A 284,155-nucleotide genomic window follows, 5' to 3' on the forward strand; every position below is an offset into this window, starting at 1 on the left:
TTTTTACCTCCACATAAACATTTGGAATAAATTTAGCATCTATATGAAACTGAAGTCAGTGCCATTTTCAGAGGTATTTTCACAAATACAGTAATATTGTGCAGGCCTCAAGGCGTGGGTCTGATTGTTCTCCCCCACAAACCTACTTAAGTATGTAAATTTAGATGTCAGAATACCTCACTTTTCTATTTTTGGGTGAATGGGCTCCATGTTGCCAGGCTTGAAAAGGGACTGTTAACCCTTCTAGGTCCATTGTTGGGTTTTGTCCCATGTTCTATGGCTGGCGTGCAACACTATGAAAGACTTCTGACCAGTTTGATAAAAATGTCCTTTTTTTCCTTTTTTTATTCTTTATTTAATTTGTACAACACTAAGCACATAGAAAGTCCTTTCAATATAAATTACTTGTATATTCTTTCTCACCAATCTTTTTTGCAGAGACTTGGGAATGAAAATAAAGGGGCAGCAATAAGGCTAGTCAGGAGTGACAGGGGTGCTGATCTGCAGTGTGTTCCTTGATGCTCTGTGGTGGATTACCTAACAGAGACAGCTGGTGTGACAGGTCATAGGATAGGCTGCCTGACTATCAGCTCATGTGGCAAAGGAAGGGCCAAAGTGTTAGATTGCAAGTGGGGGACATGTCATTTCTGTGAAGTTTCTGTTTGCAGGCCACTGCTGGTTAAGGTGACCCTGGCTCACTTTGTGCCCTTTTTTGCTGTAGATCTGTAGATGAGGATAAGCACCAGTGTCTGGCAGGTTTGAGCTGTGGAGCAGAAGGAAACTATGCTGCAAGTAGGATACAGCTTAGGTTTGTGGAAAAGAATACAGTGACCTCATGAGTCATACTCAGGACTGAAGGAGGGGCAGGCTTACTAGGAACCATAATGACTGCAAAGATCAGGTTGGGAAGTAATGCAGATTCTTGGGGTGCTATCAATAAGGCAGGAAGAAGAGGCTTCCTCATGCAGGACAGTGGGAAAGGAAAAGTGAAGTTGTTTTATAGGTTAATAAGATACTGTGTTTAGCTCACCAAAGAAGTCTGGGACAATTACATGCAGCCTTTGAAGCAAAACCTTCTTCTGATACAAACAAAGAAGGTGGAGACTTTCTTTTTACAAGTAGTCACATGTAAAAGATAATGAGTACAAAATTCAGGGGAGATTCTGATTAGACAGAAGAGGAAAATATTTCACAGTGAGAGCAATTGGCCATGGGAACAATCTCCCCATAAAATGGTGGATACCCAAATGTTTTGACACTTCTAAGATTCACGTAGACCATCTTGTTTAGACCATGCTGTTACCAAGAAAAGTTGGACCAGATAAACCTTAGGCCTCCTCCCAGCCTGGTATTCTGATTCTCTGCAGGTTTTCGTTTATAGCAAAACTTCATGCCTGTATAACTATTGTACTTCTCCCAGCATAATTACTACTTTAAAGTAAAACAAATTTGAGAAAAAATATTTATAACTACATATTGGACAACAGGTTGCTAAGAAACAGGCTATTCTTTAAAAAGCAGGGCTTGTCATTTGCTTAGCTTTGCTGTATTGCTCTGTGATATATGATGCAGAGATAGCATATGGATTTTGTACTTGTTTTATAAGCCTGAAAACTGCCAGGCACCTTTAAGACTTTGGAGCCAAGTGAGCATTCCCTGTGCTAAAGGATGGACTGTCCTTAGATGTAGTGCATGAGAAAGCTCCAAAAGAATATGTGGAAAACATTGCTGTTCCAAGTTCCCAATGACCACCTATAAATTATCTAAAATATATCAATGAAACATAAAAAAATTAGTTCATTATAGAAACAAACAAACAAAAACCTAGAAGACTGTCAGTAGCTAGGTTAGTATTAATGCAAATCAATATAAGCATAAAATTGATAGTTCATCTATCGTGTTAAGGATATAGAGATTGACAGAAAATAATGACCTCTGCATTCCAGCTGGACCTTAGAGATCAGAGGGTCTGAATGTGGCTGGGCCTGATTTATAATAATCATCAATTTGGCACTATAGGTCTGGTTGTGTTCAATAAGAACTTTCACAAGCCCAGATTCACAAATTTACCATTTACCAATCCAAAACTACAGGTCAAGCTGTGCTCAGTAAGAACCTTCACTGTCCCAGATTCACACACAGCACACAGAGTTTGGTTTACTGAAACAACAAAAGCACAGACTTGGAATTGCTGTTGATAAACAGCACTAGATGTGACAGAGCTGTAACAATAACAATAATATTGTGTTAGCCTGGCTAATGACAATAATCCTATGCAGAATCTTACCAAGCCAGCATTTCTGCTTGTGAAGAGGGGAGAGTAACGCACCAAGATCTTACCAAGTCAGCAAGAGTAAGTGACTCCAAGATCTTTTTGGGTCTTTCACTAAGTACATGAAAATTCTATCCAGCTTACATACAGCCCCATCTTATTCTCCTCCTCCTTCTTTACATGTAGCACAATCTAGATAGAGGATTGAGCAGTATAGTCATGTATGTGGTAGCATGTACTTCAATAATCTTATTAGCATACTCAGGGTGTGTGCTTTAGTATTTAAATATTTAAGCCCTTACTGAGGCAGATTTTGGCCATGGTGTCCTTCAAAGTTCCAGTCATATGATTTTGTTCTTTTCTGTTCAGTTCTTCAGAGCCAAAACAGGTCCATCCTATCTCCACAGGGCCTCCTCCAGCCCACTCATCCTTTCTTGATGTCAGCTAAGCAGAAATCCATCTGCAAAGATAAAGTAGAAGGAATGTGGGGTAGGCTGTAGATAGTAGGCTATCTTAGACCTTGCCAGGCTTCTTGGTCATCACACTACACCATCTTAAAATCACATGAAAGAGGTTCATTAAAAATGCATTCATAATCCAGAAATAATCCTAATACAACTCCTGTTGAATTTCCCCTGGCACAACCTTGTACAAACTCAGTACAGAAGAATCTTTCTGATAGAGGCTAAATTTTGATTTTACCAGAACTACTTTCTTTGTATTCAAAACATCAGCCAAGCTATCAGAACATAGTTAATTATTAATGCATGTGTATAATCAGGACACCTGACTCTGCAGATTGTTAGTAGGTTAGCATAGTGTACTTCTGTTTAAGCAGATCAGAGAAGGAAAACAGGATTGAAAGTTTACTTGCAATGCTTTGTTAGACTAAGGAAAATGTAAAATATTCTTGCTAACTGCCCATCAATGCAGTTTCCACAGTTTCAGTGCATTCTGGATTTAATCTAAAATGTCAAGGATCTTGGATCAGAGAATTCTGTTGTTAGTAATTTCATTTTCAGCAAGTGTGCAGAGTACAAAGGTACTTTCAAAATGGAAGAAGTGTGGTGATCCGGAATGTGAGAGTAAGTAAAAATTTGTTTTTTTCAAAGGGAGTCTGTGGTGTATATGCAGCTGTTGGGAATCATAATTCGAAATTAGCAATGAAACAGACTAAAAATGAGTAGCCATAGCAAATGCTTGTGGTTACATTTAAGAGGAATAAGCTTGAAATTTTAAAATAAAAAGAGAAAAAAAAGACTTGCTGGTTTGTTGTGTAAGGTTATACATACCAAAGTTCAGTAAAAATATTTTTGAGTAGCTCGTTTTCCTCAGGTGTCCCCAAAATGGGCAGTATAAAACAGCTTTAAAGTATTTTTAACTAATTCTTAGCAGGTACAAAAGAAAAGAAACAAAATATAAATAAAATTTAAATGGTGGGTTATAAACTGAGAAAGAAGGCTTTCTCATGTCTATATAGTACATTCATAGCCCATTCTGCAGAACCCTTGAGGTTTTTTTTCTACCGGCAAACTGGTTTGGGATTTCTTTTGTAATCCTTCTTACAAAACACTCTTTACAAAACACAGTTAATATTTACTCTTTACTTATTGTTTATTCTTTTACATGAAGTAAGTGCTGTAACTATTTATTGTGGTGTTCAAAGAGTAAATAACTCTGCAGGAGGCAGAGACACTGAATCACAAGTGGACAAATGTCCTGTTTACTAACCACTGATTACCATTGTGAAACCTGTCATAATCATAGTTGAAGCAGTTTCTAACCTGTTTCCATTTGTTTAGCAGACTTAGGTGTTGTATTTTCAATGTCTTTTCCATCTTCCATTTCCCCTGAAGTTGGAGAGACCTTAGACTTCCTCTCATAATGGATTTCCATTTTCTTATGGGAGCCAACTTCAGTACCAACTTCAGTAGGTTTTGGATGTTCAGAAGGATGTTCCTCTATCTTTGCGGAAGAGCATGTGAAAGGGCCTCCAAACTGACCAGAGCACATTACTACTGACTGGTTTCTGTGGGGAGACTGGGGTGGAGACAAAGAAAACAAAATAATTCAAACTGAACTGGAAACTTCAGTTTTAACAACATGTTTAAGGTTTATATTCCTAAAATTTATGTATTTTCATCATAAGATAAATGTATTCAAAAAAGAGGACAAAATCCCTAAAATAATTACTAGATCTAAATTAGAATTTCTGAACTATAAAGTTATAAATATGCCTGGGAAATACTTTTTAGCTGTTTAGCCTAAATAAATTTTAATGTTAATTTAATTACTTTAGTAGATTAGTAATTGCTAATCCTGCATACATTCTTTCTATTTAAGCATTGAAACCTTGGCTAAACAAGCACTTAAAAATGTCCATATAGGACAAGAGCTTTTCCCCTTGATGTCTGCAGTACATGGGAAAGAAAACAAGACAGGGCTGCTTTTTGCGTTAGTGATTTCCACACAATGATATAAATGGGTTAATATTATAACAAAGCACATACATAAAAATGTTTGCTACTGCAATTCATCAGTATTAGATATATATCCGATTTCTTCAGTAAAGTGACTTCAGATAAAATGGATGCTGTATTTGTTTATTTCTTTCCATTATTCCAGAGGCAATGAGCCGAGTTCAAGCCACTACCGACTACTTAGGGCCTGACTGCCGGTATCTTAACTTCAAAACAGGAGAGGAGATCATCGTATACTCCAAACTTTCAAGGGAAAATGAAAACTTGTGGACAGGAAGTGTAAGTAATTCAATCTGAAAGACTTGCCCCATAAATATTTTAGATATAGTAATAGCATAACAACCACAGTATGCTTGCTTCTAAGGATCTTCTATCTCTTTTGGAATATTAACCAGCCATGGATGAATACAGTATTTGGGTCATTGTTACCATCTTTATACAGAAAGAGAAAATCAAATCCTGGCAAAGATCACTCATAGAGAAAAAAAGTCAAGATCCAAATACAAGTTTTCTGTTTCCTTCATCTTATCATCTGGCTGTAATTATTTAATCTAGTTTCCTTGAAAACATTCAGATCTATCAGGTCAGGTTCCTACCTATAGGTCTATGGGTAAGACATCCCAGGTCAGACTGGGACCTGACTTCACAATCCAGTGCTTAAGGAAAGCTCCCAGAGAAGTTATCATGCATATTTAATTACTTGGAACAAGTGTCAATGAAATTAGAACAGTCATTTAAGAAGGAATGGATGCATTGATCCAAATCAAGTTTTACTGCTAGTGAAACCATGTAAGTGCTTTAAAACTACAAGACATTGGTACATTTTTGGGTAGGGTTTTTTTCTGTAAATAATCTGTCACATCTATTGTATAACAGGGACATTCTGTCTTCCTTTCTTTTTCATCCAAGAGCATCTTTGCAGGTACCTCACTATTCCTTGCTTTCCAAGATATATCCCTCCATTAAAGGCTACATGCAATGGTTTGATGTAAAAACAGCAGTGGTTTTTTGGCCAGAGGGACTTGATTCTTCTGGGCCCTATCACTAATTTATTTTCTGTAGTGTTGCCATCTTCTTTGTCATTTTCTCTTGAGCTGCAGCTAGTCTCATATCTGAATTTCATATCCTACTTTTCTTGTAACTCAATATGGGTCATTAGTTATTAAGGCATGACATTTTTCCCACTTGAGACAATGGGAAATTTGCAGCCAATTTTAGTAGGATCTGACTGTGACCATCAGTGCACACACCACTGTCTTCAGCTGAAGCAGCTTTAAGGCTACTGCTTTGGTACTGCACAAACACATGTTCATAAAAATAATATAGAATATAATAGCATGGAGTAATATCCGTCCTTTTGCTTTCTAAAATGGCAAGGGGAACACTTCCATGAAGGAAAAATAAACCAATTATTTGACAAAACAGAGTTAAGGAGATAGGGGGCTGTTCTATAAGTTTATTGTTCATCCATACTTTTCCAGCATATGTACGAGTCCCTAATATACATATCACTGAAGTTTAAATGCTCTTATTAGTTTTACTTTTTTACAGAAAGGAAAGGATTTTGGCTATTTCCCAAGAGATGCTGTGGAGGTTGAAGAAGTTTTAATTGGAGAAGAAGTTGAAGTGCTCACTAAGGTAAATCAACATTACTAGATTTTCCAATGTAGCTTACAACAATTGAAAATCTAATATCCAGTTAGAAATTCAACTGTTGGTGGATTATTTCAGATTATTCAAAATATGTTTTATAATTGTTCCAGTTGCATGTTTATTGTTCTCTAAAATAACTTCTACAGATATAAATATATCTAGATCTAGATGTATAACCTTTAGGAATAATATGATTAATTACAGTTCTTTGTGTAAAATTATAACAGAAAGAACAAGGATATATTTTGCTGTAGGATTACACATTAGAACATTCTAAAAGTTAATATTATTCTTTTAGGAAACTGATTTCCTTTGTCTTAATGAAGATAAGTACAATTTTGAAAGTGAAGATAACACATTACATGATCACAAAAAAGAAAGTGAATATTCATTGTCTGATGCAGAATCAAAGCTGCATGAAAACAAACTCTTACAATATACAAAAGACCCCATACAAAAGGAAGAATCAGTTTCTGAAAATGACTCAGAGGAATCTCGCATTGAGGAGTCTATCAACAAAAAGTTGGTTACAAAAGATGATACTGAAGAGCCACAAATGCAAAACAGTCTCCCAGTAGAACCTGTTCAAACTCAGTCTAGTTGGATTTCAGGATGGTTCACCACAGAAAGTGAAAATGATGAAGAGCCCTTAAAAGCTGTTACTGAATCTTCAGAAGCAAGTAATTATCAAGGCAGAGAAACAGAGGTAGTAGCTGAAAATTACAGCTTTACAGATTTACAGGAGTCAAATGATAAGGAGGAACAAGAACCCCCTGCATCTGGTTGGTTTGAAGGTGGACTGACAAGCTTTCTGTATTTTGGTGAAAAGAAGGAAGATGTTGATTTGGCATCAGAAAAGAATGATCCACAAACCCATGATGTCTCTGTTGTGCCCGAGCATTCTAGTACTGAACAGGGAACCACAGCCACCGAGGTATTGCCTCAAGAAGAAACGAGTGGAAGCCAAGAATCCAAATCAAATTGGTTTAATTTGGGTTTAAGTGATGTTCTTAATTTTGGCCATGCTGAGGAAGCTACAATTGCTACAGAGGACCAGAGAAGCAGAGAAACAATGGATCAAGCAAATAAGAATGAGGAAGAGCAGACTTTAGACCAGAAAGAATTACATATGGGCAAAGAATCAAAGGAAACATTTAATGCGGTGACAGATGAAGGAGATGAGAATTATGCACAAGAAATAAAAGATTCAAACAGTAACAGACCAAATCCTGGGGAGGTACAAGCATGTGCACATACTCTTAATGACACCAAAAACACCTCAAATAGCAGAGAATCATCTTTTGATACACTAACACATGACAAAGAGAAGCCAAATGAACTTCACAGTTCAGAAGAAGACTTGGTATCAGAAAGCCAACTGCTGAGAAATAGTGGAGCTGAAAAGAAAAATCAGGAGTCAGAAAGCAGACATGGCCAATCAGGTTGGTATACAAATATCTATAATAGATTTATTAATTATAATATGGGCACACATGATAATCAACAGGAACATGAATCAATTGCATCAAATCAATTGCCTAGTTCTCATGAGCCCCTCCAAATTGTGATCCCTCAGACATAAAAAATACAGGAGAAAAGCCTGAAATATCTGAAGAACACAGCCATAGCTTGTCTTTTAATCATTTTGAGGACATACTGAAATTTCTGAGTTCAACAACCAAAGAAGGGCAAGTACAGCATTATGGGGAATTGCCAAGAACTACAAATAATCATCTGGGCATCAAGAAGACCTCATGTGACAAGAAGACAGAACCAAGTCTTAGTCTGAAAACACCCAAACTAGTCAAAGGTTATGGTGTACAAAAAATTCAGCATCCAAAAGCCATTTCAAAGTGGATAGTACTGTAAAAGATGAAATTCACAAACCACACAATAGAAGTGTCTCACAGAGTTTTTATGAATACATCAAATATTTCAGTCAGGACATTTTAATGATGAACATCATCAGAAATCATAAAGGCATATACTGTATGATAAATAGTTTTACCAACCCCATTAATTACATTTCAACAATTTTATTTAAATTAAAACAATTTGTTAAACAACTCTTAGAGTATCTCTGTGATGGAAGTAAGCTGCTGCAGCAGCACCAGCAATTTGAAAAGATTCACAGTGAAATTACAGCTTACTCAACTAAAGATAATGCTGTGTGGAGGGCACAGGTCATTGTGTCTGCACAAAAGGGACACAATTTGGACACTGAGCAGGAAAAATATACAGAAAAAAGGAATGTTCTTCTAGAGCTGCCAGAGCTTTTGTCTGCTATAACAATTAGGTGTGCTGCCCAAACTGCAGCTCAAGTTACTAGAGTAATGTTTCACTAACAGTGATTTAGCAAGAACAAAATATCCTTTGTTGGCAAAAATAAAACCACAACAGATGGAACACTGTCTCCTTCTGGTGATTTAAAATGAAGAGGTAGTGAGCCTAACTCATACCAGTTATGGACTGATCTGTGATATTTCAAGGATCTGATAACATAAGTTGAGTTAATATAATGGTAACAGGTTCAGAGCAAATTACTCCTCTTGAACTGCTGGACTACTTCAGATGCGTATCTTTGGCCAGTACTGTCTTGAAGCATATGACTAACTTTAACAATCCGTAACTTTTTTCTTTGTGGGTAAGCATGGTGTGGGTTTTTTTGCAAGCAATATTTTATTGGCTTCAGGCATTTATTCCAAGTTACTAAAACTGAGGCAGCCAGGTGCCTTCAGTCATACTTCTACATGAACATGCCTGTGGTTGCTTGTATTTTGCAGGGAAGCTTGATATCTTGGAATTTGTTAATCTTTAATCCTCCATGGTATTTTCAACTGTTCTCGCTCTAAAGCTTACCCCACTTGTATTTGGATATAAAAAAGAGACTTACTAATCCTGACCAGGGAATCTACAAACTATCAAAACCAAACGTATTTTTTCCTGAGCACTTATTTTTTACTTACTTTACTACAATGTAAGTTTTGCTTAAAGCTCTATCCTTCAAATCCTGAGACCATTATTTGTATAGTGTTTCTTAAGTCATACATCTGTAGCCCATTTCTAGTGTTGGGCTTTAAGTTGAGGAAAATAAAAACAAAAAAACATCTCTGTAAAAGTTAATATCTTGTAAGAATAAGTTGAATCTTCTAAAGGTAACCATGATTTCCCTTCACAATTATGTGCAGGAGTAGGCAGAAGAAAGCTACTAGAAGAAACACCAGAGAAGGAGCATGAAATGCATGTAGCTGAAGACAGTGAACATGACAGTGATCAAGATTCAAAAGCAACAGCCATTGCTTCAGTAAATTCTGAAACAAAAATGGACAGTACAGCATCTGACTCTGAGGCTGATGTCAAAATGTCTTTCTCTGATGCCATCCAGAACTATGTTCCAAGTAATGGTAAGTGCTAAGTTCTGTGATTTTGAGGAAAATAAATTTGCAATCTTAAAAAAAAAAAACAAAACAAAAATCAATTAATCCAGTTGGAATTATATGAAGTTGACAATAGCAATGTAAAACCTCTTGTTTTATTCCTTATGATCCAACCAGAAGGAGGCTGGATACATCAGATATTTGAATGCTTGAATGCTCTTGAGTTCAGAGAAACAATAAAATCTGCATCATCAGCAGTGGTGATTATCATCCAAACGGTAAGAATTCTTTCCAGGTTATAACATCAATTAGTGCAAATTTAAGCCAGCCACAAGTAATGTTCTGCAGTGAAATTCCTAAAACATAAATCCTTTTAAATAAACCCTCTCCCGTTCCCTGCTTCCAGGGTTATCTGATGCCAAATGAGACAGAGCACAGTGTTAGGTCAGCTGCTCATCATCTGCCCCTTTGCAGCGCACAATCTGATGAATTTAGGGTGTGAGGATTTGGGGTTTTGTTTTGTGGGCTTTTTTAACAGGCAGGAAACACCTGAGTGTTGTTTTTAATTTTTTGTTTGGTTTTGTTTCTTTTTTTTTTTTTTTTAATGAAACTAATAGCTCCCTCTAGTTCTCAGAACAGTACTCATTAAATTTGCTTAGACTTAAAAAATTTGGCTTATGAATAATAAAATAACCAGACAAGTTCCCTTGTTTTTAAAGTGTATTTTCAAAGCCTTGATTCACAAATCCTACCCACATTCGTAATTGCATTAAAGATACGTTTCTGTTAACCACGTCTTCTGTCAATAGGTTAAACAGGAAATGGCATCACACTGCAACACGTTTCTATGCAAAATATATATATATATAAAATAGAAATGGGGTTATTATTGCTATGGGGGTGTCTTAAACATCGAAACGTAGTGCAGAGTGAAGGTGAACCTTAAGGGGCACAACTGCACAAGAAACAACGCTGCCCGAGCACCTTGAGGAAAAGGTTCCTGCACGTCTGCTCTAAATAAGAGAGTGGTGGCTGGTGCAGTGCCATTTGTAAACTTCACTGTGGTGCTTTGGTTGAACTTTGTTTAGATAGGGTAATTGAAGTTTAAGAACCACATAAATTTATTTCTGATTTCCAGTGTATGTATATAGATTACGGTTAATTTGTAGTTTAGGATGAGGAAAACGCAGGGCCTTTGTCCCTCGTGACTGACTGCAACTCACTGACAGTTCACTGCTACCGCCAAACTCGTTCTTGTACTGTTTGATCCAGATAAAAAAGCTAAAAAAGGCACTTTCACCATCCACCTATCCTGGTCCCTTAGATGCTTTGCAGTCCAGTCACTCACCTTTCATTGTCAAAGTCGCTATCACACAGCGGGGGGGGGGGGGGGGGTTTGTTTGTGTTTGGGGATTTTTTTGTGGGGTTTTTTTGTTTGTTTGTTGTTGTTAGGGGTTTTGTGTTTGTTTTTTGTTTGTTTGGTGGTGGTGGTGTTTTTTTTGTTTTGGGGTTTTTGTTTGTTTGTTTTTAGTAGTTAAAAAACAAACCCCAAATCAAATTAGCGTTAATCCTAGTGAATGAGACGAAGGAGAATCCTTTGCTATGTGGCGTTGCGTCTCCCCTTACACCTGCTACCAGCAGCCCGCCAGGGTCATTTTTAGCACAGGCACGCGGCAGCGCTCGGGCCCGCCCAGCCCTGCGCTCCCGGGACCCACCTGCGGCCCGCCCCGGCCCTGCCCGCCCCACCGGCCCCGCCGCCCGGGCCGGGACACGCGCGGCGGGCGGCCTGCCGGGAGCCGGGCCTGCCCGGGGAGCTTTACTGCCGTGCCACGGGCGGGCATGGAGGCGGCCAGCGCCGCTCGAGAGGTGAGTTTCTCTGAGCGCAACTTCAGGGAGGAACAGGAGCAGGTTCCGCGGGGCCACGTCCGTGCCGGTGGGCGCACGCCGAGGGCAGCTGCCGGTGCCTCCGGCCCCCGTGCCCGGGGAGGGTCTGCCGGCGGTGGTCGGGAGCCGCGCCGGGCCCCGCGGCTGCCACCTGTGCGGCGCGCCCCCCGCTCCCCCCGGCAGCAGTGGTTCCTCCCCGCCCCCCCGGCGGGCGGTGGTACGGGCCGGTTGTCAGGCGGCGGGCCGGAAGGGGCGCGCGCCGCCCGCGGGAAGATGGCGGCGGGCGGGCGCGGGGGGCCCGGGGCCGGCACCGGCGTTGGCACGGCCGGGCTGTGGCCGGGGCTGCGGGACAGCGCCCGCCGCTACTGCGGGCTGGCCTGGGAAGGGCTGCGCTGGGTGAGTGACCGAGTGACGCGGGCTCGGCGCAGCCCCCGCGAGGGCCGGGGGCTTGTGCAGCGCTGCTGCCGAGGGGCTCGGGCAGGGGAGAAACCGAAATGAAGGCGTAAGTGCACAGCGCCGGGTCCTTAGGCACGGCTCACGTGTGGTGAATTGGAGCCACATGGAGCACGTCGTATCTTTGAGCAAATAGATCCGTTTACAAAGGAAACGCGAGTGTATCGAAGTGTTTAAAATGTGTTAAATCACCGGTGTGTTGAGTATGTTATTTTAGCATCAGGTTGGTTGAACAGGTTTTTCTACCAAGCAAGTTTTCTACCAGACAGTTAAGAAGTACTTACTGTTGTTGTTTCTGACAGCAGTGAAATGTGTAAGACAACTCAAAGGAGAATTTTCCGTAGTAAATTCCTGAAGAGGCCAACGAAAAGGCTGGAGAGGCACTTTTTACAAGGGCACGTAGTGATAGGATAAGGGGAGATGGCTTTAAACTGGAAAGGATGAGGTTAGGTTAGATAAGAGAAGGAAATTCTTTACTGTGGGGGTGATGAGGCACTGGAGCAAGGTGTCCAGAGAATCTGTGGATGCCCCATCTCTTGGAAGTGTTCATGGGCAGGCTGCATGGGTTTTGGGGAAGTAGGTCCAGTGGGAAGTGCTCTTGCCACTGGCAGAGGGATTGAAACTAGATCTTTTAGATCCCTTTTAACCCAAATAATTTTGTGATAATTGATAGTCTCAGAAAGAAAAGGTTTCAGAGCTTTATCTGCCGGTTTTCATGTCTTATTGGAACTTTTTTTCTTCACCTGGTAAATCTGTCATTTAAAAATCAAATGCTTCTGTTAACCATTTTCGCAGAGTTTTGGAAAAAAATAGATATACAAGCCTTGGAAGTAAACAATGTCAACATTTAATGTCTGTTTCTGTGAATAATATTAGCCTCTTTTCCTTTAGCTGAAGCTTTTCACTTTACTTTTCAGGCTGTGGCTTCACTGCCTGAAGATATGAGACCTGGGCCTGATCTGTATGGTTTCCCGTGGGAAATAGTGATTTGTGCTGGCATTGTTGGAGCCTTGACCATTCTGCTGTTCCTGTACAGAAGTTATCAATCAGTAAGTGTTGTGGTCTGACCCCAGACAGTAAATAAACACCACAGAGCCACTCTCTCGCTCCCTCTGTCAGGCTGGAAAGAGGGAGAGAATCAGAGGATTAAAAGTTAGAAAACTTGTGGGTTGAGGTGAAGACAGTTTGATAGGAAAAGCAAAAGCAGTGCATGCAACAAAGCAAAACAGAGAATTGATTCACTGCTTCCCTTGGGCAGGCAGGTGTTCAGCTGTCTCCAAGAAAGCAGGGCTCCATCACATGTAGCAGTTACTCTAGAAGACAAACTCCATCACTCCACACACCCCCTCTTCCTCCTCCTTCCCCTCAGCTTTATGTGCTGAGCATGATGTCAGCATGGTGTGGATTATCCCTCTGGTCAGTCAAGTGTCCCCTCCCAGCTTCTTGTGAGCTTGCAGCCTCCTTGTGGGTGAGAAGCAGAAGAGGTCTTGACTCTGTGTGAACACTGCTCAGCAATATCTCAGACATCCATGTGTTTTCAGTGCTTTTCAGCACAAGTCCAAAATACAGTCCCATGCCAGCTACTGCGAAGAAAATTAACTTAATTCCAGACAAAACCAGCACAGAAAGTGTTCAAGTTACTTGCAGATATGTAGAGTGCATTAATAGTTTGCATTGAAGTTGTTATCCTTCCTGTTCAAGATAGAAAATGCTTCAGAGTTTTAAATCTATTGTGATTGAATTTAGAATCTCTCTACAAGAGAAGTTGAAAAGTCTGTTTTGTCAAGATAATAAGTGTTTGAATATGTAGTGAGTGACTGTTGTAAGAGGAAATGCAATGAAACTTGCTGCAGTAAAGCTTCCTCTTTTTAATTTTTACACTGAACTTTCAAAGTCAGCCCTTAAATTATTTTCACAAGATACAGATGTCTTCCCTAGGGTGTATGTATTGCTGTGTGTATTGATATCTCTGTGACTAGCCTGGCCATAGCCAGAGCAGCTCAGGTCTTTCAAGCAAAAGCAATCCATGTGGTTTCCTGTCAAGGGGGGCATTTTACAACTCTTTGAACAGTGACACCTGGATTCTGTTTATTGCAACACTGCAACACTGAACCAATTTAACTGCATGCTCTTTGTGAGCACTAATCTGATGACTTTGAGAGCTGCAGTACTGAAACCTTTCAATGCACAAATCAGATTAAATTTTTGAGGTAATGCCTGTCTTCTCTTGAGAGTAAGTAAGGATCTGAGTAATAAAAGCTGCCTACCATACTTTCCCTGCTACGGAAATGGGGTCAGTATCTGTTACTCAGTATTCTAAACTTCTTCCCATTTTTCACATACTCTCATACAGTCATTGTGGTTTGGGTAGTAGGTGTAATGACACTGATGTTTTAAGACTGGTTAGTTTTTCAGTTATGAGCAACTGCATTTTTAGGATTTTAACATGAACTGACCTTCTCTGTAAGGGTATTAGTGTTTAGAGGCATCCCTCTGGGTGATACAAAAGGCATTTGAGCTGAAATCATGCAAGCAAGCTAACCTGGTATTGTTTTCTTCCTGCACATGCCACTTAAGGCAGGAGATATTACAGAAGTTATTGATAGCTTTTTCAGTCATCCTTACTTAGAACTGCACTGGCTGCTCCTTGAAGAATTGATGGTCACTGAAAAGTAATGGAGTAACTAACCATCCATTGGGGATGATAGGATAAAAGCATGCTTACAACTTTCTTACCCTTTTTTTGTTATTTGGGCTCCTTAGCTTTAAATTAGGAGGAAACAGGGAAGATCTGAGGGCCCCATTGTTACATTAGGCACATGACCCAGGCCCAGCTGTGAGAGAAATGCTGTGTTGTAACAGTTCTGTGGGTTCAGCCAAGTTCTGCATCCTTGTAGAGGCCATTTGTGACAGATTTTGCCCTGCAGTTTGTTAGATTTTGATTCTAGTGCACTAGACCCTATGTGGCAGCTGCTCACTTGGCACTTGAAGGATGCCCATCAGGTTGTACCTTACTGCAGCTTTAGCTGTTGTGTGTTGTAATGTGTGAGAGATCTTTCCCAATAGGAAATCTGAGCTCAGTGTGGAGCTTTCCCCTCCCTTCCTTTTCCTACTTTTCTGACTGTGTTCTATGTGGTGAATATACAAAGGTGTGTTATTAAAGTGATCCAGGTGAAAACTAATCTCCTTTCCCCTCTTTTGTCTGATAAGAGTGGGAGAAGGACAGGGCAAACACACAGACACGGAGGGGGTGAGAGCAGCAGATATGATTGCCTGTTTTTAGTAGGAGCCATATTTATATTCCTTTTTTAAGTTCCATGGTTAAACTTGGCATGGAATCACAGCTTAAAAGATCAGTTTTCAGATAATATGTCAGAGTAGTTGATCAGACATTTTCAATATTTATTCTCTTTTTTCCAGGTTAGAAGTCGACTTTATGTAGGTAAGCTTATTTTTGATACTTAATTTTTCATATTTCTCTGGAATGTGGCTTTATTCTTTCTTTTTTCACCTTTAATTATTTGGATGATGCAACATTTGCTTGTCTTTCACTTTTTAGGAAGGGAAAAACAGCTTGCCAATAAAGTTGCTGAACTAGTTGAAGAAAAATGCAAAATTCTTGAAAAACTCAGCCTCTGCAAAAAAGAGGTAACAGTCCTCATTTATTCAGATGTGTTGTAGGAATGGATTCTATCAAGTAAAGTATTAACTTTTAGAAAAGTAAGATGTTTTAAAGCTTACAAAGGGCTTCTTCAAATGCTTTTTTCTGTCAGTGTCTTTAAGAGCAGTTAAGGTGTTAGCAAGTTCTGAGTTCAAACTATCAATATGATATATTTCACTGGAATCAACTTCAAGATGTCATATTTTTTTGTTTATATCACTGGGATAGTGTAGTAGGGTTAAGGCTTTCCTGATTTCCAGCAAGGTGCATTTGTGAATATTTAGGTGATGTCTGTGTTTCAGAGCATTCCAAATTAATGCTAGTATTTAGTCAATCATTTACCTATATTCTGACATAAAGTAATTCCTTTTCAGTTTGAAGATTTACAATTGTCTCTGAAGGATGGTAACACTCTGAAAGAATCAACAGATGCATCTTTTATTGAGGTAAAAGATTAATGGAAATTGTTGCTTCTACAATATAAGGCAGTATTTTAGCAAAACTGTGGCCCATATTAAAAAATACCCAAACAAACTAAGTAAAAACAATAACAAAAAAGTCAGGCAAACCCAAAAACTCCAACACAATAGTTTTAATTGGGTTACTGAAAATGACTTAAAATCAAAGCATTTAAATTAAGAGGAGCCTTTTTTAACAATTGCATTGAGGATGAGTAATACTAGAACAAAGGGCATATTGGACAATATTTAAGGAGTAAATTGTTCCCATTTCCAGGAGAGAGGGTAGTGCATGATTTTTTTCCTCACCTTATCTAATTCAAATAATTTCCACAGTCTACGGGTGCACAGTTTTAAAGAAAAATTACCACTACATTGTTTATATCCCCCAAACTGAGAATATATTTGTAAAAGAGTTCTGGATAAGTGAATCAAATACCCAAGGCTCTATAAAATTAATGTTAAAAAAAGCAAGTAGGTTTATTTCATTTTCACCTCAGATCCTGCAGAGCTAATTCTTACAGTTTTTCTTCATGCTGGAGTCTCTAGAGTATTTGAGTAAAACATACTTTTCTGTCATATTTAAAATATACTTATTGTCTTCATATGTAGTTAATATCACATGTTTTATTAACTCACAAACCAACTTGATTTAGGAAATGCATGAAAAGCTGAACAAGTCAAACTTGAAACTCAACGAGAAAATAGAGAATCTAGAAAAAGAACTGGAAGAAGAAAAATCAAAGCAGTTGGAAAATGATACCTTGGTAAGAATAAATAGAATCCTTTCTTTCTATTCATTTAAGAAAAAGTTCTCACAGAAAAAAATCTCTGCAGATAAGACAAACTATTTTCTTTGTGTGTTCTGAAATAAAAACTACATTTTCCATTTTGTCTTCCCTGTAACATTAGAAAAATGATAAAGGAAAATAGTCAAAAGAAGAAAAGCCAGTTTTGTTGCAACATGGTTTTACACACATTTTTACTGACTCAGCAGTAGAACTTTCTCAGTTTATAAATAAAAATAATTTTATCAGTTGCCTAGACATTGTCAGTCAAATATGTGAAAGAAGGTGTATGACAACTAATAATTTTCAGGTGGCTGAAATTCAGGAGAAAGTGGAGTCTTTAGAGAATGAAGAAAAATCTATCCAGTCACAAATTGATGAGGTATGTCTAACCTTTATAGTTTCTGTTTTCAAATCTTTGCAATTTCTATGTTTGCCACGTAGTTACTGCTTTAATTTTTTTTCTGTTAGGGGTGCAGAGATCATATGCTGTGTAAACCAAAAGAGTTTTTAAAGCTTAGTACTTTGGTCTGGCTTGATTGAGCAACTTTTAATTTCATATAGTGATTGGCATTTATTGAGAAGTAGTTACCTTGTCTTTTCTTAGTTTTCTTACTCCTCAATGAAATTTTGCTGAATGTAAAACTACAATCAGCAAAAACTGTTGAAATTGTAGAGAAAATGTGACAGTATATATGTAGCCCAGCCAGAAAACCTAAGACAAGTCTGGTCATACCATCATGACCCTGCCTATATCTTCACCAATACCATTTAAGCAACAGACTTTTTAATTTCATTTAGGCCAAGTCCACCCTAAAAGTGTATCAGATTAATACTGAGAGACTCAAGACATCTGTTCAGGATGCAGTAGATGAAAACAGCCATCTCCAGGAAAGTGAGAAACAGGTAGGTTCTTCCTAGTCATCCTTAGAAATACTGTGTTTTCCTATGATACTGATAAATATGGTTTCTCCAAAGAGCTCATCCTCAACAACAGTACTAACCTCTTGTGTGTTTTAGCAAATGGAATGGGGAAGAGGACATGGTTTTTAAAACAATTTTATGTTTGTATAAAATAATTCTGTTTTAAAAGAAATGCAGTAGTTACAGTTTGTGGGGAATCATGCATGGAGCTCAGTGGAAGGAGAGCATGTGGTAATATAATTCTGGTAAGAACTTTGCTGAGACCTATTGGAAAGCAGGAATACCTGAACAAGTCCACTGCTAAAATTTTCTACAGAGGCAGAGAGAAAATTCTTTTACTTGGTCTAGAAAACGAAGGAAATTGAGGAATTGCAGAGTATTCTGAAGACAGGTAAAAAACATACTGTGGTACCACTGTAGATGTATTAATTGAAAATCAGGTATGTAATAGAGAGGAACAGAAAAGATTGTTACTTCCCAAATTTAATTGTCTATTTTCCTCAGTGCTGTAGCCAGATCACAAAGAACACTGAATATTTTAAAATATTTAGTATATGCAATAGTTGTTTTACAGTGCAGCTATTTCTTTTTTCTTAATAAATAGATATTTTCTATGAACGTTTAATGTTCTGTGTAATGTTGGTTTGAGGTGGTTTATTGTAGTTTTAATGGATATGTACTTATTTTCCTGACTGATTGGTGATCTGAGAGATATTATCACCCTGTTGTCTGAGGAATAACCTGATAGATATTTGCATGGGGGAAAGAGTAGTGGTGGGAGTGGAAGTACAGGCCTGTTGGTTTTTAGCAGTCTTATAAAAAGCTGGGGAGTGCTTTAGTCCTTTCTGTCAAAACATGGTGTATGTCAAACTTAGTGGTTCAGGAGAAAAGAAAGGGATACATGAAATAAAATTTTTTTTGCAGGAGGAATATTTCAGTTCTGCACAACTCTGTTAGTAAAACTTGGTCTTTTTCCCTAATTCTAGAAGCAGTCTATGTTTGTGATTAGCGAAAAAGGAAGACAGTTTTATTAAGAGCTGTGGGTGGAGAAGGAGTGGATTTGACTGTTATAAATGTGAGATTAAGTTACTTGAGAATTATATGCTTTCAAGAGTCTTTTTTTTCTAATCTCTACATCCTCTTCGTTTTTGTGAGGAGGAAGGGTCTGGTCTCAGTGCTGTGTTTCAAATGTGACAGTATTCTTATGTAATAAATTTTGAGAAGCAATACATAAATTTTTAATAGAGAGGAGTTTCCTTTCCCCCCCCCCCCCGCCATGGTCATTTCTTGGGTTCAAATAGAAATAATCCAATTATTTGTGTGTGACAAAAATCTTCAATTTCCTTCCTTTTTATAAAGTAAAAAAAATAGTACTTAGAGAAAGATAATAGTAAGTGCTGGCAATTGCCTGTATTTCTTAGGCAATCATTTTACATCAAGGAAAACCAGGGGGGGGAAAAATCAGTAAAAACAATTTTCAGTGTTCAACTGCCACGTTCCTAGATGAAAAAAAGTTGGTTTGTATTCCTTCCAGATAAAGCAACCTGGGTATAACTATTTCCTTAACCTCATTATTTAGGATTAATTGCTACACTTTGTTGTTAACTGAGGTTTGTTGCAGTTTTTAGTAGCTTGAGAACATTTGTGCATATTGTAGTTTGTTGTGCTTTTTAGTAGATAAATAATCTAACATTATTTGTTGCTGGAACTTGGTAAGGAAAAAAGAGAAAGTGTCTGCTTTATTTATTTGTGTTCTCATTTCTGAGGTGCTTTCTAATTGAGTGTTAGTTTACTGTATCAGAATATACATATCCTACTTGGTTTTTGTTTCTTACTTTTTTTTTCAAAGATGGAATTTCACATATGCTCCAAAGGTAACAAAGGTGTTATTTGTTCACAGAAACTAGAGTCCTTTCTTCCTCTGTTCATTTGCATAAATGGGTCATAATCTTCTGGCACATCATAGCTTAAACTTTATAGGAGATGTGCTGTTTCAGGTTTGTGATGTGTCAGAGAGAGGATTGGGCCTTTTAGGTTGAACAAGGGAAGTGTTAATGAACTTCTGTGCTTTGCTGTTTTGTTGGTTTGTTTTTCTTCTTCAGGATCATTGGAAATATATATTGCTTTAGCTCATTGCAAATCCTTGCTGTTTCTCTTTATTGTAATTCTTACAGGTGTATAAAGTCATGTAAATTTATTTTCTCTTTGGCTTCATGAAGAAGAAATCTCTTAAAAGTCACCTTTTGATGATGGAAATGATAAAAATAGTTGTCTGTGTATGTCTTCTAATCTCTAATATGTTGTTTGCATGATGCTGCAAACTCATACGTGGCTTTTATGGCTTGGAAAGTGCAATTGTGTGCCAAGGGGCAATGTGTGTTAATTCAATTCTAGTCACATACCTTTGGTTCTGTGCTGTCTGGTTTCTCTTTGATAAGTAGTGTTCAAGCTTGCTTATCTATTTGCATGGCAGTTTCCCTGTTTAATTAACATTTTCTGGTTGTATTTTTAGTACAACTGCCTGTTATGTTCTTCTTGCTCAACTTAGTTACTCTTTTCTGTACTTTTACTGCTCTTATACTGATAGCCTGTTCTGCAACTTCAGGCAGAAGAAGCCTTTTTTTTAACAGAAATTTGCATCTGTTCAATTTTGTTCTCACAATATCATGAGTTAATTTGTTGCAGTGGTTATTTTTAATAGCTGGCGATAAGGTGTTCTAATCCCTTTACTCAGTAAAATATTTTTGTGAAATGAGATTTTACTAAGGAATATCTGTAAAATGTAATCTTGGAACCTACCTATCATTTTAGTTAAGCAGAGTCAATTGCAGAGATACATACTAGTAGGTGTTGATTACACTCAGCTGTGACTTTCATTAATGGGGAAGCTTTCTTAAAATAATATTTTAAAACTACTTCAAGAGGTATGGAGGAAGAGAAATAGTACAGTTTTGTAATTCACATGACTATAAATAACTGCCTAAAAGCTTCCTGTTTTCCCTTACTTCTTTGACTAAGTTGAAAAGGCACAGGCACCATTTCAGAAGTGTGTATTCCTATTGGGGTGTGTTTTCCATCCATTCTCCAGTGTATGTCATTGTTAAATAAATTGTCACTATTTTATATTCATTGCTATTGTCACATCAAGGTTTTTAAACTTCAGTGGAATAAACTAAACATGTGCTATAAATGCTTCAAAATATCCTAACAACTAATTACAATGGACAGCTATAGCAGCTAAAGCTACTGAACTAAACATAGAAGTCTTAATTTTCAACTCTTTGGCTAACTTTCTTGTGCTCTTATCTCTGTTAATTCTTACTGGTGGGTGAGAGGTTTAAGTCCCACTTATATGTAGCCAATACCTGTAACAGGTTCAGTGCTATTTATCCTCAATTCTTGGTTTTGTAGGCAGTCACACTAATCTGGTATTTCCCTTTTTAGCTTTTACAAGAAGCTGAAGGATGGGGTGAACGACTTAGTGAACTAAATGAACAAACAAAGATGTTTGAGTCTTCTAAAACAGATGTAGAAGAAGTTTTGAAAAATAAAGAGAGCCAAATCAAGGTAAAATTATGACATTTAGGATTGAATCAAATTATTCAGACTGATGCTAATCATAGAGTTCCAAGAAAGCCTGACAACCTCTCTTTGTCTTAATATGCCTTACACTGTTTGGGGCTTTTGTTTGCTGTCTCTATTCTCTAATGTAATGTTTCTGGCTAAGCAAAAAAAGGTTGCTTAGTAACACAATGGAGCTGTCTGATAAAGACAACTAAGGAAAAACTCGTTTAGTTCTGATAGAGTATTGGCTTTTCCCCCTGTCCCCAGTTTGTAGTGTGGAACTTGAGTGTATATTCTTATAGTTGTGTACCTTACATATACAAGCCACGCTAAAATCATCCATGCTTAGAGCTCTCTGAAAATTCTTCACAAGGATGTGCCTGTTGACCTGCAAATACATGCTTTGATAGAAAAAGTGTTATCAGGCATCTAGAATCTTGTATGTGGGCCTGACTTAATCTACTAAGGGAACTAAATAAAGGACAGAAATCTTAGAAAGTAATTGTAATGATAGCTACATTTTCATTGCTTTTATTTGGTTGTGAGGTTCTTGTGTGCTTTTTCTTAGTCACTGACACAATACATACTGAACATGAAAGACTGGAGTTCAGCAATACAAGAAGATGGTGACACTGAAGACAACCACTGGGACACAGATATAAAGGGGGAAACAGAGAGTGGAGAGCCCTTAGGTATGTTTTCCCTATTTAAATATTTAACAGATGTTTTAGAAGTACAGAAGTGACTAACTGCCAGGAAAGTTGCAAGATTAGCTTTGTAGAAGTCAGATTTTTAAATCATACCCAATGTCATTCATGTTGGACAGTTAACTGATGCTTGGACATCTCTGGAATAGCAACCTATTTTCCTGTTCAGCACTGTGTGGCATACAGACTGTCATAGAGCAATGTAAAGACTCAGGGGTCAGTCTCTTGCAGAATTCTGCAGTACATGTCTCTATATTAAGGAGTGACTTTGTGGCATTTCTAGGTGGAAATCTTGCTTTTATTTATTCTTCAAGTTCCTCCCAGCAGTAGTAGTGAGGGCCCTTAGAGCCTAATTTTTTCTTCCTTATCCTTACAGAGGTGTTGCTTGTTGCAGGCAGTGTGGTAGCAGTGTCATCTAAGGGTGTAGATGTGATTCCCCTTAAACAGCAACACAGAAAAGCTCTTCTTCCTCCTCTTTCTTGCTGCATCTTCTTTTTGTGCTGGTACTTATGGTACCACAGGGCACAAGCCCATCAATCTTGGAGTGTGTATTCAGCATCTCACTGTTAGCATGACCAGTCTGAGTTGTGATTGACTGGCAAACAAAGCACTACAATGGCATATCTTCTACTCACACCCCTGCTTTGGTTTTGCTCCTTTATCCTCCAAGTATGCTGTGCCTGTTGTTAGCATACCTATGTTGTATGTTGGCATTGCTCTTGTACAAAAAACAAATAATAGCAATAATCCCTGTCACAAACCCTTTCATGCTTTTTACATGATTTATTGTTCTATTCCTTCAAGCAGATGATGAGCAAAAACGAACTGTAAAGAAATTGATCTATGCTGCAAAGGTACGTGATTTTAAGAAGCTTGTGGGTAGAAGAGGGGAAACTAACTAATATGTAGTTATTCTGGTAATACCAGTATCAGAGTTTAGCATATTTTAAAGTTTAATTAGGTATTTTTCCATGCAAGCACTTTCTTAATCTTGTAATCTTATAATGTTCTCCTTTTTTTTCAATCTTGATTGTAGTTAAATGCTTGTTTAAAGACCATGGAAGCAGAAAGAGATCAAATGTATTCAAAACTGTCTGATGAAAATAAAGCTAAAGAAGAACTTATGGGTAATTAAATTCTGTTTTGCCTTTAAGATGCTGCTTTGGTAAAATGGTGTTACAGGCTGCAAGTATTAATTCCAGTAAAAACTGTATTAAGTTTACAGTAATAACTTCTTGATTTTTAAAATTAATTTTTAAGTTGCTTAGCTATTTTAAAGACATGATTTTAGATGTGGAGCAATCAAAGTCGTAATTTGGTTGCACTCTGTTGGAATATTCTGTAACTATAAAGTTAGCTATAGAATCTTAAAATACAAGAGCAAAGTAATGTTAATAAATACATAAAACTTCTTTACATAATTTCTGGACATGAAAGAGTGAAGTTTTATTCTAAATTTTAAAACCATCTATTAAAAGGGTAGCTTAATTATAGTTAGTTTGTAATGGGTGCAAGCTCAATCCTTAAAATATAAAGTACTGCATTTAGAGAATTGAACTTAAAAACATCTTGCTCTGTTTCTTTTCCTCTGTTGTGTAGGACATAGTGAATTAAACCTTATGAAATGAAAACAACTCAAGTTCAAATTAAAATCTGTAATTAGCTATTGCTTTCAAAATCATAGCTGGTAGAGTAGCCATCACTTGTGAATGTATGGCTTTGTTATTTGGGTTAAATGTTAAATGCTCTGTCAGACTGTATTTTTCAGTTTCTTAACAGTCCTTTAAACATGTTCCTTGTGCTAGTGAGTTCTCCAAATTGACTGTAGCTCTGTCCCATGAAGATGTTCAAACTTACTTGAAGCTTTGTTATATTTCTTGAAAAGAGGCACAGGAATAATAAATAGGAAAAGAAACATGATTTTGAATTCAATTTGGAAAGATAAAGGTAGTTTGACAAATCTGAGTTACCCATTCAGGCTGTTGAGGAGGACCTTGTATAGGTATATCTGCAAGAGCGTGTGGTGGTGCTGGTTGTACTCCTTCAGTCAAGTAATTGCAATAGTAAAAGCCCTAAATGAAAATGTAGATTCTGAATTACAAAACTGTGTTGTTTTCAAAGAAGTTACATGGTTTAGAGCAAAGGCCTGACACACACAGGGCTGCACTTTGTGGCAGGTAGAGAGTATAATTGATGGTTTCTCATTTTGTGTCATATATTGAAATATGTTAACTTTGTATCTTATGTCACTAAATCAACATAGAATCAAAGGTTTTTACAGACTTTTGTGTACTGAAATATTGCCAATGTGTTATCCCAGTATAATTATCTTTACTTTTGACAGAACGCATAGAAACCCTCCAAAGCCAGCAAGCTTCCTTGCAGTCTGAAAATGAATCTTTTGAAAGCGAAGTTCAAAAGCTTCAGCAGAAGCTTAAAGTAATGACTGAGCTTTATCAAGAGAATGAAATGAAACTACACAGGTGCTGGTTCCTCTTCTTATCTTGAATGCTTCTTATCTTCAATGCTGTTTGATTTGAATGTAACACTCATTTGGGAGACTGAAAATTATTGAAGGTTTGCATACTGCTTTCCAGAATTTTCTGAATTGTGTAGACAATTTATTACACTTTCATGCACATTTGTGTTTACAGAAGTTTATAGGAACTGTTTGCATGAACCAGTTCATTTTAGGACTTTACCACAAGCAAGTACAGAAACAAAGTAACAGATTTTTAATCTGTGAAATAAGGCAATTAAAGTAGGACAGCTCGATTATTTTTTCTTTAATTGAATTATTATTTGATGTAATACATGTGTCAAAGTTGCTGAAAGAAAATAAGTAGGTGCTTTAACTGTGAGATATATTTTATATAATAGAGCAAGGAATGTGAGAGGAATGACAAGATATATATAAAACTAAACCCAACATAGGCAAGCTCTTGGTGGTAAGCAATATAGAACCCTTGTGAATCAGGCTTTCCTCACCAGGAAAACCAGGAGATGAAGACTGTACTATCTGCCTCACAGTCAGAATGTTAGTAGGGATTATGACCCAGTGATTGAAATCAGAAATATGTTTAGGACTAGAAATTAAAGTTGATTCGTCCAGGGCATGTGGTAACCTTCAGGAGTGTGTGTGTGTATATGTGTGGCAGCAGAGGGCATCACTTTAGGCCATGTGTAAAATTAGTTTTACTAATCAGAAATTATTTCTTCAAAGGGTGGGCATAATCTTGAAAGCAGCAAGAGAATCAGCGCAAGACTAGATCCTATACTGAGCAGTGTGCAGGACCTTTTTGAAGTATTACTTTCAGTAATCTACTCTGTAGCATGTGTCTTTGTGTAGATATTTAGCATCTTTGTAGATGCAATAAATCCTAGAAATCACTGCGTTAGTATTTTGATTTTTTGAAAAAGAACAGGGAGGGAGTGGGAAGGAACCTGTTAAAAAAAAAGATACAATAAGCAGGCAGAAAGCAGACTGTGTGGGTGGTATTTAAAAATAACCTCACTAAAACTCAGCAAATGTACACTGCTTATCAAAGAATTTTAGAAAAGCCGAAAAGGAGTGGGGAGAAGCAGGTGGGGTGATGTAGCAGTACAAAAAAACCCTTAGAATTAATTAAGGCAATGTTTAAAAATTGAATCTATTCAAACAGGGAAAATGATAAAGTAGGAAATGAAGATTGAGTAGAAAATAAATTTAAATCATGTTCACAAGATCTATGATTTAGACAGCTTGATTGATAAGAGCTGCTGTTCACAGGAAAATATCCAGTTTATCCATTCAGGGCTGTACTCAGCAGTGGTATCCATGTGTGTTTTGCAGAACTATCTTATGCACGAGTTTTTCTTCTGTAATGCCCAATAAGGCATTAGGACAAAAAAGGAGGATCTGGAAAGCCTTCTTTTTTTTTTTTTTAATTGCTAGTAGCATTCTTTTTTTCCTCTAGAAAATTATTTTTAGAAAATACCAGAACAAATCTCTGACTGTTAGTGTAGTTTGGGTTTTAGTATGTTTGATATGATTTGTGGCTGCTTTCAAAATTGTTGACTTGAAACAAAATTAACCATAACTTTGAATTTTGTTTAAAGGAAGTTGACAGTAGAAGAGAGGGAACGTCTACAGAAGGAAGAAAAGCTTTCTAAAGTAGATGAAAAAATTATTCATGCTGCTGAAGAACTTAACACCTACAGGTAATTGCAGATTTTAGTTGTTGTAATCACTTGTTCCAAAGTGAAGAAAGTGCAATAAAGAATTTAAAAAAACACAGCATAAGCAAATGTATTTTCTTCCAGTTTCTTTGTGGTGTATGTGTGTTAGACACTGGTTTGTGTGTAATAATACAGACTATGGGTGGTTTTACGTTTTAAAAAAGTTAAAATATTAAAACATTTGGGTGTTAAAGATTATGGCATCTGCTCTTCCATTAGAATCCTAATTGTGCTGATACAGTAGCTTTAATGGTGTGGTAGAAGGGGGTCTCTAATCTAGTTCTCCTTAATGAACAAAGATAAAAATAAAAAGTTGTGAAATATATGGAATGTTCAGTTTTCATACAGAGCTAACATTTCTGCTGTATAATTGTATTATTCTGTTTCTGTTTCTCAAAGCTTTTCAGATAGTCCTGTTGCTTAGAAATTATTTACTAAAATATTGTCGGGGGTGAATATTTGCTGTAGCTGTTTCCTAACTGCTTTGCTCTGGTTTTTGTTACACCAGCTGTGTACCTCTGGGTTTTTTTCTGCATTTCCTCTCACTGTGGCATAACTTTTCAATATGTAATGTATATTTGCCATTTTACTTCAGTGTTTATGGGGATATGGTTCAGTTAGTTAGGCCTGACTGAACAGTAGTGATGAATACTTCTTTGTGGACATTCTTCACTATCCATACAGGAAGACAGAATTCACTCTTCCTGATTTATCCAGAACATGCATTTTATAGGCATCCTAATTTTAAAGATAATATTAATATTGCAAATTGAGTATACCCAAGCATTGTCTGTGTCTTTGTCCCACCTGCTGAGAAAGTGTAGAACCCAGAGAGGCTGTGCACGGGCAGCTGGCAGCAAAGGTGGCATCAGACATGTGGTCTTGAAGTAACTTCAGTGCAGGTGGCTGTCCCTCAGGGCTGCCTGTGACAGTGTGGTGCTCCAGCCACATCAGTTCCTGTGCTGAGCTGGCTGAGGCTGGCTGCTAGGGCATGTGAGGAAGGACAGCCTTTATGCTGGAAACATCACAAACCACTGAAAACTTGGGGGTGTGTTGGACTTTGGGTTCTGTTCTCTTGTTTGCATCCCTGTTTGCCTCAAATGTAAGGCTAGAATTTCCACTGTTAGTATAATTTTTTATGTCCCATGGGCCTAAGTGACAATACTGTCTTTTGGATTTAAAAAAATCTCAATTACACCTTGTTTGTTGTGAGTTTATGGTATTCCAAACTTTCCTGCACGTTTTATTACAATATCATAAATTCTCATTTTGTTACAGAGAGCGAGCAAAGGACCTGGAAGAGGAGCTGGAGAGAACCATTCGCTCTTATGAGAATCAGGTATTTTGTGCTGTGTGACTACATCCATCCCAGCAGGAGGGATTTACTGCAACTGGAATACCACTTGCTGTTAGCTTGTGAACTCTGTTTGGCTTGGCTTGGCTTTGTTGGGTGTCTAATTTTGCCTCCCCCTCCCTCTCACCAGATAACTTTCCAATAAAGTTGAATTTTCAGTTTAGGCACCTCATTATAAATTGCCCACACACATTAAATTTATAAAAAGAGCATATAATCCTAAGTTTTGGGGTCTAGGTGAATAATTAATCTCTCCTTCACAGATTACTTCACATGAGAAAAAAGCTCATGATAATTGGGTAAGTTCCAAATACTGCATTTTCTGTGTTTTCTGCATTTTCATTATTTGAAAAGTTTGCTTTATCACCTTTTGGTTCATACTAAAAACAGATCATCAACATTATCTCTAACCTTTCACTTTGAAACATATTTCTTGCATAAATACACAAAAGCATGTTGAAAACACTTCTATTATATAAAATAGTTGGAGAAATTAAACTGGATACTTATGAACACAGTAGAATGATAATATTATACCATTTGTTATAGCAATAAATCTGCTGGAAGAACATGACACCATATAACAAATGTGTGACATTTTGCTAATAATGAAAGCTTTTGGCCTTGTTTCAATGCCATTTTGATATTTTCTTTGGGTGTACTTCACTTCTTTTATCTACAAGTAGAACACATTATGTCCTGTCAGAACAGTATGTTCCATTGACAGCTTCCTAACAATGTTTCTACAAAATTTGTTTTTGCCTTTTTTTCCAAACAGGAAAATTTAAACTATCTCCTGACTAATACATTCTTCACTTTCACAGAATGTCTGAGATAAAATCCTGCTAAAAGCTATGATGCTTTGTGGTCATAATTCCAGAGATTTTATCTATCTAATTTTAAAATACAAAAATTATAAAATTCTTACATAGAATTTGAGACTTCAGATCTTCTGTAAATGCTTCAAAGCAGGTGTAACCAAAGAATTCAATTTGTGAAGTTTTAAGAACCTGCAGGAAAGCCTTATCATTCCTCCAAAATTTGAGTTTTAGAGCTGTTAATATAAGTTGCTGACATATGTGGGGCTCCATATATGAATCATCTCTTGCGAAAATGCAATTTATACACTTCACATAAAATGTCTTGGACCTAGGAATTGTCATATTTATGAAGCATTTAATCAAAAAATAGCAATATCTAAGCCTGGTTTTTGTCCTTTCCCAAAGCTGACAGCCCGAGCAGCTGAAAGGCATCTCAATGATATAAAAAAAGAAAATTCACATAACAGACAAAAGTAAGTGCAGTTCTTCTCCACTCCTAAACAAATGCAGTTTGGCATGTGTTGGATTTAGGCAGATTGATGTTTTCTGTTAATGTATTGTGGCCCAAATACAGCAGAGAGATCACAGTGTCTGAGTTCTGAAAGAAGGGGAGTCACTTGAGCTTTCCTGTAATTATGACATGCAAGAAAGTAAGAACTGAGGAACTATGTGAAGTATTGAAATACCTGGGGAAAGAAGCAGAATGTAGTGCTAGAACACAAATGTTGGGGGGGAGGGGGGGGATTGTTTGTTTGCTTGTTTGTTTTAAGTTAGTAAAATGATTTCACAGCTTATCTCAGAAGTTAATGCTGAACTAACGGTGGTCACTGAGAGGAACTTTCAGGTGTGAGGTTAACTCACACTTGGAGGGCAGTAGTGATGTCATATTAAGAATGTGACATCTAAAATGCAACTTCAACTTCTGAATTACAGTTTAAACACAGCAGCATAGAGAAATACTCTCAGGCATAAGTTCAGAGTACTGTGACAACCTTTGTCATATTTATTTAGGAAATAAAATACCTTGCTTCATTAACCAGTTAGGTAGAAAGCCTGGCAGTAAACAGTGTAGTCTGGGAAAGCTTTTGCATTTATTAGTCACTTACTACTTATTTGTTGTCTCTTTGCAGATTAACTGAAGCAGAATTTAAACTTGAACTTTTAGAAAAAGACCCTTATGCTCTTGATATTCCAATGAGACCATTTGGCAGAGGTACAGTATTGAATTGTAAAATAGAGCCTAATTCTTTTGGTTTATGGTTTTGTTTCCCAAGACCACACATATTTAATTGTTTGAAAACTATCTTGGCCATGTGTATGTACAATACCAGTCATTTAAAAAAAATAATTGGGTCATAAGTGACTCTAGGTCACATCAAGTATTTTGTTGAAACTAAGAGCATTTGTGTTTTTGATGAGAGTAGACTGGGAATATGTTATGCATGGTAATGAGAGCACAGTTTTCATTTTAGTTACACAGTTTAGTTTTTAACTTCACATGAGAAGTTATTTATGCAGTTGTTAAACTAAGTATTGTGAACTTGAGTATTTTGTTTTAACTGTTCCAGAGCATTCCCCATATGGACCCTCACCAATGGGCCGGCCTTCATCTGAAACAAGAGCTTTTCTTTCCCCTCCAACTTTATTGGAGGGTCCTTTAAGGCTTTCACCTATGCTTCCAGGTGGAGGAGGAGGAAGAGGTACAATTCTTAAACTTGAAAATGTATCTATTCTGAATTTCTCTCTCCTCTCCTATAAACCTGTCACACCTTTCCCTCTTGTTAGTGACAAAAAGTATTAAAACAACCAATTCAACATCAACAGTTAATTGAACAAACTCTTCCTGCTTTACAGCTTGCTTCTAAAGCTTTTTAATGTGTAACAGTGCAATTGGAAATCTAGTTTTTTTGGTAGGTTGGTCAGTGGATTCATTTTAGAAGCATAAATTAAGAGAAGTAAAAAGCCAGACTTATCCCTTGTCTTTTGTTTCTTGGACAGATGGGATTCTGCTGAAATAAGTGTGATTGTAAAGTAAAAAGGAGTAAATTATTTTTCTGAAGAAAGAATAGCACCCCTTCCATCTAATTGGTCTACAGTCTGTCAGAGAATGTTGTCAAAAACATGAGGCAGTTTTATTGGAGGTTGTGGTATTAGAAAGTTACTGGTTCAGTAATTTGTCTCCCTTCCCTTTGTTCTAAATTTGAAGTAGCCATCATACATAGAGAGTGTTTCTTCCCTACTGATAGAAGGGACCAAGAGGGTTGTGTGTAAGGAGTACAATTCAGAAATTCCAGAACAGCTGAAAGTAAGCTGGGGTAGCATGGGTTGTAAGGGAAGAAAAATACCCTCCATTCATATTTCTTATGCTGATGGAAGCAGTGTAGGTAAATGCTCTGTAGAGTGAAGTTCAGCATCTGTTACAGGTAATAATTAATTTATTTTTACCGTTGCACCCACTGAAGCCTCTACTTAATTAGTGGGAAATATGTCTAAATTTCTATTCTATAAGTATTTCAGTAAGTGCAATTAGAGTACTTATCTCAGAGTGCACAAGACACACAATGGCTTCAAGTTTTAGGTTGCATTATAGCATGGAGATCTAGGGAATGATAGCAGAATTCAGTATATTTGTAATTTTTCAGACCCAGTCTGTTTTAGAGGAAGCTTGCCATCTAAAATCACTCGTTTTTACGGTTCTTATTGCACTTGATTATGTGTTGACCTGGCCTTAGAGGATTATTTTTTTATTAGGTTTGGATTTTTTGGTTTGGTTTTTTTCCTTCTTCTTGAATAAAGAATTAGAACCAGAAGAGTGTTGAATGCAGATGGATGTTTTATGATACTGATATTAACTCTCAGCATGCTAATTGCTAGTTTGATTAGCAGCAGGTTTTTATCACTGAGAAGATTATTTATCATGAGGGTGCTGGTGTCTGGTTCACATTAACTGAAACTTGTACAGTGATGAGTTTTTCAAAAGCATTGCAGGTCCTCTGTGCTGTTACTGAGCTAAGGCTTGTCACTGCACACCTTGGAACCCTTCTCGTGGTCGGTAGCAAACAGCCGAGCGCCCCGTGGAGCCAGCACCTCCTGTGTCCTGGCACTGCTGGCATTCCATGATCTGTTCCACTCTTTCCAGACTGAATGAGGAGAGCCATGGCACAGGATTTAAAACATTTAAAGGTGAATAACTACTCCATTTCTTCAATTAGGATCCAGAGGACCAGCTGCCATGTACGAAGCTGGAAGTGAGAGAGGAGAGCTGAATTCCGATAGATTAACAGATGCCCACAGACCACCATCAGATACTGGATCCCTGTCTCCTCCTTGGGAGAGAGAACGCAGGATAATTCTGCCTCCACCAGGTAAAAACTCTGCTTAGCTACTGTATCCATGCAAAAGAGCAGTTACTGACTTGCAGTCTATATATTTAACTGTTTTGGGTTTAAAAATATTAAGTGTTTTCTTGGACCTGCACGTGCAACTGAACTGGCTTTTTTTAATAGTAGTTTTTTCCTCTTCTTGAACAGTGTGATTCACTTGCACTTCTCTGCTATCTTTTAAGAACATATTGGTATTATCAAGGGACAATCAACTGTTTGGTTTCATCATTTTACTGGGAGTTTGTTTAGTGCATTAAAAGACCTCTATGGGCTGGATAGAAGTAAATTACTAAGAGATTTAAGAAGTAAAATTTATTTAAGTCTAATTTATTTAAATAAAAATTAGACAACGTCGAAAAAAAATATTTTTCAAAAAAAACCCCTTTATATTAATAGTACAGGAGTACCATGGTACATTCATCCTGTCTGGCATGTGTTTTCCTGTTGATACTATCTCTTCAATGATTAACAGCAGCAAAATCAGTCTTCACTCTCACTTCTACAGATAAACATCTGTATTGCACTTAACCACTCAGGGAAAGCAGGGATGAGTTAATTCTGCTGATTATTTCTCAAGGAAAAATTTGGGGTATGGACAACCTTCCTGGGTACCTGTAATAAAGAAGAAAAAATGTTACAAGTTCAGAAAAAAAAAAAATTAGGTAACGTCAGTTATTACTGCAGCAAGCAGTACAGATCCGTGTGAAAGCCTGGTGGGAGAACTCAAGGTCCTCTCAGGATGCAGTTTCTCATCTGGCAGGTGTAGTCTCTTGACAGGATCCTGCAGAGAGGTAGTTTGGTTTCCTTGGCCTTTCCTTCTTGCCCTTAGCCCACCTTGCCCCTGGATCTCACTGATGCAGTTTGTCCTGTAGCTGCATGACAGATTGCTAGATCTGATGCTGGCAAGTTGGTGGAAACATATTACAGCACTATGAAACATAATGGAAAATAGTATTCTTACCTAAGAATGGCTTAAAACATACAGTTACTTATTTTGTCTTCCATCTTTGCTAAGTTGAACCTTTGTTTCAAGGCCCCTCTGTTTATAACTTACAGCAGAATTTTGAAAGTTATGATTGCCTAAGTTAAACCAAAAATCAACGAACTTTTTCTTTTGCAGCTCTTTAGAAACATAAGCAATTGGATATACTTGGTGGGATTCCTCTGTGTTATCTTTGTTTGCTCACCCTGATTAATAGACACTTCGTACATTTACAAGAGCTTAAGATACTCAGAGAACCTTCCTGGTCTAAAATTGTGTGGAATGGAAGGAATACATCTTCACAGACCTGCTTTTTGTGATTTCTCCAATGTTAGGTGAGCCTTATGCTGATCCAGCTCTTCCTGCTCGAAGACAAGAAAGATTTTTCCCTAATCCTCCAAATACTGGAAGACTTTCTGGACCAGCAGAACTACGAGCTTACAATGTTCAGTCTTTTGATAAAACAGGTGGGAGTTGCTTCCATGATAGTCTAGAATGGAAAATCCTATGGTAAGCTGTGGCAAGAGGACAGGTTTTTAGCTACCACAGATGTGAAGTTCCATTGTGTAAGAAACATTTGAACACCTGCTGGCCTTGATGCAGCCATTTCCTGTTGGAGCAATAGCCCTCCCTGCTGTCAGGTGGGCAGGATTCTGTCAATGGCAGTCATCAGGTATTTTTGTGGTCTACCCTCACTGTTCTGTGTGTTAACCACTCATAATTGGCTGAGAGTCTGTTTTGGTCCCTCCCATGAGGCTTATCACAGCATTAAAACATCACAAACCCATACTTGCATTTCTGTACCACATCTGGTAAAGTTAGAAAGGCTTAGGACTCACAGAGAGTGAAACAGAAACAGGCAAATGTTCAGGTGTCCACTGGCTTGGTGCACAGAGGCCTCTTCCTTCAAACTGTTGACCATAGTGGCAGCTTCTTGTAGTTCACAGTGAATTGCCCCAGTTTAATCACACCTTTCACTGACCCACTAGTTTTGAATTTGCCAATTATGGACATTTAGTTTGTGACGCTTGGCAACTGGCAGAAGCTCATAGGTAAAGTTTGGTCACAGAGCTTCATACTTAGTAAGCATTTTTCATCTTTATGTAATGCCCTGGTAAGTCACTTGTGTCTGATTCATCAGTGAAGTGAAGCCATTAAATTCCCAGCAGAAACTTCAGCACCCAGGACTCAGCTCCTGACAGGATCAGTAGGAAGTTGCCATCTCCCTTGCACCGTTTCTGGCCAGAGGAGAGAGAACTTTTGCTACTCGGTGTCACAGTGTGTGAGAACTGGGAATGCTGAATGTGGTTGCAAGTTGAAGGTTCAGGTTTCACAGGGAGTTGTTCTTTACTGGAAGACAGTTCTGTTCCTGTGCAGCTACTGACCTTCCCTCTTCCCAAGCCTTCTGGCAGTTGCGCTTCTGCTTTCTCACTTCTGCCTTCTGATACTTCGTGTTCCACTGAGCTCTTTCTTCCGGCACCTGGCAGCTGACTGAAGGACAGCAGAGGTGCACTGTCTTTGTTCTTATTAATGTATCCTTTTTTTACCCCTTTCTTCAGTCACTGCCAAGCAACAATTAATTTTTTTTAAACGTTGTAGTCAGTTCTGGGCAATTCAGAGCTGTTTGAATGGAAACACGGTTTTGGATAACTTTGTTGCAAGCATTTATTAAGAATTTGTGAATGTTGCTTTTTAGAGACACATAATTTCACTAGAGTTGGCTGAGTATTTGTAAAAAAACCCAAAACCCAAAAAGAGCCATTCAATTAAAAAACCAACCACCAAAAAACAGCCCATCCAGCACATCTGACTTCAGAACAGCAGAGTGTCTCAGTACTGAAATCAAGGCTCCTACTCAGTGGAGTTAACAAGTTACATTTCTTAGGAAGAGAATCAAAATGTTATTTAAAGTGAACAAAAGAATATGGATTTTCCTAAGATGGTGTGGTAAACTATGAAAACTTTTCACTTGAGGAGGTACCTGGAGCAGGAAGCATCTTGCCAGAAAGAAGAGTTAAAGGCTGTCAGAGTTTATGAAGAACTTCTAAGGACCTAAAATGCAAAGTGTTACGCAACATAAATATCAAGGCACGAGTATTCTCTTTGTGTGACATAGGAGTTGAAGTGTTTTAGATTGAGTAACAATATCATCAACAAGGCCGGGCCTCCTTGAAATGACAAGTAATTTAGAGTTTTTGAAAAGAGCTGTCTGTTCTTTGAGAAAAAAAGCTTTGTTTGCTTTCAAGGAGTAGAAATACAACATGTACATAAAAACACTGTCACTAGTTAAAAGGCTTGTTTTGGTTTGTTCTTTTTCAGTATAATCATCTCTATTCAAGCTGAAGCGTAAGAAAGCAATATTTTTCAAATCTAGATTTGGGGGGTTGTTTGTTTGTTTAAAGAAAGTGTATTTAGTGTATATATTTAGTATATTTATTTCCAGTCAGATTCTACTCTCTGACAATTTCCTTTAATAGTTTTCTCTAGTTGTTATTGAAAATACTTGTTCCTAGCAAAGTTTAAAAGTAAAAAGACTGAAGTTTCTATTTATCTCTTTACTTATAAAGTAAATAAGGCTAATGAGAGGAGGAGGAGGATGATCATGATGATGGTCATTATTATAATTTCTTCTGACTACTCATCCAAAACTGATGTAGTTCTGGAAGTTTCCTTGATATTTGTGAGCCAAGGAGGGAATTGTTTTTAGTGATACTTGAATAGGATTGGTGTGAAGCTGTGTGCCAAAAGCATATCATGGCCCAGCCATTCCCAGCATGGGGCTTATTAGTGGGAGGGAGGGGGAAATGGAACTGCTGCTTGCTGTTGGTTTTGTTGCCAGTCTGTCCTGATTTCAGGAAAAAAATACTGAAATCAGTGGAAAGAGATCAGCACTGAATAACTTTAAACTTTTGCATACAGATGGACAGACATCTTCAGAACAGAGTCCACGAAAAGAACCAAGTGGAGAGGGGATGAAGGATCATTCTAACCTTAGTGTAAGTAGCTATAGAGAGGCTTGATTTAAAGAAGCTTTAATTTTCTGCAAAAACATAGAAACATTTGTCTGTAGTCCATTGGTCACATTATATTGCACTCTTCAGTGCAAATTATAAAATTATATGTATACTTTGCCACAACAATTATTGCCTTGTGAATTACTTTGATGTATTACTAATATAATCCCTGTTGAAAAGTAATTCTGTCCCAAAAGACGAAACTATGCTCAAGCATATGGTCAGTACATGTAGATAGCCTTGCTCAGGATCTTGCTGCAGCTAAGGCAGAGCTGGAACTAGCTCTTAGCTAGTGTCACAGCCATGTGAAAGTGGGCCTGGTGGCACTGGAGATGTTCTCTTTCCCTCCCCCGACTTCCCTGGTTTCCTTGTGTTGCAGAACTCGCTCCCTGATCAGTTGCTGGCACCTGAAAGTGAAGCTGTGGCTTCAGGGTTTGCACCCCCACCTTTCCCTCCAGTCAGACCCCCGCTGATGCCTGTGGATCCCAGAGCACCACCAGTACCTTTCATGAGGAGAGGCCCTCCTTTTCCTCCCCCTCCTCCTGCTGCCATCTACGGGCCACGGGAATGCTTTCCAGGGCCACGGGAATGCTTTCCAGCACGAGACTTCGGCCCTCCGCGCCCTCCGCTGCCAAGTACGTGCCCTTAGCAGCCTTTGCTTCTCGCTGATGAGCATGAGTGCCTTGTGCAGGTACTGAGGTGCCACAGGGGGTAGATGTGTGCATAATTGCACACCTGCTTAGTTCAGCTAACAGGGAGCATCTTTTCTGATTGAGGTTTGTTGTGTTGTACACTTCCTTTTTCACAACAGCTCATCTTGATCTTGTAACAAATACTAGCTTTGGCTGGAAAATATGGAACACGTACTGTTCAGCATCTAAAGGATTCTTTTTGGGGGGTAGGAAAGCAAGTTGGTAGGTTACCTTAATCCTTTTCTTCCTATGAAATTGCATCTTCCATAAATCTTAAAAGTTTCATCCTCTGGCTCTGAAGTGTGCTGGTGCCCTGCAAAGGGACAGTCCCAAAACAACTGTTTTCCCTTGGAGATTGCACAACTGGAGCAAGGTGTAAGTATCAGACTGCAGGACTTCTTTCAGACTCTTGCTGTTCTCTGAGTACATGTAAAGAACTGTGAAAATATCTGTAAGGTATGGCATGTAAGGGTTGCTGTGGCAAACTGAAGGGGCAGCAGCAGCCCAGGAGCTGGCAGTGGCTGGCTGCTGCTTTGAGACTGTTGTGGGTAACTACCAAGAAAAGTGATGGTTTTGCCCTCCTCTTGCCTGGCATCTCTGTCTCTTTGGATCCTGACATGTGACTTCTAGTTAGATGGGCCTAGCTGAACATTAAGCCAGCAGGAGGAGCAGGTGTACATGTCTACTGTTGTGATTGATATTAACTGCATTACTCTGATTCTCTCACAGTAAGAAATCCATTTCCAATGAGACCTTATCCTCACTATCCACCTCCACGACCTGGATTTTTGCCTCCACCACCTCCTCCTGAAAATAGAGTTGAACCATCTCACTCAAATCCATCAGCTGTAGAACCAGAACCACAGCAGGAGACTTGACAGTCATCTGGGGAATGTCCTGAACCAGTTTTGTGCTCTCCTACTGGCATTTTTCCTTAAGTAACCATTGTTACTTAGGTCTATACAAAGTACTTTGCTCAAATTGAAGCTTAAGAGGAAAAATTCTCAGGATAGTATTTTGTAAATAAAGAATTAAATACCTATGAATATTGTGAATAAGTGATTTCCACTGTACAATAGTCATTTTAAATTACACATTTCTAACTTGAGTAGTCTCTTCAGAGGTGTATAAAATTAAATTATGTGAATATTATTGTAAAAGTCCAGCTGCTTTGTGCTGGTTGAGCTGTACAGGGAGTCTCTCTGCATGCCAAAAGTGATGCTTGCTGCTTTCTTTATGAATAGGATGTGAAAACAAATGGAAACAGTTAATAAAAATCTACAGAAAATGAAAGCAATGTCACTGGTAACATGGTATAATAGATAGGGAAAGATGAATAACCATGATTCTCCACTGGAGTCCTCTCTGTTAATGGCCTCCTAGGTGATCTTTCAGCTCTCAAGCTCTACACTGTGGCAGTTCTCCTGCCATGACACTGAGGGGGAAGAGGCAGCAGAAAAGCTGAGCAACTGTCCCATTACTCTTCAAAAGCTGGAGTGGAGTAGTGTTTATTGAAGATGTGTACAGGGGCTTTTTATAACCTGGGAGCAAGGAGTCATAGCTAGGATATGCTCCAGCACAGCCCAGCCCTTGCTTTTGAAGACATGTCTGCAGCAAATCAGTAGGAGGGGTGTGTTTTTACTGTCTCAACATGAGTTTGGTTTATTAGGTTTCAGGTTTTAACACCAGTATTAGGAAAATGCTGGGCAGGACAAAAGCAGAATTAAAAAGTACAAGAAGGAAGTGGCAAACTGCAGCATTAATAAGTCTTTGTCTATGAAAGGAGTTGGTGTGGTACCTGGTTCACCTCCTCAGGTTCCTGCGTGGTGCTTCCCCGGCAGGAGGGGCTGTCCCAGCAGGCACCGTGCGGGGCGGGGCTGCCCAGAGCCAGGCTGCATCTGGGCAGAGCCCAGCTCAGCTTTCAGTGGTGACTGTACAATCTAAAGATTCCTGCCAGGAGCTGCTGGCTGGTCTGACAGTTTGGCTTCAACTTGAAAATAATGTAAGGACTCAATTCAGTCACTTGGTAAGGGACCCTCTAAGATAAAGAAGCAAACTGGTTTTAGCAAGCCCCAAGTCAGCAGCAGTTCAACCAGCAGCCTCCATTCTCTGCATGCACACACACATAACACACAGTTTCAGGCTTTAATGTAAATGCAGCCACCACACCCCATAATTAGAAGTTACCAAAAAAACTCCAGCCCACTTTTTTTGTAATTGCTTAGGTAGAGTCTGCCAAGAGAGCATTTTCTCTTGTAGCTCAGTCTTCCTGCTCCTACCATTGTTTCCACGTTGGCTTGTTTCAGCTGTAGAACTCTTCCATGGCTCACTCCTACAATTTCTTTATCCCTTCTACTTCTAGTTTAGCCCTCAAAGCATTTAGGTTAAGCATTTGTACTCCAGTGATTCAATGACAGATTCTGACAACAGACATTTTAAAGCATCATCCATGATAAATTAACCATGTAGTTTAACGTGGCTGTTGCATCAGCTTTAGCCAATTAGTTGATGGCTATGAGTTTGCCTGAGAGACTTCACAAGGATTCTCAAAGGAATTACTGAGTTTTACCCTTGTCCTTGTCAACAGCCCTAGGAGCAACCAGAACTGCCAAATACAGCCTTGCCCCTGCACAGAGAACCAGGGTATAGCACAGAAATCCTGGGCTGATAACACTGCCATAAACCTTTTTCATTCCTTGCCCAACTCACCTGGGAGGTGCAAAAACTATTTATGAATGTATCTCTGTTTTCTGAGCAAACACAGTATTTTCTCCATGTGGGTGAAATACTTGTTCTAAGTTAACTGAAAAATTCTTCCTCCACCAAAACAGTCTATGCCCACAATGGTACTGAAAGCTGCAGGCAAAAGGAAAGCTAGCTGAACTAAGAAAATGCAGGAAAAGCATGGGTTGGATCATCCTGCAGAGAGAATGGCATAATTTGAGACATTTTTCCCCTCCCTAGTAGCAGTCCAAAATTTTATTTGCAAATTTGGAGGCAAGGTCAGGTTCATGTAACAGGAAGCAGGTAGATGGTAACCTGTCAAATGCAGAAAGGCCACACAAAAGTGTATGTGAGGAAGTCCCTGTTCTGCCACCCCCAAAAGAATAAGCAAAAGAATAAGTTTTGACAGATGAAGACTTGTGTTCCAAGCTCCTACAGCTTAGCCTAGAATGCAAAAGACTGACATTGCCATCTCTTCAGCAAATACAAAGAAACAACAAAAGTAAAACTCCTTTTGGGATCATGCAAGTTCAAAGTAATTTTGCAATATTTTGTAAGGTCCCACTCCAAATGAAAGAGAATATTATCTTAATTTCCTAACAATTACAGATCACTTCAGCTTGAATCCCTTCATCCTGGTATCACTAATAAAGATTACTGCTGAAAATACAGACAGGAAAACAAACCTCACTTCTATCTACTCCTAAGAGAGGAGAAAAATCAGGGGTGCATTTCTCCACCACTGCTCAAGGTATGGCTTTCACCACACCCTCCTGATTTAAGACTCCCTGAAACTTCCAAGGTAGATTCTAGCCATCTGTTTTAGGTACAGTGACTTCATCCCTGAACACAAGCCACAGCCAGTGAGCAGACTCCAGGCTGTATGAAACAAACCAGACCTGGAGCATTCTGACAATGCACAGCCATTGCTCAGATCCAGCTCTGGCTGCAGCTGCAGCGAGTGAAAGGGCTGCACAGGCCCCTGCTGTACTCAAGTGAGCTGCTTCCCCTGCTCCTCATCATATCTTTCAAGATTAAGTTAATTAAAACAAAGCAGAAAATAGGTTAGACCAAACAGATTAAAACCACATTTATACAACAGAAAGGCAAACAGGTTACTTCCCAACTCTATTTAGTAAGGCAGTTACCCATAAAATGCCATAGCTTGCAGAGATAAAATTACCATTCTGCAACTGTTTAAACCGGAGGACACAGAATTTGCTTTGTTTCTGGCTTTTTCTGTGTGACTTCCTGAAATCCTGAACCCTTCAAAACCAAACTTCAGGTTCAGATGCTGCTGAGCAGTCACCATCAGATTTATCTGCTACATAAACCTCCCTTCTGAGGCTGAGCCCTGAAAGGCACCGAAACAAGTCCCAGTATTGCACTTTCCCGGAACATGAAAAGCTGTAACTGTATTTATTTTATCTTAATCCCCCACAGCGTCTCTTCAGTACATTGGCAAACGATCTTGCTTACCACATCTGGAAGATCCAGGAAACTGCTTGAACAAGCAGTGCAGTTTTCACACTTGGCAGCAGTTTGGGCTATGGTACCATGAAGTTCAGGAGCTCGAATGAAGTCCGTGCTTGGCACGCACACACTGACCAGCCACTCTGACAAGCCTCACAGCACAGTCAGCCACTGCAGGGCACAGCAGCTCTCCACCAGCTGAGCAGACATTGCAGCTTTCATTCAGAAGGCACAGCTGTGTACTCTGAGTACAGATAAAACGTCAAACTGAAGCGTTGCAGGTATTCATAATCTATTTAATAGTGGGACACCAAAGAATACTACACATTTTTCTTGAGCACATTAGATTTTGATTTAAGCAATTGCAATTGATGAAGTAATTTCTCAAAAATAGTCTTCTATATTCTACAATCCACAGTTTACTGTATCAGTCTAATAGGTCATATAATGATATACTGTTTGTGCCAACTGGTCTGATCTTTAGCAAAGCATCCTTCCCATTCCTCCACCACCCCAAAAAGTGTTGACAAAATTCAGCCAAATTTAAAAAAATTGTGTGACTTATTTTAGATTTTTCTGCTGACCTAAACACAATGGGAGCTACTAGTTATACACATCTTATGAACGATGTTGCATTGTAATTCTAGGAATCTTCATGCTGATAACAATAAAGTATTTTATACAGCGATCAATTTTTAATGCTTTATTCATTGATTAAAAGAATATAACATTTAACATAAACCATACAACATCAGTCATCAATTCAAACATTCAGCTGGTTTCCTTACATTTTCTGTCAGGAGTTTTTTTTTAATCTGATCACATTTATAAGATAAAATCTCACCACATCTGGCATATACACACACTGTGCCAGTGGATTCACTCTACTGATGTACATATAAAATCCGCATGGTATGTGCTCACTGGAGACAAAACAGCGCACACCTGTCAAAAGGTCATTTTAATATAAGATGGTAAAACCATTTGTAAAACACATATAAACTTTTTCCATAAATAGAATCATATCTGGACATCTGTTGCATAAATTGTGTTTTCCAAAGCTTACAATATAGCAGCCAGGTCTCAGCACTGCTGGGCACCCACGTTGGCCACTTACTTTATTATTGCAGACTGTCCTTTAAACATTAAATGCACAACATTCGTACCACTTAAAACTGGGGTCAGGTGGAAGTCTCACAGAGACCACGTCTGTACCGCGGTTGCCCTGAAACAGTTACATCGGCTTCTAAAGCCTCTCAGATATAACAAGATTTTAAAACATACTTCATGGAATGTTCTTCATGCATCATAGCAGCTCATACCTGTGATAGAACAAGCTTTGTATTTGTTTCCTTTCCTTCCTTTACATTCACTATTCACAGTGAAACAGGTGCATGTTTGTTAAGAGTTCTGAGGTTGCTGACTGAGCCACAGCACAGCTGTGTACCACAGGTCGAAATTCGACCTTATATATTACAATCTAGCAGTATCTGGCTGGCCAAAAGTTGGCCTGCCCCTGCCAGCATGTGGGCACTTCTTCGTTTTTAATCTATTCTTTGGCAGCTGACACAGGCGCTGACAGAGAAAATCCAGTGACTTGGTTGTTAGGGATTTCACGACTAATGTTTGTTTGCAGGTGTAGACCTTTGTATTGAAATCTTCACTGTTATGCGTTTACCTCACCGGAGCGCACATTTCTTGCTTTCTCCTTTTAAACTTTGGCCCAAAGCTAACTTTTAAGGAAGATGACAGAACGTGAGAACAAACAAGGAGGAGCTTGCAAAGAATCCAAAAGACTACAGCTTTATGGAGTGGATGTGTAAGTGCAGGAACCTGAACCGCTAGTGTTTCACACCGCCGCTTAGCAGCTAAGGAAAGCCAAGAATGGAGTTAAGCCATGCTGCAGAACCCGCACGTGAAATCAAGCAAGGTAAGAGTCTTACAGTGAACAGCCCTGGACAGACTTCTCGTCCTTTAAGCCTATTAAGTAGCATGCTACTGGATTAAGCACACAATGACAGCATAGAGATCCACTGGGCTATGGATATGGGTATTAAAAACAGTTGGCTCCCGAGCACAGGACTCCAATAGAATAGCAAAAGAATTCAAAATGCAGTTACTCAATTAAAGTAAAGTTAGCCGGCAACCTCAGACAGCCTTTGGCTGTATCTTTGCAAGGTTTGGTAGACAAGTCCATTAACCGTGAAAACCCTAAACACTGCCACTTTCAGCTTCTAAACCAATACCCGACTACGTTCTTTGATCAAGAAGTAGAATACACATATATAATTCTATATAGCTAATACTGATTAAACACAGCACAAAAGGGGTTAATTCACACTACCGAAAAAACATAATAGGACCCTACTTGCATATGTAACCACAGGAATTGTAAATAAGGAGCTAAATGCCTTCACTGAAGCTTTGCATCTCTCTGTAAAAGTGACGGGTTGGCTCAGTGAAGACACTGAGCAGCTCTATGTCCATGACGGCGTGCCAAGGGCGACCCAATCCGAGAGACACTTGCTCAATGAAATTGTGTACTGGATCCACATCCTGATCAGCCAGTTCTCCTTGGTCGAATTCAATGCTTTCTTCTGTGACTTCCAGTACTTTCAGGTCAGAGCCACGAAGACGAGCAATTGCTATAAGATTATGAGCCCAGACTGTGTAACCTGTGGGGAAAGAAAAACAAAGTTGTTCTGTCATTTTCCTACAAGGTATTTTCTTACTCTAGTACTTAATACCAGACCATCCCAGTATCTCTCCCAACCTATTCCATTGTTGCAGAATGAGGCTTTTGTCGGGGATGAGCCATTTGTCGGTGAGGGGAGACTCGGACACTCAATGTGAGTGATCAGCAAGTTCCATTTATTGCAGAGAGCATCAGACACTTATACAGCAAGTAATAAGCTCATGAATATTCTGTAAGCCAAGTGATCTATTGGTTAAACTATACTATCAACTCTTCCTCATTCCTTTGGGCTTACATTCTCTATTTCTTACGTCTCTCTGCCCATTTGTTATCATACCCAGCTAGGCCCAAAGACACGCTATCTTGCAGGTGCAAGACTGAATTAGCCACAGCCTTGTACTTTTCTAGTCTCTAGTCAGCTAAATTCCCAACATTCCATCATGTTCCATCTGGCAGAATTCCCCTAGGGCATGGTGGGGGGCTTTCTGGTTTCAAGTGGTGAAGCCCTCATTTTACACTCTGAATAAGTAAGTATAAAAATATTTCAGATCATTTAATCAACCTTTTCTAGATCTTTTTCTCCTACTTGCAGAGCAATGGACTACTGTAAGTTTATATAAAACTTCAAACCTCCTGTGATTTACTGTGTAGTAAAATTAGAACAAAAAAAAGTGAGTTATTAATTAACCGAATGCATAAAAGGAATGCTTTAAAACTCTGCTTATGCTAGAAAAAAGTATTTGCTTTCATTGCTTTAGAAAGTAGGCTTATTAAAAAAAAAACCAAGCCACCACCAAACAAAGTCAGCATGCACACAAACTGAAAGCCTCTTCATGTCATCCCAGTGTGTGTTTATGTACATATTATATATATATATATATATATATATATATATATATATATATATATATATATATATATATATATGTAAGATAAACTACATGTATCTTTTTATTATGTCCAAGACAAAATATAATTCCCTCTCTTGACCCTGTATATTAACATTTCTCTTTAAAAACTCCTACTCCCCCCCAGTTACCTGTAAACTTTCTGTGCCCTGGCTGAGAGAAATGCAAAGTTCCTTCCTATTCAGATGCAAACCACAGATGGGAACGTCCCTTTTGGGGAGCTCTGCCAAATCAGCCCTTTCACTGCAAAAGGAAAGGCTCATTTCTGCCATGATCATCATTCTTGCAGGTGCTAAACTTCTTGGTGAGATGCCCAAGTAGATTGCAAGTAAAGCTGCAGTCTGCACAATATTTGAACTGGGAAAGATGAAGTGCTGAGCAGTAAAAGCTAACTGTGGTTTGGTCCTCCAACAGTGCAGTTAACATGCTCTACATCATAATGTATCAAAATAGATTGTCAGAGAATGAAGAAAAGATGTCAAAGTAATAAATAAAAGAAATTTCTGTTCTGTTTTCTTTTATGTCTCTGGAAGTATGTTGGTTAGGGTAGGTGTTCAACAAATAAGCCTGCACATATCTGTAAGGCTCATTTCTGGTATATTAACCATTACAAATGCACGAATTCCCACAGTCTTCATCTACTGGATAATTCACCTCCAACACAACCATCCACAGAAACTGTTTTAATTCAGGCAGCTTAATTCAGTGTCCCTTCCTTAACAGGGACATTGAACTCAATGGAAAATTCCTCCCTGTATGATGACACACTCCTGTCAGGACATGGAGCTCACACCACCTTCCAGTTATCTTGACTGTAAAGGAACTTACAAAGAAATCTTTGAAAGCAAGTCCAAGAATAAAGGAAAGAAAAAAAAAAAAGGAAAAAAAAAAAAAAGCCTGGTACACAAAACCCTTTACCTTCATTTGGGCAGGTATATGGCTTTTGCTGTAACTTTTAATGGTGAGGTCCTCTATGCACTAGAACAACCATCTTATTCCCAATTTAATCTCATTTTAAATGAACTCTCCTTTCAAAAGCTCTGCCTGAAATTTCTTTGTGACATCCCAGCTGCCAAAAAGTCTCTGTCCAGCTAAGTATTCAGAGGTAAGAGGAAATGATCACTTCACTACTGGTATCACTGAACAACAAATTTACCATGAGCACACTGCAATTTATTCTTCCTTGCTAGTAAAAATTTCAACTTTAGTTTTGCTCATGGACAGAATAAAACTTCACCGTGATGTTTATAACACAGAGTCATAAAAATCCATGTGGAAGTATCCTTCCCTTAAGGAGGAAGAAAAAATAAAAAAGGCCTTTGTTCTCACAGATGGACCATGCTTTTTATTCACAGTGCCAGATCATACCACTATGATATCTTACTGTCTCCATCCCATCCCAAATGGTCACACACTCTTTACAACCCTTTCTTCATTCTGCAAGAATGTACTGAACATCTGCCTTCCTCTGGCTCCTGGACATTTCCACCATTTGTCAGTGGCAAGACAATGACTTCCCCCAAAAGACAATCTTGAGGCAGCCATGGGAAGTGTCCTTAGCATATGTTTTCCCCTTTTGGTCAATGACAAGTGGCAGCCACAAGTAGATGGAAATAAAAGCTTTTTCAAAAGCAAACTTTTACCAGAAGAGGAAACATACACACACACACACACACAAAATCCTGAGAAGCACTGGAAGCTGAAGAATAACCACTTCAGGAGACAGAAGAAGAAACCTGAGCACTTCAAGCAAATTATGGCACCTTGAACAAAACCACCTTCTTTTCCTGAAGGAAACTTCACAATATAATATGACAAGTGGAGCCAGAAAACATTAAATGGTAAATCTCAGGGAATCCAAGCATGAGGCTAAGACACTGTACTGGATATTTCTTCCTAATAGTGTTCCATCGACAGCTACTACTCTCCAAGAACGATGCTTGCAGTATAGTACTAGAAAAGTTATGTCCACAATTTAGAAAAGATCAGGAGGCATTTAAAAGCAGCTTAGCCAGCTTCTGCTGCAAGGAGGGGGAAAAGAAGGGTAAAGAATGCAAATCCCAATGTAACAGTGAGGTGATATTTGGCCATTTTCTCACACAGGCAGACACAGCATCTCTCCAAAGACAGGTGATGTAGCAACAACCATTTGCTAGACAGAAGCATAAGGGATGTTTGCTTTCCCAATACTCTGCACAGATTAATAATTTCTACTGAATAGAGACACATGCTGATATGACACACTAGCTTATGTTCAGATGCTTCACTAGCTTTTAAAGTTAGATGATATATTAGAGGGCTTTTCTGTAGCAGGAGTATAATTTAAGGTAACACAATTTTAACTTTTTTAAAGGTCCTCAAACATGTCCTGATCCAAATTCTAGAAGAAACTGCTAAAAGCCACACCTAGGTTGGCACAATCATCTACCAGCACCCAAAATCTGTCTCACCGGGAAGCTATTAAGGAGAGACAGCCCAATTGATCACACCTTCCCTGCCCCCAGCAATGATTTTTCAGTAAAAGACCACAGAAAAAAATAAAAGAGCAAAACAGAAAATACAGCAGGACCTTCTGACTTCAACTGATGGAAATCTGAATGTCCACCTCCTGCTGATGAAGGTCTCCTGTTTGCACTGAACAACTGGAGATTTACTCCCCCAAGCAGTCTGATGAAACACATTTATTCTTATGCAACACAATAGCCATTGCTTAACTCCTTCATGCATCAGCAAACTTGGTCTTGGTAAGCTGATTCCAGCACAAATAAAAAACATTATTCTGCATTGTTTCAGTTTTGAGTGCCTTAAAATTTGCCAGACTGCTGTAACTTCTACCACCAAGTTCTCTATTGATGACAGAGCTGAATAAATTCTAAAAGTTATTTGCTACTATATGGCAAATAAATAAGTGGGATAAACCTAGCTCTGGTATTACTGGTGAAACCAACACACTCAGTGAGGCAACCCCCCTCTATATACTTTTCAGCCTTCATCTGCTGGTAGTCTTACCAAATTGGTAACACATTTCTTCTTCTCAGCTTTGGGCCACTTAACCCGTGTTATTTACAAACGGGAAGCAAAATCATCTAATCTTGCCAGCATATGACCTCACAGAAAAACAGCAAATGTTTTCAGTTCACGTACACGTAACCAGTCACTTAATGGAACTTGCACAGTGCAGACCACTTGCAGGATAAGCCTCCTGGAATGCTCACTTCTTAAGTTATCCTCATTTCTGTGAGGAGTTTAATAAAATCCTATGTGACTTCTCAACAGAAGTTAGTAAGACACATGCGGGTTTAAAACTCATTTATATAAAACACCCTCAACAACAGCATGTATAGCAACAGTGCAGCAGCCTTTTGTATAACATGCCACTAAAACACACTATGATTAGAAAGGCAGAAGGCTTGTAAGCATTTAAAAGTCACATACTATGCCCATGCAATGTGTTACCTACCATGAACAGCTAGGAGAGACAGTCTTGTGCACCTCCAGGCTAACAAGACAAGAGGATCTTCATTCCGGTTGTCACTGAGATCTGGGAAGGCAGACATATCTATAACATCATTCATTAGTATAAAATGAGTGAGGAACTTGTCATACTGCCTGGATATGAGATCAACAACAGCTCCTGAAACACAAGTGACATAGCTGTCAAAGTGAATCCTCTCTAGGGGGATACTGGGCTTAAGAATCCTTAACATATCATCACTCTTGACATCAAAGGCCATTATATAGACCCGAAGATTAGTGCTGTTGCGAGTCAGCGCCTGCCAATTCTCATCTTTTGGCATATTGTCCAAGGACTTGTGCATTATGGAAACACTGTGGACCAGGAGAGACAGTCGATGCAAAGGCACATGGTTGCTGTCAGCCAGGACTCTTGCCATTTCAGCTGTGAAATCACAGAAATCCAAAGCGAGCGAACGCAGATTCACAAAGCGCTCCAATTCGACCGCAGTGATAAGAGTGGTATTACCAGGGATGTGGTTGTCCAACAAGCTCAGATGTTCCATGGTGTTGGCTATGGGGTTTGATAAGGAGGACAATGATGTGGGAGTTACTATTTGCAGCATTAACCCACAAGACAGCCATTTCAATTGCCTGCTATTGCCTAATATCTCTTCAAACAGCTGTTGGATTCTGTAAGTAAACAAAACAGACAATGATCCTATTAAACATGGTTTAGTCTTACCGACTGCATACCATTCAATTGTTTCATTCAAGAAATACTCTTCCCTCATTTATAGCCTTATTCTGCAGGAAGATACTATTATTATAGTTCTTATGAACTGCAACCAGGCTGCAGACCTCCCAGAGCATTTTAACATCCACTGCACTTAAAAGGTTAAAACTGTAAACTAAAAGAAATAGGTACTTTGTCTTTCAAAAATGGTGACACACCATGAGCCTTCACTTCATGTATTTTCCAGCATATATTTAACACCCTCCCACATACACTTTAAGGTTATGCAAATAAGAAAACCTGTAATGCTTTTCAAATGCAGTTCTTGTTTTTAAAAACAGCTTTTTGTATTTCCTAACTTGTCCAAAACTGCAAATTTAGTATGGAAAAAAAAGTAATTTTCAATGAAAAGTGACAAACTTGGTGTTGAGAGTAAGTTAGAATGATGTAACATTACCTGCTTAATTTGCTCATCAGAGGGTAAGGAACAAACATACAAGAAGATACTTTAAATAATTCCAAACGTACAGCTAACTGGATTTTCAAGAGCCAACAGGTTTATGTTTTACCAAAACAACTTAGATCCAGTAACATTTCAATTTCAAATTATCAGTGCCAGATTACTATGAACTTATTGTGATGCACTCACCTCTCCTACCCCTTTTTATAAGTGAATAGATGTTCTTTACATTAAGATATTTTGCTCAAGAATGCAACAGAAGTATTTTAATTTTTCAATATTAAATTCTAATAGTACAGTCACACTCTAAAAAAATTTTCTCCATGTAAGGATTTTTCCAGTCTCCATTCCAAAGCTGTAAAGGCCCAAAAGAGTCCTCCTGCCCAAATGACAAGTGTTCTTTCAGCATATTAAGACACATGTGTAGGAAAGTATTTGATCTCAAGCCCTGGTCAGCATTACAGAGAAGCAGTTGAGCCAGGCTATGACATCAAGAAATAAGATGCCATAAAACCATAAAATATCAAGAAATAAGATCCAGTATAAAAACAGCAGAAACTTTTGTTCCCCAAATCAGGTAATGGTTTTGCACAGAACACTTCTTTTACTGCTATGAGGATCTGTATAGTTTATACATCTAAGCAAAAAAAATAAAACATTTTATTCTCATCCACATAACTTTAATAGAGATAATGTCCAGGCAAAATTAAAGGTTTAGGCCAGTATCCTGACTGACAGCAGAGAAACATTAGCACCCTAAGGTGACAGACATGGGGCAACTTATCAAATATCTCTCTAGTTTCCAAAACTTTGTAACTCAGTTCTGAGCACAGGTGGCTTTATGTATTTTGCAACTCTCAGAGACTTCACTTCTACAAATTCATTCAGGTTCCCCCCTTAGGGAAAAAAGAGTTTAGCAACCATAACACCCAGTAATAAAGAACTTTGCAGTGTGATTATCTCCTCTTCTTGCTTGCTCTGAACCTGTCACCTACTACCTCTGATGCCCCATAACCCTTCTGTTGTAATAAAGTTGAAAGATCAGTGCTCACTCATCCTCTCTCTTGGCAAATCCTCATTCATCCCTTCCCTTGCCTACATGTCCTTTCTTCCTTCTCCTATGAAGTTACTGGGTTTGCAAGGCCTGACTTCACCCAAATGGAAAAGCTGATGTGGTTACTGTATTTATTTTACACCTCAGTTCCCAAGGTTTTACCTAGGATAGTCATCAGATAAAAAGACTTATATTTCCAGATTTCTCCAAATATTTTTATTTAAAATTGAGGACTCACAACTGTGACACAAATGAAACTGTTAAACAACAGGTAAGACCCACAGAACAGTGCAGTTTTTCCATTTTATTCCTAGATTTAGAGTTAAGAAGAAACTTACTTGATCCTGGCAAGGTTTGTTTCATCATTATTCTTGCCAATGCTCAATTGAAGGCAGATTATCTCACAATCCCCCAAAGAAAAAGATTCTACCACAGCAATCCCAAATTTCTTCCAAAGACTCTTCCCTCCCCCCAGACACATCTCAAAAGGTGCTGTAATGGTTGCAGCAATGGTAGGATTTATTTTGTAATAGCCCAGGTAATCAATCTTAATAGTGCTTTCAATATTTTACAGAACTGTTGATGACAAGTTAATTTTGAAGTGGTCAGTAGAATGCTACCATCTATATGCCTCACCACACTAAAAATCTGTTTAAATTGGGGTTCTCATACACCTTAAACATCTGAGTTTAGAAAAATACTGTTTTAGTGCCAGCAAAATTTAATAAAGAGAAATATGACACAAAACTCTGCAGCTCTAGAGTAGCTTTTTTCCCCAGTGGGAACTGCAGTAAAGAACTTTTTAAAAGAGAGAATATGATTTAATGCAATCAACTTTTTATTGCAAGCATCAAAATATTTACACAAGTATGCAGATTTGTGCTGCTACTCTAATGACTGTAGGTCCTAAGAAAACTTTCTTCAGTTTTTAGCCAGACAGAGATCAAACATGTCAATAGAGACCATTTAACAGAAAAATTTCTGAATTGTTTTTAATATCTGCTTTTTAAAAAGGCCAGACAGAAAGCACTATATAAGATAGAAGTAATTAATTTTAACATATTTCAAATAATTTTTTAACAGCCTAGCAGGTTTGGTTTTTTCCTCCCCTGCAAATTCTTATGCACATTCTATTTTTCATAAACAGATTGCATCTAACTTCAGTTTGCAAAAATAGCCTGAACTGCATTCTGAAAAATAGACACGTGAATTCTTGGAAATTAACACCCACTCTATTACCATGTTAATTTTACCCCAACTGCCCAGCAGGTACTACAACATCTATGCTAACTTTACACAGTTATTTCAGAGCTCACTTATAAAACTCAAATTTGAGCATATAACAGAAAATGCAAGCAGAATTCACTCAGCACATGCCAAAAAGCAATGCAGCCTAATAATGCCTCAACAAGTGCCATCAGCCCCCTTTGCTCCCTGCAGGCAGCAATTATGGGATGGTCACCATTGACCTGTAATCTACACATTATTATACTGAAACAAACAACTTAAAAAATATATTTTTTAATGTACTTTCACAATTCATGTCCCAAATGGTGTTTTTATCCAAAGGACAGACCAAAGCCTGAATAAACAGGCACAGTTAGTGTTTAAGCTCCCAAACCAGTCCTAACCAGGACTGAAGCACATCCATGGCCCTGGACAGGAAGCAGACAGATTACTAAGGTCCATATGGAGGCCATTTGTTTAATTAAATACTATCAATTAAAATATTTGTTTAATAACAGAGGCTAAACTGGTTCTTTTGGAAACCAAACTATCTGAACCACATGGATCAATCATGAGAAGCAGATTTCAGAAAGCCAAAATTTTAGACAACTACCCTTTATTCAACTCAAGACAAATGAACTGTTTACACCAAGCATCCCAACACTAAGAAACAGAGTTGTAAAGAGAAGTTTAGAAAGTAACCAGGGACACACATGGTGTATAGAAAAGGAATAAGCATCACAAACTTATGCAAACTTGTGTTTTTGAAAATATGCTCCAAAGCCTCCTCTGCCTCAGGAAACCCCTTAGCCTGAAACCTGAGGAAGCATCCTAATGGCTCTGCAAGAGCTGAGATTGCACCTACAGTCTGTTACACCCAGCTCAAAGTCAGATTTCAGGAATCAACTTTTTTTTCCCTGACTGCTTTAACTGCAGGAAGTTTCTGAAACAGCTAGTAAGGTTCATCACCATACAGGTTCCAAAAATCCTCAACTACCAGTAACACAGGCTCCAAAGGTTGCTTACACCTTTCACTCTTAGTTATCAGCATTCACATTTTGCAACTTACTGATGCAAACCCCAAGTGCAAAAAACAAGGCTAAGAAGCCATAAAGATTTACTTTCTGAACTAAGTCTGCTGCTAGCTCTCAGACTTCAGACAACTGAATAAAACAGTCAGCTTTCCTTTAATTTAGACAAGGACTAGCAAGTCCCAAATACACTGTTCTATGCTAGAAAAAAAAAAAAACAAAAAAACAACCTATCAACAATAACCCCCCCGCAAAAAAAAGAAACAACAAAGAAAAACACCACCCCCACAAAAAAACCCCCAAAAACCAACCAACCAAAAACTCACAACAAGAAACAAACACAAAAACCCAACACCAAAATTAACTAAACTAAAAAGAAGTAGCATTTATTATTTATTTGCTCATTCCAAAATGTGCAAAGGTTAATATTAATCTAAAAGACAAACAAGTTAGATAATCAGTTCTGAATGGTTTATGGTTCCAAAATGTGAATACTGGCTTGAAGAAATGTTTGACCATGCACTCAGCTGAGTAAACGTCTGCTTAGATGGCTCCCTTCAAGTTCCTTTGCAAAGATTTGATAATATACTTATATTTTCATAAAGGGTATCAAACAAAGGAGCTTTTACTGAGCCTTTTACCTGCACACAGCACTACAGTACATATGTTAGACAAAATCACAAACTGCTCCAAGTTCTGCACTGGAAACATAACAGATGAAAAAGACACAGTATGTGACTCACAGCTCTATTTGCACTGGTTTGCAAATTTAGGTCAGGACCAAACATTCAGTTTGATGACTGTATTCACATACATACATTAATCTGATAATATACCTACACAGGTTCTAAAAATCACTCAAAACAAAAAAAATCACTCAAAAAAAAAAAAAAAAAAACAAAAAAACAAACAAACAAACAAAAAAAAACAAACAAACAAAAAAAAAACCACCTAGAGTGGCTGTATTTACTCTACTCCCAAGCTACTGGATGAAAGATGTTTAAACTGACACAAATTAAAATTATGGCATTCATGTTTTTTGTATCAGAAGTTTTAGCAGTACTGCTAAAATAGCTAAGTCTGCATCACTCCCTCTGTGGTAATTTATTCCAGAAGTCAGTAGCTGTTTATACTGTACTTAACCTTTTCCAAAGAAGAACAAATAACTATTTGGATTAGAAGCATTCAAGGACTGTCCTGTAATGTAATGGCAAGCTAAAATACACCTCTGAACTATACAAGCACACTGGGAGCTGTGATCTTTCAGGAATTCTGCAAATACATAACCTAGTTTTCAGATGCAATTTGAAATAAGTTGTAGCAGTTCCGTGTTTCAAGAGTTTCTGTTTCTCTCTCAAGTTTTGAGCAAACTTGAAAGAGAACATAAACACAAATATGTTTTTAACTCTTGTGAAATACAACGAATTACTTCCTTTTCTAATTTTTTTCATGTACAGCAATAATAAGAGGTGCTGGTAACAGCTCCTCACCCCTCCTCCCCTTCTATGGCATTAATATAATATTGTTTCTAGAACACATGAAAAGAGAAAAGGATTCTCATCCTACTGAGAATGGAGGGAAAAAACCCAACAAAAATACAACAGCCAAAAAACCAGACTACTTCATGTAAATAGCAGGAACAAGAACTTAGATTTTCACCCTGGTAAAAAACTTAAAGCTTCTCAGTCACGTATTTCAGGAACTTCTGAAAGTCCTGTTGTTGTTGTTGTTATTACTATCCTGTATTTGATAATTTACAAATATAACTTACTGCTTAATCTTCTTGCCATCAGGATCAACCTTTCCAAGGTAGGTATTTGATATGGTTCCATGTTGCTGCAGAATGCTTATATCCCCAAAGAGACTTAACTTCTGGAGGTTCCTAGGAAACAACAAAATAAAAAAGAATTTGTACACAAAATTAAAATGGTGTGGGAAATCATTCTGGATAAGACAAACACAGGCAATAAACCCCACTATTACATGGAACACATAGCCTGTGTTGGGAAACTTATGCAGGCACTTATGGAACTACAGCAAATGAGACCAAAGGGGAAGAGGACTACACAAACTGCTGAAAGCAGCTGTAAGATCAAACATTGCTTTTCAGTCTGCACTGGAGTATTTTCAGCAAGCCTGGAGCACCACAAAGAAAACTCAGGAGTGGTTCCACACAATTTTTAATCCCTGGAAAATGTGTGTTAAGTGCCACAATGAAAACATCAAATAGTTACTCCTTTCAACATTTAACACTGCATTTAATGCCCAGGTAGAATACAACCACAAACAACCCTGCCTGAGAACTGACGTCAGCTGGGTTACAAATGGGAGCCCAAACCTGCCTCCATCAAGGCATGATAAACCTCAGACAGGAAAAGCAAAAGTTCCCCACACGCTAATCAAATGTCTAATTTCTGTTGTATCAAAGAAGGGGAAGCTTTTCTAATATTCCCCATCAGTAAGGAATAGTGCTCCACCATGACGTATGATTTTAATCTTTAGAAGGGATACCTAAAAAGAAGTGAAAGAAGAACCTCTGAGTTGATGCTGAACATGACACAGTGCACTAGACAGTCACTTTTCTTTTCCCTAGGTCAGTTTTTTGACTTGCATCTTTTCTATTCCTAAAACAGATCAAGAAAGAGGTATGCAAATGACTGCAGTTTTAAAGTAGCTGTGTAGCATTTACTATTATTATTCTTGTAGCTGACTAAGTTTTGGGTCAACATTTCTTTTATTTATATAGCCTATAAATTAGATTTACTCCTAACATGCAAGGACTAGTCTGCAATTGATAATTAACAAGGCAGAAACTCCAGTTTCACCACAAATGGACACATAAATTAAATTAATCCTAAACAGTAGATGCCAATTAACCTGTATCTCACAATTACATGAGTTAGCATAAATCCTTATTTCTTCTGGCTCACAAAGCATATACTAGTATTTCAAATCAGCCTTGAGGAAAATGCAATATGATTACCATGCTCAAAGCATAGGGAAGCTCTGGTACAGTTCACTACCTCCACAGTACAACCTGATATTCTACCAAGAGAAGATGGGGCAAAAAAGGATTAAGTAGCCAAGTTTTACATTTTTAGTAAGTATGAGCTGCAGTCTAAATTATTATCTACCATAAATCATAATTTACCTGTTGTGAAGTTCCTGTACTCAAAAACAGCATCCTGATTGCCTCAAATCTATCCACTGTTGCACCTGCTACTTTTTTCTATAGGAGAACAACAACTTAATAACGAGATCCATGAGCTCCATATAAAGTCTGACAAATACTGGAGTCAAATACCTAGGATTTACAACTGTCTGAAATTCCAAACATTTAATATTTTGTATTTTAAATACAGGTCTATTGTACTGATGATACACTAAAATAAACTAAGCCTTAAAATATGATCAATATTCTACATATTTTGTAGAATATCGTCTCACTAAGACATTGCCCGACCATACTAAAGAATAAGTTTGGCAGGGAAACCTAATACACTGGCACACCCAACTTGAGAGTATTTTGGGCTCTTTTTTCCTCAAAAGCTGTAAGAGATAATCTGGTATGACAGGGAAGTAGCAGAAACCTCCACCAGGTTTGAGAAGTAGTGTTCACAGACAATGCTGTAAGTAACCTTTATCTTTTGATCTTGGTGACTTATTTATGAGAGTCAAGAGCCAAAATGCAGTCTCAAGAACAGTTCTGAATCACCTCCACATTCACATCAAACACAGGTCTGGGTTTGTGCCACTCATACCACCAGCCAATGCTACAGCAGATGTAGGCAGGCATTAAGAGGACCACCAAAGCACAGCACACATGGAACACTAATTACCAGCACCCCACATATTTTTACTTCGTCTTTTTGACTGTCATTTCATGCAGTACAGAGACAAATGGAAAAGTTCTCTGCCTGAAAACTTAACCAATGACAATATCCAATTATTCTTCCATTCACAGCACAGTTATTACCATCTACAAATCTGATCACAGTTCAACACAATGTTAGACTTTTGCTACTATTTGCGCTTTTATACAACTCCATGACATTCAGCTCACTGCTCATCTGCATTTCAGAGAGTCCATAAAGTGATTGATATTTAAATAAAATTATTTAAAAGTTACTTATCTTTTGCTAAAAGTCATAATGGCATCTTAATCCTGTGTAGTATCCATACATACAGCTGGGGGTAAAACTTGTGTTTTGGAAGGATTTCTAAAACATTTATTTTCCACTAGCTCAAATAGCGTACTAGAAATAAAAAGCTTCTTACTAGGCTCCATCTTCAGTTTTGGCCGGTCTTTCTTAATACCCAATTTACAAAAAAGCACAAAATGTCCTTGCTTACGTTCAGGGCGAACAAAGTGCTAAGGCACATATTGTATTACTGCACTAGTTTCTGCCAGTTTCAGCTGCCTCTTTAGACCAATAGAAAACAGTCATTAGAAAACATCAAAACCAGATGCAGCCTACTGCTTTGAGCGACTCACCAATTTTTGGTAACTCCAAGAGATACCATACTTCAGCAAGACACCACAGCTTTATAGCAACCTGCATTTTTGTTTCCGTAGCAAAGATCAATCAAGTCACACCATCTAACATGGTGCAGAGGAAAAGAGGGGTGTGTGTGTGTGTGTGTGTCACTACCTTCCTATCTTCCTTTGTAAGCAAGGAAGGAGGAGTAGAGGAGACAATACTTTGGTATCTTAGAGTTACATAAAAGAACAGGATTTTCCTACTGAATGATCACAAGGTGCTTATTAGCTGTTGTACACACATAAGTGCAAACAAAGTTTGTCACACTCCCACCCTGCCTTCTAGAACTCAATTTTGAAAGATCAGACCAAGAAGAAGCAGATCATGAGGACTTAAGAAAATCATGCCCACCCACACCCTTTTTCTCAGTAGTAGGTAGAACATCAGCTTTTAAACAGTTATAAGCTTTGTTATTTTGCTACATTTGCTATCATAAACATAAAAGCTTATGGAAAAGTTACAGATCACTATAAGCACTATTTTAGTAACTTTTCATTAAATAAATATACATTCTTAGAGCTCATCAAGGTCCCAATCCTATTACTTCATATGTTGCCACCCACAAAACAACTTGAGCTTGGCTTCAAATGAGAGACAGACCTTGAACATACCTTTTTGGATGGTAACTGGCTGGCAGCAGGAATATTTGTCAAAAAAATTTCAGTTGTTTTTAAAACAAGTAGCAAACAAGTTGTTATTTCCTTAATTCCATCAGAACTAGCAAAGGTCACTCCAAAATATTTTTCTTGAGACTTAACACACAGATTTGCTTAGAAACTAAAAATTTCATGTTGTACAGAAAATGCTCTTAGTAGCAAAATCATACATCATTCTCCTCTAGCCAACAGAGCATTTAGAAATTTCATTACTTTTAGTAATTACTTTTCTTAGGTCCTGCAGTATTGTAAATCCTCAAGGAAATCCGTAGCCATTTAAAATACATGATTTTTCTCGCAAGGAGGAAGGTTGCTACTGCTTTGCTTAATAATAAATTTAAAACTCCAAAACAACTCTACACAGTTAAGAAACAGCATCACAAAGGCAGATTTCTTCCTTTTCAGCTCTGAAGTGTATAATGGAACATTTTTTGAACTTATCTGCCAAAAAGCTATCACAAGGGCTGACAGGAGTTATGAAAGACTGTCCTGTTCTAAACTTAATTCCAAAAGGAATGCACTTACAGCGATTCAGCCACTGAAGAAGTTAAAAATTTCCATTTCCATTATTTTGGAAATTACAACTGCTATCTTGCATACAGTGAAATGCAGTGAAAACAAGAAGGAATTATTAACAGCCCTTGAGTTACAGATAAATAAAGAGAAGCAGAGAAATTAATTATGGACTGCAGTCCCTCCTTAGACAAAACTAAGCATCAAGCAGGTGGCAAGGTCTCTCGTTTAGACATTAGGTGGTCACAGTAAGAACTAAGCAGCAATTTGGCATGTGGTAATACTCCTCCTCACCTCTTTTCAACCTCAAAAATCTACTTAAAGAACTAAAACACAGTGTTCTACCTAAGAACTAATAATTTATAGGTAGTTACTTTGCAAGGAAAAAACCCCTCAAACATCAAAATAAACTAAAAACCTAGTCTGTTCAAAGGAAAAAAAAAATCTCTATTCTGAAAGTAAAACTGAAAAAGGTCAAGTACTTAATGTAAATTATGCCACTCTTCCCCCAATTTTTTAAATGCCCATTAAAAAAAGCCTGCTGTAATAATCAGGTACCCTGTGTTACCCAGCCATGCATCATTCATTTCAAGCCAAAAGAGCAGCATATAAATGATTTAGAGACAGCAAGAGAGTATGGCAATGCAAAATCCTATCAAAGTCAGTAACTTTTCTTCCCTGCTTTACCACCAAAATGATACTAATATAGCAGAGAACAGGTACTGGAGAAACAACTACTTCTGCACAGTGTTTTACTGCAGTCCTGAGTCCCACTGTGCATACAGAATCTGTAAAATGAACTTCAGAAAGCAAGTATCCTAGTACAGATTTCGGATAAGGCCATGGAGAATTTTTCAAAAGAAAAAGTGTATCAAAAGCCTTCTCACATCCCAGTTAATTTTGACAGCCTCGAACTTCAGCGAGGAAAAAAAGAAACAATTTCGTTTTCTAACAACATCCCCATGCAACAGCTCCTATAGATACTACTTATTTTAAAATTCCAAGCCCATGTCATGATATCTGCCTCAGATCAGACAATCACCACAACCACCTCAATATTTTTTCCTCTTATAATACTAGCTGGATTTCCCATAGAGTCCACAGTTAAGTGAAAGCTCCTGAAATGCAAGAGGAGACCAATCAAGCCAGACCATCACGATTCACACACCAAGGATTCACAGGGCAAGAAATGAATTAAGATAAAGGTGAGCTGGACTAACGAGCTGTTTTCTGAAGCGAGGTCTGTAACTCTCAGCCATCGCAGCTGCACCACAGGAAGGACCTGCTGGGGGCAACAGAGCAGAGGAACTGAAAGCGAGACTTCACACACCACATTTGCATTCATCTCAAACCAACGAGGAACTGCATTTAAAGTTCTCTCGCTTCAATTCAAAATAAAGACACAAGGAAGGCCTCAAGCTACTCTCTCATACCTCTGGAATCAAAGGGGGTGGTAACAAGATCATGACTCAGGTGCAGTTAGTTTTCTAAAGGCCATCCTCAAGGTTTAATTCATCCTAAAGATGCCCTTAAACACTTGCAGCTTTTCTTCTTCCCTTGATAAGTGAAGCTACATGCGCACAGAGGGAAAATAATATTAACTATTTCCTATCCTAAAACCTACATGGCTTTCCAAACTCATCATAACCTAACTGTAATATCCTTGCTTTCCTTACAGGCTGACTAGAGGCCACACATTAGGATATCTGATTATCATCTTATTATCTATCACACCCCCACACAGTGAAGAGAATGCAAGTATTTTTGTCTTAAGGACCTCAAAGCTCAGGAAATTAGCTAACCTGCCAAAATAAGTGTGTGAAAAACACATCTCAACTACAAACCACACGAAAATATTTCTACCATTTAAATTCAATTGGGCCAAGAAAGTCCTGCACACGAACATATTTTTCAATGAACAAAAGAACATAAAACCTCCTCAAACCTCAGACAGGCAGTTAAAACGAGAGGTGGCACGAAAGCTCAGCTTTTCTACAGCGAAAGACCTCACAGCTGGAAAGGCAAAGGTATGTTATTGGGGCAGTAATTCAGCGTGCCAGAGCCGTAATTTTAACTAACCCTTACTAGTTTTTCATACCTTTTTGCAAGCATACACAAGGTCTAAACTCTGTCCGTAGTAAGGCTTATTTTAAGTGCGAAAGCTGTCTTGTTATGCAGTAAATTCAGACTCCTGGCTCTCACTTGCTCCGTTCGAGCTGCATTCCCCGCTTCCATCCAAAAGACGAACTTCTTATTACTGCAGCTGTATTTGTTTTGCGTATCGACCAGCCGCTCGCCGACTGGACGTCTGAGCCTATACTCCTCCTCAAGCTACACTATACGATAAAAATTAGGTACTTTGAAGCGGCGCGTCCCCGTTCCTGCCCAACTCAGAGATTCTCTCACACACGCACACACACAGCGCAGCTCCGAGCCCCAGCACGAACCGGCCGCCGCCGGCTCGGGCGTTGTTTCCGCCCGCAGAAACCGGCGGGACGGCCGGACCGGGCCCCGCGCGGCCCGGGGGCTCCGTCTGCCCCCCCGCCCGGCACGCCGCTCCCCCGGCCGTACCTGTTGTTGCGGACGCTGCTCAGGACGCACAGCACCAGCTCCAGGTAAGTCCTCAGCAGGTCGAGCCAGCGCGGGCTCAGCGGCGGCGGCGCCTCCCCGTCCCCCGCCACCGCGGCGCCCTCGCCCGCCGCCGCCCCGCCGCCGCCGGTGGGGTAGTTGTCGGCGGCGAACTGTACGCGGAGCTCACGGACGAACCAGCCGCACTTGCGCATGAGGAACTCGAGGCGCGGGCGCTCGGCGGGCGAGACGCGGAGGCTGAGGCGGAGGCGCGGCCAGAGCGCCGGGTAGAAGAGGCACTCCCGCCAGTGCGAGCAGGCGGCCGAGGCCCGCAGCCGGTCGGGGGCGGCCAGGAAGGAGAAAATGTGGACCACCAGCTCGCTGGGCAGGGAGCCGGCGCCCACCGCCTCCCCGCACACCGACATCCCTGGCGCCGGCCCCAGCCCCGCGGCGGCGGCCCCGGGCGGCGGCCCCGGCCTGGCCTGCGGCTCCTGCGACACAAACAACAACATCAATGACACGGCGCGGGGGGGCGGGCGCCGGCCGGGACGCGCCTGCTGCCGGGACGCACCACCCGCGCCCCCGCCGGGGGGGAAGGCGAAGGGGAGGAGCGGCCGCTACCGCTGCCCGGCACGGCAGGGAGAGGTGGGCCGCACCACCCAGGCCTGAGGGCGACGTGCGAAGGAAGACCCCGCCGGCGCCGCGCTCTGTTTCTGCGGGGCGGCCAGAGCCGCCGCGGCGGAGGGAGGAGGGTTTCCCCGCGGAGAAAATGGAACGTGCCGGCGGTGGCCTGGGAGGCGGAGCCGGCGCGCCCGCCTCGCGGGGGACGTTGGCCGTTCCCCCCCCGTGCCGGCGGCGCGGCCCCCCCGCTCCCCGCCCCTCCGGCGGCTCCCAACGCAGTGCGGCGGAGGCTCTGCCCGGGGCGCCGCCCGGGACCGCGTTCCCTGCTGCGGGCTCCACAGGGGGAGCGGCCGCCGCTGCCGGGGGGCAGGCGCAGGACGGCCCCCGGTGTTTAGGAAAACTTGGGAAGGGTGTCTGGTGATGTCTGGTGGCGGCGGCGCCGAGGCCCGTACGGGACCGCACGTACGCCTTTGAGCCAGCAAAATTACCTCAGCAGCATTCCTGCTGCTGCCGGGGGAAACGCGCTGACTGCGCAGGAAAGGTGGAGCGCGGCAGAGTCCGACATGTGACACAACCGGGTGCGAGCCTGGGGCGATGCAGGAGAAAATGCTCCAAATCTTAGCACTCTTCAGTTTCTTAAATCTCACGCGCTTTTATAACACCCGTGCCAACATCATCTGTAGGTGTGTAAGGGTGATTTCTGTGCATACAGAGTTCTGAGAGAATTTAAGTCTCTTAGGTGCTGATGCTGAAAGGCTGAACAACAAAGTGCTGATAATTGTATATATTTTTATAATTGAAAAACAACTTATCGAAATAAAATTGAGTACTGCCGGTATCTTGGAATAATGGACACAGTTTCTTTAACAACTTTATATCTGAGTGTTCAGAAATGCATGCACAAAATAATAAAAGATGTGCTAATAGAAATGAAGTCTAGACTCCTCTGTATATGGAGTAGGCACACATTATAACCAGATTCATTAGCAACCAAATCCAAATCAGCTCTCTCCCTTTACTCCATGACTAGCTGTGTCTGCTGTCTCACAGCAGGGGTGAAAAAATAGCATCACTTTTTCCTTAAAGCTTTTCTTTAATCTGGTCCTGGGGGATATGTGTCTTCCATTTCCCCTTGATTGGAGAGAAGGAGCCTGTAGAGGCAGGTGTTGCTATGAAAACAAAACTATAGAAAATTCCCAGCACCAGTTCTCTCATCAGGGACTGGTGCTGCTTCATACACCTGCACAAGTTATTTGAACCAGCATAAACAACTCAGGTAAGTGCTGTGCTACTCCCACTGTGTATTCCACCAAAATTCCCCAGGCAGTCAAGATGCAAGTTCTGCAGCAGCCAAACTCATCTGGCCTGGAAGGATGCAAATGAAAGGAACTTACGCGCCTACATGTCTCCATATTTTAATATCTACTCAACGACTCCCCATTGTTGAGCTGGTGATGAGTCAAAGGACTTCCAAGATTACTGAGCATCTTAATGTAAAACAGCATAAAGCTTTATGATTCAGTTCCTTTGGATTACCAAAGTAGCATCAAGAAAAGTTGGTTTATGAAGTTAGTAGTTCTGCTTTTATTAGATTGTATTGCTGCTTTTGTTTAGATTGTATTGGATCAGTAATAAAATGGCATGCTGAGTTAGGGAAACTTTCCTGTCTGACCATCCAGGACCTCCTCTGGCAGTCACACTCACCCACCTAAGATGGGACCAAAATCCCTTCCCAGTGGGCAGCCCCAGTAAGCCTGACTCCCCACACACCCCCATACTCACACTGTCAGACAAGGTTTCCTTACCATCTCAAAGCCAGGTTTCCCACAGCAGAGTCTCACTGGTCCCAGTCCTTAAAATAATTCAGTCTTGATGCAATAACTAAACAGCTTGAGCTGGGATCTTGAACAAAGGAAACCCTGGGTTTTTACTCTCAAAGTCTGAGCATGGGACCATTTGGGGGGCCTTGGCTCCTGCCATGTCTCTGAGTGTCCAGTCACCTGGTTGGGCCACAGGTCCCTAAGCTTGTCAAAGGGTTGGCAGTTCACAGCCTCTTACCTCTGACTCCAGACATCCAGAGAGCTCAATCTGCAGCTTACACTGCAGTGCAAACCAAGCTACCTGCACTGAATATATTCCTCAATATATTTCCACAGTACAGGGAAATGGTCTTTTACTGTTACAGCTGCGTGGCCATTTAATAAGCTCCAGCTTTTTGGGATTCTGTTAAAAAATTCAGTCTCAGAAGCTATTACTTTCACTTTTGTAAGCTTAAATAAATGAATCTGTCTAAAGCTTCAGGCCACCACAACTGTGGCTGAGTGGTCCAATATGATAAATGCCAGACTTTATGGATTCCCTGATAGAATCCATCTGCAGGGCCAGTATGGCACTGAGGCAGCCCAGTCTCTGAGGCTGTTGATTCTGGGTGTTGAATCACTTTTCCCTGCCTTGTACAACAGAAATGTGCTTCAGCTTGACTGAAAATTGATTTCACAGTGCAGGCTTTTGTTAGTATTAATGCAATGCCTGCAAGCTGATGGGATAATTACCTCAGAAAAAGACATGCATCTAACTTGCTTGCAGACTTTATGGAGTGACCAGGTGGTTCCAGCAGGTAGCTGTCAATAGTCTTTTTGCTGAAGCACTAGGCTGTCAGTATGACTCCTCCATTAAGCCACTCACTGCACATTTAAAGCTGAGGGAGATAACTGTGAATCTTTATGCTGCAAATCAAATTTTCAAATGTTCTGAAAGGCCGTGCAGCTATATTGCATGTCTTGGAGGGACTGGAAAAAAGAAACCATTCCAAAGTAGTTCAAGGCAAGAGATGACAGCCATTTACCAGAAAGTGACCACAGGGTTTTTTTACAGTCCATTGTGGATCAGAAGAGGCTGTGCTCTGAGGGGGCCTCAGGAAACCTGATTTTGCTAGCCTTGACAGCTGCTGTTGGGTCACTTCCATAGCACGAGGGCTTTCACTAGTTATCAGCACCAGCACCAGGAGTGTGCCATGAGCAGCTGTGCTGGCACGGGAGTCAGGAATCACATATGACTCCAAAGCTATGGGTTAGCCATAACCGAGTTAAAGTGTACAGGGCCTGAAGGTCACTGATTCAGCTGCTAATGTCAGGACCAGAGGCTGCCAGCTTCTTCAGGTGCTCTGTCCTGGTCATGTACACATAACAAGCTAAAACCAAAGTGCAAGTTTTTTTAAAATTACTCAGTCCTTTATTGTTTTTTTTTTTTTTTGGTTTTTTTTTTGTTTGTTTTTTTTTAGGTACATTGCAAAGACATGTATGTTTCTGGAATTACTGATTTGGTATATTTTTTTTGTGGGCTACAGTGAACTGGAGTTTTCCATCATTAGCAAGAAGAGACCGAGCAGCAAGTCAGAGCAAAGCCTAAACAGAAACAAAGTATTAGTAGGAAACCGGTGTTTCCACGTGTGCTGTAACAACCTGGGATAATGTGTGTTCTGTATTGATTTATGTGGAAAAAGGAGCTCAGCAGATTGAAGGTTCCGGCATAACGTTCAACTGTACGGTAGCAATCCATATAAAAAAGGTTTACTGGAAGAGGAACCAGGCTGCAGCTGAAGACTGCAGTCCTGGTAACGATCCCAAGGGAACCGGGAGATCCCAGGCACCGAGCCGTTCTCGTCTCTTTTCGGGGCGACGGGAGCAGCCGGCGGCACCGTCGCCCCGCCCCGCGCTCGCCCCGAGCCCGCGCGGTGTTTCCGGCCGGGGCTCGTCACGTCCGGGCGGCGGAGATGCCGGTAAGGCGGGTGCTGGGGGTGGTCCGGCCGCTCCTGCGGGGCTTGCCGACCCCCGTGGGGTGCGGAGCCCAGCGAGGCGCGGGGAGACGCCCCGGTCCTCCTGTCCTTCCTGTCCCCGCTGCCGGGGCCGCCCCTCACGGCTGCGGCCGGACCCCCGCCCTGGGGCGGGCGGCACCTGCCCGCCGGGCCTCGGCGCTCCGCCCTGCTCCCGTTCCTCCCCGGGCCTCCGCAGGGCTCCTCCCGGCCGGGGCGTGGGCAGCCGGGCCTGGCAGCGCTGGCTCTGGTGCCCGTGGGTCGCTCGGGGCCCGCCCTGCCGGGCACGGGCTGGCAGGGGCGGCGGGAGGAGCGCCGGGCCCGCTGCGAGGCAGGGCTGAGTTACTCTGTGCCTGCTCGCTGTGTGCGGTGTCTTGCCCCTCCACGGCGAATGAAGCTCCGTGCTGCAGTGCTGCTGTCAGGAGTGTGAGAGGAAGGCTTTTAGGTTCTCTTTTTAGCTGATCCGGTATTCTCATTACTTTTTAACATAGTCGATAGACTGGTAGTTGTGTTGGAAAGGGGAAAAAACTGTATGTTCACATTTTTCTCCCATCAGCAGTGTCTGAGTGTTGTCCCGGCAAGCAAGAAAAGCTTGTTTTCATGTTCCCCTTTTAGCGCAAGCATCATATGTGTATTTGTGAAATAAGTTCTATTTATCTGGGCTCATCAAGAAATTAAATTTCTGATTATGTGAAATATCTCGGCTGACAGGAAGAACTGATGTTTCCTGCTGACAGTTTGTTTGTATATGGGTCCCTTTTATCAATAATTTGGATAATTCCACTGTGTTGTGGACTGGGAATTCAGCTTCCTCATATCTTGCATACTTTATGTGATTTGCAGTTGATCCCATAAGTTTTCAGAACAGACAAGGCAATTGTCCATTAAAAATTAGTGATTGCAAAGAAAATGTGGTAAATAACATCTGAACACCGTGAAATTAATTTTTAAAGGCTGTTTCCTTGATTCAGTGAAAATAGAAATCCAGGAACCTTAGTTAATGAGTTTTACCAATACCTCAAAGTACATTTTACAGTTGCATCAACACATGTTCACTTCTTTTTGCTTTGCTCTTGTTTTTCAGTTCCTCTTTCTTTATGTTTCCTTTTTTGTTGTTTTAGGTTAAATTAATTATTTCCGCAGCACAGCTTCTTGCAGAAGGACCACCACACTGGTTTGCACTTAGGAAAATATGAAAATAAGCAGGGAGTGTTGTTCTCTCTGAACTAAAAAAAAAAAAATAAAAAAAAAAAAATCTGTGCCTTGCTGAGAACAGCTGCAGGAGTTGGACACTTGAATCAATGTTATCGGATGAGTTAGAATCCAAACCTGAGGTGAGCAATTATGAACTGAGTTTGGTTCCCAGGAATGTTTATGGGCAACACTTAGAGTCAATGAGTTTATTCAGATTGCTGCTTACATACTAATTTTCCAAGTGTTTACAGTGACATCTTCTAATGCTTCCATGCTTTGATTTGAATGGTAAAAAATTAGAAAATATTGCAAGTTTTTTTTCACCTCCTTTCAAGTATCAGCCAATATTCTTACCTGTTCTCAGGTTACGTTTTTTCCACTATTACAGCATTCTTTTATTATGAGAATAAAATAAATTAACGAATTGACTATTTCTTTTCCTCAAACCAAACTGACTCTACTTGATTTTGGACAATCTGAATTATTCTATCAGCATCAGCCAGTGCTGTTCCTCAGAGTACTCCTGTTGCCATTCAGCAGTTGGAGAAGTGGTAGGCAGCAGCACACGGGGGATCCTGGTTGCTCGCTGTGAGGCTGCTGGACTGTTCCAGGTTCAGCTGGGCATGAAGTGCAGGGACATTTGTGCATGCACAGCTGGCCACAAACAGGTGAAGCATGAACATACAGATTATCACATGTGCAGGGAAGGCAAGAACAGCCATGGTTTGCTGGTGGGTTATAGCTGTGCCCTCATCACTCGACTCTCGTGCATACTCACATTCACATCTCTGCCAGGCCTACAGTCCTTCTGCCCAGAGCCAGGGCTTTTAAGCCAGTTTCTGGCTGGAATAGTTTTTGGGTTTTTTCCAGACTCTGGGAGCCTCCTACTTGCATTACTCAACTAGAAGCTCACTAGCAGTGGACTCACTTGTGGGTAGAATAGTTAGGAATGTCTTTGGTAATTAGATAGGAGGGACTGCAGTGATCAGGCACAGCAAACATATGTTTGGAGTCTCTTCTCTCCCCCCTACCCCTGGTTCTTCATTTATCTACCTTGATTCCTCCTTTGATCCTCCCCCTAAACATAGCATAATAAGCTTAACACATCCTGGTGTCTTTGTTGTATTGGATAGTAAGTTTGGTCTCTCATATGAGACCATTCTGATAAGCCACAATAGCTTTTCTTCTTACCAGTTAAAATTTCTGGTTAAGCCTTTACAAGATGTCACTCTGGCAGTGGCTCACTAATCAGTTGTTGAGGAGTTCTGGGTTTTGTTACTCTTACCTGTAATGTGCTAGATACAAGTGTTTGCAATTTGTTACATTCAACACCACCACCCCCACCTCCTGCCTCTCCTATTTCTTGCCCATTTTTTGAGGTTGAATGGCCATTAGCTGGCTCTCTGTGCATTAGAGATCCCCACTTAGAGATGCAGGGGTTTTATCACTTGGTGTTCTTGCTTCTCCTGGTTCTCAGCTTTACCTCTGCAGATGGCTGAAGTCCTAGAGCAGAGGATATGGTACAGCTATGAAATACCTTTTGGGGAAGTTTGCAAGACATAATTGAATGGTTTTTGTTGAGTCTTCTGAACAAAAGTCTTGCGTTTCTATCCCTATTAACAGTGCAGCATGTGTCTTAACTGGTATTCTAAAAAGAATGATGAATCCATGCTGGTAATTCATTACAGCTCATGTGATATATTAAGGCATTTGTTTCTCAACAGAGCAGCCAAAGCCCTTCCAATCACACTGTTCAGGAAAAGTAGCTGCAGATTCCTGGCAGCTCTGAGTAGTCTCAGCACGATCTGCAGAGTTCCTCTCTCTTGCCTTGTCACTGGTATATCTCATACATTCTATCAATTTGCCTCTGAGTTCTGAACCTTAAGGTGGGAGGACTTTGTTACTTTTGTCTGTGAATGGGTGGTTTCCCTTAGGTTATTTCTGACAGCCAAGGACCAGGACAGTTGGAATGCTCATTGCTCATTCCTCAAATAGGAGCTGTAACTGGGCTTTGTCTTTTCTCAACTTGAGTAAGGTATTAGTTAATTAGGCTTGTTTACATAATAGTCCTATTTCCTGATGGCAGAATTGCATTTCCTTCCCAGCAAGCCCATAATAAGAGTTAGCTGTTAATTCTCCAGAAGAAGCAGGCCTGGTAAATAAAAAAGTTACAGTGGTTGTTGGAGCATCCTTTCTGTAGATGCTGTCTTCTAAACCATATTCCTCAATCTTGATTAGGCTATTTTATACTAAAAATTTTGATTTATTTTCATGTATATATACCCTTTTTTTTTTAGTCCTGATTATGAAACTTGGGTGTTAAGTTAGTACTATTTTACACTTTTCCCAAAGAGCAGTTCAAATATCTCTGAAAGTAAATAATGATTTTATATCCTCTAGTGAGCCATGGCACCACGATTCTTATAGCCACAGATGTTTTTTCATATATCCTACCATGTGAGAAGTATATTAATTAAGAGCTAGCTGTATTTCTGTGACATTTAGATGATAAGAATCAAAGCGCTATGTCTCTATTACATAGACTTCTTTGCTACTGGTTTTATCCCTAAAGAAGCCACCAACATACCATTAAATATTTAATGCTTTCATAAGAAGTTACAAAGTTGCTTGGAGACAATTGTATGAACAGATGGATCTGCTTTTTCTTCTGGACTCCCTGCCCCCAAAGCTATGTAACTATCATCCCTCAGGGAACTGCTAAGATCTGCATTTTGCATGCTTTAAGCCTTCGAGGTGATTTATCACAGTCGCACGTATTTCCAGTCACCTCCACCATACTGGTCCAGCACAGGGTGCTTTCTGCTCTTGGGGTAACTCCTAGCATAATCAAATGAATTACAACTCTGTTCTGTGAATTGAGTTAGTTATTGAAAAGGGGGTGAAGAGAGGTATTTTAGCCTCTCCTTTCTCTCCTCCTCAGCGCTGCACAAGGAGAGACACTTGTGATTTAATTAGTTCCCCAGAGGCTGTATGGGAGGAGGACATCCCAGTTTCTAGGTAACAAGCCTTCTGCCCTGCACACCCTTCAGCTCCAGCCCCTCCTTTCTCCTCCCCCTCCACTAAATTTTCTTTTGACCTCTTTATTTTGTTGTGGTTCACTGGTTAAATTTAGAGCAGGAATGGCTTTGATTAAAGACATGGTCCCTGCTGCTCTGGGAACCCAGTCTAGCTCTCCAGCTGTCTGGTGGGAGGATAGATCTGAGGTTCTGGAGAACCTTCTTACCCTGTCCCTCCCAGCAATCCCCACTTCAGCCAAAGCAGCTGCCTGACACTTCTTGCCTTTTGAATCATCTGTTATGGGACAAACTTATGATCCATCCCAGGTGGCCATATCATCATTTGTTTCTGGTTTTGTTGGGTTGGTTGGTTGTGGTTTTGGTTTGGTTTTCTTTTCAGTCTTTGTTTGTTTGTTTTTGGTGGGTTTTGTTTGGTTTTTTGTTTTGTGTATCTGGTTTGCTTTGGGTTTTTTTGGATTTTATTATGTTGGGTTCTTTGTTATTGTTAATCTAGTAGAGGTTCTCAATTATTTAAACAGTTTTTTGGTTGTTGTTTGTTATGGGGTTTTTTTTCTCTCTCAGGTCAGGGACATTATTTAAGTCTCTAGGTAACACAAACATTCTATATTGCTTGCAGTGATAGATCCTGGCATAATCCTGTCCAACCATTTCTTATTGACCAGCAGGGATAACAAGTATTTGCTTAGTGACCAGAGCCAAGAAATATTTTACATTTTTTAATACCTTCACTGTATTATTTACAGAATTTTCAGCTGTGGCATTTCAGCTGAAGTAGTTAAAGGAGAGTATATTCAAGAAGGTGGTGATATGGCAGATCAAAAATAAAGTTCATTATATCAATATCATTCATTATATCATTCTATCATCATATGAACTTTGGCCTCCAAGGATTATAGATTCTCTTTGTATGATTCACATCTGTCCCATAAAGTTTCAGTCTCTTGAGTCAAGGATGTCCTTTTGCAATATTAAAATTTATTTCAAATTCCAAGGGATGGCTTAGCTGTAGAGTAAAGCCACCTCACACCTTTGGTAATCTGTTAATATTCTGTACATTCAGCTTCCCTAACTATGCCTATTCTGGTGTCCCAAGATGACTTCTCTGCTTTGCTTACAAATTCTAGCACTTTGGTCACAGTGGATCAGTCTCCTCCCTATGGGAGGCATTCTACAGTCACCATCTCAGGAATATTTACAGCCTATTTGGGGCCTGTTTGTGATGCCAGATGTTATTTGGTTACGGGATCTGTCAAACTGTATCATCTAGGAGGCTCCTGCCTTCCTGGTCTTTCAGACATGAGACCACCAGACTGTTCCCAGGTGCACACAGAAGAGCACCTGGGCCTGAACTGCAAAAATGTTCCTGTGCACACACAGTACAGACATTATGGCTGTGTGGCAGGATAGGGCTTCTACCAGCACACTCAAACACAAATGGCATTCCTGTGGAAAAGAAAGGCCACAAATGGCCTAATCCTGTCCCTACTTATCAGGTAAAAAGGCTTGACATTGGCTAGCATATCACATGTGCCTTGGCTGACATGCATACTTGTGGTCATGCATCTGTCCACTCTTTGCCAAATCTTGAGTTCTTCCAGTATCCATCTCCAGGCCTTGGACTTTTTAATTCAACCTCTGGCCAGGATCTTGGGTTTCCAGATGGTGTTTTTCTCTGTTTCACAGCTATGCCAAAGTGAATTTAATCAAATGAATGTACTCAGAAACCATTTAGGAGCAGAAAGCATTAGAGAGGATGAGATAGACCCCAGTGGGGATGCAGAGCAGCAACCTGCAGCCTACTGATGTGGTCAATCAGTATTACCCCAATCCCCTTTCAGTTCCCTATAGTTGTTTCTCACCTATGATCCCTCCATTTCTTTGCCTTTGGTCCTTCCCCTAAACATCCACAAGTTTTCCACAGTCCCACAGTCTCCACTCAAGACACCTTGATATGTTTTACACAGTCCCAGAATTTGCCCCATATCCCATAGGAAGTTTGCTCTTGCCTATGAGATGTGGGTTCTGGTAATCCAAGATAGCATTGTTCCTCTTCCTTACAAAGTTTCTGGTTGAATTTTTTCAAGGTCACACTCAAGTTATTCCTGTACTGGCCCATCCATCAGTGTCCCAGGAGTTCTGGGTATTTTTACTCTCTCTTATCTGCAGTTTGCTGGAGTTTGTTAGTGTTTGTGTATCTGTGTGTTTAATTTATCACCTGTCCTGTTCCTAGGATTTCTATGCTGAATAGCCAATTACCAGATACCCTTATAATTTCCTATTTACTTGCAGCTACAAAACCATATTGCAAGAAGCTTAAGACAGCATGACAATGTTTGTAATGAGTTCTTTCCTGTATTCCAGTTGCTGTGGTTGTTCACAAAGGTATTCAATGATTTTGAATAGGAAGGTTTAGGAAAAAATCTGTCAAGATAAAACTAACATGAAAACTTTTTATTTTGTCCAAATTATTTGAGTTGATGGTTGGTTTGCTTTAGTTTATGTGCAAGGTTGAGGTTTTTTTATTCCACATTTTAATAATGGGCATGATTCATGTTGGTTTGTTTCCTTCTGCTTTTTTTGCCCTCTCATAATTCTCTGTACTAGTTTGTCATTACTTTACAAAGCAAATTAAAAGGAATTTCTTTCTTCTGACCATCTGTTTGTGGTTGCTGCATTTTGCTTTTCTCCAGTGGCTTAATATTGCTATGTTGAAGTGGAGGGTTTGAAGCAAAGCTTTTTTCTTGTAGGAGGCAAGTTTCATTTAGGACCTTTAGTATAAAAATAGGCAAGTCCATAAAATGGGTGTTTCATGGTGGAATGAGAAGCAGTAGGGCTCATCAGCATAAAAGACAATCTTATAATTTAAATCTTAGTGCTCACTGTTTTTAGTCTCTACTTCTTTTTTCTACTTGCCTTGCCAACATTATTCCTAACTTTCTTTTTACTTCTCTTTCTCCTATTTTTCAATCCTTAATTAGAATGCATGGCCCTGGGTGTGGGGGGAGGGAGACTGTCTCTTATTGCCTACATATCTTTGACAACATAAAAATAGATTCATCTTCTTGCTAGGTCCTCTGGATACTCTTATATCTAAGATGAAACAATTCTAACCTTTCAAATTGCCATCTGGCTTGTGGCCTAGTTCAAATGGCACATTGCCATCTGAATGACTGCAGGACTTAATTTGTAGCTTCATAAGTGTCAGTGATGACAGCCTGCTCCTAAGGGAGGGTGAGCAGGGAGTCAAGGGTGATCCCAGCCCAGGCAGTGCCCTCACAGACCAGGGCACACTACTGCAGCACCTGAGCATGGAAGGCAGAGGCAGGTGCTGGAATCCACAGCCCTCAGCCCTAGACAAGGCAAAGTGGTGAACCAGTCCAGGGTCTACCCAGAGTCCAGGTAGGAGCAGCAGAAGATGGAGCTGGAGACACAGATACAGTAAAAATCTGAGGTTCATGCAGCAGACAGGGCTTGAGACAGGTAAACCTACAGCACAACTCAGGAAGGGAATGACTGGCCCAGGCTGAGCTTAGAAGGAAGTCCCTAGGGAGACAGTGTGGGTGCAGGTCCCAGGGAGACCAATCAGGGCTGTTAAAGCTTCAGGGTTCCTACAGCAGCAGCAGCTCTTTGATTAAAAGTGCTTGAGAAAGCATCAGTATTTCTAAGTGTTTTTGTGAGAGGAAATCAACATAGAGAAATCAGAGCACAAAATACAATTTTGTTTGTTTTCTTTACCATTTCTTTGATTTAACAGACTTTCTCTTGATGTAAGAGAGACTCAAAAGGCTGCTGTCTGCCACAGGAATAATTTGGAATTAGATGCCAATAGTTCTGAAAAGGAAGTACTAAGACAATCACAACATACAAAATAAGAATCAAATTATCTGTGACTGTTGGGTTTTAATCACAAATATACAATAGGAATGTCAGGATTTTTTTGTCTTTTTCTTTAGACACTGATGAACTATCTCACTGCACAGACAGCTCCATCTGGGCTCTCTGTGACTGCATGTTAAAATGTGTCCCAATGAGGGTAGTAGCTTTTGAATAACTATCTTGTACAATTTCCACCTAAATGCCAAAGATAAAAAATTGCTACAGTTGTTTGCTAGATAGCAGCAGAATCCGCAGAATGCGGGATTTTTGTCAAGGAATTTCCTAGAGATAAGAAACTCGAGGTTTAACTTTTTAGTGTATTGTTACTGTCCATATTTCTTCATTCAGTGTTTTAAAAAAACCCTGAGAATGTGAGTATATGAGTTAATTTGTTTGACAGAAATTAAAGGCTAACAAATAGATCCTACGTGTGGGATTTGAGCAGTATTTTCTCTGAAATATGGAGTATGTGACTGGGTGTGTTACAACTGGCCCCCTTCTGTCCTTCTGAAGTGTAAATCCCTACAGGGGAGAGATTTGAGACTGTGTTTAGGAAAGCTCATGCAGTTCACAGAATTTGTTGTCTATTGCAAAAGTTAGACTGTGTTATCTCCTAACTCCCAGCAGCACTTCCTTTGTTAAATCAAAATGAATACAGGCTGAGTGCTTGTAGCTTTATCCTCAGAAACATGGGCAGCACAAAGTACCTGGTTGTGTTCAAGGGTTGGTGCCTAAGGAAAACCTTCATGGATTTCTTTGGGATCTATCCCCACACTTCTCATTTCACTTGCTAACTAGGCTGGCTTGGGGTTCATTAGCATATGACACACACTAGAAATTAGCGTGTGCCACTGGAGACTCACTGGGGAGAGCAGGACCACACAGGAAGCAGGTAAGAATGGAGTTTAATAAGAGGACAGGATGGAGTGTAAGAGTTAGGCTGTGCCAGACAACTGAATTGGCCAACTTCCTGCTTATGTGCAATGGGCCCCTTTTATCCTTCCCTCTCCATTTTCTTATGTTTGTTCTGCCCTGATCCATCTTGATCTTTTCCTTTTCCTGCCTTTGGCCTTTCCCTTAAACAATGCCTAAAAGGTCCTGTACAAATCCCCCCAAATCTTTTGACCAGTCCCAAATTCCTCCCCGGGGAATGCATCTCAGTTTAAGTCCTGTACCTCTTTATGCAACAGTCCCCCTTGTTTTGTGTAGTATTTTGGAGAGAGTTTCTTCTGTTAATCCCCTGAGTGGGTGGGTTGGTTGTCCATCTTTGATGGTTTTAGGAGTAGTTGATTTGGATGGGTAAGGCTGTCTGTGTTCTTCCCTTTGTCATCCCAACCGTGTTTCTCTGACTGTTATCTGCTTTTGAATAGCCATATGATAGACATCTTTGTAACTTTGTAACTAGTCTTCTGATTGCTTTTTTTTTTAATTTAGAAAAGGTCTTTCAGTTAAGTATTAAGCTTTCAGTTAAGTATTTAAAGACAATGATGTAAAAAAATACCTGTACCAAAGGCTGAATGTGGAAAACATTACCTTGAAATGTTAGACCATAATAAAGTATCAAGTGGTAAAAAATTAAAAAGAAATATAGCCTACTTAGACTTACTTTGCAATGATCCAGAGCTGTTTATTATATGCTGAATGAGAAGTTTGTAGGTATTTCAGAGATGACAAACAGTTCTTTCCTCGTATTAATGTAAATTGAGAAGTTTACATTTATATCTGTGTGTATTCATGGTATTATATTCAATGTCTCCTACAAGACAGTAGGGACTACTGGATTGACAGGATTTAGTACCTTTTTAAATGATTTGTGCTGCTCTTGACCTAATCTTCAGTATGTTTTTTCAGCTGCTGGTTCAGTTTGTTCAAAATACTTCTATTCCACTGGGACAAGGACTGGTGGAATCAGAACCAAAAGACATTACCTGTCTCTCTTTGCTTCCTGTTACTGAGACCTCAGAATGCAACAGACTCATGTTGCCAGGTAAGATCTATGTGGCAGATCTTTGTGACCCTGCCCTTCGTACAACTGTCTTTACTTCACCACTCTGGCCCCACTGTCTCTTGCTGACATGACATTCCAGGGATGGAGGAACAAGTTCAGCAGAGTGACGGAACTTTCTTCAATTATTAGTGAAGTCTGACTAGTTAGAAACTTCCTCCTCCCTTCTCTCTCAAGTTCTGGGGTTTTTTTCTTAGAAAAATAATTTCATAGATGTCCTTTAGTCACAGTATATTTTTACTTTTATTTACTCTGGTTTCACTTTCTTCATTAGATGATGAAAGAGATCTCACTTCTCCAAGTCACACTAATTCTTCCAAAGATGTTTCTTCATCTGCTGTCTTGAGAAGTCTCCAGGTAAATGTAGGCCCTGATGGAGAGGAGACAAGGGCACAGAATGTACAGAAACCATCTGAACTTCTGTCAACTCCAGAAACTTCTAGTTTATTGCAAGACTTCCAGCCCAGCGACAGCACTTCATTCATTCTTCTCAACCTAACAAGAGCAGGTAATTGTCCTTCTGTTTGTCATCTGGCTGGATATGTCTCAGCAGAATGCAGGAGATACAAGTACAAATCTGTCCCTGCTGCTTATAAAGAGGAAAGATCATGAAATTTGCTGGGCATTATTAGGTATTTTAGGAGCACTTAGTCATCAACATCTTTCTACAATGTAGAGGTCGCTGGAGACTTTTTCAGGGCAGCTATTTCATCCATGCTATGAGCACTGATCTCTGAGAAACAAAAGAAATTTCCCTCTGTTGCATTATTGTTTCACAAATTTGTCTTTTCTAGGGCTGGGGTCTCCCACAGAGCACTTGGTGTTTGTTCAAGATGAAGCAGAAGATTCTGGCAATGACTTTCTCTCCCATGACAGCACAGACAGCAGTACCCCGTGGTTCCTACGAGTGCAGGAATTGGCCCATGACAGTTTAATCGCTGCCACTCGGGCACAGCTCGCAAAGAATGCCAAAGCAAGCAATAATGGTAGGAGATCCACAGATTGTGTCCCAAAGTTGAATGTTCCATACAAGACTCCTAGTTTCACATTGTCTCTTCCTCTATTTCTCTCTTGCTTTGAATCACTTATGACATCTTCAAATCATCAGTGACAGAATTATACAGAACAATTATGCATTTTTCTTCATTATAAATAGGCTTCTCATTTTTTCTTGGGGAATGAACTCTAGTGGAACCATCTGTTCATTGTAGCCTACTAGTTCTCCAGTACATGTAAAGAATATCTTCTTGCTGACAGTATCTGCTTGATTTTCAACTTTCATTTTCACTTTTAAGAGCCTATTTTTAATATATACTGTGAATTATACTTTCTTTTTGGCTCCACTGAGCTTGAAGATCAGTTTTCTGGAGAATTCATAATTTGGTTTAGTTGCATGCTTCAGACTTAATTATTTTAATAAATAATTGCACACAAATGCAATACCTCTTATTTTAGCTGAGGTGTTTTCAAAAGCAGCTTAGCTAATAGGTGAGATTGACTGCTAGTTAAAATTTCTTGTTTGATGTTGGTATAGAGACCATTTTTACCATTTCTGGTGCATTGGCTTTCTATTCTTTTTGTGATAAGCCTTATCTGGTAGCAGCTGATCTGATCCAGATGGCTTGTTGGGAATAGTTTATGGTCCTGGTAGGGTTTGTAAATCTGTGTCTGATCCCTGCTACAGGCTAGGCAGCAGCATGTAGGACATCCTAAACAGTTAGTAGCCAGACACACACGTGATTTGTAGTCCTGTATCATATATGATGCTGTTTTTTCTATTAAATTTGACACATTATAGTAATCTGTATGTATTTTTTTTTTGGTGGGCTTTTTTTTTCCAGGGGAAAATGTTCATCTTTGCACAGGAGATGGGCAACCAAAAGATTCAAGCCCCATTCCTCATTTATCTCGTGTGGAAAGAAAGCTGAAGTGCACAGTTGAGGGCTGTGATCGGACATTTGTATGGCCAGCTCACTTCAAATATCATCTGAAAACACACCGGTGAGCTGAGTGAAGCTATTTGTTGTTATGGCCTTGAAAAACTGCACTCTGTATTTGAGATAATGTTAGGTTTTGACATTAAGAAGCTGTGAAAGCCTGGCATTATTCATAGAAATATTAGGTCTGTTGAGTGCTTTAAGTCAGTTATGCTGAAAAACTTGGAGTAGATTTAGATCATTTTGCAGGTCCTTGTTATGTTTGGTTTAGAATTTTTGAATTTTAACAGGTACTCATATTTAATAAAAGAAAGAAGTCAAGTGTTCATGAAAAAATGCGTTGCAGTAGCTGGTAATGAAACAGCTTTTTGTTGCTTTGCAGTAACGACCGCTCCTTCACCTGCCCAGCAGAGGGTTGTGGGAAAAGTTTCTACGTCTTGCAGAGGCTGAAGGTGCACATGAGAACTCACAATGGTGAAAAACCCTTTGTGTGCACAGAACTGGGCTGTGGTAAACAGTTCACAACAGCTGGAAATCTGAAGAACCACCTACGAATTCACACTGGTGTGTTTTAGACCTCACCTATTTGTGGTCTGCTGAGGTGGGGTCTTTCCTGAGGAATAAACCACTTCCTCCTCTGTTCTCAAACTATTGAAAGTATTATGTTGTTTACCTCTGCCCTCCATTAATGTCCCTTTTCTGTCAATTCACCTTGATCTGTAGGTCAGCCAAATCAAGTGCTAATCTCTTACTATCCTGTGTAGTTTCACACAAGGTTTACCTTTCAAATGGTGTGTGGTGATGCTGTATTCTGCTCAGACACATACTCTGAAGATTCCCTTCCAGTAGTGTGATGGAGGGAGGGGTGTGTGAGACTAGACTGTTACCAAGGGAATAGTTAGTGAACATGTCTTCTGAAATTGTGTTTTGTAAAGAGGTTATTTGAAATTCCTGAAAGGCTCAATAGCTTAGACAGTAGGAGCTGTACTGACATCTGCCTGACTGACTAGCTTGTGTTACCTATGCTGCTTGTAGAATGAATACATTTGGGACATATGGGGAAATGAGGAATGCAGTGGAATGAGTAGCAAAAATACAGTAGCAAGGAAAAGTAGCAAAAAGCATTAATTAGAAGGCAGCATTATGGTGTGCAAACTGCTGTTTGTGCCAATGCTAATTTGGGATGTTACTGTATACTGGAGCCTGTACACTCTCAATTCATGCTCAGATTTTTATAGTAAATAAAATAAGAACTTTATTTCGTACTGCTGTATTCTATACATGGTTTGTTTATGATGGCTCCTCTGGAGAATATGATCCTGCCTTGTCAGTATTTTTAGAAGTTGGTATAGCAGCCAAAGTGCTTTAGGTATTTTTGTACTAGAAAGTTGTTTGAGAGAGGCACAGAAGTTAGTGTTGAAATGACCAGCAATATAATAATGACCAGCAATTTAAATAATGACCTGCAAAGTTCATAGTGTATAATCTGGTGATTTTGTTTGTTTAGTTTTTTAAGCCTCAGGGTTATCGCAACACTCAAACAAATGGCCCAGTTCAGGCTTCTTGGAATATTGTTAGAGATTCCCTGATGGCCTTGCAAGCATTTTATTACAGTTGGTTAACATTTCAAAATAACCTTGACAAGTGTGAGAGAACAAGGCCTCCCTGGTAAAATGAAATTACAGATTATGTGGGTCGCCAGCAGCTGTTTGTGCCTTCTGCCTGCCTTAAACACGACCGTATGGTATGTGGTGTGCCAATGCACATGGGAAAAAGCTGCTATTTTAAAGTATGTGCAGTCTAGCTGCAACACATGGTTTGGGGGCAGATGTTGGGATGTAGTTAAAAATTGTGTATCCCAATAATAAAATTTTGAATATGTAGTAACAGCAGCCATAGTTTTTGCCGTTTTCTTTTGCATTTACAGCTCCCAGGCAAGCTCCCAGATTAAGTTAATAGGCCCAGCTGATACATGCACAATCCTCCCTGATAAGAGAGCATTCTGCAACCAGCAGAGTAGTAGCTTCTGGAGGAGTAAATAGTAGCTTTCTAAACTGCAGATGGATAAAGTGGAATCAAGAGTTTGATCAGACCAAAGGTGTTATCAAATTGCAGGTGTAAATAGCTCCAGGGTGTCTTCTAGATGGAACCGTGTGCTGTTATTTAGGTCAATGGTAGTTTTTCCAAACTTTTAAAGATTTATAGCAAGCCTGAAAGTACAATCAGTGTTTGAGACTCTGCTACATATTTCAGCTTTGTAACACCAATTGGAACATGCTGTGTTGATCCTTTTTGCTTACAGCTGTCAAATACTATTCTAGATAAGAGGCTAATAAATGAGCTGTTGGAAGAAGAGTTCTAAAGGCAAAGTCACAGCAGAAATATCTTTAAAAACAAGTTTACTCTGAAAGAACTACATATATGTTGTACAATAAATTATTAAAATAGCTTGCTTTATCTCCTGTGGTCTTGCTATTACTCTTGTACAGGGGTTCAGTTAAAGACTTGAAATCATGGTGTTAAACATGGTATATTGAGTTCTTTAGTGGGATGTTGCAGGCAAAAGTTATGTCTAGCTTTATTAAGAGGGTGTTCAAAACAGATTAATTTTATGGCACTGCATTAATGTAGTAACCTCCCAGTTTATCATAACTTAAATAAATCCAAAATAGCTGGGATATGAACTTCAGCCCATGAGAACAATTTGTGCCTTGAATTACAGTTCCTCCTCACATAGATATAAATGACTGACACATCTCTCACAGGATTTTGGCAAGTTCAGCCTGATCTGAAATAAAGTATAGAATCTGATATGAAGTGAAGTACAGTTAATGGGATTTTTGGCACTGAGAGGCAGAAAGGGAGCAGGACCCTGTGAGTGTGTGGAACAGAGAGCTGGTTGTTGAAAACTGCAAATAGAAGATACATCATACATCAAGTGGTTTTATATTACTCTATTATTATTTATATACTTGGAAGATTATCTAGAAACAGTGCTTCAGTTTTGATGAATGATAGTCTAAGAATATTTTAAAATAATGCCTCTGTTTCCTCTGGTGAAGAGAATGCTCTAAGAGCCTTAGGAAACTTAGGAAGGATGTGCAATTTCCATGGAACTCTGATATGCATAAGGCCAAATGGGAGAATGGTGTAGAGATGTCCAGGCTGTTCTTAGGGACTTGGGCAACCAGATTAAGTTATGATCCCAAAATCTAAGAACTTACTTTTCCCTTGTAGGGGAAAAACCCTTTCTGTGTCAGGCACAGGGATGTGGTCGCTCCTTTGCTGAATACTCCAGTCTTCGCAAACATTTGGTTGTCCACTCAGGTAAGAGTCTTCATCTGACATTCTGTGATTTGTCTGAAAAAAGACCTTTATTGTAGGACTTTGATTTGATTTCCTTAAGAAAAATCCTGGTTTCTACAGAGCTTCTGGTCATGGTGTTTTTTGACTTCCCTTTTGTAGTGCCTGTAGCCTGTACACTTTAATTTTTTAGTTTGTGTCTATTTTTAAACAACTGAAATTCCATTCTAAATTTTTTTTCTAAAATGCCATGAAGTTGAATATCTTTTTCATAGCCGCTATTTGGTTCTTTAAAAGAGAGACTCTAGCATCTCTGTATATTAACTACAGCCATTTGAATCTGATATCTCTTTCAAGTGGGTTTCTGCCATAGGTAGAGTTTTCTGTTCTTTTTTCCTACTACATGCTTGTAATTGGACAAAGGTTTAGGTGGAAATGTATTTCACAAGTCTTTCAAAGCTTCTGCCTTCTGTTTTGATTGATCTGTCATAAATATCATCAGCACACAATGAAAATGGTATGTGGGGAATGGGAGATTTTATTGAGGTAATAACATTTGGGATTGAGTTCTCCATGCTCTTTCTGTCCTGTCTCCTTGGCTTCCATGCCATTGAGCCAAGAAGTATGGACAGCATGCTTATATTTTGAAAATTATGAACTGCTCTGTAAAATGAAAATCCTTTCACAGTGACAAGTCATCATCAAGTCTCTGCTTGGTAAAGTAAAGCAGATGCTGCAATTTATTGTGTGATGGCAGGAGACAGCTTCCTTGCCTCTGGTCATTTTATTCTATCTGTGGGACATCAAGTATTTCCATATCAATGAGCTAATGATTTCAAATAACCTGTTTCCTCTCATCAGTCTGACTTGAAGACTTTGTTACTATTCAGACTTGAGTATTCTGACAACTGCCATCACTGATATCTAAACCTCTTTTGTTCTAGAAGCTTATGGCCCTCAAGGAGATGGGAATACGTCTTATTTGGTTTTTACTGATAAATCACCACCAGTGGTATTAACAGCCATTTCAAAACCGTTATTAGTTTTTTAGTTGATGAGGTCTCTTCTCCCAATTTGGTAATTCTTGGGATATTTCTTCCCCCTTTGACTCCAAGGAGTGAAGCCCCATCAGTGCCAAATTTGTGGGAAGACATTTTCCCAGAGTGGTAGCAGAAATGTGCATATGAGGAAACACCATTCCCGAATTGGAACAGCTGGCAGCAGGGAGCGAGAACAGCCAGGTAAAGAAGGGAGCGCACACACTCTGGGGGAAAAGTGCAGGAAAAGAATGAGTGGATGGTTGAAGAAAAGATGTTTGTCCTGATAATATGAGACCACAAGCCAGTAAGAAACAAAAGTCTGTTCCTCTTGGAGATAAGGACTGTTACTCTTCCTTTTTCTAGGACAGAAGACAAAGGTGTATTTTTTATGGCAGTCAAGGGGCAGATATGTTTATTGTTTTCAAAATCAATGTGAATCTAGTTGGGGTTTTTTTATGTGGATTTTTTCCCCTTGGTTATGTTTTCTTGTTGCAAGCGGCCTGGGTTTTTACACAATGTGAATTATTTAAAGAGAAAGCCAATCCTGCATAACATCCCACCATAGTAAGGTTCAAAACAGTAAACATGGTGTTTTCCATCCATTGGAGCACTGGCTGCCCAAAGAGTAGGAATGGATAAAGAAGGTGTCTAGGGAAGAATTCAGTATGACTTGAAGTGGGGCAGGGATTGGATCTTATATTGCAGTGTAATTGCATCACGGAAATTCTCTTTTACGTTTTTTTTCACTATAGAGTCACTGATGGGCAGCAGTTTGCTGGAAGAATCGACAGTGCATAGTAAGAATCTCATCTCCATGAACTCTCAGCCCAGCCTTGGTGTTGAGTCTCTGCACCTGCCAGACACTGAGTCAATTATTGGAGTAGAAGAGGGTGAGACCAGCTGCTCTTTTTTCCGCCCTCTTATATGTGGTGACTGAGATGGGATTGATCATTCTTCCTTGAGGCTCACCATATTGCAATGTGATAAATGAACATTGGTTTAACTGTGCACAGAGGGGTGGGTAGATAGTGGATGAATCCTGAAACTGGAGTTGGAGAAGATCTGCTGGACCAAGTTTCTCTCTTGCAGAGTTTGAAAGGTGAAGTCTGCTTAGGTGTCACTTAGCCCATGTTGTGGAACGCCATTTCAAAACTGCTTATGCAGTCCATCTCCTAAAGCCTAAAGTGTTTGTTTTGCTGGAGCACCTAGGAGCCCAGCTAAGGACCAGGACCTCATTGTGCTAGGCACTGTTCAAATATTCAGTATCTTGAGCAACAGGCCTTCCTTCCACCCTTTACCTTCAGAGACTATATTCTAATACATCTCACTGTCAGAAGCTGACTTACTATACGAAATAAATGTACTACTTGATATCATTTGGTTACATTTGCTGTGTTCTGTTCCTGCTTTTCCCAGTCATTTTTCTCCAAAATGTTTTTGGTATATCAAGCTCTTTAAATGAGACTTCCACATGGTGTTCTGAATACTTTGTTAACTTAAAGAGCCTTCACAACTGGTGTTACTGAGAATGCCGATTTTGGTAAGGTACTGTGTATCTGTAATAGCTTCTATGCAAAGGGAATGCCTAGAGTTTATATTGCTCCCTAGCTGAATGGAAAGGTAGTGCTGCTGCTGGTGCAGGTATTGTAACCTGGAGGTTCCTGCAGAAGCTCCACCAGGTACCTGGGAATCAAAGTGATGCAGTTTGGCTGCCATCTCAGCAATTGATGGGAGATACTCCAGTGAGATGTCTTCTTTTCTACAGTATTTTTGTAGGTTAGCTGAACAGGCTGTAAATCTTGTAACTGAAAATAACCAAATACTTTCATAAAATGTAAAAATCCAGAACCATAGTTGAAACTCTTTATTTTCATACAATTTTTGAGACATATTAAGAGACCACAGCTCTCTTTTAGGATTACAGAAACATAATCCTCCTTTCAGAACAAAACTTTGTTTAGCAAGAGAGATGTGAGTTTCAGTTACTTAGTTTGATGCTTTTACTTTTCTCACATTTCTGCAATTTCAGTTTAGGGACCAATATGAAGGCTTTAATTTATTTGTTATTATATTCATGCATGTCACCTTACTATTTGTTAAAAGGATATGGCAAAATAATTTAAACTTTTGTTCCTCCTTTCTTAGGGTTTCCCTTTTCACTTCACATACTTGGAAATTTCTTTTTTCAGCACCATTAACTATTATTATGGAAATCAGCAACGAATTTTAGTAAATACCCTTTAAAATGTATGCATTAAAATTTCAGTCCCACTGCTACAAATATATCCATACAAAGAGGCTTTAAATCACAGACTTAGAGCATGGAAGTAATCTTCTTTCCTTCCTCCTTCAATGTAGTGAGGCACGGTGACAATGTGGTTACATCACTGCTCTTTTCCAGGGGGTACCCAGAGAAAGAGCAGCCTCTGGCTGCCCTGCACAATTACACCTGTGTAGGAAGTGGTACACTGGTAACAGCCTTTCTGGAACCCTCCAAGGAGCTGAAGCCTGTGCTCAGTGTGAGGACTGAGTCACTTTAAGAGGATGTTGCCGTTTGGTGCATTCAGTCTGTAATGTAGCAGTGTGAAACCCCTGGGCCACAAATCCTTGGATTTACTACTTTGTTATGATTAAAAATGTCATTATTTCAGTTTTATATCTTTGTCTAATGTGGTAGCTCTGACAGGTACTGTATTTCTGACTTGATGATAAGGCTGTGTTGTTCCAGTGTAAGGAAAAAGGATTAAGGTGACAAAAAGAGACACATCTTGTATTTAAGTAAGTGAGGAAAAGATGACAGATGAGGAAAATTGAGCAATACGGAAACATTATATCTATTTGAAAATACTTTAATGTCAAAGTGCAAATTTCTCAGAAAACATTCCAGGTGGTAAGGATTGTTATTTTTGAAATGATTATTAGTGTCAGGCAAAGGGAGATCACTAAAGTGTGAAATACCCCTTTCAAGGTGCACTAGGCATCTGAGTGCAAAGTCCTGGCAGGCAACACCTAACCTTTTTTCCTCCAAAATCTATCTTTGATATCACAGTAATCATACAATTAGGACAACAATAATTCAAAGTGATGCATTCAAAGTGTTTAATTACAACCTTCTTCATAACTTTGGTTGTTTTTTTGGGCCAAATTAATGACCTAAATTGGTATGGTGTTGAAACACTTTCAAATCATGAAACATGGGACATGTTTTAATATAGGAAGACTATTGCTTCTTACTAATAGGGGGAAGAAGCTGAGCTGGTAGTGGGTGAATGGAGAATTAACACCAGAGAAAGACTTCCCTTTGAGTCTTCTCCCAAGATGGGTCAAATCCTGATATTTATTTTTGTAGAAGTACCTTGTTTGAAAGCATTCTACCACACATGTGTCTAAAAAAAGCTCTAGCACAGTAGAAGGCATTCTCCCTTTCCTGTGTGCTTCTGTGGCATGAATGCAATGAGCTGACAGTAGAGGATGCACCTCTTCAATCTTTCATATCTACTTTTATCCAAAGATAGTGCTTCAACCTCTCTAACTTGTTTTGTTGCCCATTAAAGGAAAGAGCTCACACAAGGGACACTTTTGAAGACTAAGGGAGGCTGCAGGGTTTGCTGGGCTGAACAAGACATGCTCTAAACAACAGTTGCTTTTTTCCCTTTACTAAATTCTCCCATCTCACCCCACAGTAACTTTTAGGTGTCAGCTTAAACTATTAAGTTCCTGAGGATTAACCTGGAGAATCTTGAGCGAAAGAAGTCAAGAACTGATTGAATGATTCTTCTGCAAGCTTTTATGCTGCCACTTCCTTTGTGCTCAGTTCCTCCTGAGGTACTCCTTCCTGTTTGGTACAGGCATCCTTTTCACCCCGAGGCTCAGGCAGCCTGCAGAAATAGTGATGGGCTAATACCAGAAATGGTTGGCCCCATGCATATGAAATAGGGTGCAGTTATAGGAATTCAGAGAGAGAAGCCACAATGCTTAATAAGAGCAGTGAAGTTAATTTAGTTTTTCCTACACTAGATTATAGAAACTGGAATGCATTCATGAACAAGGAAAATATTTTTAGTCACCTTCAAAAGAGCAATGCTGCATTGTTTTTATTACCTTTGAACATCAGATTCTTCTTCCAGCAAGTCAGTGGCATCTTTCCCTTTTTTCTTTACAAATTCTTCGCTTAGGCCGACCTGCTGCAGGGTGCGTCTATAGCGACGCTCTGCTCCTTGACGAGCATCATGCTGTGAAATCGAAACTTAAACAGTAAATGCAGAGATCTGGGGATTCCCCATAACAGTCAACTGGGTTTGAAGTGTACATCTGATGCTCCTGATGGGGACAAGAGGACATCACAACCTCCTGTCCAAAATTTTTGTAATCCATACAGTGCAGTACCAAAACTGAACACTAGGACAATGTCTTCTATCTCCCAAAGCCAGAGCTCATGTTTTCCTGCTTCAGTTATTTTTTTTCTTCTTCTGTTTTCCTCCTTCTACCACATTCCAGTCTTACCAGACTGGTATACTTGTGTCTGAGTCCTAACTCTGACACTCAAATCAAAAACATCTGCAAAACCCAAGTTACGTGAAATTCTGTAAGCACATTTGCTTGTAACTGGTAAGAACTAACAACAGTGAAAAAAGTTAATAAATGGAGAGTGCCTGTGAAATAGCTTCAGATCAGCTCAACTGAAAAACAAGCATCTTGAGTCCTATATCCTCACTATTTCCAAATGAACCTTGCAAATCAATGTAGTCTGAGATTAGGGTTCTCCAGAGGGACAGGCCCTAAAGATTAAGGTGTTCTATATGGAAGGATAGAAACCTAGTATGGACATCAGTGAACACTATTGATAATGGTGAATTCTTACCAATCTGGTACATGGCAATATTACCAGTATTTATCACACATGTGTGTTCTCTGCCTCCATTATCAGAACACAAAGCCTGATGCAGGAGGGTACTTTCTGTGGAGAAATTTTAAATTGGCATATTGTCAATGTATTGTCACTGTCTCTAACCAGCTGCAGTTCCTGCAAGGAAATGAAAGTGAAAGAAAACCCAGGGAAAAAGATACAGTACAGATTGTATCTACACCTCAGGTGCAATAGAGATTTGCAGCTGGTACTGTGTGATGGTTGAGATGTGTTAAATGCAGCCCCAGACTACAAAGCCTACAGGTGATAAAAGCAACATAACCATCATAAATGTTCTTCTGTAGCAGCAGAGGTACAAAGAAAAAGTGCTTAACTGGAGAGGGTGTTAAGAAAAAATTTTGCATCTCCTAAATGTAGTCTATAGTATTCAGGTGCAGAATAGGTATTTATTTAATTTCTGGTGTTATAAGGCCTTGATTTTCATCAGACCATATATTGTGATTGCAATATATACTAAGAACTGGCAAGCTCCTAGAAATAAGCCTGAATGTTTTTTTTCAAGGCAAAAATAGGAAGGAATTTAAAGTATACTTTGGTGGCTTTTTCATGTGTTATTTTGAGTGCACCCCAGAGACTTAAGAGACTGTTTGTACCTTCTCATCCATGAATTAACTTGAGACTAAATTTCTTAATGCCTGCCTTAAATGAAAGACAATTTATCCTATTGCCCAGAAATACTCTGGGACTTTGACCACTTACCTTGGTGACCTGTTCAAAAAGGAATGGTCTGTTCTTGACTCGCAGCTTCATTTCTTCCAGCTCCTTTCTGTATTCTTTTGTTCTGTCTCGCATATTTTGCCTGCAATGGAAAAATTGCCTGTCTACTATAGGTTACCTCTGACTGTAGCTGATCAGGAATGATGAATTCTCAGTGAGTGTTCCATTCTTTAAATCACTTCGGTAATTCTCTTGATTCTGAATGCTGGGAAAAAAAAACCCTATTGCTGACAAGTTATGGATCTATTAGCAAAGCTCTTCTAGACTGCAAGCAAGAAACAGTGTTCACATTTTTAGAAAAACTTGTCTCTTATGTGTTCTTTACCAAGCTACACATTACAGTTGACTGGCTTGTACAAATTAGTTTCTACAAACATTAATCTAAAGGAAACCGTTCTTTATGGAAGGAGAAGCATGGAATTGTCAAGATATCCAAATGAATGTAGCATGGATACAGTAACCAAAAAAGGTTAGGCTAGGAATGTTTTTATACCCAATCTGTCCTAAAGAATTATCTGATCATCTTCAGTTACTAGAGTAAAAGGTTATTTTTGTGCAGAGTAGGATACTGACCTGTTCTGTTTTAACTTCTCCTTTTGTGTTTCCTCCAGACTTTTATGAGGATCCAGTGCTTTTGCTCGGCTGTTCACAGACTTTTGCATAGCTTGACATTTCATTTTCTGTTTCTCCAGCCAATAAATTCCTTCTTTGTCCCCTTCCTTTTTGTTATCTTGGGCATATCTGTATGGAAAAAAAGTTACTGATGAGCCAATGTGGACTGCCAGATGCTAGGTGGGAATTTCAGTTTTGTAGTCCTCCAAGGAGAAAAAGTAAAATTTCAGCTGCACAAAATTTCAGCAGTTTCCAATGCAATGGAAGACAGAGCAAGACTTAACAAAGAAAGAAGACAGAGAAACATTTAGGAAATGTATTGTTGATGTAGTTGATGTGATGAGGGAAAACACTGGTGTTTTTTCCTCCATGTTGGTCAGTAGTTGTACAGTCTTGTAGACAAACTTTCTACCTACCTAATAGCTGATTCCCTCTTTCTAGTTGCATCTGTAATATGCACAGGAAGGGTGTTGGAAGAGAGAGAGGAAAGTCCAGGCAGAGAGTGACTTTTTTGCACTGAAACCTTGGAAAACTTCTGAGAATCCTGAAAGAAATGAAACTTTATTGAGTGTATTTGTTCAGAGACAGTTGCTCTGTACAGAATCTCCTCTGTTATTTGCCTACCAAAGAGAACAGCTGGGCTATGAGAATGCACTCACTCTTCTCTCTTCCATCAGCAGAGATTTACATGTGGATGGGCTGAGGGACAAGGGGAAGGAGACATGATTAGAGCTATGAAAGGGTGACTGAGCCTTAGCTGTCATAGCTCATTTTGTGTAGAATTTTGTTCTCTTGTTTGGCCTAGAATTCTGCAGTACTCTTAATACAAGGGCAGATGTCACAGGATGTTAACCATTAATAATTAAATGCTATAAACTTGAGAAGTTGGTATCTTGATAGGAGAAAGCAGTACCACAGAAATATCCAGCTATCTCACCTTTATCTTTTCATTAGTCTGCCTCTGCCTGGCATGGAGATTGGAGGTTCTCAGCTTGAATGGCTTATTACGAGTTGGCTCTTTGATTTCTTGTCTCCTCACTGTTTTCCTCTGAAATGCCCAGTAAAGTTCTTCAAAGTCTGGTATTGCTGGATTAATCTGTGGTTTGAAGCTGAAACTTGTGTCCTGTAAGAAGCCAAGTTTTTCCTGCTTAGTTCTGGTGGCAGTTCGGGACTGAGGCTCCCTCCGACAGTTGCTGGTGTCTATAGGAGCTACAGAGCTCTCCAGCAAATCCTTTGCTCTCATTTGAATGCGGATTTCCCTGCAGAGTTCAGCTTCTAAAGGATCAAAAGGAAAGCAATGAGAACAGTGTGAGTGACATAAAAGGCTGTGAAACTGCCAGTGCCCAAGTCTAAACTTTCCATTACGATGACAGCTACAGATATAGGAGAGACCAAACACCCTGTGCTCTCCTTCCCCCCTTTTTCAGCCCCTCTCTTCTCTGCCTCCCAGGGAAAAATAATTCGAAGATGCCAGTAAAATGATGGTAGGGTCTCTTTCTTAGGCATTCATTTCTAGATATCTCTTTTACTTATTGGAGCAATAACTGAGCAGGACTTCTCCTATTCTTAAAGGTACCAGGTAACTTGTGCCCTTTGTTTCCTTTGTCTTGCAGAAATGCTAATCTTCCATACTAGTCCCATACTTTTTATATGGGATTTACAGCCATGTTGACTGTGTGGTACAAATGAGTTGTAACAGATGATGGCTTTTCTATATAATCTCCAGCAGTAACTGTCTACATTGGAAAAGTTTTTAAGTAAGGAACATTTGATGGATAGCTCACTTTGTGACTTTTGTGATAAACTTTCATAGAATATGTTTTAGATTATAGCATCAAACTGAAGTCCTTTCCTGTGCAGCACTAAATATTTATGAAAATGCAGACAGTTGGCTGAGGGTTGGTTTTTTTTTTGCTTTTAGGGAAAAAAATCAATACTGCTGTTTGCAAAATAAGATGGTTTTCAGTTAATTTATAGGTATTCATTGCCTGAAGTATGAAATGTTAATTTCTCCTCCCTTCTCATATGCCAGATAGAAATAGAACAATGGTTTGTCCTTTGCTGCTTTTTACCTTTCTAATCTATTTAGGTTAAAACAGAATGTTTTTTGATGAAAACTGAACTGGTGTATCCTCAAGAAGAAATCACAGAAACAGTAAAAAAGGAGAAAAGAATGAGAAAAGCCATGAGAATTATTAAGGACTGGCTTAGTTCCCACATTCAAGCATGAAGTCTGAATTGCTTACTTCAAACTTTCAACTGCAGCGGCTTAAGCCATCTGAAAGCAGGCAAGCATCAGTAGCATTTCCTTGGCTGCCCTGACTAGAATGGTCCTGGCACCTGCTTTCCCTGTTTTAGCAACTGAGCCAGCTAAGTGCAAGTGGGAAGGCCACTGGAAACATCAGAGAATGGCAGGAGAGACTGGACTACTACATCATCACTTAGAACCAAACTAATTGCCTGTTTTGGGCTCAGGAAATACTTGTCTCCTCTCCTAGGGGTTCTGTGCAGAATAGATCACTTGGGTAGGAGTAAAATTGTCAGATCTAAGATACTGCATGGACCTTGGAGACCTATGGCACTACATCTGTCTTCATGTTTGTGCCGCAAATCATCTCAGACCCTTTAGTGTAACCAAAGGTATGAAATCCAGTGCAGGCAAAGATTCCCAGACTGTCACAATCGGCAGCAAAGTGGATATGGAAATCTGTCTGTAGAGCTCAATGTGCCCATGTTTTCTGGGGAGTGGAACAGAACTGCTGTTGCTGACACTCATACACTACTGAACTTAGGGCACTCTACTGCAAGGGTATCTAAACAAAATGCAATGACCAGTGAGACACACAGGAGACTCATCACCACCAGGAGACACTGGCCTTCGGCTCCAAGTGGTGCCCTACGAGCCATGATCTTACCTCCCAGCATGGAGACAGCAAGGGACAGGCAGGGAGGTGCTTTTACAGAAAGAGCCCTGGCATGTTACCTTTCAGTTTATCTCCAAGAAGTGAGTCATAAGTAGATTTAGGAACTTTTTTACTGGCTTGCTTCTGTTTGGAGCTCTCATTTGGGGTTGCTGCTGCCAGGAATTTTTGTCTGATAGCTTCTTTCTTTTTCTCTTCCTTCTCCACAAAACTGAAGGGCCGCTGCGTTGAAAGTAGCAGCTCCTTTCTTTTCTGTGTTGCTGCTTGCCTGCGAATCTCATTCTGCTCCATTATTTCCTGATAAAGGGGCAGAAACACATGGGCAGGTACAGGCTGTGCCCGGAATTGTTTCTGACATTCAGCTTCATCCTGGCTTTGCCTTTTGTCTCTGTGTGTGTCTAGTTCAAGGAACATGTATGACTTCAGCAACTCGGACTTTTTGCGAGCTTCCCGCAGGGTCATTTTGAAAGGCTGAGGGATGGTGATGGAAGGAATCCAGGGAGATGAAGCGCTTTTTGGCCTCAAGCGGGACTTAGGAAACAAGTGAGGCTTTTGCTGATCCCAGGAACTGTCTGAGGTGAGGTCGGTCAAAGAACTGGACTGCCTTATGTTACCAGATGTGTGACTAAGACAAACACATTATGAAGGGGAGATTAGTGACATTATTAAAAAACAGAGTTAAAAGAAGGGAGACACTACTGATTAAGAGAAAGACACCACAGGCTGAGCTGATTGTAAAGGACAGGCCTAGGGTTTGTCATTCTCAGGCTCCATATTTTGCTTTGCTACCAAAGTTTGTGAGCAGAGCTTTGCTTGTTTTCCATGTATAAAATGGAAGTTAGGCCTACTTAGCTTTGTCATGCAATTTATTATGCTGAGAGCACTCTATTGCCAGAAAGGCCACAAGCAAACCATAAAGCTCCAGCTTTGGGTTATCTTACTAATAGCTACTCAACATAACAGTCAAATGCAGGAGAGGCAATCAGGCACAGATATGCACAAATCCCAACAAACAGTACCAAACACTAGCATTCCTGGGATGCTGATGGGAATGTCATTACAAGAAACTGCTTTAGTGTGATGTTTGAGAGATTCAGCTAGAAACTTTGTACCTGAGAAGATGACCATATTATTGATAATAAGAAAACCCACCTGAGACTATCCTGGGTCTCATTAAAATGGCAAACTTCTCATAGGATGTCTGAGGGTGATTGTGAAAGTGAGTGAAACAGATTTTAGGGATGGAATAAATGCAGGCAAACGGAAGGATCAAGGTGAATCAGAGTGGATCAAGAACAGCAAAGGGGAAAAAAGTGAGGGGGGAGACAGAAGGTGCAGATCATGTGTGAACAGACTCCTGGTCAATACACTTGCTGGTAATTGCTGCAGTCTCTTCTTCTTCATAAACTATTTCCTTTATAAGAGTGCACGTGTGACCTGCTAGTGAATGCAAAGCTAGATTAATCACAAGGAAAGTCGTCTGAGAGCTCGACCTTGGAAAGCCCACAGCTCTGAAGACTGGATACTGGATAAGAATGTGTGTCATCGGCTAGCACATTGCAAGCATGATTAGCTGATGAATGAGGCGGGGATTTGTGCTGTTCGTGTTTTAGGTGAAAGCTGCTTAGTGGGCACCTACTGACCCATCCTCCCTGCTGTGACTCCACCTGTGGCCCGTGTTCTGGCACTGTACACCCGCATTTTGGGACATCATGCTCCGCCTCCTCCCTGGCCAGAGGGAGAAGGAATCCTGCACCCCATCCTGCCAGCTGTACCAGGTATCGTCCTACCTGAGAGCCTCCCTCAGCTTCTCACGCAGAACTTCCGCCTCCCTCCTGAAACCCTCCAGCTCCTCATCTTCTTCGAACACCCCGAGGTCACCCCATAACTCTGCCTGGCACGGTACGCCCGGTTCTAACGGAGACCGCCGGCCCCCCATCCCGATAGGATGCTCCCAGCTCCTTGCCCGGCGGCGGGAAACGCAGGAGTCGGTGCGTTACAGCCTGCGGGGACGTCGCGTAACCTGGAAAAAACGAGAGGAACCGAGCAGAGCGGGTTCTGGGGTTGCGACCCCGCCTCCCCGCCCGGGAGCGCCGCGGCCGGGCCCCCTCCTGTCCGCGGGCCGCCGCCTCAGCGCGCCCCGCCCCGCCCCCGGTCTGCACCAATCAGCGCGGCCGGCGGCGCTCGGGCCCGCCCACTGGGCCGCACGCAGCCAATCAGACGCGAGGCCGGCGGAGCGCACAGCCGTTGTCATGGCTCCGCTCGCCACTTCCGCCGCCGTCAGTTCCGCGGCGATGGCGGCGCTGCGCGGGCGGGCGCTGCTGGCCCCGCTCGGAGCGCGGCTCAGGGCCGGGCCCCGCGCCCCGCTCCGCTCCGCCGCCTCCAGCCCGCCGCTCTACGATGTGGTGGTGTCGGGCGGGGGCATGGTCGGGAGCGCCATGGCCGCCGTGCTGGGTAAGGCTGTGACCCACTCCCCGCAGTGTGAGGTAACCGTGTATAGGATCTCAGTGTCCGGGGTCTGCTGAGGGATCATTGAGGGATCCTGCTCTAAAGTTCACCGGAGGGTGTTTGGTGAGCCGGTCAGTGATGAGACAGGCCATATCTCTGTGTCTGCACAGTGTTAATGGGGCGGTTAACTGGAGTTTTATAGACTGTAGTGTTTCTGTCAAACATGCTCATCCTTAAATAGCTGATGGATAATGTCACCCTTAGCTAAAATGCTTTTCTGATTGTAGAATCACGGAATGGGTTGAAAGGTACCTTAAATATCACGTAGTTCCAACCCCGTGCTGTGTGCAGGGACACTTTGCATAGACCAGGTTGCTCCGAGCCACATCCAGCCTGGCCTCAAACACCTGCAGGGTTGGGACATTTACAGCTTCTCTTCATTTACACCTGTTCCAGTGCCTCACCATCCTCACAGCAAAGAACTTCCTCCTATCCAGTCTAATCTCTTTCACTTTGAATCCATTTCTCCTTGTCCTGTCACTACATGATCTTGTAAAAAGTCCATTTTTGTCTTTCTTGTGGGCTCTCTTCAGGTACTGTGAGGCCACAATTCAGTCACCCCTAAGCTCTCTCTTTTCCAGGTGAACAAAACAAATTTGCTCAGTCTTTCCTTGTGGGAGAGGTGCTCCATCCATCTAATCATTATTATCTGATCCCAAGTTTCATTCTCTAACCCAGTATTTTAAACACTAATACCAAGTTAAAATGGATCCTTTGAGATCCATTGCTTTGTATCCTTAGAGATCCTGAGAGTACTGGCTGCTCCTTTATTTGCAACATGGATTCAGAAGGTTGCAGTAGTGACAGAAACCTAAAGATATAGTGCCCAGAAGATCAAAGATGCTGAGCGATGAGTGCTTTGCAAGTATAAGGGCTTACCTGGCAAGCTTAAATTCTGCTTGTATTGTTAAACAAGAGCCCAGTGGATTTGAGAAGGATCCCCTCCAGCAGTGGTACCTAAGGCTGACAAGCAGGTTTGGGACGTCTCAGGAGATGAGATTATTACTGTGCACAATCTGGAGATTATGCCCAGGACACTGCTGTCTCTAGGGCTGCTGTAGTAGTAAACTCTAGATGATGAGGGACACCACTTCTGTCCTCAGTGCCTTCTGCATCTGTGGTGGTTGGGATGCTGCAGGCGTGGCCAGCTCAGCTGCAGTGTTTTTTACACTTTACTTGAGTCTTCTTTTTCTTTTCAGTTCTCTTTATGTGGAAGTTTAAAGTCTAAACTGCCTGTGCTATTCCATTGTCAGAATGAGAGGACAGGGAAAATATTAATGTAATTGCTACATATCACAGCAGTTTTATTTTGATCTCCTCCTCCCTAAGCAGAATTTATGTTTAAGCTCTGGAAAATGTGTTCTGGAGTAAACATGGAGTAAATATTGAAGATTTCACTTGATAATACTCCAGTAATAAATTTTCATTTAAAAATTACACAAGTTTGTACAAAAATGTAAGCTTTATGCAAAAGGGAAATATGTAATCCTTGCTTTAGCTGCAAAAGAGTTGTCCATCTCAGTAACAGGACTGTAGTCATAAAGCTTTAACATACAAAAGTTTACCGGCCTGGTCAACACCTGTACTGTATATGTAGTTCTTTATTAAGTGTTGCATCTACTGTATCTTATTACAAGAACTCAAGTGTTTTGCTTTTGATATTTTTGGCAGGAGCATTGTAACAAAGCATGTATTTGCTTATTTTAGGGCATGACATCCACTTCCATGATAAAAAGATTGCTTTGCTGGAGGCTGGTCCTAGGAAAGAATATGATCACATGCCAGACAGTTACAGCAACAGGGTCAGTTCCATCTCCCCAGGATCAGCAACCCTCCTAAGCAGTAAGTATGATTTTATTGTTTGCATTTTTAACATTTATATTTGAACTGGTTTTGTTGAAACAAAAACCCTTTTGACCAGGTGTTGCCTTCATCCTAACATCATTAGGATTATTTGCCTTTGTCTCTACACGCTGAGTTGTGGTTATTAAATCCAAATTCTCTTGATAACAAGGATCTGTGTTCTGGTATCTTGGTCTGATTTGTTATCAAATAAATATTTGTGACTTTAGGCAGTGAAAGGTTGTAAAGTGCTCTCTACAGCACCTGGAATGTTCTATTCACAAAAGAAGCTTAATGCTTTGTAGTCTGGTAACTCAGTCCTCAATTAATGAGGATTAATTGTCATTTTAAAGAGATATGTGAGCCTTGAATCCTTTTGGAGAAAGAAATGTTATTTACAATAATGGCTGTGCTTTTCTATGTCTGTTTTATTACCCAGTGATGGAACAGTGAGAGCTGTCTGTTAGGTCAGAGGCTCATGGAGAGCTCTTGTTTCTTTCCTGCTGGCTTATGTTAACAGTAAAACAATGTGATTCTGGAGCTGTGACAGCACCGAGGCAGACCTGGCACTGTCTAGGGAAGGTGCGAGCCAAGCCTGAGCGTAGCCAGGGAAGAGTGGAGGAGAGTGTGGAGTGAGCTTCAGTTTAGTTTTGGTCTCAGTGTCCCATGTGAACCTGTATGTCTGTGCATTTCTGTCCTTGTTCTCTTTCAGGTTGTGGTGCCTGGGATCACGTCTGCAGCCTGAGACTCAAACCCTTCCGGCGAATGCAGGTGCCTTAGGGCTGCAGATACACCTTGTGTCTGTCTACTCTGAATGCTCAAAAGTACTTGCATCAATGACACAGGTTTTTATTCCTATGGTAAAGGGCAGGTCATACTTATGTTCATTTCTGTCTCTTTTTTGTGGGTAGCAGTCTGCTCAGAAATACCTGTGCCCAGGGCCTTGTTGTTACAGGCTGAAAGGTGGATTCCTAGTGGCAGCTGTAGATATTGAGGCTTGAGTATTAGCCAGGAGATAAAGGGTGTGTTGGTTTGGCTGGGATAGAGTTTCTTCTCTTAAAGGTGGCCTGTATGGGACAGTGATTCAGATTTGTGTTGAAAACTGTTGATAGCACAGGGATGTTTTAGTTATTGCTGGGCAGCACTTACACAGTGCCAAGGCTTTCTCACACTGCCCTGCCAGTGAGCAGGCTGGGAGTGCACAAGAAACTGGGAGGGTATACAGGCTGGACAACTGACCCTGGCTGACAACCCATACCATATGGTGTCATGCTCAGCAATAAAAGCTGAGGAAAAGAAGAAGGAAACATGGGAAGTTTGGAGGGATGGTGTTTGTCTTCCCAAGTAACCATTATGCTTGATGGGGCCCTGCTCTCTTGGAGATGGCTAAACTCCTGCTTGCCCTTGGGAAGCAGTGAATTAATTCCTTGGATTGCTTTGCTTGAACATGTGGCTTTTGCTTTTCATATTGAACTGCATTTACCTCAAGCAATGAGTTTTCTACTTTCATCCTTTCAGTTTTCTTCCCCATCTCAGTGCAGGGGAGAAAGGAAGCAGCTGTGTGGGGCTGAGCTGCCTGCTGGGGTTAACCTACAGCAAGGCTGTAGCACAGCTTCCTATGTCAGTTATGTAACAGAAAAGTAGGGATGAAAAACTTGACTTGGAATTACTTTTTGAGCTTAAGCTAAATCATTTAATGAAATTAGTTATGTGGTGCACTTTAGTAGCTGGGAACGAACAGTAATCCAGGATGTTTCATCTAGTTCTATATTTCTAGATTACCGTGTCTTTTTGCTGTTAGGTCCCTGAAATGGACTTCTTTATCACATAGCTTCATGTAATGTATTTTTTCTTCGTAGGTGTGGGATGCTTGTTCAGAAGCCATGATCGTTTTTGAGAAAGATGACTTAGATGACATGGGTTACATAGTGGAGAATGATGTCATTATGTCTGCTCTCACAAAACAGTTAGATGCAGTAGCAGGTAGAGGACAACTTCTTCAATGTTTTATTTCCTGCAGATAGCTTTCAGTTACATGCCTTCTATTGTGTGCTAAGTCTTGAGAGGGAGAAATTTGTCTAACAAGTAATTCTTGAGAAATGGGCACCTTCTGGAATTGGGAAGGAGGGAGAAATCTGACTTACAAAGGCTACAGAGCAGAATATGTAGTTCTCCAAAATACTTCAAAATTGGACTTAATTAAAAAATCTGTACCTCCTTGTCCAGAGCAGGCCTTACAGTGACAAGGGGCTGTCCATGTCTGGTTTTTTGGGATGCCTTGAGAATTGTAGGGTGAGCTCCTAGGGTGCCGTTAAGACACCTGCATGGCCTTGGCTGTTGTATTGATGTTTCCTTTTCCCTGTCCGTGTTGTGCTGTGACCATGGCGCTCTGTGTTCCCATCAGACCGCGTGGAGGTCTTCTACAGGAGCAAAGCAGTTGGGTACACCTGGCCCCTTCCTTCCCATGGCTGTGACACAAGCCCTTGGGTCCAAGTTGAGTTAGCTGATGGACGCAGACTTCAGACCAAGCTGCTGGTAACTAAGCTCTTTATTTCTGTTCATAAGGCCTCATCTCTAACCCAAGTCCTTTCCACTGGTTTGGTTCCAATTCCATGTGTGCCACTCCACCCATGTGGAGCGCTAGGGTGAGGTGAGTGGCTAGCCCTGTCTGTGAGGGTGTGGGACACTGGGCATGGCCTTCTCTCTGCCTGCTGCAAGGAGATGCTGCTGAATATGAGAAGAGCAGAAGGCGCCACCTCTTCTAGTTTTGGGGGGATTTTTTTTTTCTGAATGAGCAGACAATATGCAGATGCAGTCTGAGGTTTTTAGAGTGAAATATTAGCTCCTAATGTTTCTAGGAGCTGCTGAAGAAGTTGCTGTGTATCTCTTTGCTTTACAGATTGGTGCAGATGGTCATAACTCTATGGTCCGGAAGGAAGCTGAAATTAAGAACATTGAACATCAGTATGACCAGTCAGCTGTGGTGGCAACTCTCCATTTATCTGAGGTAAAATTCTGCTAAACTGACTCTTCCATAAGCAGTAGAACCTAAGAGGGTGATCTGGCTTGCTGCCCACTTGCTTCTTTCCACTATAGGCCACAGACAACAATGTAGCATGGCAGCGGTTCCTTCCCACCGGGCCAATTGCGCTTCTTCCGGTAAGGTGTTAGTATTTTTTAAAATGTTTTTAAAAACTTTTGTAGTCTAGTATTTATTTCATGCCTTTCTGTGTTGGTTCTGTCTCTTAAGAATTTGCACATCTGCCCTTCACTTGTCATTTATTGCATTTTCCCCTCCTGCCATCTCATTCCATCCTTGGCATTTCTCACTTGTAACAAGTTGGGCAGGAACTGTAATTTTCAGAGGGACTGACAGTGTGAGGCAGGAGAGTGGAGAAGTCTTTGCACTGAATGTTTATTTTTGTTTCTTTTTCTCCTGATATTTACCCTTGAAATTCTCTTAAACTAGCTGTCTGACACTGCCAGCTCTCTGGTCTGGTCTACATCTCATGACCATGCATCAGAACTTCTTGCCATGGATGAGGAAAGCTTTGTGGATAGCATCAACTCTGCCTTTGTGAGTATCAGCCTCATGGCAGGGAACAGGCTTTAAGAAATAGAACCGAATTCTGTAGCTGAACAACAGTAATGGGAGAGGTGCATTCTGAAGTTCCTTCCTCTGATGAGAATGATATTAAAGAGCCACTTAGCAAAGAAAAGATGACCCCTTGGGACTGAATTAGGTTAGTTCTGAAAGTCACAGAAGTTAACTTAAATTTCCAAAAGGTAGGAAGAGTAGGCTCATCCTAGTTGGAAATTTGTATGTCCTAAAATGGTGAAGATGGTTTTTTCTACTGTATAGTTTTGTCCAAGTGGTTAAAATTCAGTATTGGAACTCAGATTTTTTTTCTTCAACTGGGTTCTTTTATGGGTCTAGTTTGGGTCAGCTTCCAAAGATTTGTTTGTCTGTTTCAGTGGAGCAACATAAACCACTCTGACTTCATTGACACTGCTGGGGCCATGTTTCGTTCTGCCATTTCGCTGCTGAAGCCCTCGGGGACTGCAGTCCGTCAGCTGCCCCCGAGCGTTGCTGGCGTGGATGCAGAGAGCAGAGCCACGTTCCCCCTGGGGTTGGGCCACGCCACAGAGTACGTCCGGCCCCGCATGGCTCTCATCGGGTAAGGTGCTCAGCGCCGCCCTTGGGGGGCGGGTGGCACGTGGTCAGAAATGACCCAAGGACAGCGGGTGGCACGTGGTCAGAAATGACCTGAGGACAGCGGGTGGCACGTGGTTAGGAATGACCCAAGGACAGCGGGTGGCACGTGGTCAGAAATGACCTGAGGACAGCGGGTGGCACGTGGTCAGGAATGACCTGAGGAGAGCGGGTGGCACGTGGTCAGAAATGACCCGAGGACAGCGGGTGGCACGTGGTCAGGAATGACCTGAGGAGAGCGGGTGGCACGTGGTTAGGAATGACCTGAGGACAGCAACTCCCCGCCAACAACTCAGATGTTAGAAATGATACATTGCTCCAGTCTGACTTTACCCAGATCCGGTTTGTTCTGGGTGCCCTCCTGTCCTTTTTATGAGTAGCTTTCTGCCCATTATCTGTGCTGTTTGTGTAAATTGAAAGATAATTATTTCCCTTCCGTGGTTTGTACAGTCTAGTGAAACAATCCAGTATCTCATGCTGGATCTGTACTTCCTCTTGCATTATACCAGCCATTCTGAGCACCACATTGAGTTTTTAACTCACCTTTTTTGAACACAAATGACAAAAATTACTCCCATGTGAGATGTCAGAGACTTTTGTGTGGTGGCCTATTCAAACCGAAAAATATCTCATTTCTTATATTCTAAGGTTGCATGTACTTTCTTCTCTGCCCCAGCTGCAGTATGGTGGTAACTTTCAGTAATTCCTGGATGCTGTGCTACACTTTTGTGTGGTGCACTTTTCATCTTTCCAACCTATGAACCACTCTTAGGAGCACACTGTGCTTTATAGCTTGGTAAAGCACATGATCTTGCATTTCATATCAAAACTTAATCTAATTTCTTTTACTTTGTGACTCCCACAGCAATGTTTATCTTTGAGCTTTACAGATAAGTCTGTTCATAGAAGAGCCTGATTTTGTTTCTATTCAGTGATAATCCCACCTCTCTTTTAAACTCATGTTATCTGTCCACTTGTGTTTGTGCAATGTGCCATTGACAGAGCTCCTGTTGTGCTGAGGTCACTTACAAAAACATAAAGGCCTGTTCCACATGTATCTGAGAGGACTTTGGCTAGTCACCTCTTTATAATTTTTCCTTTCAGACCTGCTTTTTGTTACCTCCCCTATGTCTTGCTTCTTACAACTGGAGAGGCAGTCAGGTAGTTCAGCATAGCATGCAAGGAGGTACTGGATAAAGTGCATATGCTGCTCTAAGGTGGTTCATTGCAAAGAGGTGAGGAGTGCTACACTGTCCCTTCTGGGGTTTGTCAGCCACTGTGGCTTTCTTCAAGAAGGGAAATAAATTTCTGTCTTCTCTTGCTCCAGGGATGCAGCACACAGAGTCCACCCACTTGCAGGACAAGGAGTGAACCTGGGCTTTGGTGATATTGCATGTTTAGCTCATCACCTCAGTGCAGCAGCCTTCAACGGGAGCGATCTGGGTAAGGCTCCAAGCCAGCATTGGGGCAGGAAAGGATTAGTCTCCCAGGCCTTTGCTGCAGTCCCTCTGGTTAGCATGCTGCTGTCTTGTGTTTGAAAGCTTTGGTGAAGTGAAGCAGTTCTTTATTCTTGGATGCAGTTTCCATCCCACAAATCTTAAAGCTGCTTTAAAAAAAATAAAGCTCTGCAGGATGGCAGTTAGAGATGTGGTGGGATGAAGAGCACTAGCTGGTGGAAAGAGGTCTTTATTGTGATGAACCATTTCTCTGTTCTCTTTCAGTTCCCAGAGGAAACTGCTCTGTAGTTAAGATGCACAATTGTTTGTGGCACATTAAGTGTAATAGAAACATTCAATTATCTCTTCCAGGCTCCTTAAAACACCTCCTCAAGTTTGAAACAGAACGTCAGAGGCATAATGTCTCCTTGTTAGCTGCTACTGATATGCTAAAAAGGCTGTACTCTACCACACTGGCTCCTCTGGTGTTGCTGAGGACATGGGGATTGCAAGCAACAAATGCCCTGCCTCCTGTCAAAGTAAGGATCTCACTTCAGTGAGGGCTGTAGGAGTTCATTCTATTCTACTATTCTACTATTCATGAAATATGCACAAGATGTAAAGATTTTTGTTTGTTTAAAATGAAACATTTTTGGTTGGAAAATACTATTTTAAACTGGGGGTTTTGTGTCCTGAATGGGCCTGAGGAGTTCCTAAATAACTGATGACTCAGTAGAGACTTCTTTTTCTCCCCCTCCAGCACAAGGGATATAAAAGATCTAAGTGTCTTATATTCTGTATCAGTAATTAGGAGTTAGAGGTCATCGGAAATATTTGGCTTTATTTTGCTATGGAATTAGTGTCAAACCTTGAATTGTATTCTAGCAATGCACAGAGAAGACAGGCCTGTGAAGAAACATCTTCACTAAGATATTGGGTGACTTCCCAGAGGCAGTGTGCAGCCCACACTTAACTGTTTCTGTGCTGTTTTGCCTTGTGAATTGTTCCCTCATGGCAGAAGTTCAAGTCTCTAAAATGGGAATTACCTGAGGAGGGTGGTGGTGAGTTTCTGTCTTAGACCCTCTGTTTGCAGCCCATCTGCCTGAACTTTTCACCCTCTTGACCCAGTTGTTGGATTTTTGTGAGGTTCCTTAAGCCCTCTGCTCTCAAAGCTCCCAAGCACCAGCAAATTAGATTCTCATCTTTGGATTTCAATTTTTACTTCATTTATTCTCCATCTTTATATTAAACACAGGTGCCCTGTTTCCTTTGTGTCATGGTCACAGTTGAGACACTTCCTCAACTAAAAATCAGTACATTCCTAAGGCAGAGCAGCTGCCACTGACACTGTCTTCATTAAGGAAGACCATGCTGCTGCTTCAGTGCTCACAAGTTTTTTTTTTCTTTCTCTGTTTAAAAGAAAAAAAACAGTTGAAGATGTCTTTCTGAGCACAGAACCCATTGGAATTACCAGTTTTGTACTACTTGGGAAGGACAGGAATGCTACAATTTTGTTAATTTTCTAGGACATAGGGATAGGTTCTCTGTGTGTGGCTAGAAAGCCTGGCCAAGAACTGTTGTTCATTTATATGAATGGGAATGTGCCTAAAGGTTCTTTCTAAAACACATGCTTATGAATTACTTCTCTTTTTCTTCTCTTTTAGGAGCAAATCATGGCTTTTGCCAGCAAGTGATCTGTTGTCAGTCTGCCTGTCAGCAGCTTGCCAATGAATGCATTGCCTTTAAAAGGACTGTGACTTACTTGAATCTTTGAATTTTTATTTTAATTTACAATAAAATTGAGGGATTGAGCTGTGTATTACACCATCCACTGGTTTATGCAAAAGCTGTCACATTTGCCCTCCTCAGGAGGATTTAGGGTTTCTTTCCATAGTACCATGAGGTCTTCAGCCACAGAACTAAGTACAGTATGTGCTTTTAATCTGGGCCTCCTGAATTGAAGATTAAGGTGCAAACAGCTGTCTGTCTTTTGGCAGACACAGTGCTGAATTTTGCCAACTGCTGGCTAATTTTTAACAGCTTTTGCTGCTTAATTACTTTCAGTTTCTTCTGATATGATTGCTAGAGCTGTAACATCACTCCTGGCTTCTTGGCACCTCAGCTCAGACAGAAGGAGTAGTTTGCAGCAGAGAGAAACAACACATGGTGGCAGATGTATTTTAAAACTCTGTCTGTTGTTCTTTCACCCTTTTCCCTGCCTTTCTCTTGGTGCTTTATTTAATAATGGTGTTTCTTGTGGAAATGGCTTACGGCTCCATGGAAAAGATACAAGGCAACATAATATCTAGGAAAAAAAACTATACCACAACATCTTCAATATTGTTAAAAATGCTTTAATTACTAAAATAGACAATTCAAGATATTCTGTCTTCGGTTCCAAACACCAGCATCTTGCATTAGACATTTGCCACTCACAAAATTAAACTAAGCACTGCCCATGGGCAAGATTTACACATATGGGTGACCAGTATCAGAAATTAACATCACAAAGAATGAAACTGAAGTGAAAGCTATTACTTGTGCTTCTGCAGTCACTCATATTAGGCAGTCCTTGTTAGTGCCTGGCTCAAAGACATTACAAAGGAAGAGATAAAAATCAGGGCTGCAAGTAGAGCTCTTCTCTTAAAAGGCTGCTTACTCTTTAAGTAATAAATAATCTCATTGCACTAGGGTAAGTGTGAGGACTTGACTGGGTTGTCCAGATCCCCCCACCCATTTCAGTTCAGATGTAAACAGCAGGGGCTCAATTCTGCAAATTCTTGCAAAAATAAACCTTTTAACAGAGTTTTTTGTTTCTCCCATAACTGAAAGATCATGCCAGTAACAGAGAGGAGAAGTTCTGCTTCAGTTAACGAATTGTGCCACTGACAAATGAAGGCCCTGAGCATTCAGATTAAATGCAACTTTGGTACTGGGAAGCAGATGCTACCCCCTAGCATTTGTAGTACCAGAGTCTGAGGCAAAGAATGCAGAAAAAACAACTTCCTTTGCATGGTACCCTTCTTCTAGCCCCTCCTTGCTTCAGACAAAACCCAGCCCTCCAGCCCTCCTCAGGGCTGGTGTGTTTTCAGGGGGCAGATAACACTGCTGCTTCTCCCTTGGGTAGAGCATCCCACCTTCAAAACACAGCCTCACTGCTGCCAGCTCTTAGCCCCAAGATCCAGGAAGAGTTTGTCATAGCACTGGCCCAGACTGAAAGATGATTTCTGGATTATTAAATTAGCTTGTTCTTAGGGTAACGCAGCCTGGCCAGTAACCACTGCACCCTACTTTGTGTTTTCTGAGAATACAGAAGTGTTCACTGAAGACATAATGAATGCATATGCAGTCACCTTGTTCTGCAGACCAGACCACATACCAAGTTTTGCCAACAGTAGGAAGAGGAATAAGAAATGTTTATGGTTGAGAAGAGGCTGCAATTACTTCCTTCATGTTCAAACAGAAACTTCTAGAGAGAAAGGAACAGAACTTTGGTGTGACACAGGAATTTCTCAATGTGGATCTCAAACAGATTCTGGTAAGGACCACACATGTAGGATGAGCATGTCCTGTTTCAAAAAAGCAGCCTGAATTTATGGCAAAGTGTCAGTGATAAGTATGGATGGCTCCATCTGCAACCCTTGGCTTCTTGTTGCTGACTGAACTTGTTCAATCAAAAGCATGCCTTGCACCCTCGTGCTGTAAATCCTGAGATATGAGAAATGGTAGCTTCATCAGCCACAGGCAAACTTGCACTGCTAACTAGAGGAAAAGGACTAATAAGTAGTCAGTAAGTTCACAGTAAGGCAAATTTCTAAGTCTCCAAACTGTTTGGCAAGACCATTGAAGACATGAGTGCATGATTTCCTCCCCTTGCTGGGAATTACCAATTATTTTCAAATCCAGTTTGCAGAGAAGGCAGCGTGAGGGCAGTCTTTGGTTTGACAGAAAGGTGTTTTAGAGCAACTGGGACACTTGGTAACTGCAACTGCCCACCAGGGAAATGTTCATCACAAGACATCAGTGGCTAGAAGTTTCCCTCAGTCACATGAGCAATACCTCTTTGCTGTGATGGGGTAAATTCACCTGTACCTTACACATCCCTTGAAGAGGTGAAGACAGTAGCAAGCTGTCAATTATTTCATGGGGGGAAGGCATCTCTGCAGCTGTTTTTACTTAGGGCAATGGGTGGGTTTGAAACGGGAGACCACAGCTTAGAGCTCACTCCAGCAAAAGGGACTGTGGTGCTCAGACCTCTTGCTGGCCCAGCAGGCCATGCTGGGCTGGGCCCTGCCTGCTGTCCTTGGGATAGCACCAGACTTGACTCTTGGGTGAGCACCACCTCAGGTCAGGTGTCCTGAATCAGTTCCTACAAGAACCTGAGGAGCACCAGCAGCAGAGGGAAGAAGGCTGTGGATGTGCCTTGCTGAGAGCAGAGAAACAGAGCTGGCTCTCACAGCAAACTGAGCTGTCAGATCAGCCATTTCATCTGACTGCAATCTCCTTGTGGGTGGAATGTGACAAGCTCATCTTCTGGCAGTTTCAATAGCTGGCACTGCTGCCTCGTTGTGCCAGCAGAACTATGTGTTATGACTACATGCTAAATGAATAAATTTATCAAGTCTGGTAGTCAGATGTATGGTGTAGCTGCACAGACTTGGAAAGGGCAGCAAAACTGAAACACAGGCACACCTTCTGCTTAGGAAATGCCTACTGCCTAAAAACTGCTTGGTAAATGACTATGTTCTAGCCAGCACCTTTCCCAAAACCACGCCCAAAGTGTACTTACAGCAGGCCCTTGAAAGACTGGAATATTCTTGCCATGTATTTGCTAAGCTAGCAGCTGGATTTTTGGAACACTGAGGTTGGCAGCATTCAGAGTTGTTCACTTTTCTCTGCATCACTGTTGATGCTATTCCTAATTTCTGTATTTAACATCTCACAAGCAAATTTAAGTTATTTATGTTTAAATAGAAGGGGGTAGGGGAAGTCATGTGTCTGTAGTCTGCCACCACATCCAGGAACTCTGTGCTTCTAACAAACTTGCTGGTGAAAGCTGATTTTGAGCCCCTTGCTTATTCTCTGCTGGAGTTTAGACCTTTTGACTTTCTTAAGGCAGATTCTGGATCATTTATGGCAATCACAGTTATAAATCATACTCTCATTAGGCACAATGCCAATCCAGGGTAAAGAGCTATCATATATTTTTGGTCCATGTTCTGCTCTGTGACCAGTCCAGCTGAACACCATACCTGGAGATTGCAATTTACTTTCTCAGCATTTTCAGAAATGCTGAAGTCCACAGCAGTATCACAAGTCAATAAGTCATTCCCAGAGACTGCAGCAGGTAAAAGGTAGCACCCAAAGTCCAGCTTGTCTCTATGTTGTTTACTTTCTTTGTCAACTATAAGAGAAGAAAAACAAGTTATTCCTGACAGTTCTCTAGATTCATAAGTTACACAAATGACAGCAACTACATGTTACAAATCTGGAAAGATTCAGTAGATAATTAGTCAGAAAAATTAACTAATGCATGTTAATCAATAGGGATTTAACTCTTTTTTCTCACCTTTAAGACTGTGTTGTCCCTAAATCCAAAACCTTCCTTTAATAAAGCAGTGATGTAAGTGAGATCCATGCAGAGGAAAGGACTGGCTGAGTTGTACCTCTCCATGTTATCACAGACTAGAGAAGGAAAAAAGAAAAAACAAAGGGATCTCAGCAAAATAAGAACTTTTATCCACATTGTACATTTGAACTGAACTCAAGCCAAAGCTTTCTAAAACAAGGCACCCTCTTCTATTACTGGTTATGCATGACACATGGTACACACTACAGAGCTTCTACAATGTAGTGAGAATAAACCATTTAGTACATCAATGTTCTACAATGTTGGAGAATAAACCATATAGTACATCAAGTTTCTCTCAACTCCATCAAAACTACATCTTTTATTACAGCAACATGATCCACACAGCTCTTTTGAAGAACCTCTGCTCAACTGATAACTAGTTGGGTGTTGGATTACTTATTTTTTCAGGAACACAGCATCACTTTTTTTCATCTCTCCTCCACGGATGGATCCAGTAATGGATTCCACTTTCTAGGATGGCAGTTGAGTTTATTTTTCCAACCACACTTGTCTAAGGAAATGCAAGAGGCTATTGCCCAACCACCCACTCCCTTACTGCAGCTAAGTCAAGATTCTGTATTCAGGGTGGCAGTGACTGGGAAATGTATTTACACTAAGGGTCATGTTCTACCCCTACTGTCACTGCCCTGTTCTAGCAGCAGCAAGAGCAGAGTTCACTTCCTCCTAAGAAAAGATAAGCAGCATCCATCTACTATTGAAATGAGATAGAGAAGAATTAGTTAAGGCTCACAGAATTGCTCTCCTGATGGTCTAAAGCTAAGTAAGTGGTTTGATAATGTTAGGTAAGATCTTAGCTACGTCTTTGGAAATAAGCTCTCTCACTATCCAGGGAAAAAATAACAACCAACCCACACTCAAACTTTAGAGCCTAATCTCCCTATTCAAAATCATCCAAGTTTCCAGGGAGATTAAGTTTAACTGAAAAATCATTAAAATTTAGGCCTTATTTTAGGAAAAAAGTCAGTCCTGAACTACGTAATTAAGCATCTTCTGCTGAAAAATATGGTATTCTCATTATCTTGAGAATGATTACAGTACAGAGGTTATTTGCTTTTAGCCATCAGCAGCCAGGCAAGGTGGGAGCTCTTTATCCACAGGAGGTACAAAACTAGAACAAGCATTCAGGAAAAAAGACAGGGGGAGGTAAAGGAATGTGGAAGAGGTTGCCAGTCTTAAAAACCCTCTCCCTCTATTTTGAGATTAAATAGGATTTAAGGTGACAAACTTACAGAATTCAGTGCTCTCTTAAACTCAGAGTTGCAGTTTGACAGAAGCTCTTGATGCAGCAAATTCATTTTCTTTTGTAGTGACTCTATGAACTACCTCCTTCTCCTGAATAGAGCTGTAAATCCACCAACCCCTCACTGCTCTATCAGTATTGTCTTCTGCATTAGTTAGTCTTTGACTAATAAAAGTAACATGACAGGTGTAAAGTGCAATAAAGGTTAAATAAATTTGCTTTTCTTCCAAGTCACATTATGTGCTGCCCACACATTGATATTTTTGTTATTTCTTGTCCAAACCAGTTTCCCTGCTCATGACAATTACCTTCTTTGGCTTTTCTTTCAAAATCTCTCACTTCCAAAACACCTCCGCGTTCATAATCTGAAAAAGATGTGAGAAAATATCGTCATAGACCTGACAGCATTTGAATTCTTTATCCAACTTGACCCTAGAGCAACTCAGGGATGCTGCACTAGGAGTGAGACCTGCTTGGAACAGAAGACATAGCTGCAGGTGTGACTGGAGCCTGGAGCACACTTCATGTGCTGAACACCAAACTGCAGTGACAGATAAATGTCATTCCCTCGAGGCATTTTGTGTATCTCCTCTTTCTCAATAACATTGCTTTCCTCTGCTCCCCATGGCTCCAGCCACCAGGGTTCCTCTGTCACCTTCTGGAAGACATGCTCACATGCGGGAGATTATCCCAAATTTACCGATTAGGTTGGTGTCAGCTGCTCGATCATAGTAATAGGAGAAAGCATAGAAGGAACTTCCACGTATCTCCTCTGGCTGGTGAAGTTTCCCTTTGACAACCTTGAGTACTTCCAAGTAGCAAGGCTTGAATCCTGTTTCTCCTGTCAGGGAAAACACAGACTGGGTGAGCCAAAGAGCATATGCAAGAGATGGAAGCAATAGTGGCAACAGGATGAAAAATTAAAGCAGCAGAGATTAAAGCATCAGAACAGGATCTTACATATCCCTTCTGTAATCCAACATGGCATCTACACACAGGCAAGGACTCTAAAAGCCCCTCATCAAGGAGAACTAGTTAGAGCAGATCACTGCTGTGCCTGAAAGAAGGGCCACACAAACTACTTCCATGTCAGGCAAAACTCCCATTGACATGTTCTGTGGCCAGCAGAATCTTCTACATTTGCTGCCAGTTGTTAGATAAAACCTTGCTTTCTCTCCCCAGCACACTGTAATTTTACCAACCTACTCCACACACATGAAATCTGCAATTCAGCTCTCATGTTTCCAGTCTGTTCAAGTCTATGATTGCAGCAGACTCACTCTCTCTACACAGCATTAGAGATTTATTATTATTAGAGACTTAAGAAACAGTTCCATAAGTGAGATTAACTGGTAGGCCAAAATGTTTGTACCCTAACATAAACAGAATTTTTGCACTTTGCTCAAAGCCTCAGAAAAACCTCTCTTATTTGTACAAGTAATTCTAAACATTTCCTATAAAGGTATGATTTGTAATAAGAGATCACAGTCAGAGGACAGGGGTACAGGTCAGCTACTCTTACAGCTTCAGATTTTAATCTGGATTTCTCAGAAGTCAACCTTTGCAACTGGACAGATATGCTTCATATCCCAATCATCATCAGTTAACTGAGGAAATATTTGACAAGGAAAAACTCAGATTCTGGAGATAAGACTTATTGTAAAAGAAACAAGTCTCCTTAATTTACCTTCTTTGTTGCCACCATACTGATATTTCACTCCCCCGAACTGCCACTCTGCCTCCAACTGCTTAGGCAAACAAGAACTGCGGAACATTTGTCCATCCACAACTGGAAATAGAGCAGAGAGGAGACTCAGGAAGCACAGAATTTTACATAGCTATAAATCAATAGCAGAACCAGAAAAGCCTGAAAGATCTTCATTAAAGTCTTTAAGCCAAAGTACAAATATCTGAATTGATGGATGTGGCACTAACTGATTACAAATTAAGGACCAGTTTCAAGTCTGGAAAAGTTGTGTCTGTTTTGTCCTGCAAATAGCAGAGCAGCCAGGCTTGTCATTTTTTAATGAGATAAATGGTACAAAGGTATCTGGATAATGGCTGTTCACCACAAAAGACAAGAAATGAGAGGTGATAATCACACAGATGCACAAACCCTAATGACAGCAGATAACAAAGACAAATAAAGCAACTGAGCAATCCTCCTAAGACAGAGATCAATGGCCACTACAGCATCCACTGAATGTAACCTTTGAGGGGTTCAACCAGAAATACTGTAACTGATAAGAAGAAAACATGATTATTGCTGAACACACAGGTCTCACAGGAAAAGCAAACTTCTAACAGTATGCTTGAGGCAGAATCTGGGACAGCAAAATTTGCTATGGGATGCTTAGGGAAAGGCTCAAAGGCTGGGAAAAGGGGGAATTCAGGGATCAGGGAAGTGCAAGTACGGCAAACCAGAGGAGACTATAAAACAAGACAGTCACAAGTAAGCAGGTCCATGTGTTTTTCTGTCTGAGCCTTGTGACCAATCATTGCCGTCTGTCCTATCTTCTTCTTAATCCCTACTCCCAACTATTTCTGATTTGAGTACATTCCAGTAATTATCACAAGTCCATCTAGCTGTCAAGTAAGAATCCAGAAGGTGGAAAGACCCCGGGTCCAGGCCAGAGACTAGACAAAAGGCCCAGGCTCTAGGTGAGGGACTGGAAAGACTCAGGAATGTGAGTATGCACTCAGGTTACTGAGTGAGAGCATGTGATGTGCTCCTGGGCTTCCATCTAGACTAGGGCAGTGCACACAACAGGTCTGGGGAACACCACAGGCCAGGCAGATCCTACAAAGTGGGTTTGGCCTAAGCAGCAACCCTAAGGAAAAGGATCTGTTCATGCTGCTTATGCTTCTGTGGATGTTTGTAAAGCTGTGAGTTTGTGGCTGGCCACGGTGTTTGTATGCTCCCACATGTGCATTTCTGGAATTTGCACTTGCATGTCACTGCTGCCTGATCTCAAAAACAGGGAAAAGCAGCTGTCCCACAAGACAACCCCTGAACAAGTGGTAGCTGTTTTCAGACAAACATATGCCATCAGCAACATAGTAAAGCACAAGATACCAAAGTGAAGACACACAGGAAATGGGCTGCTGACACAAGGCTAAGTCTAAGCATCTCTTCATGAATCATGAATGTTTTAAATGAAAATACCTTCCATGTTCAAAGCTCCAAGTGTTGCCAGTCTTGCAGCTTTTAGTCCAAACCCCAAATAGCTGTGAACAACAAAAGACAGATGTTACAGTCTTGATTCCTGCATATCTGGTATGCTTTACCCATAGCCCTCTTCCTAAGTCCTGGAACACCCAAACCAAATTTCCTTTCTCTGATTCCCAAAAGGCTCCCTTTCTAAAACAGAGTTCCCTTTGCCAGAACAACCCTGAGGGCCAAAAGAGTGACACAAACCCAAGAAATACAAAGACTTGTAAAATGGGTGAATCTAAACCTGCAGGAAGTGGTTAGAGCTGATGTGGCACTTATACAAGATGATCATGAAAAGCAAAAAAGCACCACCTTAAAAATGAGGGAGGAAGAAGGGTAAGTGCTGAGTGCATGGGGAAAAGGGCAGCCACTCTTATGCAGCACACACAAAACTAAGTGCTCTTCAGGCAGAGTGCAGAACCTCCCACAACATAGGAACTGTGGCTTTGTGTGAAATTCACCTGTTTTGACTCCACAGCTAATTGCTACATTCATTATAAGCTAGAACATGAACAATGCTTATGAGAATGTCATCATGCATTGCAGCAACATAGCTAGATTAAAATCCTGTTGACCCTTTCATTCCCATCTCTGTGTTTGGTCACTTACCACTTTTGTCATGTCATTTTAAACGTTTCCAGAATATTCAGAGTTAAACTAAACTCCAGCTCTCTCTCAACTTTTAGGAGATGATTTTTCAATCCCAATTATTTCAGGTGATCTAATGGACTGTATCAATGACTACAGCAATTAGTTACATCAGCAAATGTAAGGAGTACGAGAGAATGACTATTAGACCAGCTCTGCTGTCAAGTAAGCAGATTCTATAACTGGCTGAGATGGTAATGTTCACTCCACTAGGTCTCAGGAAATCCTCTTTCCAAATCTCTGATCGCTTTTAGTTCTGACTACTGGCACAATATCTACCTTTCTGCTTGTTTCAGAATATTTGGCATGAATCCAGTAATAAGAATTCTTTTCCTTAAATATGGGTTCACAATGCTGTCCCTTCATTTGAAAGACTGCTTAATATTCCCTTGCAGTGACATTAACCATGATCCTGGAACGCTTCCAGCCAGCTAATGTCATGTTCCACTTCTACTCTTCCATGCAGATAAGTAGTAAAAAAGTTATGGACTCTGCTGCTGGTACCAGGGTGATGTGGCTGTTAGCTCAGGGGCTGATTTCCCCAGTGGAAATAGCAGTCTTTTGCTCCTCACCTGTGGGTATAGAGCTTGTACGTGCTATTAAACATTTCAAATGAGGTAAGAAAATCCTCAGGGGTTTCCTTCAGAGTTTCCTAGAAGTAAAAAAAAAAAAAAAAAGTTTTCATTTATATTATGCAATAAAGAATAACCAACTTTAATGTAGTATCAGAGATATACCCATACAGTTTACTGCACACTCATCTGACCTGCTCTGAAAACAAAGTACAGCTTTCCAATGCTGCCACTGCTGTAATATCTGCAGCTTTTAACACTGATTTTATTTATATGCATCTTTGTGCTACTTCAATGTATAACAGGGAAGCACAACATATCAGGATGAAAACACTTTCTAATTCAGGTAACCTGAATTTTTTCAGAGTACTTACATGTTACTCTACATGTAGAGAGTCCCCATCCCCATTACCAGAAATCAGCTGCACTACAAGTGCTATGAACTTTTTCAAGTCACACTAGGCACCTAAACTGAGGAAGAAGTACTCAGAAGAATTAAAAATACAAGGTATAGGCCCCATTTTCACCATGTCAAATGTCTTGCTGGTACTCAAGGAAACACTGTGACTACTCACTCCCAGTCTTAGGGCTGCTTCACCTAAATTAGCCTCTTGTCTCACCACCTCCAGTTTCCTCCTCTCAGTCTTCTCTCTGCGCACACCTCCATCCATCCCCCTGGTACCCTGCCCTGGCTTCCTGACAGACTAACTCACACTCCTGCAAGGCTGAACCGCTTCAGCAATCATTTACTGATTCTTTGTGTCCCCTCCCTAAGCTCTCAGTCTCAGTCTCTCCTCTCCTCGTGCCTCATCCTCCCACCCCTTCTTGGATCCATGCACTTTTATCACCCGTGGTTTTTCTGGGCCAAGCAGCAGAGTCAGAGAGAACTCAAGCTGCACAGTCCTGCAGTTGCCATGCAAGTAAGAGATCCAGATCTGGGTTATTTTTTCTAGAGTCCTAGACAGAAGCCTGCTCAAAGCTGAAAGGATTTTGACAGTATTCAGCTTGAGCTTCTCCTGAGCAAATACAAATCAAAATTTGTTTTGGGTCTCAAGTTGATTATCACTGAAATGGCAGTCACATCCTTGGCCTCATACACACAGACTGCCATATTTTGAGTTCTGTTTCTAAACCTTACATCACAAAAACTATTTAAAGGAGAGATCCTCAAAAAAAATAGTTTGGAGAAAACAATTGTCTTTTTTTATGCCATACTTTCACAAAAAATGAGACAGACACCAGATAGACAATTTCATAATTACTATGATTGGTTTTCAGTTGCTTTTAGCTTTGGCAATAATGCCATGAAATGATCAGCTCCCTGCAGTTGTCATTATATATTCTTTACTTGCTTGTAATTCATATCTAATTAAAAAATCTCTCACAGTATTTTGTTCAAAACTAATACAAGAGCAAGCATGTGACTGCCTCGGATTGCAGGAAGGAAAAATCTCCACTGCAAATCAAAGGGAGGTATCCCCACTAATTCTGTCAGATGGAAAAAACTCCCAAAAACATACTGAGCTTATTTATTTGAACTTGACAACACTTGTCTTCTCAGCAGACATAATGTACAAGCATGAACCTTGACTCCACACTGCCCTACAAATTCACACCATTAGTCCTGGTCAGCAGCAAACACTCCAGGCCTTTTCCTGCAAGGCTGGAAGGGGACATTTGAATCCTGAGCTGCAGTTCAGCCTATTTCACGGTTCTATTTATTCTCCAAAACCCTGCCATGCAACACCCTTTCCTGTTGGTCCAGTGCCCACTTTAGCAGGTGTTATCAACACAAAACAGAGGACCAGCCCACAGTACACTTGAGGCTTTGCTGAACAGGATAAGGTTGCATGTCATGTTTCAACATAACACACAGTTGCAGAATTAGAATATCCTGATGTGAAAGCCATGTGTTTTGTAGGCACCAAAAATCCTTTGATAAGATAATCTTAAGTTCTATAAAAAAAAAAAGTTAAAGAAATTACTCTTTCAGAAAGAGCGACATAAACACATCACAATATGAAGGTACAGAATAGGTAATTTTCTCATGCAAACTGCAAACTTGGGTCACAGTTCAAACTGTTTCTAAACAGCTATGGAACTACTAAAAAATATAGCAGAGGTGTCTGGGGGACAGAGAGCATAATATTTAAAAGGAATGAGAAGAAGCTGATAAGAAAACAGAGAACTGACTGTGCTGCTATTAAAGAAATTTACCCTATACAACACTCCTCCCCTCCAAAACTTAGTGAAGATCTTTTATCAGACTCGAATGGGGAAAAAAAGACAGCCCCTGCATTTCTTCTAATATTCAAGAATACTACCTAGAAATGTTCTACATTTATTGAATACACAGAAATATCAACACGAATGAGGCTTTCCCAGCCTGAGTCCAGAAAACAAAAGCTGTTTCTTTTTGGTTTTACTCATTTGCTTTCTTTTTATTTCCTCATGATTCAGGCTGCTTTGTTTGCAAGCGCCTATGAGCCAGCTGCTGATCTCAAAGGGAACAGAAATACAGATGTTCTGTAACCAGAGACGTTCTGCTTGCGCCACTGCTAACAAAGTCGCACCAGAGAGTGCAGCAGTGCTCAGGTCTCTCCACCAGCCTTGTGCAGTCCCAGCCCACGCACTTTTAACCACTCCTCACCTCAAACCGTGGCAGGAATGTGATTTGGGTTGAGGCTCCTCCCAAGTCCAGAATCCCAACAGTTTGCTGGTTCTGGCCAGACAGCTGCCCTGCAAACAACACCGTGCTCAGAACAGCCCCAGGTGCACAAATGCTGAAATGCAGACACTGTGCGGATGCTCAGGCAGCCCCCAGGTGATCACAGCAAGACAAGGAGGGCTGGGCTGCCCTTCAAAGAAAAAACCTCAGAGAGAACAGGCAGGAAAACAGAAGGTATTACAGAATGAGACACAGACTTTCTTCCTTCATTCCAATCCCTCCTCCAAAGTGACAAAAGCAGACAAATTTCCAGGTATCAAGCAAAAGCTGAAAGTAAGAGACAAAGTATCTCCTGCAGAAGACTGTCAGGGAAAGTACACAAATTTTGTAACCACCATACAACAGGGCAAAAGCAGTAGGGGAAGGAAGGGAAGTAAGAGCCAAACCAGCTATTGTAATTTCTCTTCACCCAGAGCAGCTTTTTTGCTTGCCCATCTATCTACTAGGGTACTGATTTTCTTTTCACTAGATTGCACTCCCAGAACTCTCAGAGCCAGTAGTGCTAAGGCAGCATGCCCTGCAGCACCACTGCAGCTGCACAGCCCACACTGGGAGGAAGAACACTGCAAGGCCTTGTTTCCCACAAATTAGCATACCACTCCCCAAAGCACGTTAGGGAAACCAGCCTGCCAGTGCCTCCAAGATCTGGGTACATTCTGGCACCTTCAGGGTTAAGATGTCTCCTTCTCACTACAGACCCTGGAACACAGGCTGCCCAAGGCAATCCTCTGCTTTAGCACTGGTGAGAGGCCAAGGCAGAGGAACTTAGGGTGATCAACTCCACAGAAGTTACTCAAGTTCAAGTTTAGAGTAGTTACACAGAAATAATTACCTGTCAAAAAGTTCACAGTGATCCAGGCTAAAATTCCTGCAATGAGTGAAAAAAAGAAAAAAAACCAAAAACAAACCAGTCACCATTAAATACTCCCACAATCTCCTGCCCACTGTAACTAGCCCTCCACAGGTTATTTATTTACCTGGAAGTCATCACTAGCTTAACCCAACCACCCCAGACTTCAGAGATGAATTCAAACTCATAATTAAATTCTATGATGCATTATTGATTCATACAAGTCTCATGAGCTGAAATAGGTACGGCTTTGTAATATCCATGTAACTGCAGCATACATAAATCATATCTATTATCCAAACAACATACAAAGAAGTAACGAGCTGACACAATGCACAAGTTTCCTTGGGCCTGGTTTTGCAGCCCAGCATTTAAACTCCTAATCTGAAAACTGCATTGACATCACTGTGTTTTAATCTTAAGGTTTCTATAATTACACTACAGACAGAGCAGCAACCAGTAAAACACAAACAGCTCCTTTGATTCCAGTGGCTTGCTTGACACTTACATGATTCTCACCCAAACATGTGACACTAGAAGAGGTAGGGATTTTAAATAAACTTGGCAGGCTACCCTGTGCTCTGTTATGCCTCATAGGTCCTGCCCCTGTCAATACAACAGTTCTCCCTACTGTACAATTTACCCATTAATCCATAGTCACAAACTATGCACTATACCATACTTATCAAATACTTCAATACTTTATGATACTTCTCCTTTTCTCTCAGCCCATGTGGACAGATTTTGTTCTTTAATCTTCCTCCATTTATTAGTTGTTTAAGCAGTGTGATAATTCTTTCCTTCAACACCTTCCAAAGGAGCAATTTATCTACCATAAGGAAGCGTTCTGAACTGAACATAACATGGCAGGATGGCTCTTTTCATCAGGCATCCATACAGGTGATTTTTACTTGCCCATTCTCCAAGGTAGTATGTCTAAATATGTAGCCAGAATGTTACACTGTTTTCTGCACTGCAAAATCATTGCTCACTCCAAACCTACGACATATTTCACCTTTTCCTGTATTTTACAGTACTTGATTGCTACTTTACTAGCAGTATTTTTCCCAATAGCATATTTTTAACTTACTATTTTATTATTTAGTTATCTATTTTCAATACTTGCCAATTATCCTTCATTCTCCTTTAATATTTACAGTCCTCCCAATTTTAGATTGAAAATTGATGAGCCCATCACAATAGGTTATTTTTAATGCTAATATTGCAGAATTTACAAGGCATTTTCCAAGGCTGACCAGCTTGCTATATATTGTCATGTAGCCTTTCAGAGGTGGACACCACCTCTTCTGCACCAGTTCCCAGGAGCAGGCTTCAGCTGGTCAGCCTGCATCAGGCAATGCTTATTGTTGAGACAAAGTTTTGTTCTGAAACTTGTGAAATCTTTTTGTCTATCTGCATTTGTAGCCCAAGAGGTGATCAAGTAATGAACACCACCTCAGAAAGACAGGATTGCATTGTTTTAAACAAGGCCAGAAATCTTTCTTTTTTCCTGCTTGGTTTAGGGACCATTTTTCTTTCCCTCTTGTTTCTAAGATATCCCTCTTTTTACCATTTCTCTTTGCTTTTACTTTTTACCCCTCCTAAAACACACCTTCATGAGATCCATCCATGATGCCAACACTGTCCTCTGGAACCAGGAATGGTGATTCCTCAAAGACTTCTTTCACCTGAGGAAAGAAACAGTGATTAGATTTCTTGGTCTTTGGAGACTTGTTCTGCTCTGAGGTTGACAAAGTTTTGTTTTATGCAGCAGCAGAAACTAAGATAAGTGTGTGGAGTAGGAAAGAAAGGAAAGAACTTTTGTAGGTCTCTCTCCATGCCTTCCACCACAGCAAGACACAGGATTTCAGGACCAGACAAGATACTCTGTGAGTTTTATGCTATCGTGGGATTACAGTCTCTTTTCAGAGATGGAATTCTCTTATGCTAAACCGAATAGAGAACTGAATTAAAAAATAAGAAGATGAAACAGGGAGAACAATACCAGTGCACCCAAAACAACTCAGTACTACCTCTGACAGCAGAGCCTGAGCTTTCTCCTCTGACAGCAAGCGAAGTCCAGCCGTGGCTTTCAACACCACTGGGGTCTTCTTCCAGAGATGAGGTGGCACAGCATCGACAGCCATGTCCAGCAATGTTTTGACGCTTTCAGCACCCTAAAAGGAAAAATATGCTTTTTATATGGTTTCCTTCTACACCCATCAGAGAATAGGCCTCTCAGTTTCCCCTCAAAACTTGTGAGAGCAGTATTCACTAGCAGAAGATACCCACACCCAAAACAAGTACAAAAACCATGCCATACATCTCAGTAGAACATTAAACAGAATGTCTGCATTGGAAGGAAAGGTGTATTCACAAATATATTTTAAGGAAGATAAATATCATTGTTTGTGGAAGGTATTTTTTTGAAAGGATGGAGGGAGGTGAGGGAACTAATTACCTGACAAACCTAAACATCTTGCAGTATGATGAAACTTAAATGATGCAATTACTGACTGAGGCTACCAAAGCAAGGGGAAACATCTGTAGATTTCACTAAATGCAACATAGGAATTCCAAGTGTGTCCATAGCAATTATTGTAATTAAAATGCCAGCTGTGCAATGGTTACCACACAAGGTACAGACATCACTGCTGGCTCTCAATTATTTCCACTGCTCTAGCAATCACAGTTTGGCAGTAGCAATAAACATTCTCCTGTGAAACGCCTAGAAATTTCTTTTGGGCTGAGTTCTCCTCTCCTACCCCAAAACCAAGTTTTACTGGAATCATAGGTGATTTTATAAAAGTTTTTAAAAAATCCCAAATCCATTCACTCTTCCATGAAGTGTCACACTCAAATTCCTGTAGCATGGAATCCAACTGAGCAAAATGAGAAACCTGAAATCCCCATAATGCTAGCCCGCAACTTGAAGGCTGCTGAAGCACACAAAATAGTGGATCTAATCTGTCATTTCTCTGGCACCTGCTTTAGTTTGTGAAAGAGCTTCCTGTCAGCACAGGGGGTCTGGAAAATGACAGCTTACTTCAGAACTAAGAAAATTATTTCCAAATGAGACAGAGTATGCATTTACTCATATTTGGGGTAGCTGTAGAAGAAATAAACACTGAATTTGGATGCTGCTAGAGACAAAAATCACTTTGTCTTTGAAATTCTCAAAGGCATATAGTCTAGTTATATAAACATTTAAGCAATTAATTAATCCACTGTTCCACTGATGAAATATGTAAAACACCAGCTCCTATTTCACCATGTTGAACATAACTAACAAAAGTAGAGGAACAGGTTTAGAGAGACAGCAGCAGAACTTTCACATTTCTTCTTGACTTTTTGCAATTGCAATCAGTAATACTTGAACCTGGTAGAATCTAATGATTATAACAGAAGCACGACCAACCCCCAGGGAATGCAGGCCAGTCCTACCTTTTCAGGCTGATCAGCATATGCAGACAGACCTGGCTTCACAGACTCAAAGATTTCCCCTTCCACCTCTGGAAGGTTTTCTGCACAAAAAAAACATTACATGATACAGTCAACAACTCACATCTTATTCTTTAATTTCCAAAGTGAAAGTGACTATCCTTGATTCTCCTTGCAAACAAGATTATTCCCCTCCTGAAACAAGACTTGTTCCTTCATGTCAGGAACATATTTAGCAGAAACTTGCCCTTGTACCCTCCAAGTTCACAAACAATTTATTAATAAACATGTTGTTATAATTAAAATTATGTTCATTTAGCATTTGTGAACTACGGTAAGTTACAATAATGCAGCATAACTGTCACCTATTCTTAATAAATTTCTTTCCCTTTCTGTCCTTACACAAATTGTGAAATACTAGTGCATATTAAGACACACACCATCAATTCCCAATTATCCTTAGGTGATTCATCCAACTGAGATAGAACAGAGCTGACTGTGCTCAAGTACTTGGCTGAGAAGCCAAACAAGTTTGCCCACTGCTCCCAGAGCAGTTTGGGTGTAGAAGCTGTCCCTGGGTACTGCACACTGCAATCCAGGCTGAGTCCAACACATCTGGACCTTGTACCAGTCCTTCCAAACCATGGATGAAGTCATGCAAAGACACACAAGCACTGTGTCCCAGCAAGCAACCCTCAACCTTTGCAAACCCGCTGGCTCACTGTACCCAAGCTACTTCATCCTCCCGAATCCATCCTGTCACACGTGCAGCCAAAATTGGGCACCTCTGCACCATGTGAGCACCAGGTACACTGGAGTGTGGTGCATCTCAGCACACTTCTCCTGGAAATGGCTCTGACCTTCAGTACTTAATAGCTCTCTAATTTACTGATTTTAATTTGCTACGAAATGTGACATAAACATATGCAGAATTCAAGTATCTTGTAATAAAATTTAAGGTAACATGCAACCTGACAAAACCAGCCTAAGTATCTTTTCATCTCAATGAGATATTCCTTATAAGCAGCTGCATAGATGAAAATGTTTGAAAATTTAGAATTCTCCAGTATACCCAGAATTGTATCTCTGAGACTCAAAAGACCTACAAAAAAGGTATGAACACAGCAAAACACCATGACAAATGGACAACAAACACCTGCAGGAGGACCATTTGAAGGACAAACTGTAGAAATCTTCAGCTGCTCCCAAATGCTGAGCTGGCAAAAAAACAAAACTGTTTTGAGAAGTTGGAACCTAAGTCAACACACATGGGGGTCTCACCTGGGCTCCTCTGCACAAAGGTGTAAATGTGAATACGGGTTCCAGTGCTTCCTGCATCAAACATGATGCCATAAAAAGTGTTCGCTTTGGCATTGATAGGGCACACATCAGGTGGAAAGAACTCCTTAAACCACATTTCCTTGTTTGAATGTGAAAGAACAAAGGGCAAAGAGGAAAATGCCAGTGCTATAAGGATGGGAAGTCTGGAAGATGCCATCTTGAGGCTGTCAAGATTGACCCCTTGAGGCTGCCAAGCACGTATCAGCAATCACAGGGCTGCAGAAGGTCCTGAAGAGTTGGAAAAAAAAAAAAAAAAAGAAGAAGAAAGAATGAAAATTACCAAGAGCTCTCTCCTTTTAAAACTCTGTTAAAAAAGAAAATAAATAAATCATTCTGTACACAGAAATTCTCCCTTTAGGTGCTTTCCAACACCTCACCCAAAAGAGTTTATTGCACTTAGTGCTACAATTACATCAAACTAATTTGTTCTTTCAGAGCAAAGTCTCTCCATTTCCCAAGCACAGAAGAAAAGGAGTACTTTGCTTTCCAGTATTTCTAGTTTTCACTTTTAGACAATTTCTTTCTCTTATTTGTCTTGCAGAATTTAAATATTCAGAGTCTGCAGTACCTCCTCCCCAAAGCCCAAATATTATCTGAAAAACAGCAGTGCCAGAGGGGAACTCTGGGCAGAATCACTTTAACATTTGCACACTTGAGATGCTGTGGCAGAACACAAGTATTATTCAGAGTCACAAACAAAGAGAATTTCATCTCAGGCTAAGAACAGCTGCTGGGAGAGATTAGCACACAGAGAGAATGAAGGCATGTCCTTCCAGCAGCATCCCCATCTCTGAGAAAAGCCTGAGCTGCCCCAGAGGGGCTGAGCTGAAGTGCACCTGAGCTCTGCCTCGCCGTATTTTTTCATATTTTTCTTTTCTGTCTTTTTGGTTTGGTTTTTATTTTTAGAATTATAAACAACAACAACAAAAAAATCAATCATAGCAAAACCCACACACTCTCACAAACCTAAAGCAGTTGCCCCAAAAACTCAGGCTGCTTACAGAGCTTTTAACAAGTGTCCCACAGCTGTGTTACACAGTATTGGATATCAAGATACAACTACATTGTCCCTTAACACCTATCCCATTGCATGTATCTTTCCTAAGATATGCTAATAAAAGACATGGGCCCAGAAATCATGGGGTGCCCAGGTAAAAAGAAGGACAATTTCTGGGCATCTTTAACAGCAGAAAAGAGCATGTGCCCAGATGTCCCACCATAGGCAGTGTTGCCGGCACCAACCCACACACAGAGCACTCTGCACACAGAAGGTGCAAACAGCTCCTTATCACTTCCCAGACACTTGGTAACACATGCATCCACCCACAGCACTGCAGATTTTACTTTATATGGCTGCTCATCAGCTGTGCCCCAGACCCCTGCCCACTGCTTGCTCTTACACTTGACTGCCTTTTAGCAATCTGCTCAGCCCCACCGTGTTCAGTCTCTTGAAATCTTCACTTGCTGTCTCTATCCTACATGTATTCATTCCTAAACCTTCTCCTTTCCTTTCTATGTGTGTTTACCATAGCCTCTATTTCCTCACATCTTTCTCCCACACCCAAAAAGCTCACTTGTACTCCACTTCCTTTTATCCCAGATTCAGCCCTTGTAAGACTTTTATTATTTCCATTCTTCACCTTTGTCCCCAGTTACAGCAAAGGGAGATTAACTTTTACCCATCCCCAGCAAAAAAAAAAAAAAAATCACATTTCTCAGACACCTCTGTAATGCCAGCATTCTGCTCTGTCTAGAGTCACAAAGTGCACAGCCCACTGCAGATGGGTAACCTCACCTGCCTGCTGTGACCTTTATTTTTATCCTGCTGTTTCAAACAAATGCAGAAATGCAGGCAGAGACTCCTGATCCTCTCTGCCTTAGAAGCACACTCTGAAAAGAACTGACCACAATTCCACCAGCAGACAACCCAGCCCTGAACTCCAGCTGCAGTAATTTCTAAAGTACACACATTTTACGTGGAAAGGAGTAAATAGGTAGTTCTGTAACAAAGTGCTCTCCTGAAGAGGCTTGATGAGAAGTGCCAAGCAGTTTGACACTTTTGTGGCCATGGATTTGTACTAAGATGCAGCTGGCGTTACCCAGGTTTGCTTCATCACAGCAAGGAGGGCCACTGAAAATCCAAGCAGCTGCACTCTTTTAACAGAACATAAGGTGCCTTAGTGAGAGCCACCTTCCAGCAGGGTCAAAGAGGTGTTATTCTATGCAATGTAAGGATTTTGTTTAATGAACTATCACAAATGCAACCCAAGCACCTGTCTTAAGAACAAACTCCAGAGTCCTATTACAAACAGCACATGTGACAGTTATGTAAGCCTCAGAATCTCTGATGATCCGAAAATATCTGAGCAACTGCCATCATTAACTCATACTTTCCTTACCAGACCTATGAGAACCTTAGTCTCACATGAAATTCCCTCACAAAGCTTCTCCTCTCTATCCCTTCTCAGATATACACCAGTTTCTGTTTTCTACATTTCCCCTGACTTTTTTTCTTTCTCCTTTTATACCTCTAAGGACAAATAAAATCCCAACTAAACAACAAACTTACAACCAATCACCATGGGATTTTGTTTTTCCTCTCCCTCATTAAGAATGAATGAGGGAGAGGAAAAATAAAATCCTATGGTGAAAAACACACACTGAGCCCCTTCAATGACTGGTGAAGTCCATTTAATCAAGCACACCAGCAAAACAATGTCCACAAGAAGAATGACAACAGATAAGAGTAAGAAATCAGAGCAAGAGAGAGAAGTCAGCAGAGCATAACAAAAATGGAAATGGAAAAAATGTGGAAAGACAGAATCGAAAGTATGGAAGAAAAAAATCAGGGTAGAAATAGACAAGACATAAGTTACTGAGAAGGAAAAACATTTTCAAAACAGTTCCTCTCAAACAACTTAAAAGTTCTAGCTGGTATCAGAACTCAACAGGGTGGAGAAAATGAAGAATAAACAGAAAGGAGAAGACAGGGTAATTGTTGTGTGAGCACAAGGTTATCAATGCAATGGAGCAGTTCAGCGAGGCAAAGCCCGTGGCTCCCTATCACTAGGCTCAGTTAGTGTCCTTCAGAAGGAGCAGCAATAATCAGCACTGACCACGAACACGTTAGCACACACCTGAAGCAGGATGGAAGCAACAGCAGCTATTCCACTCCAGGGACTCCTAAGGAAAGCACCTCCAGAGCACCAAGCAAGGGACACTGCACCTGCACTCTGGCACCGCGGCTCCAGCTAACAGGATGGACTATGTATCAGGCAAGTCATAGAGGCACATCAAATACCAATCCAGTTGTTTTATTCAAATTTGAGTTTATCATTACTCAATGCAAGCAGTGAAAACACGATTATATAACTACACAGGATGAATTTCAAGAAGTTGAAAGTTAACTTGAGATCACGTTAGTAAAACATTTACACAAACGCTGCAGCTGACCTCAACACTGCTGGGGCCTGAGCCAGCAAAACAGCACAGAACACTCATTTCCCAGAGCACAGACACACGTGTACATGCCATCTGTACACAGCAGATTGTAGGTACCACATGAAAAACATCCAAGATAAAAAATTTGGGAGGTATGCAAACTGTATGATCCAGAAATACTGGGATGTTGCATAGAGACCTCCAAGACTGAAAGCATGAAAAAGAAGGAAAAAACCCCAGCAACCAAAGTCTGCCTGAACAACAAAAGTAAAAACTGCACCATAATAATAACTAACCTTAAGACAGCAAAACACAGCCTTATTTAGAGCTCACCATACACAGAAACACCGGTAATTTTCAAGACAAGAAATATTCTATACTTGACTATTTCTGACAAAATAACACACAAAACACAAACCACACAACAGAACCATCTCCCTGTAAAAACAAGTGTGATCGGAGGGGAGGGAGAAGCAGTGTACCAGAGATACACAGGAATTTCACTTCTGTTTCCTAACATAATATTGGGAGATATTTGGAGGTACCCAAAAATATTCAAAAATAATTATAAATAGAAATTATATTTCACAAAAATAACTATTTTAGGAAACAAATAAAACTACATAATTCAATTAATATTCTTCCATGCTGAAGCACACCAGAAATCATTCAGAATGGAAACTCTTCTGTGCTCAAACAGTAACAAAATCTATTTTCCAGATGAGCAGCTCTTATGGTCACAAAATCTATTTCCCAGATGAGAGCTTTAACACTTAACACTCATGACTAAATAAATACTTTTTAACCTTTCTTTCCCCAGGAAAAAAAAAAGTTATTACATTTTTTTCTGAGTTACTTTTAGCTATTGAAAAAAATAGCTTTATGAATTGTTTCGACAAAAACTTAAACTTCTTAAAAGCACGCTGTTTAGAAAACACTAGAGAAGGAATAACTGAATTCAAAGGCAAAATTTCCCAGTATTTCCATAAAAATAGTGGCACATGCGCACATATGTTTTCCGTAAAATGCTGGCTCTAGAGCTTCAAACTCCAGGGGGAAAAGTAGAACCAACTCACAAACATACGTTATCGGAAGTTTTAATCTTTCTTCCCCCATACTGAGGCTCCAAATACCCATCATTTATTTATTCACATTTCTGGCCAAGTGGGTTTTCAATTTTGCTCTTTGATTAGCCCCAGGCTAATTTCCAGGAGCCGCTACCCGGCGGAGCGGGCCCCGCGCAGGGCGGCGAGCGCGCTCACCGGCGGGGCTCTAACGGCGCTTCCCTTCCCTCTCCCCGGCGCGGCCGCTATTCCTGGAAAACAGACTTGGCTGCCGGCAGCCCCGGGCTCTGCCTGCACGCCGGGCCGGGAGCGCTGCCGCCCGGGAATGCCGCTCCCGGGAACGCGCCGGACACGGGGCTGTGGGCTCCGTCCCTGCCGCGCATCCCGGCGCCAGCGCGTCCTGCCTCGCTCCATTTCCCTCAGCCGCGACCGAAACCGCCGCCCCGGGCACGCCCGAAGCCCTCCCTACCTTCCTTCCCCCTGTCCTGGCAAAAGCCCCCGCGGTCCGCCCCGTGCCCGGGTCCCGCAGCCCTGCCCGGAGCCGGCCGCGGTGCCGCTGGGCAGGAACACCCGCAGGACCGCCCGTCCCCGCCTCACCGGCCGCCAGCGCTATCACTCGACCGGGACGGGGCGTCCTCCCGCCCGCCCCTGGGGATAACGGGGACGCCGGCGCAGCTTTCGCGTCTCCCGCTGCCTGCCCGGCCTCGCACCCAGCGGAGCGCCCTCCCGGGACATCGGGACCGAGCGCGGCTCGGGGCGTTCACCCAGCCCGGGCGCGGCGCTCCCGATCCCGGCGCCGTTGGCACCGGGGGGATGGGGGCGGGGAGGGAACGGGACGGCGGGCGCGCGGTGTCCATGGCAGCGCGCGGACGCTGCCGCGCCCCTCCCCCCGCCCCCGCCGGCTGCGCGCGCTCACCGGCCGCTCGCGCCGCCGCATCCCGCCGGCCCCGCGCGCCGCGTCACCGCCCGCCCACGTGACGCGCCGCCCGTCGCGGGAGTTGCGCGTGGCGGGCGCGCGCCGCCCGGGCTCCGCGGGAACGGGAGTCAGGCCCGCCCGCCGGGCCCCGACACCGCGCCCGGCCCGCGGCCACCGGCTCCCGGCTCCCGACGGCCGGCACGGCTCGGCACGGCACGGCTCGGCTCGGCTCGGCACGGCAAGGCACGGCGCGAGCTCCCCGCAGGCAGCGCCCGTCTCGCCCGAGCCGTGGTGTGGGGCGGCAGCGCCCCCCGCGGGCGGGAAGGCGCCAGGCGGGCCGGGCCGCCGGGACGAGCCCCGTGCCGCCCCCGCCGCCCGCTCCATCCCGCCTGGGCTCCCCCCCGCTCCTTCCCAGGGAGCGCTGAACGGCGGAGCGGCGCGGCACGGCACGGCACGGCACGGCACGGCACGGCGATCGGGGCCTTCAGCAGGCCATGGCTAAGGAGAGGCTGGAGCGCTCGTTCAGCTCGGAAAGAGAGAAAGCTGAGAGCGAATGCGCTGGGTTTGGCTCCTTGGGGGCGGCGTTAGAGGAAACTGAGCCAAACTCTGCTCAGAACACAATGGAAAAGAAGCCGTATGCTGTGGCCCCTATTTGCTCTATCACAGATTCTTTCACTTTACCCTTATTCCTACTTTTCTAAATCCAAGTACCAAGCAAATCCCTTCTACAGTTAGAATAAAACCCCTGAAAATGGAAACGAAAATTCAGTTATTTTAACATCTAATTTATTGAATAAGAAGATAAAAGGTCTGATCCTCTGACATTGATGAAGTCAGCTAGTAGGAAACTATTTTCTTGCTCAAGTGCCAGTGCTTGCTTTCAGCCTATCTAGTATAAAGGATCCTGAACCTTTTTCCAGAAGGCCAATTTTCTTTCTGTATGTGTTATTTTTTCTCCTTTTCTAAACTTCCTCAGCACTGCACCACCATCTGTAGCAGACAGCTGCAGTATGAAGTGGAAACACAAAATGACCTTACAGTACATGACCAGAAAATCTGTGAGAGAATGATAAAACTCAGCACCCACCAAGTATGGTGGGGATCAAAAAACTGCAGCAACTACTAGAAATGAGAGCTTGAGAGATGGACAGAGTGAAAAACATAGATTCTATATAAATGCTTTGTGATGCGAATCAGGAGATCATATCCAGTAGAAAGCATTAAAAGAAAAAGGCCCAAACTGCCAATAACAAAAAAATATAGAGGCATGTGCATCAAAGAAGCAATTTCCCCAAATCAAAATGTTCAAAAGCAACAGAAATAGCACAAATAATGTGCACAGAGACCTAGAGGAAGCACATAAGTGCTGTTGGTATGGAAACTGAAAACTAGTGTCCATCTTCCTAGACAGATGCCTAAAAAGTCATTTGCATGATAATATTTTTTGGATTTGGAATTTCTGTAGTGAGAATAACTGTATGAGTTTCAGTATCCTATAAATTAGCAATGACTTTGTGGGAACCTAATTTCAACTAGGTTATCATTTTTTGGTCCTTATTTCTATGGATTAAACTAAAGGTAAACTCAAAGAGTTATTTGCATATTCTGCCATGTCATACGGAATTTTATAGAGAACTTCCAGTACAGATATACTTCTATAGTTTCATTTTAATAATTATTAGGGGAAAATGAAGGCATTTTGAAAGTAAATGACTGTAGACAGTATTAGAGGCCATTTTCTTCAAGCTTTCTAATAATCTAAAAATTAATTACATGAAACAGACACTGACATATTGAAAACAGGATCACACGCAGTGCAGTACTGATTGACAGGATTACATTTTATAGTGAATAAAACAAGTTCTCAGATTTACAAGTGTATCTCAGAATTTTTTGTTAGGATGCAGTTTAAATTAAATTAGAGCTACACATGCTGCAGGATGTAGCCAGGATTGCAGATCTTCAGCCTCATGCTAGACATCTGTACCTACCAACTGCAGCAGTGCCTGAGCACTTGGATTTTAAGCCATAGAATTAGGGTCCCCCATAGCTGAAGCTTTCATACATCCTTGGTGAGAGATTAACGTGATCCTAAACCTCAGGAAAATGTTTGTTTAGGATGGATTGGCTACTGAATAACTTGGTGACACACAGTCAGTTGGAATGCTTTGTTCAGGCTATCTCAAGGATGATAGAGCAGAAACACTCCCTGAAAAACCAGGGTGAAATCTGTAATTGAGGTCCAAGGAATCTTCTTCCCTGGAGAAGGGAGAGACTGGAACTGAGAGAGAAAATTGTGTATTGACCCTTTTATGTATGAAGAGGAGAGATAAGGAAGGGACAATGTATTTGAAACTAGTTAATGTTCGTACAAGGCCTCCCCCTCCCTATTTACAACCACTAACAGAAGAGAAGTCATTGGGTTTGTTCTATTTACTTTAGAGAGCCATAGATTTGGAACTTGAAAACACAAGTCTGTGCTTATGTTTATTTTTAAAATTTATGTGCTATGAAAAGCTGAATAAGAGCAATGCAGAGCTAGAATTTTAAACCTGCTTTACACATATGGAATCCATGAATGATATGCCTTTGAAATTTTCTTCTAATAGATTGATCTTTTCCATGTTTTTCAGGGGGAAAAATTTTTGAAAAACTGGATATCAATAAGTTGACATGAGAGAAAAAAACACCCATGTTTTGTGATTGCTTTTTGTCCAGATGGATGGGACAAATCCATGGTAATCTTTTGTTTCTTTGGTAGGTGGATACTGAACTGAGCTGATCACAGGATTCCAGTAAGTTCTAAATCTAACATAAGAATCTAGCTGTGTGGCTTGGTGTGAGGTACTTTAACTTTTTCAAAAAGTTGGTACACTATATACTGACTTTGTACATGAACTAGACTATACTGTTAGATCTTTGTGTATTGTATCAAAAGAAGAACGAGTGGAAATAAATTTTGATACAGCTAAGGTCAAGAAGTCAGAATTAACTTTGCTCAGTGCAGTGGGATTTATTTTGTTCAGTCATTAATGGAGCCCTATCCATCTTTACCAAACAAGTATATAATGTCTATTGTGACAGTAGCACTCCCCAGGTATATTTCCTTATAAGAGTATTGTAAAGCAAACTTCCCAGTATTAAAAAGTGAAAATATCTGCAGCCAGATTATGAAAAGTTTACTTACTCTATGGTTCATTGCTATCTGCATAAGAAGTGTGGGAGTGAGCAGGACTTTAGAGATACTTATGGCTTACACTGGAAATTCAAAGTCCAAGCAGCATTAAGTATATTATAAGCTGTGAATTGGGACATAAGATTATAGTGAGGTATCTATATGCACCTGAATGTTCGTGTGACAAAAATGAGGAATTTTAAAATTGATTTTAAGATTTGTTTTTGTGTTGATCTTTCAGCATTTAGACACAGTTCTCATGGGAAAAAAAAATCTTCTTACCTCCTAAAGCCCTCTCTTGTTGAAAAGCAGATTTATGTTTTCTAGAGGATGCTCTTGTGAAAGTCCTGATTATACAAGGAGGTGCATTTTCACCTAGCACAGTGAGTTTTGATTAAAAAGGCAAAATCTCTGCAGCTGATGTTGCATTCAGTATAGGATCACAGAGGGTGGACCATGATGGAGATTCACATGCCTGATTTTCAGATACCAACTCAGATACAACTTTATTGCTAATTATAACCCTCCAAGGCAAGCAGTGTCAGCTTATCCTGGAGGAATAGGCAGGGCGGGGTTCTGGCATGCTCAGCTTGTCAGATGTGAGGCAGCCAGCACACGAGCCAAAATGCAATACTCAGACATCAAATTACCAGATAAAGCTCATCAGCAGGAGCCCTGGAGGCATTTATACATAAAGATATAGAAAGATGTGAGACACTTCCTTTGGAAAGGCAGGCTGCCACTTTCCAAAACGGACATGGAAGTGGATTGGAGCCTTTTTCTTGACATCGAGAGGAAAAAAAAACCCCTCAGAGTGGAAGTCACAGGGCCAAATTTTCAGAGGTGGTTAGGCCATTTAAAAACAATTTTTGGACTGTAGCATATTAGATAGCTTTCAGAATATAGATTTCAGTGCTTTCTGAGCAAGAAACTTTTTAATAGTCTTCAAAGTGTTGACTATAAAATTAAATTTTAATAGTCTAAAGAAATTTATTATGAGATACTTTAGACTATACTTTTGTATAACATAGAAGATACATTATTTAGTTTATCTTTATGTGAAATATTAAATAAAAAGGATGAGTGGAAAGCAGAAACAGCAGTGAGATGAGGCAGGTAAATTACAATCAAATAGCATCTGCAGCTTGATCTAAAAAAGGCAGTTGGTTACTAGAAAAGGAACGCACAAGATTTGTATTTCTAGTTCAATTATTTAAAACTATCTGTGTAAAAATGCTGTTGGAAATGTAGATAATTAGAAAAGATGTTTGCACACATGAAAAGATCATACAGGTGTATAGAAGATAATCTGGAGAAAGTGCAGGAATAGTTCTGCAGTACCTCAGGGAGCAGGTAACCTTGATAATAGACTGCTTTTGTTACAGGAGAAGATGGATTTTAGAATTTCTAAAAGAAGGATACAATGGATTTTAATAGGACAACAGCAAAGTCAGAATAGCAATGCTGATTAGGGAGAAAATGAAGGCGTTGTGAAAGTAAATGACTGTAGACAGTATTAGAGGCTGTTAATTAGTATTTCTTTCCTAGGTACTTGAGTGAATGCCAATGTCTTAATAGTGATTTACCTAGAATATTTTACCTCTGCAACACAGAAAATACTTATCCCAACCTAATATTTATTACACAGCAGGCTACATTATCAGATTCATCCTCTTCTGCAGTGATCCTTCCACATGTTCAGATGTTAACAGCACAGACCAAGTAAGGCAGCTATATACTTTCCTTAAACAGCAGCCAGCAATTAGCAACTCATCTGCACTTTTCATTTTGAAAGTTAGCTTCTGAGTAAGGCTGTGAATTCTAGATCCCCTGTCTGCTGCACTGCTGCTTTGACTCTGTGTCTGAAATCCATCTGAAATATACTTCTTTTTCTCCTTCTTAAGGACCTCATTTTTTCCCCAAACCAGGAGCTTGCAAGACCCTGTACAGAGCACTACCATTTGGACTAGTGGTTAGAACCTGTGTATAAAGTGTTGGTATAACTTGGTGGAGATGTCTGTGATGAAATTATATGTACATGGAAACAGAAACAAGGCATTCCTTGAAATGCTGTGCAAGAAAACTGGTACAGAGGTCCCTGAAATACTGTAAAAGGAAAATGTATACATGGCTTACAGGAGCTGCAGACCATCTCCTGTGAAGAGGGGAATAAAATCAACATCACACCTATGTAAGGTCTTACCAAGGAACAGTCATGCTCTGCAGAAATATATAAGCATGTTTTTAATTCGTAATCAAATTGCAAGGTGAGAATTTCCCTCTAGTGTATAGCAGAGGAAAAAAAGCAAGATACAAACATTAGTGAATGCACAGCAATTGCACTAATATAGAGCTGTCAGTTACAAGGCATCTTTACCAGAAGGCAGGATACAAAGTGTTCACATTCAGATTGTTTCTTGTAACTTAATGGTTACAATCATTAGAAGAGTATTATTTTCCATGGATGTTTGAGTGAGATCCCTGCAGATCCTTCATGGCTGCATCATCTTTCAGGAACCAGAAATAAAAATATAGGTTCTCCAACTCCAAATGCAGATTCTTAAAACCATATTGTATATACCAAGTCTTATTCCTCTGTATCAATAGGAACTTGCAGTCCCAAGAGTACATGACTGTGTTTGAGCAAATGTGACAAGGAGTCAATCAACCAATACAAACAACAAATACAGCTACAATCAGGACAGCTGCAATCAGGAAACAAACAGACAAGGCCTGGCTGCTTTGTTATTAAAAAATGTGTTTTTTCTTCCTACTGACCTGTCTACTTAGGCTCCATTTTATCTGGACGCACATGATGCTGTGACACAAAGACACACACACATGGTTTTGTTTCTGCTTCCACAGTTTCACTATGGTACAGGACATGTAGGCTTGTATCCCCTAGCACAGCAAAAAGGCACCAAACAACTTTCAGCTATAACGGAATTGCTGGCAAGCTTGAGCATACAAGCTCCAGACAGAACAGGAACAGAAATTTACAAGCTGTCAAAGGTACAGTGAAGGTCACTGTACCATACAGAAATTTCTTTCATCCTCAGACAAGCAATCAAATATGCTTTCCTGAAAAATCCATACAAAGCTATTTCCTAGTGTTTTGGAAACTGCTTGACAGGTGAAAGACTGACAACTTGCTGTTTTCATCATATGTAAAGTCACTTCTGTGAGACACTCAAGATGTCCCAGTTATGTCACTCAAAATGAGTACTCAGAGTAAGGTGAACTCAGAATCTTAATATGCAAGATAAAGAGGTAAATAAACCTGCTACAAGATGTAGTCAGGAGTGAGTCACTAAGGCTAAAGATACTGAAGTGAAAACCAGAGTTATGTTCAAGTTCACGGGGTCTGGAAAGAAACACAAACTAAGACCTATCTCAGTGGCTGCCCTTTCAGTTAGATAAGGTTATTTAGTCTTTGATAGGTTGTATGGAAAAAATTAGTTCAGCTAACCAAAAAAACACAGCAACAGAAAATCCAGACCATGAGTCACATGAGCCTGCACAGTAACAGATCCTTGAGACAAAGGAGCTTTCTATTCATTCCCAAGTAAAGGGTGATAGTCAGGACAAAGCTGGAAAGTGCAGCATAGAAGGGCACCAGGAACAGCATCTGCAAAGGCTGGTTTAGTTTCCCATAGTTGGCATAACCACAGCAGGCTTGGCAATGGTGGCATCTTCCTCTTTCCATTGAGAAATGATCGTTTTCAGCTGTGTGTAGAACTGCACTCCCTGGAGGAGAGATCCACATATCAGATATTTGGCCTTATGAATTCATCAGGTCTACACTAGTGGTATATCAAACAGTCTTTGCTTTATCTAAACAGGAGTGAGTTTTCTTCTGTGGAAACAATTCTTGTCAGCCTATTCTTTTAACCAGTGTCACAAAGATTCTGATTCTGTGAGAAAGCTTGCTAGTTATTGCTACCTTCTCAAATATCCTAAAAAGACTTGCATTTTTTTACTTAGAGGAAAAATAAAGAGGAATGGGCTATCTATGACTGTGACATGCATTATGGTGCTGTGATCACTGGCTGGTTTTCAGTCTCCTGGTTGAAATACCTTCCAAGTCTCCTCACTAATGAGGTCTGATGACCATCTGTCCATTGCCTTTTATAACACTTATATCAACGATTATCACAATTCAGATTTATCACAATTCAACCCAATGGAGTACTCTGAATCAGAAAGTTACCTGTTTGCCATAGAAATTGGCGTCCCCTCTGAAAGAAGCACGAGAGCCAGTGAAAGAGAACATGGGCAGAGGTACTGGGATTGGAACGTTGACACCCACCTACACAAAGGAAAGCTGCCATATTAGTCACAAGAAATAGCAGATTGCAGAGCACTCTCCAAATGCTTCTGCATTTTGTTTTCTTGTGTCTGAGGCTGGTACTGCTGGCTGAGCAGGCAGTGATTACAGCTGAATGGTTACCCACTGTAAATGGTGAGGGCTAAAAGCAACAATCCTGGCTGGAACGTACCTGCCCCACATCTACTAAGTGAGAATACTTCCGAGCTGTGGCTCCATTGGTGGTGAAGATTGCAGTTCCATTCCCATAGGGGTTATTGTTCACCATCTCAATGGCCTCATCCAAAGTGTCTGCTTCCAGCACCACTAGGACAGGCCCAAAGATTTCCTCCTTATAGCAAGTCATGTTTGGCTGCCAGTACAAACAGTAGAAAAAGCAGCTTGTATAAAGGATATAATAAAAATATCATAGTAAATAGCATACAAGAAACACACGTGCTGTTGGTACTCATGATATTCCCAGGATTACTGGTCATACTGCATTGCCACAGGCCATCCTTCAGTCCTCCTTATCTCTTCACCATTTCCCATGCCCTGTCCTCTATCTAGTACACTAAAGAAGGCAGCACTTTTCATCTCCAGAGTGCTTTCAGCTTTTACTGCCTGCATTACAAGGAGTACTTCATTGACACTGTGCAAGGGAAGGCTGAGCCATTTATGGCCTTTCTACCTGGTGATCATTGATTCCTGACTGATTTGGCCAACCCATTTTTCAGCTGACCCTGCAATACACTTTGCAGGAACTGATTTTGGTCACCTTACCTTGACTTTGGCAAGGATCGTTGGTCCAACAAAATTGCCCTTTTCATAACCCTTCACTTTGACATTACGTCCATCCAGGAGAAGGCTGGCACCTTCTTTTACTCCTGTCTCAATCAGACCGCAAACCCGTTCCTTAGCCTGGGGACTGATTAGAGGCCCAAGATCTGCTCCAGGCTGGTCTCCTGTGAAGAGGCAGAGACACCAAGTTTTAACTCTGATAACTTCCTTTCCATAGGCATCTGGGAGATAACTCCACTGGCAGGAAAACTCTGAAAATCCTGATGTTTGAGACACAGAACACAGATTTGAGACATTGATGAACAGGAACAATAGCCTGCAGCTCTCATATCAATACAGAGTCACCAGAAAGCCAAAATTCAACAATAGATTAATCTCAGGAAGGAAACTTTTCCCCTTTGCAGCACTTTATTGAATATAAACAAAAAATAATTCCCCTTGAATTAATAACAGTCTCGCTTTTTCAAAGCGAGACTCCTATATAAATGGCAGACGTGAGTTAAACATAGGATTTAACCTCAACTCTCCAGTTAAAACAAGACTGATCCTGTAAACATTGCATCACAGTCCCACCAGCATCTGAAAACATATTCCTACCTCCAAGTCTAGGGCTGGGTTTCCCAATCCAGACAATCTGCTAGCTCCTACCCCTACACATCAATGGTGGTGCCAATAGCTCCAAGGGTCACAACACGGTATGGCAGATAAGCTGACCTATAAAGCCATGGTTGTACAGAAGTGAAGTACCTTGTAAAAATTATCTCAGTCTGTACCTGCATTTACTCGTAGATTTTTGGCTCTGTCGACAAGCTCTGGCAGCCATCTCTGAGCTTCTCCTACTAGAATTGCTGTAGACAGGGCCATGCAGCGTTGGCCAGCTGCTCCAAAAGCAGCTCCAACCAGCTGGTTCAAGGTGTTCTCTTTATTGGCATCAGGCATCACCACACCATGATTCTTGGCTCCCTGAAACACAACACACAGTCTCCCATTATAAACCACCCCAGACCGGTTCTTCTCCAGCCCTCTGGCAATGATTTCTTATAGTGGCTATGATTCTGCTACCAACAGGCTGGCAAGAGAGCAGCCTTATCACTTAGCTATCAGCAGCAAAGTCAGCTTCTGCTGCTGAGTGGTGTGGTGTCTCTTAACATTCACAGGTGACAGAGGTGGTCTATGTGCTCAAGTGTGCTCTGTTCAGAGACATTACCATGTTGGCCTGGACTCTCTTGCCGTTCCGGGATCCTCTCTCATAGATGTACTCGCCAGCCTGATTGGATCCCACAAAGCTGATTGCTTTGATATCCGGGTGGTCACAAATGAAATTCACAGCTTCAAATAGGAAATAATACATTGTAACTGTGGTGCACAAATGCTTCCCTCCATTCCCACCCCCACAGCACTAAATCTATGTATCCTTCTTCTCATTGAAATTATTGCCTCTGTGTTTCCTACATCTGAGTTCCCTGAAAGCCTGTCTGTGTAACTTTTCACTCACTTCTTAGGACACATACTTCTGCCCTGTCTTCATTCTCCTGGCTCTCTTACATCTCTTCATGCTCTGGGCACCTCCCAGGGTGTCTGAGCAATGTCAAAGTGAAGTTACTGTTCTCTATTGGTATTATCATGTCCTGAAGCTACTTGTGTACTGTAAAAAATAGCATGTTATGAGCCAGGATACTGGCATCCACTGTATAGTCAGTGAGGCATTTAGTTCTTGTTTAGGCTTCCTTGCGAAACCAAGATGATTTATCTACTTATTTTAGTTGCAGTTTGGGTTGCTAAATAGAATTTGAGCACTTACATGCCTTGGGAACTCTGACCCCAATCCCCAAAATTTTGTCCACCATATCTCCTAAAAGATCTGGTGCAAGGTGACAGAAAATCTCTCACTCACCTTTCAGCTTCATCAATAGAGCTGAAGCATCTGTCCAAACCCATCTAACAGCAGCAGTCTCAGACTCTCCAGCTGGTACCTCCCACTGAGCACACACCACAACACACACATTTGTCATCTCCCAGGAGGGGTTGTTATTACCTTCATGCTGTCCATGGATAATATTTAGGGTCCCATCAGGGGCACCAGCATCCTGAAACAGCTTGGCAAGGAACATTAGTGCTCCTGGTACACGCTCAGACGGTTTCATCAGGAAGGTGTTTCCACAAACCATGGCCATGGGGAACATCCAAAGAGGAATCATGGCTGGGAAGTTGAATGGTGCAATGCCAGCACACACACCCAGAGGCAGGCGGTAGGTGTGAGTGTCCATGTCCTTAGTGATGGAGGGCATGGTCTCCCCAAGGATGAGGGATGTCACACTGCAAGCGTGTTCAACCACCTCTGCAGCAGAAAGGGCAAATATGCTGCTGGATGATCTGTTAACAATTAGTCCCCAAACCTCCTTTTCACTACTGCCTTGACCCACCTCTTTCTTCCAGCCTCTTCTCCCACAACTTAAAACTCACTGTGCTCCAGAAAACCTCTCTGCCAAGCATTGTGAACAAATTATGAATGGATTCTCTCTTGACCACACTACACATCATTATGATAGAAGCACAGACACAACAGCCCCACTACAAAGTGCACAGGTACAGCACTATTGTACCACCTGGGACTCAACCTTAGATATCTGAAAACAGATGAGAAGTTCTTATCCCTTTTTAGTAGTTTGCAGTCACCCCTAGAAAAAGCTCTAACAACTTGGAAGTGATTTAAAGATACTCTATCTAGAAAACTCTTCAGATCAGAGCTACAATTGACACGTTCTTTGACTAGGGGACTATAAAGGGATCAACATATACAGAACAATCAGTTGCTCAGAAGACCTCATCCCTTCCTGTGGGTTCCCAAACCCCCTTTTTTAACAGGAGGAACCAGCAGCTTACGCAGGCCTCGGAAAACATCTCCCTCAGCATCAGCCAGGGTCTTCCCTTGCTCATAGGTGATGAGTTTGGAAAGTTCTTTCTGAAAATGGAAAGCACAATATTTATGAATGTTAGAGAAGTGCCCACCCATGAAATAGATTGCAAGGATAAGACAAAATTAACAGAGAGTTGAACATCACAATGAATAGACTGAACAGAATCCAGAAAAACCTATGCTGACCGATTTGCTCCTTATAAACAAGAAGCCAATAACACACATAGGTGACATTTTAGAAAAAATCATCCTAGGATGGCTTGTATTCTAATGCTTTCAGGTATGACACCACATACACACCAAAAAATCCATTAGGGAAACCCAAAAACATTGTAACATACTTGTCTTCATCAACTGACACATGCTCCATCAAGGCTCAAAGTTCCTTCCACGGTCTCTTGGTAAAGGGACAAATTCAGAATAATATTCCCTAAGAAGTGCAGCCTCTCTGTTACCATTGGATGGGAGGTGTTTTGCTGCAGCTCTCAACAGTGTCTCAGTTGATTCCTTGATCATGGCAACACCTCATGAAGGACTCTGTAAACCCTGAGTCTCTCAATTTAGTTCCTAAAATCAGCTGCAACGCATTCAGCCACAGCCATCGCACACAGCCATGGTGTCTCACCAGATTCTCTTTGATGAGTTGTCGGTAGCGCAGAAAGATTTGCTGGCGACTCAAAACAGATGTTTCTGACCAGTTCCAAAAAGCCTTTTTGCAAGAAGCCACAGCTGCCTCCATCTCACTGGCTGTGGCTTTCGGTACACGGCCAACCACCTCATTTGTGGCCTGAAACAGAAAACAAATTGCATCAAAACTCAGCTTTTCCCATCTGCTCCCACCAACCATTTCACAGCACACACCTAATATTCTTGTTCTACAAGCAGCTGTACTTCTGAGGGCAGAGCACAAAGGAAATGCTTTCCCTAATAGCACACAAAAGGCCTGGGCTACAACTGGAGTAGTTCTGAAAACCTGCACTCCAAATATATCAAGTTAGGCACTCAGAAAACTACAAATGCAGCGCTGATTTCCAAGCTGGAGTTGAAGTGACTTGTCTATCTTGAAACTTCTAGAGAGTATAAGGCAAAAGTTTCTGTGGGCCATGGTCTTTTCCCTCTCCATTGTCTTGCTTCATCTGTCTGTCCCTCTTGCACACTAAATGAGATAAAATTCCTTAGTGAAAATCAGTACATGACTGTGCAATTGCCATTGAAGTTAGCTTACCCATACCCCTAGGCCAAAGTACTATATTTACATACAACCTTAACTCTACAGTATTTTAACTTCAAGCTTTTTGCCAGTTTAACCTCCTTCTAATGTTCTCTTAAAAATTAAACCTGCTTTGACATGACAAAAATTTCAGATATCTCACTAAGAAACTACTCAAAACAAGAGGAAGAAAATTAAACAAGAACATAGCTTGCTATGTAGAGACCAAATGAGCTTCCTGAACATGACTTGCTGCTCTGATCATTTCCACAAAGCAAATGAAAATTGTGCTTTACAGAGAAGATTTAGAAACTGCTGTTTAAATGCTTACTAGGGAGGCCAGGAGGATCAGAATTCTGAGTGCAACCTCATTTCCATTTGTCTTTGGTGGAATACATAGACAATACAAGTGCTACTTATCTATTTTGCACTGCATAGCATCCAGCTCTGTGATTATTGTGGGTCAGAGATAGAAGCTCTCTGAAAGGAGAGGAGCTTCAGCTGTCAGGATTTTTCACCTTTTTACTCTGAGAGTAATATCAGCCTCTATCAGGATTTCACTTTCAGCTGGCATCAAATCACACCCAGTTGATTTCATATACAGGGTGAAAGACACCCGTCAGAAATTTGACATACTCATCACAGAGCCTTTCTATAAAAAAAAAAAAAATTAACCAAAATTTAAGCTTCCTTTCTGGAGATCAGGGGCTTACTATGTGAGAGAGGTAAAGGTGATAGTAACTTATTCTGAGACAGATTTCATGTGAGAAGGAAACTGAGAAGCTGTAGTCTGCCTTAAGCTCCAAGTCCAAACCTTTCCTAAGAAATATGTGTATGTTTTTCTTCTGCCACATCCCTGAAGAGAGGCACAGACCTTTGTTTCACAGTGATCACGTTTACATAAGATGAGACCATTCACTTACTGGGTTGTGGATATCAATCCATTCAGTAGTTTTGGACTCAATGAACTTCCCATCAATGAAGAGTTTGGTTGTTGGCTGTGGAGGGCAAAATATTGGACAGTGAGTTATTTTTGTCTCAATGTGCCTAAAGACCAGTGTGCCATTTTTCATGCAAGCCTTCATCATTTACTGCTATGTGAATCACTAGAGTCTGGATCCAATCTTCACAGCAAGACCCAGCTAACTGCTCTCTGCCCCATTTTGCTCTCACTTTACACCCAAATGGCCAAAATTCTTTCTAAAAGCAGTTTTAGAAAAAAAAAATACATTGCTCTGCTTATGTTCAGAATTGTTTCAATCTATTTAATCAAAACCTGAAAAACTGCAACTCATAAATGTTCAGAAGAAACAGTTAATTATTCACTTCATGGGAATTCCATGAACCCAGTGCAGACTGTACCACTGTCCCACATGCCTCCTTCCCATCAGGCCACTAAGCAGGTTCATCTTTCCAGTTTATAGCTTCAAGCAGAAAATTGGACTTTCCCCACCCCCTGCTGGGTCTAAGAACAAGAAACCTGTATCTGTGGATTGTCCTGGCTGGCAGCACAGAAACCAGAACCTTCCCATTCAGTTGAAGAGGAGGGACAAGGAAAGTTTGGAATAAGAAGTTCAGGCAAACATTGAACAGAACAGAAAGCAGAGGTAAAAGCTGTGATTAGCATTAGATAGGCAACAAAACTGTACCATGCAGGAAAAAAAAATTGTGACTGTATAAATTAAGGAACTAGAAAAGATGAGTTGACATTGGTAGGTAAGGAGGGAACTAGGAGAAAGCAAGAACCAGTCAATCATGACACAAATCCATGACTTGGGGAGAAGAGGTAAGAGAAAGGGGAAATGGATCTTCTGCATGAATAACAGAAATGGGACAGGTCAACAGAACTGGGATATAAGCTCAAATATATCAGAAAACTGAAGAAATTATGATGTGGAATTATGAAAGGGAGATGAGGACTTGGATGCTATCCAAATTGTAATGAAGAGAAAGAGATCAGAGGAAGAATCAGGAACATAAATGGTATTGGGTGGACAAGTAATGACAGTGAAAAGTGGATGAAAATGAAAAAAAATAAGCAACAATGTTAGTTGGAACAAATTGAGAAAGCTTTGAGATGAGAAAGCTAGGATCAGAAGTATAAAATAAGTTTGTTAATGGACAAGCAAAACTTAATGATCTGGAAAGCAACACTAGAAGAGAATTAAAAAAAAAATTTAAAAAATTTAAAAGTTGCAGATGATTATGTAGCTGGAATCACACTTGGGAAAGAGAGGCAGAAATCTGTGCCTATGAAAACACAATCTCCTCTAGAACCTGGAAGGAAGCACAGGAAATCTGAGTGCCTTGACCGAATTTCCTGATTGTCAGAAAAGCTGCTGGTCTAGTGAGGGTCTAAAGAATGACAAACTCCTATGGCTGTCAATCACTCCATTAGCTTCACTGAGGCTAATGCAAAGGAGCTGCAAACGCCAGGGCTTTATGACCCACACAGACTTCAGTGCAATAAAGTTAATGTTTTTTTCAAATTACTTAGAAAGTGTATCTCAAATATCGCACATGCAACAAAAAATACTTTAAGCAAGCCAGGAAATGGTGAATTAAAATGAATTGCACTTTTTCCATAAGATCGCCACCCTTTTTGCATGTAGGGAATGCACCTGCTGTGGAAACATGGACGGCAGCAAAGCAGACTACTTATGGAATCCTGGTTTGGAGTTCGGAGACAGTGCAGCCATTGACAGGGGAGGGAAAAAGGCAGTACAACAACTAAAGCTGTTTGATACTGCCCGAAGGAAACCAGATCCTCTCTCTGTCGCAAACAGATGCATGAGGCCAGTCCAGAGCCACGGGCAGGAACGCGATGTGACGGGCGGCCCCCGCTCAGCTCCCAGCTCTCACAAATCGGACATGGAACTTTTTTCCGTTTCTCCCGTCGAGCACGGGGGCAGTGCCGATGTTTGTTCCACCGGACCCACCGGGGCTCCAGCCGAGCGGGCGGGAGCGGCCTCAGCGGAGCCGCCCTGAGGGCAGCGTCCGGCGGGCGGCGGCGCCCGGGGCTCTGCGCGCCTCCCTCCCCCGCCCACCGGCTCCGCTCCGCGGGACGGGCACTCACCACCGAGGAGGAGAAGGACGCGGTGACTGAGGCGATCCAGGGGGCACCGGCTCTCCGCGGTAGCTGGACGGGGGGGGAAAGCACAGAGCACCTCAGGGCGGGTCATGCAGCGCCTCCCCCCGACCCCCCTCCGGCTGCTCCCCGCCCGGGACCGACCCCCCCCCGCGGGGTCCCGGGGCCAGGTGAGCCACGACCCCCCTGCGCCCCCCGAGCGGGCCGGGGCCGGCCGCCTGACCCTGAGCGCCACGCGGCGCGGTCCGCCCCACGCTCCGCGCGCCGCCACCGCCGCCATCCCGGCCGAGGGTCCCCGCTCCGAGCCCCCGGCGGCGCCCCCCGCCCCGCCTCGGGCCCCGCCCCCGCGCGGCCCGCGGCCAATCGCCGCCAGCAGCCGCTCCGGCCCCGCCTCCCGCGGCCCCCGCCCCCCGTGCCGGGCCGCCGATTGGCGGAGGGGGCCGAGCCGCCCTCCGAGCGTCGAGGCCCGGCCCCGCCCGGCCCAGCGCCGCCCCGCGGCGGCCGCGAGAGCGGCACGTGGGGCTCGGGGGCGGGGTTTGTTTTCCGCTCCCGCTCGGCCGCGGGCGTGAGGGCGGTCACGTGAGGCGCGCGCCATGGCGGCTCCGGCGGACGGTGAGGCGGGAGGGCCCGGCGGCACCGCCACTGCCCCGCGCCGCTCCCGCCCCGCCTCCCCTCACCCCCTCTCTGTTGCAGGCACCGACCTGGAGGCCTCGCTGCTGAGCTTCGAGAAGCTGGACCGCGCCTCCCCGGACCTGTGGCCCGAGCAGCGTAAGTCCGGCGGGCCCGCGGCCCCGAGGGTGACAGCTCCGGGTGGGGTGGGGAGAGCCCGACGGGGCCGGGCCGCTCTGGGGCAGCTGCACGGGCTGGGTGGCGGTGCTGCCCGCAGGGACGCTCGCCCCCCGCCAACCTCCGCTTTTTCTCCGCAGTGCCCGGCGTTGCCGAGTTCGCCGCCTCCTTCAAAAGCGTGAGTGAGCGCTGCCTTGCCTTTCGCGTTTCCTCCTTCCGTGTAATGGTAGATCTGCCGGTTCTCTTGCGGGCTTTACATCTTCTATGGACCGTATCTCAGTAATAACTCCAGTGTATGCTACGATATACCTTTTGGTTTTAATGTATCTTTTATATATGTGTTTCTTTTTTATACTTTATGCAGTTCACTGTGTATGGGAATTATACTTTGGAAGTAATAAAGGGTTTTAAACTTCAGAAAATCTTATTTTTCATACTGATTTTTGGCTTGTGGAAAGTGGTATGCCGTTTTAAACTCTAAAATGTCCAGGAAGAAACAAGATTAAACATAAAAGTATTTCTATGGAGCGCATGCTCATATTTTTGCTGCCGGCATAATTAGTTTTCAATGCAGATCGTACTTCATTGTATAATTCTAAAAATGGACTTTTCTGAATATGAACTTCTATTTTTTCAAAACAGCCAATTACAAGTTCTCCTCCCAAGTGGATGGCTGAATTAGAAAATGATGATATTGATATGCTGAAGGGTGAGTATGAATATTGTGGGCAGGAATGGAGGTTGCCAAAGCAGATGTGAATTCACTACTTGCTTAAGAGGCTTAAAGCACTTGTTCTTTAAATGTTCTGGTGGTGGCCCTGTGGCCTGAGGTCTCTAGCCATCATGTTTGCAGAATCTCCAACTCAGAAGTCTCTTCATCTTGTTGATGACAGCCATGTTCATTAAACCAGTTATTTCCAAGAGCCTATCCAGATGTCAGTGGCAGGCTGATTTTTCAAAACAGGCAGTGTAACATGTTTAAGTCACCTGCCTTAGCCTTTTTTATCCCTGTATAAGTACAATGAGCATCTCCTGCATTTTGAGAAGTAGCATGGATTTTTTGGAGAGGCTCAGCTGATCAGGTGGTGGGTAGCTTAGACTTGTTAATTGACTTGTTCAGAGATGCTCTACATTTGTGTGTGTTCTGTCATGGATCCAGGACCTCCAATGCAATAGTGAGGCTGCAAGGGCAAGTTACAGCAGGACTAGCTAGCATGTACACTTGCTGCATGTTGCAGCTGTTAGTTTGCAGTAAACATCCTTCAGTGTGCTCTGCCTGTCATGAATTCTGGATGGTGATGTGTGATCGTGTCACAGTGACATGTCACAGCTGCAGAGTGAAAGTGAGATGATTTAACTCTGACTTGCTTGAAGAAATGTGCTTGAACTCACGTTATTAATGCAAAATAAGTCCGTTCCTTTGCATACTTTTATATAGCTTACATACTTTTATATAGCTTGTTCATGTTGCAGTGTGGTGTACAGGAACTTCCAAAGTATGGATCAAATTACTCTTTGCAATGGTGGCAGATTAAATCATGAACTAGGGTCCTGGGTGTCTTTTTCCTTATGTTAAAATTAGCAGTGGAGTCAGCTTGAATTTTGACCATACGCTGTTCACTGAAACAGATCCTGACAGAAGTATGGCCTCAAAGTGCTCTGTGAAGTACTAAACAGGTGAGCTGCTACTAGAGGACTATAGACAGTGTTAAAATTCACCTTCTTCTCTCTTCTTCAGAGCTGGGGAGCCTTACTACAGCTAATCTGATGGAAAAAGTTCGTGGCCTGCAGAACCTGGCTTATCAGCTGGGACTGGATGAATGTAAGTGCTGTACACAGATATGACTGACTGCATTCCAAATCTTTCCACTAAAGCATGTGCTTGTACATTGGTAGCTGGAAAAGTGTGTTGGCAGATTTGGCAAGTGCTTGACAGTCACCTCCTGCAACAGGATGAGAGAATGAGCTTACATCCCCAACCTACAGCCTGCCTGCATGGGGGAAAACATGTGTGTCAGTCTGGTGTTACCCAGTGGCACAGACTTCTGTTCCTGAGTTAGCACTGTCTTACATAAATCAGGTCACTTTGCTTAATTTCCCACTCAGATACTAAAGGTATCTCTCAGAATCCTTGTGGCAGTACTTCTCTCTAATTCCATGCACTGCTCACAGGGAAACTTGCACTTGTGTATAGGATTCTGCTGTCACTTTGCTTTTCATACTGTTTTCTGCTTCTGTTGCTGTTACTTTTTTCTACACTCAGTTGTGGCAGGCAGTGATGTCATTGAGGAATAAAGATGGCTTTCATCCCAATTGCAAACAGCCAACTCTTACTGTGGTTTTTTGAAGAGTTTCTTTCATTGTCTCGTTTTTAGAGCTCTTGTTAACAAGTTGATCCAGCTTTGAGGATTTCAAGAGTATTGTATCATTCTTAATGCTACCAATACATATTGCCACATTAATTTTTTTTTTCTGTTTAGTTATGCTCTGACATAGTCCCTGGTTGTAATTACTCTTGGGCTACACAAAGCACCAGAAGTTTCAAGTCTTTCACCTTCCTTTCAGTGGGTAACACGATTTAGTAATAAACCTTTAGAGTCTTTCTGACTGCAAACACAGGATAGCCTAATGCATTCTTAATAACAAATCACTAAGCTTGTTTTAACATACTTCAAGTTTATTTTACTTTCAGTGCTAACATCTGTTAAGACTGTGTAAAGCATTTGGTGGAGTAGCAGTTAAAGTATAACAGTGTAAAACTGAGTCAAATGCAAAGGCTGGCTGATGGTTGGCTTTCTCAGTTGAGCTGCAGGCTCTGATGTCAGACAGTGTTGTTCTGCTAGATGGACTTTAGCAGAGCCTGAGTTGCAGTAAAGCTAGGGAGGTGTTTGTTTCCTTATTGCATGTGCAATATTTGTTGCATGTGGTTCCATTTATTTTTACTGAGAACAAGTGCATGTGTGAAGAAGGCAAAGTGAGTGAAAACTGAAATATGAGGCTCAACAGTTATAACTTAAATCTTGAATTTTCAACCTTCATGAAAGATTTCCATGCTTGTAACTTCTTGTCACTGAAGGCAGTTTTCCTTTACTGTAATCCATTGAATACTTTGTGTGTTGTAATATAAATTTATCTTTGGAAAATTTTTACCAAAAATTAGTTGTGGAATTTGAACAGAAGCTGCTGAGGACTGTTTTTCCTAATACTGTCTTTAGGTTATTTTCTCTTATGAACTTAGACAAGTAAGAGAACAAGAAAAAAATCCAAAATATCTGTTCATTAAAGTTAAGGGACTTATGGTTTGGTCTTGGACGGTAATGATTTGCTTATGTCTCTGTACTGAAATTTACTCCCTCTTGGCTTGGCTGGGTCATTGAAACTGGCTGTCCAAAGCAGGACCAAACCTGCTGCTGACCTGTCTCCTCTAGATGGCAGCATGAGGCCTCCCGCGGAAGTTTGGCTTCTTTTTTATAAAACTCTGACATTTCAGTTATGGTTTAAAGCTGTTCTTCCCAAGATTGTTTTTTGTGACATATTTTCCTTTCAAAATGTGCGCTGTCTTTTTTTATGGTATTTTCAAGTGGTTAATCAGCAGTGAGGTTGAGAGACAATGCTGCTTCATTGTATTAACTTACTTTTCCTTCCAACTCTTCTCTTCTAGATCCCACCTCAAATCCTTCGTATTTTCAAAGACTTTTATTTTCATCCAAGTTATTAATTGTGTACTGTGCAGGACCAGGGTGATTCCTGCAGCATTCCATGAAAAATGTATCTATTGAGTGACATTGCAATCATGTTGTGAGATCTGTTATTGTTATACACAGTTCACAACATACTTTACATCAATTTTGCATTAGAATTCATTAGGCAAAGTGCTCTGGGACAGGGTACCTTTTTAAAAGTTTATTTATTGAGGTACTATTGCAACATTAGCATTGAAATCTGAATAATTGATTTGGCATGATGTAGTTGGATAAATTAATAATTACTGACTTACATGTCTTATTTTTTGAATTCATGTGAACTCTCTTACTATTTTGTCTGTATAAGAGGACTTTCTTGACAAGTTTGGAACAGATGTATTGAATGTTTTGTCCATCTTGATGAGACATCTGGATGGCTTTCACCTAGGAAAGGTTGAATACTGTTATCTGAATCCCACATTTTTATTATCTACAATCTCAGCTGTCCAAATTTTTTGGCCATAGCTTTCTCCGTTTCTCTTTGGTTCTGTGCTTTTCACAGGTTTCCTTTCTATACAACTAAATTCCTCCCTTCTTTTTCCCATAGGGGAGGGATTACCTTTACTTTCTGAAACCCTCTCTAGTTTGTTGACTGCCCTGTGGCTTCTGTGAATCAATTTAATTTATCAACATATAATTTGGCTTTTCTTTCCAGCTTGTTCTACCACTTTCTTCCTGTCAAGCTAGTAGGTGGATTCTTGCTCAAAATGACCTTTACAGAATATTCTTCCATTCCTTAGCACAGGATTCATGTCAATAGCTTTCCTTGAAAGAAGCAGAATTTTTGTAGCATGAACCATTTAAAAGAAAATTTTTACTTTCCTCTTTAAGGACAGGCTTGGGTCTCTTTTGTGTATTTATTCTTTGTTAAAAGCTGATTCTGGAGTTCTCTGAAAGCTTCCAGGCTCAGGTCCTTGTATCAAGAAAGTCTTTTAAAAATAAATTATTTTTCAGCACTTCTGAGGTTTCAGCTTGTGTTTCCTTGTCAGCTTTTTAAGCTCTGTAAAATTCTACCTCATTATTTTGCTTATAGCTGCTTTTCTCTTTTTGCTTTGGTTCTCAGAATCATAGAAACATTTGGGCTGGAAAAGACCTCCAAGATTATGAAGTCCAACCTTCTCACATTAGAGCTTCTATTTTCCTTCGGTTAATTAATTATTTTATTGGTTAGAATAATCAAAATCATTTTTAGTATTTAAAGTCCTGCTTTGTGTCAATTTTACTGCTCCTGATAATGTGGTTATTTTAAGGGAGAAGGAATTGGGCTCTATGAATGCGCTGACTTTTAGTGTTCATACAGTTAGGGTGACTTTGGGAGGCATAGTAGCTCTTCTGAAGTGGGCTGCAGCCACTCAGTGAGTCTCATTTCTGAGTTTAGGGAAGAAAAAAGATATAAAAGTCTTGTTATGAACTTTCTTCCTCCCCTCTGTGTCCCTTAATTTTTCCACTTGCAGGCTTTGCTTGGAGTGGAGTAGTGAGCATTGCAGAATGAGCAGACCCCGGCTAATGTGGCAAGCAAGAGGGAAATGGTTCTTTTTTTGGGAACACAGTCACAGACATAAAGCAGCAAGCTTCAAAACACTTAATGTAAATAACTGCAAATTTAGGTTGGAAGCTCTTTTTTCTACTGTATGACCCATTGCACCTTTTGGAGTGTCTGAGTCAAAGCTGACTTTAGAATTTTGAAGTCTTGGTTTCATGAACTGGCAACTCTGAGAAGTCCATGCATTTAAAGATATGTCCTCTCATCCTTTGGTATGTAGGTATACAGAGAGAAATATCTGAGAACTACAAACACAGAGGAAAATGCTTTTTTTATAAAAAAAAACCTTAAAGTTTGTTTTTTTTCTAAACTTCAGAAAAAAACTTGTGTATAAAATATATGTAGGATGGGAGCATGGGAAAGGCACTGTGTCACTGAAGGAATGTGGTTGTCCAGGGACTATTGAAGGCCCTGCTGTTGTTTCCCTGTGAATCTCTGATATTTTTCAGATAACACCTGCTATATTGGTTCAGAAGTCCTGAAATGTAAATATAGATAGCTGGTATCACAGCCATGTTTGTAAAATCTCACTGCTGCCAGAATGGTTATTTAGCCACTGTGGTATCATGGTACTGCTCCAGTGGTTCTGTCAGTGTGAGACTTCTGCAAAGCCTGTTCTTCTTAAGCCCCAATATCTTTGTGAGGATAATGGTGCCTGGGTGCTATGTGTGCTTTAAATATTAGAAAATGTGGGATAACTGACCAAACAGATATGAATATCATTTATAATTTCCTTGTCAGTGATTTTTGCTGGTCTAATCTTGTGTTAGGTTAAATTTTTACTTGGAGTTGAAGGTAGTTTGTGATGTTCTTGCTGTAGAATTAGGAATGACTGTGTTATCCAATGTCAAATCCTCATACTCTTTCAAGAGAAATGGGACAGTTCCCAAATATGCTCAACTAAGTCTCTTTATTTATAGTTTCCCATTGTTTTGTGCACCCTGGCTTTCACTAGGTTCTAGCAACTTTGCTCCTATTTTCTTTGTAAGGCTGATTTATTTTCCATATATGTTCAAGCAAATAAAAAAAAAAAGGTTGCAGCTGAAGAGCTCTTTAACTAAGGGCCTGGATGACCTGGGAGATTGCAGGTGGACACCAAAAGGTTGGTCATCTTGTAGTACCAGACTTATAGAGGAAAAGCCAGTCTAGCTTACTCAGCCAGTGATCATTTTCTTAAATATGAGGAATAGGTAAATGGCTAGGGTTTTTTGGCCTGGAGAGAAACAGCTGATGTAGTATGTGAAAAAGGTCTGTAAAACATTAATGCAGAGCAAGTGTGACTAGGGAATGACTCTTCATGGTTTCTCATAGTATGGGAGCCAGAGAGAATGAAAGAGTGTGTGGGGACAGACCTGAGGAGGTGCTTGTGTTGTGCATTTTGAAGCCAGAACACATCACCACTGGAGCTTGTGGTCATGGAGTTTCTCACTCAGTAATGACAAAAATTATTGGAAGATAAATCCTTCCAGGACATCTGACTGCTGAGGAGTCCCCAGTGCCTTGGACATCTTGGAGATGCAGAAAGCAGAGAGAGATTACTGTGCAGGTACAGCTGGGTGCCTCCCTGCACTTTGACTCTTCTACAGATGTTTGCCATTGGCATGTCAGTCAGGGTGGTGGGTTGGAAGGACCTTTTGTTTGAAAATGGATATTTTCATTTATTTATTTTAGTAATAGGCTAAACTGCCTGGTAGTTAAGCAGCCCCTACCAGAAATCTCTGAGGGTTCCCTGTAATGGAGGGACTCTTCCAGAGACAGCAAGAGATGAATGGGCACATGAATGAGGAACAACTACCTTGCTCTCAAGTTAGGCTGTCATTGGGTTTGAATTGTAGTCCTCTGCAACCTCAGCAGCCTCTGAAATTTCTGGAAAATCATAAAGGAGTCCTTCTGAATTCCAAGCTATGTACAGATCACCACTTTTCCTTAGATTGGTGGTCTTGGATTTTTCATTTTTCATTTCAGATAAATGCTTCCTGTTGTGATCTCTTGCCTGCAAGTTCAGCTTTTTTGTAGGTTTGGAGGGGCAGAGCAGTTAATCAGGATTTAACTGCAGCATTTTTTGAGCATACACCCTTAGTTCTGTCAGTGATCCTTGCAGGCTACTGTCATTGAGTTTTGGATGTTGTTTATTTTTTGACTTTTTGATGCTGATCATAGGTAGGATATGTTTAAATTGGACTCCATCCTTGGTGGACTGAACTTACCAAACTAGGAAACAGGGCATGACAGTTGCTACACTTGAACTTTGTATATACAAAATTGCTGAATTAGAATCAAAATAAGGAAATTAGGGAAGATACTGTACCCTTTTACTGAAATATCTTTTTCCTTTTGTGTAATGGATTGCCTGGGTGTGTCTCCATGTAGCATGAATGTGCTTTTTAGTCTCCATGCAAAACACCTGGCCTTTGTACCCAAACAGGCTTCTATCAGTTATGTAATTGATCAGATAAAAATATTTTCTGATCATAACCACTTTTTCTTTAGTTCTGGCCACACAGAGGCTTTTTAAGCTCAGAAGTCTACATTTGTGAACACGGCATTACTTCTGCATTACAGTTGCCTGGTGCTCTTTCTGGTGTGTATGTACAGTTGTTTGCAACAAAATGTTTCAGGTTCTTACATTTGTAGGAAACCAACATATGAACAGATGTGTAAGTAAAAGGTGCTTTAAAATGCCTTATGACATCTGAAATCTGCTGTTGGTCTGTTTTAGTAAAAGCTGTATGTCCACTCTGTAGTCTGGAGAGTTGCATGGAAAATTAAACTTGACTCTTGTGGTTTCTTACTAGTCAAAATGAGGTTTTGAAACTGTTTAGAAGAGCTGACTCTTTCTATAACATGAACTCTTTCCTTATTTCCTTGGGAAATAAGACTATCTAAAGTGGAGCTGGAGAAAGAGAACTGCCTTTTGGAGAGGCAGGAAGGAAAAAGTGAAAGAGTAGTGTGTGATTTGGATCTACATCCCACAGCAGTCTCAGTGCCAGTTACGATGAAGATATAGCAGTGTTATTAGCAGCTTGATTGCTGACAAAAGAGTGAGGAAGATGCTCACTTTTTCTTTGTTAAAAACTGGCATCTCCAGAACTACTGTGCTTCTAGCACAGTATTGTACTTGTGTGCTTGTATTAATCTGAAACATCATAGAAGAAAATATGTTTTGGATTGCCTACATTGTTCTAAATATGCTGGGCTTGGAAAAGAACAATGTCTGCCAAGTCTAGTGCTTGTTACGTTCTTAAACAAAATTTAGTTTACATGCAAGGTGAACTGTCCTGCATAAGAAGAATCTGTTTGAGGTATGTGTGCTTCAGTTATTTCTGCTCTGCTTAGAATTTTCTTTGTAGCAACTGTTTTTTTTTCTTGGTTAGTTTTCTGCATTCCCTTGCCTTGCTGAGTGAATCTTCATCATGTTTCACTTTTGCTCGAAAGCATATTTCTCACTTACTTTGTTATTTAGTACTGTGTTTGGCAAGGACGTTATGTGAAATAGTATACTTCATGTGCTTCAAAGCTTGAAGGCAGAGTTTTACATCTGCACAACAAAATTATGCTCTTTGGACACGGGATTTCTATAATACACAGTTAGCTTGAGGTGTTACTTAGAGTTAGTAGACTTCTCCCATGGAAGGGGATCACATTTTAAGTGGTTCATTTTTGGGTTAGGAGATGATCACAGAGAATTTCAGGAGCTTACAATCAGCTGAAATGGTTGCTTTAGTTTTTCACAGTAGGAAAAATATAGAGGCTATTTTCAGTTTACATTCATAGTAATTCTTGGGCCTTATTTGATTGTTTCAGAGAGGTGAAAAGAACACCTAAATTGTGTGTTAAGATGTTTATATGGCTTGTCTCCGCAATATCCGAGGTGCTGTGATTTCCATGTGAAACCTTGGCCTTTCTCCTGATTCTTTTTACACTCTCCTCCCACACTGTAGATCTACTGCTTCATTTTAATGCACATTGCTGTGGTAAGAGATACTCTGCATCTGCAGAGGGACAAGGAAATCACCTTTTCTTATACTGTTTGCTGGGTGGTTTATTTACAGGCAGGATTTTTCAGGGGCATCTCCTGTTGGAAGAGAGACATCAGAATGGCAGCCTGAAATTGCAATTCATACATGATCTGTGAATTGGCTAATTCTGACATGTAGGTAGTTAAGAAATGATTACAGTCAGAGGAGTCATGACCTCAACTTTTCATCATCTCCATTGGCTTGTGCCCCAGTTTGGAAGTGAAGGAGGCATAGGAAGTTTTAATTGTACCTGTGTGATTTATCCTCAGTCAGCTCTTTAATTTCTTCTGGCTGTCTGAGGTTTCCGACACGCTGTAAATTTCTCCAACTTTTTCATTATCTGCAATTTCTTTATGACTCATGAATCGGAGTGGAGAGAGAGTGTGGATTTACAGCAGAGATAAACATGTCCATAAAGTCTGTATCTGTGTCAGTAATTGTACTGCTGTCAGTGACTGTCCTGTTTTACAGGTCTCTCTTGGGAGAGGAACACGCTTTGCTACCAGTGTCAGAGAAGTGTTCGCTTTGATTTGCATTAACGTGCCAGGAGATTAGGTTGCAATGGTGAGGATGGAAATCGAGTTTGGACCATGGCTGCTATTGTTTGGGTTTTTTTAAATAAGTGGATGTGTATTTGAGTTGCCCTCTGTGTGCAAAAAAAAAAAAAAAAAAAAAAAGAAAAAAGGCAGATTCAGGTTATTCTTAAATATAAAATCAGGAAGAGACAGTATACTGATGCTATCAGATGTGATTCTACCCATATGCATAGATAGTGCATTCTTACCATAAAACAAATGCTGTGTCTAGGTAACTGTCATATATACTGCATGGATCCTTAGGGTGTTCTCTGTCTGTTGGTTAAGTAGAATGAATATTTCTGTAAGTTCCAAGAAATTTCTGCATCTTTGCCTTCTTGCCCTTCCCTTACCCTTAGGGAAAGATGCTATGGTGAACACGGATGGTGAGTACTAAGGCATCATCATAGTCTCCAGGCATTGATGATTCTGATTGCTGCAGAAGGAGGTGTAAACTTTCCTTTGAGAAAAGGAAAAAAAAAATCTCTAAAACTCTCCTGTATGTGTTAGAAGTTCAAACTTCTATAGTTTCTCTGTGCTTTTATTTTCTGTTTGATGCCTGTTGTAGGTAATCGTCTATGTGGAATCTTCTTTGTTAAATTCTACAGTTTAGGTTGGATTTTTTTGTCTGTGACTTAATAATTTTTGTCATAATAAGGTAATTATTTTACCACAGAATTATTTTAAAATATCCAAAGTGACTGTAAAATCCCTAATTTCCATTTTAGCAGGTATTCATTGAGACTTCTAAATGCAGCTGATTGCATTTTTCTAATTCTGATGGACACCTCTTACCAAAGGGAGATTATCATAAACAATGTAAACTCTGTGATTGTGTAGATAGCTTTAAAACGTGGTTAGGTATAAAAGAAATGCTAAAATGACACCTGCCATTTCATGGTTAATTCTGGAACCTGAAGTTGGGAGTACAATGGGGAGTTTTTCCAGTGGTAGACAGAGCCCCATCTCTGGTAACTGAGTTTCCAAAGCTATATATATAAGGATCACATGCTGAGTGGCCCAAAAGCTGGCAGATAATTGCTGTTGAAGTGAGTGATGCTCAATGCAACAGCTAAATTCTAAATAAAAGCTGAGTTGATGAGATACTTTTTACCTGATCTTTTTTGAAATGTGGTTTATTTTTTCCTTTTCGTGTCCTCCTCACCATTTCTATGTGCCCGTACCTAGTTTGTGAATCTGATTTTGTTAAAACAAAGGCTACCTCTGAAAAGTACTTCAGCCAGAATGTATTACTTGCTGTATTAAAACAAGATAAAAACAACACCTTTGCCTCCACCAAAAAGAAAGCCAGGACAACAAATACCAACAAACAAGAACTACAAAATAAAAATACCAAACCAATTAAAAAACCCCCACAAAACATTTCTTATACCCTGGTATTTATGTCTAAGAATGTCTCTTCTCCAAGTCCCCCTTGTCTCCTATAGTTTGTTGAGTAGAAGGAAGAAATTCTGCAATGGTTTGATAGTTTTTGGAAAAGACTTTTTGAGTTTATGTTGATAGAGTGAAGGTTGATCTAGATACTTCCTGTGGTTAAGAAAAGGGAAGTGTTATTGGGGAAGAGAAAGAAATCTGATTAATCTGAAAACTGACCAAACTGCTCTGAAGACTGTGGAATCTGATTCATCACTATTAACTTCTGCAGGATTTTTGGTATGCTCCTCAAGCACCAATTTGTGCTTTGCAAAGACATCTGGAATATTAGCACTGGTCAGTCAAGCAGTGGAACGCATTGTGCAGTCACCAGTTCTGCATTCTCTGTTCTTGGAGGTTTTCCAGACCTGACTCAAAGCTTTAAGCACCATGATCTGCCCTCATAATCGACCCCACTTTGAGCAGGAGACCTCCTGAGCCCTTGTAACCCCAATCATGCAGTGGCTCCATGTTTCTCTAATCTATGTTCTCCTTCTAGAAGTGCCTTTGAGGCCTGCATTCCCCACAGCACCAAAACAGTTCAGCTTATGAGATTTGGGCAGGTGCAGCTCTCTGATCTGCCTCTATGGGAGCAGCTGATTCAGAACAGGATATCTAAGAATTCCTGTGTCACAGTGATGGCTTTTGGGCTTTGGGAGGATGGTGAATGGACTTTCAAATACTTGCATTGACAGAGCTGATTACAAGTCTGTGCAGTGTGGGCTGCAGAGCCCATATTTGTGCACAGGAAGGTACAGTCCATTCAGTACAATTCTTTAAGCAGAGCAGAAGAATGGTCCTCAGCATACACAGAGTTTCTTGTGTCTTGGCTGAAATGAACAGTGAAACCACCCTCAACTGTCTAGACAAGTAGAGGGTCAATGGGGCTTGACTGAAGAGCTTTTAGCCACAAAAGTAAAGGAATGGGCTGTCACATTAAAGCATTTCTACCTGCCACATGCTTGGCCCAGAAAGAAACATGACTACAAACAAAATGTTCTTACATTATACTGTCAGAAGCCTATTTTTTGCTACTCTTATTCTGACAGGATAACTTGTAGACTACTGTCAGTGGAGGAATTGAGGATGGGGAAAAGTTTGATCAAGCATAAGGTTATGTGCATTTTTCTATTATCATTTAAAATCACAAAAATGCCTAACAAATCTCAGGAGTCATTCTAGCAGGGACTCTTGATTCTTTAGAACTGGTCTGTATTTATTATTTAAACATCTTTTGCTTTGTATGTGCCTTTATTCAATTAAAACTTTCCACTTCTGTGTTACTAGAACATTTACTCTGTAAATGTTGGAAAGATTATCTGTATGCCATCTCTGTCTGAAATGTTTTCCTATAAATTTTGGCTTCTGGCAGGAACGAAGAGAGAATTTTCTTCCACAGTATGGGTTGCTGGATCTATTTGCAGAGCAGCAGCTGATCCTAGTGAAAAATCTCACTAGAGTGTGACTTTGGAGACTTGGCTGAGTTTCTGTTACTACCCTTTTCTACTTGGTTCATATATTTGCCTTCTTATGTACCTCTTCCTATCTCCCCAGCTGTAAGGTGGAGTTCATGTTAATTTGGTTTTGCAAGTCATTGAAAAAATAATGAATTTTTAAAAAATAGTATATAAAGCATTGATTGTGAAGTATCCTTTGCTGTGTACTGCTGTTTGTTGTTTCCCCCTGCTTGCTGCTATTATATGCCACAGGAATGTATCATTAGAATATTGTGTCAGTCATCAGTAGTAAAATGAGAATATTATAACAAAACAGATCCCAATATCAAGGGCTCTTCAGCCTGGGACCCAAGCAGGGTAGGTAAGAAAAGCAAGGCTATTCTCAGCCATTTGTAGACATTTTATATATAAAAGGATTTCTATTTGCAAGCAGTATAATGTTTAGAAATTATTAGTCTGTATCTGTTCTAATGCCAAAGATTATTTACCTGTTTGGTTTGCTATATTCCTCTTCAGTTTCCTCCATTTTGGATCCAGTGATAATGCATACAAAGCTATGTGAAAATTTGCCAAGCATTTTGTCACTTTATTGAGTGGTTTCAGTCGTTCAGAGCATGAAGTCTTCTGTAAGATCAATAGTGAACTTGCCACCTTACCTCTTGCATCTGCAGTAAATGCAGCTTCGAGCATCCTCTCTGTACAATGTTGCTGGACCAAGTCTGATAGTGTCTGTCTCTTATTGCCTCATTAACTTGTGAGCATTAGAACAAGATAAAAATGCCCTAAAGCCTCTTATCTGATGATTGTTGTAACCTTCTGAGTGCCATTAGTTTAAGTTTGCAATCAAATGCTTCCCCTGAGAATAAGGAGCACTGATTAAACCTGAAGCGTCCCCAGAGGCTTTTACAGCTGCCATGGGGGCGGTGGCTGCTCCTGCCCAAAAGGAGAGGGGGGCTGGAGGTCCCAGTGGGAGGGCCACTCTGCAGACATCCACGTGGCTGCCCCAGCTGTTCTGCTTTGCCTAATGAATTGTTTTACAAGGAGAGGCTGGATATTGTCATCACAAGCTGCCTTCCCCAGGGACTGAAGCCAGCCTGATAATGACTAATGTTAGTGATAGTAATTGAAGTGTGATGGCTCTCCAGGGACTTGCACACACGCAGAGCTGTCAGGCACTTGTGGCTGGTACAGTCCCATGAATACCTCAGAAATGCTTTTTAATTGCTTGACTTTCATGACTAGTTCCCATACATATCCTGCAGAAATGCACATTTTAAGGATAAGGAAAAGGAGCTGAGGACTCTGCTGTGACCCTCGGTGTACGCAGGTAGTTTCTGTCCTGACGTGTTTCAGTGGTGTCCTTGCTCCCCTTAGTCTTGGTGTGGACCTGCTTGGTGTCTGCACAGGCATGTACAACAGATTACACCTGAATGTACCTTTTGTGTCTAAGCCTGGTCTTCTTGATGCACAAAGATTGTACTTGATTCTTAAAGAAGACAATAACTTTATTTAAGAATATTAAAGGATTGCTGCTGTTAATAGCATGGAAGCAGTGAAAGCTATTTGCATTTTCTTAGGCATTGAAAACTGAATGTAAGATAAATCTTGTAAAATCATAGCATATCCATGTGTCCCAATATGATTGGAGTTTATGGCCATGAGATTTTGGAAGTCTAGGGCAGAGGAGTAACCAATTTATGTAAAATAGAGTGGTTTTTGTTCTGAAAATGTTCTCATTTAGAAGTGCATTGTTGAATATAGCAGTGGGCTTGAGATGAAAATATCCCCAATGGGGTACTGTACTCCTGACTTCCAGGATCCCAACATGAACTTGTCAGGGCACTGAGATATTTTGATTTGCCTCTCTCTCTACAGGAAGGTTTTACTGTGGCTTTTTGAGCTCTAGCTGGAGATCAAAAAAGGAAGCTTGATGCCGTTGCCAGCAGGGTAGACATACTACCTCTTCTCATCATATTCATTGCAAGTTTGTTCTTCACCTCCCCCCTCTAGTGAAATGTTGGCTCTTAGAAATTTATTTTGGTAATAAAACATTACTTTATACTTGCCCATGAAAGCATGTTTGAAGGCTGTTTGTGGATTCTTTAAAGGGTCCAAGAGATGGTTGTTCCCTAAGGACACTGCAAACTTGTATCATAATTAAGTCTGATGAATTAATGTGCAGAAAGTTAAGCTCATAACTTTAAGTGCTTAACTTAGGCTCTTAAAATGTGAACCCAAACCTATGGTTGGTGTGCTGTAATTTGGTTGTCAGTCCCAAAATTGTATGCTTCAATGGGTTTTGGTTCTGAGAAAATAGGTGAATTTATGCTTGCTATTTTTGGTCACAATGAGGAGATAATAAAGTTGTGTTTACTGCTTTTCACAGTTTTAAGTCTTGACAGTAAAGCTAAAGGATATAATTTAGTTATTTTCTTGCAGTTTATCTTACAACTTGTACTGTAATTGAGGAGGTGGGAATAGGAAACTCCATGCTGTGTAAGAAGAGAGTTTCAGTTTGTAATTTATTTATACTGATTGGTTGCTACAGCACAAGCCCAAGAGTAGAGATAATTAAAAGACATCTAATAACTTATTAAGTAGATTTCATTTATGTGCTCTTTTGAGCACTGTTTTAGTGAAGGGCTTGTAAGCTTTATTATAATATGTTCAGCAGAATATATTTCCCATGTAGAAATTATTTTAAATTGGTAGGGTACTTTCATATGGACAGCTTTTTGTGCTATGAGGAATATATCCACATATTGTTTAATTCACAAAGTGACAGTTATTTTGGTATCACTACGCACAGTCATGTAAAATTTTGCTTGTCAGGTATTTGGTGATTTTTTACAAACATACATATTATAAATAAGTATCTCTAAGTCCTTGCACAACTTTCCCCAAACGTATTATTATATTTTAAAGCTTTCCAAGTTTACTGGCAATACAATAAATATTAGCTCCCATATTCTTCAAATTAAAATGTGACTTCTGTTTTCTCACTTTGGGGTTTGATGTCTGTTCTACTGAACAGGTAAAGTCAGGTTTGGTCAGTAGCTGGAGGGGATTCCATGAAGAGCCCAGGTGTTGCATTAAGCAGCATTGGTGCCCTTCTCCTGGAGGGTTGCTGAACTGTTATCCTGTGGTAGCTCTAGAGGGCTCTCTGCTGTTGGAAATGTCACATTTCTAATGACTTTTATGACAAAGGTCTTAATAACCTGTTGGTTGTTAAGGAACTCATAACACTTTTTTTGCAAATGCTACCCTCATTGTCACCAGCAAAATATAGCATATGCAATTAGAATCTAATTTTCTCCAGTGTCAATTAAAGGGTCTCATTTTTATTCTGAACTGTGTTGTACTCTGCCTGTAAATGTCTCTCACTTAAGTTACAGCATTTAAGTAGTGTAGGAAGTAATTTTTGTGTGTGAAGTTTGTGACGTTCCTTGTTAAGTCAGTAAGAGTATGATGTTGGTGGCACTGACTGTGCAAGAAAGAGAGAAGATAATCATCTCAGGCTTTATTGTAATCATGCAGTTTGTTACTGTAGTAGCCTTAAAAGTATGCAGGCATTGTTTCAGGAGAATTGGAAATAAATGTATAAGATGGAGGACAAAATGGGACAGGATGAAAATATACAGAGTAATTTTCAGCAGAGTAATAGCTGCTTGTCCTCAAGTTCTATGAAGGCATTAGAAAGGAAGGACTACCTTCTGGTAATACTTCTGCTTTTATTTTAATACCCTTTGGATGTTATACAGGGACATGAATTCCAGTTCTGCTTGGTAGGTGGGCAGTGGTGGGCTGGGTTTGACTGGGTATCTGCATCAGACTTGGTTGCATTAAAATGGGCTTCAGACTGGTTAGTTTGAATATCAGTCATGCAGTTAAAGATTGTAATGTTGTTTTCGCTGTTGTAAAAGTAAATTCTATTTTCTTACAGTTTTGTAGGGTTTTTTCTTGTATATGTGCCAGTGCTACATTGCTTTCGTTCAGTTGTCTTTTGAAAGCAATGAAAACTAGAAATAACTAGGAGTAACATCTGTGAAAACTACAAGACTAGAAATAACGTCTGTCTACACTGGAAATAACTGCAACATGATTGCAGATTACATTTTGCAGCACCTTTGGGCATCATGGGTTGGATGTTATGGACAGTGCTGCAGTGTGCTGCATGATAAGAAGCTTAGATATTGAGGGAGTGAAAATAACATTGAGTTTGATGCTCAGTGAGCTTCCCAGTTGAAAACATGCAAGTGTGTCCTATTTTTACTCGGTGGTAAGTTCTGTCTTGGGTATTCTGCAAAGCCCTCATTTGAAATCACCCTTGTGAATTTACTGCTGAAGGGGGAAAAGGTGAAGTATGGGTAGACTCAGGATAGGAAGAGGTTGTTTTATTTTCACTGGTAGCATTTGCTGTTCCCCAAGCAATGCAGGCAGCAGAAACTGGCTTTTGAGAGCCACAACTTGATTAGATGTTTGGGTCTGTTGTAAAATCCTGTGGTGTCTGCCTCTTGTGCCAGGTGAAAATCCTCCTTATACAGTGGAGGAAAGGGGTTGAGAAATCTTTCCTGTAAATTCTGTGTCTTTTTCCTTCTTCTAGGAACTGCATTACGTAGTAGGAAAAATACACGGAATCACTCTTATTTGAGGAAAACACAAACTAATAACAATTAAGCTATTGATCACTTTTTCAGGCAGTAAAAAGATTCTTCTTTCAGGATTCATTTCCCCATGCTATCCTTGACTTCAAACACCTGCAACTTACAAGTTCTGGTTGTAGATGAATTCAAGCACTCAGTCCTCCTAGCATTTTGGATGTATTTATTGCATGTACTTCATCTTTTCATGTCTAACCACTGTAATTTGAGAGGTAATAATATATTTTTTATTTAAGGTTATGGGTTGTACTACTTCAGTGGAAGTGGGAATTTTATATATTTTAATGCACTACTGCAATTTTTGTGTAATGGAATCTTATATTAAAACCTTTTGTGTAACTATTGAGATTTTGCTTGTAAATTCAGAGGATATAGGCATAGCCAGTTTTAAACTACATAAGATTTTGCAGTATTTTTTGGAATATATTTTCTAGTAATTGTGATTGAACTGCATTTTTTTTTTTGTGAGATACAGTATTGTGGGGTGGCATCTGCATCCTCTCTATGCTTTGACTTTTTAGTTTTGAGTACTTTTGTAGTCAGCTAATAGTGTGATCAGAATACTAGAGTTGCTAAATAAAATGTCTCATAACAGTGTCTCAGAATTAGTGTTAACAGAAATGCTCTCAATATGTTTAAACATGCCTCCATCTCTGTTTCATGTAACACTGCCTGTTGTTAAATCCTATCAGTTTTGAGATCAAAATATTTTAGGAAAGAATAAGTCCCTTATTTCCTTTTAGGAAAGAATAATACCCTTTTGGCTACTGCATCTGTGTGAGGGACATCCCCCTCATTTGGAGCATTTGAAAATAGAATCCCTGTATTTACTGTGTTTATCTATGTTTACTTCCCTGTAGAGCTATTCAGGAAAGTGACCAAAGGCAGAGGGGGACACATTGAAATTGACTTAGTACAAATTTGTATTGAGAAAGAAAAGGAAATAGACATTTTCTATAGTCTTCCATTTCTAGTTGTTTTCTGATTAAGTAGCTATGGTGGGTAAAATTCAGGTGCATATGAGTTTTGGAGATCACTACACAGCTGACAGGGATAAAAAAGTTTTTCACCAGTGGGAGGCTTTAACTTTCAGAGGCCCATGTATATAAGCTTTGTGTTACATGAAGCTGTATTCTAACTGCCTTGAGGTATATCCAGTGCATGTACAAGTCTTTTCATTCAAGGTCTGCTTTTTACTGATTACTCCATATCTCATTTTTTAAAAAATAGAGAAATGATTTGTTAAATTGTTTTTAGCCATTTTCACTTTTTGGTAATCAACAGCATCACTGACTTTTTGTGGCTGAGTTTGAGTGCACAGTGATGTTCCATTTTAAAAACAATTTAGTTGAAATTATTATACAAGAAATAATGTAAAGGTTGTAACAGCATGCAGTTTTCAAAAAGCTGAACTTTCTGTGTAAATGCATATATTGATGTTACCTGGCAGTTGTTTTCAGCTCTGGTCTGAATGTTTTATTCAAACTTTTGAAAATGCATCTTTTTTTCATTATTATTTTGCCCTGGTTTTGTTGCACTGATGGCTCTGTTTAGTGAACTTTCTGCAGCTATTCCACACACTGAGCCATCAGTGGGTGGTAATTCCCTAGTTGCAGTGGGTGGCAATGCCTCCTCTCTGAAGAGCTGGCTTGTGAATTCTTGTCTGAGTTTCTGGTCTGAATCTCTTGGTCATGCTGGGGTCACCACAGTGCATTTACCAGGCTGAAGTTGCAAAGTCCTCCGTGCCCAGGTTGCCTGGCGCTTCCCTGTTAGAATTCAGTGTGCCAGACCCACGGCACCCCTGTCTTTCATGAATGGAATTCAAGAAGACACTTATATTTCCATAAATAAATTAGAAATTCAGTGGCTTCTTCCGGCTAATCAGGGCAGGCTGATAAACCTTGCTAGCTGTTTAATAAATGAATTGTGACTGATTACCTATTAATATGGACGCCTCAGGAATTCACCCTGGGGGAAGCAGAGCAGTGAAATAGAGAGGGGCATGGCCCCCTGGGAAATCAGGGCTTCATGTTTGCAGCTTAAATATCTCTGTGAAGTATCAATAAGGAGGTAATTGAATTTTGAACACAAACATGAGCGCCGGATGGATGAAGGAGAGGGGGGCCCTGATCATCTCTTCATGCCCCTTCATACTCCCCTCCCCTTCCCCTTAGAGACCACTCTAGTGAAGATAGATGCTAAATCCATTAAATAAAGATTACACTGTGTCGTGGTAGAAAATGGCAGCTTAGCCAGATCCCTGGGCAAATTGGGACCTTTAAGCAATACAGAAAATTAAAATATACATTTTTAACAAGTGTGCTGTCGACACAGTAATAATGACTCTGTGGCTTGTGGGGTTTGCTCACCTTTCAGATCTGCTTTTGTTTGGTTATATCACTTGCTCTTGTTTTGAAACCAGCCTGCTTGGTCTCTCTGAAGCAGAGAAGACTTAGGGGAAGGAAGGTTATTTTCCCACCTTGCTTTCTTTGGCACTTTTTATTGGCTCTTATGCTTATAATAGTATAGAAGATCAGTACTCTTGTATTTGAATTTGAAAATAATTAACTTTGGCTCTGACACACTCAGTCGCATGTTCTGATAAGAAGTTGAAAATAGTCTAGGGGAAGTGTGGATGTGTAAATGTGATCAAACTTTTTAGAAATAGTTTTTATTTTCTAAGCACATGGCTTTGTTTTTTATTGACTCCAGATCAAATTTTCTGAATTCTACTCCAATGGCAAAGATTAGTATAGGGGTGTGCATTGTAAAAGGTCCATATTCTTTTTTGTCACACAGTGAATTATAGAAAAAGTGGTGTTCAAGGGGTGTCAGTGTTTCTTTATAATACTGTGCTAGACATAGAACACAACCAGGCCTTCTTCACAATCTCACATACCCTATTGTCTGTTGCAGAAGGTCAACAGATTTTCTTGGGTTTTGCAGGCAGAACCTCATCTGCCTGTACAAGTAGAAGACCTATTGCTATACTGAAGAGACTGCTCCTTCTACTTTTGCCAAGTAAGATGATCATTCTACAGAGTAAAATCCAAAATTGTTTCTGTTTAATTATTTGGAATAAGAAATGAGCCTAAACCAGTGTTTCCCTGGAGATAACTGCTGTTCTTTCCATCTAGAATTTTTTTTCTTTAGTCTGGATAGTTTTGAAAATGGAAAGAGAAAAAGAAGGTTTTGTGCTTTACTGAATATCTCAGTTTAAGACAAGTTAGGAGGAAATCCCAAAACACTGAATTACAGTGGACTGAGACAGTAGTAACATGGGGACTTCTGTCTGTTCTTGTACAACATCTCCTTGATAATACTACTTTCCTGTTTTCAGACTTCTCTCAAATATTAGCAGTTGTGCCCAGAAAATCCTTGATGCTGCATCTTCAGCTTTAACTGCTAAGAAGTGAACTCAGCATGTTCATTTTTTGTTTAAAAAGAACAGTAGATATTGTTAAGTACAAAAAAGTATTAACACACACGTGCCATTCCAGAGATGGTAGTGAGCATATTGGGAATGCTTTGTCTTCCATTAACTTAAAGCTGCATTCAGACATGGTTTTCTATTTGTTTTCCAAACTATGATCTGCATCCACATCCTAGCAGTTTCCTCACTTGTCTTTTGTGACAGTGTCTTGCACTGGGACACTGTCACACACTTTTGTGCAGTGTCTTGTCTTGTGATGGTGTTTTGCATTGGGGAATGTCTGTATTTTTTCATCCAGCCATGCTTCTAGGAAGAAAAAAAACATTGTAAGCTGGCTTAGCCTCAAAAATTCTCTTTCACAGTGTTGACACCAAATTGAAAATGAACAGGTACCACCCCTTAGGTGAATTGCAGTAATTGATTGTTCATGTGCTGGAGCCTGTCTCAATTGAAGAAGCCAGATCTCAAGCCTCCCTTGGTAAGGGGAGATTACACCACTGGGTTTACCTTTGGTCAAGCATGTCGACCATGGGCTTCTTTTTTTTTTGGGACTTCCTGGCTTTTGTTCTCCTTGCAAGGGGACCCTTCCTTTCCTGAACCCCACCCCTCTCTCTCCAGTTCTCAGTCTGCTATTTATAACACATCTACTTTCCTTTAACCTTAGCTGACCCCTTTCAAAAGTCACCTGTACTTTGACAGCCTATCTCCTTTTTTTTTCTTATGCTATGGGCATTCCTAGCCTTATTGTATCACCTTTGCCTCTGCCTGTTTTGGAGATTTTTCTGCCCTCTTCTTCCTGCTTGTACACTTAGACTAATTTTCTAGCTCAGGAGTCTTCCTTCCTTTATATAACCCAAATTTAAAAGGAGACTTTTGCTAATTTGTTCTGTTGCTTCTTCTGAAGGCAAGCATGTGCCAGGAACCTCACAAGCTTATGGCTTTCCATATTAAGGCACTTAGTGATGCAACATTTTAATTAAATTAACCAGAATTCGTAAATTGTAGATAGACAGATTTTCCAGATCATCTCAATATGAGCTTTTAGAGTGATCAACACTCTGCTGGTGTTTAATCCATCAGACTGCCATATGGAGTGTTGAAGAGGAGAATATCTGTTTATTAACAATTGTTGTTTTTTCACGTCAGCAAGTACGATTTTTGTATTTGAGGACCTAGGAGTGCAATCTGTTCCTGCATCTCTTACATGAGTTATATCAACCTCATGCCAGACCTCATTTCATGCCAACCCCCCTTTTTTTACTCAGTTTGGGTGATCCAGTAGGCTGTCTAAATGGCATAATAGAGCAAGAGGGTCATTCTGCCAAAGTCTTCAGAAGTCCTTTGGTTACACTATCACTATCACAAGGGGAATGTGTTCAGATGTCCTTTGTGATAAATTGCAGATACCATATTGTCAGTGATTTCTGTGAACATTTGAGACACATTTAGTGCTTTGCAGTTTGATTGACCATAATATGTCATAATCCACAAAAGCCAGAAAATTGTTCAAGATCAAGCCAATATTTTATTCACTCTGAATTAATAAATACTTGTTCCCAAATCCTAGGATATCTGATGTTGGACTACACTGGGAACAGAATTTACCCGTCTCTTTAGAGCAGTTGGCTGTTCCATTTTATTGTGAAATACAAGTCTGTTTCTACTCATTTTGCTGAGTGAATGCTTTCCATTGTTGGTCTTTCCAATGGGAAAAATACTCTTCAGGCAAGAGGAAAAATCTTCTTGTGTTCTGATGTTTTCATTGCTCTTCTCAGAAAGAAGTACTAGCTCTTCTAGAATGGGAGATGAGATTAGTGCCATAAGTCCAAGCACCAAGCCATAATCTAAATCTTCTTCCATTTTTTGATATAACACTTACGGAATAAAATCTTTCCTATATATCCACATAGTGCTTATCCAAGTTTTTATAATATTATACCTTTCTCAGAGTCTTTTACTCTGATCTTATCAAATCTTGTTCCACTCACAAAGATGAGCTCCGTATTTTGGCTGTGATCAAGATCTCCATACATTCCTACACATACTTCACTATTGTATCAGACCATTTCTCCATTTCTTTTTCTCGTCGTGTTTTTTTTATTGTTGTTCTGATGTTCTGTATGTTGTGGCCTTTTACATGACTTTTGTGTGGTTTTGGATGAAAAACTTAGTCTTTGGCAGAATTGTCTTGACAAATCTGTCTGAACTTGTTTAAGAATTTACTCAGTTACTCAAAGTAATTGAGTTTGGGTTTGTGCATGGTTGATGGATGTGGCAGGATTTAATAATGTTTTGCATGTCTCCCTTAAACCTCCTGAGCTCCTGGGATCATCCAAAACAGCCAGGTCCAGAATAGGCAGGTCCTCAGCATGGTGAAGCTGAGCAAATTGTTCTGTTCCTGTATGTCTTCAGGCTTGAGTGAATCTCCAAGTCACAGCAAATTATTATGCTATGTCCCACCTCTTCTGTTTGAATTTAATAATTGTTTATACTTTACACCCTGTATTTCTGTATAAGGTCTAACAATCTTTTCCTAGGAAGTAAATAAGTCTCATTCTCTATTTTGTAACTTTGGATACTCTGTCACTTCAGGCAGTATTTTGGTAGGAATAATTTTGAGATAGTGTGGAATACACTGTTCACTTCTAGAGAGCTGCTTATAAATCAAATGTTTTCTTCATGAGATTGTGGGGGGGAGGGAAAGAAGACTTCTTTGATTTTGAAAGGTAGTGCAGTTGTTATTTTACATCTCTTCAATTGAGAAGATAAATTGAAAATGCCTATTGACTCCCAACCCTGAAAAGAATTAGAGGGGAGAAAATCAGATTAAAATTAGCAAAAATAACTGCTTTTTATCTGATGAATTATTTGATATGGGACTTTCTGCCACACTGGGATTTTTTTTTTTTTGACCAAGTACTTAGCAGCAATTGAAGAGGAATCAGGCAATTAAATGGACAATGACAATGTTTTTAATTAGAGCAGAAAAAATCTAAAATTAAGTAGGAAATATCAGCTGTTTCAGGATATAAAATAAGCACTTAAGAAGAGGAGGAATCTTTCAGTAATTATTATTCCATATGTCTTCATGATGTGGCTCCCTAATTTATCTTTTCCTGTGGTGTTTCTGATCTTGGCTGCAGTCAGACAGGATATCTGACTGGGTAGATTACTGATCTGCCTTGCTCTATCAGTTCCTGTGCTTATTTACACTTTTGATGACTACAGAGCACAGAGATTCTTGTTTAATAGGAAATAACATTTCTACAGTCTCTTTTAGCAACTAGTCATAGTTCCTATTTATAGATAGGATTTTGTATACAAGATTTTAGTCAGTGGTATAGAATGCAAATTCTGAGCATGCTTTGAGTTACATCTCTAGAGAAAACATCATTATTAAACCTTTTTGAATGTGTCCCTGGTGGCAGCTCCATAGAGCAGGTGGCCTGCATGGCACAAGCACGCAGAGTCAGGAGCCTGTGTCTTATCAGACCATATAATCTAAAAATCACTCAGCCTGTTTTGGTCTCCTGGGGAGATGATGACGATGACACAGGACTCTTATGCTAAAAACTAATTGTTAACCTGCAGAGGACGTCATTCAGCACAAATCCCAGCAGAAAAGGGCTGGGTGATGGATATTTCTGGGTAGCAGGCCAAGCTCTCATTTGGTTTTTAACAGACAGTTCTCTTGGTTGCCCCAAGATTTTCATGTCTAGTATCTGGCTTACTTGAAAATAAAGAGCACATTAATAAAAAAAACCACAAACAAAACAAAGCTTAAAAATTTTGTTTATTAATGTATGCATATAAAACTGAAAGAAACAAAGAGTTCCTTCCCTGTCTCAGGGCATAAAATGCCCTCACTCTTACCTATGGTACCTGGGTTTCCTGGAACATTGAGCAAAGCAGTGGGTAGGTAGAAGGTTAAAGGCAAGGAAACAGTGTTGAAAATGAATACAGCAAGTAAGTAGTATATGGAAAAGGAATGTGGGATTGTATATGCATCTGTTGATTGAAACATGCGCAGAGGATCCGTGAAGTGATTCATCTGCATCTGCAATGCCACATCCAGTGGTGTCCTCCGTGCCTGAGCATGAGGAAGACATTGGTAATCTGGAGTGAGTTCAGTGGAGGGCCACCAGGATGATCAGGGGCTGGAGCACCTGCCCTGTGAGCAGAGGCCAGGGGAATGGGGCTCATTGAGCATGGAGAAGAGGTGATCTCCCAGGGACCTGATAGCTGCTGCTAGAACATGCAGGGAGGTTACTTGAGAAGAGGGAGTCAGGCTGTGGGAGGACAAGAGACAATAATTGTAAATTGATGCAAGAATGTTTCTGACTGGAATCAAGAGAAAACTTTTCCAGCATGGAACAGTCAAGTATTGGAAGGATTGTCAAGAGAGGTTGTGCAGTCTCCATCTGTGGATGTTTTTATGGCTTGGCTGGATAAAGCCTTGAGCAGCGTGTATGTTCTGGACAGAACAGTAACTGGAGACCTGCCAAGGTTCTATCAAATCTGTACCATTTACTGTACAATTTTCCTCATATGATATTGTACTGTATACCTTGTTTGATATGTTCTCTTCTGGTAGATTAAATTTTGATCACTGAGCACTTTTTCCTTGTACCCTCATTTTATTGTACCTCTTCTACTCTGCTGTACCTTCCTAACTCTAAATACATCTGGTAATTCCATTGGCACTGGATCATGGACTCTTCAGAGTTCTCCTGACTTCCAAAGTTTCTTCAGTGCCGCTCAACCCTCAGAGCAGTGCTTCCAGTCACCAAATCTGTGGAGACTCTTCATGGCAAAGCAGAGCCAGTGCCTTCTGCTTTCCTTTCTGAGCTGTCCTGTAGAAGGTTTGCTGTCTGCTGGGCTGCAGTGCCTCTGTTCTTTCCTTTGGTAGTGGATGAAAACCAGTTCTGTGCTCATTAAAGGACAGCAGTGTCACTGCATTCAGCTTTCATAAGAGAAGTACCTAATGGTAGACGTGGCCTCAGACCCATCGTATGCATGGACTGTAAATAAACATGAAAGGATTTTTGGAAGCAGATGAGTACCAAAGCTTACTGGGCTACTCTCAGTAGACCTTCTGGAGAGAAAAAGAATGATTTTTTCTTTTGTAATGATGTTTTATTTGGCTTTATTTCTGGGTTTCAGAAAACAGGAGTTTCTTCTGGCCCCTACTCTCAGGAGATATCTTCAGACTCCAATACCCTCTGTATTTCTTGGATTCTTAATATTTTCTTCAAAACTCATAGATACTAAAAGCATGAGGATGTTTATGAAAAATGTTCTCAAATTTCCTTTTGAATCTGGGAGGGTATTTTTGGGTATATCTTTTACATCTGCTTTTACAGTTAAGCCTTGCCTAGTTGCCTTTAGGCTTGATAGCAGCTAAATTGTAATTATTGTCACAGAACCTACATTGTTTAGATTTTAATACCCGTTCCAAACAGCCTTATTTATTACAACTAACTACAGTTTTGTTATCAAGTAGATCAGATTTTTGCTATCATTCAAGCTTGACTCTCCTAGCATTTGGATGCTGTAAAATCTGTAGCGTTTCTAAATCATTGCATCTCCTCAGGTGTCTTGTGACCAGCTTGGAGTTGGTAAAGATGGTTTTGAATTTCCTGAATCCTCTTCTGGTCTCTCAGATACTCCTCAGCTCAGAGTATTGCTGCCAGAAGAGTATTGTAGTGGCAGAACACATGAAACTTAATAAGTTAAAATGACTTAAATTATACAACTATACCTTAAAATGCTGGAATAAAGCAGGCAGTGAATATACTGGGAAGGATGAGGATAGGGGTAAGGGCAGTAGTTACATGAAGTACCTTTGATTCACACAAAGGAAAGAATAAAATGATGGAGGCAGTTGTGAAGGTTTTCTTCTGCAGCCCACAAACTGCTGTTCTTCCATAATTCTGTCTTAACAAAGCCTGAGGCTTTGACCTTGGAACACTGAGATTTCGGTCATTTGCATATATTTAGCTATACAGACTTCTTCCTTGGATTTCTGGAAAGTTTGGAAGTCTTAATATTATGTGTTGTATCATACTCATTGCAAAAGGAATCTTGGTTTAATTAATGTGCAAATCAAATAGTATTCTTCAGTCAAAACCCATAAATCTTTTCATAGAGACCTTCAGTACTGATAATGCATTGTTCTGTCAAGGGCTGCAGTCATCTAAACAGAAAAATGTTTCAATAAGGAATCCTGGGTTTATAAAACATTTTAAAGATTTAGTCTGCTCTTTAAAGTAAAGACATACTTCTGGACAAATAAATACAGACTACCATATTATGAGCTCCTTTGATCTAGATATCTCTTTCCATTAAGTTTGTTGACGGAAGTTAAATTTTAAAATTCAGTTCTTCTTCACAGTTCAGACCATTAGCTAACCTATTGACAAGGGCTGGTTTCTACCTTTTGGAGGTCAAGGAAGCTGTACCATTCCTGATCCAGTGCTGCAAGCCTCCCTGTAAACAAGCCTTGATGTCTTCTGATTGGATTTGTGTGCCCTGGCTTGCATAACCATACAGCTTGTATCCCAGCGTTATTAGCCAAAAGGAATATAGGGACTTACATAATCATTACACGATTATTTTTCAGTAACTGTACTGTAAATATGTAATTCTCTCTGCTCCTAATAACTCTTAATCCCCTTGTTTCTATTGGCTCCTGAGCTCAGATTTGGCCATGGCCTCCATGCCCTGGCCACTGATAAATCTTGAAAAAATTGTTACTCTCAGGGTTCACCTGCTTTGCTCCCGGCAGCAAATACGTGTTGCCCAGTGCAGGCAGGGGCACTGTGCTGTGGGAGCATGCACAGCACTTCTGCCTCTGTTCCTTATGAGAAAGGCCCATTCACCTCCAGAAACCTTTCATACCTGGCTCTCTCTGTGTGTTCAGCACAGACCTCTTTGCTGAGCTGCTTTGTGTTTTATGCCTGAGAATTCTAGTGCAAGGAGTTTTGATCTCATTTCTGCATGTTGTTTTTTGAGAAGGAAGATTCTTCCTTTAGATCCTGTGGTGAGAAAATCTAAATTATGAAGAACTCTTGATCCACTGCAGGTGTTGGAAGCCAGGAAGAGGTTATTTTCCTTTTGGTACAAGCAAATAGAAAAAGGCCCTTTAGAGTCCTTCTTATAAAAGCATGGCCCTATTCTGCTGTTTATTTGTGATATCTGTGGGATTTGGTGGTCACAGCTCTCCCAAATTGGAGATCTTCCAATAATAACTTATGCTAGTAAAGTACTTTTCAGGTATATTTGAAAATATCCTCAACTTTGATGCAAAATTGCTTTTCTTACTACTTTTAATATTAGAAGCGTAACTCGGGTTTTTTTTTTTTTTTTTTTTTTTTTTATTTCAGCCTTACAAAATAGTTGAAAATAATTTTTCTGTGTTTAATTAGCTTCATGAGTCAGTGCCTGGTCTTAGGTCTTGACATTTTTGGCATGCAAAGTTTTCTTGTGTATTTGACCTTGGCTTTATTCCAGAATAAATATTTTAAGCTGCTAGTTGTGTGTAGTTTTTTTTTTTTTTTTTTTTTTTGTCTTTGGTCTGAGTCTAGGGGGCAGACATAAGGAGCACTGAGGGAAGTGAAGTGTATAAACCACAATTAGAATTGCAGTGCACAGGTGTCTGTAGATCTTACACAATTGCCAAGCTATTTGTTTCTCAAATGATAGGGGCTTTGGGAGTGTATTTTGGAGAATAAAGGGAGCAGAAGGCCTTCAATTTGCATGTTAGGGTTGTGGGTTTGGTTGTTTGGGGTTTTTTGTTTTTGTTTTTTTTTCAAATCCTGCTTTAAATTCTTCCAGACTTGATACATTTGATATCTTTACAGAACCAACATATTGAATGGTTGAAAGTGATCTACTGTGGCTGGGGATGCAGTTTATAACTGCCTTCAGAGAGGAATCAGCTTTGAAGAATAAAAATTTCTTGCATAATAGCTTTTCTTTGAGCATCAGATTAGGTCTTGTGGTTTAAAAATCTGAATGCCAGCATTGAAAATAAGATGACTTGTAATAATATTAAAAAAGAATGGCTTTTGCATCAAGGTTATGGGTGAGTTCTGCTGCAGGCCCTCGAGGATCTTTTTGGGAAGAGAGGCATCTTAAATCTCTATGCTAGTCATACACAAAATGTTATTGCAATGAAAAAATAGTGAAGTGAATAAACAGCAGCTCACAGTACAGGATGCATGATGTATCAGGAGTCCTTGTGTTCACTGTATTTTGCAGTTTAATGCACAATAATTTTTTAGTTCTGTATTTGCGTATGCTCCACTCAGTGTGTTGGATCTGTATTCTTAGGATGTGAGGTTCCATTAAAAAATAAATAATAATGGCAGCCCCCGCTCCCCCCACGTGCACTCATTTTCTGTAATATGGTAATGATATCACCGTAGCAGTAATTACGGGTCATCTTCATTTCTTTCATCTCTGCTGCTTCTGATGGCTTCATTCCTTTGACGGAGAAGATTTGGCTCTGGGTGCTGTGATTATTTTGTTAAGCATTATTCGAATAGACAGGAGTGAGAGAAATTAATCAATCCAAATGCAATTAGCATCATGTTTAACCCAGTGATGGACGTCTCAAGGTGAAACAGCCAGGGGAGTTTCAGACATTATTATTCAATCCAGTGGCTCTTATCTAAATTATAATCAAGAGGTTTTTATTGGCTTTGCAGAGAGAAGATGTAACTCTTTCCCTGCTTTGGGGGTCAAAGGGATCAGATCTTTGGCCCTACAAAATATTGGCTGCAGGCCACTCCTAGAATTGGGAGGTACTCTAAGAGTTTACTGTAATATCAGGATCACTTGGGACAAAATACCTGCACATCCTGGTATCTGTGGCCTGGAACATAAGTTTAGTAGCTCCCTGGTCATTGGCAGGGTTGTCTTTGCCCCTTGCATTTCATTGACTGACTCTGCCTGCCTGTATGTGAGTGAATATTGTTTGTAGTTTCAGCATTCAAAGCTCTGTGAACATCACAGTTTGCAACTGAATGCAAACAGAATGGTAACTTCCTTGCAAGGTAGGGAAATCTGGTTAGGAGAACAAGGTAAATTATTCTGAGGGAAGGAATCTAATTTTTCTTACAGCAGATATAATGTTAGTATTTATTGATAGCTACAATAACATTTTTGAGGATTTATTAATCTGCAGCAGATATGTTGTCACTGGATAATCCTGAATGATCTCTGAGATCTCTTATCAGGTATAAGATAAAACATGAGTACTATATGTGGAGAAAAACAAGGTGGAAAGAGGTCACATGAGGATTCACAATTCAGGAAGGCATTAGGTATTTGATTACAATTCTTGAGGCTCTAGCTAACACTCACAAAACTGTTTCAATGGTTTAAAACTTTCATCAGTCTCAGCTATTACCACTTCTCTGTCAGAGAGGACTGTTCTCATGGCATACTGGGAGGAGCAGTCCATGTGCTCACCTGCTCCAATTCACAGCCTGCCTTTGGCATTTCAAAACAAGCCATGCCAGACTGTGAAGTACAGCTGAGGTAAGGGCACATTCTGCTGGCTCATTCACCAAGGGAAAGACACTGATGTTTTGTACCAAGGGGGTGTTATTATTTAAAAATGCTGCAGCAAGACTTGACAGCTCATCTTTCAGAGCCTGAATTCTAGCACAGTTGCTGAATCCTTTTGCATACATCTTGTGCTGGTTTTGGCTGGGGTAGAGTTAATTTTCTGCACAGTGGCTGGTATGGGCCTGTGTTCTGGATTTGTGCTGCACACAGGTTGATAATAGAGATGGTTTTGGTATTGGTGAGCAGAGCCAAGGCCTTTTCTGCTTCCTGTACTGCCATGCTGGCAAAGAGGCTCAAGGTGCATGTAAGGTTGTGAGGAGAGAGCTGGGATGGGTGATCCAAACTGACCAAAGGGATATTCTGGACCACATGACATTATCATCAGTGGATAAAGTGGGGGGGGAAAGGAGGAGTGGAGAGATGTTCAGAGTGGTGATGTTTGTCTTCCCAAGTCACCATTATGTGTGATGGAGCCATGCTCTCCTGGAGATGCTGAACACCTGCCTGCCATGGACAGCAGTGAATCAATTCCTTGTTTTGCTTCGCTTTCTCTATTAAACTGTCTTAATCCTGACCCACAAATTTCCCAGCTTTTACCCTTCTGATCCTCTCCCTGATTCTGGTGAGGAGTGAGCAAATGGCTGAATAGGGCTTGGTTGCTGGCTGAGGTGAAAGCACAACAGTCTGTACTGAGGCTGTGATCCCATCTGTAAGATGGGAATTAAATCACTGTGTGTTTCAAGAATATTGTGAGGCTTGACAAACTTTGCAAGTGCTTTGATACTGATTACTGAGAGATGCCATGGTAGTGCAAGCTTATTCCACCTGGAGGTTTTCACTGATTGTATTGTCTTACCTGAGAAATGTGTTTCAGGAGTGTTAGGTGATTGCAGTGATCTTCAGTTCAGTGTAACAGTTCCTGAAGCACAACTTAGAGTGTCTGCATGTGCCAGTTGTGCCTCCAGTGAAGGTGACTGACCTTGTTTTCACTAGCCACTGCTCTCCTGAGATGGCAGTTCAACTCTCTGAAATTGGGCTTGGGGTAGCATTCACTGGTAAGTATTTGTCAAAGGCCAGCAGTCTTCAACTAGCAGCTCATCTGACACTTAGATTAGGAAATAGCAGATAGCAGAGTAATTGAAGCTCTTCCCATGAAGAAAGAGGTGTGAGCTGGTGCCAGGTGGTGATAGAATTTTGGGGGTCTGGTTTGAGATAGATCTGCAAGGACCAGCTTCTGTCTCTCTGACAGAAGTTCAGATTATATTGTCTGGGTAAAAATATTCCCTTGGTTTTGTCCGTCATATGCCTCTTTTTTCTTTGAGGGCTGTTCAGTAATAATGTCAATCTTAAATATTTTTACTGATTTTAAATTACCTTTTTGCCTTCAGCCCTCATCCCCTGATTTTTTTTTTTTTATTTTCCTTCCATATGCAATATTAGTTGGGTCCAACTGCAAGGTGTGTCTTTGCAGCTGGCTTTCACAAGTTCAGTCAAGCAAAACTCCCACAATCCTTCACAGGCAGGTTCCTCTAGGCCTTTTTTATGTCCTGCCAACTAAGAAAAAGAATCACTGTGTCTTCTTATCCTAACATTGTATCTCAGCACATAAGAAATAATTTCTGATGCAACAGATTCTTGTGATAGAAGGTTAAAAACCAGAGAAATGTTCTGCTGTCTTTCTGCAATTCATATTCTTTGCCATAAAATGGTAATTTGCATTGACAGTGCTTCAGAAATAAACCTTTCTAGTTTTGTTTTCTATGTAGTCCAAGGACACAGCAGTATTTGAGGGTGCATGATTAGTACTTTAAAGGAATCCTTCCATGCTGAAAAACAAGTTCTTTAGCTACCATAAGTACAACTGCATGAGAGGAATAACTGATAAGCTAACAAAGTATAACAGTGCCTAAAATAGCCTTTTTGTAGGCAAGAATGTAGCATTCAAAATATGGCACTGCAAGTCATTTCAGTGCTAAAAACATTAATTGTATTTCTGGGTTTTATTAGTAGCAAGACCTTTAGATTTCAGCAAGACTACATTTTCAGGTCAGAGAGGGATCACAGTCAAATTTGTCCCATAAGTTGTACATCTGGGAGAGAAGCTAAGAAGTGCTTCTTTAGCAAGTGACTTTGTATTAAAATATCTATAATTTGAAGGTACTCGCAGGCTTTGTTTTGAGATTTTTAGATAAGCCCAGAAGTGGTAAGCAGTGAAAGTATGATGTTCATGCTGAATGTGTGATAAATACAGTTCGTCATATATATCTTTTACATAGACTTTATCCCCAAGTATGTTGTGGATATATTTAAGTGTATATTATGTTTAGGAAGTGTGGAAGTATGTGTGCTACTTAGGATTCTCCTGGGTGAAAGTTGCTTATGTAAGTCACTGTTTTCCTTGCTGATTTTAAAGCAGTAAATCCTTCCATTATTTCCTGGCTATCCAGACCTTATGACACAGTATGTCCTGTGCTGTTGTATGTGTGAGAAGGCTTTTTATGGGGAGCAATCAGGCTGGACCCCAATCTCCAATGCAGTGGGTTTTTTTCTAATTAAATTGTCAGTGGAAGGAATATCCGGAACAGCAGTTTTCATTTTCAATCGAGGAAAAAACATTATGAGTCTTTGTCATTTGATTAAAAGTTACTTAACCTTTAAATTGCTACAGATGTAAAGATAGCTCTGAGTTTCCAATGTAATCGCCTCCAAGTTAAAATCAGGAAAATCTTTGTGTAATGAAACCCATATGTCATAGTGAAAGGATGCAAAGCACTGGCAGAGTGGGCTGCTCTAGCAGGAGATTCTGCACCCAATCTTGTTAACCAGGACTGCTTTTGGTAATCCCTCATCTCCTCACTTGTAGGAAATCAATCTGTACCACTGAATCTTTTCAACCAGCAACTATAAAATTTACTGTGGAGAGGCAGCTTGGGGACAATTGTAGTAAAAACAGAGCCTGAGGCAACAAGGCTAAATGTGGGATTGAGGGATTGAAGTTCTAAAGAGGAGATTATATTAAACCTTATTCTGCTCCCCTATCAAGTGGAAATATCTCTTCCTCCTTTCAGCCCCAGCCTTTCCTATCCAGTACCTGTTCTTGAGATCTGCTTGGCAGATCTTTGCCAGGCAGCAAACTTAATTCCTGCAGTACAGCATTCTCTGTTAATTATAATAGCCTGATACCATTTTTCAATGCATTTATCTGATGGAGTTTATTCAAGCACTACTTCCAGAGAACCAGTGCTGTTATCAACCTAAACTGTTTTTTTCTGTGGAGTTCAGTGTCTTCCTTCTCCCTGATAGGTGGGGTTAATTTGTATCCAAGCTATTGCAATGGTATCCATTGTTGATTTTTCCATTGTCATAGATGCACAGCATAGGCAAGGTTGTAAATCGTGACTTGTCATGCAGATTCATGTTTCTGTTTTGTGCTGCGCAGCCTCTGTAGTGTGTGTGTCTGCTGCTACAATGAAACCTGTGCTCAAACCTCTCTTCCCTTGAAGTCCATGCTTTAAACTACCATTGTAAAGGAAAAAATCCCTGAGGTTTTCACTATAGTTTTGTCCAACCTTTTAATTAAAAAATCCACCTCTATCTACTATTCAAATGGCTTCTGCTGGTCCCTTGGGTAGTTGCTTAAAGCTGGTTTTACCATCTCTCTTAGCCTGCAATCGTATTTGGAATGTGGGTGATGGTTTCTTCATTCACAAGCTCTTCCCTCACTCCAGCAAGCTCCATAAGACCCCAATGGAAATGATATTCCTATTATTAAGAATTCATTTCTCAGAAGCAATACTGAGCAGAGAAGTCAGTTTAATAATAGAGCCTTTTACTGTGCAAAATCCATCAAATCATATTCCAGCACAGATTAAAAAGAAACAAAGGTGAAGGAATAGCCAAGATGTTTGAAGGCAATACCATGTAGTAGAAATTTGGCCTGTGTTTACCAGGAATACATGGAACTGTGGTTCTTGGACAAATAAGAGAAGCAGCTGAAGCAGGGAAGACGAGATTGTTTATGCTTGTGGAAACTTGCCCTTAGTTTGGCTGTGGTTTTTCTGTCAAATGAGGATGTTACTTCCTGGCCATTTTCATACATATACAAAGATAAAAGGTCCTTTTTGTTTCTCAGTTTGGCATCATATCTTTAAAAATAAAGCCCTGCTGCAAGGCTGAGTCTGTGAGGAGACGAGGAATACAGAATAGCAGAAGGCTGTCTCCTGCTCCTAATGGGATTTTGTAGCAGCATGTGCGAGTTTGTTTCAGAAGTCAGAAATGAACAGATGTTGGTATAAATTACCTCTGTGTCTGATGTCTTGCAAATTAAAAGCGCGGTTGGCATCACTAAACAATTTCACCAGGTTGGGGGGGGAAGCGGGTGGTGATTATTGTAGCAGGTCGGTAAGAATCTTTAAGCTGCAGCAGAACAGGATAGCAAGGATAAAGGAATGAAGAATAAAATGAGAGGTCTGTGAATTAATCAGAAATGTTAACATCTCCGATGACAAGTGAACAGGCAGGCACGTGCTCTGGAGCAACCTCCAACCCACAGTAATTTCACTCAGCGCACAGAAGGAGTCTCTGCTCTCTGCCTGATTTATGGGGTGCAGCCCTCTTTGGGGGAACAGAATTGTCATGCATTCGTATATCTCCTCTCTGGGACTTGCACTCTGGAAAACTTTCCACTTTATCAACTGCAGTTCGGCTTACGTACTTTTCTCGTTAAGAGTGTTTTAAAACCCTGCACTGTTGTTGGAGCAAGGCAGGGAGGTGTCAGAGAACTAAGAATCTATTCCAAACTGAAATTTAAAAATATTTCCATTTTATTTAATCATGTTCTTTGGGCATAACAACTTAGTTCCTGACAAAATACCAATCCTCTCTGTTCTTCTGCAGCACCTTCTACCCCTGGGTCACTTCAGCAGCACTTAAGACATACGGGTTATCTTGGGGTTGGGGAGGTAGAGGTACAAATGATACTTTTGTGGTAGCTCATGCTATGCATCGGAAGCAGGATCCCAGGTGATGTAACTCACAGCTGGAGGCATGAGGCAAGAAAACAGTGCAGTGATCTGCTTGAACCTGCAGCCAGTCTGAAGCATGTTCCACTCAGGACAGTGGACTTTGCAGCCTGCAAGTATCAGTATGTAACAGGTTATATACGCTTAAATACAATTAATTGTTTTACAGGAATTTTACTGATGACAATACCTTGTGATAAAATTTTGTGTAAACAAGTTAGAATGTAGTAATTTAAAGAAGAGGCCTTAAGACACAAATTCTAACTTTTATGTAAACAATAACAAAATGTCTTTATCCGAGTGCACACTGAGTATTGTAAGCTGAACATTTTAATTACATTTTAGTTCTGTTCTGACAGACAATCAATAATGTCAAAAGAAAACCCAACATCAACAAACCCACCACCAGTTTTTATGCTAATCTTAATTTCTGATGTTTGTCTCAGTAGAGAAGTCAGGAGTTGAATGGATAAAACAGAAAATTAATTCCTTTCTCCTTCTAGACTGTCTTTGAGACTAGGTGTGGGAAACATGCATGCTTTCAGCATTCCTGTGAATAAAACCCTCCATGTTTTGATGCCTGCCAGTCCAGCACAAAGCTTACACCTCTATTGAAAAGAAATGGAGGGGCACCAGTGGGAAGATTGTCTTTCTCCAGGCCTCAGTTGCTAATGGTGCTGTCTTTGATGCATTGTATTGTTATTGCAAGACAAGAACAGTATGAGACTGCTCTGCCAGCTTCTGAGCTTGTGGGTTCTCAAGTCAGAAATGTCTCATGCAGAAAAGTGGCTGTGTAAACCCTGCTGTAATACAGCTACCAGAGATTGATGGTGCTGAGTGTGAGAGCGAGACACATAAGCCTTGCCTTGCTGTATTAAACATCGAAGGACTGACAACGCAGAGAGAAAGAGAAGACCAAAGCTCTATAAACTTTACTTTATTACCCTATCCATACACGAAGTACATTGAAGGAATATAAACCTCATTATATTACAGCATCCAGGGACTGACACTGCTGAGAGAGAGAAAGCGCTGCCTAATTTCTGTTGAAGATCACATCATCCAGGGACCAATAATCCTGAAACAGAGAAAGAGAGAGTTCCATAATCTCTGACAGATTATAACATACAGGAACAATTGTGCTGAGATAGAGTGATGGAGATTTGGATTTCACCATTCAGAGATGGATAGTACAGGGAAAAGGAGGTGCTGCAAGAGCATTATGCAGTAGGAATAGAAAGCATAGATTGTATGTAATGAGACAGCCTGTGGGAATTATTGCTGAGTTTAGAAGATTCCAGACCCTGCCTGCATTTGTAGCATGTCAGGAATTCAAGCTGAAATGCGGTTTTATTTATTTTCCACTTTAATAGATAAATAAAATAATTCTTTGTTTTGGTACAAGCACAAATCTTAATTAATTTCTTGTCCTATGGTTAGATTATGTTATACAATTATACAGATTATACAATTGTTTGAGTTTCTTGGCTTTTTAAAAAATACTGATTTCTTTTTCTTCCCTTGTGATTTCAGCCAGAGAAATGACTCGAGGGAAATTCCTGAACATCCTGGAGAAACCCAAAAAGTAGCTACATCTAACATTTGGATGAAAATACCCCAACTAAGTCATTTCATGTACTGCAGATCCAGATGAAGCCCAGAAAGTCTAAGAAGAACAAAGCTCTTGCCCTACACCTTCAGAAGCAAGCATTTCTTTTTGCTTCCACAGCTCATCTCTTTATGGGGGAAATGTACAATATGCACAGGTCACAAGGACTGCAGTTGGTTGCATTGGAATTCAGACTTCATCTGCTCATCCAGACTTCATCTGGATGTCCACCAGGAGGACTTGGCCCTGACATGCTGTGACACAGTTACCTGTTTCAGTCAGCAGTTCAAAGTGAACAGCCAGTGTCCTTACTCAGCTGCTCTCAGGGGCAGCCTGTTTGAGGTACACAGCAGATCTGACCCTGGCCAGTGTCCACCATGAGGCCTTGACCCTTTGGCGTGTCTTTGGTCTGAGATTGGTTTCCTGTGTGCGACGCCTGTGCTGAAGGATTTGAGCGTAGTTTGGGGTGTGGATTGGCCAGGAGCACTGGCTCAGCAGGAGCACATGCTTTTAGTGTAGAAGCCAAGTGCAGTCTCTGCATTAGATTCCAGTTGCCCACTGCCTTCAGAGAAGCACATCTGGTACCCCGAGGAAGAGCTCCAGACCTCCGGTGTGCCTGGAGCTTCATTTCACCTCTGAGTGGTTCTCTAAGTGAAATTGAAACTCACAGACCGGGGGGAGTGAGAAGTGTTACTGTGTCTCCAGGAAGGTATCCTCGCTGAAGCTTTGGCCAGTACACAAAGAAACAGCTTTGTCAGTCCTCTGCAATTCTTTGCTTCTTGCAGGGCTAGAAACTGGAAAGAGTTCTAAAGTTGAAAGATGGTAATGTTTTAAGTTATCACTCCAAGAAGTGGCATCAGGACTGTTAGCCATATTGTGAAAAAGGTCGGTCTATATAAGATCTCAATGTTTCTGAAAATAATGTTTTGTGGTATTTTTAATTGCTTAACAACCAGCAACTCAAAATTTTCTTCTCCTACAACCCCAGAATTTTTAAGATAGAAACTTCTGTGAGCTGCTCCCTTTCAGAACACTGTGATTACAGTTTAATGCCTTTTTTCTTCTGTTCATGCACTTCTACATATTCAGCCCTTGGAAGAGGTATAGAGCATGTTCAGACTTTTTGTTTTATTTAAGGGAAATTTTGTTTTCATTTCATCCTCTTTCCTTTTCCTAGAAAAAAACATTTTAAGCATTAGTAAATATGTTCTTTTTTAGGATACAACATAATGTTGAAACATAACATAACGTTATTTTTACCATGCAGACTTTTCAAAATGTGTCATTTCTCAGGCTGTAGTCACATATGAGAGGAGAAATTGTTTGGAAATATTACATGTAACAGGCTGTCCTTACAGCACTGCATTTTTCTGGCTTTGCAGAGAGAGGAGACTCTTTTTGGGTGTGCAATAAAGAGGGGGAGATTTTTTTGATAAAATAGACTTCTGAGTTTTACTGAATTGCTGGTGACCCTTTGGTTTGCAGTCTGTGGTTTTTGGTTAATGTCCATCAGAACTAGGCTTATTTTGAACAGCTCTGGTTAACTAAGTTTAAGTAGTTAAATTCTACATCCTGGAAAGACACTGCACAAATTTAGAAATATCAGGAGCCTGATTTAAGACTTAACAGAGTTATTTCTGTCCTTCACAGTTTATGCGGGGCTGAGCTTAACAGGAACTCCATCCTTTGAGAACATGAGAATTAAGACAGATGAATGAAAAGAGAAGCTGAAAGTGGTAGTTCAGGAACAGAAAAAAACCCTATGGTGCAAACTGATGTTGATGTAGCTTTAAGCATTGAATTATAGATTTGGAATGCAAATTTAGGTTTGTATACTATATATGTAATATATGTACACATATATGACATAATGGGATACTTCATCTGTATCACCAGTATTTTATAGAGGTTTCTTGGTCCAACACATTAAGGAATTGAGATCTGAAAGGAGGATAAAGGAAAATATATGAAAGCCTGTCCTGGAAGTATATGTGTATTTTCTGATATGTGCAGTAAGAAATTTCAAACTCTAGGTGGTTTTTAGTAACATACATATGTTTAAAAAAAAAAACCAAACAACAAGATGAAAAAATCTCCTTTTGTTATACACAGTAATCAACTTCTGTAGGGATGCCATTAACATATGCTTTAGAATTGTGATATTTTTTTGATTTTTTTACTTATCATCTGTAAAGGTGAGTCAATGATGTTATTTTTTATTGACAATATTGATATGTATTTTTGTGTGTTAGCCAGAGAAGTTTTTTCTGTCTGTTATTGCTTTTTGGCTTAATAATATGCAAATGCAAATCTCAGAGGTTTGTTTGGGTTTCCAAAATAGCCCTCTGAGATGCAAAAGCTTTTCCTTGGCCACTTAGGCAATACTACTCTTCAGGCTTTTCTTATCTGCATGACACCACCTCAGGGTTTGGGCTGTGGATGTTCCATTCCCATCAGTAAATAAATATTTGTCAATATACAAATGCTACTAAGGGGTTTTGTACCCTTTTGAACCCAATTTTTTCCTTCAGTGCTATCCTTCCTGACATCCATGCAGTTATCTATCTGTACAAGAAAATCTGAGTGACTTTTTGTTACTGATGGGAATGAAGAGTGTAAGAAAATCAAGATTTGGTAATATTAATCAAGCTGATGCATTGTTTTATAAAATGTTTTCATGTATTGGTATATTAGATGTTACTCTGAGTTTCTTAGAAGTCAACTCAATATTTATTTGGTTCCTTTTAAATGCCAGTGTTACACACATTCAGTTATAAAGGCTGTTCACTTTGGTCTTGGATTATCAAATGCTTTGCTATCTAATCCATCTGAGAAGAAATTCTTGTTTGTTATGTTAATCATTATGAAAATAAAAGTCTGTGTACACTGGCAATTGAATAACGTGATATTCCATTAAACTCTGTGTTTTGCTGTTACAAAATCAACAATCTTGTAACAGTCCTGTAACTCACAGTTCTCAACTTTGATTAATATTTCCCTCAAAAAGATACCTAGGAATGACAGATTAGTGAAAATTGCTTGGAGATAACATTTGAACCTTATTCTGGTTTTACTGATTTTTATGTTACGTAAAAATGCAAGGTGCTGTTACAAGTCAAATCACAAGCCAGTCTTATCTGTAATCTTCTCTTTGCTTATAAGCAGTTGTAGAAGGATAGGGAAGGATATAAACAAAAGGCTTACACAGTGATTTTGTATTAGGGTAACTTACACAGTCTCCAGCAATCTGTTTTAGTTGAATCTGGTCCACAGTAGACCCTACCCTCCATAAATTTGTCTTAGTCCTAATTTTTCTGTACTTCTGACCTGAAAAATGCCCCAGGATAGTGAGTTCCATAATTCAGTTATACAAAGAAAGGTTAAAAAATTAAAAAAAAAAAAAAAAAAAAAAAAAAAAAAAGCCAAACAAAAAAAGCTTGGGGGGGGAAAGTTGTTCTAAATCTGCTGATAATTCCATTTTGAAACTTTCACTTATTTTATTGTTGGCAACAGTTGTTTGGATTTTTTCTTCCTTTCTATCTGTGCACTACTCGTGATTTTTCAGGTTCTACTATGGTTTTTTTCTGTGGTCATGTTCACTTTCCTTGTGTTCACAATGTTCAATGGTTTGTCTTCTACTACAGCCTGAGCTGGCATAATTAAAATTGCAGAGTAGTTGTAGTGCAAGCATACCGTGAAGTGTGTATGGCCTAATTGCAGCTCATACTTTGTTACTCTGTTGTTTTCTTTCACAGCATCTGGGCCTAAATCTTGTTTTGAGTATCTCTAAGAACAGGATCGTCAGCCAGATTTGCAGCTGATCTCATCCATGTCACCTGCAGTAACTAGTGCTGGGCAAACAATGATTTTTCCAAATCACAGTGATAGTGATGCCAGCCATTCCGTGCTGATGAATTGACACCTGGCAATTCCATCATCAGCCTGTGCAGGATGTGAAAAAGGTACATTTCATCATTGTCACATGGCCTGAAATCCTGCCCTCCCAAAAGTTCAGTAACTTCTCATAAACATTTCTGTAGTACTTCAAACCTAATATAAATATTTAGATGTATACAATCCAAAGAAAAAGACAGCTTGCAAATTACTGTTGCAGAAAGTCCACAGCACTGCATACACTCTCCTAGAACCAGCATCATTCAAAACCACCAGATACAATCTCTGGGGTAGCACTTCAAGCATCTTCACGTTTGAGTTTCTCCTAAGTAAGAACCTCAGGCAACAAGGGTACTTGTAGTGGGAAAATGTGTCATTTCTTTGAGTGAGCTATCTGAACATGGCATACAAACTTCACAGAGCATGAAAATAATCTTCACTTCTTGGTGTTGTATCCCCATCTTCATATACCAGTCTGTACTGACACTTTTGAAAAAGTCATTAAATGATCTTAGTAGAAGGTGATCATTCATTGAAAGACAATTTTCTAGCAGGTTGTCTCTGTATCTTCAGCCCAGGAAAATTATAGTTGGACAGAAACTTCTCATGGAACAACAACTCTGAGCTGGATAAAAATTATTCGAAGAACAAATGCAGATGTTGTAAACACATTTCTATTATGGCAAAACCTTGCCACTACAGAAATACCAAAACCTACACCCACTCCTACATGTACATCACAACACATACATCAGCCAGGGTGCCAGATACATCCAAAAGGTATTGCATGTATGATGCCAAATATACATTGCCTTGATAAGAGATACACCTTGGTATTTTTAGAAGGCAAGAAAAGAGGAAAAAAAAGTCTAAAAAGAGAGACAAAGAAAATCAAAGATGAAAAAGACTGGATCCTTTTGGTTTTACATAATGTTGTGCTTCTTGGAATCAAACCTATTCTAGAAACATGTTATTTCTACAGGCCAATCTTTACACCAGTGCTTTGAGTTTCTCTCAGGAGGATGTGAAATGCAATATTCTGAACTCAAATCATTGTGGCCAATCATGAAGTCCACATAAAGATAGTTAAAAGGTTAAGTGGCCAGAGATCCAGACTGATCCAGTTATAGAATGTAATCCACGTTCTGCATAGAATATGTGCAACAATGCCAGTTTTATTTAGATTTTGCTAGATTTTCAGCATGGCAGCATCCCTTTGCATCTTGACTTCATCATCCACTGAAAGTGCTGGTTTTTAGACTTGACCTTTTCCAACGTGTCTCTTTGAGGAGGATGACTGACTCCAGGCAGCTGATGAGGGTACAGAATAGGCGTTTTCTTGTTGGGTTTGTGTGGTTGACCTCTGCCCTGCCCGCTGATTCCTATAATACAGATCAGTGACCAGTGAAGCCAGAATGCTCCCTGCCTGTCTCTGTTATAGACACCTCAGTAAGGAACAGAAAAGAGGAAGAGGGCTGAGCTTGAAAGCCTTTACTTAATTGCTAGTAGAAAAAATGGGTAATAAGAATGACCTTGCACCTTATTTATTGACCAGATCTCTGTGAGGACAAAGTACTTGACTTGGTTCTGTATCACTTGAAAGGCTGGCTCTGTGGCCCATAGCTGATGAGTAGGCGTAATAATATAGGGTAATTAAATTTTGCACTTGCAGACACTTATATGTCAAGGAGGATTTCCCTCTCAAAAATAACAGGCTCTGTTTTCTTCATGATCACAGAATTTTAAGCTTAATTTGAAGCAGCAGAAATTTGCCATCTTCCTCTTACCAGGATAGCCCAAAATGCAGGAGGCTATGTATGAAAAGGCAGGAAGAGAGCTCAGCAGCTACATGAGAATGAGGGATACGACCAGCAGAGCAACCCAAATGGGCACAGGTGCTCAGGCTGCCTGGTTTTGTGGCCTTCAGTTTGTTTCCTCTCTCTATAGTACAGTAACTTTTTAGTTGTAGTTCATTTATTTATATATATATATACACATATATATGTATATTGATTATTCCAAATTGCCTTTCAGAGAAAGCAATGGCACCTGTCATTCTCTTGTACTCTGCATGGATCAGCTTGTCACCCTGTCTTAGGTTTTCCCTCAGCTTTGCACACTGAAGCCAAATAGCACATGTGAAAACAGGACAAATTGCTTCTGCTGGGGCTCGTTGTGGGAGGAATCAGGGTGAGCCCTGATTTGCAGAAGGGATCAGTTTGTAATCAGCTGCACAGGAGGCAAGTGGATCTGCAGGCTGTGAGTATCCTTACAGGATCAGCTGTGATATTTTGCTCAATATGAGCTTGTAATCAAAAATTAGGGAAATTTTTTTTGCTGAAAAATATTTGGATGATGACAGTTTCTGAAGTGTCAGGTTGAAAATTAGAGGGACTATATGTCTTTCTTTGCCTTGTTTTAATAAGAGCGCTTGAGCTGGGGTCTCCTACTCACCTCCCAACTCATGCTTTTAATAATTTTGTTAGAATCTTTAGAAACCTGTCCTGTGAGACCCAGCACATGTTCCTTTACATGAGAGCTGAGAGGATCTTGTTCACTCACATGCTCCTTCCCAGCCTGAGCTCTGGGGCAGACCCATGGCAAGGCCTCTCTCACTGGAGAAGAGCCCATGCCAGCTGCAGCATTTCTCTGAGGGCAGCCCGCAGCAAGCCTCAGTGCAGACTTGAGGCAAATCTTTGCAGTCAGACGTTTGGGTTTGATGGTGCGTTTCTGCATGGAAGTGCAATGGTACCTGTGTACCCCTGGAGATGACAGAGGATAAGACAGTCTAGAGAGTTGAATTCAGGTTTCCACCATGCAGGTGGACATTGGAGATGGAGAAAGGATAGAGAAGGCCCATGTCCCCAGCACCGTGGCTGATGCCCAGCTGCTGGCCCCGTGCCACGTAGCTGGGCCCCAGCGCCTGGATGCTTTTCTGGCTGTTTCTCGCCGTCCCCCTTCTCCTGCCGGTGCCCGGGAGGCGGCTCCCTGTCCGTCTGCGGCGCAGGGAGCGCTGGCTGCCGCTCGTTAGAAGAATTCCCCCAAGTCAGACCTATGGTACGAGCCGTGTGAAGCGGAAGACAATTAGGGGCTTATTAGTGTCCTGGGGAGACGTGTAACTTGTGTTGCTGGGACTTACCAAAACAGCGAGAGTCTTACCGGCAAGCTCCAGCCGAGAAAAGACTGAGGGATTGTCTCACCTAATTACGGGGAATGGGCCTCTTTGTGTTTGTGATTCGGTACGGTTGTCCGATCGCTTTTCTCTGGCTGCTGGCTCAGGCCGAGCTGGAAGTGTGCTAATTAGAAGAGAAATGGACGTAGTGATCCTGTCAGCTCTCGTTACCGGCGTGCACAAAGCCGAATATTATTCTGAGGCAGTGTTTTGTGAGTGTCCCTCTTCCAGCTCTCATTAAGGGCAAGGTTGGTGGACGGAGAGGGGACTTGACCACGTGGGTTGGCTAATGGAGCACAGTTACCGTTACTGTGCTAATTAACGGGCTCAGGAGGCAAATGTTTCTCCAACCAGCAGTCCCAGCAGCTGCACCTGGTGCTTCCAAAACCCAACCATCTCGCTGGGCAAGCCAGGCAAACGCTGCGTGTATGAGCAGAAAGGGGGTTATGTATGATGCATCCATCAGCCATCCAAAAGTGCAGAACCAGTAAAATGGCCATCAGAGAGATGGAAACGACGTGGTGCTGCAATAGCAGCAGGTGAAGCTCCAGCAGTCCCCTCTCCCCAGTTACCCTTCACATACAGCACAATGTGTCAGCTTCTGCCCCTGGAAAGTGGGTAGCAAGGAGAAAGCTGAGGAATTGCCAGGACCTCCAGGTGCCATCAAGAAAGAAATCTCCTGAGCGTTGTTACAATCATCACAGCTCTCAATATGGCCAGGGAGGGGAAAGTAGGAAAGATGAGAGGTGACATGGAGGTGAATCAGACTCTCCGTGTTGAAGATGGGATGCTTCTGGTCTGAGGTGAAAAGCAAGAGGTACATACATATCAGGATGATTTTTCTGCTCCAAAAGCCATTTAGGCAACATTGAAATGATGCACAAAAGTTAATGTAGGTGAACATGATGACCAAAGGAGCCACAGAAAATGCTAAAACCAAAATGTGTGCTTTTGTGTCATTAGCCTGAAACTAATACAGTGAGAGTAAAGAGAGTGTCAGCAGATAGTGACTTACTACAGTGGGAGTAGAGAGAGATAGAGGACAAAGCAGGAGCCAGAGCAGGTCTGTAGTGGCGCAGCTGCTGAGATGGCCTCAGAAGGGAAGGGAAGAATAGAGTGTGCTGAGGAGGCTCAACGAAAGTAAGTAGTTTTATTAACTCATCACACAGACTTTCATTTTAATACATAGGTGTTTTGTAAACAGTAACTTGCACAAGTTAATTGCTGGTTGATATTTCCAAAGTTATGGGCATGTATTAGTGATTAAGTCTGATTTGGATGTTATGATTGTTCTAAAGGTCCTTTGTATCCTTGGGCTAAATGTAGTAAAACACACAACTGTGTCTTAAACATTTTGATTTGCTTTCTCTCTTTTAACAATATATTCATTGCATGCACTCAGGCATGTTTGGGTACTATTTTCAGACATCCTTTGTCAAGGGTTAAAGTTGCAAGAGGTTCCCTCTTTAGTTTCATAGTTTATTTTTCCCTGGTGGTGAAGCTGTTCCAGCAGGAGGGTTTGTGTCCTTCAAAGTCTCCAGCAACAGTCTCCGGTCATCTTGGATGGAGCTTGAACTCTGCCTTGTGCTTGTGCCTCATTTTTTTAAATTCTCTCTCCAATAGCTGTGGACCAAACGAGGATCCTTTTGCCATAGCAGCATGTTCCCTGTGTCCAAGCCCTGTAGTCCTGCAGAGCTGTAAAAGCCTTTCCCTTTTAACTGGGGTTCATTTCCTACTGGCTGCTGTGATGGCTTGAATCTTAGGAGTCTTGATCTTAGAAGCCTGATCTCCAAAGAGGGCTTGAGAAGTATCTTCTCTGCAAAGAGGTTTATTCTAGAAGGAGGAGATGTATAATCCTCTTACTAAAACACAGAGAGGAAAGGAGAAAAGCCTTATTGCTCCTGCCTTACCCCAGTGAGCTGGCAGCTTTTATGCTGCCTCATGAATAGAAAGAGGCAAAGGTGTGAGCACAAGCACTCTACCTGAGCTGAGGCTCTCTCCTGGATGCTCAGTGAAACCCACGTCTGCACTGCTTTTCAGTGTCACAGCAGAACTGTTTCTGAAAAGGAAAAACAACTGCCTGTTACACCATGTGGCCACTTCAGTCTTGGTCTAAGGGGGAGTCACAAGTCACTGGCAGAAAATTAAGACCATCATACCCATCTCGATTTTTGTTCTCTGGAACCTCAGGAGTCGAGTGGCTTCCTTGTGTAAAGGTTGTGACTCTTCCCATGTCAGGCCTTCCTCGAGAGATTGGGCTTTACTGGCAGACACCAGGAGAAAAGACACACTGCTGGTTTTGCCAATTTATCTCTGTTTCTTTGCCCAAGGAAGTATTGGTATCCCTGCTTGTAACATCTCTACCTGACTGGCCTGCCATCTTGCTGTATGGATAATATCATGTCAAATTTCTGACTTCCAAATGTAAATAAGAATCCACTGACCATAAAAAAATTGTTGGTTTTATGTCCTTGTGAGGATGGCATTCTGATAAAGAACAGCCATCATACAGATTAGCAGTACTCAAGAACATTGTGAAGAGAGGTGAAAATATGCAGCTGGAGGGAAAGGTTGCAATGGCTTCTTGTGGCCTTCACCGAGACCTCGTGGCATTCATGTAGCCCTCACTGGTTGGGTGGTGCCTGGCCCGTGGGCTGGAGTGGTGCTTGGAGGACATCTCTTCAGCAGTTTGAGTTCTCAAGTGCACCACCAAAGTCCTTCAATTCATGGTGACCTCAGCAAGTATCAAAACTCTATTGTGCTCTGCATCATGGAAACACATCATTAGGTGAATGTTTCTGTCCTCGAGAGGTTATAAGAAGATGAAACAGTAAAAGGATGGGAGAAGAAAAGGAGATGTCAGGATGTAGAGTCTTGTTAGAGGTTACCCAGCACAGTTCAAACACTGTAACTTCTTATCCACAGTTGAGTGGCCCTTCCACTGCTTCCCATCTGCTTTGTTGTTTCACTAAATAGATGTGGGTTTTAAAGTAAATAAATAAATAAAAATGCAAATATCTAAGCAACCAACAGGAATAAGAAATTTAAATAACAATAAATTACAGTGCAATACCAGACATTTTAATCTTTTTTTTTCAAGACCTGTAAGAACTATTCTATGGATTTAATTTTGAGTGACTTTATGCAGTGCTAAAGATTTGAGAATTTAAAAATAGAAATGAAGGTTTCTCACAGCACTGTTAACTGCCACAGTGTGCATGGTGTACCCACATATTTAGGAGAAAGCCATGAACATTGTTATAGAGACCCTACAAATAATCATAACATCTTCACTGATGTAGAACACTTAGTCTGATTTTGCTGAGCCTTTTACACTCAGGCACAGAGGGTGTAAGTGCTACTTTGCAGATTTCATGTAATTCCACACTTGATTAGTCCAAATGTTTGCTGACAAACCAAGGCAGGAAAAATGTAATTTTCCTAATTTTACCATGTTGAAAATCTTGCTATTGCTCTGATGATCTGTGGATCTGATCCTGCCTTCACACAGAACATTATTAAAATGATCACTGCAGCTCCCCAGGGAGCATAAAACTATTTTCTCTAACAAAAGAGAGATAATTTTTCTCATTCACTTCAATAATTTGGAGAGGGAGGAATTTGCTACAATAGATATTAGTGTACCCCATTTGTGTATGCATCTGGGTAAGGCTTACAGGAATTCTACTAGCAAGTATCAAAATATTTATTAGCAAGGTTTTTTGGTGGGAGAGAACTGTGGAAATAAAGTGATATGGAAGACTGAAAGAAAAATACAGACAAGTGAGAAGAATTAGGGACTTAGAGGACAGGAGACCAAGACAGGTAAAAAAGTACATTTTGAAATACAGTGAGGCGTGGGCAGGAGGTTGGAGCAAATGCAAAGGAATGAAGGAGGCAGACTGTTATAAATGCAGTATGAGAAGAATAATAGTGAAAAAATCAAAACACAAGGGAAGAAAATAGGAAGAGATGGTTGTTTTCAGCAAGAAGGAGGTCATGAAAAACAGAAGTTTCATGAGCAGTTGCACCAGCCAAGGAAGTGTGGTTTTCCTTGTGGATGTGTCTCTCAAGACTGCATCATGTGTGGATTCTCTGGTGCCTTACAGGAGGTATGCTCACACTTCAGCAAAGGCAGTCACTGGATTGCTTTCTTAGCCAATTAATGTAAAAAAATGTACAGAAATGTACAGAAATGCATTCTCTACCTGGAAAGTTGTCTGAAATTAGCTTACAGGTTCAAAAGTCATTGGGACACGCATGTACACCTGTGGATGGATGCTAAGATTAGATGATTAATAGCTGAAATTGCAAATGGACAGAGTGAGTGATAGAGAACAGGAAAACATTAGGAAAATGGGGATTTATGTCTGCTGTTAATGCATTTAATTTGCTTTGCTGCCATTTCCTTTCCTGGTTTTACAATTTCTAAAAAATAAACAAGGATCTGTTTAAAGCCTTCCTCCCAAATCAAGCTGACTTCACTGTATCCACACTGGTTGTTTCTGGGGAGAAAAATATCTTACAGCAGTTTTGTCTCCAGCATCAGACAAAAGATTCCAGGAGCTGCCCTACCAGCTACACCATCAAAACCTGCCTGGGACTTCACTGAAAGCATATGTGGGACAAGATACTGCAGAAGCCTTCTGGTTTTTCCATACTGGGGTGAATTGCAGCTCTGTTGCTCAAACACTTCAGCTGTTTTTCTGCTGTGCTACGCAGTTAATTCCTATCTCATAGCTTCCTGCTGCAGTTATTCTCATCTGGTGTTTTCTAGGGACCTCCTTGTGACTGTATACTGTGGTTTGGACAATACTTGTATTTTTACTGCCATGCCATTTTATTTTCAACTGCTCTATCCCTCTTGTGCTGCCATATTTCAGTCTCTTAGCAAAATTTCCTGATTTTCAGGCTGAAGGTGTCATGTCAAGAGGTGTTAAATAGGACAGAGCTGACTGCTGATCTCGGGGAGGGAGATCTCTCCCTCTAGCACAATACCTTTTAATGCATCATTATCCTTTATTTGTGGGTCTCCAGCCAATTTTTCATTCCATCTAGTAGTGTAGCCAAACCCATTTGCATTAATTTTGAGTAGGATTTATGTATCAAATCTTTACTAAAATCTAAATGTATCAAATCCATTGTGTTCCCATCATCCACTAATTTTGTAATTCTATTTTAAAAAGCAATCAGGTTTCTCCAGCACAATTTAGTCTTTAGAAATCCCTAGTACAAATGCTTGTTTTCTTATCTCTGGGTGGCTAGCAATTTTTTTGCCATTTTTTAAATTTATCTTATTTTACTAGCCATAGATATTCCTAGGAACTCCACATTTGCTTATTTTTTGTTTTGTTTTAATGATCAATAGCACAATTCCTTTTCCCTAGGCAGCGTCCTAGTTTTTGTAATTTAACAAAATTATTGTCCATGACAAAAAGTAACATTTGTCATTTTCCTTGCAGCAAGTGGAGAGATGTCTCTTTTGTCCTGAACACTTGAGTGTATAGGCAGGGTGTTATATGGCTGATGAGCCAAATGTGCTGTCAGTGAAACAAATGTGTGGAAACCATTGACTTCTTAAGTGAATCCAGTCAGGCTTTTTGCCTGATAATATTCATTCTGGTCAATTGTTATTGCCTACTGAAGAAGTATCAGGAGGGCATTTGTACATGATTTTATTATAATATTCATAAAAGCCTTAACTAAGATGAAATAAAGATAGCATCCAAATAAGCTACATCCATATTTGTATACATACGTAAGCTGTAAGTATTATTGAGGGAAGCTAACAAAAAGAACACCATATTATCAGAGCAGTAAATGAATTTTGTCTCAGCACTGGATTGAAGACTGGTCATCAAAATAATGCCTCAATAGTCAGCCCCTATAAATTCTGAGAAGCTGTCCTACCACACTGGTCATAAATCCCAGCTTGGAGCTATACCAAGTAAACAGTCTGTACTTTCAAGGGCTGAGTATCTGATGTCTTTTCATGTCTAGCACTTACACAACTTCAAAATACCCTTATTTGGGAGAAGGTATGGATAGGTGCTCAGAATCAGCTGTCCTTGTGCTCTTTCCTGCATCACTTCTCCAGATCTGCAGGAGGTACTGTCAGTGCCTTAGTCAGAAGTCAGGGCCAAACCTTTTGCTGCTGGTACCTGACTGGTGCTGTTGGAGGGCTGCTCATCCGATACCCCCATGCCAGTCCCAGGTTTGCCAAAGTTCCCTCCTCACTCTGGACTTTTGGTCCTTACTTGGAGGTACAGAGAGATGCATTCTAGAAAGGAGGAACTCACTTGGTCTCTTACTCTTTTCAAGATGACCAACAGCTCTGGGGCACTCCAGGAGACCAATACTCCTGGAGACTTGCTGATCTAAAAAGAGAAAGGTTTCCTTCTCTTTCATCCTTGTGGTTCACACTGCCTTGCAGCATCTTCAGACAAATTAGATATAAGATCTCCCCTGTGTCTCTTCAGTTTAATTCAAACAAGTTTGCAACAGATCAGCACTGCTGTGCATGAACATAGTGTCATGTAAGCTAAATGTTCAAAAATATTCTTTATTTTCTACAGCATGGAAACTGACGGCTTTTGGTTCTCGCACCTCAATATGTTAAAATGGAGGACACATAAGGTGGTCTGTTTTTATTTGTGTTGGTCAAATATCTTCAAAAATTCCAACATTTAATGGAAAATTTAATATAAAATTCCTACAGAAATAATGGGAACAACATTGGCACAAAGGTCAGGCATTCAACGTTTATTCATCAGCGTTTATTTGGGCTAGTGATAACTTTCACAATTTCTATTCCGTCTGCTAACCTAAAATGAGAAAAATGTTCTTATTTTTCTTGCAAACAAGATCATTACAGTAACCCTCTTACTCCTGAGCAATGCAGTCGATCAGGCATGTTCTCTTCTGAAACCCACATACTGATAGAGAATAGTTACTTATCAGCTCTTTAAGGTGAAAGATGTTTGAAATTATATAAAAAGTCTGTGCACCTGTGTACACTCTTCTGCTAACTGGCTTCTCAGGCACATGAAGTTAAGAATGTGGATCAGAAAATTGTGCATCATGTACTGCATTTGGGTAGGAACTGTAGAACTTTGATGCTGAGGTCTCATTTAAGCTTAAAATACAAGCTGGTTTTCGGGTGATTGTCACTCACATAGGCAGCACCAGAAAAATAACTTTCTTTGAACTTCACAACTGGAGATAGACCTGCTTGGTGTCAATATGGGCTATGGATATTTCTTTGTTTCTGAAGCTGTTTAGCAAGATCTTGACCTAAAATTCAGCCTTCTAATTGCTTTGGGAGAGTTGTCATCCAGCCTTGCAGAGAAGGTGCCAAAATACAGATGTACAAACATGGGCATATACATAGTAGTTATAACATGGATTTTAAAGCAACATTTCACCAAGCTTTTGTTGTTTGTATCATAATTTTGAGCTACTTCGCACAGGCTCTGTGTATGTGGAAAAAAAATTGTTTCTGGAGCCAGACTCAATAGAGTTTATTTTTGGTGGCCATGCCCTCCATATGTTATAGAAAAAATTCTTAGGTATGAGAAAAAGCTGGAAATGTTTTAGAAAAATCAGGGCTAAGAAGCTCTCCCTCCAAACATTCCTACTCCTCAGGTTCAGAGCAGCCCTCTCAGCCTGTTGTATTCTCTCTTGCTGCAGAGGTACCCAAATTAAATGGAGACACTGGAGAATCAGCAGGTTGCTCTTTTAGAAGTCACTGATTACAGATGGTGGTGGGGACAGGTTCAGACACAGCTTCAGCTGCAAGTGCAGTTATGAGATAGGCCTTTCTGGCTGCACATGTGCTGCAGGGATGTTGGTAGCGCTGGAAACTGCTTGTATCTGCCAGCTCCAAGAAGAAGAGATGTAGTGAAGAAAATCTTAGTGTTTTACATCTAATGCTCTTCCTCCCTGAAATGGCCTGAGCTGTGTCCAAAGAGGAAAGCAACAGGAAGGCTATCACAGAAGGAACAAGCTGTGTTGCCATCTGAGCACAGTTCTCATCCAGTGACACAAATGACTGATTCAGCATCTTGTGCTGGCCCAGGTGTCAGCATCCTTGCTACTGCTCAGGTAATCATCTTCTAAAAGACTCCAAGCTGCTGAAAGTCCAGATTGCTTTCCAATATGGTAGTCTTCCCTCGGACAAACAATTTGCTGACACTTCCTCCCCTATTTTGGATTCCCGAAACCAAGATAATTCCAAAGCCAAAACTTCTGAGATTAAAAGTAAATTAAATTCCAATGGGTTACCCTGTCATTGATCACAGCAATAGTTTCCATTCTGCTAATTGACTTAGAAAGCTTATGTCTAGTTTGTCTAGGGATTACTTGCACTTTTACACTTGTAAAACAAACTACTGGTATTACACACTGCCAATTTTCTTTTTCTCCAGCATCCACAGAGTTAGTACAGAAAGGAATTTCCCTAAATTTAATTGAATTCTGGCTGTCCAAGTGACCTGTATTTAAATACCAATAGCTTGCTATATATGAACAACCAGTATCCCTGGCTAAAATGACATCAGCCTAAGCCACCACATACTGTTATAGGATAGATTTCTCTGAGGAAACACCTCTCAAATAGATGATCCTATGCTATACTGATTCTTACATCAGTAGGACAATCCTAGTGAGGCTACTCACCACTCCCTCTCAAAGATCATATCTTGTAAAACTTCCTGCTAGTAGAACTAACCCCCTAAGACTGGACTCAGCAATTTCTGTACAGACAGAAGGAGCTCCTGGCTCAGTTACCACAGAATCATGAAAGCTGGAAAAGACCTCTAAGATTGAATCCAACCCTAAAGGTAACTCTGACAGGTCTACCACCATATCCCTAAGCACATCTACATGCTTTTGGAACACTTCCAGGGATGGTGAGTGGGACTTGTGGCTTCCAGATACTTCTTGGCAATTTAGGCAAACATTCAGTAACAAAAAGGAAGTTTTAAGAAAACTTAGACCTCAGAAGAGTCATGGACCCTATGAAACATTCCTTCTTCTGGAAGAAACTCAGCACGACAGTGTGGCATTTGGTGGGTGAGGCTTTCTACAGCAAGAGAGAGCTCTAAAGGTTCAGTGAGTTAAAACATGCAGAATGCACTTTTCCTATCTGGATCTACCTCAGACATCCTGTTAAATGGGGGCAACCACTTAATCTACCTCTGTCCTAGCACTCCATCTGTAAGCTGATAACATTACACAAGCTCATAGAAAATGTACATGTTAAATGTATCCTTGCTTATGAGATTCTTTCATCACTGTTGATGAATCTGTGTCAACAGAGAAAAGAGGAAGAAATTCATGAGGAGGTAACCCAGTACTATGCATAATGCTTAATATTACTGCACCAATGTACACTCTTTGTATTTACACTACAAGGCAACAGCCTTGTATGAGTCAAGATGAGAAATGGCCATGGTTTAGCCAATTTCAACAATGGATTTAGAGAGAAAAGAGGAAACTACCAGTCTGGGCTCCTCCAAATAACTCCTCTCCCAGGTTCTAAATGATAAATGCCACTATAAAAGTTGTTGGGGTGATCTCCTCTCAAATGCAACTTAAATTATGGACACCTTCTCCTGAAAGAGACAGGCACGGGAAAGGTTCTAAGCAAGTGAGCAAAATTTATTTGTCACATGGGTCCATTTGGCCTCTGTACCATGAATCATCACCCAGGCTGGGTGTGTTTCGGGTAGAGAGAAGGAACAACAAATGGGAGAAGGGTATTAAATAATAATTGCCATAGAGACCAGTCAGCTTTACCCAACTCCATGAAATTCAAGCAAGAGAGCTTGAAAATGAAGCATCAGTGCATTTCAAAGGGATAAAGGGCAGTGTACAAGTTAGCTGTGGAATGTAACAACAGAATATGAAAGCAAGTTGTTTAGTCAGGTTTCTAAAAGCCACTGTCAGCAATATGCAAATGACACACCTATATTTTTAATCCTCTCTGATCACACCAAGAATGAGAGGATGGCATAGCACTTTCAGAGGAGCCAGAGGCAGAAATAAAGCTAAAATAAGGCAGAGGAATGATGCCAGTGTGCGAAGGGAAGTGTCTGAGAAGGCTTCAGTTGCAATGCAGCTTCCTGTGGCTGAAGAGCCCCAGTGGTCAGGTCAAACTGTGATTTATGATGATTTTTTAGATTTTTCACCAGACTTCCATAAGCTCACAGAAGAGCATTTTTGTCTACAATTTTGCCAGGGGATCCATTCTTTCGATTTCTGTTATCCAAGCCTTCATTGCCCATAGCAATGCAAAACACCTTGGTATGAATGAAGCCTGTGTCTGCCCTACAGTCCAGCTGTTACTGTGCCCTGTAGTCATTCTGCTCACCAGCATGGCTTACTTCTCATTCCTCCTCTCAACCACTTTTTGTATTGGCTTACCACTGAACCCTGATCCAAGCTTACTAACCAGGCATTACCTCCATCATGTCTGGGGCAAGACTTCCTGAGGATGAGATGGAGTCTGAGGGTGGTGAGCCCTCCCACAGCAACAAGAAGCCATCACAAACCTTTGTGACCTTTCAAGTACATTTCTCCAGCCACGTCCTCTCTGACATAATTAGACAGTAGCCTTTTAAAAAGGCATCCTCTGCCCCTCTCCTCAGCATTGCCAGGAACATCCCAGATCTGTGAGCTGCCAGTCCCCCAGGAGAAGAGTAGCCATAAGGCCAGACCTCTGGCAGTCATCTTCAGGTAACCAGCCTTGTGCTTGTCAAAATGAAGATGGCTTTATGGTCAAAGCCCAGGGTGTAGGGCTCAAAAAGCTGGATCCAGCTTAGATTTTCAAAGTAACCTTGGTTGTGTCAGTTAGCCTCTCTCTATGCAGGGATTCTGCCAGTTCTAGAAAGGTGAGATAAGGATACATTTGTAAAGCCAGAGGACATGCCTGAATTCTACAGTGAGGGAGATCAATAAGCTGTTAGGTAAAGAGTTCTCTTGCAGTCCTGTGATTTGCATGCAGTAAAGAGCAATTGAGAAAAGTTGTACTGAAAAAAGATACCCTATTTCAATCAGCAGTTGTATGATGTAAACATGAAGTGACTAATAATGTCTTGCAGTACAGCAAGCACAAGTGCTTTCAGCCCGCCAGCAGCTGCTGTGGACTCCTGTTGGAGTGATGGACCTGTGGCATCCCTCCATCACCCCGGACACCCTGCTGGGGCCACGGGCATGGCGCGGGACTGCTGGCCCAGCCTACAGGGAGCTGTAGCCTTGGCAGCCTTCAGCCCATGCACATCTCTCTCCCCTTCTGCCTGCATGCTCGGTTTCTCTTCCTCGAGCCCCCGGGCCACCACCAACCTCCAAACTCCTGCTGCTTTATCACCACAGGGAGCCCTGCTGCCCTGCAGCATCCCTCCTGCTGCGTCCCCTGGGGCTGGAGCTGCTCCCGGCGTCCCCCGTCCCGCCGGGCAGGCTCCCTGTCCCAGCCCGGGCCGCCAGGTGAGCGGGCAGCAGGCGGGCACAGAGCGGGGCTGCACATCACCTGACCCCCTCCAGCTGATTCCCTCAGACAGGACGTCAAGTTAATGAGCCCTCAGGCCTGTAATTAGCTGTCAATTACCTCAAATTAATCAACTCCTCGCCTAATTAAGCATAATCGGCAGGTGGGCAGAAAACGGGCCATTGTGCGGGAGCCATGAGAAAAGCATGGCTGGCAAACTTGTTTAGGATCAGCGGCGCATTCCCGGACGCCGCGCCACCGACACCCGGGCGCCCGCCCCGCTCGCGGGCGCCCCGGCCCCCGGGACCCCGGCCCCGGGACCCCGGCCTGCCGCGATGGGGCAGCGCGGACGGGGCCCCGCCGGGCCCAGGGGCAGCGGCGCTCCCGCCGTGCCGGCCTGGGGCGGCCTCGGTGCTGCCTGGGGGCCCGGGCCCGCAAAGAGCCGTGGCCTGGGCCTAGGGGGGGCGTTTGTTCTTGCGAAATATCCGCACCACCAAGCCTCAATGCACCACCTCGCCCTCCGCATCTTCTCTCCCCGGCTTGCCGTGCTTTCTGCGCTCGTACCCCCCTCATGTCTCTCTGAGAAAGGGACTGAAACACACGGCCCGTTCCCTGACCCGGCCCTCCTCGGTTCTGAGCGCACCAACTCAACGGCATGGAGATACATCTGGGTGGAAAACCGGGTTTCAACAGGTGCTAATTGCTACCTATAAAACTGAGTCATACTGAATTACTTTTTGTGTGGAATTAACCCAATCCAAAAAAGCCCCCATCCATCCTCCAGAGCTCTGTTTGGCGACGGGGAGACATTCCCCGCCGAGGCCAGAGAAGGAGCAGGGCTCCCGCCAGCTCTTGGATGTCACTGGAGCTCAGGACGCAAACTGCTCTCCACCGTGCCGGGGCCGGATCCTGCACCCTGCCCGCTAAATCCCAGTGAGCACCCGCTTTATCTGGAGGCAAACAGCATGATATCCTTCTGAGCTGCAGAGAAGAGCTGGGGAAAATGCAATTTCATCGTAGAAGTATTCTACTCAATATTAAAGTGAAAGGTTTTGATTATGCCTAGAAAGGTTTTTTTTGTTTTGGTTTTTGTTTGTTTTTTTGTTTTTATTTTTAAAATTTATTTGTTTGTGTGTTGTTTTCTCTTTTTTTTTCTTTTTTATGTAGCCAGATTATCACCCAGCGTGCTGGATTTACACTGCATTAGCGATTGTCAAGATTATAACAGAATCCCCAGATAACAAACAGGAACACAAGACATCAATTTATGACATAATAGCAATAGTAATGCAACAATAATCATAGTCAAAAGAAGGATGCAGTGGAGGGCAAGTTGAATATCTCAGCTCTGAAGGGAGAAGCTCCCTGCATGGGAGTGGCTTTGATTAAAAAAATCATTATGTCCACAAGTATAATTTTATACTTCTTTTTCCTGACAGAGAGGAAAAACAACAGCCCAGCACAGGTCGGGCAAAGTTGGTGCATGAAACCACCAGCAATTATGGTGACAAGTTAGGCAGTGCAACCTTCCCCTTGGACCTTGCTAAGTGTCGACAGAGGTCACAAAAGCTTCCTGGATCTCCCAAAAGAAGGTGTACAGAAAACTTGGCATTCCTGTGCCTGCAGCTATTTGGAACACAAGTCCCAAGAGGAGAGGCTGCAGCAGCCCCTGCCCTGCAAAGGGTGCCATCGGCTGGTGTGAGAGAGGATGCGGAGTTGCCGTGCTGGGGAACGAGTGGGATCCTGGCAGCTGGCCTGGCCCCGAGGGATTAGAGACTCCCCAGCTCCCCAGCTCACGCGGTGGCACACGCTGCAGCCGGGCCCAGGAAGCCCCTTTTTATTCCCTGCCTGCCCTGGTCTCAGTCAAGCACTTATTACTGCAGCAGGAGGCTTGGGCAGGGACCCCTCTGCACACATACTGCAAGAGCCATGAGATGCTGGGGAACTCAGTGTCCCCTCTGTCCCCTTGTCAAGGCCACTGTTCTCCAGAGCTTCTCCTGCACCTGCCACCTCAGGGTGATCACTAGATCCTTCTGGGGAAAAACCTCTCTTATCTGGGATCAGGAACTCCAATATCTTCATTTCCCTCATTTATGAGCATCGTTTTCCCAGACCCCTTTCTCCATGATGTGTCTTCCTTTGGCTGAAGCACTGATTCTCCTCTTTGGGGTCCATCAGCACATTCACGAGGACCAGGCTGGAAGGGATGCACTGCATGATGGTGTTAGGGATGGTGATGTGAGCTGCAGCAAACAGCACTCTCCAGCAGTTCCCTGCTTATTTGCCAGCATGCTGCACACTGGTTTCACCTGCTCATTCCCATTTAGAGCTGGAGCACTCAAATTACTTACATCAAGGCTGACTACCCAATTCTACTATTAGAGCGGCCTTTTTAATCACTCATAACACTTTTGGTTGGGGAGTGTGAAGATCTTCAGATCTAATCTCTATCCAAGGAAGCAGTGGTTGCTTTGACTGTGGTGTGTTTGAACAAAAATGGCCCAGGGATTTATGACTTTAAGTGCCCAAGCCACAGAATCCTTATCCCATTATAAACCAAAACTCTATCTTTGTGGAAACTAAAGAAAAAAACCCAAAACAACAGAGAAACAGGGAGTAGAAGTCTGTTAGGACTAAAATGATGAAGCAACTTTCAATGATCTATTGAAAATCCATTGCAACAAGGGCTGAGTTGTTACAGGTAAAGAAATGCTGCTGAGAGAGGCAGTGTTACTGCTGCTGGGTGCTGCTGCTGCTGCTGCCTGGAAACCTCCTTGCTGAGGGGACTGCATGGTGAGTGAGTGTGCAAGGCACTGCACAGCTGAATGCTGCCCCACAGGGAAGCAGGGGCTTGACTGGGATTGCACATGGCACACCTGGAGCCTGGCTGCTGGCTGCAGAGCCACCTCTTGGAGAGGAAGGGGAGGGGTACAGGGGCAGGGTCAGAGTTGATCAGAGGAGTCCAGCGGCTATTCAAGTTCAAGTTGGAAAAAGATATATATTCCTATCTATCTATCTATCTATCTATCTATCTATCTATCTATCTATCTATCTATCTATCTGTCTATCTATCTGTCTATCTATCAGTCTATCAGTCTATCTCTGACACTGTTTGAACTTGACTGGCCACTCAGCTGTATCAGACTATGCTGTCCTGCAGGTAGCTGGGAAGATGCTCTTCTCTTCCTTGGCACTGTCATAACAAACAGCAAAAAAAGCTGGGTAAGCAGTGAAGCTGTGCCATTCTCTGAGTTTGAAAAAGCAAAAGCTATAAGTATTTCATTTATTATTTTGACCAATGAGTCAGAAACAACAGCAGGGAATTCACAATCACTCGCCTGTCATTCTGTCTGTACACAATACTGTTTGCAAGGATCATGGTCACCATCTCATTTACTTTGTGCAATGCCATAACACTGAGGCTGGCCATGTTTTGGTCGTTCCTTATTGCACTGCCTTGGCAAGCAGCAGGAGGAGTTTGAGGGGAAGGCGCTGCAGCTCTAAACAGTCGTTTCTACAAAAGCCATGAGCTTCTCTGGACTTGGCAGCTAAGTGGGGCAAGATGGAGAGTGAGATCTTCCTGACCAATCCCTCAGTGCAGCTCTACTCCATGATTATAAAGGACTCAGGTTAGAAAGTACTTACAGCATGCAGAAGTGTTTTAAACATAGTGATTCTCCTACACGTGTTCATTACAACACAATCTGCAGTCATAGATCTGTAGTATTGTAGTCTCTTCCTGGCCACGCATGAAACAAAGTTCAGTAACAGTTGGGTGACCACTGAAAACAGCAGCCACTCCTCAAGGCCAAGGGTTTTGGGCTAACCTTGAGCAGGCTGCGTTTTCTCAGCTCCTGCTTGCCCTGTACCTTACAGAAAGGTACACAGCAGCCTGTCAACACCAGGATTTAAGAAAAGCATGAAGGAAAGTCACAAATTTCAGAACTGTTCATTGTCACACCTGGTGAACAGCCTCATCCTGAGGATATGCACACATGAACACATGCAAGTCTGCTTAACAAGGTGAAGCATGCTATGGACCTGGGCAGGAATCCCAGGGTCTAGGAGCAGCTGTGCCCAAGCCAGGAGCCTTGAAGGTGACCAAGACAAGAGGCTGGCAGTGGAGATGCTCCAACAGAGCTCCATGCTGCCAGGCAAGACAGTCAGCTGCCAGGCAGAGCAAGCCACATCTGTCCCTGCTTGTCTGTGTAGACACACACTGAATAATCATGGCTGCTTCCCAGAGCGAGTTTCTAGGCTTCATTATATTTTTACTTGTCTTGCAAGGGCCAGAGCAAGCGCTCTGATAAATGAAGAGAAAGGGCTGCTTGCTTTGCAGGAGATTTATGTGACAGTCTCTCTCTCTCTCAACCCAAGAAATGCTGTGTGCTGTTCCTCACAGTTGTCATCCCTAGACAGCTGTAGACAGGGTGCACTGCACTTGGGGAGCCAGCAGATGAGCACGCTGTCACTGCCCTGCTCCAACCGGCAGCGTTCACCAGCTGAGTCTGGGTGCTACTGAAGGACACGCTGTGCTGGTTTGTTGCCAGTGTTGCTCCAGTCACCTGAGCTAGCCTTCACAACCCTTCAGGAGACCCTTGTATGTGTTCAGGAGACCCTTTGCATCACTGTCAATGCCTGTGAGCATGGATGCTGCACAATCCCTGCGTGCATCAGTCCCTCACCCACTGTGAATGCTGAAAAAGCTGCAAGTGTTGGTAGGTTCGTGATGCTGGATGGGGACACCACTGCTAAGGGGGCAGAGGGCACAGATGGCCCCGGGCCAGGGGCTGTGCACATGAAGGCAGCAGTGGGTGCAGGACTGCAGAGGCTGTGGTGGGCAGCGAGCAAGGACCATATGGAAGGTGCTGCCAAATGAGGCCGTTGAAGCAAAGGCTGCAAATGAGTTTAACAGACAGACATTTTGAGGAGGGGGAGGCAGAGGGAGTGGAGGAGAGCAGGAGAAAGGGAGAGCTCAACACCACAACCAAGAGGGGCCTGCCAAGGCCACACAGGCCTGGTGGACAGTGCTCCATTTCCCCTCACTGCACACCTTTTCCCAGTGCCTTAACTTTAAGATCCCTCAAAGGAAAGAGGGGACCAAGGTGTTGTGGCCCCTTCTTTGTTTTTAATTACTTCCCATTTTAATCTTGATTTGCATGTCGATCTCTCAGAACTGGGCCAGGGACTCTACAAAGCCCTCGTCAGCAACTCCCCCAATAATAAACAGGAAAAGGCTTAAGGGGCAAATCACTTGCATGTTAATGAGACTGTTTGCTGGAGTCAAGAGAGAAAACAGCAAACAAACAAATGGACTGAATTCCAGCGGCAGCTGTTTGCTCCTTAATCTCGGCTTGTCAGAGCTGCCCTTTGATGGGACACAATCTACACAAACGATTGTGCTAAATCTTCTAATCTACGTCCTCATTATTACATCCCTTCTTACGCATGTAAATCAGGGACAAACTCATTTTAATATTTAGATAGATTATGGAAGGGAAGGGGAGGGGATTGGAGGGGAAAGGAGCTGTTGGTGGTGTCTGCTCCTGCCGGTTAGGAGGGGTGTTAATAAGGAGCACAGGGAGGGGAACAGTCTGCACAGAGCCCAGGGCAGCAGCAGGAGGAGGAGCACCTGTTGTCAAGGCAAAATGGGGAGTATAAAGGGGCAAGGACACCGACACTAGGATTCTGCAGAAGACATGGGCATGGGGCAACATTGGCAAGGGGATGTGACAGGGCACTGATGAGGACCCCAAGCCCTCTACCCGTGCACTCAACCCCTGGCTTTGTCGAGGTGGGATGCTGGAGGAAGGTTTGGTGTTGTACATGGGGGCTTAGTGGTGGCACAGTGAGAAGTGACAGGGCCCCAGTGTGGGGGCACACCAGGGCTGTGGCATTATCCCTGGGTACCTTGCAGTGCAGGGCCTCCTTACCGCACTGTTGTCTCCCACCCCTCCTCAACCTGCCCTCAGTGTTAGTGAGCTGAGGATCACACCAACCATCTCCAGGCTGGAGAAGCAGACTAACACCTCACTGCAGAATTCAAGGATGCAGCCTCACTGCCTCCACATAAATGTCATTAGAGCTGTGGTTATGATATTTAATAATGCTCAAAATAATTGCTGCTACCACAAGTACCACTGTGGGGAAAAGAGCTCTCCTGCATTTCCCTGCCTCTGGCATCTCCTAATCCTAATTGTCTACCTACAACCTACCCCTTAACCTTCTTCTTCAACTGCAGCAAAGTCATGATACACCAGCCTTATTTCTCTGAACCCATATCCTCCTCTGCTCCGGGAGGGGCTGTCATATCATAAAATAGGGGAAAAAATTAAAACAACCTGGTTAGTTCACAAATTTGCCATTGACCTCACACCTGTGAAGGAAGGGTGCAGAAGATAAGAAATAGCTTGGTGTACAAAAGGTGAGTACAGAAGAACAGCAGAGGCAAGGTGGAATATAATCAAAAAGACCAAGCATAAAATAAGTTTGTAAGTAGCAGGATAATCAAAGGGAACAAGAAATCATTCTGTAAATTCATTAGTAGCAAGAGGAAGACTAAGCAAAATATTGGATCTCTGCTCAACAGGGAGAGAAAATTATTGACAGAGGATAATATTAGAGAAACTAATAACAGTGATAAAGAAGTAAAATCTTGGCATAGAATAAGAAAAGTGTATGGGAGAGGTAATGTTATTGAGTTAGGTGCATTCAGATTTATTTGGCATAACGAGCTTCATTGAAGGTGCTTAGAAATTTGGCTACAGCAGTCTCAGAGTCAGTAGTGGCTGTCTTCCAGAACCTGCTGAGATGTAGTGGAGTACAGGAAAATCACAGGCATTGCTCTTACAGAAGTGAAGGAAAGGGTGATGGTGGGTAATTATAGACCAATCAGCTTAATTCCCTTTCCTATTAAAATTCTGGAATAAATTACCTAGTTTTCTCTAAATATCAAAGGCTAAAATGAGACAATTGTTTTCAGTGTGAATTTGTCAAGGATCAATCCCTTTCAGTCAATCTAATTTCTTGCTGTAGCAAGGCAACAGGTCTTGTAGATAAAGAGGGAACAGAAGAGGTTGAGTATCTTTACTTCCATTAGCTGCTTAAGCTCCATTTCAAAAGTTATCCTTGTGAGTAAAGTAGGAAAATATAAATTAGCAGAAACTAACGTTAGATAGATGAAAAATTAGTTGAAAAACTGTGCTCAGCAAATAGTCCTCAGTGGTTTACTATCAAAATAAAGGATGTACTGAGCATGGCTTCATGAAGATCTGTTCTGAGTATAGTTCTGCTCACTGGATGAATTAACAACATGGATGACAAAAGGGGGAGTGGGCACATCAGGAAGACACAGACCTGGCAGGCACTTTAAGTACACTGAAGGACAGACTTAGCATTCAAATTCATCTTGGCAATTTTGGAAAGTAGTTGAAAAAACGTAGATGCAAATCAGTAAGAAACCATGCAAAGAATCTCAGTGATGCAGGAAGAATGAAATGCATAAACAGGGGTTGGAAAACAACTTGTTATGCAGCAATTCTTCCAAAAAAGCAGTAGAGGTTAGAAGGGATTACAAGCACTGTCAAAAATACTATGGTGTTGCAAATAAATCAGACTTCCTACTGTAGAGAATGGATAAGACTACAACTGTCAAGACCTCTGGAAATTACCTTTCCTTGTGTGCAGCATTGGTGAGACCAGTTGGTGTGTTGAGCCCAGTTTTGGAATTGCCTTTCTAAGTGGACCCATTGGAGAGTGCCTAATGGAGGGCAGTAAGAATGATCACAGATCTGATACGTGTCCTGCAAAGAAAAAACTGAAAGAAGTGGTGCTGTGGAACTTGAAGAGGGAAGACAGAGAGAGGATAAAAGAAAGCCCCCAGGCATGAAAGCTATATAGGGAGAAGGAAAAAAAAGCTGTCCTCTGTGCCCATGGCACAGGAAATTGTAGCAGGAAAGGTCTGTGTTAGACACTATGAACAAAATTAAGAAAAATGAGGAGGGGGAGCGAAGCAGACTGCAAGAGGGACACTGGAAGAGATTACTTAGATTCTTGTCCCTCTGTCAGGAAGGAGATGGGTATAACTGCTCATGGCACAGGGCAGAAGGGACAAAGAGACAGCTTCTCTGGGTTCCCACTAGTCCTGGCTTTCTAGCAATCCATCTCCTGATTTGACATCCACCATCTAACCTTCAGCAGTGTTTGAGATGCAAGTACACAGAGGGCAATGAGGCATAAGGAAGTGACACAGGTTCACTGAACACACCACTGCTCTCCTTACCCACCCCCCACTGTTTCTTACTAACCAGGAACAACGACAGGATGGAGACCTGAAAAATGATGGAAACCCCAGAGCTGACTGGGCTCTGGAGATGGACAAAGTACTGGCCCTTACCATCTTCTGGGGTGTGGCTCAAGGGAAGGGCAGGGGTGTGCCACCCAGATCACTGTCGTGTGAGCCCGTGATTGATTGAGCATTGCCGTGAGAGTTAAAGAGTGCTGTGAGCATCTGCTTCCCTGTCACCACCAGATAACCAACCGGACTGCTGGTCTCGCTCTTCCCTGCTAGGAAAACTTAATCAAGTGGTGCCTTGAAGACTTAAAATAAACTGTCTATATACCTTAATAGAAATATCTATTTCTGCAGAATTTCCTTTGGGAAATCTAGCAAGGTTGTAAATGTATGAGGTTGGCATGAGTATCCACCACAAGTAATGGAATTTCAAGTAAAGGTTGGAAAATTTTCCTTTACCCTTTCTCTCTATTCCCAGCTATTTTCAGTCTGTATGACTATCGTTCATCACCTACCTTCCTTGGACCCATGGATTCTTAATAATAGAACAGAAATAAAGGACCATTTGGGTTGGAAAAGACCTTTAATATCATTGAGTCCAACCATTTACCTAGCACTGAACCATGCCCCTAAAACCCACATCTATGTGTCTTATAAATACTTTCAGGGACATACTCAACCACTTCCCTGGGCAGCATGTTCCAGTGCTTGGCAACTCTTTCTATTAAGAAATTTTTTCTAATATTCAATCTAAACCTCCCCTGGCACAATTTGAGACTATTTCCCCTTGTCCTATTCCTTGTTACTTGGTAGAAGAGACTGAACATCTGGCTACAACCTCCTTTCAAGCAGTTGTAGAGAAATAAGTTCTCTCCCAAACAACCTCAGTTCCTCACAGGACTTGTGCTCCAGACCCCTCACCAGCTCTGTTGCCCTTCTCTGGACACACTCCAGCACCTCAATGTCCTTCTTGTAGTGAGGAGCCCAGAAATGAATACAAGATCCAAGGTGTGACCTTGCCAGTGATCCAAGGGGACAATCACTGCCCTGGTCCTGCTGCACACGCTGTTTCTGACACAAGCCAGGATGCTTGTACCACACACTTGTATCACACTTGGTGCTCCACACATCCTTGTCTATCTGAGGAGCACAAACCTTTTCATTTGAGTTGAGGGACAGACCATGAGAGGATAATGGTCCCTTGGCCAGATGGGCCTTGGTCTTACATCCATTATATCTGGGATTAAAGGTGGACACATTCTCAGGATCCATCTTTGAGTCAATATGAGCAGCTCACTGTTGTGTTCTAGACGTTGTGCTGATTCTCAGGTTGCATTGTCTGCCAAGCCAGGATATTAGCTCTGTTCTTCAGAGCTTCACAGAGTCAATTATGTCTGAGTCTGCATTTTCATCACAGCCCACCTGCTCATTTGGGAAAATGCAGTGGCCTAAGTCCATGATGAAATGGGGAAAACTGGAGATGAAATGGAGATAAATGTCAATGAGGTTTGGCTACTGAATAATTTTGGCAAGGAAATACACTACCCCACACTAGATATGTTTAGGACATACAGCAGTGCTCCCTTTTCTTATTAAGCTTTTTCACCATAACAGAAAAGAAGGTTAATATTATAAAATATTATTAAAACAAACAAGAAAATAGTCCCTTCTTTATAGACTATATAACCAATTACCAAACTAGTTTAATAGTCCTTAGGAAAACTGGTTTGAAACCCTAAGACATGTAGCAGCCCCCAGTATGCTTAAGGGAAGGCAGCATCAGAAAAGACACAGAGCATGCAGAAGATTGCAGGAAAACATGTCAAAGAGGTTGGGATGGGACATGGTACATTATGTAGGAGTTTCCTGCCTTCCCTGGGATTTATATACGCCAAGCAGGCAGGATGCAAGGAGTCAGCAGCATTGCACAGCTCCTGTGTCTTGCAGTGGTGGCTACTACCAGTAAGAGGGAAAATGTGTGAGAGTGAAAACATCTAATCTATTGAATATTCCCCATGACAGGGCTCCCATAGTCCTGCCAGTTACTCTGGAGAAATGGCTACAGATCAACCTCCATTCCCCCTAAATGCTCACCTCTATCCTGTGCATAGGTGACTTCTGATCTGCCTTTCTCTTAGTGACTGGTACTCCTTTTCCTGGTACTAGCCCAAATCTTAGTCTTTCTCATCAGATTCTGTACCTGTCTGGTAGCTGAGGGATTCCTATTCCTGTCTCTTCAGTTATCACTTAAGTCAGACACATCTCTGCATGGCTCACCAAAACCACAAGCTCCCAGGCATTATCTTTCCTCTTTTCTATGCTCTGTTCCAGTTATTAGTATTTCCTTAAAAAAGAAACTTGCAAAACTGCATAGAAAATTTGAGTTTTAATATTGAAGAAATACAACATTAATAGGCTGCTCCACAATGCCATGTTTCTGAATGTGGAGTTGTTTCAATCCTTTTTAGAGTTTTGTCATATTCAAAAGTACATGGCAATCATACCAAACTATTATGCCAGCTGTTCTCATTGTCCTACTGTCTGTCTCTGAGGCACATTTTCTGGCTCTGGGATTTTTCCCTTTAAGCAGGTTGCTGAATTGACTCCCACCTATGTTGTCCATGCTGCAGCACTCTGGTTTTCTTCTGCTCATGGGCATAAATTCTCCCAACTCAGTATCCTGCAAATGGCATTAATACACTCCTCGGTCACCCTTCTTTGTTGGTTATGAAGACTTGAAGAAGGGCTGATTTAAACTGTCCTTGCTGAGAACTTTTGTCCCAACTTTATGGCTGTAGTCAGTCATATGGCTACATTCTCGTTATCACTGATAACTCCTATCTGAAAAATTCACAATAATTCTTCCACTGGCAATTTCACATTTTGCTAATTAGAGCCTCAAGAATCGACCTGAAAAGGGAATTTTTTAATCAACAAAAAAAAACCCCTGCAGAGCTGAACAAAGCCCAGTGCATTTCTGACACTGGGCAAGAAGGTCACTTGAACCACTTTAATTTCATTTGCATTGTATTCTTAGCAATTCGACCTGAATTTATTTTGACATACAAATCTTGTGAGTAGTCTTCCCACACACTGAATGCATCTTTGGTGTTCCCTTCCTCCAACAGTTCCATAATACTAAGACAATTCATTATGCACAGCAAAATTCCTCTGGTTATGACAGAGTGATGGAAAGTAGATTTTTGCTGTAGCAATTGAGTTTAGCATTCTTTCCCCCTTTGGAAGAGAAATTTATCTATCATGCTTCTTTCTTCAGCACCTAGGTCTGTGGCATCCAGATGTTGTAGAAAAGTAATGTAACCATAGCCCAGAACAAGAACTTCATTTTGATCTTCCCTTGTTGAGGCAGAGGAATATGTAGTTGTGCTGTTCCACTACTGCAAAAGCAGAGAAATATCTCTCTTCCCTTATAGTGGGATCCATCTTGCTTAACTTTAGATGCCCACACCCGAGCTAGTCCTGGGCCACTTCTCTAGTTGGTATCTCTCTTACCTGTATCAAGGTAAGATAAGCCATGTCCTGGGCTCTACTGAGCCTATTGGTCAGAGTCCTCTGGCTACAATGGGAGTATGCCCAAAGTAGACTCCCTGCCCTGCAGGTATTCCTGCTGGATCTGATGTATTCCACTGCCACATTGTGTTCTCTCTCTGTACAGTATTTGACTCCATTTCTGCATTTGCTCATTCTGACAGTGCCCATATTGATGACAATGAGCCAGAATCTTGGGGCTGTTCTTTCACATTGCTGCTGTCACAATGCTTTAGTCCAGTTCCTCTGTGGTACTTGGTTACTGCCTTTGATCATGGAACCTCTCTTTGAACAGTCTACCTACAAAAGTTTTTCCTGATTCCAAAATTCAGAGTTTGGGACAAGCAATGAAAGATTAGACCATGTCTATCAAAGAGCAGGGAGGCATTTTTGAGGAGTAAGGAACAGGCTCCAGGGTTCCAGCCAGGCCTGCACAAGGTACTAGGCTTGGCAGCAGGCTGATGTTCTGAGTTGGAGTAGCTCCTTCACTGCTGCCTCCACCCTATGGTCAGATCAGTGCAGCTCTGGGCTATCACACAGGAAATCATTAAGGGATTTGGTTAGAAACAACCTCTCCCTGGGAGGCAAAGGGCACCTCCAGGTGCTGATTCTGCCACTGTTTTCAGCCTTCAGAGAAATGATGTTCAATACAAGTGGGTCCCTCAGGTAAAGTGAGACAGGTCAGGCTTGATGGCCTCTTGTATGTGTGTTAATATCCAAGACACAATACCCAAATATTCCTAGCATACCCCCTCACACCTGAGTCCTCCCAGGGAGCAAGGGCAGCTTTTGGAGAGTCCTCATTAGGTCACCGGCCTCGGGAGCTGCAATCTCCCCTCCCCCTCCTTGGTACACAACTGTTCCTCATTTACATAAATTATCTCTATTCAATTATCTGTCCAGATGTCCGAATTGTGCCACCAATGATCTGTGAATGAATTAAAAATGGAATATAATTTAATAATAACTGATTAGAAGGAGATTAGTTGTTATATAAAAAGCAAAAACCAAGAGATAGCTAGTTGCCCTTAATCCGAGCCAATCCACAGTAATTATAGAAATACAGTCTCGCTTGCTCTCCTTCCCATTTCTCTTCTTCTCCCCCCACATTTTCTCTCTTTCTCCTTTTCCCTTTTCCCTCTGTCCTTTCTTTCCTCTCTCTCTCCCCCCTCTTTCTTTTTTGTTTCTTGGTCTGCATCCCTCCTGTGCCTTCTCTCCACTTTCTCCTCCTGATTATAACTACCTACGTCAACAGAGTCAAAGCCCCTCCGGCTGCTGAAACACCCGTGTGGCTGGGGATGTCCTGGCAGATCCAACCAGCAATAGCTTTCAGCTGCATTAGCATCCTGTCTTTCAAGCCATGTTAATGATGGTGTCTTTATACTCTCACTTTTCTGCTAAATATTTCTGGAATCACTGCTTTTTCCCTAGGTTCATAAGGCAGGCTCTTAAAGGTTTTCCTTTTCTTATCTTTTGGAGTCATGCAGAGCAATTTCTACACTGTCCTGGATGTTTTAAAATCATAAGGAGCACAGAGGCTCTGCTTCTCCTCTTGCACCAGGAAGAACCAGCAGCAAGTCCCCGAGCTCCTATGGTGTCTCCTGAAAAAAAGCACCCAGACTTTTGTAGGAAACTTGCCACAGGTTTTTTTTCAGTGATATTTTCTCCTCTCCCAATCATACAGCCAGAGCCAGGCTGAGTGCCACACTTAGTAGAGGAAGCAGAAGAAAATTAGATAGAAAAATACAGCACCTTGTTGTCTGAATGCTCCATGGGGATCCCCACCCTGTCTAACAGAGCTCCCTCCCTCCCAGGTGCCACCCACCTGTGTCAGCTGGGACTTCTGGTGCAAACCTCCGCCACTCGCTGTGATTTGCAATGGCACAAAGCTGAATAACTAAAAACTACAATTAGTTTATTTGTATTCCTCTTGTAAATTAGAACAAGAAAAAAAAAATTGCTGGTGTTAGTGTACAATTTATTTCAGGTAATTTCATGACATGATTTGGACACTATCAGCCAGTAACAGCCTAAGTCAGATTTCCCCACTAGTTCAACATGGGGCTTGTAGGACAGGGACAGTGATGATTAGGGATATTGCTTACAGACACACTCTTCCAAGAAAAATGGAGCTGAAAACAGATATGCTCACTGTCACAGACTCACCTCCCTGTACTAAGATACCAGATATTTAAAATCTCCAATGTCTTGGCTTGCTGTGTGAATGCAGTTTTTCTGAATTAAAAGCTCTGCTCTCCCTTCATACATCACCCTTAAGAGCAGTGCTCACAGCAGCACTTTTTGCCTCTTCTAAGCACTAAGCCATCTGCAGCTGGCTGGCTCTACCAAGGTGGAGCAGAAATCAGAGAGACTGAAGGTCTGAGGCCCAGAGAGCAAACCTACATGATGTAATACTACATGTAAAACCTACATGATATAATACTACACAGATCATTTTGGTGAGCTCACTAATGACACTGTGATGGTAGTTGGTAGTTATTTTACCCCTTAATGCACCTTCTATTTCTTTAAAAGAGAAGGATATTTGTAGACATAAAGGATGTAGTTAAAGCTACACGTAGTTAAAGCTTCACCTAGAAGCAGCAAATGTTTCCCAAAATAAATTTTGAGAATGTTAGCATCAAAAAACCCCAACCATATCAAAAGCAGTAGAAATTAATTACTACAGAATGTGTAAAGTTTAGAATACCCAGTCATTCAACCCCTTTCATTAGCACAAATGAAAACATGAAGATTTATTTTGTCATTCCATTAATATGCAGTTTGGGTAAATAGTCTTGTTTTTTCAAGAAACACCACCCTGACCTTCAAAAATATTTATGAAAATTTATTCTGGTAAGCTAGTTTGTGTAAGTGCTGGAAGCACACAGTATTTTTTCCCTGTTTAGCTGGTAACTCCAGAATGGACCACCAGTTCCAAAGGAAGATCAAGAGCTAGTTAAGGTAACATGTCTCATTTACAGGTCACTGCAACTAAAATTCTTCATTAACTGTAATTTATGTGTTGTTGCAAATGTTACAATGCTGCCTTATATATCACTATACTTGTGCTTTTCATGAAGACCTCTAAGAATGAAGAGAATACAAGAAAATTTCAACTTTTATTAAAAAACATTGCTGGTGCAAAAGGTTTCACAACACCAATTGGAGCCATTTTACTGCTGAAAAAACTAAAAGAAGTTGAATACATTATTTAAAGACTTCTACCATTTTGAACCTAATATATTTCTTTTTTATGGACTTAATTCAAAAACTTTGGACTCTTGGGCTTTTGCAGTGAGCATTTTTATATTTTGATAATTAAAATGTTATCGCTCTGTGGCTAGAAGATGTGTTCAGCAGACTTTGAAGGATATTATTTACATATGATTTGGCTTTGATAGCCTTATTTTTTTGAGTAACATTTTACCCACAAGTAGTTCAATTGGCTTCTATGAGTACTATTCAATATGATAATGTGAGGAGAGGTAGAAAATCTGTTCCCTAGGTTAATGCAAAACAAGCCATAGTTACTGAAGGTAGATTAATGATTTCCGGTTTGAAAAAAGTGTTTTGTTCTGTTTTATACATCCATCACTAAAGCCCACACGAAAACATCTTGCATTTTGGTATTTCTGTTGCAGAAATTCAAAGTTAAAGGGATTACTGAAATGTTTCTTTATTGTTAATTTTCCCAGGTTTAGATTTATGTTAGAGGATGTGTCAACTGTAATCATGATCAAACCCTTAACACACGTTACCTTTTTATTCTCCCTCTTTTTGCATTGTTTCTATCAGAGTTTTGGCATTGGTTTTCTAGTGTTCATAATCCTCTAGAGCAGCCTTAGTTTGAAATTGTTTTTCTTGATGATTGTTATATGGATCTTCAGGAAAGGAATGTGCATTTACAACAAATCTAAGAACAAATTGCAATGTTTCGTTTCATTTTTTAGTCCAGGTTTTGTTAGAAGTCTGAAAACAAAGTGCATGACGTGAGCAGAGGGACCAGGAGCACTGCAATCCAGTCCTCCCATAACTTCACCAGTGACAGTGGGTTTAGCACACCAGAGCCAAGTGACTCCTGCAGACCACCCCATGTGCAGGACCTTCTCCAGGTGATGCTCCTGCACGTCACCCATGAGGGGCAGTGGCACCACCCTGTGCCACTGGCTTTGCCCAGCCTCATCCCTGGGCAGCAAGCACAGCTTTCTTTCCAGGGTCTGTAAACACCTTAGTTCAGTTCTGAGTGCTTCCTTATCTCCTTTACCTCTTCCCATCTAACAAACATGCATGGCTCATCTCCCTGGGCTCCACCTCTGCCACACAAACCAAACCCCCGGCAGCTGGCTGAGAGCCAGCTTTGCCTGTGCTGTGCCACACAAAAGCAGCAGCAGTGGCAGAGGCTTCTCTCATCCCAGACTGTCAAAATGCTCTTTAAAGTCACCTAAGTTCAACTGTAAGGTGTCTGTGGAGTGAGACTGTGGCACTTTCAGGAATCCACGCTGATCTGAAGGTGGGCTACTCAGCTCCACGCAAGGATGAAGGCAGAGATGTGTTACTAAGCAGAGACTATTTTGCAACAGAACAGGACAAGTCTTCCAACAAAATGGGATGCACATTGGAAGGTATGCAAGATTAGAAAGAGGCCCAGGAGTGTTCATAAACAACGAACTTATCCCAAGCAACCCAAAGTTGGGATACACATGAGGTATCCCAGCTGCTAATACAGTCTCCAAGGAGACAAAGGGCACCCTGGGCTCATTGTGCCTCCTCTGTCCTTTGGTTCACCAAGGGGGAAGCAAAGGGATGGTGGGACTCCAGTGGTTCAGAGGAAAGCAGTGTAAGTGACACGTGCTGGCAGATGCCTGTGCAGCCAGAGCACGGCAGGGGTGGCATGGGCTCACCGCGGTCACACTGAGCCTCCACACAGCCCCAGCTCCATCGAGTCAGAGTACCCTGGGCTGGAAGGGACCCACAGGGATCACCACAGTTCAGCTCCTGGCTTGGGAATGTCCCCTGTTTAGATCCAACCAAGGCTGCCCAGATAGGGGAACCCTTTGACTCCATCCCTTCACTCCATTCCCCATTACTGCATTCAGTGGTAGCTCCGTGGATTTGGTTCAGACATTGCATGGCTCTAAGTGCCCTGCAGGTTATTAATTCATTAGGGCACACTGGGAGGCACTGAAAACTGTTGTTGCTGAAGCCTTGGCACCTCCACTGTAGATGTTTGGGGCGATTTGTCTGGCTTAGCTCTTCTCTGGAGCAAAGACCCATTAGCAGCTGGAAGGTGTTGGAAGTGGGGGCTCAAACCACATCATCTTCCAGTGCTGCTTCATCTGCAAGGACAGCAGGCTGAGCCTCCTGCCATCCCTCTGCAACACAGAGCAGCAGCTGAGGCAACTGGGACCTTTGCATCCAGAGAGCAACCTGGATCCAAAACCCACCCTGAATGTGGACAGACTCATTAGTCTGACCTGAGCCAAGACTGAAAGGTTTGTCTGTGCTGGAGCGTGTATTTTAGAAGGTCTAAGTGGGAAAGACCATTCCTCAGGTAAACAGTTTTAATGCTGGAATATTAGACACGGCTGTAAATCAGGTTCTCTCATACTGTGGGAAATCCTAGCGTTTTAAAGTATTTCTCTCCATGGAGAATTAATGTAATTTTAAAATGCTGTTTTTGCAACTGATTCTTTTTTTAACTAGTCTTACAGGTCATCAGGAACAGCTGACAGCAAACAATATATACTGCAATATACAGACACTGATTGACAATGGAGATAGCGATTCCTAGTTTATATTTTAAAATCATTAAGGTCTTCTGCAATTTCATGGCACATGAAATATTTCACACTTTTGGCAGCATGAAGATTCTCTGCTGTGTTATAACAAAAGGATTTTCCATTAATTTATCATTTACTCAGTACTACGTAGCAAATCAGACTTAACAGCAAAACTGACTTAACAGTTTCAAAATTAAAATGAAAATAGATTTAAACAATTTTTCATGCTATAATGTGATAGTAGTAGAATAACATAAAATGAAAATGCATAAATTAACATCAGAAAATACACTTCAGAACAATTTTGTAAAACAAACAGTTTCAAAATATATTGCTCTAGGGATTTCTGTAAGCAACTAGATATTTTCTGTCAAAAGCCCAAACACTTCCATCCAAAGAAGTTTTTTTCAACAAGAAGCTGTTTTTAAAATGTCTTGTCTACTCTACTAATTATCCTCACTGTGAAAAATTCAGGCCTTATATTAATACTTATATTTAATTAAATTAATTATGAATTAGTTAGCTTGACCTTCTAGTGCTAAATCCTGTTATGCCTTTGTTATTAAATTAAAGAACCTTCCATCCTCTGAAAGTGTCTCTCCTAACTCATAGGTTGTTTATGAAGTTCTTATCTGAATAATTTCCAGTTCTTTGGTGGTTTTTTATTGAAAATGTGGACACCAGAAGAGACACGGTATGAGTCTGTTATGGTTTTGAGATGCCAAGACCACCTCCATTCTGCTAGGTAGCATTTTCTTGCCAATAGATCCCAAAATGGCATAGCTCTGATAGAGCAGATTACACCAAAAATCCATGCTTAGTTTTTGTTATCTGCCACATCTCCTCCATCCTCCTCAGAGCCACTGCTTCCCACGACAGCAGCCTGTGACCTTCATTTTCTGTTCTGAGATATATAGTCTTGCATTTGGCTATATTAAAATCACATATTGTTCAAATGAGCAAAGCCTGCCAAGCGATCCAGATTGCTCTGTGTAACTGACCTACTCCCATCATTATTTATCACTCCACCAATTTTTATGTCAAGTTGAAATCATTACCTGCATTGATTTCGTATTTTCTTCTGAGTCACCACAAAGATATTGCATGGTATGGACCAAGAACTGATCTCTAGACAGCACATCTTTGAAATTTCTCTGGCAGCGGATGATTCCCCAGTGAATTTGTCAGAAGCACTAATTAGTCAGCTTTTAATTCATTTAACACGTGTAATTCCGATTCCACCTCAGGCTAATTTTTTACCGAGAAAGTGACGGGGTGCCAAGTGAAGTGCTGGCCCGGCACCCAAACGCGCGGTGCCAGCGGCCGCCCCTCCCCGCAAACCAAGCCGCGCTCTGAATGACGCTCCCCACTGGGCACCCATGCTCCGCGATCATCGGGGATTCGGGCACTCCGCATCCCGCCGTGCCGAGCGGCCCCCGGGGCTGGTGCTGCGGCGGCGGGGCTGCCCGGGGAGCGGCGGGAACCGGGAACGGCGGGAGCCCGGGGAACGGCAGGAGCCCGGAGCGGCGGGATCCCGGCTGCGGGGCTGCCCGGGGAAAGGCGGGATCCCGGCTGCGGGGCTGCCCGGGGAAAGGCGGGATCCCGGCTGCGGGGCTGCCCGGGGAAAGGCGGGATCCCGGCTGAGGGGCTGCCCGGGGAAAGGCGGGATCCCGGCTGCGGGGCTGCCCCGGGGGTCCCCGCGCCCGGGAGCCTCCGCGGCCGGCGGCGGAGCTGCCGCCCGTAATTAGCGGCATTAGCGGAAGGAAAGTTGCCTGCTCTGATCTCCCGTCCCGAGGCCACAAGGTCCCCGGGCGTCTCCATCCCTCGCCAGCCCTTCCCTTTCCTTTCCTCACTGCTCTATTGCAGGCCGGGGCGGCCACCCCCTTCTCCCCTTCCCTCCCCGGCAGCCGGGGGAGGCTCCCGCTTGTATTTACCAGCAAATGATTAATTGTTGCTCGGCGCTGGCCGCTAATGCTGCTAATCCGGGCGGCTGCGTGTTCGGCCGCTCGCCCGGTGCCAGGCCCCGCGGGCCGGGCTGCGCCCCCGCCTGTAATTACTGCCCAGACAAATCTCTGCGAACGGAGGAGCGGGGAAATCTCTGCCCATATTGCAAGGGGCTCCGGCCCCCACCCGCGGAATAATTTTGAGACTCAAATCCCAGCAAAGACCTGCTACAAATTGCTGCAAATTAAGCTGATTTTGCCCCGAATGAGGGATTTTCTGCTGCAGATCAGCCCTTCCCGGAGCTGATGAGGTGGGGATTAGAGAAGGGACTGAAATCAAAGGGACAGGATGGTGCGGGAGGGGGGAGCCCGAGAGGGGAGCCCAGCAGTGAAAGTCCTGGAGCATTAACACTTATTGATTTCTACTTTGCTGACATTTTATTCTATTACCAAGTTTACGATTAGCCTGAACTAGGATCCGTGACAGCCAGGGCAGGGTGCGGAGCCCCGAGGGGTTGGAGCCCCAACTCGTTTCTTGGGTTTGCCCCGCACCAGCCCCGCAGGCGTCCGCTCTGAGCAAATGCCACCTTCGGGGGCTGCCCGGCTCCCGCACTGGAGGGGCTGTGATGGGAACTGAGTTTGTGACCCTGGACACGCTGCACTCTCTCTTTTTGCTCACCAAGAGGATGCTGCTGATTTTGAGGAGAGGGAGCTTTCTCCAAATTCTTTATCCTTATCAACCCCCAAATCTTTCCTATTGTGTGTGATGGGAATAGTCAGCTCATCCCAGTTTTTAACATCCGTCTGTCCATCTCTCCATCCCTTCTTCTCTCCCTCTCCCTTCCCTCTGGATCCTCATTTCCATCTGTTTAAACAGCAGCAGCAGTGTCTGTTGCAGGTATTTCAAATTGCACCATTAAAGATTTTATGTTGTGGATGTTAAAATTAAAAAGATATATGTGCAAATAGTCACGATGAATTTAATCAACTTGATTTAATACTAATAGGAAACAGCAAATGGAATTTATGACTCAAAAAGAAGTGAATTTTTAAAATAAATACAAGTACTTTGTGAAAAACAGAAAAAAAATCCCAATCTGAAGAGTTTATTAGAGTCTAATCCCCCAACAACAACCGAAACCGGGGCTGCCCACCCAATAATCCTGGCTGCCATTAAAATATTAAAGATAAATCTAATCGTCTCTTTATCCAAAATAAGCGACTTTTATGTGGAGAGAAAATGTCTAACCCTTTGGGAAGAGAATTACTCCTAATGCATCAAATGGAATTCAGTCAGGATGGCAAAACTAGGTTTAAAAGCAAATGAGATGGTAATAGAGATAAAGGCCAGTATAACAAATTAAAAATACTCATTTACACGAATTAAAATCACTCCTGAAAGGGTTCTGAGTAAGGAGGCCACTGGATGGTCTTGGCCCTTCTTGGCGTGCATGGCTTTATGCAGCCTCTCAGGACACGAGGGAAGGCAGGGTGTGGTGATGAGCATCTGTGGGGAGGGAGATCTGCTCCTGACCCCATCTCTCTGAGGCAGTTTTTACCCATATCCTGCAGTGGCCCCAAACCCATGCACAGTGGATGGGTTATCTGTCTGTGGGAACACTGCTGAGGATGAGAGTCCCCAGGAAGCTCACCCAGCTGGGGCAAAAATCACCTCAAAAATCACCTGGAAAATGAGCTTGCTGCATGCCAGGAGGAGCTGCACGTGGGTGGGGTTTGAGCCCAGCACCCTGTGCAGAGGTCTGGGAGCTGTGAACTTCCTCTCCTTTCCTCCTATCTGAGAAGCTTAAAAGGAGTGGGCCAAGGCAGAGAGGAAACCTGTGGGCACTGCTGCCTTCCCAAGCCCTGTGCCTGGACAGAGCCAGCCTCCCAGCCACAGTGCCCCTTCCCTTCCCACAGCTTCCCACCCTGCACATAGGAATCAGCTTCCAGGCACAAGCTGCCTGTTCTGGACCTGCAGGAGGGTCAGAGCCCCATGGCAAGGGCGTGGATGTGGGCAAGGGCAGCAGTGCAGCTGCTGATGGGTGCTGGGGTGGGGGCTGCTGCAGCATCCTGCCTCCACACACATCCCCATGGGCACTGAGACAGTGGAGAAGGTTCTAGCTGGTTCCACTAGCTTGTTAAATCACTTTGAGATTGTCTGTTTTCCACCACTTTTGGAAACCCAAACCAGTGTTTTGGGAAAATCCCACTGGAATGCTTTTTCCAAAACACAGCCCAGGGCACGCTCACAGGCAAGGTGCCATTTGCAATGGGGTTGTAGGCAAGCACGTGTGCCAAAACTGGGAAGATGCTGAGTTCCCTCACAGCCAACTTCATGAAAGACATCTGGTAAATCACTAAAACACACCTTCACCTGCTCAGACTTCTCCTTCCATGCATGAAATGCAAACACGGTGCCAAAGAGAGAAAGTAAAACAAATGGAAATGTCCTCACCAGCAATCTGTGGCATGAGTAAGAGCAGTTCTTTACAGCATCAGAGCTTCAGGCTGCTTTGATTCCCTAGCATCATTTTAGGTTAACTTGGCAGTTTTAAGATTATTGATGCAATTTTATAGGCAAAATAATTTTTCTTAAGTTAATGATTAGGATCTGGAAAGCAAGATTTCTTCCTTTAGGGAAAAAGCCACTTGTCTTCCAAATTACACAAACCAGTCATGTGAGATTAAACCCACCTGTCCTTAAACCTACTCTGTGAAGTTTCCCCTATCCTAATGCCTGCAGGATCAGCATCCTGTCCTGACACTTTCCTGACTGTTAAGGAGTTTCTCCTACTGCCTTGCCACAGACAAAGCCATCTGCTGTAATGCCTCTGGTCTATCTGCTATGCTCAGTAGATATAGTGGACAATTCTGGAAGACCACCACTGCTACATTTTTTAAAAATGTATTTGAAGACTTGTTGGCATCTCACTTCAGTCATCTTCTCTGTAGAACAATGAAATGTATGCTTTCTAGATATCTCATTCTTTTTCTGCTGTCCCTCACCAATCAGCCCAGATCCATCCTGAAGCTCAGGATGCACAACAGGCAGAGCAGAGTGCAACCCAGGCCATGGGCTGGCTAAAAAGCTGCTTTGGATACTCTATGTTGTATATTGTCCCCAGGACAGGTACTCACCCATGGACAGAAGCTGAACCTAGCAATATTTTCCTATATATTTATTTTCCTTAAGGATTCCATACCTTGTAATAAAACTAGATCTCCCTGGGATTTCCCCCTTAACACAAACACATACTTTTCTTTAAACAAGGCAGAGTATTTAATTACCTGATGATGGAAAGGACATGAAATTGATCCCCAAATTTCCTCTTTCTCACAAACTAAGAAAAGGGAACACCTAATATAGTTAAATGAAAATGCATCAGACAAACCCCTTTGATACAATGTATAATTTCCCTGAAGTACTCATGTGCCAAAGCATTATTTAGAAGTGAGCAGGACAACCTCAGCCAAAAATGATATTATAATTAATTATTATAATTAAATTATAATGAAGTGGCCGACATTCATAGTGAATCAGGCAAATCTTTATCTACATTTATGGCAGCTTCATTTAGGATGTCCAGGTCAAACATCATTACTTTCCTACACCACACTTTAGCTGACTTTAAAATGATATCTGCTGAACAGACTTTAGTCCACATGGTAAAGCCCATGTCTTCCTGCTCTGTTACTTTCTAATAAATCAACACTGGAACTCTTGAAACTGGTTGAACAAAAATAAGTTCAGTTGCTCCAGGAGAATTAAAAGCATGTCTACATATGGGTCTAGCTTGTTAAAAAGTAATTTATAGTAAGCTTCTTTAAAAAGGAGAAATAAACATTTATCCACTGTATAATATTCTCTTCTGCTTCAGGAGTTGGAGAAGAGTGGCAATAAACCTCTGGTGTTCCCCATCCAGCACTGCCCAGAGAGAGGAACTGAAACAGAGGTGACGGGGCTCTGACATGCAGCACCCACTCCAGACTGGCCCAAAGGGTTACATTTTTCTCCTCTGATTTCCAGGCAACTGGAAGTTACTAATATATTCAGCTAACAGAAAGCTTTGCTATCCAGCCCTTACCTGCTCAGCAGCCCCATGCAGAGAAGGTTTTGTTTAACCCCTTGTCATAAGCAGAGCAGAGCCACCCAACACCTCAAGCTGTGCCAGAGGAGAGGTGAACTGAGTTATTCTGACCTTGCCACAGGAAACTGCAGCACAGAGGAACTGCCTGAACTGCCTGTGGTGCAGCATGGCTGTGTCCTAGCAGCTGGATCTTCCACGTGGCATGAGTAGAGGTGCTCAGCCAGAGAGAAAATATGAGAAATATGGATGCATCTCTGTCAGGAGAGAAAGAGAGGTATAATGGAAAAAAAGGAAGTGTCAGAAGTGCTAAGCAAAGTGAAATCCTAGCTCTGCTAAATGTCAGTGACCAAGGTCCTGCCGTCTTCAGTAGGATGAAGATTTCACCCAGGGGTTAGGAGGTGCAGCTCAAAACTACCAGGATGATTCAGAGCAGGCAGAAACAGAGAGGTCTGCTCAGGGCTGCAGTAACTCAGCCAGCAGCTGCCAGCTGGGAGCATTTGGCCATGGGCATGACAGGTCCCCTAATCTCCTGTCATCATGTACTTTGTATCTTTGATTATTTAGACATCCATAGACTGACACGTAAAGAAAAATGTATGTTCAATAGGACACTTGACATCAGAAGCTTCTTATATGGGAAGGCTTTTATATAGAGAGAACATCCCTATCAGACACTATGAGCTCCATGGAATTTGAGATTTTAGGGCCTGAAGGGAACATTACAACCTTCTAGCCTGAACTTTGAGATAAAATAGGCTACAAAACCAAATAATTTCTGCATCGGGCCAATATCTTCTGGATGAGTTATAGATCATCTCTTACAAACGTCCAGCCTTGGTGTGAAGACTTTATATGATAGACAGAATTTAAAACATCTGTAGGCAGATTGCTCTGGTCAGCCTTCATGTCTCAGCAGTTTTGATTAATACAGCAAGAGTCTCTTCTTGTAATATTAGCATTATCATGTCTTATATCCATCTACAGTGCAACATATGGTGCAAGGATAATGTAAAAATGTCCAGTGACTGTGACTTCAGTGGATCATCAGTGCTCCCCAAAGTTTAAGAACTTAGTTAAAATAAAAACGTATTAAGAGAGACTTTTATTCATAGTATTTTTATATATTTAAGTTTTGAAAGGAGACAGGCAGGAGCTGCATGCCCTTGCACTGCAGAGGAGATCAAGATAACTGATGCAGTCCTGGAAGAACCCAAAAGCCATTGGAGAGGGGATGGAAGGGCCCAGGGAGATCTGTTCTGACCTATCTGTTTGAATCATCAGAGAATCACAGAATGTTTTGGGTTGAAAAGAACCTTAAAGATCATGTAGTTCTTACCTCCCTGCCATGAGCAGGGATGTCACCCACTAGACCAGGTTGCTTTACGCCCCATGCAGCCTGCCCTTGGACACTTTCAATTTCATGAGCAGTCTGTTCAGTGCCTCATTACTCCCTGAGTAAAGAATTTCTTCCTAACATCTAATCTAAATGTCTCCTCATTCCATTTAAAACCATCCCCTCCTGTCCTCTCCCTGTCTACCTATGTAAAAAGTTGCCCTCCATCTTTTTTAAGGCACTTTTATCCACTGAGGTCTGTCTAGACAAGGACAGCTTTGAACCCAGTGCTGACAGAGGCAGCAAAGAGCACACTTCTGTAATAGAAATGGAGAAGTGACACTTCTTTAGAGACTAAGGGGTTAACAACAAACATTGCCTCTACTGGGATTCAAGTTTTCCAGGACACAGGAGAAGGCTGAAGTAAAGCTAAGACTGAAGAAAGAACCAAGTCAGCCCAATACATGTGCCTGGATGAAGGATAGATTTGCAAACAAATGGGAGAAGTGGAAAAGTTCAACCCCAAGGATAAGACAGATGAACTATGGAAAAGGAAAAAGGATGAGCTGGATCAGAAAAATGTGAGAGAATTCAAGGTTTCTAACGTTTCTCTCCCCAGGAAACCATCTGAGTCATGTAGCTGAGGAAAGCTTATGTAAAGCCAGATTTTTTTCTGGTGAAGACAGGGTAAAAATATTGTCAGAAATTAGTTAGAGAGGTATTGAGTAATACAAATAAGTACTGATATATAAGAAACTTCAGTAGATATCAGCAAGGCCCCTATGTCTATACCTTTATATCCTGACAGTGGTCAGAGCATTAACTTGGTATGAACTATTTCTAATCACCCATCAAGGAGGCTAAAAATGATAAAGGTGACACATGCTGTAGAGTGGACCTCAGGCTGATAAACTCTGATGGGCTCGACAAACTGGGCTCTGTGTCTAGCTTGAGCTAGAACACCCAAATAACCCACACCCCTCTACCTGTCCTTGGGTAGGGATGCAGAGCTGGGTCTGAAGGAAAAAGAGAGAAATTGTGGTGCACAGAGAGCTGTCAGAACACAGGCTCAAGTTGAGAAGCAGCCCCTGTGCTTATCCACACCCTCTGTGAGCTCTGGGCAGTTCTTCAGGCAGAACAACAGTGGGCACCTCCTCACACTGATGCTGGCACCACACAGAGGTATTACAACATTTCAGAGTGCTTTATAACTGGTGGGTTTAGTTCTACAGCAGACTGCAGCTTGATGCACGTAACCCACACAATGTCATTCTGCCTCAGAGATGTTTGGGGAGGAACTGTTTCTGGAGAAATTTGGATCAGTTTACAGAGAACTTAAGAATAAGAGAAATCATAATAAAGTTCTGAATAATTTATTGGCAAGATGATAGCTTGAATTTTTACCCTAACAGATCCAGTCATGCTGAGGCACAAGTTGTGTAACTCCACATGAATGCTGGGGAAGGACATTGCACACCATACCTGGGGAGCCCCAATGGGGTGGGACAGAGGTCAAACCAAGAACTGGCTAATGCAGACAAGACACAACCAAAGTTTGAGGTGTTAGGATTGTCTGATATGTCCCTGACAAGGTGTACAGTGCAACCTCCCCACCCTCTAGGAGAGAGGCTGGCTGCTCCAGGTCAGCTCACTGACACAGGCAGCTGCTAGGAAAGCCCTGCTAGGGGCTGCTAGGAAAGCCCTGGAGGGACCCCCAGCAGGGGCTCCTCCCTCCTCTGCTTGGCAGCTCTTTTAAACTGAGGGTCTCATTCCTGGCTCCTGCCTGAGCTACAGGCCTGGACCAGGCCATGCACCTACTGATCCGGACCCCCACTCAGGGACTGGACTTCATGGCCAGAACTTGGAGCTGCCTCATCCCCATCAACTTGTCTGGTGATCTGGACTGAAGGCTGAGTCTGGCTACAGCCCACGGCTGCTCTGCTTGCCTTGCTCAGGTACAGTGAGATGGGGCCAGGGCTGGGGGAAACCTGCTCCAATGACTCTTAACGCATTTGGCTCCCAGCTTCCTGTCCTTTAGAAAGCAGCTGACCACCCCAGTGCTCTGGCAGGCTTCATTCACTTCTTCTGAACCATTTCCATCTTTGTGGAGATATGAATTTCTTTAAAATAATGGCTGGGAACATGACTACCTTGCTGCTCTAACATGAGACAGTCTCAGCAATCCTGCCATCACAGTGGAGGTGCCCTTGGTTTGCTCAGGGAAGGCATGATTTTCAGCATCTGCAGCAGCCCCAATTCTTTGGCTGGCCAAGACTCTAAACCAGGATTTCCAAAGTATGCAGGATATGGCCTTTGGGTTGTCCAAAACACTTGTGGCCATCCTGGATGGATAAACACAAATTTCAGAGAGAGTCCCTGCCCTTGTTTCACGTGCACCTGGCCCTGACAGCCTTCTCCAGAGACCAGGAGGACAGGTTTCCCCTGGGGACAGGTTCCCCTTCATGGGAAGGCTGGTGACATTTATCCTGATGAACCGCCCCAGAGGCCTGCAAAACAGAGAAGGGGAGCAATAGGGAGCTGCTTCTCCTCGAAGCTGAGGCAGAGGATGGATTTTCCATGCTGACCTGGAGCTACAGTCCCAGCCCCAGAGTGGTATCCCGCTGATTAGCTGGCCCATGAGCAGGCTGCAGGAGCCCTGCTGGCCGCTATCGCAGGACGTGTGCTGGGGCAGCTCCCCTTGCCTCGGGATGGGCAGAACAGGGGAAGCCTTGTGGTTTCTCTTAGTTTAGTGTCTTTGGCTGGGGTAATGCTGGCAGGGATGAGGTGTGTGGTGTCTTGCCCACAGATGGAAAAAGGCAAGTTAACAAGAAACTGTGTGGTTCAGAAACCCTGCTCGTGGGCATGGGAGTCTAGAGAGTCCAAACAACCCTTTCACTTCCTCTGATGGCATGGAGCTGAGCACTTCTCCAACATCAAATCTTCCTGCTCAGTCTTTTCAAGGAACATTGCTCAGTTTTAATTCTCAGCTCACCTGCGTGGGGCCTAATTTCTCTTCTGACCTCTTATTTATCTCAGAATATGGGATGAGCAGGAAAGGCAGAGGTTTCCCTACAGGTAAGCCTTGCGCATCTCTCCTCCAGGGCCGGTGCCCCACGCCGTGCGTGTTTATGAAAGCAGGGATGCCTCCCTCCCTCCCTCCCTTCCTAACCCCACCTCCCCAGCACGGCTGGAGGCGAAGCGGCGCCGGGGCCTGCGGGGCCGGGCCGCCCTCTCTTTGCGCAGGGGCGGGCGGCAGCCCCCGTCCGCTGCCGGGCACCGGCCCCAGCCCGCCGAGCAGCGGCCCCGCCGCCGCCGGTGCGGCTTTTTGGCATCCCTAATCGCGGCTGGCCCCTGTGATTGGCTGCGCGGCTCTGACCCCGCTCGGGCTCCCGGCTGGGCGGATAAAAGGGGCCTGAGCCGGGGGCTCCCAGGCATTCCCGGAGCGGGCACCAGGGACCGCTGGCCGCAGCATGACGGGCAAAGCGGGCGCGGCGCTGGCCCCCAGCCTGCCCGGCAAGCCCAAGCCCGACGGCGCGGCCGCCGCCCCCGCCGCCCCGCCGCCGCCCCCGCCGCCCCCCGCGGCTGGGGTCAAGTCCAACTCCGGGCCCACCCCTCCCCGCTGCACCGGCTTCGGCATCCAGGAGATCCTGGGCTTGAACAAGGAGCCGCCGTCGCACCCTCGGGCCGCCCTGGACTCTCTGCCCGCCGGGCACCTGCTGGCGGCCCGCTCCGTGCTCAGTCCCGCCGGGGTGGGCGGCGTGGGCATGGGGCTGCTGGGCGCCAGCGGCATCCCCGGCTTTTACACCCAGCCCACCTTCCTAGAGGTGCTCTCCGACCCCCAGAGCGTCCACCTGCAGCCGCTGGCCCGGGCCCCCGGGCAGCTGGACAGCAGCCAGACGGCCAGCTCAGGTAGGCACGGCCCCGGCCCCCGGGGAGCCGCTGCGCCCCGCCAGCACGGCCGCCCGCACCCAGCCGCCGCCCGCACCCCGTGTCCCGGCGGGAGGCCGCTTGCTCGGCGGTGGAAGGGAGATTTCGTTTCGATCCCGAGAATGAGGAGAAGGGCGGGCGGGACCATATTTTCCCCCGTCCGGGGCTGCGGCCGCGGTCTGATGGCGCGGCTCCGGTCGCCCGGCCTAGGGATGCGCAGAGCCCCGTCGGACCGGCCCCCGCGAGCCCGTGTTGCCGGATAATCGGGGGTCTTTTGGCATCCTTTTCCTAGACGGCAGCAGCCTCCCACAACTCTGCCGACAGGCCCCGTTCCGCGACCGCTTCGGGTCTGCCCAGAGCGGCAGGCAGCAGCGCCAGACCCTGGCTCCGGGAGCGATTCCCGGCCTCCCTCCGGCAGCGGCGCCCGTCCCGGGCCGTGCCCGTCGCCCCCGCCCGCAGTACGGCCGGCCGAGCAGCACGGGGCCGAGCCCGGGCAGGTGGCGCGGCGCCGTGGGCTGAAGCGGGACCGGAGCGCGCATCGAAATACGGGTCCCCGATCCGTCCCCCGGTTGCTCCTTCGGGGCAAAGGCGGCGGCGTCCTGCCCTCAGCACCCCCGGGCCGTGGCATCCCTGGGGAGCCGGGGGCGGTGGATGGATAGGCAGCAGCTCCTCCCGGGGCTTGTTTTTGCTGCTTGGTAGCTCCGTAAACCTCCGTTTCTCCCTCCCCGCTCCGGTGTTTCCGGGGCGCAGTCCGGGATCCCCGGGCTGGGGCAGGCGGTCGCGGTTGCCCGGCGCGGAGCGGAGCGGGGGCTGCAGCTTCCCGTTCTCCTACGGTTTGGTTGAGCTCGCGGGGCTCTGCGCGCTGGCAGCGAGGCAACAGCAGCCTCAGCAAACGAATCTGGTGGAGAGAGGCGAGAGCGAGAGCCCGGTCCCGGCCCGGAGCCTTCCCTGGCTGGGGCGAACCGCCCCGAGCTGCCCGCAGCGGAGCGGGAGCGGCGCCGGTGCCGCGCTGGAGGAGCCCCGTCCGCGGCGCGATCGCAACGAAATCTTCGGCCGGAGCCGGCGGAGGGAGCGGAGCCGGCGGGCCTGGCCCTGCCCGGGGGACTCCGGCGGGGAGCGAGCTCCGGCCCACAGCCGCTGCCTGTCTTTCCGCAGATTCCGAGGATGTCTCCTCCAGCGACCGAAAAATGTCCAAATCCTCCCTAAATCAGAGCAAGAAACGAAAGAAGAGGCGGCACAGGTAAGACAGCGGCGGCCACCCCTCCCGCTCCCGTCGCCTCAGTCCCCGGGGAAGCGGCGAGCCCGGCCCGCTCCGGCCTGGAGCAAAACATTCATCCCGGCCCGGAGCGCCCCGGCACTCCTGCGGCTTCTCCAGCGGCTCCTTCCCCTTATTCTTTCCCCCCGTCCAAAATAAATCGGATACGGGGAAGTGCCTACAGGGAGTGGGGGATTCGACCACAGGTGTAATTTTATTTAATTTTTTCTGGCTGCGGGTCCAGATATCCCGGGTCGCAATCCTGTGCAGCCTAGGAGCTGCGGTGGAATGCGGATCATCAGTGTTTGGAAGGGAAAATCATGAACCTGTCAGAAATAATAAAAGCCGTTTTCAGCTCCACATGCAGCAATCTTAATACTGGCTGTCAGCAAGATAGAATTCCTATCAATAATTTAAATATTTTATTACGTAAAAATAAATATTTTGCCAGTAGATTAAATAGTTGGGAATCAGAGACAGCCTGCAAAGAAGCTGAAGAAGGCTGGGAAACTGTTTAAGGAAACGAAGATCCACTTTAGGATTTGGTTTCCTATAAACACGGTCAGGGTAGTAGACTTTGCCTGACTTCTCCCACAGTTAAAATGGAGTTGGTTTGTTTGCGCTTTATAAACAGAAACGAAAAATCCCGTGCTGGGTTCTGGCATTGCTGCGGCCAGAGCGCCAGGACAAAGGAAGGCCAAACACCATCCACTGAGGGTGATTTAGGAATAATTAAATCAATCCTGCCACGATGCAGGAAAGGTGGATTAAAAGACGCTCCAGTGAAAGCTTAGCAGGATGCGGGGTGGAAGGAGACCGACTATCCCGGGAGACATCCTGCTGTGTGTGCAACAGGAGGCTCGGTCTGGAGGGCTGCTTTCCAAAGCCGGACCCCTCTCCAGGCAAATGTTCCCACTTTGGGTGCTCTGGAGTAAGAACGAGTTCATTTTCTCTGCACCCCAGACGGGGCTGGGCGATGACACAGCTGGGACTGGTACACAGGTCCCGGTCTGGATGAGAGATAGGAAACGAAATTCAGATTTGTTTTATTTTCAATTCTAGACAGAAACAGACCTGCAGCATTTGCCTGTAGTTGAACATTTCGTTGTAAACAGTTAAGACCTCTAATTGTACCGAGGAAGGGCTGGAAGATGACTGGCCAATAGCCTGCAAATAGCTGCAGGATAGAAACACCGAATGGGCAGTGGGTTGGGAATTGCAGAAGGGACGGGGACTACCCGGGCATGAGCAAAAAGGGGAAACTTGAGCGGAATGCCAGCAAAACCCTCCCGCCGGTGAGGCTGGACCGGCTTCCGAGCCCTTGTGGGAGGAAGATGGAGGGGAATGCTTAAAATCTAAACTGGATCAAAATTGGAATAATTTTTCCTGTGGTCGCAGAGAGAGAAAATACACGATTCAGTGTGCCTCTGCTGTCCCTAGAGTTCACAGATTTGTCAGAGTTGAAGAAAAACTGTTTGAAAAGAGAATGGATTTAAAAGTGAATTTAAAGAAGGGTCTGATCGCAGGCAGGTCCCTTGCATTTGCATCCTGCTTTTGTTAGCATTACTATCGATCTGGTGGCATCCTTTTCATTTTGTATAGCGGAGGATATTTCTGATATTTTCTGTTAATGCTCTCTGGAACTGAAAGGCTTTTCTGAAATTTGGATGTATTTTAGAAAATGACTATTTCCTCTTTCTTTCTGGAAGATACATGTTTTTTCGATTGATGCTAAATTTACACATTTACTTTGCCCAAGGGCTGCAATTCGTTGTTTGGTTTAGGATTGTTTTATTTTGGTTTGGTTTTTTGGTTGAGTTTTTTTTTTTTTTTTTGTTTGACTTGATTTTTTGGTTGAGGGTTTTTTTGTTCGATTTGGTTTTTTGGTTGAGTTTTTTTGTTTTGGTTTGGTTTTGGTTTTTGGTTGGTTGGGGTTTTTTGTTTATTTGTTGTTTAGGGTTTTGGGGGTTTTTTGCCATTGCAGTATTTTTAGCTTTTATCTAAAATTGTGCTTTTTGTACTGGAGGAGTTGAAGGGTGGGAGTTTTAACCCTCAGGGAGTGGAAGTGGTCCGAGACTTCTCATCCATCTGCTAGGGAAGGGCTTTCATCTGTCTCGGCTTTCCAGCTGCTGATTTTTCAATTTGGTTGTCCCAAACTGAGAACGGCTGCGTGATGCAGGTTGGGCTGCTGCCTGCCCAGGGCAGCCCGGGAGGATTTCTAAAGGATAATGGGGTAATGCAAACTGGCAGGGAGCAGCTAAGGAGATTTTGGAGTGGAAGCAGCCAGGGGAGAGGCAGAGGAAGGGAGCTGGTCCGGGCTCTCATGGGGAAGAACTGGTGAAAATTGGTGGGTTAGGGTGGAGAAAACATTTGGAGAATTTGTCCAAAGACTGAGACTCAAGATGAAGGATTATTTGCTCTTGGAGACTGAAGAGGCTAAGGACCAGCAGCTGGGAAAGGGCTCAGCACCTCTCCAGACGGGGTGCAGAGGATGTGAGGATCCTCACGAGTGTCCATCAGCTGCCATCGCTGCGGGTGCTGGCTGCTGGGGGGGCACTGTCTCCAGAGGCAAGTCCCTGAAAGGGAAGGTGATTTGTAACTGTTAAAAATGCCGTCTTCTGGCATTTTCTGGTTCTCCTTTCACCCTGGCACTTGACCTTTTGTGCACAGAAACACAGGAGGTGGGGAAAAGCTATGTATTAGCCAGTCACCCAGGTTTCACTGTTTTCAGTGTTCATTTCTCTGACTCTTCATCATCTTTGCTGCTTCTCGTGTTTTGATCAAAGAGTTTTACTCCCCTCAGGACAATCTTCACATCCTATCAACTGGAGGAGCTGGAAAAGGCCTTCAATGAGGCCCACTATCCTGACGTGTATGCTAGAGAGATGCTGGCCATGAAAACAGAGTTGCCAGAAGACAGGATACAGGTAATCACATCTCTTGGACCCCCCTATTGTGCTGCTCTCAGCCATGTTCATCCCCCCCATGAAGAAAAGGTAGTGGCATGGGCAGGTTGACATTTTTCTGAATAAACTTCCCCAGGTTGTCCACTCTCCTGCTTTTGATGGCAGGCAGATCAGATATTCTTGGCAGATTTGTATTTGGTGTCTGCATGTCGACAGGTGCTGTGCCTGGGGTGTGGTTCCAGCGGTCTGGGGGGGTGCAACAGAGGGAATCTTAGATCAGAGAAGGACAACAGGCATGCAAAAAAAGATGACAGTGATTCAAGGTCTTGGTAAAAGCAAGAAGAGAGCCTCCCAGAGACCATGTCTGAAGGGAAAGGGCTCATCTCTGCTCCTTTGGCCACAGAAGGATGCCCAGGGATGGCGTGGGCAGCTAGTACAGCTGTGGGCAGGATGCAGTGTGGGAATGATGGGTGAGTCCCAGAGAGATGTTTGCACCACGTCTGCACTTTGACTGGATTTGCCTCCTCAAGTGACGTTACCCTGGAAGTATCTGGGGATAATTCTTTGTTTTTTTTTTTTTGTTTTTTTTTTTTTTTTTGTTAATCTGTTAAATTTTATTAAGGTAACAGCTTTTAACATTAAGGTTTTAGCTGCATGTCAGTCCTGTCATGGTACTGTGAGGAGGTGGAACAAGGGGGTGTGGAATATCACTGCTGTGTGGGGAATCCTCAGCAGGAAGGAGCAGCCTGAGCTGCAGGGCTGGGCCAGGACCAGCCTTTGGCATGCATGACAGCCAGAAAGCTGGAAAAGACTCAGCAGCTGCTGTTTCCAGTGTGGGAGGCACACTGCACAGAGCTAACTGATGCTCACAAGGGTGGGCTCCAGCAGCCCCTTTTGCCTCGCTTTACCCCATGGCTTGCTCCCACCAGGTTTCTACACAAGGCACAGGACTGTAATGGCCAAGCCTTGAGCAGGTGGAGTTGTGGTCTGGCTGGAAGTTAACCTGCCCTGGTTCTCCACACAGTGGCAGTGGCTGGCCCCTGTGACTGGTGCACAGTAGCTTCTACAAGAGACATTGTCCTATGTGCCATGTGGTGTTGGGAGGGTCCTGGTTTCCCTGGTTCCTCCTTCTGTTCATCCCTCATGCATGCCCAGCACCCACCAAGCTGTGTCTTGAGCTCCTGCTCTTCCTTTGCTGAAGAGATGGCCCGGGAGGCTGCTCCCTTGTGGGTTTGGAATGCAGCTCAGAGGGCACTTAGCAGAATAATACTGATGCTGGAAGCTACTGAGGTAGGACCCAGTGCAGGGACAGGAAGATCCTCCAAAACAAAGGTGTAGCCTTTTCCCCCCGCTGTTCTGAGCCCCCTCACCACCCTTATTCTTGTGCTCAATCAAAAATGACATTTTAATAAAAGCAGCTCCTGCTTCTTATCCCATTGTCCTGGCAGGACTCCTGCTGATCTAACAGCTTGTAGATAACCTGTGTGCTAACAGGATTTCCACCAGTCTTCAGAAATAATGGCCCACCATCTCAAATCCTACCTGATGCATTAGGACTTTGCTCTGAGAAACAAGCCCTGATGCTTTGCCTTTAGAAGGAGTGAAATGGATGGATGGCCACTTCTCCACTTGTGATCCTGTAGGACATCAGGCCAAGAGAGGAGAGATTGTTGGGAGTTTATTGTTGCCCACAGCCACAATTTGGTGCTGGGCTGGAAAGAAGATCCTTTGATTTCCCATAAAAGACCTTTCCAAGGAAGAGGTTCCTCTAGTGGCACAGTGTATGTTGAATTCCAGGGGCCCCATTTCTTTGGCCAGAGCTGAGAGATTCACTCTGTGCCAGGTGGAGTGGGATGTTGTGGCACACAGTGTAGAGCTGACACAGCTTGTAGGGCCTCAGCACCTGGAACACCCTGAGTATTTTAACTGATTTGGAAATTAAATAGCAGGAAAAGCATCTTAGCTGCCCCTGACTGGTCTGCCCTGTCATTCTGCAGCTGGCTAATGAGCAACTGCTTACTCTTCCTGTATTGCAGCTTTTTAACCTAGGAGTGCTCCTTACTGTGACCCCTCTGCTCCTGAGATCAGGTTAGCCTTGGGCAGCAGAAGCACCCCAAGGTATGGCTGTTCTCAACATCAGGTGTAACTAGTGGCACGTGTATTCCAGAAAAAAAGTGATTGTGAATAACAGTTTTGCGGGCCATGAAAGAGGAAATAATGAGAAATAACAGAATTTCTGTAGCACCTGTTGAGCACATTGCCAGGGTGAGCATCAGGCTCACAGAGGAGTCCTGAGCACCACTGTTCTTTCCAACAGGTCAGCAGTCCACTGTCCCTTACCACACATTCTATGAAATCTCCTTGTCAATATTTTTTGTGTGTGACAAGCCATGGCAAGGTGATTCCCAAATTTGATCATACTTCTTGATATTTTACCTCATATTCCTTTTCAACTTTGGCCCTTTTTGTTACAAGCCTAATTATTTCCCCTTGGTTATAAAGTTCATGCTCCTTGAATAAATGTAAGATATTTCTTCCCCTGGCCACTTTTGGTTTTCATCATTGCTTAAGTAAGTTGCAAGGATCTTTCCTTAAATTATCCTTCATAAATCACATGCTCATCTCTTAATCATGTGGTTGTTCTTACATGAAGCCATCCTGTCTGTCAGCCTTCCTGGAGGTAAGGGACCCCATGCCTACAGCTGCATGCTGGGTGTGCTCACAGCAGCTCAGCTGGACTCGGGGGCCTTTGCAAAAATAGTCTTGCATTAGCACTGGTCTGCTTGCTTCCTTATTTATTTACATTTATCTAATTCAGCTGCTTCAAACTTCTTTTAGACAGATTTTATTTTATGCTCAGGATTTTCCCTTCAGTGTTCTGGGTTTCACATTTTGTTACCTTTGGCTGACCAGCATAAAAGCAGCCCTACCAGCTCTGACAGTGGTGAGAGGTGGGTGCCACACAGGGCAGCTCTCCAGTGATACTGAGCACTTTGTCAGTCTCCTGGCATCTTGAATGCATGTAAATTTCTTAATATCCCATGGCAAGAGGTTGTGCAACGGAACTGCCTGAGTGCAGTAGATCTTGCTTTGAATCTCTTGGCATCATTTAATGCTCCTTGGAAGAGACAGCTTACAATGAATCTTTACTCCCATCTTCATAATATTTATAATTTCACATCATCACATTTTTTTCCTTGCATGAGTTTCCAGCTGCCTGAGGGAGCTCTATAGTTTTGCATTTTCATTGCAGCTTGTGGCTCCTCTCATCTTTCAGCAATGCTCTCTCCCTCCTGTAGGTCATTAATGAAAGTGTTTTCTAATATTGTTGTGAGCATCATATGTTGTGGACTTCTACAGCATTTCATGTGGTTTCCCACTGGTTCCTCACCTAAGACTGATGTCTACCCCTTATTTTCATTCATGGAATCATTTCTCAGGAGGTATTAGTCAAAGAGAAAGTAAATCACCTACGAAATTTGATGTGAAAGTGAAATTCAAAGAGGGCAATTGAAGGAATGATATATAGGAACTGTTTGCAGATAAAGCCTTCAGCAGAACACTACAAATAGCCATCAGAGGCCAAGAAAGTTACTGGTTTAAGAGAACATTGAATACAGGAAAAAAATATTCAAACCCTCCATTTAAAGAGGATATGAAAGTGTATTTTTTCCCCAAGGCAGACACACACTGCGTGTGTTTTACTCCCACACTGAGCTGGCTGCTCCTGGAAGGAAAATGAGCATCCTCCCATTGGGCAGCATGGGAAAATAATTTTTTATAATAGTGAGATACTATGCACAAGTCACATCAGATGTCACTGTGGCCATTTTGCAAGACAGACCACATTAATCAATGTATTTGAAAGAATATTCATATGAATTGAAGTGCCAGTATGGGAATAAACCCAGGGTGTTCTGTAAAATCCAAGAGAGGTAAGTAGATTCCTGTGGGGAAGTATATCCTTAATAAACATTATGAAGTATTAAAAATGTCCTGAGGCTGACAAATACTGTGACATCTGACTTAAATTGCTTTTTCTCATAACAAATCTCTTAACGGTGACATGTAGATTTTAGATGTTATCCCTACTGAATTTATTCATACATAACAGTTCCAAACTTTAAACTGAGTAGTTACAATATGAAAGTTCAGTAACAGTTTGATTTGGGGATTACTGAAATGATTTTGTATGTTTGTCCTTAAAGTATGTCTCCTATTAATCAAACAAATTGATTAATCAGTACTTCAAAAAAATAAGATCCTGACTGCTATTGTAGGGACATTAGAGTCACCTTTTAAGAGAAGTAATCAATTAAGAAAAGGTAATAAAACTGCTAAAAATTGTCAGTTCTTGTTGTTAAAAGGGGCATGGTAATTATTGGATGACAATTTTTGGGACAAATGAAATTGCTCACATAAGCAAAAGGAATCCCAAGAAGAGGCTGGTGCTGTGTGAAGAGTGGGGATTGTCTGTGCATCCAGCAAGCTTTGTCAGGCAGCTAAGAGGCCAATTTTGGCTAAAAACAAAACAAGGTCAATTCAATCTCTAATTGAAAAAGTATTGGTTTAGCTACCAGATTAACACATTTCAGTATCACTGTGAGGCCTTTAGGAGCTGAACAGGGATGGAGGAATCAGAAGGAGTAATCATTTAGAGGGAAGCAAGTACCAAGAGTATTTTGCAAGGACAGAGGCTTACCTTCCTTCAGTTTTGCAAAAAGGTTCCCTGTTTAGAGATGAAGATAATTTGACAAGGCCTGAGGAGCCTGTACTGCACTGAGTGTGAGCTCAGGAGTGAACCCAGGAGCCCCCTCAAGAAACACGACAGAAAGCATGAAGGAAAAATTAGTTTTATGCAGCTTTAGCAGCCCTGGCTTCTCCCCCTCCTGCCAGATTTTCCTGCTGGTTGCAGAGTGCTGAGGTGTAGTCTGAGTCCCAGGGTGTAAGGATGGAATGCTGTGATTGCTCCATGCAGCTGGTGACCTTTGCTGAGTGTGTGCCTGGAATGGCAGCCAAAGCATTACTCAGTGCTGCAGAGAGTGGGATTGTGGCTTTTCTAAGCTTATCACTAGCACTCCAAGAAGTGAGGACCTGTGTACTTCTGTTAAAATTTTGGGTGACTGTCCCACATGGAACAGAGCAAGGCCAGCATGAGGCCCACTGCCAGTGGGCTCCAACTGGTACCTCTGTACAGCACATTCCTGGGGACCACGTGGCTGGAAGGAAATGCCACACTGGGTAGGGCTGCTGGAGGTAGATTACCAAGGTGAAGGACAAGCCAAAGTGTTGCTGTTGTGTGAGCCAACTGTTTCAAAATATATACATTTTAAGAGCCCTGCAAGGAGTTAATAATGAAATAGAGTTGAGCAGCTAGTGCTGGCTACCTTTGCCAATAACTCACGAGCACTGGGGCAAGCCATGGCTCTGTGATACCAGATAAGTGTCATAAACTTCCCCTATGCTTCTAGAAATGTAGAAAGTACACAAGTGAGAGTAATAAAACTAATCAAACTTAGTGGCTCACTGAGAATATTATTATGAGTTTTTCTCATGGCATATGGTGCATCTCTGCCTCCATGTCTTTAATTGGTATGTTAGGAGTCCATCCACTTTTCTGCCTCTTCAATAACATGCTTGTTTAGTTGATCTAAATTCATATTCATTTCCATTTTTCAATTAAGAGTTGTTTAATTTGGCCCTTTCTCTAATGGATTGTTTTCATTACCCTTTATCTATGGCCTGTTTTCAGCCCATGTGCTAGAACTTCGTTTACAAGTTAATTACCAGAGCTGCAAACAGAGGGGCTGGGTGATGGGCAAGAGCAGGGGCCCAGGCAAGTTTTCCAAAGGGATTCTTGTCTGAAAAGTCTTACACTACATGCTTTTGGACAGAGAAAGAAAATGTGGCAGGAGAAAAGAAGGAAAATGGAGGGCTGGGAATGACACTTCAGCTTAATGAAGTGGGGGCTCTCCGGCTTTTGCTAGACCATGCAGATTCCTGCTTATCTTGTGGGATTATACCCTGCTACAGCTGGGGCTGCTAGGTGCAGTTTTAAAAGGTCCTTTTGGTGGAGAGGTGAAGGTATAGAGTTATGAATATTTTCTTTACCCAGGTACTGCTTTATCCCTCTATGTTCAGTCCCTGAGTTGCTTTAGTCACTGATCAATTTTCTAAATGAAACAAAAAACCAAATAAAACCAAACTTGCCTCTTCTTGCCTTCTTCTCTGTTCTTACAAGATGTTTATGGCTGTCCCAGGAAAAGGGACTTGGGAATTTGATGTGCTTTTGCGCAGAACTGGGAGGAAAACAGGGGCCTTTACTCTGCTTGTTCTCTCCATGGTTTGGAGACACTCTCAGCGAGGATCTGACACCTGCAAGCATTGGGTCACACGAGTTCCCTGTGAGAAGAAAGATGGGCAGGAAAAATGGGCATCCTGAAGCCCATTTCTCTGGAGTGCATTGGTAAAGGCCTTCCCCATCATGTCCAAGAGAATCAGGAATGGCTCTGCAGGCATGATGCCAGGCTGGGACAACGCTTCCCTGCATGCATCCCCCCATTTTCTTGGTGTAAATAACAGTAGTTTAAGGCTAACACTTCTCTGAGTAAGCTTAGGCTTGCAGTTCCTCGGCCACTTTAGCTCTTCTGGAAATACCATCCCAAATCCCTGTGCTGGGAGCACTTGTATTCACTTCTTTAATTAATTATGAACTTTCTTTTCTCTCTTCTGATACCACTGCAGTTTTTCACATCTGATTTTTAAAAATAATTGGTCATCCCAGCAATTTCAGTAGTTAATTCCTCTCCAGCCTTATGACACCGGGCAGAGGAAACAGCTGATGGTTGTGTTCATGTTTTCCTTTAATGACCCTTTATTACAAAGTTTTCCTACTTTCCTGGCTTTGAATAGAGATTTTTCTAACAGTTCAATAACACAGGCACTTTAGACACTCAGTTAATTTACTCTTCCCTGTATTTCTTAATGGATCTATTTCTCTCTGTAGTGTTTTTGTTTTACCCTGATAGATCTCAACAAGTTCTTCTGATTCTTCTCTGGAAGCACAAACCTGCTCTCCTTTTCATTGCCCTTCTCTGTGGGTTTTCTGTGAGCCGGGTTTTGCCCAGGCACTGCAGAGCAGTCCAGTCCTCAGCAGACACACCAAGAACCTCAATCTCCATGTGCGTGAGGCTGCAGGTCCTTCTGTGGAGCAGAAAAGAGGAACTGAGCACTGAAACAAACTGTTTCTGCAGTATCTTACAACAAAGATGATTTCCAGAGGGTGCTTTATTGGAGGCTGTGAAAAGCATTGGGTGCTCTTCTGTCTACCCTGAGTGTTACTGTCCTGGGAGGAGCAGTGAGAGGTGTTCAGTTTAGGACCTGCCCAGTGTGAGGAGCATTTGCTCCCTACTTTCTCTCTCAGCAGGTAGCTGGTAGGGTCCCAAATGCCTGAGCAAAGGCAGAGCTGAAACTATGGCTCCCACAGTTATTAGAGCTCTCAGCTGCAGCCTTCTCCTCAAAATTGTAGCAGGGGAATGCAAGCCAAGCACTGGTTGCCTTTCTGTGAGTTACATAAATGCTCATGCCATGCATGTTGCACACTCACAACCATAGGGGTTAAGTTCCTTCCCTGGTGACTGACTGGTGCCTGGCTGCTGTGGCTGACCTGCTACAAGGTGGATGAGCAGCAGCCCCTGGCCAGGCCAGGTCAGCTCCTGCCTGTGCTGCTCGGGCAGGCCAGCACAGACAGGCTGCCCACCAGCCTGGGTCACCTGCAGCTTGGGGACCCACATGGCAGCACAATTTCACTGTGCTACCCTTTCCTTTCTAAAGACACTGCTTGGCTCATCCAGAGGGAGGGCTGAGCTGTGAGTGTCCTTGAGAAAAAAATTCTTGGGAGGATCTAGCCATCCCATCCATGTGAACATGCATGAGGAATTCCTGTCATAGCCAGATGTGCCAGTGATGTCCATTCCAAGACAACTTGCTTGATGTCCATCACATCTTTCTGACATCTCTGGGTCCCTTCACTGCCAGCCTTCCAACTCAGAGTGCCCCATCACTGTCACGACAACCACTGCCATTTGTTATTTCACTGAATCAACTTCTTCAGCTTATATGATGACCATGACTGAGATCAAGGCTCAGAGTCTAAGTGACAGCTAAGGGAGACACCTGGGACTGTGCTGTCCTGGTGTGAGCAGCATTCCTGGCCAGCCTGCATGTCACCAGCTCTGCAGGTCACACCATCAGCTGTGCTGTGCCCAAGTGTTGGCTGCAGGTGTCAGTGGCACAGCAGCAGCCAGGGCCTGCAGAATCAGTTCTGCAGCTGGAAGATTGTCATGTGAAAACCCCTGGAGTTGTGAATTACCCAACGAAGGTTAAGGATACACAGAGCTGAGGAACAGCAGAGCCAGGAGCAGACACATGGTAGGAGTAGAGTGCTGAAGGCCCCCCCAAGCTGGTGCACAGAAACTGATTACATCTTACAGCATTTTACAAAATGTCCTGTTTGTAGATATCTTCCAGCTAATGTTCAAGGGTGCTTGGGGACTTTGCAGACTGTCCCCATGCGTGTGAGGCTTGAGCCCTGTCTCAGGGAGCAGTGGGCACAGCAGTACTGCAGACATCATCTCTTGCTGGTGCACAGCCTCTGGTGCCTGTGTGTTTTTCTGGAGCAGGTCAGAGAGCACCTTTGCCCCTTGCTCAGGGTCTGGGCAGGGCACCAGGGAGCTGCTGCTGGCATGCAGGGGGCAGTCCCAGAGCACAGGCAGTGCTCCACAGCCTCGGGGGAATGATGGCATCCCATGGTCTGATTTCAGGGCCCATTGAAAAGCATTGTGAGGGGGATGTGACATTTCTCCTCTGGCTGTCCTGGCTCACCTTCTCTAGCATGAAAGTGATAATGTGGTGTGTCCCTGCACGATTACAGAGTGCACTACTTACAGGTGTTTATGAAGATCTATGCTAAGGTTTTCTCTGCGCTAGAGGACCTGCAGAGCAGTGTTAGTGGGGGAAAAGAAGGCAAAATGAAGTAATTCAGGCAGGATAGCAGCTTGGTTAATGGAGTCAGGTACTGTGATCACCTAAAGGATGGATGTGCACTACCACTGTTTGTGACAATGACAGATGTCTTCCTGGGTTTCTGTGGATTAGGATGATGACTGCACTCTTGTCAGCTTTCTTGTGACTATCATGCTTCTATGACCCTGATGTTTTTCTTGTTTTTCACTCAGCATGTTAGGAAAAGAGGAATTTGGGTGTTGATCTGCCAGGTCCCAGCATATGGGAGCCTATTCTGTAGTGCCAGCGAAGCTACTGGTCAGCTGGAATCACAGTGTGGCCGTGGTGAAGTCAGTGTCTCAGAGATGCATTTGCTGTGCAGATGTGATGCACACACAGACTGAGTGTGTGCTGAACCACTGATCTCACTGTGTGCACACTCGTTTTCCTTTGGGGAAGATGGGATCCCTGCAGCAAATGAAGCTCTTTGCCTTTGAAAGGTTACAGGAAGTGAAAAAATGTTGCCCGTGAGACCAGGTGAAAACCCCAGATTTACCAAAGGAACACAGTTTAAGACATGTTTCCTAGTGAAGAGGGATTTTTATAGCTTTGGTTGCATAAGTCAGATAAATTGCAACAAACAGTTATTCTTGGTCCATGTAGTGCTTTTAAGAGCAGGACTTTTAAGAGCTTTTAATACCATGCACATTTTTGCTGTGTGCTCATTAAGCCCATATTCAATGAGTGCCCTGTTACTCTTTTAGCTTAGAGGAGACCCAAGTATGGTGCACCATCGTGTCTTCACTCAAGAGGGATGAGCACTGTCTCACAGCTCATCTTGTACCTCTGGTTGGACCTGTTAGCCAAGTGGGTTGGACACAACTCCAGCTTTTATCAGAAGGGCTCTTGGTATGTTATGTATAGGAATAGTCCTTTCTAAAGTGAATTCAGCAAGCTCTTTCCCAGTGTTTAGCAAGAGGAGGGATGATGAGTCCTTTGATCAGCCATGCAGCCCGTGTGCAACCTTTACTGCTCTCATTTAACTTCATAACCACTTTACACCTGCCATAGAAAGTGATGTCACCATAAACAGTACCAATAACTTTGACGTTACATTTGAAAAGACAGCAATAAACTGCTTCCAGGCTTACACAGGTGCTGCAGTCTCCACCAGCAGTCAGGAGGCTTTTCTGTAGTGATTGCTAAACCAGAGGGATTGGAGGAAGCCCCAGGGCACAGTCAGAGCTCATGCTCTCATGGCAGTCTGTTCCAAACCCCGGTATGGGTGGGGACGTGCTCCAAGCAAGATACGAGGCCATTCTCTGCAGTGTTCACATCCTCAGACTGAACCCAGCCAGGGCTACAGGTCCCGTCTGATATGGGGATGAGGACATCACTGTTTTATCAGAGGAGATTTTAATTTTGAGCACTATCATTGTTAAGTCTTGGGTTGGTCAGGGTAGAAAGGGAGAGGTATATTTGTCAGGAGAAGCTGGGCACTGAGGTACCAACAGCCCCGGCCGGGGAGGGCAGATCCCGGAGGTGTTGGCTCCATGCCCCGGGGCGCCTCGGGCAGGGAAGTGCGGGACAAAGAGAGGGCACACCGGCCTGTCCGTGCGCTGGGCACCGCTCCCGGCGCCTTACGGGGGCACTGGGGCTCTGCCCTCCCTCCCTCCCTTCCTTCGGGGCTGTTTGCCACAGCTGTGCGCAGCTGCCCCTGCAGCCCGGCACAGGCACGCGGTGTCCGTGTGTCCGTGTCCGTGTCCGTGTGTCCGTGTGTCAGTGTGTCCGTGTGTCCGTGTCCGTGTCCGTGTGTCCGTGTGTCCGTGTGTCCGTGTGTCCATGTGTCCGTGTGTCCGTGTCCGTGTGTCCGTGTGTCAGTGTGTCCGTGTCCGTGTGTCCGTGTGTCCGTGTGTTCATGTCCGTGTGTCCGTGTGTCAGTGTGTCCGTGTGTCCGCGTGTCCGTGTCCGTGTGTCCGTGTGTCCGTGTGTCCGTTTGTCCGTGTGTCCGTGTGTCCGTGTATCCGTGTGTCCGTGTGTCAGTGTGTCCGTGTGTCCGTGTGTCCGTGTGTCCGTGCGTCCGTGTCCGCGAGTCCGTGTGTCCGTGTGTCCGTGTGTCCGTGTGTCAATGTGTCCGTGTGTCCGTGCGTCCGTGTCCGCGAGTCCGTGTGTCCGTGTGTCAGTGTGTCCGTGTGTCCGTGTGTCCATGTGTCCGTGTGTCCGTGTCCGTGTGTCCGTGTGTCAGTGTGTCCGTGTCCGTGTGTCCGTGTGTCCGTGTGTTCATGTCCGTGTGTCCGTGTGTCAGTGTGTCCGTGTGTCCGCGTGTCCGTGTCCGTGTGTCCGTGTGTCCGTGTGTCCGTTTGTCCGTGTGTCCGTGTGTCCGTGTATCCGTGTGTCCGTGTGTCAGTGTGTCCGTGTGTCCGTGTGTCCGTGTGTCCGTGCGTCCGTGTCCGCGAGTCCGTGTGTCCGTGTGTCCGTGTGTCCGTGTGTCAATGTGTCCGTGTGTCCGTGCGTCCGTGTCCGCGAGTCCGTGTGTCCGTGTGTCAGTGTGTCCGTGTGTCCGTGTGTCCGTGCGTCCGTGTCCGCGAGTCCGTGTGTCCGTGTCCGTGTGTCCGTGTGTCAATGTGTCCGTGTCCGTGAGTCCGTGTGTCCGTGTGTCAGTGTGTCCGTGTGTCTGTGTGTCCGTGTGTCCGTGCGTCCGTGTCCGCGAGTCCGTGTGTCCGTGTCCGTGTGTCCGTGTGTCAATGTGTCCGTGTGTCCATGAGTCCGTGTGTCCATGTCCGTGTGTCCGTGTCCGTGTGTCCGTGTGTCCGTGTCCGTGTGTCCGTGTCCGTGTGTCCGTGTGTCCGTGTGTTCATGTCCGTGTGTCCGTGTCCGTGTGTCCGTGTGTCCGTGTGTCCGTGTCCGTGTGTCCGTGTGTCCGTGAGTCCGTGTGTCCGTGTGTCCGTGTGTCCGTGTGTCCGTGTGTCCGCGGGCGCGGGCGGGCCCTGCCTGTGGCCGTCTAGCGGACACTCGCCTTGTGCTGCTCCGGGCTTGCGCTCCACAAACCCCGATCCTTGAAACGCCCTCTTGGAATGCTCCATCACAGGCCGGACGAGAGATCGGTTGAAGCAAAATTTCACAATTCTCAAGCCTGGAATTTTCCTTTAATAGATGAGGAATGCTTGGGCAGGGAAAAGATATATATATTTATACAGATAAGAAAAAAAAATCCAATATTGTCACAGACATCTTTTCATAAAAATCCTTTCTTTAGGATTTTTTCCCCCTTCTGAGAAGCTGTGGCCTCAGCAACAAAATGTAAACAGTGGTTATCTGCTGCTGTGGAATGCAACAGGTGAATCCGTGATTGGTCTCCTGTGGATGTTTGGATTTACTGACCACTCACGGCAGAGCTGGGTCTCACTCTCTGCTGAGACGCAGCCCTTTGTTATTCATTCCTTTTCTATTCTTAGCTTAGCTAGCCTTCTGAGAACTTTTCCTTCTATTTCTTTTAGCATAGTAATAATGTAATATATATCATAAAATAATAAATCAAGCCTTCTGAACATGAGGTCAACATTCTCGCCTCTCTCTTCATCCTGCAACCCTTGCAAGCCCTGTGACACAATATAAATTCTCCTGTCTTTTTACCCTAGCTTGGAAAGTAGCTGCCAAGAAAATGAGTGTTACCAGTGGAAAATTTTAGGTTGAAAAAACCAGAAACAATACACAGGAATCCCACAGATGTTTTAAAATATCCCTTCACTAATTCAGATTTCTGAATTATGGCTAACCTCAGGGAGATTTCTCTCTTCAGCAGACAATGTTTCAGACACTGATTTGGTAAACAAACTAATATGATGAATGTGGCTAACAAGGATGTGTCAAGTATTATGTCCCCTTGCAAAATGAGAGATTTCTCCTCCTCCAATTTGCTCTTCTGCATCATCAATAATCTGGAGAAGTATCAGTTGTCATCTGTGATTCAGAGGAGGAAACTGTTGAGATTATCCTTGCCAGTCTTGACTCCAAAATTCCCACTCCAAAACCCTTGCAACTCTATAGTCAAGTACAGAGTGCCTGAACTTTTATTGCTTTGGGCAGTGGGCACTGGAGGTGAGTGTTAGGTGATGATTTAAGTCAGAAACATTCCCACTTTTCGCAGTACTGCAAGACAAACCTGTGCATTTTTCTCCATTGTTCACTTTTGGAGAACAGGCTTCCTGGAGCTGTTTGCCAGATTTCACAAAGGGTGTTTGTGTGAAACTTTTTGGGGTGTAACACATTGGTCCAAAAGACACCCCTGCACATCACATTGTGGCAGCTTTGCACAAACATGCGACATACTTCAATCTAAAATCAATCAGAAGGTTTCACCACTGCCCATGAGGTGTGGAAGCAGAAGCACAGTCCTTTCACCACAGCCTGGGCTGTGCAACAGAGACCCAGATGAGAACAAGTGAGAAGGAAGGTGCAGGGTACAGAGCAAGGCCAGTAAAGCATTTCACAAAGCTGAGCCAATCCTCGGGGTGGGAAGGGGAAAGAGGAAATGTGGACAAACCTAGACATTGTTGGAGGCAGACCGAATCTTACACAGTCAAAGGAAGCTGTAGAGTAGATATATCCAAGAAAGAACAATAAGCAGCCAAAGAATGCCAAAACCACAAGAGATGTGTAAGGTCAATAAAGTCTAAGGGGGAAACCCTCTCCTGGAAAAGTGAGGGGCCAATACTAAATAACTGCATATTTGGATGTTGTGCCTGATGTGCCAACACAGCTGAAAATAGCTCTGAGTTACTAAATCACTGTGTAATTCAGCTCAGAATCAAGGCATGTGAAAATTTTGGCAGCACATTGATAAATTTGAAGAAATCACTGAGATCTTCTTGTAAATGAAAGCCCCACTGATGGAGCCATCTGAATGAGGACAAAATCATGGAAACAGGACACAGGGGACAATCCTGCTGATTTGAAATGGCATGAGGACTGCCAGTGTCATGCTGGAGCTCGTCACTCAATGTTCCTCAGAATGAGCTTGTGACAGAGATGCTTGACTGGGATCTGATCCCAGCAATACACAGTATTGAGCACCACTGGTTTCACTTCATTTCATGCCTCAGATGAAGATATGGTTCCTAGACCTATGATGATGAACCTAGATGGTCAGTCTTCCTGATTTCTGCTCTGCTAAACATTCTGGGATTTCAAACTTTCATTTTTCCTAATCAAAACCTGGAGGAAATTCCCATCAAATAACAAAAATTGGTTTTGGAAATCTCAGAATGATCTTACTGAGATGTTGATGCAATTTTGATTTTCTCATTTGGCTTTAAAGCATAGATTTTGCATGTCTTAGGCAGCTGAGATTAAAATACAGCATTCAGAAGAAAGCTATAGATAATTTTGATTACACTTCCACTGGCTGGACACAGTTTTTCCTGTGTGATTGAATCAGCATTTTTTGATTGAAGATTTTCTACCAGCTCTAGTCAAAATTGGGCTGCCAGCTGGCAAAGCTTCTGCTGCCTCCAGCATTTGCACTGCCATGGAGAAGGGGATGCTCCAGGGTAGCAGGTTTAAAACACTGCCATGGAGAAGGGGATGCTCCAGGGTAGCAGGTTTAAAACACTGCCATGGAGAAGGGGATGCTCCAGGGTAGCAGGTTTAACACTGCCATGGAGAAGGGGATGCTCCAGGGTAGCAGGTTTAAAACACTGCCATGGAAAAGGGGATGCTCCAGGGTAGCAGGGTTTGTGGCAGTGGGCAGTGCTGGGCCAGGCTGAGACCCAGCCAGGGAAAAGGAAGAGGAGCTTGAGGCAGGCAGGAATATGATAGAGGCAGCAGGGTAGGAGGGTAGAGAAAGGGCAAGTGGTAAAAGCATCGGTAAAGAGGCCCCTGCAGCTCTGCACCCTGTGCTCTGGGAATGGGAGGATTGCAGACCCTCTGCCAGCATCCTGCTGGCTGCACAGCCAGGCAAACCCACGTTTCACACAGGCATGGAGGAGAGGGAGAAGAGAGGAAGCTCTGCATTCCTGGGGTCTTTGCTTAGGCCCTGGAGGATTTGCAACCCTCCCCGGTCCAAGGGTTACAGAGTGGCAGTATGAAAGCCTAAATCACACCGTTCATCATGCAGAGGAGGTGACATGTGGTGAAGCAGCCTCCTTTTGCCTGGTAAAATCCTCTCTGACATGCACAGAGTGTCTTCTGCTGGGAGAAGCTGAGATCACAGCCAGTGGGACCACCACCCACCCATTCCACAGAGCTGTCTGGGGGAGCAGGCTGGCTGGGCTCCTGGGAATGGCCAGCAGTGGCTGTCATCCGTGCTAGCAAGCCACCCACCTGCCCACCCTGCAGCTCTGTCCCTACCATAAGGTTTCAGTGCTGGGCAGTTCTCCTCTGCACTGGTAGAAGAGATGATATTGCCTTGCCACCTGAGGCCAGGACATCACTCAGTGGCATCAGTGTTATGGTCCCCATGGCAGAGCTGGGGGACTGGCGCAGATCCCCGGTGCTCCCCACTGCAGATTGAGTCCCCCACAGCTGCGAGTAGTGGGGACAAGAGAGGGTTAAGCTGTCAGCTCTGTAATGTTAAACAGGTGTCAAAGGCACCTCCATATATCTGCAGATTGAAATCAAATTCTTTGCAGTATAAAAAGATAAATTACCCAGGCGATTCCCGCCTCATCCCACTCATCAGGCCAGCGCCAGACGGCAAGCAATTTTTTTTTTTTAATGTGCTAACGACCTAATCAAGCAATCAAGTCGGAGAAGATTGCGGAGTGACCCCGAGCATCCATCTGCCAGCGAGACCCCGACATTCATTTCCATTCCGCCGTGTACTTTCCGGGAAAGGGAGGGAAAAAAATAGAAAAGAAAAAAAAATCCTAAACAAATTAACACCCAATTTTCTGTGAGTCTAATTAGTTAAATGAGGAGGTGTTTGGGGTGTCCACCGGGAGGGAGGGACTGCCTCTCGGAGAGGGGCCTGGTAACTCCATGGCATTAATTAGCGCAGGTCAATGGCGTGGTTCCCCGGGGACCAGCTGCTTTAATTTCCCGTGATATTTCAGTGCCTGAGGCCCATCGATTCAAACTGAAATTAACTTATTTTTCAATCAGGCCTGGGCTGCCCCTGGGGCTGACTCTTCCTTTGCCTCCTTCTGAATAGACCTCAAGCAATTTTTCATCTAAAGCTGATGCCTCTGCTCAGGGGGGGAGAAGGGAGGGGAGCCGGGGAGGGAGGAGGGTGAGGGAGACAAGAGGAATGGAAATCGGAGAGAGAGCACTAATAGATTTCTGCGAGTATCACCCCCTCCCTGCCATTGCTGCCTGCCTCTCTGCTCACTGCCCCCCAGGTCACAGCTCAGAGATTATTCTGCCAATTTTCTGAGAAGATGAGGGGTTTTTCAAACTGGGAATTCAGGGCAAAGCGCACAGAGCAGCTTCCCCCTTCTTTGGAGCATCCGCCCCCATCCCAGCCCTCCCTGCAGGCACCGCTGCCTGCAGCCCTGTATCGCTGCTCAGACACACAGCAAATAATAAAAGAAAATCCCAGGCACGAGAGCCAAAAGCCACTAGAAAAAAGACGTTGCAATGGCAAATTAATTACATCCTGTGGAGAGGGATGGGACCTGCTTTCACACTTGGCCCTCTCCACTCCTTTAAGGGAGGGAGGGAGAGATACCCAATGTCTGTTGCATGGTGGAAGAGGTTGTATTGCCTTTGGGATAAACATCCACCCATCTGCTTTCATCATGCTGCAGAAGTACATGCATGTTCCCATGTGGGAAAGGGCCTGGCACATCTTCTCCATGCACAAAACCCATGTCCCTCCTTGTTGCTCGCTCCAGGTTTGGTTCCAGAACCGCCGTGCCAAATGGCGGAAGAGGGAGAAGTGCTGGGGCAGGAGCAGTGTGATGGCTGAGTACGGGCTCTACGGTGCCATGGTGCGTCACTCCATCCCGCTGCCTGAGTCCATCCTCAAGTCTGCCAAGGATGGCATCATGGAGTCCTGTGCCCCTTGGCTCCTGGGTAAGAGACCAGTCAACTTCATGGGGGATAGCAAATGGGTAGAGACAGGGGGATACAGGGAAGAAATCAGAGTCGTGTTGAAAATAGGTGAGGGGCAGCAGGGCAAGGTCCCCCCATCCTGCCACCCTCAATGCCTCCACCTGCCAACGACCCTTGTCAATAGAGTTCCACCAAATTCCTGCTGGACCTTGGATCACGACCTCCAGAATCTGGCTGGACACAAATTTGCCCACACACTCAGGCTGGTGCTGACCTTCCCTTCCCTTCCCTTCCCTTCCCTTCCCTTCCCTTCCCTTCCCTTCCCTTCCCTTCCCTTCCCTTCCCTTCCCTTCCCTTCCCTTCCCTTCCCTTCCCTTCCCTTCCCTTCCCTTCCCTTCCCTTCCCTTCCCTTCCCTTCCCTTCCCTTCCCTTCCCTTCCCTTCCCTTCCCGTGGCTCAAGCATATTTCATGCCCAGCTCTGGAGCAGGGGCTCCAATCCTTGCCCAAGGCAGGAGGTCATCCCAGTCTCACACCTCCAGCCCTGTGATGTTGGATAGGGTGCTAAGACTCCCAAATGCTCTGTCTTTGCCCAAGTTTCGCTTGGTTTTCTGTGCAGACATGGAAGTAGCAGCTACCCCGTCACACTCCTGCTCTTTGCTTCCATCTTTCTGACCTTCCAGGCTGGTTCTGCCCCAAAACTAGTACCTGGCATCTTGACAATAGGCTGTCCTGTCCTTCTGTCTCTTGAAACAGAGAGAGGCAGAAGGGTGTTTGTGGTTTGATACAGAAATAAAAATATCCCTCCTAATGAGGGATCTCCCTCCCCAACCTCGGTGAAGCTCAGGCAGCTATGCTGCTGTCTGAGACCCTCATCTCCATGCAGGAACAAGTTAGCTTCAGGTTCACAGAGAGAAATGAAGGGGAGAGTAATTATAAACCTTTGGGACCAGCCACAGTCCACAGATGCTGGGCTGCCCTTGTGCGGGGGCCAGAGCGAGTGGCTCGCCATGACTGCTGTGTGAAGCAAGGGTTTCTGCTTTTCCTTAATTCTGGCCTCTCTTTATCTTTGCTGTTTTCAGTTCAAGATGGCTTTCCCATGCCCAGGCGCTTTTCTAAACCCGAATACCAACAATTCTTTTTAGGGATGCACAAAAAGTCTCTGGAGGCAGCGGCTGAGGCGGGGAGGAAGACAGAGGTGGAGCGCCAGGCCCTGCCCAAGCTTGACAAAGGTGACAAGGAAGAAAGGGGTCCTGATCCCAAAACCACCATTTCCCAGGAGGAACTGAGAGAAAACAGCATTGCTGCCCTCAGGGCCAAAGCTCAGGAGCACAGCACCAAAGTCCTGGGGACCATTGCCGGGGACAGCCCAGCCCCAGGCAGGAAGCCGGAGACAGGGGAGGAGGCGGCCGTGGCAGAGGATGAGAGACAGACGGAGAAGCTGAACTCATCGCAGAAGGAGGAGAAGCTGATCTAGGGGCAACAGAGGTGGCAGAAGCCAGCCCCGACAGACACTGTGTCCTCTGGGGGCCATGTTCCCCCTTGGACTGCCAGGCGTCCCTGGCCACCCCTGCCAGGGAGAGGGGCCCTGGTCTCTGTGTTTGGGGCTGCCTGGCAGGGGTGCCCACCGCCTGCTCCCCTTGAGCATACCCCTGCCCCTCGCTCCTCCACCCCACCAGGCCTTCCTCACCCCCCACCCCTTCCTTTTGGGGAACTGGGAAGTGTCACATCATCGCTGCCACCAATGACACTAAGGCTCTGGTCCCTTCAGCCTCACACCTGGCTCTGGGGCTTTCTCCTTCTGATGCAGCCCCAAACCCCATTGGCCTTCCTGAAGCAAGCCTATTCCCTGCTGCCACACCTCTCCTTGGTGCACAGCTCTGCCCAGTGCTGCCCAGGCCCTTCCTCTTGTGCCCTGTCCCACTGTGCCCCAGGCAGACACGTCACCTTCTGCTGGCCATCACCTCTGCCTGTGGCCCAGGTTGCAGCAGGACAAACCCATGGCAGAGCTTGCATGAAACAATGACCATCCATCTAGGGCAGTTTGCATCTTCCACCCATCTCTCCCTGCCCAGCACTAAGGTCTGCAGGGAAGGGACTGCAGTTAAAGAGCAGTTATGGTTTGCCTCTCTTTGGCAGGGAGAGGCAGGTTTAGCCCACAGGCACGACACCCTGGTCCCACCTGGCACCCTGAGCTGATCCCAGCCCATTTCACTGGGTCCTGCAGGGCTGGGTCTGACTCTGCACCAAACACCAAAACCCTACACCCCTGCAGAGGGGATGAATGGTGAATTTATTTATTGAATACATTATTCCAGGTGAGACAACAACATCCACCTAATGTATTTATTGAATTAAATTTGTCCAGTGCACCCTCTGAGTGTTAAAGGGAATGACAGCCATGCACATCCACCCTGACACACCCTGTAACGTGTACATACATCCCACAGGAGCACATGCAGACCCACACAGCCAAACTCACTCCATGGTACCATCACCTTCCCATCCCAGTAAAGCACTATTCCCCCTCTGAAAGCCGTAGGACAGTGATTTCCAGGTGACCCTTTCTGTCCTGCTTTCAGCTGTGAGCACCCTTTCCCCAGAGCTACTGTTTCTCTTCCATCAGAGGTTAAGCCCAGGCATCCAACATGTTTGTCTTTGTCCCCCGATCGTTTGACGTGTTAGATGATAGCCCATGGAGTGTAAATAATGTATATACAGTGAGAAAATAATTCAGTATTGAGGTGTTTGAGATACGGAGCTGTAACAACTTCTAGTCATCCAGCATCTGTGATTTATGTGCCATTTTCTGTAAAGATATGAAGAAGAATAAAACTAAACAGGAATACTGTGTATGAGTCCAGTCACCAATGTTCAAGAAGGGCGAGTTCAGCCAGAGCTCAGAGGGAGTTGGATGTCATGCTGTAGCCAGAGACATTAGAGATCCAAAGCAGCCCAGAGGTCTGCAATGGGGTCTCTCTGCAGTGAAATACAAAACTGAAAGGGGTGTGCTTGTACTTGGAGCAGAAGTTACAGCATACAGCTGGTGAAAGAAAAGTCACTTCAGCATCTGGAGCAGCCCTGGTGCTTTGGGTCACCCCATATCACATGTGGCCTGGTGTTCAGAGAGTTGGACAGACCTCCAGGCAGGCTCAGCCTCTGCCAGGAGAGGCTGCATGGCCCTGCTGGCCTGAGGCCCTGGGGCAGCAGCCAGACACCACAAGTGCAGGGGAGCTGGTTGAGAGGGAAGAGCACCCAGGGGATTTCCAGCTAGGGTGAGCTCCAATTCGAGAGCAATGGGAGCCTGTTCTGGGTTACCAGGCACAGTGGGTTTAGTACCAAACACCAATGCATCCACTAGAATTATTTACTCATTTCCTGCTGTGAGATGGATTGGGAGCAGGGCAAAACAGGCTCAAAACTTTAAAGGGTATAAAGAAAACTTTATTACCAGAATCAAAAGAAAAATATAAAAAGAAAATGAGAATACTTCAGAACACTCCTCCTCTCCCAACATCCTCTTTTCTTTCCCACTGAAAATGTAAAGAGACGAAATTTTGGACTTTCAGTCAGTTTGTCACCTCTAAAACAGTCTTTCTTCAGTTCTCTTAGGGAGAGGAGTCTCTCTTGCCATGCAGACTTCTCCACAAGAAACAGTTCTCTCATGGTTTTTAATTTCCATAGATAGCAACCGCTTGGAAATTTGCAATCATTAAGTCCCTCCCATCTCTTGCAGCCTTCCCACAGGTGTGTTCATGGGCCATGTCAACTTATAGGGTATTATTTTAAGGATGAGCTGCTCTAGTATAAAAGCAAAAATTCTTTTCGTCCATCTCTGGGAATGGAGGTTTTCTTCTTTCTGCTCCTGGGCAAGGTTTCTCCTCTCTCTCATCTCTCTCTGTTCAAGCTTCTCATTGGATCGCAGCAGCTGCAACATCTGCTTATTTTAACACGGATGCTTCTCCTCATGGCTGTGGTTAGAATGCTACATTCCCCCCAATGCATTCCATGAATTACAGGAAAAAAACAAAGTCTGACATATCAAATATATCTTCACCATAGCCTTACAAAAGAATTTCAGCCCAAAACTAAGGCGTCTCCTCAATCCCCTCCCATCTAGAGTTTGACTCCTTCACTGACCTCAGCGTCCCATGTTGTTTTCTCTACGTGCCTTCACCCTTTCCTTTTCCTGCTTTGGGAGAGAACTGGAGTTTGTAGGTTCATCAGTTCTCATGCTTAATCAATTGAAACAGTTTTTCTAGAGCTCTGCACTGCTGAAAGGTTGATCTCATCCAGGCCCTACATCAGAGAGATCGCTCACTGTGCCTCTCAATGCTGATTATGTGGTCTCTGCCGACACTGTGCGAGCTGCGCTGGCCGCTGGCTCTACTCAGTGCTTTTTTTCACACGGAGCACCAAAACCAGGAAAAGCTGCTGCTGCCATTTTTGTCCTTCTGTCCACAGCATGGCTGGCTAAAAGCGGCTAAACAAACAAAGTTCATTGCGAGCCATGCTGAGGAGCCACGGCCACGCTCTGCTGTCCTGGTCGTGCCGATCTTGGCCGCGCAGTCCCGGCCATGTGGCTGCTCCCGGTTCGGGGTGACAGTGGCCACTCCCTGGCTCTCCTGGCCTTGGGGCTGCACCCAGTGCCAACTGTGGGGTCACTCCCAGCGCTGGTCCTGGTCTCATGGTTGCACCCAACCTTGGGACGGTCCCCAGCGGCACAGCCTGGCGAAGCCCCTGGCAAAAAAGGATCAACAGGCTCTGCCGGAAAGAGGCCCCAGCTGCCTCACTCGCATAGGGCCCGGCGGGCTTCCCGGGAAGGGGCCAGCGCCACAGCAGTGCCCAGCGCGGCCCAGCCTAGCCCACCCAGACAACGGCTCAAATGGCGAAAGCCAGGAGAGCTTCGCGCGGCCGTTGTTTGTTCGTTTTTAAACTCGCTTTTCCGCAGAGGTGTGTGCGACTCTTCTTGAGTGGCTTATCCAGGTGTCAATCTTCACAACCAGCCAGCTGATTGGCTCTGCCGGCCCCACAAGGACCCGCCTCTGCGGCCGCTGGGCTCCTCCCCAACGGAACCGGCCTGTGTTAGGGCAGGACCCAGGTAACGCCCCGCCTGCCCGGCTGAGAGAATCTGGGAACGCTCTGCTGCAAACACCTAGTGGCTTCCAGGGACAGGGAGAATGCTGGGGTGCATAGGAAATAAGAGACTTGTGGAACAATGAGGCTGCTTGGCCTGACTTTGTGGAGAGGCTGTAGGCCCAAAGTCTGTGGTTCCCCAGGGGACAGGGCCCTCGTAGGTCCCACCAAGCTTGGGGTGTCTTTGCACCTGATGGGAAGTGGTGCCTGTCTCCCACACTGGTGTCCAAGCCTGTCCACCAGACATACCAGCTCCATAGATTGTGAGTGGTGTTGCACTTTGAAGAGCAAAGAGGAGATCTCCTAACCCTGTCATCTCTGCTGTTGATGTGCGTGGCTGAGAACAACCCTACTTGCAGGCAGAGCCTTTCTCTGCTCTTCTCTTGTGCCCCCTAGGAAGAGAAGGGAATTTGGTCAATGACATTAAGGAATCCTGCAAATTCTACCTTAAAAAACCTATCTATATAGGGATTGAAGGAAAGGAAGGTAGGAAAAAAAACCCTCTTTGGAGGCAGGGAGGCAGCTGAGCTCTGCTGTGGTGGGAGGTCAGCATGAGGAGATGGGCTGCAATGCTTCATTTCAAACCACCCCCAGCTGCTCCACCATGGCCTCATTGAATGCTCCCAGCCCAGCTGGTGGGTGGTACAGCCAGTCTGTAGTGGCTGGGAGGAGGCAGAGAGCCCAGCCCAACCTGCCAGAGGGACAGTTCTGAGAGCCACCCAGCAAGGTGGGTGGGATGGGATGCAATATTCCTCTCCTGCAGCTGACAGCTAGGTGAGAAAAACCTTCCCTGGCCCACCACAGCCTAGTGCTGTGCCAGAAATGGGCATTAATTCTGGCCGTCACTCATGACTACCATGGGGGTGGCCCTAAGATTTACAGGGATCTGCCCCAAGGTGCCTTTGTGGCTAGCAGAGGATGGGGGGATGCAGAGGCAAGGGAGAGGATGGTGATGAATAGATGGAGGTGAGGGAGGCAAGTGGGGATGAAACAGATGGCTCTGGGGATGCAATGCAGCCCCAGGAGAGAAGGAGCAGGCTCTTGGAGTCTGGCCCAGGCACCTCGGCCCCTGAGGAGAGCCCAGGCACACGTTTAACTTGGCTCCTGTTCAAGAACTGCTGTCAGGACTCAGATTAGCATGAAGGTTATTTTCAGTCAAATATTTCTACAGTCTCCCCTCCCTTACAGTGATTGAATTTCTTTTTTCCCACAGTGCTGTGGAAGAGAGGAGGAGAGGAACAAGGCAGGGCAGAAGGGGTGCCTGGGCTCCCTGTGTGAGAGAGCTGCGTTGTGTCCAGTCAGGACCACCTTGCACAGAGGCCTGAGCCTTGCCTGGGCCAGGTGTGCCGAGCAGCTGTGAGGGCTGCAGGTATCCATCTCCTCAGTGAGAGGCAGATACCTGCAGTGATGGCCAGGCTGCTGGCCAGGACCTGCTGCTTCAAAGCTCTTTCTCAGGCTCCCAGATGCCCTTCTGGGCTGGTGGCTGCCAGACCCAGGAGCCACAGGCCTCTCACTGCCTACATGCCTGAAGCTGTTGCCTTCCCCAGACCCAAGGACCACCAGGATTTGTACAAGCTGTCAGTGGAGCAGAGTGACATCTTCTGGGGAACACTGGGAAGGAGCCGGCTCACCTGGATCACCCCCTTCCACTCTGTCCAGGACTGTGACTTGTGCCAGGGCAGAGTATCCTGGTTCCTGGGGGGGCAGCTGAATGTGTCAGGTAAGGAAGGAGATGGACAAGGGATCATACCAAGTGCTTGCAGGTGCTTCCATGTGTGTGACTTCAGCCCTGGGAATGTATCAGCAGAACACAGAGTTAAAGGTCTGGAGAGAGGGGGATCCCCAAAAGCTCCAGTTGTCCTGCAGTGGCTGTAGTGTAAGGTGTGGCTAACCCTAAGGAAGCAGCTGGGTTTCACTGGAGAGGTCACAGCTGGATTGGTGTGTGCTGGGAGCTGGGTTGCTCTCCCTTGGCCCCCGTGGATCCCACTGCAGTGCAGTAGCTCTGTCCTGCAGGACCATAGGCACTAAGCCTGAAACCCTGTGCATTCAGCAGGCAGGGTTGCTCTAGGTCATTCCTGCTCAGAAGAGGCAAGATGTACCTGTGGAAGGCAAAATACAGGAGAAATGAGCCATACTGTCACCACTGTAGTGGGAGCCTTTTCTGTGCACTGGGGCTATTGGCTTAGGGTGTCTGTCAGAACAAGACACAGAGTGGTGACACTGTGTCCTGCTCACAGTGCTGTTGGTCCCTGTCTTCAAAATACAAGACAGACCTCTGAGAAAATCAGATCTTATGTAATCTATTTGGGAACAAGAGCAGGAGTTATTTGCCTTTGGGATTTGACATCTTACTTTTTCTCCTTTTATATGCATTTCTTTCTCTCCTGGAAAACTACAAATGGTCAGGAGAAAAAAGTTGGTATGCAAACTGGGGCTGCTGCATCATCCCATGGCTTTAGCAGGTTTAAGGAAAACAGAGAGTGGAACAAGGCTTCTGAGGAAACTGCAGCTGCCAGCAATGTGGGAAACTACATGGAAGATTTGCAGCCAAAGCCTCAGCTTACAATGTCCCTGGAAAGCCAGGAGCTGTGCACTCTGTATTTACCCTGGCTCTTTTCCATCTTGGGTGAATGCACTCTGCAGCCTTCCAGTGCAGAGCTTCCCTTTGTCATACATTTGTTATTTAGGAGCACCACCACTAAAAACTGCCCTGGTTCACCCCGGAGGCAGCTGCAAGGCAGTGCTGGATGGAGTGGAAGCTTGGTTAATGTTTGTCAGCACTCTGAGGGCACTGGGATGTGACCCCCAAAGGGACTTCTTCAGGTGTTTTCTGCTCTGGACTGCATGAGGTCACAGGTAAGGAGGAAGCTGACAGTGGGGATTGGCAGGTATTGGACTGGTGAGGAACATAACAGGCTTGGGATGGTGCTTGTTATCTCCTGGCTGCTATCCACAAAGGTTGCCCAAGGCTAATGCTGAGAAGACTCACACACAGCCCTGACTTTGACCTGAAAATGGGACAGGCAGTGCTGGCTTTATGAGAGGTAAGAGGCACTGAGTGTTGCCCTGTCAATGATACTGGTTTTTCCTTTCCAGTGAATTGTCTGGACCGTCACGTCCATGTAGCCCCAGACAAAGTGGCTTTAATCTGGGAGAAGGATGAACCTGGAGAGGAGGTACGGGTGACATACAGGTCAGTAATCACCTCTCAACATATCAGAGGCATGTGGTAGCATGCATGAACACTGCACAGGGCTGATCTGCTGATGTCTGTCATGTGAGGGAATGCAGTGTCCCTTCACACAGATTCAGAGTATGGCAGCTGTTGGCTTGCTTTTGCTGGTCTGAAACTTCAGGCCTGATGAAATCTCCTGGGCCCTGAGGAGTCCCTGCCCAGCTGGGGAGGCAGATATAAGCCCCTTGGGGCAGCCCTGCAATGCTTGTAGGTAAGACACACAGGAAAGTCACATGTGTGCCTTCTCACCGAGGTTCCTGTTATCTAAACTTCTGGGTCAGTGGTCTGCAAGGAAGGCAAATTCACAGCTGCAAGAGCATTGAGAAATCCCACACTCATGTCAGCAGTGCTGCTGCATTTGGCTCTCTGGGGTGGCTGCCTGTCCAGCCCTGCTAGGTTGGTCTGGGGCCTCCCACCTTCCAGCTTAAATTGCCTGCTCTCTGAGTCACTGCCACAGAATTCACTTAAATCCCTCTGCACACCAAACAAGTCCCTCTGTCTTCTCTGACTTCAGGCCTCACATGACAAATATGGCCAGTGACTCCTGCCAATCCCTATGCATGGAGAGCCCTTCCATAAAATGACTCACTGACAGCCAAGCTGTGGTTTCTGGGAGTGATGCTTCTTGAGAGAGGCATCTTTCTGCTCACTGCTTTCCTACAGCTGCTGTTCTTGCTTGACCTCAGCTTTAGTTAAGCATGGGACCCTGTTTTGGGGAAAGATATCTAACTTCTCACATGTAACCTCCAGATGTGCAGGGTAGTGTCACACTGGTTGTGCAGGTTGGTAAGAAATGTGGAGGCTGTTATCGAGAAAGTCAGCTGAGGTGTTGTGGGTTTGCTGAGCCAGACAAATTGCCAGTGGCTGTTGTTGTACAGAAATCATTCTAATTTATGTCTTTTCCATAAATAGCAGTCTATGTTAGACACTCTTTTCTTTCCTTCCCACTGATTTTTACAGCTCTCCCATAGTCTTCCAGAGTGAGGAGGGTTAGGGAATGTAGGGATATAAGCTGTGTCCTTGTGACTCTTTATGCATGCAGGTAGGATCTGCAGGAAAGCCTCTAACAGTGCCATTGCTTCTTTGGGCAGGGAGCTGCTGGAGCTGACGTGCCGCCTGGGAAATACCCTGAAACGGCAAGGGGTGAAGCAGGGTGACAGGGTGACAATCTACATGCCCCCGTGCCCACTGGCAGTGGCCAGCATGCTGGCTTGTGCCCGCATCGGGGCCGTGCACGCTGTGGTGTTTGCTGGCTTCAGTGCAGAGTCCCTGGCTGACAGGATCAGGGATGGTAAGAGGCAATGGGTAACAGTGACATGTTTCCCGTGGGGGACAGTGCTGAGCTTGTTGGTTCAGCTGCTCATGGGGCTCAGGGTTGTGGGGATGGCAAAGGTTTTCTGAGTGAGACTCCCTGGGCTCTCTGAGAGTGTCCTGACATAATGTATAGTCAAGGAGCAGGTACTAGCAGCTCAATAAATGGCATGAGCTCACTAAATACATCCCAGCCCATGGGGTGAACAGGTTTTCTCTTTCATGCATGGGACTCAAGGACTGGGATACAATGTCTCCTGTAAGGAGATGCAACACCGGCAGAAATGAATGGAAAACCAAGATGCAAAGCTGCTGTATTTGTTAAGTGAAGACATGAGTAAGTACTAAGGCTGGGATACAGAGAGAGAGGTGAAAGGTCATGGCAGAGCCAAACTGCTCTGTGACTGCTGAGAGGGGCAGGGTTGCTTATGTGGCTCTTCTGTCTTCTGCAGCCCAGTCAGAGACAGTGATTACAGTGAACCAGGGGCTAAGAGGTGGCAAGATTATTGAGCTGAAGAAGACAGTGGACCAGGCTGTGAAGCAGTGCACTGGAGTGAAACGGGTTCTGGTTTCCATGAGGACCACCAGCAAGGTTCCCATGACAGCTCTAGATGTGCCCCTGGAGGAGGTGAGAGGCTGCCCAGCCATTCTGCCACTTCTCCTGGGCAAAGTGCTTGCTCTGGGTGCAGGGACACTGGGTGGAGAGGATCTCACCTGGCCATGGCAGTTTTGCTGGCATTAACAGAATTTGGGGACATTGTCCCATAGCAGCAGTGGCAGTCAGAGCTGCACACAAGTTCAGGACAGTCCCAGTAACCATTAGAATGGCCACTGGTGTGTCTTCCCACACTACCAGCCCTGTATGCCAGGGGCAGGCAGTGCAAGCCAGAGCACATAGGAGGGTGGACAGGGGCCTAGAAACACATGAGACATGGGCTGCTACTTTGTGAATCCAGCTTTGGACTGCTACTACACTGTCACACAGGGGTCTGCTGGCTGACCTGGCATGTGCCAATTATCCATAGCACACAGGGTGGCTAGGCTGCCAGCACGGAGCACAACTTCTGAACAGGTGAGCCCCTGCCATCCATTTCTTCTGAAAGATGTTTGTAGGGAGCAGGGTGCTCTCTACAAGCGCTCAGAGGGGAGGGAGACTTGGGAGAAAGGTGCACAAGCAGGTGTGGGGATGACACAAGGGAGGCTGTGAGACCCTGAGAGAACTGTTGTGCTCTTTCCTGCAGGAGATGATGAAGGAGGATGCATACTGTGAGCCTGCTGTCATGGAGAGCGAAGACATGTTGTTTCTTCTCTACACATCAGGCAGCACTGGCAAACCCAAGGGCTTGGTTCATTCCCAGGCTGGTTACTTGCTGTTTGCTGCTCTCACACACAAGGTAATGGATCCCAGCCACAAAGTGCTCATAAGCCAGCAGTTCATAGGTAGTGCAGGGAAGACACATGCTCCTTGTTGCTCATTACAAGCTTTATCCAGTGCAAAGCCTCTGGGACGCCTTCCAAGCCCCAGCAGAACACATCTGGCTATAGGTAGTGCTCCATAGCAGGGTCTCCCAAATACATACTGAGCTCTGAGCTACCTTCTTGGCTTTCTTCTTTCATTGTCCTACACTAAACAGAGCTATTGGACAGGATACTCAGCCTTGCAAGAATGATTTTATATTACTGAGTTAAGAGGAAAAAGCCAATTGGTTCCTAGAAACTGTGGCTTTTCCTAAGTGTAACCACCCCAGCTCAGGTGGGAGAGCAAAGGCAGTGCTTCTGGGAGGAGCAGATGTGCAATACCTGTAAAAGCTGGTGAGTGCCCTCATGACAAAGGGTCTGTGGGTCATGAAGAGTGTGGGTCATCTTCGGGAAGAGGAAAACCTTTAACCACAACAAATGCCCAAAACAAACTCAGAACTGGATAAAAGGGCACTGAGCCCAGCACAGAGATGCCTTTGGCTGTAGGAATGGTTGGAAGGAGCATTCCTGTGACATAATATGAGGTTCCATGTAAGAGGGAGCTCTTACCTGAACAGCCCCTTAGCTTTGGATCTGGCTCTTCCTGAGTGTGACTGCAGTTCCAGTAGTGCCTCAGAGCACACACCCTGGGACAAAGCAAGCTCAGGACTGGCTGTTCTTCTCTGTTAGCCATGAGTGCTGAAGGCCATACCTCCTGGGGGTGTGCAGAGGCGTGGGAGCCCTTGGCTTTCCTGTGAACTAAGCTGTGCCCAGTGTGATGGGTGACCCTCTCAAGACCCTCAGAGGTTTGCAGGAGCCAGGGCTGTCATTCCAGAATGGCAGTGCAGCGTGTGGCCATGTTAGCTCCCAGGAGCACTGAAAACCTGGACACAGGGCTGGCACACTCAGATCCCTCAGCTGGATGGGGCAGACTGCTGCTACCATAACTCACTGCTCCACTAAAGAGACAGAAGAACTAAGAGAAGCTTCCATCATGGCACTTCTGACCACTTGAAGCCCCAGAGTCCCCAGATGAAAGTCAGCAGGGAGCTGCAGGAAGAAAAGAGTGGGGTCTGAAACCACAGAAATCAGAGGAGACAGCAAGGAGTGATAGGCTAGTGGGAGAGTAGCCCCTAGGAAGCTTTCCAGGCACTGAGTAAATGAAGAGTGCTTTAAGAAGCTGGTTGTGTTGCTGCCAACGTGACAGCACTCAGCTCTGCCCTGCACAGCGCAGTCATCATTCCTTCATGTTCCAGCCTTGCAGCCAAGGGTCTCTTGAGGAATAAATGGGGCAGTGGGAAGAAGAGCTTGTTTTGCTTTCTGCCTTCAGGCACAGCCCTGCACTCACCCAGCTGAGATGGAGAGATTCCAGCTCTTGTGGGCAGGCTGGGGTTGCTCTGGGCCAAGGCATCACATGGTCCCTCTGCTTGCTGCCTCACTGCTCCTGTGCTGGGCTCCTTGCTGAGCTCAGGGGGTTTGGAGTGTTTACTGTCCATCTGGAGTCCAGCAGCGCCTACAGGAGGCTCATGGAGTCCTCTACCACTTTGCCCTTGCCTACGACTCCTCTCCTTCCACATGGTCCCATAAGTACAGATGCATTTTTCTTACCCGGAAGGTTCTGGGTATTACAGGATACTTGGATCAGCCTTGTCTAGATACCAGCAAAAGGAAAGAAAAGCTGTATCTCTTACCATTGGAAAAGAGAAAATTTGTATGTGGGGTTTTTTAAGTGTCTGTTTCCTGCATCTTCACAGTTTTGGTTTTTATTTAACTTCAATTTTGTTTACCTAATTTTATTTTTTCTGACCTTTTTTTTAAAGAAACTCTTTGCAGGAAGAAGGTGTCCCTGCAGGGTGGTAGGAAGACAGAAGAACACAGTAATTTTAGGGCTGACAGAGAGTACGCTGCTCCCTGTTGTGCCCCCTGCAGGAATGCAGGCCCAGGTGAAACCCTCACTGCCTCTCTTTTCTTGCTCAGTACGTGTTCGACTACCAGGACAGGGACATCTTTGGCTGTGTGGCAGACATTGGCTGGATCACGGGACACACCTACGTGGTCTACGGCCCCCTCTGCAATGGTGGTACCACTGTCCTTTTTGAGAGCACTCCTGTCTACCCTAACCCTGGTGAGTGAGGTGGCTCAGGGGAGCTGCAAGGGGAAGTCGTTTCCTCTGCTTAGGAAGCCACTGCTGCTTCTTCAGGGGTGGAGCTGTTAATCCCTCTCCTTCCCTGCAGAAGGAACAGTAGCAGAGCTAGGTGATGTGAAGAAAAAGGGGCTGCTGCTCCTGAACTGCTTCCATCCTTCCCACCATACAATGGCTGGGGGTCGTGGTGCTGCTGGACAGCCTTTGCTCTCACCTCTTCTTTCTCTACCTTGGTGTTGGGCTGGGAGGACCTGTGTGGATGCTTAGTGGCCCTGTTTCCATTCCAGGCCGCTACTGGGAAACAGTGGAGAGGTTAAGAATTAACCAGTTCTATGGGGCACCCACGGCCATCCGCCTGCTCCTGAGGTACGGCAATGAATGGGTGAAGAAGTACGACCGCTCTTCTCTCAAAATGCTTGGCTCAGGTAAGTGCAGCAAAGTGGGCTGGGGCAGCAAATCCCTGGACACCACATTGTGCCTCTTCACTCAAATGCCAAGAGTAGCAGCACATGAGACCCCAGAGTCAGGAGACTGCACTATTTCTGCTCTGCCCCATTGTTTTTCCCCTTGCAGTGGGGGAACCCATCAACAAGGAGGCGTGGGAATGGTACTTCCGTGTGGTTGGCGAGACACGATGCCCAGTAGTTGACACTTGGTGGCAAACTGGTGAGATGCATTGATTCCTTGTTCCAGCTTCTGCTCTCCCAGGCTTTGGGAGTGACCTGCTGCTTTTCTGGCCAAGTGATAGTGGTTGTTGCTGACAGTCTTGTATGAGCAAGGCTGTAAGGGTCCTTGAGCACCCAAACATACAAGAGAAAAATGGCCTTTAAAGCTAACCTAGATAAACATGGGGATTTGAGGGTACATCTCAACAGATCCCTGCTGAACTAAATGAGCATAATCATGCTTCTGCAAAGTTCCTTCCCCAGCTCTCTGGCAAAGCCAGCCCCAGCCTGTGCAGTATGTAGTGACAAGACAAATGCTGTTGGCCAAGCAGTGCTACTTGGCATTCATCTTATCCCTGACTTTGATGAGCCTTACAGTTTCTTTTCTTTCAGAAACAGGAGGCATCTGTATCTCACCCCGTCCTTCTAATCCTGGAGCTGAAATCCTTCCAGGAATGGCTATGAGACCCTTTTTTGGGATCAGCCCCTCCCTCTTGGATGACAAGGTATGTTTATAACCTGCAGTCCAGCTGCTGGCTCAGCCCCCTTTCTCCCAGGTGCTTGCTGTGTGTACTTGCCAATGGGAGTGGAAATCTGTAAGCATCTCTTTCCTGCTCATCTCTGCTAGACAGCAACCATCCTTACTGGAAAGGGACAAACAGGGAAGCTGTTCTTCCAGCTAGTGCAGAAGTTGAGTTGTTGTCCAGCTTGCACTGTCCTGACCAGAGAGGCTGTGTTTGGGGTCCCTGGCACATCTTTCCAGGAAGGATAGGGCTGGGCAGGGACAGCCAGTCTCCCTGGAGAGGCCTTGCATCCCACCATGGGAGGCATTTTGTTGCAGGCATATGCTGGGAGAGACTAAGCCTGTCCTGTTGAAGTGAGGCACACAGGACCCTCCTCACTGCCCTCCCTGATTTCCATCACAGCATTGTTAAACAGGCAGTACCTAAACATCCCAAGTATCTTCAGCCATGGTTACTAAAAGGTAACTATTTCACAGGGAAATGTCCTTCTGGAAAATGATGTCTCAGGAGCTCTTTGCATCTCACAAGCCTGGCCTGGTATGGCACGAACCATTTACAATGACCACAAGAGATTTCTGAAAACTTACCTGACTTCTTATCCAGGTAAGGAAAACATGTAGCAAGACACTTGCACACGTTTGGTTGGGTATGGTTGGGTCCACTTGCTGGCTTTCTGTATGGGGCAGGATTCAGGAGAGCTGGTATTGCTCCTTTGTTCTTCCAGAGACCCTCTACAGTCCTGGGGCCTTTCATCTCCCTAGGTCTGATATCACAGCACTGCCCCTCACCAACCTTCCCAACTGGATCACACACTGTTTTAAGGCAGTGGATTTGTCCTTCTGCCTCCAGTCCCCTTGAGCACAGACCCCTTGCTGCATCTCTTGCAAACCCTGTCAGTCTCTGTGACTCACCCAGAGCACTGAGCAAGCCCAAAAGTGTGTGTCTGTCTTGATGTAATGCGAAGAGAATCAGCAAGACCACAGGCACCTGCACTGGAGCAAAGTGCCCCAGCACACGGTGATGAGACAGGCACAGCATTAGCCAGTACACTGCAGAATGAGGGCAGAAGCCTGCTGATAGAGCAGGACCAACACAGGCAGAAGACTAAGGAAGGTGGGCACATTTATCCTGAGCAGCTGAGGAAGAAGCAGAGTACATGGGCCCTGAAGCCAACAGAGAGGAGGAAGGGAAATACAGCTGAGTATAGCTGCTGAGCAGCTCACATGCTCCTTCCAACAAGTGACTATGGCATGGTTCTGGCTACTGCAGGATTTTTCTTCACTGGGGATGGTGTGTATCGTACCAGTGAGGGCTACTACCAGCTAACAGGACGGCTGGATGACATCATTAGCATCAGTGGACACCGGCTGGGCACTGCAGAGGTGGAGAATATTGTGGTAAGAGATGTGGGTGGGACGTAAAGCCATCCAAACTAAAGCAGTCAGGGACAGGAGGAAAAGATCAGTGCTTGCAGACCTACTGAGGCAGGAAGGAAAAAGGGCAGAGGCCGTCTGAGGTCCTTCCTTATTCCCCTACATTATTGTGGGCTGCAGCAGCCAAGTCAGGTCAGGACAGCTCCAGGAGGCAGCCAGCCTGCCAAAAGCACTGAGTCAAAGCCCTGCCCTGTTCTCTTCCAGAATCACCATGTGGCAGTGGCAGAGTCTGCTGTCATTGGCTATCCACATGAGATCAAGGGAGAAGGTAAGATGCTTTATTTCCTGCCCCAAAACATCTCCTGGGGCTATGGCACTGCAGGGGGAAGTGGGACTGGTAGCAGTGCTGTGTCCACACCATACAGCATGTGGGGATCTCAGCACATCCATCACAACCTGCACCTGCTCACCAACCAGCTAGGCTTGGCCTCAGGTGGCAGCAGCATAGGGTGGCAGCAGCAGTGCTTCTGTGAGGCCAAAAGCACGTGGTTTTGGCTACAGAGCGTCCCCTGAGGCTACCAGCAGAGAGGGGCTCTCCTGGCACTAGGTCCAGGCAGGTCTCAGGGGCATGGTACGCACCGTGCTCAGTGACCTGGTGGTCCTCCTGCCAGGAGCCTATGTGTTTGTTGTGCTGAAGGAGAAGGCCGGTGACTACACACAGGAGAATCTTGCTGCTGAGCTGCAGGAGCTCATCTCAAAGAAGATTGCTAAGTATGCAGCTCCAGATTATGTTCAGGTAACACAAGCAAACTGGTCTAACACCCACACTGGCAGATTGGCTGAACCCTTTCTCTCTGCCTTGACTCTGCTCCTCCCCGTCACAGGTCACACACCGGCTGCCCAAGACACGCTCAGGGAAGATTATGCGTCGGGTGCTACGGAAAATTGTGGAGGACAAGGCCAGTGAGCTTGGGGACCTAACCACCCTGGATGACCATGAGGCTGTGCAGCAGATCATAGAGGGACACAAGCACCTTGTGGAACAGCAGAAGGGCCACTAGCTTGGCTCTGCCAGCAGCCACCTCCTCCTCCTTCACTGTAAAACCAGGGAAACATCCAGAAAAGCCACTAAGCAAGTGGTGGCCAGTAAGTTCTCAGATCACACCTGCATTCCAGTCTTGAAGTGACCTCTCCACAACACAAGAGACCCTCAAAACCTGTCTCTATACACCCATGTAGACAGAGGAGAGAACATGCCTCATCATAGGCAAAGAGTAAGGGGAGATAAGCTGTTTCATTCCATGAAAGCAGAGGGCAGAAAGCCCTCCTTGAGGTTCCTTGTGCCTTGCAGTAGTGCAGAGGTAGCAGCATGCAGGATGTTCCAGCCCTGGATAGGGATACTACTCCTACCTCTGCTTTGCTCTTTTTTGAAATAGTCTTGTCCAGGACCACTGCCAATATACAAGCATTTCCTCTAAAGCAAACCCCAGAAAGAAAACATGCAACAGTCCAGTTAACAAATATTGATTCTTCTCCATAAAAAGTTTGAAAACAGGCCCCAGATTTTAATACAAAAATGTTCCTTTCACCTGTAGTGTGTGTTACAAAGAAAGCAGAGACATGCCCTGTGGTGGCATTCTCATGCCCTTGTCTCCTGCTGGCAAACACAATTCTTGACAGAGCCACAAGGTACATAAATCTGTTCTGCAGAGCTGTGTATCCAAGACAGAGCTCCTCACAAGGCACACAGAGCAGAAAAGGAGGTTGCATTCTAACCTCACACCAATGTATTCCAGACAAAGTGGAGGTTTCTCTGGTTGTTGTTTCTACAAGACCCATGAGGCAGCATCTTCTCTCAGGGCAGCCTAGGAGCTCAGCTCCTTTCTCTTGTGAGTGCCAGGGAGGCAGAAGGAGGTTGGGAGAAGGGTGGCATGGTTGTGTCTACTCTTGGCAGAACTCCACACCATGAGTTCAGACATACTCTGGAGTTCAGACATACTCTGTGTCCATCAGCAAAATCCAGAACTGGTCTTACACTGTTTGACACAGCTGCTGGCTTGGCAGCTCCATGTCTGCTACTGAGAGCTCTTCCACACATGTGCAGGTTCTGTGGCTGGCCAGACAAGGGCAAGTTCTTCAGTATCCTTCCTCAGAGGGGAGACGCTTCAATTTCTCACATCGAGTGAGCTCCCATCTTCCCTCCCCATGAAGTTTCAAAATCCAGCTGTGGAACTGCAATTCAACAGCGCATTGAGGGATGTCTCTACAAGGGCACGGTCCACCCCCAGTGAGGTCCTCCAGCCTTAGTCACTCCCCTCTGCTTGCCAGAGACCCTCTCTACCTCAGCACCACGAGGGAGGCATGCAGCACTGCCTCCCTGTCTCACCTTTTCCAGGCTGGGTCTGTGTCCCACACTGATCAGTGTCATGCCCAGCTGAAGGCACATACGGTACAGTTCATGCTCCACCTCTTCTGTCAAGGCGCTGGTGGCTTCATCTAACACTGAAAGAAAAGCCATGAGCCCCACAAATCCTCTCCCAACCAGACATCTCCTGTAGGCAAGAACAGCAACACCCAAGAACATTTCACATATTCACTGGAGCTCACCAAGAGCATCTGCAGAAGGCAAGTGAGAAGAAACCTAAGACTCTGGTATTCTTCTGACACAGCTGGTGTCAGGCAACTAGGAAAGCTGTCTTTCCCCTCAAGTACTTGAATCCATCCAAACCACACCGTTCACCTCATTCCTCTCCCTCAACAGCTGCCCACCACTGCCTCATCCCCATCATGGCAAAAGCCAAGACATGAGCTTCTCCAGGCAGCCCACGTGCCGGAGTGCCAGGCTGAACAGCAGTCAGTGTACTCTTCCAGCACAGACCCTACATGGAGCAGGTAGGATGGCCTGTGGCACCTTCCTGACTATTAAGGGTAAATACTACAGACCTGGAGCAAATAAATTCAAATCATCTCTGCAGCTTTTAGTTTGCCATCCACAGGTTCCTTCTGCCCAGACATCACTTAGCTGTGTCACGGGCTTCAGGGGAAAGAGAGGTACTTACACATAGCTACCTGCTACTGAAACTGGCTCTGTTCACCCACATCCAACCTGGCCCCCATGGCAAGTCCTCCACAGGCTCAAGCCCCCAGCAGAACCTAAGGAACTGGCCCCATTAGCTAATCACAGATGCTTCTGTGGTCTCTCAGGACTGTTTGTCCCACTGCTCCTTGTCTTCTTTTGCCACATCAGGGCTAAATTTTCCATATTGCTCCACAACTGTACAGATGCTCGAGAGCTTCAGATATGACAGCTGCTGCCACACTCCCCAACACACGCCCTTCTTTGCATAGCAACTGGTGAGCAGGCTGACAGAGTTCTTCTTCTGGTGCCATTGGACATGGACCATGAACATTAATCACCAGTTCCCCAAGAAGAAAATGTCTTATGTACAGCCTCTTGATTTACCACCATCCGCACAAATAATGAAACATTTTCACATTTCACAAATGAATCCTCTGTGTGCTATGCTGCTAAAATAACAGCCAAGACAAAACATGTTCCTAAAACAAAAGGGATTTCATGAGCTGTCTCTGTACCAGCTTCTCTATACACCAAAGGCCTGGTGTTTTTTTCTCCCCTCTTTTGTAGTCACTCACTCACCTGCGTATTTTGGCTGGAGGTAGAAGAGCCGTGCAAATGAGAGCCTCTGCATCTCCCCTGGGGATAGGATGTCATACCTGCAGCACGGTCGAGATTCAACACCTTCCTCAAGAAATAGAGCTTGTTTGCTGAAAATCTTAAGGCTTCTGATATTGGACACCAGCAAACAACTGTCCCTGTGTGTCCCTTGTGCCCCCCTACATACTGGGACTGGCTCTGCACCCCTGTAAACGGTCAACTGCCTGCAGAACACCACAGCAGGTGATTGTTGGCACAGATGCTTGGGCCATGAAGGCTTTGCTCATGTATAGTGTCCACATCTCACAGAACACAGATAGACACAGACAAATCCAACAGCAATGTGCATCTGCTTAGAAGTGTTCCCCACTCAGAAATCACCCAAATGCACACAGACAGTGGGCTCCCTTACCAGTTCCAGTCCACCTGTTCATCCAGTCCTCCAGCCCTTGCCAGCAAATCAGTCTACAGAGAGCACAGCAGACTTGTGAACACAGTCCCCAACCCTGCAAGCCTATGGCCCTGAGCATAACCACCCGCTTTTTGCCAGTCTCATTTTCCCAAGCTGAGCTGAAGTTGTACCATATTTCTCCTCCTCTTTCTGTCCCACAGACAACTGTGTCCCAGGCACAATGTCCCCACATAAGTTTAGCACACAATCATGCTGTGCTGCCATAAGAAATCATCCCTTCTTCCCTCGCTGGTGGCACCAGGAAAGAAGGCAGCAGTGCTATCAGTGACTCACCAGCCCAGCCAGCTCCAGGAATCGCACAATCCTCTCATCATCTGCAGACCCTAGGGAGAAAGCCATGCAGCATAAGGAGAGGCAGTGTGTGCTGGGGCCACTGCTGAATGAAGGAGTTGGTGAGGCAGGAGGGAAGAACTGGAATATCTCCTGAGGCTCAATGTGGTTGACCTGACCACTTAGTTATAGCAGATCCTGAGCTTTGGCAGAGATAGCCCCAAAGACTGACCTTCCTTGAAAGTGTTAACTGTGCCTGTGAGTAGCATACCAGGAAGTAGTTGGGCTCCACAGATACACCTGAGATTTGCCTCAGTTCATGGCCACAGCCAGAACACAAGGATCTAGGCTTCAACTGCCAAGGCCCTGCCCAGTCACTCTCTCAGAGCTGAGACTGCACACTACAAGCAGTGGAGTCATGGGAACAGGGCTCAGGTAAGAGCCAGCAAAAGGAATGTGGAAGAGAAATACCTCAGGGTGAGTCAGCTGTGGAGCAGAACATACACTTGAGCTGGTACAGTTAGCATCTATGGAAGTTGAGAGGAAGGGCTGTGCATCTGCCATGGACCTCTCTGAAGCTGCTGGAGAGCCACAGCAGTAGCTGAGGGCTGTAGTTACTCTCAGCAAGATTGTGACTCCCAAGCTACAGCAGACCAGGTGTGGTCTGGCTTCAGAAAAGGGTGGGGAAGGGAAAGGATCCATATATTCTGACCACAACAATGTGCAAAGCCATGGGACATCATTTTGAAAAAGTGGAAAAGATGGAGGTGGATGGAAAATAAGATTAAGGCAAATACGGCTTGCTGAAAGTCAGACTGTACCAAACAAATCAGATGATCCCAACAGCAAAATTTATCATATCTAGCACAGCAGGAAGAGCATGGCCAACTTGTCCTCATTATACTGACAGCAAGTTCTTATCCAGTGAGTATGCTCTCTCACAAAAGGAGGGGGACACAGAATTGACCTTAACACACACTAATCATCTAGGGAACACCAGAGCATCAGAAGCAAAATGGATGAATGTTCCTGATGGGTTACAGCAGGGAAGAAGCTGCACTGGGTACAGGACAGTGAGGCACTACCACAGCATTGGTTAATTGCTCTAATGGATTTTCACAAACCTGAAAGTGGATAGATCTCCTTCAGGGGATAGATCACCTGTTTAACAGAGCAAAAGAAACCATGTCAGAGGGAGCTAGACACTGATGCAGTAACATCAGAGATGCAGTAACATGAACTGAGGCACAAGGGAAGGAGCACCCACAGGTATCCTCCCTCTTGCAGGGTTTGCAAGGCATGACCACAGCTGGGAGGCCAGAGCAAAGACAGACCCTGGGCTCACCTGCTCACGCAGGCTTCCGTCAGTGAAGAAGGGCCTCTGTGGTAGGAACACCACTCCTCGGGGGCCAAAGCAGGTCAGCATCCTGATGCTCCCTGCACAGAGACACTCATCATATCTGCAGTATCAGGCAGGAACTTCCCACTACCCCCTGTAGTCCTGTCCCATAAAGTAGTCAACTAGACCCCACAAAAGTGTGTTTGCAACACAGAGCAAAGCAATGAGAGCCAGAGAGTGTGACAAGAGATGGGTGGCTCAAAACAGTGTATCAGTGACACATTCACCATCACATGGTGGCACTGGCCTCACAAACTGCCACACTGCCACCTTGCAAACTCAGGGTAGCCTTGGTTGAGAAGAAGGCGGCTGAGGCAAGTAGCAGTCCTCACCCCGTGTGCTCTCCCAGAGCCCTCCGAGGACCCTCAGGAGAGAGGTCTTCCCTGTACCAGTGTTTCCCACAATCATCACACTTTGTCCTTGTGAGATCCTGAGGCTCAAGTCCTTGATGAGCAGCTTGCCAGAGGATGGTACTGAGAGTGTCACTCGCTCCAGAAGGAAAGCTGTGTCCCTTGGCACTGGGTCCTCCCCAGAATGGCTGCTGGGCCACCACCAAGACAAAGAACAAGAGATCTGGGGGTAAGTGACCAAGCTGAGATTGGCAAAAATCAGGGACCTTATATCTCCTGTGCCTCTGACAGTAGCCCTGCCCCACACACCCTGGGAATGACAACTGACAGTGAACACTGCCTGCTCCAACCAAAAGCATGCAACACACTGTGACACCAAGGGCCACCTCCCTCCCATGGCAACCCCACACTCTGGCATCCAAGCTGCAAGCCAGCCACTTGCTGAGAGGCAACTCACCTGTCCAAATCCCAGCTGGTTTTGGCTTCTGAGTAGTTACCATTTTCTTTTCTGCCAAGGCTCAGCAAGGTCTCCTGTAGTTCACCAATCCTAGACATACAAGAGGTTGCATGAAAGCCAGGGACAATTCCAGCAGCCTCCTCACAATATCCAAACTTGCCCATGCTTGCACACAAACAACAGGTCTTTTGGTTTTTTTTTATTACAGACCTGGGCAGAGTCTTGTTCTGCACTGCCCTTTCCTCCAGAGATGTGCCCACAGATAAGCTCACCTGTGTGTGTAGCCAGCTACGTCAGTAACAGTGCTGGAGAGATCTATGAGCTGGCTGAAGCAGCCAATGAGGTAGATGGAAACAAAGGCATTCTGGGGAGAAATCACATGGCAGAGTAAGTGTCAGAGCTGAGCTGGGGCCCTGACCCTTATTCCATGACTGCAAAGAGGCAGCCAAGGAGTCCACACATTTGGCCACATCAGCTGTCTCAGGAGGATGAATGAGGAGTGGTGAAGTCACACAGGACGGTGGGAGTGAAGATGACCACATTTGAAAGAAGCAGGGCTTCCCTGCTCAGTGCAGCAGTTTCTGCCAGCTAGACACATGTCCTGTCACCCAGGGATGGTGTTTGCAGAGTGCCTGATGGCCTGCCCAGGGCCCAGCACGCTTGCCCAAGTCACACAGATCCACACCACCAGCCCTGCCTCAGCACCGTATATGGCTCACAGCAGGGTGTCTCAGCCTGCAGTGCCCACTTAGCTATATTTAGCTCTGCATTCTCTATCACAAGCCAGCTTTGAGTATCCATAAAGAGTCAGGTCAGGAAGGTGAATGCAAGCCAGCTCAGCCTCACTGGGGGCAAGGCTCACCACAGGCAGTAGCCCAGGGCATAACCCAGATCCACAGCACTGCACAGGCCCCATCTCCACCTGCACTGCTGGAAACCAGAGGCTTTCTGACCTCCTGGGTTTTTTTAGACACTGAGGTCAGAGCCAGGAAACACGTAAATGTGTCCTTGACAGTTCTCACACCCAAGTTAATCACCTACCAGCTGCCTACAAGCTCCTGTTTCCATAACACTGTGAGCTGGGACAGTCTAACCTGAAGATCAAGTGCTGCAGGTTATCTAGTCCCAGGGCCACCAGCACCACATGAAACCTCCATCCTCAGTGCCTGCTCACCCTCCACAATGGGGTCACAGAGATTACCCTTAGCTCACCTTGCTGACAAGGGCACTGAGCTCTGTTGGACTCAGGTCGCCGTAGACACCAGAAAAGATGGGAATGGCAATGACCACATAGCTCAGGATGCTGCCCAGGTAATCAAAGGTGTTGATCCCAACTGGGCACAAGCACATGGAAAGAAGACAGTGAGTTAAAGTAGAAACCTCTGTCCCAGCCAGGCCCAAGTGCTGACCCTGAGCCCCGTCAGAGAAAGAACCGTGTTCTTGCCTTGGCTCTTTATGATGAACCAGAGTAGAAAAACCTATTTTGCAGGATAGCACAAGCACCAGGGTGAAAATGCATTTGCCAAGCAAAGAGCACTTTGGGGCAGGCCCCTGAGCAGCAAATCGTCATCCAGACACACAGCTCAGGGACTCCTGTGGGTCAAAAGGCACTTTGCCTGCTTGTTGCTATGCTTCAGGGGCCTGACTGATTCACAGTAATCAGGAGGGAAGGGCAAAAAGGAAGCTCTGGGGTGAGACAGTTTGCCATGAAGTGTGTCTTGGGAGCACACAGGCAGAAAAACAAAATATTCCAAATTCCCACAGACACTTCTGTTCAGAGTTCTCCTTCATTACACTGCCCAGAAGCTTGCTGTGCTGCTGAGATCAGGAAGAGCTGTCTTTATAGGAGTAATTTAAAGAAAAAACTCAGTAAAAAAGGGAGAAGGAATATTTTCAGGGAACAGCTATGCTTAAGGGGCAGTTTCTATAGGAAAGAAGTTTCCAAGCTCCCAACAACATACTGAGTGCCCAAAGCTCAAGCCCTTCCCTCTTTTCTTGGCGTGTGAACACCTGCACCACAAAAAAGCCAGATTCTGGGTCCTCCACAACCTTGCCTTTTTATGAGGCTTTTACACAACAGGATTCCTCTTTAGCACTCTAGGAGGCACCCTCTGTTCACCCTCAGGGCTTTCATAGAGCAGCAAAAGGCAGAAGAAGAAAACACAGCACCCACCCAACTGCTCTACCAGCAGAGTTTCCCAGCATGTGGGCCACCAGAATAGAGTTACCACACATCCCACTTCCTCCCCCCAGTGTGCCCACTCACTGTATAGCCACAGCTCCTTCCCTATCAGCTCTCTCTGGGTCTTCAGCAGGCTCTGCAGCCTCCGGTTTGTGCGCATGTGCTCCACTCGCCCAGCCCTGTAAAAGCAACATTGCAACATGCCAGACATCCTAGGACATTGAGCTTTAAAACTGAAGCTTTGAACGGGCCTGGCACCTTTGCCTCTCACTAACAAACTATTGACCAGGAACTGAACAGCCAGGACTGTGCTCCTGAAGGGTATCGTCACGGAACTCTGGTTGAAGCAAGCAGTCCTACAAATCTCCCCCAGAGCCCATGGCTGCTGCTGTTGCAGCAGGAGCAGGTAAAGCCAGGCCAGACACTGTCAGAAGGCTCCAGCCTAAAGCACTGTACACCCAAGGCCAAACACAGTTCCCAAATACAGCCTGGCTGGAAAGAGGCATGGCACTGCTACACAGCCGAATCCAGACAGGAGAGGGCAGAGGAGAGTCCAGGGGGTGATCATCAGCTCACAGGGCCTGCATGGCCAGCAGCTTTAGCCCACCTCTTCCCATTTCCCACTCCACAGGAATGGGACAAAGGCAAGTCCTGAGCAGTACTACCCCCAGTATGGGTACCCCAGCTCCACAACTTCCCCTTTCCCAGGGCTATCTCCATCAGGTCTCCCACCTCACATGTTAGAGGTGATACTCCAGTGGCCAGGTTGATCCAGGAGCAAGGAGGCATCTCCTAAACCACCACCTTCAAGCAAGTGTGACAGCTCCTGCTGCTGCTCTGCAAGGCCTGGGCTGCCCTCAGGTGGCAAAATGCAGAGAGCGCTCCACGTCTCATTCCAGTCACCCACTTGCCATAGCACCTATTGCCCCTGACATCCAACACAGGCTTGTGTCCACTACTCACGATCTATGCAACAAGGGGGTCACTCGGGCCCAAGAAGATAAGGCCAGAAGAGGCACAAAAACATCCAAAATAAGATTTTTGAGGTCTCATTTCTAAAGATTCTCAGTTCATAGAAAAATACATTTTTGTTCTCAAAAACGCAGCTGGTTAGAATTCAGTTTGGCTTTACTGCCTTACAGCACATCTCAGGTAACTACTGAGCTGCAGTCTTTACTTTCCATGTATTAGGAAAGGAGAAAGGCTTGGATACAAGGAATTAAAGGTGAGAAAGGAACCAGACAGCTTTGTTTTAGAGCTATTATTCTGTTGCAGATGAGGAGAGATTGCTGTACTGGTTTCCTCTTTTCCTCCCATTCATTTCACGTTTAAAGCAAGTTTGCCAAGGACTTAGTAACAAAAGAAGTAAAAAGGTGGCAGTGCTCTGCTCCTGTTTCTTCCTTTACCAAAGCAATGTTTAGGCAGTCTTAAGAGGACAAGATCACAAGCTAGAGAAGTTGAGCAATCAAAACCAGCCACTCACCATATGCTCCTCCTCTTGCAGGATTCTAGGAATGCAACCTTTTAAAAAATTCCTTTATTTTTAATTATGATGTATACCATGAAAATGCCTGGTTGTGTGCAACACACCTAAGTTCTAGTTGCACACAAAATGACACTTTTCTACTAAAACATTGTACTGAACCAAAACATTCTGTTTTCTGGTATAATAATCCACTTTTCATTTTCTACTTAGTAATAGAATTTAAAAAAAAATCAAAATTGTGAGGGAAAGTACTGCATCTTAAATAAGGGCATGTAATTACAGTATATTTTTCATTACAAAAATTATCATCAACCAGTAAGAATCAGAGTACAAAGAAATAACTCAAGACTTGCCAGTGCAAACCAAGATTGATTTTGGTTATTTAAATGAGTTTCATGCCTGTTATGAAATCAGTGATTTTGAATGAAACCACTGTGAGGACAGCAGCACAACACTTGAAACGCTCACTCAATATAGCATGAAGGAGCCAAATATAGATCATGGGCACGGAAGACCAGAGAGAGGACATGTGCTACAATTCCTGGAAGAAGTGCAATTTCACAATGTATAGGGCAAAGCCAGACTCATGACAAGAGAGCAGCAACAACCTCCTGCCACCTCAACACAAGCTACACCAAATTCATGCCTCTTTTCCTGCTGAACCAAGCAGCAGCTCAACAGGCTTCAGGGCATCACTAAATGGGAGAGGTGCTGCTGGGCTCCTGATTGCTCAGCTCTGGGGTGAATGGCATTGAGAAAATTCAGAGTGCCAGTACAGCATATGGAGGGTCAGGGCACAGACTGAGTAAGGGGAGCAAAGCAGAGCTGAGGTGGCCAAGGAGCAGCTAGCACACCCACAGAAGACATGCAGGCAAGCAGCAGCAGGATGGGGCCAGAAGCAACATGCAACAAGTCCTCAGCAGAACCAGATGCAATCAGACTTTGAGCAATCTTCCAGGTAAGGACCAAACAAAACATCAGTAATGATCTCTAAGCCAGCACCAAATCTGTATCTGCCTCTGAGGATGTTAGAAGGGAGGCAAAGGAAAGATAGCTGTCTCCAGTTGCTGTGGATTATTTCTGCATATGATGCACAGAATACAAAGAACTGAGTGTCAGGGCTGTATGATGCTGCAGTGGAAGGGATAGAAAGCTGCAGCAACAGAACTTGGGCTCCTTTGGGATATGTGAACACAACAAGGACACTGAACTGGGACAATCCTTTTGAGGATACAAAGAAATTAACACTACTAACCTGTAGAAAGCAGCTGGTTCTGCATTGACACGAATCTGCATGTGCTTGAACCTGTACAACCAAAAAAACATAACTGTGCACAAATGCTCAGTGAATTATGTAGCCAAAACCATTCCTAAAGGAAACTTATCTTGCATGTTAGAGCAGTGATCTGAGGCATCTCTTGACAGAAATATTCAACAGGCTCAGAAAGGCACCAGAGACCAAGGCTTAACATGAGGTGCCATCATTTCGGGCTAGCTCAGTGGTACATTTGCTTGATATCCTGCTCTCTCTGCACATCCTCTTAGCCCTTGGGCTTACTCTTTGCTGCTAGTCCAGCATCTCCACCATACAAAATCACCACAGCCAACTTCCCTGGGCTGGGTTCCCTGGGCCATAACAGCTTATGCTGCTGTCCCTGGATGCCTTGAACCCCAGGGAAAAGTACAAAGTCCCTGCTGCACACAGAGCCAACCCTGCAAGCAAGGGGGAGGAGGGGAGTTGCAGAGCATATGGAAAGACTGGTTAAGACTGAAACAAGGGCACTGCCTGCCATGACACAAGGCTGTGAGTGGTTGGCAGGGGCTCAGTACACTGACTCTGAGGCACCATTGCACAGGCAGCCTTCTCTGAGAGTGGGGAAAGTCACAGACAAGAGAATTAGCTACATACACAGCCCTGAACGGGGACAAAAAAGCAGCTTTCACAGGAGCTGCCAAGAGGCAGTGAAAACAGAGCTCTGCTGGGACTCACCTGAAATCTCCCTCCAGTTTTTCCTGCTGCACAAGTTTAGACACAATTGGGCTCATCAACACTTTGTTAATCATCGTCCCAATGATGAAATACCCAAAGATGCTCACCGGGCCTAGCCAGCCTGTGCTACAGAGGAGAAACAGAAGTCAGCCAATAATCCAAGCAAAAGGACACTCCTGCACCATTAGGCTCAAGCAATCAGAGCCCTCAGCTGGCACCTCTCTTGGCTTTCACAGCAGAAGTTTGGGGCCAACATTGCACATCCCAGCATCCCCAAGGCAGAGTTCTCCTTGGAGTACAGAGACCACTCACCCATGTGTACACATATCCATTTGGGGAGTTATAATGTGGGTGGCAGGCTCCAAAAACAGAACACAGAAAAGAGGTGTGCAAGCAGGGCCAGGATACATCCTTACCTGTGAAAGCACTGGTATGTGTAGTAGGCCAGTGTGAAGGGTGAGATGACGAGCTTGCCGGCCATGGAGCTGAGCTGCCTGCAGAACCTCTCCACATCCTGGCTGATGCGCTGGTCCCTGCTCAACACAAAGAGCCATTGGCACCATTACAGCCCAGAAGCAAGAGCCAGTACTAAACCCCTAACAGGGCACAAAGCAGGCTGTTTCAGTGCATGAACATGGGACAGGCAGCAGGTGAACAACCTTACCTGGGAAGGATCTGCAGATTCCCCACAGGAGACCGTTTTCATGGCCCAGCAGGACCCACCAAAGGGCCTTCATGGCACCCAGGAAGAACAACCCTTGCCATTGCTTTCAACCTGGTCCTTGTATTTATCCCTTGTTCCACTTTCAACATTGTTCAACACTTGTGCTGAAGTGCATCATTGTCCTTTACTCCTCTCCTGGAACAACCCCCATACTATGAGAAACTACTGACTCTCCCTCCAACCTTCAGTACTGGACTGAGATGCCGTCAGACCCACCAGGACAGGCTAGAGCACAGGCCAGGCTTTCACCAGCTACTGGATATTTGCAAACACCTCCATCAAAGCTACCCTTTCACAAGAGCCAATCCCTTGGCTCTGCATGGAGTGCCTCTGGTTCCTTTGTTGCAAAGAAGGAAGTGCTCCCACCCACCCCAGCCCACAAGAGCAGGAAGCAGCACACCAAGCCTTCTCACCTCACTAGCAGCAGCACATGGGCGACAAACCCTCAAGTCCCATCTATCCCACTGCTGAGCAGGAGCTGCACTTAGGACAACTAGGAAGAATTTCAGTGTATTTACTCCTCAGCACCTCATCTGTCCAGAGCACATGGATGAAGGCTTCAGTCTGCTGTGCTAAGCTCCAGTGGAAAGGGCAGAATGTAATGCTGGAGTTCAGAATGAAGAGCAAGGAATGGACTCTTGGATAGTCTCAGTGCAGATACTGCCACAAAGGCACTCATCTTTAAACACTTTTGCAGTTCTGGAACAGCAATGGATTTAATTCTGGGACAGCTCTCACCCTGACTGACCTCTCAAGACATCATTTTTCCTTCTCCTCAGACTGTAATATTCTCACAAAACTGTAACTTAAATTGTGCTAGAGTCTCATCCAATGATATTGCTTTTTACAAGTTATTAAGTAACATGTAATGAAAATACATGAAAGTATCAACTCAAATGCCCTAACAGGTGCTGTACGTGCTTGTATGCCACTCAGAACCCGCTCTTCATTCCTTCAAAGTGGGTGACTCCATGCATTTAACACTCAGTTTGATTTGCACTGCATAATGGGAGGTCTCTCTTGCTCTGGTTTGTTCTCTAAGTACCTGTTACAGGGAAAAAGCTCTCATCAAGGAATTGCAAGATGAAGAGAATTTTGGCAGTGGCACCAAAACCACACTAAACAGTAAGACTGAAAGTTGGAGCAGAAGCAAGGTGTAATGAGACATACTCCACAGTAATCCCACACATTTGGTCTGCAAAGGCCATGAGAGCTGTCTCTTGCTGCAGGGCAGACTGACCCAGTTGTCTCCTACATTTCACTGCACAATGTGAACATGTTCCCTAGTTGAAAATAAACCTGAGCAGAATAATCATGTGGTGAGGGGGCCTCTGTCCTTCGCTTCCACTTGTGTCCCCAAAGAAAAAGACAGGCATGCAGGAGCTTCTGGCTTCACTGTGCTGCACTGCCTGGGAAGAGCTGCATGCCCTGGTGACAAACATGTTTTTTAACCTCTCCTTGTAACTCCATGCCACTGAAAACACTATCAGAAATGAACATTTAATGATACTGGGAGTAAACAAAACAGCAACCTGGAAGTGCATCAGCTTGATAATGATGACCTACTGCCCAACATGTGGAGCTGTTTGACCCAAGCTGAACCTCTCTCCTTGCTTGCTGCTTCCCCTTAGACACCCAGCATGTTTTCTTGCAGCAGCCACACAAACCACCCTGCTCTGCAATGAAGGAGCAAGGACAGGCAGCCAGTAGCACCAGGCAGCAGAACTGCAGAAGCTGCTTCAGTTTCTTGAAGTTTCCGCTATTAGCAAGAGTTAGGAGTCTCTGCAAGACAGCAATTTTTTCCCTGGACATGGTCTCCTCTTGCCATCAACATGAGATATGTCACCAATGCAGTCACTAGATCAGAGGCACCCAGCAGAGGAGAGCTTGGAGTCTCAAAACAATGGTATAACAGCACATTATTTGGAAAACATTCCCCTTGGATTTCTAGCTTTTCAGCTAGTATTTAATAATAACAAATTTAAATTCTTGAGGGGGAAGAAACAGGGAGATTCTACACTGAGATTAGCTCAGCTGGTTAAAGCATGGTGCTAACAATGCCACAGGTTCAATCCTGTGTGGACTACTCAGTTAAAGAGTTGGACTCAATGATCCATGTGGGTCCACTCCAACTAAGAGTATTTTGTGATTCTGTGACCTCTCACATGGTGTCTAACATAGGATTTTTAGCTTCTCACAGTGTGCAACGATGACAGCAGGGCCCTGTGTGTGAGGACAAGCTGGAAGGCCAAGGTCCAAACACAGCTGTGAGGAAGGGCATTCGACCTTTGCAGCACAGCCCAGGCAGATCAACAGCTCTGCAGTAAGCAGTGCACAAAGCAAACTGGAGAGAGACCTCTTGGGGGTGGGTCTGGGATCCACAAGGAGACTGAATGCTCCTCCTCTTATATTTCAAGTCACCACTGTCACTTCCTTCCTAGGAACAGGAACGAGAAATGCAGTCCTCATACAGTGCAAAACAAAGCCCTTCCTGGATTTGGCTCCCATGGGTTATCAAACCACAAAAATACAACTGAACTGTGCTCAGCTGCAGATCCTGGTGTTTGAAGTTCAGACAGAACAGGGACTGTCCTAATGCACCAGTGGTGTGAAAGAAAGGAGAGGCACTGCTCACTCCAACCTTTGCAACATCACACAGTGTCAAGGGTTGAGTTTGCAGACAGCATGTTTTATAGCAGCACTAGATAGAGCCCTGTTCCAATGGGCATCCACTTTCCTTGCAGCTGAGACATCCCGCCCCTAAAACTGGCAGTCACAGGAATTCCCAGCAATAGGTATCACCTCCCACCAGGGTAGAAGAGGGTGCCTAGATTTGTGCCTGGATGGTAAAAGCTTCTAGGGCTGAAGCCCCTACCCAGAGACAAAGAGAAGTCGGGAAAAGGTGCGCAGCAGCCCAGGAGAAGCCAAGCAAGATACTGAAAGAAGCTGCCAGCAGCCTACGGGTTATCGATGTCCTCACGCAGCACGAGCAGGTTGTAGTAGACCTGGCCTTGGAAGTAGCAGCGGTGGAGGTATTCAGTGAGGGATTTCCTCCAGTTCACATACATCATGTTGCAGATAAACTGGTCGAAACTTTTTAGCTGGAACAAGGGCAAAGAGATGTATGGGAAGACATAAATGAGAACAAACATTTTTCCAAAATGAAATAAAAAACAGCAGTTTGTACTAGTGACCCAGCGTATGGGCAGACTTGAATCCTTTCTGACCAAGCTCATGCCAGGCACCATGGGCAGCTTTCTCTTCCTCTCCCAAGACACACGAGCCTGTGCTCTTACCGTGGAGTTCACAATGATCAGGGTCACAGCAACAGCAGTCAATGCTTTGAATCCGGAGAAGTCCTTGTTCCCTAGGACCTCATAGTACTGGCTGGGGATGACGCCGACCTGGTAAATAACCAGCTGCTCTGGAGAAGAAAGGCAAGCAGGGGAAGGAACTGATGGACTGCGGTGACAAGGCAGAGTGGGGACCACAGGGAGCAGACGTGGGGTACAGCCCCCCATCCCCGCCACCCGGGCTCACCCAGCAAGGCGACACCGAGCAGCGTCAGGAACATGAGGACGCTCGGGGAGGGCCACCCGGGAAAGAGCACAGCCAGGAGCCGCAGGAACCGCCGCAGGAAGAGCCCGTCCAGCCGGGAGCCAGCCCTGCAACGGCGGGAGAAGCGGGGGGTGGCAGCGAGCTCGGGGGTCCCACCCCAGCTCCCCTCCGCCACGCCCCGGCCCGGCCCGCTCCGTCCTCACCGCCCGCGGGCCCCGGCGCGCCCCGCGCTGCCGCTGCCCCCCGCCATCGGCGCCCTCCGGACCTGACCGGCCCGGCACGGCCCGGCCCGGCAGGCCAGACCCGCCCCCGCGGGCGCTTTTCATGAATATTCATCACCTCTCCTCGCCCTGCATCCGCCCCGCCGGGGGCCACCGCCGCTGCCGCCGCTTCCGCGTGCGGCGTCACCACAGAGCTCCCGCCCAGCGCCGCCTCTCCCCCGCGGCACAGCGGCCCAGCGCCCCCTGGCGGCGCCTGGCGGGTGTGCTGCTGAGCGCACGGCGGAGCCGCGCGGGCCATCCCGGCGGGCCGGCCATTCCGGCGGGCCGGCCATCCCGGCGGGCCGGCCATCCCGGAGCGGTGGCTGTGCTCGCGTCCCTCACCTCTGCCCCCGCCTGCTCACAGGGCCGGACCGTGGTGCCGGGCAGGGTCCGGGGCCGAGCCGCAGCCGCAGCGCCGCAGAACCGGGCACACACGCCTCTCTTGAGGAAGGAGCTGGACAGGCACGAACTGATCCCTCTGCGGATTCCAGGGGATGAGGGACAGTCGCCCTGGGCAGCAGGTATTGCCCGCCTGTTACAGGGGAGACAAGAAAGAAGCACCAGTACTGATTCTGCACATTCGTCTTGTTTTGGGGTGGGCAGTGAACTTTACATTGCTTCCAAAGGACTCACAACTGGCAGTGACCACTGCAGGGGATTTCTCAGGCCAGGACATTGGGACTGGACAGCGATCCCCAGCGCGATGATGATGGCAGGGCGTGCTCCCCACCCTGCTGCCGGAACGAACGAAGCAGTGCGGAACCCCCGGCAGAGGGAGGGATTTCAAGAAAGCAGCAATGAGTGTCAGTGAATGGACCCTCTCTGGGCTTCTCAGTGACCCCGGTTTTAATACAGAAACCAACTAATTTTTTTTTTGTCAGGTTTGGGTTGGAACCTGGTTTCATAACTCAAAAAGTCATGAAATAGTTCAGAACAAGTACATTTCTGGACAAACCTAGTGATTACAGATGAGATATCCTATGAACTGCCATGCCTTCCTTACTCATGTGTCTCTCCCCTACCATCCAGTTGATGCCATTTCTTCTGCAGAGCCTTTGGGCTTTTGCATGTACCCTGTGGGTCCCTTTTCCCATATGCCTAGTAGCTTTGTTCTTCTGCCATTTCCCTGCCTCCTAGCCCTCCTTCTCTTCCTTCATCCTCATCTCCTTCATCTTTGCTCTGCTGCTGCCTGCTCAGTGGTCCAGATAATTCATACTTCACACTTCACAAAATCAGTGTATCAGTGTATGCTCTCAGGGATGAAAGAAGACACATCAGTGTGTTTCCTCAGCAAATGGCCTTGTCTCTAAGCAGTGTCCCTTTCTCCTTGCTCTCATCTCCCTTCTCTCATCTCTTTTGGAATTCACAATGCTATCAGTCATACCTAAAGGTTAAGCTCCAGAGGGCAGAGATCAGCCTTGTGAAAACCTCAGTGATGACTAACTTTTATGTTAAAAGAATCATGGGGTTTTTTCTCAGCTGTTGCATCAGACCTGGGTGACGTTTGCTCCTAGGCAGTCACATCCTCTCATGGGGCAGTACATGGCAATTGTGTGGGTCACCTTGTCAGTGGTTACCAGGATTAAACTGACTCCTTTGCTCTGCTGTCCACTTTATGATGAGGGGATATTCCTTCCCTTCCCTCCTCGACTGATGAAATGGCTTTCCAGCGCCAGGACAGTCAGAGGATCTAACACAGAGATGAGATGGCCACAACTGTCTGTCCCAAGCCCGCCCTCCTACTTCTTCCTTCTCCCAGCCCTTTGTTCTGTCACTGGCACCCCACGACCTCCCCCTGATAAAGCACAAGCTGTGAGCTCCCTTTGGCGTATCAGCTTCACGATTTTTCCTGGGAACTCTCCTAAGGCAGCCAAGATCAAGAACAAAAGAGAAGTGCTTTCTCAGTGCCTCTCCATCCCCCCTCCGAGGCTGTGCCCTAGACACTCAGCTGCTGTCAGCACAGAAACATTTACATCTTTTACAGCACTCCAGCTCTACTTCTCACGTTTCTCCCCCAGCAAACACCATGGCCATTTCAGTGTGTGCCTGGGGGCAGGGCTTGGGAAAGGACTGGGGAATCACAACTTGAGCAGAGTTTTATGGGTCTGTTTGCACTGAAGGGCCATATCTCAGCTCCCTGACTAGCTACAGACCCAAGAGAAACCCCCTCTGCATTGCTAACCTGTCACCGAAGTGTATGCCATGAAGCCAGGGAAGGGAGAGCTGGGCCTGGCTTGCTGCGTCCTGGGCTCCTTGAGGCAGTGCAAGTTAATTCCTTGTGGTGTTTAACCGCAGCCCCATCTGCTCCTGCTTGCTAGGTGTGAAACATCCCATCCCCCATCCTCCCCTGCCTGTTCCATGCATTTTTGCCCTGCCCTGGACCAGTGAAGGAAGCCAGATCCTCCTGCATCCCTGGCCTCCCAGCCCCTGGCTCAGGTCGTTCCCCACTGCCCCTCCATGTTTCCATTTCCCTGTGGTCCCTCTCTGCCTGCTGGCCTGAAGCTGGGATGCAGGGAGAAGCCTGACAAACCCATCTTGCGCTGCCTTTGTGTGGTAAGTGGTCCTGGGTGTCCTCTGAAGCAAGCAGCAGTTTCTGTCATCACAGAAAGAAACGCAAAACTGCAGCCTTGAATTTGTAGTTTGCTTTCCCTCTTTCCCAGCTCTTCCTTAATGCTGCTGTCTTTGTGATGTTGCGTAATGAAGCACTGCCAGAAGATTATCCCCTTCCTGGGCTTTCCAAAACTGAATCCACCATTTCCTGCCCATGTTTCCAATTTCGAGTCTCCTCATATGTACCTGTCCTCACCAGAGCTTGCAGCTTCTTCAGTGTGGGATCACCTACAAGCTTTAGCCCTCTGTCAGATCATTAGTAAGGCAGGGGTAATAAAAACTCCCATCCTGAGTTTCAGCTCTGTCTATATTAGGGTGTGAACTAAACCAGATAATTTTCAGCTGGATCAGCAAGCTGAACTGACTGAGAGTCCCTCACACTCCTGTGCCACCCCAAAGCAGAGGGTGGGAATGGGAAACCAAGGGGGAGCAAACAGCATAGGCCAGGCTCAGCACGGCTTAAACCTCCATGGAGCCACACCACGGGCTCCTGCTGTGATATCTTAATGATTCTGCCTTTTCCTTCTCCACACTCTCTGTCTTAATTAGCCTTTCCCCCTCCTGTGGGCCAAACTGCTCTGCTTTCTTTTCAATCCTCCTTCCTTGTGCTTTGCCTCTAACAGTGTCTTTCTACTGTACACTTCAAAGGCTTTGCTTGCTGCATCTCCCCCATGCTGGCATTGGCTGGTAACACCCCCAAAGCAGGCCAGGTCTGCCATGAACTCAGAGTCATTGAAACGGCTTTGGGCCCTTTGGATCTGGGTAAGAAGCAGGCACGGGGGAGGAGAGGTCAAGTATTTTCGGCATTTCACCTATAAGAAGAATTATTAGTAACACAGGAAAAAAAAAAGGGGGGGGGGGGAAGAGACCCCTCCTCCACCCACCCACCCTCCCCAGAGGAGAGCCCGCTGAGGGCAGAGTGCTTTTATGTGCAAGTGGGAGGGAAGGAGAGTGTTAGGGCTTCAGAGGGAAATGCTTTGATCTTGACTTTGAATCTCCTTCAGTTCCCAGCTCTCCCCCACTCTCCCACCTATGGCCAGGACCAAAGGATGTGGCCAGGACTCCTGGT

The 284,155-nt window shown here is 43.4% G+C and overlaps 11 protein-coding genes across 24 annotated transcripts; 6 read left to right on the forward strand and 5 right to left on the reverse strand.

Moving 5' to 3' along the window:
- Nucleotides 1-3,079: 3,079 nt before the first annotated feature.
- Nucleotides 3,080-37,727, forward strand: MIA2 (MIA SH3 domain ER export factor 2). Of its 3 annotated transcripts, XM_058027036.1 has the most exons (29): nucleotides 3,080-3,357; nucleotides 4,898-5,031; nucleotides 6,304-6,390; nucleotides 6,704-7,847; nucleotides 9,594-9,809; nucleotides 9,960-10,060; nucleotides 13,037-13,168; nucleotides 15,540-15,561; nucleotides 15,679-15,767; nucleotides 16,155-16,226; nucleotides 16,895-17,005; nucleotides 17,337-17,408; nucleotides 17,828-17,932; nucleotides 21,395-21,517; nucleotides 22,083-22,206; nucleotides 23,029-23,075; nucleotides 23,258-23,348; nucleotides 24,566-24,704; nucleotides 26,320-26,421; nucleotides 27,718-27,778; nucleotides 28,057-28,092; nucleotides 29,020-29,087; nucleotides 29,745-29,827; nucleotides 30,183-30,314; nucleotides 31,827-31,979; nucleotides 33,315-33,446; nucleotides 35,899-35,975; nucleotides 36,373-36,628; nucleotides 37,415-37,727. In XM_058027036.1, exons 1-29 carry the CDS (start codon nucleotides 3,243-3,245, stop codon nucleotides 37,561-37,563), a joined length of 4,173 nt encoding a protein of 1,390 aa, XP_057883019.1. In that variant the 5' UTR covers nucleotides 3,080-3,242; the 3' UTR covers nucleotides 37,564-37,727. The 3 variants fall into 3 exon arrangements, with proteins under 3 accessions (XP_057883019.1, XP_057883017.1, XP_057883018.1); XM_058027034.1 differs by lacking the exons at nucleotides 3,080-3,357; nucleotides 4,898-5,031; nucleotides 6,304-6,390; ... (1 more) ...; nucleotides 9,594-9,809; nucleotides 9,960-10,060 and adding an exon at nucleotides 11,973-12,062; XM_058027035.1 differs by lacking the exons at nucleotides 3,080-3,357; nucleotides 4,898-5,031; nucleotides 6,304-6,390; ... (2 more) ...; nucleotides 9,960-10,060; nucleotides 30,183-30,314 and adding an exon at nucleotides 11,973-12,062.
- Nucleotides 37,728-41,570: 3,843 nt separating this feature from the next.
- On the reverse strand, nucleotides 41,571-61,236 carry FBXO33 (F-box protein 33). Its single transcript, XM_058027037.1, has 4 exons — nucleotides 60,728-61,236; nucleotides 54,218-54,328; nucleotides 47,946-48,631; nucleotides 41,571-43,557 (listed from the first exon to the last, which is right to left on the reverse strand). The coding sequence occupies exons 1-4, from the start codon at nucleotides 61,234-61,236 to the stop codon at nucleotides 43,286-43,288; spliced, it is 1,578 nt and encodes a 525-aa protein (XP_057883020.1). The 3' UTR covers nucleotides 41,571-43,285.
- Nucleotides 61,237-65,093: 3,857 nt separating this feature from the next.
- ZNF410 (zinc finger protein 410) lies at nucleotides 65,094-82,925 on the forward strand. 2 transcript variants are annotated; one of them, XM_058025583.1, is made up of 10 exons: nucleotides 65,097-65,123; nucleotides 66,278-66,490; nucleotides 75,116-75,251; nucleotides 75,544-75,777; nucleotides 76,064-76,255; nucleotides 77,111-77,270; nucleotides 77,589-77,770; nucleotides 80,444-80,533; nucleotides 81,625-81,750; nucleotides 82,302-82,925. In XM_058025583.1, the coding sequence occupies exons 2-10, from the start codon at nucleotides 66,458-66,460 to the stop codon at nucleotides 82,484-82,486; spliced, it is 1,338 nt and encodes a 445-aa protein (XP_057881566.1). In that variant the 5' UTR covers nucleotides 65,097-65,123; nucleotides 66,278-66,457; the 3' UTR covers nucleotides 82,487-82,925. The 2 variants fall into 2 exon arrangements, with proteins under 2 accessions (XP_057881567.1, XP_057881566.1); XM_058025584.1 differs by lacking the exon at nucleotides 66,278-66,490 and having other exon boundaries at nucleotides 65,094-65,123.
- Nucleotides 82,926-83,019: 94 nt separating this feature from the next.
- On the reverse strand, nucleotides 83,020-92,841 carry FAM161B (FAM161 centrosomal protein B). The gene is made up of 8 exons (XM_058025582.1): nucleotides 92,517-92,841; nucleotides 90,789-91,351; nucleotides 88,743-89,080; nucleotides 88,222-88,349; nucleotides 87,767-87,934; nucleotides 87,176-87,275; nucleotides 85,651-85,781; nucleotides 83,020-85,427 (listed from the first exon to the last, which is right to left on the reverse strand). The coding sequence occupies exons 1-8, from the start codon at nucleotides 92,663-92,665 to the stop codon at nucleotides 85,337-85,339; spliced, it is 1,668 nt and encodes a 555-aa protein (XP_057881565.1). The 5' UTR covers nucleotides 92,666-92,841; the 3' UTR covers nucleotides 83,020-85,336.
- Nucleotides 92,842-93,020: 179 nt separating this feature from the next.
- Nucleotides 93,021-103,446, forward strand: COQ6 (coenzyme Q6, monooxygenase). Its single transcript, XM_058025546.1, has 12 exons — nucleotides 93,021-93,180; nucleotides 94,942-95,076; nucleotides 95,789-95,847; nucleotides 96,936-97,059; nucleotides 97,481-97,611; nucleotides 97,976-98,083; nucleotides 98,173-98,235; nucleotides 98,546-98,653; nucleotides 99,052-99,254; nucleotides 100,617-100,732; nucleotides 101,098-101,264; nucleotides 102,390-103,446. The coding sequence occupies exons 1-12, from the start codon at nucleotides 93,021-93,023 to the stop codon at nucleotides 102,417-102,419; spliced, it is 1,404 nt and encodes a 467-aa protein (XP_057881529.1). The 3' UTR covers nucleotides 102,420-103,446.
- ENTPD5 (ectonucleoside triphosphate diphosphohydrolase 5 (inactive)) lies at nucleotides 103,059-125,858 on the reverse strand. 4 transcript variants are annotated; one of them, XM_058025548.1, is made up of 15 exons: nucleotides 125,515-125,768; nucleotides 123,550-123,663; nucleotides 120,353-120,640; nucleotides 119,075-119,154; nucleotides 117,664-117,807; nucleotides 117,243-117,318; nucleotides 115,613-115,648; nucleotides 114,703-114,791; nucleotides 112,053-112,132; nucleotides 110,785-110,846; nucleotides 109,306-109,407; nucleotides 108,319-108,459; nucleotides 107,927-107,983; nucleotides 106,295-106,410; nucleotides 103,059-106,129 (listed from the first exon to the last, which is right to left on the reverse strand). In XM_058025548.1, exons 3-15 carry the CDS (start codon nucleotides 120,567-120,569, stop codon nucleotides 106,043-106,045), a joined length of 1,287 nt encoding a protein of 428 aa, XP_057881531.1. In that variant the 5' UTR covers nucleotides 120,570-120,640; nucleotides 123,550-123,663; nucleotides 125,515-125,768; the 3' UTR covers nucleotides 103,059-106,042. The 4 variants fall into 4 exon arrangements, with proteins under 4 accessions (XP_057881531.1, XP_057881533.1, XP_057881530.1 ...); XM_058025550.1 differs by lacking the exons at nucleotides 123,550-123,663; nucleotides 125,515-125,768 and adding an exon at nucleotides 125,834-125,858; XM_058025547.1 differs by lacking the exon at nucleotides 123,550-123,663.
- Nucleotides 125,859-131,229: 5,371 nt separating this feature from the next.
- On the reverse strand, nucleotides 131,230-141,629 carry ALDH6A1 (aldehyde dehydrogenase 6 family member A1). The gene is made up of 12 exons (XM_058027024.1): nucleotides 141,554-141,629; nucleotides 141,319-141,381; nucleotides 139,166-139,240; nucleotides 137,658-137,819; nucleotides 136,999-137,077; nucleotides 136,151-136,453; nucleotides 135,323-135,444; nucleotides 134,889-135,078; nucleotides 134,098-134,279; nucleotides 133,508-133,687; nucleotides 133,219-133,317; nucleotides 131,230-132,755 (listed from the first exon to the last, which is right to left on the reverse strand). The coding sequence occupies exons 1-12, from the start codon at nucleotides 141,608-141,610 to the stop codon at nucleotides 132,651-132,653; spliced, it is 1,617 nt and encodes a 538-aa protein (XP_057883007.1). The 5' UTR covers nucleotides 141,611-141,629; the 3' UTR covers nucleotides 131,230-132,650.
- A 230-nt stretch (nucleotides 141,630-141,859) lies between these two features.
- LIN52 (lin-52 DREAM MuvB core complex component) lies at nucleotides 141,860-182,563 on the forward strand. The gene is made up of 6 exons (XM_058026304.1): nucleotides 141,860-141,942; nucleotides 142,024-142,098; nucleotides 142,257-142,294; nucleotides 142,759-142,825; nucleotides 143,855-143,938; nucleotides 179,112-182,563. The coding sequence occupies exons 1-6, from the start codon at nucleotides 141,924-141,926 to the stop codon at nucleotides 179,165-179,167; spliced, it is 339 nt and encodes a 112-aa protein (XP_057882287.1). The 5' UTR covers nucleotides 141,860-141,923; the 3' UTR covers nucleotides 179,168-182,563.
- Nucleotides 182,564-226,197: 43,634 nt separating this feature from the next.
- Nucleotides 226,198-249,284, forward strand: VSX2 (visual system homeobox 2). Its single transcript, XM_058027007.1, has 5 exons — nucleotides 226,198-226,636; nucleotides 227,810-227,894; nucleotides 230,713-230,836; nucleotides 247,651-247,831; nucleotides 248,953-249,284. Exons 1-5 carry the CDS (start codon nucleotides 226,198-226,200, stop codon nucleotides 249,282-249,284), a joined length of 1,161 nt encoding a protein of 386 aa, XP_057882990.1.
- A 5,066-nt stretch (nucleotides 249,285-254,350) lies between these two features.
- LOC131084842 (acetyl-coenzyme A synthetase 2-like, mitochondrial) lies at nucleotides 254,351-264,713 on the forward strand. The gene is made up of 14 exons (XM_058026603.1): nucleotides 254,351-254,663; nucleotides 256,040-256,136; nucleotides 257,270-257,469; nucleotides 257,942-258,117; nucleotides 258,731-258,883; nucleotides 260,925-261,072; nucleotides 261,378-261,515; nucleotides 261,664-261,756; nucleotides 262,149-262,261; nucleotides 262,756-262,882; nucleotides 263,549-263,676; nucleotides 263,917-263,980; nucleotides 264,324-264,448; nucleotides 264,537-264,713. The coding sequence occupies exons 1-14, from the start codon at nucleotides 254,351-254,353 to the stop codon at nucleotides 264,711-264,713; spliced, it is 2,052 nt and encodes a 683-aa protein (XP_057882586.1).
- Nucleotides 264,714-265,178: 465 nt separating this feature from the next.
- Nucleotides 265,179-280,606, reverse strand: ABCD4 (ATP binding cassette subfamily D member 4). 8 transcript variants are annotated; one of them, XM_058025853.1, is made up of 19 exons: nucleotides 280,556-280,606; nucleotides 280,199-280,323; nucleotides 279,955-280,082; nucleotides 279,620-279,759; nucleotides 276,351-276,467; nucleotides 275,935-276,060; nucleotides 275,200-275,250; nucleotides 272,543-272,637; nucleotides 271,489-271,610; nucleotides 270,549-270,640; nucleotides 270,277-270,366; nucleotides 269,802-270,010; nucleotides 269,416-269,507; nucleotides 269,195-269,231; nucleotides 268,074-268,123; nucleotides 267,741-267,793; nucleotides 267,311-267,387; nucleotides 266,039-266,154; nucleotides 265,179-265,884 (listed from the first exon to the last, which is right to left on the reverse strand). In XM_058025853.1, the coding sequence occupies exons 1-19, from the start codon at nucleotides 280,570-280,572 to the stop codon at nucleotides 265,789-265,791; spliced, it is 1,833 nt and encodes a 610-aa protein (XP_057881836.1). In that variant the 5' UTR covers nucleotides 280,573-280,606; the 3' UTR covers nucleotides 265,179-265,788. The 8 variants fall into 8 exon arrangements, with proteins under 8 accessions (XP_057881836.1, XP_057881834.1, XP_057881833.1 ...); XM_058025851.1 differs by having other exon boundaries at nucleotides 269,802-270,007; nucleotides 279,620-280,082; XM_058025850.1 differs by having other exon boundaries at nucleotides 279,620-280,082.
- Nucleotides 280,607-284,155: the final 3,549 nt, after the last annotated feature.

Source organism: Melospiza georgiana, chromosome 6 (assembly GCF_028018845.1).
Source record: "Melospiza georgiana isolate bMelGeo1 chromosome 6, bMelGeo1.pri, whole genome shotgun sequence".
In the NCBI taxonomy this organism is placed as follows: domain Eukaryota; kingdom Metazoa; phylum Chordata; class Aves; order Passeriformes; family Passerellidae; genus Melospiza; species Melospiza georgiana.

Bases quoted from the DNA above. Each gene is read 5' to 3' on its own strand.
- MIA2 (XM_058027036.1), top strand. From the start codon at position 3,243: ATGTCAAGGATCTTGGATCAGAGAATTCTGTTGTTAGTAATTTCATTT. The intron at 3,358-4,897 runs GTAAGTAAAAAT...CCATTATTCCAG, and splicing joins TGGTGATCCGGAATGTGAGA to AGGCAATGAGCCGAGTTCAA. The intron at 22,207-23,028 runs GTATGTTTTCCC...TCCTTCAAGCAG, and splicing joins AGAGAGTGGAGAGCCCTTAG to ATGATGAGCAAAAACGAACT.
- FBXO33 (XM_058027037.1), bottom strand. From the start codon at position 61,236: ATGTTGTTGTTTGTGTCGCAGGAGCCGCAGGCCAGGCCGGGGCCGCCG. The intron at 54,329-60,727 runs GTACGGCCGGGG...GTTGTTTCCTAG, and splicing joins AGCAGCGTCCGCAACAACAG to GAACCTCCAGAAGTTAAGTC. The intron at 43,558-47,945 runs GTAGGTAACACA...CTTTCCCCACAG, and splicing joins GTCTCTCCTAGCTGTTCATG to GTTACACAGTCTGGGCTCAT.
- ZNF410 (XM_058025583.1), top strand. From the start codon at position 66,458: ATGTTATCGGATGAGTTAGAATCCAAACCTGAG. The intron at 75,252-75,543 runs GTAAGATCTATG...TTTCTTCATTAG, and splicing joins CAACAGACTCATGTTGCCAG to ATGATGAAAGAGATCTCACT. The intron at 77,771-80,443 runs GTGTGTTTTAGA...TTTCCCTTGTAG, and splicing joins CCACCTACGAATTCACACTG to GGGAAAAACCCTTTCTGTGT.
- FAM161B (XM_058025582.1), bottom strand. From the start codon at position 92,665: ATGGGGGGCCGGCGGTCTCCGTTAGAACCGGGCGTACCGTGCCAGGCA. The intron at 91,352-92,516 runs GTAGGACGATAC...TGTTTGTCTTAG, and splicing joins AAGCTGAGGGAGGCTCTCAG to TCACACATCTGGTAACATAA. The intron at 89,081-90,788 runs GTAACATGCCAG...TTGATCCTTTAG, and splicing joins TCTTGGAGATAAACTGAAAG to AAGCTGAACTCTGCAGGGAA.
- COQ6 (XM_058025546.1), top strand. From the start codon at position 93,021: ATGGCGGCGCTGCGCGGGCGGGCGCTGCTGGCCCCGCTCGGAGCGCGG. The intron at 98,084-98,172 runs GTAAAATTCTGC...TTTCCACTATAG, and splicing joins CAACTCTCCATTTATCTGAG to GCCACAGACAACAATGTAGC. The intron at 100,733-101,097 runs GTAAGGCTCCAA...TATCTCTTCCAG, and splicing joins CTTCAACGGGAGCGATCTGG to GCTCCTTAAAACACCTCCTC.
- ENTPD5 (XM_058025550.1), bottom strand. From the start codon at position 120,569: ATGGCATCTTCCAGACTTCCCATCCTTATAGCACTGGCATTTTCCTCT. The intron at 119,155-120,352 runs GTGAGACCCCCA...TTTTTTGTGCAG, and splicing joins CTTTGTGCAGAGGAGCCCAG to AAAACCTTCCAGAGGTGGAA. The intron at 109,408-110,784 runs GTATTTTCATTT...CTCTATTTCCAG, and splicing joins TGGAGCTTTGAACATGGAAG to TTGTGGATGGACAAATGTTC.
- ALDH6A1 (XM_058027024.1), bottom strand. From the start codon at position 141,610: ATGGCGGCGGTGGCGGCGCGCGGAGCGTGGGGCGGACCGCGCCGCGTG. The intron at 139,241-141,318 runs GTGAGTGCCCGT...TGCCCTCCACAG, and splicing joins CGTCCTTCTCCTCCTCGGTG to CCAACAACCAAACTCTTCAT. The intron at 133,688-134,097 runs GTAAGGTGACCA...TTGTACTGGCAG, and splicing joins CGATCCTTGCCAAAGTCAAG to CCAAACATGACTTGCTATAA.
- LIN52 (XM_058026304.1), top strand. The intron at 142,826-143,854 runs GTGAGTATGAAT...TCTCTTCTTCAG, and splicing joins TGATATTGATATGCTGAAGG to AGCTGGGGAGCCTTACTACA. The intron at 143,939-179,111 runs GTAAGTGCTGTA...TTGTGATTTCAG, and splicing joins TCAGCTGGGACTGGATGAAT to CCAGAGAAATGACTCGAGGG.
- VSX2 (XM_058027007.1), top strand. From the start codon at position 226,198: ATGACGGGCAAAGCGGGCGCGGCGCTGGCCCCCAGCCTGCCCGGCAAG. The intron at 226,637-227,809 runs GTAGGCACGGCC...GTCTTTCCGCAG, and splicing joins CAGCCAGACGGCCAGCTCAG to ATTCCGAGGATGTCTCCTCC. The intron at 227,895-230,712 runs GTAAGACAGCGG...TACTCCCCTCAG, and splicing joins CGAAAGAAGAGGCGGCACAG to GACAATCTTCACATCCTATC.
- LOC131084842 (XM_058026603.1), top strand. From the start codon at position 254,351: ATGGCCAGGCTGCTGGCCAGGACCTGCTGCTTCAAAGCTCTTTCTCAG. The intron at 262,883-263,548 runs GTAAGGAAAACA...TGGCTACTGCAG, and splicing joins TTACCTGACTTCTTATCCAG to GATTTTTCTTCACTGGGGAT. The intron at 263,981-264,323 runs GTAAGATGCTTT...TCCTCCTGCCAG, and splicing joins ACATGAGATCAAGGGAGAAG to GAGCCTATGTGTTTGTTGTG.
- ABCD4 (XM_058025850.1), bottom strand. The intron at 276,061-276,350 runs GTAAGGATGTAT...TCTCCTCTGTAG, and splicing joins ACATACCAGTGCTTTCACAG to CACAGGCTGGCTAGGCCCGG. The intron at 275,251-275,934 runs GTGAGTCCCAGC...TTGGTTGTACAG, and splicing joins AAACTGGAGGGAGATTTCAG to GTTCAAGCACATGCAGATTC.